Here is a 288358-nt window from a genome sequence, read left to right on the forward strand (position 1 = left end):
GATATTAATAAGGTCTTGAGGATGTCTCTCCAAGAGAGAACCCGCAGTAATGGATTTAAATTAGACAAGTTTAGATTTAGAAAGGACATAGGAAAGTATTGGTTTGGAAATAGGGTAGTTGATGAGTGGAACAGTCTACCTAGTTGGGTTATTGAGGCTGGGACTTTGGGTAGTTTCAAATTTAGGTTGGATAAGTACATGAGTGGGAGGGGTTGGATTTGAGTGGGACTTTCACATCAGAGCTTATTTCTTGGGTGGCATTGAAAATTGGGTTGGGCAAATGTTTTGTTAGTGGGATGAATTGTAAAGGACCTGCCTAGTATGGGCCAGCAGGCCTCCTGCAGTGTTCCTCCTTTCTTATGTTCTTATGTTCTTTTGGACATATGTGGGATCGTTTAGTGGTTGAAGCACCAGGGGATGTTGCCATGGTTAATTGGTGGGAAACGATAGCCAAAAAACGTATTAAGGAATATTATATTAATCGAGGGACGAGATATAATCAGTTACAATACCGTTTTCAAAAATATTTAGAGGGGCAGTTGCACGAATGCTGTGCACAAATTAATGCTAATTATCCTGTTATTGAAATTGAAAGTTTGAAGAAACATATACGAAATTTGCAAAATGAGAGGTTTGATGGGGAAAGGCTTAAGGGCGGGATTGAGGAGGTTTTGTGGGGAGATCGGCCGTCGGAGTGTGTTGCGGAGTCAACACAGACATTGCAAGGCAATGGAGTTAATGGGGTTGAATGTTCAGGTAGGTATGCAAGGGTATAAAGTGGATCAGGTGTTGACGACGACTGAGGGTATGAGTGGGTATATTGATGCTTGGGTTAAGCTGAAAACGCAAAGTGTGGGAATAAGCGAAATAGCATTACAGTCCATTGGAAGGTTTGTGCGGTGTGAGTTGACAGAGCATGATCAATTCGTTTTGGAAGGGCCGATAACGGAGTGCGAGACATGGGAAGCTTTATCCGGGGCGCAATTAGGTAAGGCACCAGGAATTGATGGGTTGCCCAGCGGCTTTTATATTCAAAATTGGAGCGTTTTAAAAGGGTTTTTGGTAAGATTATTCAATATCCTTAAGCGGGATCGGGTCTTAGGGGCACAGCAAAGCATGGCTGTGGTCGTTCTAGTGCCTAAAGGTGAGCAATTAACAGTCAAAGACTATCGAGGTATTTCGTTATTGTGTGGTGATTATAAGATTTTTGCAAGGATTTTAGCTAACAGAATAAAAAAGGTCCTGGGTAAAGTGATTGATAAGGGACAATATGGGGTACCGGGAAGGTCTATGTATGACGGGCATGGTTTGATTAGAAGTTTTATTGAAGAAAGAGTAAAATTGGGAGGGGGGGTGTTGGCTATAGATTGGGAGGTGGCATATGATAGTGTAGAAAGGGAAGCGTTATGGAAGATTATGAGATGGCAGGGGTTTGGAGAGGAAATTATATCATGGGCCAAATTACTGTATCAAGATGCATCCTTGCGGGCGCAGGTAAATGGAAGGTTAGGAGAACAAATTCAGATGAGAAGGGGTCTACGTCAAGGTTGTTCCCTTTCACAAATATTTTTTGTGTGTTTACAGTATCCCTTTTATAGAGGAATTAGGGTCTTATTAGCAGCTAATGGGGTAGGTAACGAAGGGGGTGGGGGGGCTGGCATTGTTGGATATGTTGATGACACAACGATTTTAGTAAGTGGTAACAGGGATTTGCCTCGGGTGGAAAAGTTAGTAAATGTTTTTGAAAAGGCTTCTGGCATGTCAATTAATAAGGAGAAAACGAAGTATATGGATCTTGGGGATAGGTTAAGTGAGGAATGTGAAGTAGTTGAAAGGTGGAAGAAGGTGGACCAATTACTGATATGTGGGATCGTTTATGTAAGTGATATCAAGTTAGCACAACAAATAAATTCAGTGCGTATTGTAGATGGTGTACTGAAGTGCCTCAGTGGTTTACGAGCTGCACACTTAACTTTGCATCAAAGAGTAATTACAACGAATGTCCTATTATATAGTAAACTTTGGCATGCAGCAGTAATATATCTGATACTTCGTAGTGAGATACAAAGGTTACAAAAGCGCGTTTTTAGATTCATTTGGGGGTACTGGAAGCGAATGGTTAGGTAGAGCGGTTGTCACACTCCCGGTTGGCCGAGGAGGGCTGGGTCTTATAGCTGTTGAAAAGAGGATTATGAGTGTGTATTTGAAACGTAGTTATAAGCGGGAGGGGGGGGGGGGGCGAGGGAAGGCGGACTTCATAAGATACGTCAGGATATGCAACGGTGGTGGGTGGGTAGGGAGTTCATAATAGGTGAGGCAATGTTACGGGTCATCATAAACATGAGAGATCCTTCACATATTAAATTGGGAAACCTTGATGGGGTGGAAGGTAAGGCAGTGGTAGCAGTGGTAGAAGGGGTTTATCCGATGTATGATTGGCGTAATATCTGGGGGCGTTTGAACAAATTGCATTTAAAACCTAAACTACGAGAAGTTATGTATAGATTTTTACATGGGATCTTACCGTCTGGAATGGTTTTATTCCATAAGAGAATACGGGAGGATGGGATATGCAAGGCTTGTGGCGGACTGGAGACTGTTTTCCATATGGTGTATTTTTGCGAATGTATTGAACTAATAAGGGTTTGGTTGGGTAAGGTAATAAGGTTAGTGGGAGGGGGGGGGGGTTCCAGGTGTTGAGGGTTTTAAGCTTAGACATAGGTGGGGTGAATCAAATGGTAGAGAATGCGGTAGGGTATATAATTACGGATTATATTTATATGTCTTGGGCTGTGAGAGGAGCGAATGTGTGTGAAAGAATTAATGCATTAATAGCAACTTTTTATAGGACAAAGTTTTTTATTGTCATATATTGTCATCTTTATGTTTTTTCCTTTTGTCTATTGTCTTTTTGCATGGTTTTAAATAAAATAAAAAAAAAAAGTTCTTGGATATCTGCACAAGGGGCGTGACACCAATTTCCACAAAAATGACAATTTATCCATGTGGAAGCCCGTTTGTTTGACTGACCACAGACTACACACAGCTTCATAATGATTTGAATGGTTGATTTACTGTAATTCTACTAGCAACCTCTTGAATACTCTATTAATAACCTCCTTAGAGAGTGAAGGTCTAGCTATTTGTATTTCTATTTCTAACTGTACTTGTATATTAGGACAGCTTACCGGTTTAGGTTCCTGTTTTATATTTATTGTTTGTGTTTGATAAGGGCACCTACAACCCTATCCATTTACAGTCTGCTTTATTGTCCAGCGAATCCGTTTGAAGCCGGTCAAGGGTTCGGACCAGTCAAGGGTTCGGACCAGTCAAGGGTTCGGACCAGTCAAGGGTTCGGACCAGTCAAGGGTTCGGACCAGTCAAGGGTTCGGACCAGTCAAGGGTTCGGACCAGTCAAGGGTTCGGACCAGTCAAGGGTTCGGACCAGTCAAGGGTTCGGACCAGTCAAGGGTTCGGACCAGTCAAGGGTTCGGAACCAGTCTGATCTGATCAGTGGGTCACTTATTTAAAGCATACTGGTCGGTGATTTGGGCTAACACATGAAGGATCTACTGGAAATTATCTACTGAAGTAATATGTGATTTGATTGATACAAAAGTATAACTTGCGTGTTGAAGAACCGGTGATTGCTGGCAGCTCCTACAATGATGAACGGTCGAGCCTCAACCCTTGTTTATCGATCACTGTATCTAGCTTTTCTAGGTTTTTCCGTCTCCACCACAATAAATGCTATATTATCACTATAGTTGACTGGTGGAAATTTTTTGGAGGAAAGACGCTTTTTCTGTAGTAATATTTGCTTCTCGTTGTGTATATTGCGACCGCTGGTAACTACAGGTTATATGAATTTCACTGTATACGTCTGGTATTTCAAGAAAAGAGAAAGAAACTAATGAAAGTCACTCCACTCCACTAAGTACCATTATATTACTGGTTAGTTGTTACTGCAACACTGAATTCTCCTATTCACTGGTATCACTAGATTATATGCGAGGTATACTAGCAGGCCAGGAAGATTATTTAAAACAGCTGACCTGTGTGGTAAGTTTCTGGCGACTTCTGGCGCCTGCCTCATTAAGCTTATCACTTCATTTACAAATTCACCTGGACAATATATATATTCTACCCCACCACCCAAACGAAAAGGGTGTCACCGATAACTGAGGCTTAAGGCCCAATCATGTGAAGAAGCTACAGTGACGACAGCTGAACCGTCCCTTGCTCGTGTGCTCAGCGACGAGTTCAAGGAGGAGAACAGTGTTATGGAGGCGGATGTGGACGTGCAGTGGGATGCATCGACTGAAATGTGTGGTGGAGGACTCGCGCACCCAGAAATGAGCAGCACCAACATCAGATTCAGATGATGCTTTAATACCAGCCCAATGGCCTGGTAAAAAGTAGTTGGCAGAAATGTCCAGTGATTTTGGGGCTGTGAGGAACAAGCAATACAGTGCCGAAGTGCCCACGAAACTAGGGCTTATGATAAATTGTAAAGTTTGTAATAGGAGTATTACTGACAACGCAAAGGACGAATCTGTTAGCGGGGAAAACCAGCTTTTACCAAGGCCTCAGGTTTATGACTATTAATGTTACTCGAGTATGTGTGGCAGCAGAGACATTAGCTTGGGGGTTCATTGGCAGATATAAGGTGGATATAGCTTTTTTGCAAGAGATGTACAGGATAGAGATGTAGAGGTGTATGCGTTGCTTACTGGTCGTTTAAAACTGGATGTGGCCCAGTATTAGAACTCACCGCACAATACAGGATATAAATAACAACTATTTAAACCTAGAAGATGAATGATCACGTCGACCCTGACATAAACCTCCACAATATAACACACAATCAAAACCTACTGGAAAGTAACTGCCTTTATTACACAGCATCACAAGCCAGCACTATCCTAAACAATGCTAAAAGTCTATCAGTACTTAATTACAACATCAAGTCTTTAAGCAAACACTATGATGACCTCCTGGCACTCCTTGAATCACTAAAGACACCCTTCTCCTGCATTATTCTTACTGAGACCTGGCTTAAGCAGGACACAATAGATATCTACCCTCTACCAGGATACACAGCAATTCACAACTGCAGACCAAACCAAGTTGGGGGTGGTATTGCAATCTATTACTCTAACCAATTATCTTGTCTTAGCACCACTTGCTTTAGTGATGAATATGGAGAATACATTTTTGCTAATTTTACTGTAAAAAACCTTAAGACGCCTATAACAATTGGTGCCATTTACCGGATACCTCACACAAACATCCCAAATTTCAGTGAGAAATTAAAGGCACTAATAACAAACAGACAAATGAACAAGCACCACCTTCTCTTAGCTGGAGACTTCAACATCAACCTTGGCTTACTAGATGATCAGCCTGTAACTGATTTCATCAACAATATGAACAACACATTTCTCATACCAACAATAACTAAACCAACCAGGCTCACTGAGACAAGTGCAACCATAATAGACCACATGTGGACCAATATACTAGCCCCCCTTAAATCAGGGATAATCACAGATAGCACTACTGACCACTACCCTACCTTCCTCTTAACAAACATTAGTAAACCACCACTCGAATACAACAAAGTCTCATTTAGACTCCATGACGAGGCCTCAATAAGGAAGTTCACAGCTGACCTAGAGACTGTTGACTGGCCTACAGAATTCTCCAAGGCCAATGGTATTGACGATTGGACAGACATTTTTCTTATCAAATTACTTAGACTATACAACAAACATTGTCCTATAAAAACGAAATAGATCACAAACAAACGGCTTGGTTGCCCATGGCTAGCCAGCACCATTCTGAAATCCATTGATAAGAAACACCAATATGAAAAGCAATGTAGACAGGGCTTAATACACAAAGATATTCTTAAACACTATTCATCAGTTCTCAACAAAGTAATAAAGAAAGCCAAACAACTATGCTACTCCACCAGATTCACTGACACAAGAGGAGATATAAAAAATACCTGGAAAACACTCTCAGATTCTGGGGACCCACAAACTGAAAAAAAAAACAAGAATATTGTCCTAACTAAACCTAATGAAACACCACTACATCCCACTGAAACAGCTAACAAGATAAACGACTTCTCCTCAACCATAGGATCTAATCTTGCCGGGGACTATCTAGATGGATATTTCCCAAATTCCTTCTATCTTGTACCAACTGAGCAAACCGAAGTCACTGAGATTATAAAGTCACTTAAAAATAACTCAGGGAACCAGTCTCATATCCCACCATTACTGGACAAGTGAGCGGCCCATGTCCTTTCGCATGCTATTTCATTACTTTTTAACAAGTCACTTGAAACTAGCACCTTCCCGAAACTACTCAAGACAGCAAGAGTTACACCAATACATAAAGGTGGTGACCCAACAGATGTAAACAACTATAGGCCAATATCAAACTTACCATTGCTATCCAAAATCTTCGAGAAACTCGTGCACAGGAGACTGTATTCATTTATAACGGCTCAAAACATACTCAACCCCTGCCAATTTGGTTTCAGGAAAAATAAAATGACTAATGATGCAATTGTAAAAATGCTAGATCTGCTTTACACAGCATTGGAAAATAAGGAATATCCACTAAGAATTTTTATTGACATAAGAAAAGCTTTTGATACAGTAGACCATGGCATCCTATTCCACAAACTTGACCATTATGGTATAAGAGGCCATGTACTTGCATATTTCAAATCCTACCTTACTGATAGGTATCAGTATGTCACCATTAAAGACACAGCATCATCAACACGGCCACTTGACACTGGAGTTCCACAGGGAAGTGTCCTTGGACCCCTGCTCTTCCTCATTTACATGATCTTCCAAATGTATCTCAACACCTGAAACCCATTCTCTTTGCTGATGACACGACTTATGTCATCTCTCACCCTAATCTTGCCACCCTCAACACCATTGTTAATGAGGAGCTGCTCAAAATATCAACTTGGATGACAGCCAATAAACTTACACTTAACACTGACAAAACCTACTACATTATGTTTGGTAGTAGAGCAGGTACTGCACAACTAAACATTAAGATTGACAGCACTCTAATTGCCAGACATAATGAGGGCAAATTCCTAGGCCTATACCTCGACAACAACCTGAATTTCAGTACCCATATCCAACACATATCAAAAAAAGTATCCAAAACAGTTGGGATCCTCTCCAAGATACGATACTACATGCAGCAAAATGCCCTTCTCACACTATACCACTCACTTATTTATCCATACCTCACCTATGCTATCTGTGCTTGGGGATCAACTGCAGCAATACACCTAAAGCCAATAATAACTCAACAATAAGCCGCAGTAAGAATAATCACTAAATCCCATCCCTGGCAACACCCCCCCCCCCACTCTTCATAGATCTAAACTTGCTCCCTGTTTAGAACATCCACACTTACTACTGTGCAATCTTCATATACAGGACCTAAAATGCTTTCTTGATAGTTGTGACAGGACCCACAAGCATAACACCAGACACAAACATCTCTACGGCATTCCCCGTGTCCAACTAAATCTATACAAAAATTCAGTGTATGTCAAAGCCCCTAAAATCTGGAACACCCTACCCGAAAACTCTAGAACTGCAGACACATTCATCACTTTCAAAACTACCGTTAGAAAACATCTTATCTCCCTAATACACCCCGTCAACTAACTACATAAAAACCACCTGGTGGTTCACACTTACACCCACTCACTCACCCATTTGACTATAAGCACAGAAATACATATCCTAATCTTAAAATAATGATTCCAAACTAGTCACAAGTTTGCCTGTGATATTCCAATATAGAAACTATGTATTGTGCCAAAACAAAAGCATTCACATTGCTAAACTCACAAACTAGTATTTAGTCACTTAGTATTTAGTCAACTTACTCCACAATTTGTAATAATTTAGGGTTAAGAATTAATCTAAGTTTGCCCGAAATGCCTAGCCTTGCTAGGTGTTCTAGTGGCCCCTCTGTAATTAGTATTTTATTACATGTAAACCACACAATAACCAAAATCTGTAAACCCCGCATTGTAATCCTTATAGAGAATAAACTTTGATTTGATTTGATTTGGTAAGGAAGTCATGCCTGCTGGTGTGACATTGTGGTGAAAATGGAGGGGATGGTCGCATTATACATGTACATGGAACTTGGCAGAATTCCTTTCTCTCTCACGTGTGTATATGCACCAGTAAATAAAGATGTGATGGTAAAAAATAATTTTATTGGTGATGATTTAATTTTTTCCTTAGTTCATTTGTAGGGGGGGGGGGTGAAATTGTGTGATTAGAAAAAAGAATGTAACCCCAAGAGGGGCGGGGCATTATTCCCAGGTTTTAATCGAGTTGTTATGCGATGTGGATTTGCGGGATGTGTGTTGTGTGTCATAGGTGGTACCAGCCCACACATGTGAGGAGGGTATATGGGGCAAGACTGGATACAATACATGTTGAATCATCCATTACAGTATGTCTGTTAAGCACCGCGACAGTTGCTTTTCAGATCATCAGTTCTCACGAAGGTGGAGTTGGATACTCTGGCAGTGAGTCACAAGATGTTGAAAGTCTGTATTATTCAGAAGCAGACTGGAAGCAGGGCAGAGTGATTCGGAAGCAGACTGGAAGTGGGGCAGAGTGGTTCGGAAGCAGACTGGAAGTGGGGCAGAGTGATTTGGAAGCAGACTGGAAGTGGGGCAGAGTGATTCAGAAGCAGACTGGAAATGGGGCAGAGTGATTCGGAAGCAGACTGGAAATGGGGCAGAGTCAAATAATGTGTTAACACCAGCACAAATGTTTTAAGGTAAAAAGTCATGGTTAGAGGTGTCCAGTGTTTCCGGGAGTGTGAGGAGTTTACCTGGAGTTTACCTGGAGAGAGTTCCCGGGGTCAACGCTCCCGCGGCCCGGTCTGTGACCAGGCCTCCTGGTGGATCAGCGCCTGATCAACCAGGCTGTTGCTGCTGGCTGCACGCAAACCAACGTACGAGCCACAGCCCGGCTGATCAGGAACTGACTTTAGGTGCTTGTCCAGTGCCAGCTTGAAGACTGCCAGGGGTCTGTTGGTAATCCCCCTTATGTGTGCTGGGAGGCAGTTGAACAGTCTCGGGCCCCTGACACTTATTGTATGGTCTCTTAACGTGCTAGTGACACCCCTGCTTTTCATTGGGGGGATGGTGCATCGTCTGCCAAGTCTTTTGCTTTCGTAGTGAGTGATTTTCGTGTGCAAGTTCGGTACTAGTCCCTCTAGGATTTTCCAGGTGTATATAATCATGTATCTCTCCCTCCTGCATTCCAGGGAATACAGGTTTAGGAACCTCAAGCGCTCCCAGTAATTGAGGTGTTTTATCTCCGTTATGCGCACCGTGAAAGTTCTCTGTACATTTTCTAGGTCGGCAATTTCACCTGCCTTGAAAGGTGCTGTTAGTGTGCAGCAATATTCCAGCCTAGATAGAACAAGTGACCTGAAGAGTGTCATCATGGGCTTGGCCTCCCTAGTTTCGAAGGTTCTCATTAACCATCCTGTCATTTTTCTAGCAGATGCGATTGATACAATGTTATGGTCCTTGAAGGTGAGATCCTCCGACATAATCACTCCCAGGTCTTTGACGTTGGTGTTTCGCTCTATTTTGTGGCCAGAATTTGTTTTGTACTCTGATGAAGATTTAATTTCCTCATGTTTACCATATCTGAGTAATTGAAATTTCTCATCATTGAACTTCATATTGTTTTCTGCAGCCCACTGAAAGATTTGGTTGATGTCCGCCTGGAGCCTTGCAGTGTCTGCAATGGAAGACACTGTCATGCAGATTCGGGTGTCATCTGCAAAGGAAGACACGGTGCTGTGGCTGACATCCTTGTCTATGTCGAATATGAGGATGAGGAACAAGATGGGAGCGAGTACTGTGCCTTGTGGAACAGAGCTTTTCACCGTAGCTGCCTCGGACTTTACTCTGTTGACGACTACTCTCTGTGTTCTGTTAGTGAGGAAATTATAGATCCATCGACCGACTTTTCCTGTTATTCCTTTAGCACGCATTTTGTAATTCGATTTGTGTCAAAGGGCCCATGAAATCGGGGTTTGCGATAAATAATAAAGCAGGTAATATGGGCAATCCGACACTGTAAGGGGCAGAAACTAGTTATCTGAGGGGCAACCCAAGTCAGGTTCATGACTATCAATAAAGAGGTGGCGCATGTGTGGTGGCATAAATACTTTGGTCAGCGGTGTTGATTCCTTGGTTACGAGGTTTGTGTTGCCTTTTATATTTATTTAAGTATCGCTGTATGACTCTTGTGGGTTTAGTGATTAATTATGATTTCAATAATATTGCAAGTTTAAAACGTGGTGTGGCCCTCTTGGTTGGAAAGTCACTCCTGTTTGTGTATCATCGTAGTGAAAATGGTGAGGATGGCTCCATTTTTTTATATTTTATTTAAAATACAATACACAATTAACATAAAACCCCTTAAAGCAGGGGTTGATGTACATGTTAAATATAAATAATTATGAACCTCCATTCCTCATGACGTACAGCAGCCGCATACCACAGCATAATGTTAACAGGTACAACATAGGTTATACAAAGACACAAGAAATTATCACTCATAATCAAAGTGTAACATTATGAGGAAGGGGAGAAAATCAACTCCCATAACACAAAAACACAAAAGGACATTATGTACAAGCTCCTCCGGTAACAGGGTCCATAATACAATTTATAACACATCCAATAAATCCGGAATCCCATCAAGCATACAATGTTTACATATTTCCAAGTCAAAAGATAAGAACATTCTCTATAAACTTAACGACCGTGCACAACCTGCACATTAATCAATGAGAAATAATCTGTATCATAAGCACAACATAAACATAGTACAAACACCTACCCAATTAACCCACCCTTACAGTAAGTTCCCCAACAAGCACACATTCACGCATATTAAACTAAAAACTCTGACATTAAACAGCCATAACATCTTACATGAATAACAATAAGCATAACCATTCAATTGCGATAAGCATATCACACATATGCACACTCAACACAAACACCATTCACACGTAGTGCATAAGAAGTTCATGAGGAGCCATCAAGCCCCACATGCCTATGTTACATGAACACAAGACTGACATGAACTCATAAAACACACCCGGCCAGGCCCAATAGAACCAAAGACCATTCTCACTCTAACTCCAGGCATACCCTCACACATACAACAGAATAAGGAGACCCCCACAAGCTAGGTACCTTCAATGGACTTTAACCCCACACACACAATACACACAGATCTGCCACGGCACACACCTGAGGCACACAATCACCCCCCCTGGGAGACCAGCCTGTCAGTACCCTTGATACACTATAAATTCCAGAAGTCCCACATCGTGAAATCCCTGTAACCCGCCAGAAAATCCCTTTCCCACCTCCACTCATATAGGTCCCTATTATGACACTTTGTCCTTTAAAAGGTCGCAGCTAGGGCCATCTTATGTTCCACCACCCCTTTATCTCTCATTGCCCAAGAGATAAAAACAATATTCATAACTAAGTATGCCACAGCTCTTTGAACTTGCACCCCCACCCAATCTATTTCTAAACTTAGCGTTCTTAGAACTGACAACCCTCCCCCCCCCCACAAACCAGAACACTCGTCCCCACCATTCCCGCACAACCCCTAGACATTCACAAAAGTATATGACATAAAAAGCCGTTTCATCCCCCCCCACACTCTCGGCACAGCCCTCCCTCCCTGATCCATCTATTACATAAAAATCACCCCCAACGGCAAGACCCCATGGAGGAACTGGTACATAATCTCCCTCACACACGGCTGTATGCACAGCCTCTTCAGCTGACCCCAAATGTCTTTCCACGCATACATAGGGTACACCCCATCCACAGCCACTACCTCCCTAGGCCTGTGTGAGGGCTAGGGAGGTAGTGGCTGTAGATGGGGTGTACCCTACCTCCCTAGACCCTGTGTGCCGGATCTCTAGAGAGCATTAAAATGCATAACATGTCCTCACAATCTTGCAAATCCTGACCCCTCCACCACCTCCGGATATCCTCATGCACAATGCCCAACCTCTCCTCCACCCCACACACCTGCAGGAACCCTTGACTCACATAAACACTCTTCAGTCTACACTCCAAAGGTATTAAGAAATATCACCATATCAAAAACAATATACTCAGATCACAACATAATTGAGGTTCAGTCATGTATGCGCGGAGCCCCAGACCGACATAATGAGATTAGTCACGAGGGAGCATTCACCAAATTCAACTTCAATAACAAAAACATAAAGTGGGACCAAGTAAACCAAGTCCTAACCGATATAAGCTGGGAAGATATACTAAGCAACACAGACCCCAACTTATGCCTAGAACAGATTAACTCGGTGGCACTCGATGTATGCACAAGGCTTATTCCTCTAAGAAAAAGGAGGAGTAGATGTAAAACAGAAAGAGACAGGCGCTCCCTTTACAGGCGACGGAAAAGAATAACAGAGCGGCTAAAAGAGGTCAATATATCTGAAATGCGTAGGGAGACACTGGTCAGAGAAATAGCAAGCATCGAACTTAAGCTAAAAGAATCCTTTAGGAGTCAGGAATCGCGGGAAGAACTAAAAGCCATAAATGAAATCGAAAGAAACCCAAAGTATTTCTTCTCCTATGCCAAATCAAAATCGAGAACAACGTCCAGTATTGGGCCCCTACTTAAACAAGATGGGTCCTACACAGATGACAGCAAGGAAATGAGTGAGCTACTCAAGTCCCAATATGACTCAGTTTTTAGCAAGCCGCTAACCAGACTGAGAGTCGAAGATCAAAATGAATTTTTTATGAGAGAGCCACAAAATTCGATTAACACAAGCCTATCCGATGTTATCCTGACGCCAAATGACTTCGAACAGGCGATAAATGACATGCCCATGCACTCTGCCCCAGGGCCAGACTCATGGAACTCTGTGTTCATCAAGAACTGCAAGAAGCCCCTATCACGAGCCTTTTCCATCCTATGGAGAGGGAGCATGGACACGGGGGTCGTCCCAGTTACTAAAAACAACAGACATAGCCCCACTCCACAAAGGGGGCAGTAAAGCAACAGCAAAGAACTACAGACCAATAGCACTAACATCCCATATCATAAAAATCTTTGAAAGGGTCCTAAGAAGCAAGATCACCACCCATCTAGAAACCCATCAGATACACAACCCAGGGCAACATGGGTTTAGAACAGGTCGTTCCTGTCTGTCTCAACTATTGGACCACTACGACAAGGTCCTAAATGCACTAGAAGACAAAAAGAATGCAGATGTAATATATACAGACTTTGCAAAAGCCTTCGACAAGTGTGACCATGGCGTAATAGCGCACAAAATGCGTGCTAAAGGAATAACAGGAAAAGTCGGTCGATGGATCTATAATTTCCTCACTAACAGAACACAGAGAGTAGTCGTCAACAGAGTAAAGTCCGAGGCAGCTACGGTGAAAAGCTCTGTTCCACAAGGCACAGTACTCGCTCCCATCTTGTTCCTCATCCTTATATCCGACATAGACAAGGATGTCAGCCACAGCACCGTGTCTTCCTTTGCAGATGACACCCGAATCTGCATGACAGTGTCTTCCATTGCAGACACTGCAAAGCTCCAGGCAGACATCAACCAAATCTTTCAGTGGGGTGCAGAAAACAATATGAAGTTCAACGATGAGAAATTTCAATTACTCAGATATGGTAAACATGAGGAAATTAAATCTTCATCAGAGTACAAAACAAATTCTGGCCACAAAATAGAGCGAAACACCAACGTCAAAGACCTGGGAGTGATCATGTCGGAGGATCTCACCTTCAAGGACCATAACATTGTATCAATCGCATCTGCTAGAAAAATGACAGGATGGATAATGAGAACCTTCAAAACTAGGGAGGCCAAGCCCATGATGACACTCTTCAGGTCATTTGTTCTATCTAGGCTGGAATATTGCTGCACACTAACAGCACCTTTCAAGGCAGGTGAAATTGCCGACCTAGAAAATGTACAGAGAACTTTCACGGCGCGCATAACGGAGATAAAACACCTCAATTATTGGGAGCGCTTGAGGTTCCTAAACCTGTATTTCCTGGAACGCAGGAGGGAGAGATACATGATTATATACACCTGGAAAATCCTAGAGGGACTAGTACCGAACTTGCACACGAAAATCACTCACTACGAAAGCAAAAGACTTGGCAGACGATGCACCATCCCCCCAATGAAAAGCAGGGGTGTCACTAGCACGTTAAGAGACCATACAATAAGTGTCAGGGGCCCGAGACTGTTCAACTGCCTCCCAGCACACATAAGGGGGATTACCAACAGACCCCTGGCAGTCTTCAAGCTGGCACTGGACAAGCACCTAAAGTCAGTTCTGGATCAGCCGGGCTGTGGCTCGTATGTTGGTTTGCGTGCAGCCAGCAGCAACAGCCTGGTTGATCAGGCTCTGATCCACCAGGAGGCCTGGTCACAGACCGGGCCGCGGGGGCGTTGACCCCCGGAACTCTCTCCAGGTAAACTCCAGGTAATCTCCCTCACACATGGCTGTATGCACAGCCTCTTCAGCCGACCCCAAATGTCTTTCCACGCATACATAGGGTACACCCCATCCACAGCCACTACCTCTCTAGGCCTGTGTGAGGGCTAGGGAGGTAGTGGCTGTAGATGGGGTGTACCCTACCTCCCTAGACCCTGTGTGCCGGATCTCTAGAGAGCATTAAAATGCATAACATGTCCTCACAATCTTGCAAATCCTGACCCCTCCACCACCTCCGGATATCCTCATGCACAATGCCCAACCTCTCCTCCACCCCACACACCTGCAGGAACCCTTGACTCACATAAACACTCTTCAGTCTACACTCCAAAGGTATTAACCCCAGCCTGCCCTGATCTACTGGGAGCGTTATCACCCCCCTTCATAACCAATCACATCCCAAACCCCAAATGAAACAGAAGACCCTACTCAACATTCGCTGAACATCCCCTGGCACCATAGGTACATCGCTGCCACATGCCATATTTTACTATAGAAAAGCACATTGACCACTAAGACCCTTTAGTGCAGCGCAAGATGAGTCAATTGCAAACCATCTAATCTCCCCAGTACTCGATCTACCACACTCCCCGAATTAACCTCCCTCGCTGTCTGTGCATCCCTCATATACACAACCCCACAAATCTTAACCCAATCCACAACACACCACCTCTCACTGGCACCACCACCCACCCTCCCATCCCAGTCCCCTAACCCCATGAACTTCGATTTATCCATGTTTACTGTCATACCTGTTGCTGCCCCAAAGCATCCATGACCCTCCCTATGCCCCTGAATCCCTCCCTCCCCCGCACTAGGACTGTTGTATCATCGATGTAACCAATGATACCAGGTCTCCCACCACACTGATCACCCTCCACCCCCTCCCTCACACACTGTTCCATTGCCCTGTAAAATGGGTCCTGTAAGCACACAAATAACATCTGAGAAAGAGGACAACCCTGTCACAATCCCCTGCCCATCCGAACACGCAACCCCACCCCCAGTGATCTGTACACACATACCCACTCCCTGATACAAAGTACATGCCCAATGCACAATATCCTCCCCAAACCCCTGCCACCTCATAATTCTCTGCAACACTTCCCTTTCGACACTATCATACACTGCCCTCCAATCCAGTGCCAACACCCCTCCCTACCCCTCTCACATACTCTCTATAAACCCCCTAATGACCCCATGCCCCTCATACATTGACCTTACTGGTACCCCATACTGACCCCCAACTATAACCCTATCCAATATTTTTGTGAATAATTTATAATCTGCATGCATGAGCGGTATTATCCGATAATCCCACAATGTCAACTGACGATCCCCCTTTGGGACCAAAACCACAATCGCCATTGCCTGCAACTCCCCCAACACACCCCTCTCCTTCATCACATTAAACAATCTCACTAAAAACCTCTTCAATACACCCCAATGCTGTATGTAGAAATCACTCGGCAGCCCGTCTATCCCCGGCACCTTACCCCTACTCATGCCCATTAAAGATGTCCATACCTCCTCCACGATATTTCCACTTAACTCCTCCCTGTCCCCCCTGTCAAGCACACACTGCACCCAGTCCTCCATCTCCTGCAAAGCCTGCTCCTTCACACCAACACTCCTCATATATGACCCATACCACTCATCCACATACCCACCCATACCCTCCATAGTGAGCAACTCTTGCCCCTCCCTATACCCCTCCATTTCCTCATGAACATGCAACCCCCACCATTTCTGTAGCAAAGCGCCGATGCCTCTGCCCTTGCAGGACTCACACTGATGGCCTGTCACCCCCAAATCACCTCTTCTAACCCTCCCAACACCCATGCCACATCGAACCTTTCATTTTGCAATACCCTCATACTGTCTTTCAACCCCTTTATTTCTGTAACATGGTATCCTGCACCCCCTCCCCCTCTCCCATAATAATCCCTTAATTGCCCCTCAAGATACCTGATAAGCCCATAAGTGAACTGATTCTCACGCCGTCCCTGTCGAACACAGAATTCCCGGATCTTCCTCTTAGCAATCGTATCCCACTAGCTCAGCACATCTCCCTCCACACTCACCCCTGACAATAATTGTTCCCACAATTGTGCAAATAAGACCCTCCCTCCACAACTGGACATTCAGTTTCCAGTAACTCCCATACCTGGTAGGCAGTCCCTCCCACCCCAATTCCACCAAAACCCCCCTATGATCTGAAAAGATCACATCCAACACACTCTCTGAACCTCCTGGAGTTTACCTGGAGTTTACCTGGAGAGAGTTCCAGGGGTCAACGTCCCCACGGCCTGGTCTGTGACCAGGCCTCCTGGTGGATCAGAGCCTGATCAACCAGGCTATTACTGCTGGCTGCATGCAAACCAACGTATGAGCCACAGCCCGGCTGGTCAGGTACCGACTTTAGGTGCTTGTCCAGTGCCAGCTTGAAGACTGCCAGGGGTCTGTTGGTAATCCCCCTTATGTATGCTGGGAGGCAGTTGAACAGTCTTGGGCCCCTGACACTTATTGTATTGTCTCTTAACGTGCTAGTGACACCCCTGCTTTTCATTGGGGGGATGTTGCATCGTCTGCCATGTCTTTTGCTTTCGTAGTGAGTGATTTTCGTGTGCAAGTTCTGTACTAGTCCCTCTAGGATTTTCCAGGTGTATATAATCGTGTATCTCTCCCGCCTGCATTCCAGGGAGTACAGGTTCAGGAACTTCAAGCGCTCCCAGTAATTGAGGTGTTTTATCTCCGTTATGCGCTCCATGAAGGTTCTCTGTACATTTTCTAGGTCAGCAATTTCACCTGCCTTGAAAGGTGCTGTTAGTGTGCAGCAATATTCCGGCCTAGATAGAACAAGTGACCTGATGAGTGTCATCATGGGCTTGGCATCCCTAGTTTTGAAGGTTCTCATTATCCACCGTGTCATTTTTCTAGCACATAAAACCTGCCCAGCCTTGCTGCATACCCCTGCCATACAAAGGTGTGTTCCACCTCCCACACAGCACCCCCACATCTACCAACCCCATCCCTGTCAGCAGATCCCACAAAACAACAAAACAATACCCCTCCCCCTTGGTTCCATATCCCTATGATGTATCACCCAATTCCAATCTCCTCCCACAATTGCAACCACTGGAAGCGACCGCAGGCAGTATACCAAAACATCCCATACAAATTCATTCTTAGCTGTACCGTCCCCTACCACGACGGAGGTGGGGAAGGTCGTGTGCTATGGATAGATGGGTGGTGGAGAGGTAAGAGGATGGCAGTAGTTTGTGTGTATGTGCTGGTTGAGAATGATGTGAGGGTAAAGAATGAATTTGTGCATGATGTATTGGTATATTATTTGCGGTCCTTGCCATCAGTGGCAATAGTTGGTGGCGATTGGAACTGTGTGGTGCATAGGAAGGGTGTGGAACTGAGTGGGGGTGGGGTGTTTTTTGGCAGATTTAGGGGATCTTTTGCGAGGTGTGGGATTGGGGAATATAGTTGGTGGTGGGGATTGTGAGGTTGAGCGCACATTTCACAGAAGGGGTTATGTTGTGAGAGTGATAAGGGTGCAGATGGTAAATGTTGTTTATTTGGATCATAGGGTGGTTTATGTGGATTTGATTTGGGATGGTTTGCCTAAGAGATATTCGGGGTACTGGAAATTGAATGTACGATTTCTTGGGGAGGGGGTGGAGGGAGGGGATTATGAAAGTTTGTGGGAGGACTTATGGGGTGAGGGTAGGGGTGCAGGCGATTTATTGAGGTGGTGGGATGGGGTTGTGAAGAGAAGGATAAGGCAATATTATGTGCAAAGGGGAAAGAACGAGGCTTGGATGACATATGGGCTCCAACAGTATTTAGAGGGGCGATTGCAGGGTTGTTATGAGAGGGGTGCTGTGGTAGGTGTGTATCCCATGGAGGAAATTGAAGCATTAAATGGGCAGATAAGAGACATGCACAATGACAGATTTGATGAGGCGAGGGTGCAGGGTGGGTTGAAGGAGGCAATGTGGGGTGACAGGCCGTCGGCCTGTGTGTTAAGGGTCCAGCGGAGGCGCAGGTTGGCATTGGAGATTAATAAGTTGGTAGTACATGAGAACTTAGGTGGGTACAAGAGGGGTCAGGTGTTGTGAACTACAGAGGGAATGAGTGGTTTTGTGGATAGATGGTTTGGAAGATATTTGCTAAGGGTAGGAGTGAATGGTAAAGATTTAGGGAGATTAGGAGCGAATGTACCTTGTGCACTGAGTGGCAGTGATCAAACGGCATTGGGTGGGGATATTGAAGAGGGGGAGGTATGGAGAGCTTTGGAGGATATAGCAAGAGGTAAAGTGCCAGGTATAGATGGGTTACCCTGTGAATTCTATGTGAGGCATTGGTGTGTTTTGAAGAAGTTTTTAGTGAAACTGATGAATATGATGAAAAGTGAGGGAAGGATGGGTGAGTTGCAGAGTACAGCAGTAGTTGTCTTGATTCCAAAAGGGGAAGGTCCTACTACAGTGTGGAACTACAGGGCGTTGTTGTTGTTATGTGCTGATTATAAGATATTTGCAAAAATCTTGGGGAATAGGCTGAAGTGCATGGTAGACAGAGTGGCTGCAAGAGGTCAGTATGGGGTGCCTGGGAGGACGATGTATGAGAGGCATGGAATAATTAAAGATTTTGTTGAAGGTATGGAGGGGGAGAATAAGGGGAAGAGGTGTCTTAGCATTGGATTGGCAGGCAGCGTATGATTGTGTGGTATTCCTTACGGAGGCAGGGTTTTGGGGAAGAGATGGTGCGTTGGGTTGAGACTTTGTACAATGGGGTGGGTGTATGTGTGCAGGCGAATGGGAAACTGGAGAGTGGGTTTCAATGGGTAGGGGCATAAGGCAGGGTTGCCCCCTGTCTCAACTGTTGTTTGCTTGTATACAGGACCCTTTTTATAGGGTGGTGGGCAGATGTTTTGGGGTGGATCATAGTGTGGAGAATGGGGGAATGGGAATAATAGGACATGTAGATGATACAACGATTCTAGTAAGAAGGGAGGAAAGTTTACATGAGGTGGAGGATGTGACTGGTGGCTTTGAAGGGGTTACAGGTTTAAGAGTGAATGTGGAGAAGTAGAAATTATTGGTCTTAAGGAATTGGGTAGGGAGGGCAAGTTGGGAAAAATCTGTGCATTGGTGTGTGGTGGATAGACTAAAGGTGTGTGGGATAGTTTATGTGGGGAATGTCGGGAGGCACAGATGGTTAATTCTGGGATGGCAGTGGATAGGGTGGTGGGTAGGTAAAATGTTTTGTGACCAATGCATTTGACGATACATCAACGTGTAATAGTGGTGAATGTTTTATTATATAGTATGGTTTGGCATGTGGCAGCTGTTCATCTGTTGGCAGGACCGGACATTACAAGAATGCTAAAGAAGGTTTTTTGTTATATATGGGGTTCCAGGTGTGACTGGTTGGGTAGGAGTGTTGTTATGCTACCGGTCGATAAAGGTGGATTGGCTTTAATAGATATAAGATTAAGGGTTAAGTGTATATATTTGAAGAGGGGGTTTCTCCGAGTGGAAGGTCGTGTGGGGAAGGGTGTGCAAGCATTATATGAAGGTGATGGGTAGGATCAGAGATGAGAGAGTGTGAGGATGTGCTGAGAGCTTTATTGTATGCTAGGGATCTGTCTAGGATATGGGTGGGTGTTCTGGAGTGTGTTGTAGGGGTGAGGGTGATTGCAAAAGCTGGGGGCATATACCCAATGTATGCATGGGGGGACATTTGGGTGAGGTTGCAGTTGGTGCCCATCAGACCACGAGTGAGGGAGGTAATGTTTCGTTTCCTTTATGGCATACTGCCGTCTGGTGTGGTGCTTAGGGAGCTAGGGTTGATGGAGGACGTGTGTTGGGTGTGTGGGAATAGGGAGACAGCTTTTCATATAGTATATTTTTGCAAAAATTTGGAGTGTATAAGGGAGTGGTTGGGTGGGGTTTTGAGGAGGGTGGGGGGAGGGGTCTCGGTATTAAGGAAGTTTAGCTTAGATGTGGGAGGTGTGGAAGAGTCTGTACAGCATGCATTGGTGTACATAATAGTGGATTTTGTTTTTGTATCATGGGCCATGAGGGGTAATGGGGATTGGGTGGTGCGAAAGAAGGTCTTGGTGGCGACAATATACAGAACGCTTAGTCGTAATAAGGGGATATACAGAAGTAGATGAGAAAGGGCTTTTCCTGAAGGGCATCGTAGCATGTCAGAGGTTTGTTGGCGTTGTGAAAAAGGGGGGGAGGGTGCTTTGGAATTCAGGGGTTGCAACGGGCTCGTCTCAGAAATTGGGAACATACGAGGTGTTCTTTGATGTTGTTGGAATGTGCAGTATAGTTGTGGTGGGTGTGTTTAAGTAAGTTTGTGGTGGTTTGTATGGAAAAAAGTTGTTCCTATTTTGAATGGTCATGGTACTGAGATTTAATTTTTTTTTTATTTTTATTTAGAAACACAGTATACATTATACATGTTGTGATACATAATGACCTAACAAGAAAAAGTAAGCAACAATATAAGAAAACCTAGAACTAAACAGAGGACAACCTACACCTGAACATTCCTCAACCAAAAAATAGCTACAACACAAAACTGGTTCTCTTATTCATATCTTGTATAAAAACTTTATATACTAAACATTAATTATACACTAATGCCTTTTACTCACAATTGTGTTGTATAGCAACATTTTATGTATATAGACATTCGAAAACTAAAATTCCCAATACAATATTTTCGAGGAAACGAATAGCACCCCCACACCCAATATACCCTAACAAACACATCTTATGCAACATTGCATGCACTAGAATAAATGATAAGTTACAAGAAATTTTTTTTTTATGATATATGCCTCCTCTCACCACACACAACATACACAGTATGAACAGTTTGAAAAATATCCCCTTAATCCATATGTGTATATATATTCCTGCCTCATTAACCTCCAATCAGAGATGAGCACTTAATAGGGCAACGTTCAATGCCATCTACTATAACAGAACATTCTAACACTGGCAAGGTTGACAAACAGTAAGTACATGATCTTGGTGCACGCAGGCACCTCGCCCTTACTACAGTAGTAAAGTAGACTAAGAATCGTACATTAGTCTCTGGGGGAAATAAACAAAAAACCCCGCTTCTTTCAAAACAAAAAAAATTCTGTGCACATTATTACCAAAGTATCTTCCATTTGGTCCCTCTGCTAAAAGTATCGAAGAGAACACCTTGGCAGAACCTGCAGAATCGAGTAAAACATACTAATGAAACCTCCACCTCGCTCCCAGAAGCCCCATTTCAATAGCCGGACACACCACACACACAGACCTATGCACACAACACACTCATGCACACACACACACACATGCACACACACACACACATGTACACACACACACACATGTACACACACACACACATGTACACACACACACAGACCTATGCACACAACACACTCATGCACACACACACACTCATGCACACACACACACACATGCACACACACACACACATGTACACACACACACACATGTACACACATGCACACACACGCACACACATGCACACACACATGCACACACACACACACACACACACACACACACACACACACACACACGCACACACGCACACACACACACACACACAAAAGCTCCCATAAAGACAGAGTCTTACATCATGTTAAAACATGGATCGGTGAATGAGAATCGATTGACCACTGCCAAAACCCAAAACCATTCACTCAGGAAAGACTCTGTCGATCGACAGAAGCTATACCTTGGATTCCTGTGCCATGCAACATCTATAATATCTTATCATACTGAAACCCCCTGTGAACTATGAAGGAATACAAACTTCTAGTCTCAAGGACATCTGGCTTCATCCTCATCTTAGGAACATAATGCAAATGTTGTCTCACATACACCACTGTAGCAGCCACCATCACCGCACTTCCTTACTACATTCATCCCCAATTACTCATTACTCACCTCCGGAAGCCAACCCCTTGCCGTCCTTCCCCGGCACCAACCATAGCAGTCATGCGACCGTCAATCCCCGATAACTCTCCGGAAAAAGAGTAACCCACTGGCCCCCATATAAGCTCCTATTCCTACCCACTGACCTGTAAAAACTGCCTGCTAAAGCCTTGATTCTGACATTACCCCCCACCTCCCTCATTCCCCAAGAAGCATACAAAAAATCAACCATTATATACCTTAATGCCCTCGCTTCCTCATGAGACACTCCTCTCACGTCTAAAAGTAAAGCCCTGAGGACCCCTCTCCCCCAAGTAACCCAAAAACACCCCTTAACCACACCCATACTTTTTCCAAAAAAGGACAAAAATACACCATATGGAAGGCATTTTCCACATCACCACATTGCATACATGACGCCTCACTCACGTATTCCATCTGCCTCAACACCTCTTTTGACGCCAATGTACCCATTAGGAATCTGTACACCACTTCTCGCATCCTTGCAGGAATTCTTAGCTTTCGAAATTCCTCCCATATTATCTCCCATTCATATGTGGGAAGATAGCCACCCCTTGCAGCGTCTCCTGATGATACTCAACTCCCACCGGCCTCCCTATGCGCAATTGCTGCACATCTCGAACCCTTAACATATACTGCAACATATCCTCACACACTTCCAGGCCCCTCCCACTCCACCAACAATGAATATCCCTCTTCACCTCCCCCACATGCTGCCCCTTGACCCCCCTCTGAGGTATCACATCTTGACATATATTGCCCTCAGCCCCAATGTCAGCAAACCCAATCCCCCCTGATGCACCCCAGTCATTACTACGTCACGTCCCAACCACGACCTCCCATAACCCCATATGTACCTTAACACCCTCCTTTGGATGTCTATTACATCACAATCCCTCAAGGGATATACTGCCACCACCCCCAAACCTTACTGTATACCAACAAATTCACGACCACTGCCCTTTGATGCAACGTAACATCTCTGGCCCGAAGGCGACACAGTCTACCTTAATGCCCTGTCCCTAACTGCCTATGAATTAACCCTTCTACTGTCCTGCCTATCCTCTGTGTACCAAATCCCACAAATCTTGATCCATTCCACGACATTCCATCCAAACCCCTGACCCAATCTCCCGCCTACCAAAGTGCCCACCTCTAACAACATCGACTTGCTTTTGTTCACCTTCATTCCCGTTACAGCCCCAAAATCTCCGTGACTCTACCCACCCTTGAAAAATCCTCCTTTCCACTAAGTAAGATCGTCGTATCATCGACATAACCCACAACACCCCCTTCATTCCCCTCAGCACCCACCCCACACAACTCTCGGTCTACAAGCTCATAAAATGGATTCTGTACACAAGCAAATAACAGCTGTGAAAGTGGGCAACCCACTCCTCTCCATATGACTCTCACAACCTAACCGACCGTTCACCTGCACCCACATCCTCGCCCCCACATACAATGCATTCATCCACCCGACCACCTTGGCTCCAAAACCCAAACCACTCAAGCACTCACGCAAAAACATCCTGTCCACACAATCGTATGCATTCTCCCAATCCACACCTAGAACCCCCCCTCCACAGCCCTCTAAGAAATCCCTTATGTGCCTGTGTCCTTCCCGCATACTCCTCCCTGGAATTCCAAACTGACCACAATGTATGAGCGATCCCAGAACCACCTTCATTCTATTCCCCAAAATCTTTGCGAACACCTTATAGTCCACACACATTAAGGAAATCACCCGGAAAGCACTCAGCACCTGTGTCCCTTCCTTCTTCCGTACTAATACTACTATGCCCGTACATTGTGATTCACCCATTCTCTGCCCATCTAGAATATTGTTCAAAACCCCAACAAAACAATGCCTAATGCACCCCCAATGAGCCCTATAAAAATCGATAGGCAAACAGTCAATCCCTGGCGCCTTACCCGTGCTCATGCTGAAGACAGCATCCGCCACCTCAGCCTCACTAATATCAGCCTCCAACCCCCCCCCCTATCTTTTTCTCCTATAGCATTATGAACCCCCCCACTACTGAAAGACTCCTGTCAGGTGCCTCGCCTCCCACACTTTCTCCATTTTCCCCTGAACCATTCATCGGCATAAATGCTCATACAAGGACTGCACCTTCGGGGTAATTCTCCACCCCCACACTAGTCACTAACTGCAATAACGTGGTCACTCTCCTACATTCCCTAAACTTACACAAAACATACCCAGTCGGTTTATCTCCCCACAACACGTCGTCCAACCCTGAATGAAAACATACCACATCAAAAAGTTCGTTATGAATCTCCTCAATCCTACCTCGAAGTAATGCGATCTCTTCCCCCCCTCCAACCCTCCCATAACATGCCTGCAACTGTCCCTCCAAATAATTCTGCAATCCATATCTCCATCTTGCTTCCTCACGTCTCTTGACCCTATAAAAATCTGCAATCCCAGGTTTTGCCTGCAACTCCCACCAGTCTATAAGCTCCATAGCCCAATCCCTAGCACCCCAAAATCCATTCCACCACTCCTCAAAACCCCTTCCCCCACCCTCCCCCCTGAGCAGCCGCACATTCAACTTCCAATAGCCGGGGTAAATATGCACAGCACCCTCCCACGACAGATCTACTATCACAGCCCTATGATCTGAGAAACCCACGTCAAATGTCTGCACCCTCCCTATCTCCAATCCCTGCATGACACAAATTCTGTCTAGTCTTGCAGCGTACCCCCTACATACGAATGTGTGCTCCACCATATAACCTCTCCCCCCCTGCAACATCTACGACACCCACGTCCCTCAACACATCCCTCAGAACACTTAAAACACAATCCACCCCCTCAGTTCAACATCTCGGCTTCGAATAACACAATTCCATTCCCCACCAATGATCGTGATGGCAGGCAATCCTCGCAGATAATACAATAAGTCTTCCATCACAAAATCTGCCTTTACCCATGTATTGCTCGATGCCGGCACATACACTCCAATGAAACATGCCCTTCTATCACCCCATATGCCATCTACCCACACAACCCTCCCCCCTGCCTCCTCCCAACCCGTGACATGCAAGGGGCTGGTCTCCTTTATCACTATCGCCACCCCCCTTTAAACAGCTGAGCACAACTAACGTACAGCTTATACCCATTCAACACCAACTCACTTCCAATCTTATGACTGTGTTCCTGCAAGAAACACACATCCACCTGAAATCTATGTAAAAACCATACCAACCACACAGTTTTGATCTCAGCCTTGAGACCCTTCACATTTAGGGTGACACACGTGAAGGTTACAAGAAGGGTGGCTTCCCTCGATGCCGCTGTGGCTTTCCTACCACACCTTTACCAGTGCATCAACCCCAAGCCTCACCAGACTTTCCCAGGACTCCCTCCCCACCCTTTACCCTTTTGCTGTGTAACTCATTCTCCACTGGATCCTTTCGGTCCAACAACTCCTCCTTCGGTGCCCAAGCTTTTTTGCCCGGCCTCTGCCCTGGCGTGAGTACCTCCTCAACCTCTGCCATACCAGCCAGCCTTTTCCTAGAGCCACCACTCACACACATGTCCTCATCTGACAAATTCTCCTGATGGACCTCCACCTCCACCACTTGCTCCAAGCAAGGTCCACACAATGTTTTTACTACAGACTGCTGTTCCTCCCTCACATCGGCCTCGGCAACACTTGAGGCACAGGTCTCCGACCCGTCCAAAAAACCTCTCAACACTTCCTCCAGTAAGTTGTCCTGAGGCACGTTGTTCCTTCTCGGTGGAGCCCCCGACGGTCTCGTTGGCTCCCCCCGAGTCTACCGGGAGTGTGACGCATGTACCAGCTGTCCTTTCTTCTCGTTCAACCTCATCACTCCAACTACCAATCGTCCTTGCTTCCTCCTCTCCCAACTCTGGCCTCAACTCACAAGGGTGCTGCTCCACAGCCGACATGCCAGGTGCCCTGGTAGGCTGTCTCCTTGGACACTGTGCTGCCATATGATCATAGGAGCTACATAAATGACAGGTCCTTCTCTGTCCGGCATAGTGCACGTAGACCTGCGTCCTGTAAACCACTAGCGTGACAGGATGGTATAGGCCTAGCCAAAGTCATTTTGAGGGTATAAGAACCCTTCGGTAGTCCCTCGTATGGCCCATCTTCCCATACTCCCATAGTAGCTGAATGGACTTTACTATAACTGGTGAAAGCTTCTTGTATACCATACGCAGTCGCCTCGAAAGGGACGTTTCTCACCTTCACCCATGTGTAGTACTTAGATACGTCGTGCAAGATGACGTCCCCCGTCGAGTTCACAGTCATCGTCCTCTCCTTGTACTCGTCAACGATTCTGTCGTAGAAGCCGGCACGATTCATTTTCACGAATACCCTAGACATCCTGTTTAAAGCTACACCATATACTTCATCGTTGGGGACACCATAGACCATGTACCAGCTGAATACAGTGTTGATCCTCTGATCCACTCGAACTGCCATCTAGTTTTCCAGTTGCAAAAGGTCACCACCAGAGGGCAGGTGTAGCTACTAGGCATGCGTCCTCTCTACCCGGAGGTCGAGAGATGAATGGCTGAGATTTAATTGCATGCATGTGTTAGGGTGTGAGTTGGACGGTTTGGTTGGGTGTGGAAGGATGGCATTTTGAGCAAGAAGTTTGTTAGAAGCAAAGGTATACGGTCCTACACAGGCAGTAGTGTGAACTGGTTTACTGTTGTTTGTAATGAATATGTTGAATTATGGGATATGTCTAATGTATTATTAGGCCTGGTGGCTGTTTCACTACAAAGGACATGCAGGCGTGATAAGTACGTCATGTACAAAATGTACGTATTATAATGTGCTATGTAACGTGAGTGTGTGATTTTTACCATACATAAAGTGTATCTACCAGTAGGTAAGAAAGAGTTTTCGTCGTGTACCAAGAATGGGTTGTATTATTGGCAATTCAGTGAAGTTTTTTTTTTTATATATTTTTATTAAAAACCTTACAAAAATACAAAGGATACATAATAGTAGTACAGGAATACAAAAACAGTCTTTTGCGCTACTAGTGCCAGATTATTCCTGGAGGTAACAAGTATTATAACAACATCCTGTTAGGTAAGACACATATGTAACAGTTAGACAACTTTATTCCGAAACGTTTCGCCTACACAGTAGGCTTCTTCAGTCGAATACAGAAAGTAGGCAGGAACAGTAGAGATGTGAAGACGATGTAATCAGTCCATCACCCTTAAAGTCGTAGAATTTGAGGTTGTCAGTCCCTCGGCCTGGAGAAGTTCAGTTCCATAGTCAGGAACTGTTCCTGCCTACTTTCTGTATTCGACTGAAGAAGCCTACTGTGTAGGCGAAACGTTTCGGAATAAAGTTGTCTAACTGTTACATATGTGTCTTACCTAACAACCTGTCGGTATTGTATACCATTTTGATGTTCATAACAACATCCTGTTACAGCAATACACGCTAAAACAAACCTCACTAAAGTATAACAGTCATTAATAGTTGCCGCCAAGCCATTGTAACCAAAGAAAACACACCAAAATGAAGCTTTACATAGTTTAACAATATAAAATGAATACCTGACATGTCCTATTACAACAAAAACATCATACAAATGTACAACATCACAAGATTACTAAAGTTGAAATTATCACACATGACTAAAATCATAACCACCTTTAACACACAATATATGTACTACACATATTATGTCAGTAAAGTAAAAAAAACCCTAACCAAAGCTACCATAACAACTATAAAACGAGACAAAACCCGAACATATATGCCCTCTATGACAGGGTACAGAGTTTTGGCTAAGTTATGTTACATTATATCCTAACCAATAGGAATTCGGAAGGAACGTATGATTCCTTATGCACAATAACCATAGAGAAACAGTATTTTAATATTATTAATATGTTAAACCCTCAAGTACGATAATTCTGGTACAGAAAACATACATGTAATATACAATAATAAAATAACCCAAAACAAGGTTTTATAACAAAAACCTCGGCACATCAAAAGGGTTTAAAACCAAACCCTACATATAAATTAAACCTTCCACTTATGTATGTAAACCGAAAATCTTGCCCACAAGACTTTTTTGGTATAACCCCGTAATAAACATGGTATAGACCCAAGACCTATACATACACTTAAAATTACCACATAGAACCTCCAGCAGACAATAGAATTTAAACATAATACAAGACAAGTAGTAAGTATAAGGGCCGCTGTATTTTACTGGTCCCAGAGAACAGACATGTACCTCAGAAAATTTTTTCTTGAAACCAACTTGCCAATCTGATTACCTAAAAAGGAGATCCTAAGGGCTCGGTATCCTGGCTATCAAGGAAATTTTTTAACACAGTGGACATAACCATCAGGTTTAAAAATTTAACCTTGTAAGCTACACTTATATCTCACTATGACAAACATTCTCGTGAAACACAGCGTATCATCCATACCAAACTGTTACTACCTTCCTCTTACACACCACAAACTCCAGAGGAAAACAAAAAGCCCCCACTCCCCCTATACATCCCCCCATAAGGAGCCCACCCCTTTGTCCTTCTTCAGGGACCCCGACAATGGGAACCCACAGTGAGGTTCCTATAACCTTCCTGGAAACTTTTTTCCCAGGACGCCCCATAAACCAGCATATTCCTACACTTCGTCCTATAGAATCTAGCTGCCAACGCTTTTATCCTCGTTTCACCCCTTAACCCCTCATTTCCCATGAGATATCCAGATAATCTACTATGATATACATTATAGCCCTTCCCACATCCCTAGGCACTCCCTTTACATCTAGTAGTAAAGCCCTTAAAAGCGGAAATCGACCCCCCCCCAACAGTTTGATAACCCCACCCATCCACGATCTCACCCCCTCCAAGGAGGTACAAAAGAAGACCACATGAAACGCCGTTCCAACATCACCACAAAACTGACAAAAAGCCTCTTCCACAAACCCCATACAACGTAACACCTCCTTGGAGGCCAGAATCCCCATGATGAAACGGTATACTAATTCTCTTACTCTAGCCGGTATCCTAAGCTTACTAAAATCTTTCCAAATAATCCCCCAATCATACGTTAGATATACGGCTACCCCTTGCATAATTCACTGACCTCTCACTACCCTCACCAACCTTTACACTTTGATATTATCCACCTGTTGCACTGTCAATAAAAATCTCAACATATCTTCACAAAACCTCAATTCCTTCCCACTCCACCATTTACGTGCCTCCTCCATAACTCTTCCTACTTTAGCTCCCCTCACACCCCCTTCCCTAATATACCTCCACTTGATATATATAGCCATTACTCTCAGTCCTAAAGGCAACAAACCTAAACCCCCTCTCCGAACATTAGTCATAACTACCTCCTTATTTAACCATGCCCTCACAAATCCCCACACAAACTTTAGCACCCTCCTCTGCATTTCCACAATGTCCTGTACCTCTAAGGGAAAAACCTCTGCCACCCCCATACCTTGCTATAGACAAGTGAATTTACCACCACTACTCTCTGATGTAAAGCTAGGTCCCCCGCACTTAAACCTCCTAGTCTACCTGAAACCTTACCCATGACAGATTCCAAATTTACCCTTCTGTATGCCTGCACCTCCGCCATATACCATATCCCACATACCTTGATTCTGTCAACCACTGTCCATCCTAACCCCATCCCCAAGCCCCCCCTATCCAATTACCCACCTCTAGTAACCTTGATTTCACTGTATTAACCCGCATCCCCGTATTCATACCAAACATCTGAATCACTCTACCCACCCTCCTTAACTCTTCCTTACCCCATAGCAAAACAGTAGTATCATCCACATACCCAACGATGCCCCCTTTGCACCCCCTCTCCATCTCCTGTTTGTTCGTCACCCACTCAACAGACTCATAAAAAGGATTCTGCACACACGCAAAGAGCAGCTACGACAGCGGGCAGCCCTGCCTTAAACCTCTCTCCATCGGTACACTTTCACCCAACCTCCCATTGACCTGTACCCTCACCTCCGCCTCAGCATACAGGGTGTGCACCCACCTCACTACCCCCTCCCGAAACCCCAAAATCTCTCTAAGCAAACTGCTAAGAAATCTCTGTCCACATAATCATATGCGTTCTCCCAATCTAAACCTAGTATTCCCCCTCCCATACAACTCTCTAGAAAATCCCTAATAAAACCATGTCCATCCCTCATCCTTCTCCCCGGAATTCCCAACTGCCCCCTGTGTAACACTAAACCCAACACTTTCCTCATTCTGTTGCCCAAAATCTTAGCAAAAATCTTGTAATCCGAGCACATTAACGCAATCGCACGGTAATCATTCAAAACTCGGCATTCCTTCTTTTTGGGCACTAAAACCGTGACACCCGTTCTTTGCAATTTTTCCCATCCTCCCACTACTTAACATGCAATTCAAAACCCCCACCAGACAATGCCGTGCACTCCCTCAATGACACCTATAAAAATCATTTGGTATGCCGTCTATGCCTGGGGTTTTACCCTGGCACAGCCCAAAAACTGCCTCCTCCACCTCCGCTACATTAATACTACTCTCGAGTCTGTCACTGTCTTGCTCACTTAATACCCTATTAAACCCTTCATCCCCAAAACGTCCCCCACCCACTCCCCCGCCAACCCTCCCCTATTTCTCCCTAAACCAAAAATCTGCATACAAACTAATATTTTCCGTGGTGGATAGGCCTTGACCCTCCTCAAAACCACCCCCTCCTGTGCCTGCCTCAATATACGCCAAGGTGGTTTTCACCTGCTGTTCCTTAAACCTCCTTAGTACAAAACCCGATGGCCTATCCCCCCTTAAAACATCCTCCAACCCCGCCCTAACTCTAATTGCCTCAAACTTTTCATTGTGAATTTCCGCCAACCTATTTCGCAAACGTTCCGTGTCCTCACTCCGCCCGACCCATTCCTCTGCATAACAGTCATTTAACTGACCTTCAAGATAATTTTGTAGACCATAGCTCCACCTCGCCATCTCCTTACCCCATACTTTAAAAAAATCCGCGATTCCAACTTTAGCCCTCATTTCCCACCAATCCAGCAGATCCATCTCAATATTCCTAGTCTCCCAAAAGGATTTCCACCAATCTTCAAATCCTGTAGCGTCACCCTCGTCCCTAAGTAGCCTTACATTCAATTTCCAGTATCCCACATAAACTCTCACTATACCATCTACCCTCAAATCTGCTATAACAGCATGATGATCAGAAAAACCCACATCTATAGTCCTCACCCTCTCCACACCTAATCCCCGCCTAACATAAATCCTGGTTTAGAAAGACATGTAAGCAAACACTATGACATATTTATTAGAAAACGTTTCGGTCCTGAGACCTTGATCACTTAGAAGTGATCAAGGTCCCAGGACTGAAACGTTTTCTAATAAATATGTCATAGTGTTTGCTTACGTGTCTTTCTAAACCAACTTGTCGGTATTTATTACCAAGGTTTATACCAACATAAATCCTATCTAACCGTGCCTCATATCCCTTACGAATAAAAGTGTGCTCCACGCCATGTCCCCTACTCCCCACCACATCTACCACTCCTACATCTCGCAAAACATCTCTCAGAACCCCCAAAACACAACCCGCCCCCCTCGGAACCACATCACCGTTCCTAATTATGCAATTCTAATCCCCACCAATCACCATAATAGCAGGTAAACCTCTCAAACATTGCGTACAAAATCCACTTTCACTCTAGCGTTAGTTGCTGGCATGTACACACCAACAAAACAAGCCCTCCTGGCCCCCCAAAACCCATCCACCCTGACAACCCTCCCACCCCACCTCCTCCCAACCCAGGATACGCAAAGGACTGGTCTCCTTTACCGCCACAGCCACACCTCCTTTCACCCTCAAAGCATCACTTGTAAACAACCTATAACCTTTCAACAACTCACATCCTAACCTATGGTTATGTTCCTGCAAAAAACAGACATCAATACTAAATCTCCTTAAAACCCACTCTAACCATACCCTCTTGACCTCGGTTTTAAGACCGTTTACATTGAAAGTTACTCACCTGAATTTTACTAGAAAGGCGGCTTACCCCTGTGCCACTGAGGCTTACTTGGTCCTCCTTTCATAGGTCTCGGTCCATCTCTATTATTCCCTCGTTCCTGCCCTTCAACCCCTCCCTGTCCCTTCCCGCCGATCTTCCCATTGCCCCCCTCCTCCCGGTCTCGCTATTTCCACCACAGTTGCCCAAATCTTCTTCCCAGGCCTCTGCGCTGGTGTGAGGACCTCGTCCATGTCTGATGCCCCTGCTGATCTCTTACGGGAGCTACCCTTTACACACGTCTTTTTCAACCACATCTTCTTGATGGACCTCCACCACCACATTGCTCTCCATTGGAACCTCACTCAAGTCTTCCTTACCCCGTTTCTGTTCGTCCATCACCTTGACATCACCTAGCCTCACATCACCTTCCACACCAAGATCCGACTCTTACAAAAAATCCTTCAGCACAGCCTCTAGCATCCCTTCTTGAGCTGAATCTGTAGTACCTAACGGTCTGTCTGACAGCGATATTCCCTCCCCCCCCCGTTTCCACTGGTAGTGTAACACATGTCTCCAAACCAGCCTCTGCTCTTTCGACCTCCTCACTCCATAGGCCCTTACCCCGGCTTTCCACTCCACCGATCACAACACCCAAGGCTTCTAACTGCATGTCTTCAGAAGCTTTCTCTTGACCCATAGGGCCCTGTCTCCTGGGGCATTGTGCCGCCATGTGCTCATAAGTCACATAAATGGCACGTCTTCCTCTGCCCCGCATAGTGTACAAAAACCTGAGTTCTATGGGTATGCAATGTGACATATGATGGTATCGGCCTCCTCAGGGTCAATTTCAGTGTGAAGGATCCTTCCGGCAGCCCCTCGTAGGGGCCGTCCCTCCACATTCCCATGCTCGCCGAGTGTACAGTCCCATAACCACTGAACACATCTTGTAGGCTGTATGCTGTTGCTTTAAAAGGTACATTCCGTACCTTCACCCAAGTAAAATACTTAGACACATCATGCATGCATACTTCCACTGCTGAATTGATACTCATCCTCCTTTCTTGAAATTCGTCGACTATGGTAGAGTAGAAGTCAGCCCTCATGAACTTCACGGAGAACCTTGACATACCATTCAGTGCCACCTCATACAACTCTTCATTGGGGATTCCATAACCGTCCCTGATAACGCTTGGCAAGAGAACGTTCATCCCAGCGCTGCTTAAAGATCCTCTAACCAGTTCAATGCAGACAGTATTTATGCGCCGGTTCACTCGGTCCGCCATCTTGGTGCTAATGCTATGTTTTCCTCACCAGGTGGCGTGCAAGAGAAACTGTAGAAGCGTCCTCTCTCCCCGCAGGTCGAGAGACGAATGCAATTCCGTGAAGTACAATGTATATTATTGAGTGAGATAGGCATATAAGGGATATGTGTTAATGTATATTGTGTTAGGTAGGGTTAGGGTGGGTGATGCAAGAAATGCTGCCGTCTGTAGCATGAGAGTTTAGCAAATTGTTTTCGTTATATTGTTTCATAGTAATGACTATTTATAGTTTTATCTTTACGGTATGAGGAGTTTGTTACTTAAAAATAGAAATTATATTTGAAGACAATACTAAATATAAGTGCTTGTGTATGTTTGCTTATGGGATGTAGTGTATGGGAGTGAGGTGGGATGTAGTGTATGGGAGTGAGGTGGGATGTAGTGCATGGGAGTGAGGTGGGATGTAGTGCATGGGAGTGAGGTGGGATGTAGTGCATGGGAGTGAGGTGGGATGATGTAGTGTATGGGAGTGAGGTGGAATGTAGTGTATGGGAGTGATGTGGGATGATGTAGTGTATGAGAGTGATGTGGGATGATGTAGTGTATGGGAGTGAGGTGGGATGATGTACTGTATGGGAGTGAGGTGGGATGATGTAGTGTATGGGAGTGAGGTGGGATGATGTAGTGTATGGGAGTGAGGTGGGATGATGTAGTGTATGGGAGTGAGGTGGGATGATGTAGTGTATGGGAGTGAGGTGGGATGATCTAGTGTATGGGAGTGAGGTGGGATGTAGTGTATGGGAGTGAGGTGGGATGTAGTGTATGGGAGTGAGGTGGGATGATGTAGTGTATGGGAGTGAGGTGGGATGATGTAGTGTATGGGAGTGATGTGGGATGATGTAGTGTATGGGAGTGAGGTGGGATGGTGTAGTGTATGGGAGTGATGTGGGATGATGTAGTGTATGGGAGTGAGGTGGGATGGTGTAGTGTATGGGAGTGAGGTGGGATGATGTAGTGTATGGGAGTGAGGTGGGATGATGTAGTGTATGGGAGTGAGGTGGGATGATGTAGTGTATGGGAGTGAGGTGGGATGATGTAGTGTATGGGAGTGAGGTGGGATGATGTAGTGTATGGGAGTGAGGTGGGATGATGTAGTGTATGGGAGTGAGGTGGGATGATGTAGTGTATGGGAGTGAGGTGGGATGAAGTGTATGGGAGTGAGGTGCGATGTAGAGTATGGGAGTGAGGTGCGATGTAGTGTATGGGAGTGAGGTGGGATGATGTAGTGTATGGGAGTGATGTGGGATGTAGTGTATGGGAGTGAGGTGGGATGATGTAGTGTATGGGAGTGAGGTGGGATGTAGTGTATGGGAGTGAGGTGGGATGTAGTGTATGGGAGTGAGGTGGGATGATGTAGTGTATGGGAGTGAGGTGGGATGTAGTGTATGGGAGTGAGGTGGGATGTAGTGTATGGGAGTGAGGTGGGATGAAGTGTATGGGAGTGAGGTGGGATGATGTAGTGTATGGGAGTGAGGTGGGATGTAGTGTATGGGAGTGAGGTGCGAGGTAGTGTATGGGAGTGAGGTGGGATGATGTAGTGTATGGGAGTGATGTGGGATGTAGTGTATGGGAGTGAGGTGGGATGATGTAGTGTATGGGAGTGAGGTGGGATGTAGTGTATGGGAGTGAGGTGGGATGTAGTGTATGGGAGTGAGGTGGGATGTAGTGTATGGGAGTGAGGTGGGATGATGTAGTGTATGGGAGTGAGGTGGGATGTAGTGTATGGGAGTGAGGTGGGATGTAGTGTATGGGAGTGAGGTGCGATGTAGTGTATGGGAGTGATGTGGGATGATGTAGTGTATGGGAGTGAGGTGGGATGTAGTGTATGGGAGTGAGGTGGGATGATGTAGTGTATGGGAGTGAGGTGGGATGATGTAGTGTATGGGAGTGAGGTGGGATGATGTAGTGTATGGGAGTGAGGTGGGATGATGTAGTGTATGGGAGTGAGGTGGGATGATGTAGTGTATGGGAGTGAGGTGGGATGATGTAGTGTACGGGAGTGAGGTGGGATGATGTAGTGTATGGGAGTGAGGTGGGATGATGTAGTGTATGGAAGTGAGGTGGGATGTAGTGTATGGGAGTGAGGTGCGATGTAGTGTATGGGAGTGAGGTGGGATGATGTAGTGTATGGGAGTGATGTGGGATGTAGTGTATGGGAGTGAGGTGGGATGATGTAGTGTATGGGAGTGAGGTGAGATGTAGTGTATGGGAGTGAGGTGGGATGTAGTGTATGGGAGTGAGGTGGGATGATGTAGTGTATGGGAGTGAGGTGGGATGTAGTGTATGGGAGTGAGGTGGGATGTAGTGTATGGGAGTGAGGTGGGATGTAGTGTATGGGAGTGAGGTGGGATGATGTAGTGTATGGGAGTGAGGTGGGATGTAGTGTATGGGAGTGAGGTGCGAGGTAGTGTATGGGAGTGAGGTGGGATGATGTAGTGTATGGGAGTGATGTGGGATGTAGTGTATGGGAGTGAGGTGGCATGATGTAGTGTATGGGAGTGAGGTGGGATGTAGTGTATGGGAGTGAGGTGGGATGTAGTGTATGGGAGTGAGGTGGGATGTAGTGTATGGGAGTGAGGTGGGATGATGTAGTGTATGGGAGTGAGGTGGGATGTAGTGTATGGGAGTGAGGTGGGATGATGTAGTGTATGGGAGTGAGGTGGGATGATGTAGTGTATGGGAGTGAGGTGCGATGTAGTGTATGGGAGTGAGGTGGGATGATGTAGTGTATGGGAGTGATGTGGGATGTAGTGTATGGGAGTGAGGTGGGATGATGTAGTGTATGGGAGTGAGGTGGGATGTAGTGTATGGGAGTGAGGTGGGATGATGTAGTGTATGGGAGTGAGGTGGGATGTAGTGTATGGGAGTGAGGTGCGATGTAGTGTATGGGAGTGAGGTGGGATGATGTAGTGTATGGGAGTGATGTGGGATGTAGTGTATGGGAGTGAGGTGGGATGATGTAGTGTATGGGAGTGAGGTGGGATGTAGTGTATGGGAGTGAGGTGGGATGTAGTGTATGGGAGTGAGGTGGGATGTAGTGTATGGGAGTGAGGTGGGATGATGTAGTGTATGGGAGTGAGGTGGGATGTAGTGTATGGGAGTGAGGTGGGATGATGTAGTGTATGGGAGTGAGGTGGGATGATGTAGTGTATGGGAGTGAGGTGGGATGTAGTGTATGGGAGTGAGGTGGGATGTAGTGTATGGGAGTGAGGTGGGATGTAGTGTATGGGAGTGATGTGGGATGATGTAGTGTATGGGAGTGAGGTGGGATGTAGTGTATGGGAGTGAGGTGGGATGTAGTGTATGGGAGTGAGGTGGGATGTAGTGTATGGGAGTGATGTGAGATGATGTAGTGTATGGGAGTGAGGTGGGATGATGTAGTGTATGGGAGTGAGGTGGGATGTAGTGTATGGGAGTGATGTGAGATGATGTAGTTTATGGGAGTGAGGTGGGATGATGTAGTGTATGGGAGTGAGGTGGGATGATGTAGTGTATGGGAGTGAGGTGGGATGATGTAGTGTATGGGAGTGAGGTGGGATGATGTAGTGTATGGAAGTGAGGTGGGATGTAGTGTATGGGAGTGAGGAGGGATGTAGTGTATGGGAGTGATGTGGGATGATGTAGTGTATGGGAGTGAGGTGGGATGATGTAGTGTATGGATACTCTCTAACTCTAAGTCCTCCAGCTCAGCAAATCTGGAGAGAGTTCCGGGGGTCAACGCCCCCGCGGCCCGGTCTGTGACCAGGCCTCCTGGTGGATCAGCGCCTGATCAACCAGGCTGTTGCTGCTGGCTGCACGCAAACCAACGTACGAGCCACAGCCCGGCTGATCAGGAACTGACTTTAGGTGCTTGTCCAGTGCCAGCTTGAAGACTGCCAGGGGTCTGTTGGTAATCCCCCTTATGTATGCTGGGAGGCAGTTGAACAGTCTCGGGCCCCTGACACTTATTGTATGGTCTCTTAACGTGCTAGTGACACCCCTGCTTTTCATTGGGGGGATGGTGCATCGTCTGCCAAGTCTTGCTTTCGTAGTGAGTGATTTTCGTGTGCAAGTTCGGTACTAGTCCCTCTAGGATTTTCCAGGTGTATATAATCATGTATCTCTCCCGCCTGTGTTCCAGGGAATACAGGTTTAGGAACCTCAAGCGCTCCCAGTAATTGAGGTGTTTTATCTCCGTTATGCGCGCTGTGAAGGTTCTCTGTACATTTTCTAGGTCGGCAATTTCACCTGCCTTGAAAGGTGCTGTTAGTGTGCAGCAATATTCCAGCCTAGATAGAACAAGTGACCTGAAGAGTGTCATCATGGGCTTGGCCTCCCTAGTTTTGAAGGTTCTCATTATCCATCCTGTCATTTTTCTAGCAGATGCGATTGATACAATGTTATGGTCCTTGAAGGTGAGATCCTCCGACATAATCACTCCCAGGTCTTTGACGTTGGTGTTTCGCTCTATTTTGTGGCCAGAATTTGTTTTGTACTCTGATGAAGATTTAATTTCCTCATGTTTACCATATCTGAGTAATTGAAATTTCTCATCGTTGAACTTCATATTGTTTTCTGCAGCCCACTGAAAGATTTGGTTGATGTCCGCCTGGAGCCTTGCAGTGTCTGCAATGGAAGACACTGTCATGCAGATTCGGGTGTCATCTGCAAAGGAAGACACGGTGCTGTGGCTGACATCCTTGTCTATGTCGAATATGAGGATGAGGAACAAGATGGGAGCGAGTACTGTGCCTTGTGGAACAGAGCTTTTCACCGTAGCTGCCTCGGACTTTACTCTGTTGACGACTACTCTCTGTGTTCTGTTAGTGAGGAAATTATAGATCCATCGACCGACTTTTCCTGTTATTCCTTTAGCACGCATTTTGTGCGCTATTACGCCATGGTCACACTTGTCGAAGGCTTTTGCAAAGTCTGTATATATTACATCTGCATTCTTTTTGTCTTCTAGTGCATTTAGGACCTTGTCGTAGTGATCCATTACTTGAGACAGACAGGAGCGACCTGTTCTAAACCCATGTTGCCCTGGGTTGTGTAACTGATGGGTTTCTAGATGGGTGGTGATCTTGCTTCTTAGGACCCTTTCAAAGATTTTTATGATATGGGATGTTAGTGCTATTGGTCTGTAGTTTTTTGCTGTTGCTTTACTGCCCCCTTTGTGGAGTGGGGCTATGTCTGTTGTTTTTAGTAACTGTGGGACGACCCCCGTGACCATGCTCCCTCTCCATAGGATGGAAAAGGCTCGTGATAGGGGCTTCTTGCAGTTCTTGATGAACACAGAGTTCCATGAGTCTGGCCCTGGGGCAGAGTGCATGGGCATGTCATTTATCGCCTGTTCGAAGTCATTTGGCGTCAGGATAACATCGGATAGGCTTGTGTTAATCAAATTTTGTGGCTCTCACATAAAAAATTCATTTTGATCTTCGACTCTCAGTCTGGTTAGCGGCTTGCTAAAAACTGAGTCAGGTTGGGACTTGAGTAGCTCACTCATTTCCTTGCTGTCATCTGTGTAGGACCCATCTTGTTTAAGTAGGGGCCCAATACTGGACGTTGTTCTCGATTTTGATTTGACATAGGAGAAGAAATACTTTGGGTTTCTTTCGATTTCATTTATGGCTTTTAGTTCTTCCCGCGATTCCTGACTCCTAAAGGATTCTTTTAGCTTAAGTTCGATGCATGCTATTTCTCTGACCAGTGTCTCCCTACGCATTTCAGATATATTGACCTCTTTTAGCCGCTCTGTTATTCTTTTCCGTCGCCTGTAAAGGGAGCGCCTGTCTCTTTCTGTTTTACATCTACTCCTCCTTTTTCTTAGAGGAATAAGCCTTGTGCATACATCGAGTGCCACCGAGTTAATCTGTTCTAGGCATAAGTTGGGGTCTGTGTTGCTTAGTATATCTTCCCAGCTTATATCGGTTAGGACTTGGTTTACTTGGTCCCACTTTATGTTTTTGTTATTGAAGTTGAATTTGGTGAATGCTCCCTCGTGACTAGTCTCATTTTGTCGGTCTGGGGCTCCACGCATACATGTCTGAACCTCAATTATGTTGTGATCTGAGTATATTGTTTTTGATATGGTGACATTTCTTATCGATGTAGTGTATGGGAGTGAGGTGGGATGATGTATGGGATTGTATGGGAGTGAGGTAGGATGATGTAGTGTATGGGAGTGAGGTGGGATGATGTAGTGTATGGGAGTGAGGTGGGATGGTGTAGTGTATGGGAGTGAGGTGGGATGATGTAGTGTATGGGAGGGAGGTGTGGGATGATGTAGTGTATGGGAGTGAGGTGGGATGTAGTGTATGGGAGTGAGGTGGGATGATGTAGTGTATGGGAGTGAGGTGGGATGATGTAGTGTATGGAAGTGAGGTGGGATGATGTAGTGTATGGGAGTGAGGTGGGATGATGTAGTGTATGGGAGTGAGGTGGGATGATGTAGTGTATGGGAGTGAGGTGGGATGATGTAGTGTATGGGAGTGAGGTGGGATGATGTAGTGTATGGAAGTGAGGTGGGATGATGTAGTGTATGGGAGTGAGGTGGGATGATGTAGTGTATGGGAGTGAGGTGGGATGATGTAGTGTATGGGAGTGAGGTGGGATGATGTAGTGTATGGGAGTGAGGTGGGATGATGTAGTGTATGGGAGTGAGGTGGGATGATGTAGTGTATGGGAGTGAGGTGGGATGATGTAGTGTATGGGAGTGAGGTGGGATGATGTAGTGTATGGGAGTGAGGTGGGATGTAGTGTATGGGAGTGAGGTGGGATGATGTAGTGTATGGGAGTGAGGTGGGATGATGTAGTGTATGGGAGTGAGGTGGGATGATGTAGTGTATGGAAGTGAGGTGGGATGATGTAGTGTATGGAAGTGAGGTGGGATGATGTAGTGTATGGGAGTGAGGTGGGATGATGTAGTGTATGGGAGTGAGGTGGGATGATGTAGTGTATGGGAGTGAGGTGGGATGATGTAGTGTATGGGAGTGAGGTGGGATGATGTAGTGTATGGGAGTGAGGTGGGATGATGTAGTGTATGGGAGTGAGGTGGGATGATGTAGTGTATGGGAGTGAGGTGGGATGATGTAGTGTATGGGAGTGAGGTGGGATGATGTAGTGTATGGGAGTGAGGTGGGATGATGTAGTGTATGGGAGTGAGGTGGGATGATGTAGTGTATGGGAGTGAGGTGGGATGATGTAGTGTATGGGAGTGATGTGGGATGATGTAGTGTATGGGAGTGAGGTGGGATGATGTAGTGTATGGGAGTGAGGTGGGATGATGTAGTGTATGGGAGTGAGGTGGGATGATGTAGTGTATGGGAGTGAGGTGGGATGATGTAGTGTATGGGAGTGAGGTGGGATGATGTAGTGTATGGGAGTGAGGTGGGATGATGTAGTGTATGGGAGTGAGGTGGGATGATGTAGTGTATGGGAGTGAGGTGGGATGATGTAGTGTATGGGGGTGAGGTGGGATGATGTAGTGTATGGGAGTGAGGTGGGATGATGTAGTGTATGGGAGTGAGGTGGGATGATGTAGTGTATGGGAGTGAGGTGGGATGATGTAGTGTATGGGAGTGAGGTGGGATGATGTAGTGTATGGGAGTGAGGTGGGATGATGTAGTGTATGGGAGTGAGGTGGGATGATGTAGTGTATGGGAGTGAGGTGGGATGATGTAGTGTATGGGAGTGAGGTGGGATGATGTAGTGTATGGGAGTGAGGTGGGATGATGTAGTGTATGGGAGTGAGGTGGGATGATGTAGTGTATGGGAGTGAGGTGGGATGATGTAGTGTATGGGAGTGAGGTGGGATGATGTAGTGTATGGGAGTGAGGTGGGATGATGTAGTGTATGGGAGTGAGGTGGGATGATGTAGTGTATGGGAGTGAGGTGGGATGATGTAGTGTATGGGAGTGAGGTGGGATGATGTAGTGTATGGGAGTGAGGTGGGATGATGTAGTGTATGGGAGTGAGGTGGGATGATGTAGTGTATGGGAGTGAGGTGGGATGATGTAGTGTATGGGAGTGAGGTGGGATGATGTAGTGTATGGGAGTGAGGTGGGATGATGTAGTGTATGGGAGTGAGGTGGGATGATGTAGTGTATGGGAGTGAGGTGGGATGATGTAGTGTATGGGAGTGAGGTGGGATGATGTAGTGTATGGGAGTGAGGTGGGATGATGTAGTGTATGGGAGTGAGGTGGGATGATGTAGTGTATGGGAGTGAGGTGGGATGATGTAGTGTATGGGAGTGAGGTGGGATGATGTAGTGTATGGGAGTGAGGTGGGATGATGTAGTGTATGGGAGTGAGGTGGGATGATGTAGTGTATGGGAGTGAGGTGGGATGATGTAGTGTATGGGAGTGAGGTGGGATGATGTAGTGTATGGGAGTGAGGTGGGATGATGTAGTGTATGGGAGTGAGGTGGGATGATGTAGTGTATGGGAGTGAGGTGGGATGATGTAGTGTATGGGAGTGAGGTGGGATGATGTAGTGTATGGGAGTGAGGTGGGATGATGTAGTGTATGGGAGTGAGGTGGGATGATGTAGTGTATGGGAGTGAGGTGGGATGATGTAGTGTATGGGAGTGAGGTGGGATGATGTAGTGTATGGGAGTGAGGTGGAATGATGTAGTGTATGGGAGTGAGGTGGGATGATGTAGTGTATGGGAGTGAGGTGGGATGATGTAGTGTATGGGAGTGAGGTGGGATGATGTAGTGTATGGGAGTGAGGTGGGATGATGTAGTGTATGGGAGTGAGGTGGGATGATGTAGTGTATGGGAGTGAGGTGGGATGATGTAGTGTATGGGAGTGAGGTGGGATGATGTAGTGTATGGGAGTGAGGTGGGATGATGTAGTGTATGGGAGTGAGGTGGGATGATGTAGTGTATGGGAGTGAGGTGGGATGATGTAGTGTATGGGAGTGAGGTGGGATGATGTAGTGTATGGGAGTGAGGTGGGATGATGTAGTGTATGGGAGTGAGGTGGGATGATGTAGTGTATGGGAGTGAGGTGGGATGATGTAGTGTATGGGAGTGAGGTGGGATGATGTAGTGTATGGGAGTGAGGTGGGATGATGTAGTGTATGGGAGTGAGGTGGGATGATGTAGTGTATGGGAGTGAGGTGGGATGATGTAGTGTATGGGAGTGAGGTGGGATGATGTAGTGTATGGGAGTGAGGTGGGATGATGTAGTGTATGGGAGTGAGGTGGGATGATGTAGTGTATGGGAGTGAGGTGGGATGATGTAGTGTATGGGAGTGAGGTGGGATGATGTAGTGTATGGGAGTGAGGTGGGATGATGTAGTGTATGGGAGTGAGGTGGGATGATGTAGTGTATGGGAGTGAGGTGGGATGATGTAGTGTATGGGAGTGAGGTGGGATGATGTAGTGTATGGGAGTGAGGTGGGATGATGTAGTGTATGGGAGTGAGGTGGGATGATGTAGTGTATGGGAGTGAGGTGGGATGATGTAGTGTATGGGAGTGAGGTGGGATGATGTAGTGTATGGGAGTGAGGTGGGATGATGTAGTGTATGGGAGTGAGGTGGGATGATGTAGTGTATGGGAGTGAGGTGGGATGATGTAGTGTATGGGAGTGAGGTGGGATGATGTAGTGTATGGGAGTGAGGTGGGATGATGTAGTGTATGGGAGTGAGGTGGGATGATGTAGTGTATGGGAGTGAGGTGGGATGATGTAGTGTATGGGAGTGAGGTGGGATGATGTAGTGTATGGGAGTGAGGTGGGATGATGTAGTGTATGGGAGTGAGGTGGGATGATGTAGTGTATGGGAGTGAGGTGGGATGATGTAGTGTATGGGAGTGAGGTGGGATGATGTAGTGTATGGGAGTGAGGTGGGATGATGTAGTGTATGGGAGTGAGGTGGGATGATGTAGTGTATGGGAGTGAGGTGGGATGATGTAGTGTATGGGAGTGAGGTGGGATGATGTAGTGTATGGGAGTGAGGTGGGATGATGTAGTGTATGGGAGTGAGGTGGGATGATGTAGTGTATGGGAGTGAGGTGGGATGATGTAGTGTATGGGAGTGAGGTGGGATGATGTAGTGTATGGGAGTGAGGTGGGATGATGTAGTGTATGGGAGTGAGGTGGGATGATGTAGTGTATGGGAGTGAGGTGGGATGATGTAGTGTATGGGAGTGAGGTGGGATGATGTAGTGTATGGGAGTGAGGTGGGATGATGTAGTGTATGGGAGTGAGGTGGGATGATGTAGTGTATGGGAGTGAGGTGGGATGATGTAGTGTATGGGAGTGAGGTGGGATGATGTAGTGTATGGGAGTGAGGTGGGATGATGTAGTGTATGGGAGTGAGGTGGGATGATGTAGTGTATGGGAGTGAGGTGGGATGATGTAGTGTATGGGAGTGAGGTGGGATGATGTAGTGTATGGGAGTGAGGTGGGATGATGTAGTGTATGGGAGTGAGGTGGGATGATGTAGTGTATGGGAGTGAGGTGGGATGATGTAGTGTATGGGAGTGAGGTGGGATGATGTAGTGTATGGGAGTGAGGTGGGATGATGTAGTGTATGGGAGTGAGGTGGGATGATGTAGTGTATGGGAGTGAGGTGGGATGATGTAGTGTATGGGAGTGAGGTGGGATGATGTAGTGTATGGGAGTGAGGTGGGATGATGTAGTGTATGGGAGTGAGGTGGGATGATGTAGTGTATGGGAGTGAGGTGGGATGATGTAGTGTATGGGAGTGAGGTGGGATGATGTAGTGTATGGGAGTGAGGTGGGATGATGTAGTGTATGGGAGTGAGGTGGGATGATGTAGTGTATGGGAGTGAGGTGGGATGATGTAGTGTATGGGAGTGAGGTGGGATGATGTAGTGTATGGGAGTGAGGTGGGATGATGTAGTGTATGGGAGTGAGGTGGGATGATGTAGTGTATGGGAGTGAGGTGGGATGATGTAGTGTATGGGAGTGAGGTGGGATGATGTAGTGTATGGGAATGAGGTGGGATGATGTAGTGTATGGGAGTGAGGTGGGATGATGTAGTGTATGGGAGTGAGGTGGGATGATGTAGTGTATGGGAGTGAGGTGGGATGATGTAGTGTATGGGAGTGAGGTGGGATGATGTAGTGTATGGGAGTGAGGTGGGATGGTGTAGTGTATGGGAGTGAGGTGGGATGATGTAGTGTATGGGAGTGAGGTGGGATGATGTAGTGTATGGGAGTGAGGTGGGATGATGTAGTGTATGGGAGTGAGGTGGGATGATGTAGTGTATGGGAGTGAGGTGGGATGATGTAGTGTATGGGAGTGAGGTGGGATGATGTAGTGTATGGGAGTGAGGTGGGATGATGTAGTGTATGGGAGTGAGGTGGGATGATGTAGTGTATGGGAGTGAGGTGGGATGATGTAGTGTATGGGAGTGAGGTGGGATGATGTAGTATATGGGAGTGAGGTGGGATGATGTAGTGTATGGGAGTGAGGTGGGATGATGTAGTGTATGGGAGTGAGGTGGGATGATGTAGTGTATGGTAGTGAGGTGGGATGATGTAGTGTATGGGAGTGAGGTGGGATGATGTAGTGTATGGGAGTGAGGTGGGATGATGTAGTGTATGGGAGTGAGGTGGGATGATGTAGTGTATGGGAGTGAGGTGGGATGATGTAGTGTATGGGAGTGAGGTGGGATGATGTAGTGTATGGGAGTGAGGTGGGATGATGTAGTGTATGGGAGTGAGGTGGGATGATGTAGTGTATGGGAGTGAGGTGGGATGATGTAGTGTATGGGAGTGAGGTGGGATGATGTAGTGTATGGGAGTGAGGTGGGATGATGTAGTGTATGGGAGTGAGGTGGGATGATGTAGTGTATGGGAGTGAGGTGGGATGATGTAGTGTATGGGAGTGAGGTGGGATGATGTAGTGTATGGGAGTGAGGTGGGATGATGTAGTGTATGGGAGTGAGGTGGGATGATGTAGTGTATGGGAGTGAGGTGGGATGATGTAGTGTATGGGAGTGAGGTGGGATGATGTAGTGTATGGGAGTGAGGTGGGATGATGTAGTGTATGGGAGTGAGGTGGGATGATGTAGTGTATGGGAGTGAGGTGGGATGATGTAGTGTATGGGAGTGAGGTGGGATGATGTAGTGTATGGGAGTGAGGTGGGATGATGTAGTGTATGGGAGTGAGGTGGGATGATGTAGTGTATGGGAGTGAGGTGGGATGATGTAGTGTATGGGAGTGAGGTGGGATGATGTAGTGTATGGGAGTGAGGTGGGATGATGTAGTGTATGGGAGTGAGGTGGGATGATGTAGTGTATGGGAGTGAGGTGGGATGATGTAGTGTATGGGAGTGAGGTGGGATGATGTAGTGTATGGGAGTGAGGTGGGATGATGTAGTGTATGGGAGTGAGGTGGGATGATGTAGTGTATGGGAGTGAGGTGGGATGATGTAGTGTATGGGAGTGAGGTGGGATGATGTAGTGTATGGGAGTGAGGTGGGATGATGTAGTGTATGGGAGTGAGGTGGGATGATGTAGTGTATGGGAGTGAGGTGGGATGATGTAGTGTATGGGAGTGAGGTGGGATGATGTAGTGTATGGGAGTGAGGTGGGATGATGTAGTGTATGGGAGTGAGGTGGGATGATGTAGTGTATGGGAGTGAGGTGGGATGATGTAGTGTATGGGAGTGAGGTGGGATGATGTAGTGTATGGGAGTGAGGTGGGATGATGTAGTGTATGGGAGTGAGGTGGGATGATGTAGTGTATGGGAGTGAGGTGGGATGATGTAGTGTATGGGAGTGAGGTGGGATGATGTAGTGTATGGGAGTGAGGTGGGATGATGTAGTGTATGGGAGTGAGGTGGGATGATGTAGTGTATGGGAGTGAGGTGGGATGATGTAGTGTATGGGAGTGAGGTGGGATGATGTAGTGTATGGGAGTGAGGTGGGATGATGTAGTGTATGGGAGTGAGGTGGGATGATGTAGTGTATGGGAGTGAGGTGGGATGATGTAGTGTATGGGAGTGAGGTGGGATGATGTAGTGTATGGGAGTGAGGTGGGATGATGTAGTGTATGGGAGTGAGGTGGGATGATGTAGTGTATGGGAGTGAGGTGGGATGATGTAGTGTATGGGAGTGAGGTGGGATGATGTAGTGTATGGGAGTGAGGTGGGATGATGTAGTGTATGGGAGTGAGGTGGGATGATGTAGTGTATGGGAGTGAGGTGGGATGATGTAGTGTATGGGAGTGAGGTGGGATGATGTAGTGTATGGGAGTGAGGTGGGATGATGTAGTGTATGGGAGTGAGGTGGGATGATGTAGTGTATGGGAGTGAGGTGGGATGATGTAGTGTATGGGAGTGAGGTGGGATGATGTAGTGTATGGGAGTGAGGTGGGATGATGTAGTGTATGGGAGTGAGGTGGGATGATGTAGTGTATGGGAGTGAGGTGGGATGATGTAGTGTATGGGAGTGAGGTGGGATGATGTAGTGTATGGGAGTGAGGTGGGATGATGTAGTGTATGGGAGTGAGGTGGGATGATGTAGTGTATGGGAGTGAGGTGGGATGATGTAGTGTATGGGAGTGAGGTGGGATGATGTAGTGTATGGGAGTGAGGTGGGATGATGTAGTGTATGGGAGTGAGGTGGGATGATGTAGTGTATGGGAGTGAGGTGGGATGATGTAGTGTATGGGAGTGAGGTGGGATGATGTAGTGTATGGGAGTGAGGTGGGATGATGTAGTGTATGGGAGTGAGGTGGGATGATGTAGTGTATGGGAGTGAGGTGGGATGATGTAGTGTATGGGAGTGAGGTGGGATGATGTAGTGTATGGGAGTGAGGTGGGATGATGTAGTGTATGGGAGTGAGGTGGGATGATCCTCTGTTATTTTGTATATGTTAGGCTTCTCTGTGGTGAGGTGTGGAGATTGTTATTTTGTCACCATAATTATATTGTATTTTTTGAGGTGTTCAGTATTATTTCTTTGTATATAAAGTTTAATATACAATGTAAATAAGTGTGACATTCTTTGGATTATATTGCCTTTTGTGTTATAAGATACTGGCTGTAGTTTATGGATATAATAAACCCAGCAGTATGTTCAGGTGTGGGTTGTCCTTAGTTTAGTTACATGTATGTTCGGCATTTTTTTGGGGGGGTATCAAACATTTACAGTTGAACGTGTGTTTCTTATGTATAAGTTTAGTGCTGGGATAGGGAACGTGGAGTTGTTTGTTTTTATTATTTAATGGTTCACATGTCTTTGTTTATGTGACGTATGTATAGCATACATGTATAATGTGTATTGTGTTTTTTAAATAAATAAAAAAAACTACCATCACCGGGGTGGCCCGGTGGCCCGGTGGCCTGGTGGCTAAAGCTCCCGCTTCACACACGGAGGGCCCGGGTTCGATTCCCGGCGGGTGGAAACATTTCGACACGTTTCCTTACACCTGTTGTCCTGTTCACCTAGCAGCAAATAGGTACCTGGGTGTTAGTCGGCTGGTGTGGGTCGCATCCTAGGGGACAAGATTAAGGACCACAATGGAAATAAGTTAGACAGTCCTCGATGATGCACTGACTTTCTTGGGTTATCCTGGGTGGCTAACCCTACGGGGTTAGAAATCCTATCTTATCTTACTTTACCCGCAGTTCCACGACACAAAGTATCCACCCACATCGAAATTTCCTCACTAAACCCCTGTTTAAGTAGGATACTACGTAAAGTGTCCCTCTCCACGGAAATTATATACACACTTCCCTTCCTCCTGCATTACACTCAAAATCATCAGTAATGGAATATCCTGCTAACACGGATATTCCTGGAATACCGTACTGGCACGGTGTTTACCTTGACACTGACACACTTTAGACGATTTCCCAACATCTTAGCAAAGATTTTATAATTAGCATACAAGAACGAAATTGAACGATAATCACATATTCCTACCCGCTTACCCTTCGGAACTAGCACAACGACTGTCCCTGAACAAGGCCTATCCTACCCCCTCCCCACTTCATCCTATTCATGAGATTTACCCCAGACTCCCTCAATAATTCTTAATGCTTAACATAAAATTTCACTGGCATTCCATCAAGCCCCAGAGATTTACCCTTAGCCATTTCCCTACAAATTTCCTCTTAATTAACTCGACCTAACGCTGTCAGTTCTCTGTCTTAAAGACAAATGCGGGACACAGCCCTCCCCTCAGCTACTCTTTTTCCACTACTTCCTACATCACCTGTCCACAAAAAAATCTCATCAGTGGTTTGCAGGAATTGCCTTTCCCTGAAAGCTTTCACATCACACTGCACCTCTAGACATGAAATATTAATCACCTGCCATCGCTGCTGCTGTGTTCGTAACTTACACAGTAAGTTTATTCAGGTATACACAAATACAGTTACATAGATTATCATACATAACAGTATATGTGTAGAGAACCTGGGATAACACAACAAAGTCAGGGTGACTTATTTCCATTGGTTTGTGTCCCCTCAACCTCCGCCGCCGTCACCGCCGCCGCCACCGCCGCCGCCGCCACCGCCGCCGCCGCCTGTACCCGCACTGCATCATATATTCCTCGTCCTGTAATCCCCTCATTAAAATAAACCATACGACGGGTGGGGCTTGAACCCGCGGTCAGGGAGTCTCAAAACTCCAGACTGTCGCGTTAGCCATGTTGAGTCATGTTGACGGCTTTGAGGGGACTTGAGCTAGAGTTCGTCATGGCCACGCTAGCGGGAGATTCGTCTGTAAAAACTTGCATTTGTGGTCACAGTGGTGGCCTATGCTAACCTTCCTATGGTGTAGAAATATACCTAGTTGGATGAATCTTATTGTGGCTAGCTGGTCCAGTGGCTAACGCGACGGTCTGGAGTTTTGAGACTTTCTGACCGCGGGTTCAAACCCCACCCGTAGTATGGTTTGTTTGCAATCGTGCCATTACGATTTCGTGAATCACCCTCATTAAAACCTCATTAAAAGTACCGTTTTGTTAAACCGACCTATGTATGTCTTACGTTGAGAAAGTTGTAGAAATATTTAAAACCGTGTGTATATTATGGTATGACGTATCTTGTGTCGTATGTATGGCTTCTTACGACTGCATTTAGTGCTATCTTCATATTTGTTTCAGTTTACTGTTGTAATGCTAAAGGATGAATACTTATCCATAAACTGTGACATCGCAAACGAATGAATATACGTTAATCTTAACAATTAAATGAAGTCTAGTATATAGACTCCTGGTTGTCTTCAAGCTGGCACTGGACAGCCACCTGAAGTCAGTACCTGACCAGCCGGGCTGTGGTTCATACGTTGGACTGTGTGCAGCTAGGAGTAACACAGTGAGGCCTGGTCACAGACCGGGCCGCGGGGGCGTTGACCCCTGGAACTGTCTCCAGGTATAGTTAAGTCAGTTGCAGGTGCATAAAGTAATTTTTGAGGGGGTTGAGGTGTATTTATATTGTTTATCAATAATATTTTCTATTTTAGGCTTATCTCAGCTATGTATTATGTATATAAAGTTTTAAATTACACGTTTTTGTATTTAAAAAGAACACATGTATGCAATGTTTATCAAAAAAAAAATTATATATATATATATATATATATATATATATATATATATATATATATATATATATAACTGGAGTTTACCTGGAGAGAGTTCCGGGGGTCAACGCCCCCGCGGCCCGGTCTGTGACCAGGCCTCCTGGTGGATCAGAGCCTGATCAACCAGGCTGTTACTGCTGGCTGCACGCAAACCAACGTACGAGCCACAGCCCGGCTGGTCAGGAACCGACTTTAGGTGCTTGTCCAGTGCCAGCTTGAAGACTGCCAGGGGTCTGTTGGTAATCCCCCTTATGTATGCTGGGAGGCAGTTGAACAGTCTTGGGCCCCTGACACTTTATATATATATATATATATATATATATATATATATATATATATATATATATATATATATATATATATATATATATATATATATATATATATATATATATATATAAGTCACGTAGTGTGTCAGTTTCAAACCTATTAACTATATTCGGGTCATTAAGGAAGAATTTCTCAAGTACACAACGTAATTACTACAATACCTCAGAGTCTATATACAGAGATGCACACCCCTTGGTATATATACACGAAGATGTATATATTTGTGTGTAAATACCACTGAGGCACGTGTAGTCTTTATGGTTTTGGTTCAACTATCTGATGGTTCCAAATCACTGACCAATTTCGTTATATGGTTCGTAGGTTCAGGTGTTTAGTGTGACAGGTGAGTCGCCAGGTGAGTCGCCAGGTCAGTCAACAGGTCAGTCAACAGGTCAGTCAACACTGGTGTGGCATCACACTCTGGTATATTAATTCTGTCTCTGATTTTTGAGTTTCCTATGGGAAAAATCTTGGAACACAGACATTATGCCTTTCAGGACCCAACAAGGTAATGTTAATGTTTGTATTAGATGTGTTGCGTTAATTTTAAGAGACATATTTTGTCTTTCTAAAAATAGTTTCATTATTTATATTGTCCTCCGTCACCCCGCCATCATAGTATTTCCAAAACATTTTTTGAAAATTTTTGACTTTCCTAAAAAAAAAAAAAAAAATAGCCGATATTCCCTATTTTAAGTTTTGTGAACCATTTACGTTAATATCTCAGTACAAGTCCAGTCAGTATATACAAGTATATTAAAATGTATCTTGTGAAATTCCTTAAGACCTCTAGACTTATTATTAAATATTAGCCGGTATTCTCCCGGCCCGGGCCTTTTCCATGTGGTGGCCCGGCCTTGGCTCCCTCTTTAGGGAGTGTCTGAGACCTAAGTCTCCCATGGGAGGAGGCACAAGTACCTCCTCATCTTTGGGACTAACTGTCCCCAGGCCTAGCCACAAGCTAGGCCTCTCTGGTCTGCCATCCCCGTCCCAAGCGGGCAAATGGGAATGACAGTCTTATGAGCTAAAGGCTCGGGCTTAGGCACCTACCCTACCCTAGAAGGGTTAGGCATGGTGTCGATCCACCTCTAGACTTGTTCACAATTAAGTTACGTTGACAACGATAATCTGAAGTGATATTTCATATATTTTTATGTTACATTTATAAATGAATGTTTGCCACTAACAATAAATACATTGGATAGTACCATTGGATAGTATATACATTGGATAGTACCATTGGATAGTATATACATTGGATAGTACCATTGGATAGTATATACATTGGATAGTACCATTGGATAGTATATACATTGGATAGTACCATTGGATAATATATACATTGGATAGTACCATTGGATAGTATATACATTGGATAGTACCATTGGATAGTACCATTAGATAGTATATACATTGGATAGTACCATTGGATAGTATGTACATTGGATAGTACCATTAGATAGTATATACATTGGATAGTACCATTGGATAGTATATACATTGGATAGTATATACATTGGATAGTACCATTGGATAGTATATACATTGGATAGTACCATTGGATAGTATATACATTGGATAGTACCATTGGATAGTATATACATTGGATAGTACCATTGGATAGTATATACATTGGATAGTACCATTGGATAGTATATACATTGGATAGTACCATTGGATAGTATATACATTGGATAGTACCATTGGATAGTATATACATTGGATAGTACCATTGGATAGTATATACATTGGATAGTACCATTGGATAGTATATACATTGGATAGTACCATTGGATAGTATATACATTGGATAGTACCATTGAATAGTATATACATTGGATAGTACCATTGGATAGTATATACATTGGATAGTATATACATTGGATAGTACCATTGGATAGTATATACATTGGATAGTATATATTGGATAGTATATACATTGGATAGTACCATTGGATAGTACCATTAAGGCTCTAGCAAGTTTAGTTATCATTGAATCTACTTCCACACCTTCCTAATTTATGCCTTTGACGTGTGTGTGTGTGTGTGTGTGTGTGTGTGTGTGTGTGTGTGTGTGTGTATTTATTTTTATTTATTTATTTATTATAATGGTACGTTTTAAACCAATAAGTCATTCCACATGCTTGTTCTGTTGCTATACTGATATTTTCTCTATCATTTAATATTTTTACTTGCGTTACCTTAGTTTCACTGTTCGTTAAATGATCATTGAACAATATAATTCACATAACGCTTGTGAATTAAGACCAGGTGACTTTAAATTATTTTCTCTGTAACAAAATAATTCTTAATTATGCTGTTAACACTCTTGTTACATTAAGATTTAGGGAATGTTTGGTCAAAGTTAGTTTAATATGTTTATTATGCACCCCATACCCATCCTGTGGGCGGTAGTCAAAAGATTACAGAGGTACATAATTGGTCCAGGGACTGGACTCCAAAGTTTTGATAGCTGAGCAAGTTACAGAGGTAATGAACTCACAATTTACAAAGGTAATGAACTCACAATTTACAAAGGTAATGAACTCACAATTTACAAAGGTAATGAACTCCAGGTAAGTCTGGTCACAATCATGACAAGTTACAAAGGTATTTACAGATTACAGAGGTACGTAATGGGTCCAGGGACTGGGCCCCCAAAGTTTTGATAGCTGAACTAGGTACAAAGGTAATGAGCTCACAAGTTACAAAGGTAATGAATTCTGTAGAATGGTTACTTACGTTTATACTTTGGCTACAATCATGAACAAATTAGAGTAATGAGCAATTCACACTTCCACACCCGGTCACAACTGTAACGAGTTATTGGTGCAAATATTGATTGTTGAGTCACACACACCACACACACACACACACACACACACACACACACACACACACACACACACACACACACACACACACACACACACACACACACACACACACACACACACTTTAGTTTAATATCTTTATGCACCCCATACCCATCCTGTGGGCGGTAGTCAAAAGATTACAAAGGTACATAATGGGTCCAGTGACTGGACCCCAAAGTTATGATAGCTGAACTAGTTACAAAGGTAATGAACTCCAGGTAGATCTGGTCACTAATCATGGCAAGTTAGAGGTAATGAATCAGCTTCACTCCTATACATGGTTACAGTCATGAACAAATTACAAAGTGATCGTGATCTTTGTTTCCATTTTACTTAAATCATCAGCTACACTTGTGCCATTTCCTGGAAACTCGATTCTATATCAACTGTGGCATCAACAACCTCACTCTCCACTGGTCCCGTTAAGACGAATATCGTAATCTAACAGCCATTTCCATATCTTTCCCGTTGACTTTAGATCTTAACTTTAATACCTCCAAATAATCGTACAAAGGGAACAGCTTTTCTAAAAATCATGGCCTCTTGAGTAACTTAAATTAGGGAATAGAGACTTTTCAGTTTTCGCATCATGGTCAACATTTACTGGCACTTTTATCATGTACCGCTTGACACCTTAATATTACCCTCGTCTGTTATCAATCCTTCGAACAAAAGTGTTTTAATTCCCTCTATTCATAGACAAATTTACCCTTATCTACATTTATTTCTAAAATATGTACGACCACACGATGATTATATCTGAGCCACATAGTGAGTGCTGCTCTTACGTCAATGTCAATTCAAATTCAAACAGAAATATTAATCTCAATCTTAAAATAATGAATCCTGTGATACTCCAATGCTGAAACTATGTACTGTGCCAAAACAAAAGCATTCACATTGCTAAACTCACAAACTAGTATTTAGTCACTTAGCCATAATACCAACTTACCTCATAATTTGTAATATTTTACAATTAAGAATAAAACTAAGTCTGCCCGAAATGCCTAGCCATGCTAAGCGTTCTAGTGGTACACTCCGTAATGCCTAGCCATGCTAAGCGTTCTAGTGGTACACTCTGTAATGCCTAACCATGCTAAGCGTTCTAGTGGTACACTCCGTAATGCCTAGCCATGCTAGGTGTTCTAGTGGTACACTCTGTAATGCCTAGCCATGCTAAGCGTTCTAGTGGTACACTCTGTAATGCCTAGCCATGCTAAGCATTCTAGTGGTACACTCTGTAATGCCTAACCATGCTAAGCGTTCTAGTGGTACACTCTGTAATGCCTAGCCATGCTAAGCGTTCTAGTGGTACACTCTGTAATGCCTAGCCATGCTAAGCGTTCTAGTGGTACACTCTGTAATGCCTAGCCATGCTAAGCGTTCTAGTGGTACACTCTGTAATGCCTAGCCATGCTAAGCGTTCTAGTGGTACACTCTGTAATGCCTAGCCATGCTAAGCGTTCTAGTGGTACACTCTGTAATGCCTAGCCATGCTAAGCGTTCTAGTGGTACACTCTGTAATGCCTAGCCATGCTAAGCGTTCTAGTGGTACACTCTGTAATGCCTAGCCATGCTAAGCGTTCTAGTGGTACACTCTGTAATGCCTAGCCATGCTAAGCGTTCTAGTGGTACACTCTGTAATGCCTAGCCATGCTAAGCGTTCTAGTGGTACACTCTGTAATGCCTAGCCATGCTAAGCGTTCTAGTGGTACTCTGTAATGCCTAGCCATGCTAAGCGTTCTAGTGGTACACTCTGTAATCACAATTTTACTACATGTAAACCAAACAATAACCGAATTTCTGTAAACTCAGCATTGTAATCCTTCTAGAGAATAAACTTTGAATTTGAATGTTGACCAATGTTGCCCTATGTAGCTTCAGTGCTTTGTTCAAGCCTTTGTGTTGTGAACAACCTTCCTAATCATTCTCATAACGTATGTCCCCTCTAGGGAGGTTCCTTGATGCTGGTGAGAGGCTCTTGATCTAGGGAATTGGATCTGTGCTCCAATTCCCCGAATTAAGCCTGAATTCCTTCCACACACCCCTCTCCACAGGCGCTGTATAATCCTACAGGTTTAGCGCTTCCCTCTTGATTATAATACTCATAACTTATGTCGATGCTTCCTCTGCCTTCCATTTGTTTTTAATTCTGGGTTACCTTTAATCCTACAACCTAGTTTTCTTCCTAATAATTCATATTTTCTTAAATTTTGCAACACCCTGAAGAGTTTTTCACTATTTTTTTCTTGACCATTCTGTAGAAGGGATAATTTACACATTAAAACTCTCTCATCTCGACCTCATACCCATTGTCCTTTCCTTTATTCCCGTGATACTTTATTTGCTCGCTTTGGCATAACCTGTCCTAATGTTATGCAAAAGCGTACGACACAACATGGAGGTCTGGCATTCTGTAGTCTCCAGACTTTGGGGACCTTAGTGTCCAGCAGATCGTTGAAGGTTAGGGTTGAGATTGTGCTCCTCGTGAGTTAAACCTAAAAGGGTGTTGAGTAGGGGAACCCACAGGGTAGTATTTGGAGAATCACCTGTTTTATTAAAGCAATGGATGATGTGGTAAATGTTAACCATGATGGTATAAAGGCCTCCATATGTTAGATTTTGCAGTGTACTGTATGGAGTCGACTGGCATGGCCTGTCACAGATGTAACCTGACAATTGGTATTAGAGCTGGCTGTTTCTAATGGCTACAGGCCTCCTTGAGACAGTTTTTAACCTTGTCCCAGGCTTGACAATCTGCTTTCCATTTGCTACTCCATACGGGTGGTCCTTCCTTACGAACAGCAAGGATACTTCACTTTTGCTTGCCTTGAGCCTCTCATAAAGCTGTGTGAATGTTCTGCAGTTGCTTCCTCACGGAACCTCGGTAGTTCAGTGGACAATGTTCGGCTTACATGTAGCTGTACCATGCCTGCTAGATCTACTCTGCCAGATCTCTTCAGTTTCATTTACTGAACTGTTAGGGGAAACAAGTCTTTGCCTAGGTGGATTTTGTACTTTTTCTCTATTAAGAGCATTAATTAGGTTTTCCCTCCCTGGATCTCTGCCATGAAGAGCTTGAACAAATAATGCACAACAGTGCCCGGTGGCCTGGTGGCTAAAGCTCCCGCTTCACACACGGAGAGCCCGGGTTCGATTCCCGGCGGGTGGAAACATTCGACACGTTTCCTTACACCTGTTGTCCTGTTCACCTAGCAGCAAATAGGTACCTGGGTGTTAGTCGACTGGTGTGGGTCGCATCCTGGGGGACAAGATTAAGGACCCCAATGGAAATAAGTTAGTCCTCGATGACGCACTGACTTTCTTGGGTTATCCTGGGTGGCTAACCCTCCAGGGTTAAAAATCCGAACGAAATCTTATCTTACACAAATAACCCGCACATAGGGGAGAAGCTTATGACGTTTCGGTCCGACTTGTTCCATTTAAGTCACACTAACACATGAAGGTGAAGGAACCAGTAAATATAAGAGGGGGACAGGGACGGGATACATCTTTCCTAATAACAATCTTAGTCCTGGCTTTCTCTGTAGATGCCTTCCTATCTCATTATCAGGTGTTCCAAACTAAAGAAAACTCGTGACTTGACCTGATCTTTTCTTCTCTACCTATTTTTCCTTTCTTCTGCCTAGGTGTCTTCTGTGCTTCAGTAGTCCCCCTCCTCAGTGTTTTATTTTGGTTGAACCCTTGTGGGTATTTGGCTCTCCTGCAGTGCTGGTTTTTCTTGTCCTTGGACTTACTCCACTTATACTTTCCTTGCTTCATTCCTCTCTTGTGCCACTATTACTACTACTGCCTCCCAGCATACATAAGGGGAATTACCAACAGACCCCTGGTTGTCTTCAAAAGGCACTGGACAGGCACCTAAAGTCTGTACCTGACCAGCCGGGCTGTGGTTTGTACGTCAGTTTGCGTGCAGCCAGCAGTAACAGCCTCGTTGATCAGACCCTGATCCACCACAAGGCCTGGTCTCCGACAGAGCCGTGGGGGCGTTGACCCCCAAAACCCTCTCCAGGTATACTACCACCACCAGCATTACCTCTACCACTACATCTCTTCCTGTGTCCCGTCCCTGTCCCACTCTCTATATACTGGCCCCCTCACCTTCGTGCGTTAGTGTGATTTGTAAATGGTAGAATTCGGACCAAAATGTCGTCATACACTAATTTAGTTTGGCGTACTGACAACTCAAAACCTGTAGTCTTTGAAAGGATGGAAGGTGGGGGGGGAGGGGGAGGGGAGGAGAAGTTTAGTATGTTTAATATGCACCCCATTGACCCATCCAGTGGGCGGTAGTCGTCGCCCCATGCCCATCCAGTGGGCGGTAGTCGTCGCCCCATGCCCATCCAGTGGGCGGTAGTCGTCGCCCCATGCCCATCCAGTGGGCGGTAGTCGTTGCCCCATGCCCATCCAGTGGGCGGTAGTCGTCGCCCCATGCCCATCCAGTGGGCGGTAGTCGTCGCCCCATGCCCATCCAGTGGGCGGTAGTCGTCGCCCCATGCCCATCCAGTGGGCGGTAGTCGTCGCCCCATGCCCATCCAGTGGGCGGTAGTCGTCGCCCCATGCCCATCCAGTGGGCGGTAGTCGTCGCCCCATGCCCATCCAGTGGGCGGTAGTCGTCGCCCCATGCCCATCCAGTGGGCGGTAGTCGTCGCCCCATGCCCATCCAGTGGGCGGTAGTCGTCGCCCCATGCCCATCCAGTGGGCGGTAGTCGTCGCCCCATGCCCATCCAGTGGGCGGTAGTCGTCGCCCCATGCCCATCCAGTGGGCGGTAGTCGCCGCCCCATGCCCATCCAGTGGGCGGTAGTCGCCGCCCCATGCCCATCCAGTGGGCGGTAGTCGCCGCCCCATGCCCATCCAGTGGGCGGTAGTCGCCGCCCCATGCCCATCCAGTGGGCGGTAGTCGTCGCCCCATGCCCATCCAGTGGGCGGTAGTCGTCGCCCCATGCCCATCCAGTGGGCGGTAGTCGTAAGATTACAGAGGTACATAATGGGTCCAGGGACTGGTCCCCAAAGTTATAACTGAACTAGTTACAAAGGTAATGAACTCCAGGTAGATCTGGTCACAATCATGACAAGTTACAAAGGTAATGAATCATCTACACTCCTATACATGGTTACAGTCATGAACAAATTACAAAGTAATGAGCCACTGACACGTCCACACCTGGTCACAATTGTAAAGTCATAAATACAAATACTAAATGGGTCATACACCCACACGAGCGTACACACACACACACACACACACACACACACACACACACGCACACGATCATGTGGTTCTGAGTTTTGACTATATAGTAGAGTTACAAGTGGAGAAGGTAACAGGAACTGAAGGGGACAGGCCAAACTATAAAAGGGGGGACTACACAGGTATGAGAAACTTCCTGCAGGAGGTTCAGTGGGACAGAGAAATGGTAGGAAAATCAGTAAACGAGATGATGGAATATGTGGCAACAAAGTGCAAGGAGGCAGAGGAAAGTTTTGTTCCCAAGGGAAACAGAAATAATAGGAAGACCAAAACGAGTCCTTGGTTTACGCGAAGGTGTAGGGAGGCAAAAACTAAGTGCAACAGAGAATGGAAAAGGTACAGGAGGCATAGGACCCAGGAAAACAAGGAGATTAGTAGAAGAGCCAGAAACGAGTATGCGCAGATAAGGAGGGAGGCCCAGCGACAGTATGAAAACGACATAGCATCGAAAGTCAAATCTGACCCGAAACTGCTGTATAGCCACATTAGGAGGAAGACAACAGTCAAGGACCAGGTGATAAGGCTGAGGAAAGAAGGTGGAGAACTCACAAGAAACGATCAAGAGGTATGTGAGGAGCTCAACACGAGATTTAAGGAAGTATTTACAGTAGAGACAGGAAGGACTCTGGGGGGACAGACCAGATGGGGACACCAACAAGGAATACACCAACAAGTGTTGGACGACATACATACAGATGAGGAGGAGGTGAAGAAACTGCTAAGGGACATCGATACCTCAAAGGCAATGGGACCGGACAACATCTCTCCATGGGTCCTTAGAGAGGGAGCAGATATGTTGTGCATACCACTTACCACAATCTTCAACACATCCCTGGAAACTGGGCAACTACCTGAGGTATGGAAGACGGCAAATGTAGTTCCCATTTTCAAAAAAGGAGACAGAAAAGAGGCACTAAACTATAGACCTGTGTCATTGACGTGTATAGTATGCAAAATTATGGAGAAGATTATCAGGAGGAGAGTGGTGGAGCACCTGGAACGGAACAGGAGTATAAATGCCAACCAGCACGGATTCACGGAAGGCAAATCCTGTGTCACAAACCTTCTGGAGTTTTATGATAAAATAACAGAAGTAAGACAAGAGAGAGAGGGGTGGGTTGATTGCATCTTCTTGGACTGCAAGAAGGCCTTTGACACAGTTCCTCACAAGAGATTAGTGCAGAAGCTAGAGCATCAGGCGCATATAACAGGAAGAGCACTGCAATGGATCAGAGAATACCTGACAGGGAGGCAACAACGAGTCATGGTACGTAATGATGTATCACAGTGGGCACCTGTGACGAGCGGGGTCCCACAGGGGTCGGTCCTAGGACCAGTGCTATTTTTGGTATATGTGAATGACATGACGGAAGGGTTAGACTCAGAAGTGTCCCTGTTTGCAGATGATGTGAAGTTAATGAGGAGAATTAAATCTGATGAGGACCAGGCAGGACTTCAAAGAGACCTGGACAGACTGGACACCTGGTCCAGCAAATGGCTTCTCGAATTTAATCCTGCCAAATGCAAAGTCATGAAGATAGGGGAAGGGCACAGAAGACCACAGACAGAGTATAGGCTAGGTGGCCAAAGACTGCAAACCTCACTCAAGGAGAAAGATCTTGGGGTGAGTATAACACCGAGCATGTCTCCGGAAGCACACATCAATCAGATAACTGCTGCAGCATATGGGCGCCTGGCAAACCTGAGAACAGCATTCCGACACCTTAGTAAGGAATCATTCAAGACACTGTACACCGTGTATGTCAGGCCCATACTGGAGTATGCAGCACCTGTTTGGAACCCGCACTTGATAAAGCACGTCAAGAAACTAGAGAAAGTACAAAGGTTTGCAACAAGGTTAGTTCCAGAGCTAAGGGGAATGTCCTATGAAGAAAGATTAAGGGAAATCGGCCTGATGACACTGGAGGACAGGAGGGTCAGGGGAGACATGATAACGACATATAAAATACTGCGTGGAATAGACAAGGTGGACAAAGACAGGATGTTCCAGGGAGGGGACACAGAAACAAGAGGCCACAATTGGAAGTTGAAGACACAAATGAGTCAGAGAGATAGTAGGAAGTATTTCTTCAGTCATAGAGTTGTAAGGCAGTGGAATAGCCTAGAAAATGACGTAGTGGAGGCAGGAACCATACACAGTTTTAAGACGAGGTTTGATAAAGCTCATGGAGCGAGGAGAGAGAGGGTCTAGTAGCAACCGGTGAAGAGGCGGGGCCAGGAGCTAGGACTCGACCCCTGCAACCACAAATAGGCGAGTACAAATAGGTGAGTACACACACACACACACACACACACACACACACACACACACACGTGATAATGCTTTATTTACAGGTAGCAAAGTCAGGTTATTTCTCCAGAATGGTCTGTAATATACCACTGGATAAAATACTTTGCCATTTCTTGAACATTTCTAAGGGAAGAGCTTTTATCATGTTAGACATATTTGCTCCATGTTCGGATGTGAATTGTGGCTACAGTGTGCGAGGTCAGAAGTCTGCGTCTGACTTCCTTGAATGATACCAGAACGATACCTTAATGATCTCCGCAGAATTTTAAACAATCCTTTCTATTCTTCCTAGCGTGCGTAGTTGGTTCTCAGGATCATCACTGTACTCAGGTTCGCAACGTGTTCTGCCCTGGCCCAATATGCCTCTGTCCATCCTGTGTTCCAAAAATATCCAAGAGTGGTTGCAACATTTCCACACACAACACAAGAATGTGTTGGAAAAACTAGCCAATGCCTAGACAGTGGCTACTACAGTGAGCCCCCTCCCTAGTTTTTGTTCTTTGACTTCCTGGGTCATATCTACAAATGTTAGTGGAATGTTGGGCACAGTGAGCCCCGCAGTCTAGGATAAACTTGTATAGGCTTTGACAGGATGTTTTTGTTTGGCCCTCCTTCAGCAGGGATAATCACTCTGACCTGACTAAGAATGAGACACAAGTCTCTTATATCAAGCTGTTACAGGCATGTTTCCTCTCCCATCTTGACCTTGCTGCTTGTAACACTATTAGTGTGCCAACGATTTAGGTCTTTCTGCCTTGGTCATGTTTTTTGTTACAAAGTGCTTGTAGAAACCTTTTGAAAGTTTAGGCTATTTTTTGCTTAGGAAAAACTCTAGTATCAGTTATAAAGAACTTGTGGAAAATAATTTCCCAATATTATGCTGTGTAAATAAACCTGATTAAAAGTGTATTTTTAAAAGAAGAGAATGGAGCCGACAGGGAGACTCTGAGCCTGCGCAGACGAGACTCGCCATTGTGTTTTGAATGAGCCAAGAAAACGTTAGTGAATAATCGGAAGAATTTCGTCGCTCTAGAGGTTAAATTGGGCTGACACCTCTCAAATAGGAGCCGAAATTGTTGGATGTGCATTCCTGCATAAATTGAAATATCAGACGACTGGACAAGACAGCTCCAGGAACCTCAGATAAGCTATCTAGATTTGTTATAATTCTGGTCAGTATTTTCATAAATTTAGTTAGTGAGGTTTTTTGAGTATATACACATTAATCTCCAGTCAAATTGGTGAGTGATATTAAGATATATTCTCCTTCTGTTATATAAATTGTGGGTAAATATAAATTTTAATATACAGTCCACCAATTTATATATTTACCAGAATTCCTGGTGATATATATTTCATTTGTAATTAATAGGTCTAGAGCAACTTGTGGATATGACAGTTGTACGTATCGAAGGGGGACATTTTTGCGACCTAGGTGTCCCAAATTCCTACTAGTTTATGTAACTTTGATAAATAATAATTACCTTTGTTATTTACTGATATGTATATTATGAGTTACATCCAGATAAATGCAATTTTCCACAGAACTTTTATAACTAATATTTTAACTGTTATAGTATTAGTCCTCGTTCATTGTTTTTAATTTTATCTGTTTTTGTGCGTGATTGAGTGCTTCTTGGCTTATTTTTTAATTTTATGAGCGTTGACATATACAGTCAGTGCTTTGTCAATATCGATGGAATACCCAGATTAATATAAGTTGTCTCTGCTTTTCCACTTCCATCCCTACTCTTCACATTACATAACATCACCTATGGTTTGTTAAATTTCATGAAATCGTATGTGGCTTTCCTGACTTATAGTGCCTTATTAGGCAAGTGTATTTGCTCGTTCTTGTGTACTTGATAAAACCCAGCCTCGGGCGGAACGTTATATTGATTCTGTTATGCGTCTCCTTTTTGCGATTAGTCTACCTAGAGTTTACACTACCGCTCACTGGCTGGATATTGGATGCATAGTAAACTACCATCTGGATTGTTTTCGTGAGCGGCAATGGCCCCTCAAGCAGTCGGTATCATTGGAGGAATTATAAACGTTTGATTTACTCTAAAGTGCTGAGGTGATAGATTATTATAATCAATAGGAAGCGCTAAGCCTACAAGGGTCATACAGCGCAGGATAGTAGTAGATAATGATCTATTAATCTTTATTGTGTATAATATTTTTTTATTAACACATTGGCTGTTTCCTGCCAAGGTAGGGTGGCCCGAAAAAGAAATCTTTCATCATTCACTCCACTGTCTCGCCAGAGGTGTGCTTACACTACAGTTATAGAACTGCAACATTAACACCCCTCCTTCAGGGTGCAGACACTGTACTTCCCATCTCCAGGACTCGATTCCGCCTGCCGGTTTCCCTAAATCCCTTCATAAATGTTACCTTGCTCACACTCCAACAGCACAGTCCTAAAAACCATTTGTCTCAATTGGCTCCTAACATGCTCACGCATGCTTGCTGGAAGTCAAAGCCCCACACACACCAAACCTTCTTTACCCCCCACCCTTCCTCTTAGGACCTCTACCCTGCCTTTCCAAAACTATAGACTTGGTAAATGATTTAAAACCGATAAGTTGAAGATTGAGACACTAGTGCAGCACTCGAAGTCATTCTATTTCGTTCAATCCTCTGCACATGTCCGAACCACCTCAATAACCCCTCCTCAGCCCTCTTGGTGGTAGTTTTGGTAATCCCACACCCCTTCCTAATTTCAAAACTGCGACTTCTCTGCACTATATTCATACAACACATTGCCCTCAGACAAGACATCTCCGACATCTCCACTGCCTCCAAATTTCTTGATGCAACATTCATCACCCATGCTTCACACTCATATAGGAGTGTTGGTATAACTATACTCTTGTACATTCCCCTCTTTGCTTCCACGGACAAAGTTCTTTGTCTCCACAAACTCCTAAGTTCGCCAATCACCTTTTTAACCTCAATTCTATGATTCGCCTCATCTTTCATAGACTTGTCTGCTGACATGTTCACTCCCAAATATCTGAATACATTCACCTCCTCCATAGGTGGTAGGTGTATATCATTGCTTAGTTAATCTTCAGTTAATTTTAAGCCTGCCCATAATGCTCTGCATACAAGGGGCTTTAGCATGCTGCACTTTAAAAATTGTATTCATTGTACTTCTCTGTATCATGTTCAAATTAAATAAATAAATAAATAAATAAATAAATACTGATTGTACAGCAATGCAAGCAACCATACGACCTGTCTTTGTAATACTCATTTGCGCTTAATTGTTATCTGTTTACAATAATGTTTTACCACTGAATACTTCATTGCTTAGTTAATCTTAAGTTAATTTTAAGCCTGCCCGTAATGCTATGCATTCAAGTGGCTTTGGCATGCTGCATTTAACTGTATTCTTTTGTACTTCACTGTATCATGTTCAAATTAATAAATTAAATAAATAAATGATTGTATTGAAATGATTTTCAGACAATATAAGTGTTTTTGTATTCATGGGACAATTTTTTGGAATATCTCAAATATTTTTGATTTTGTGGGGGGTAAAAGGCAGATATTTTGGTGAATGCCAAAAAGTCTATCGAATGTATTTTTTTTTTACCATGATAATAAGATATATTAGATGAAATGGCAGTGTATAAAAATCGTGTTAGACGTATTCTAACAGTTGGGATTGTCGGAAGTGCCACTCGTAGTGCCAATTTGTCAGAAATGCTGCCATATATCAAAAGTCAGTAAATATTTTTTTTCTGTTTGTTGGCCAATCATACTCACTTTGTCACATTCTTCTACATATGCACCTCTAAAAGTACACCAAAAATAAAAATCAGTTGAAAAATAAAAAAGTTGGCCAAAATTTCAGGGGGCCTTCCCTTAAGAGGGAATTTCTGGAAGGCCACTTGCCCATGTATGTTAGTCTGGCTCCAACCAAGATGTAAGCTGAAGTTTAGAATGGTGCGCACGTACGATGTGGGTTTATTAATTTCCTCTCAAAACTCTAAACTAGAAGGGAGAAATGGGTGGCAGGGAGGAGGGACGGGGGGATCTCTTCCAAAGATAAAGCACCCTCGATCCAAAGACTTCTAAATGCATCCACTTTTGCTTCCCAATACTTTAACTTCTTCCTAAACCTCTTCCCCTCCCCTTTCAAACCTTTATCTCAAGATTGCCTTGGTTGACATGAATGATAAAACTAAACTTACTAGCATATTCATATTTCTTTGCAGTTGTTGCCAGTCGTATGGCAACTGGGTCGGCCCGTGACAGATGGAATCGCAACTCTACTATCTGTAAGTTTTATTTCCCACCTTCAAAAATAAATGTTTTTCCTGCAGGACTAATATTTTTTTTAATTTATTAACACACTGGCCGATTCCCACCAAGGCAGGGTGGCCCGAAAAAGAAACTTTCACCATCTGTACCTAGAAAATGTACAGAGAACTTTCACGGCGCGCATAACGGAGATAAAACACCTCAATTATTGGGAGCGCTTGAGGTTCCTAAACCTGTATTCCCTGGAACGCAGGAGGGAGAGATACATGATTATATACACCTGGAAAATCCTAGAGGGACTAGTACCGAACTTGCACACGAAAATCACCCACTACGAAAGCAAAAGACTTGGCAGACGATGCACCATCCCCCCAATGAAAAGCAGGGGTGTCACTAGCACGTTAAGAGACCATACAATAAGTGTCAGGGGCCCGAGACTGTTCAACTGCCTCCCAGCACACATAAGGGGGATTACCAACAGACCCCTGGCAGTCTTCAAGCTGGCACTGGACAAGCACCTAAAGTCAGTTCCGGATCAGCCGGGCTGTGGCTCGTATGTTGGTTTGCGTGCAGCCAGCAGCAACAGCCTGGTTGATCAGGCTCTGATCCACCAGGAGGCCTGGTCTCAGACCGGGCCGCGGGGGCGTTGACCCCCGGAACTCTCTCCAGGTAAACTCCAGGTAAACTCCATCAGTCTTGCCAGAAGGGTGCTTTACACTACAGTTTTTAAACTGCAACATTAAAACCCCTCCTTCAGAGTGCAGGCACTGTACTTCCCATCTCCAGGACTCGAGTCCGGCCTGCCGGTTTCCCTGAATCCCTTCATAAATGTTACTTTGCTCACACTCCAACAGCACGTCAAGGATTAAAAACCATTCGTCTCCATTCACTCCTATCAAACACGCTCGCGCATGCCCGCTGGAAGTCCAAGCCCTTCGCACACAAAACCTACTTCACCCCCTCCCTCCAACCTTTCCTAGGCCGACCCCTACCCCCCCTTCCTTCCACTACAGACTGATACACTCTTGAAGTCATTCTGTTTTGCTCCATTCTTTCTACATGTCCGAACCACCTCAACAACCCTTCCTCAGCCCTCTGGACAACAGTTTTGGTAATCCCGCACCTCCTCCTAACTTCCAAACTACGAATTCTGTGCATTATATTCACACCACACATTGCCCTCAGACATGACATCTCCATTGCCTCCAGCCTTTTCCTTGCTGCAACATTCATCACCCATGCTTCACACCCATATAAGAGTGCTGGTAAAAACTATACTCTCATACATTCTCCTCTTTGCCTCCAAGGACAAAGTTCTTTGTCTCCACAGACTCCTAAGTGCACCGCTCACCCTTTTCCCCTCATCAATTCTGTGATTCACCTCATCTTTCATAGACCCATCCGCTGACACGTCCACTCTCAAATATCTGAATACATTAATCTCCTCCATACTCTCTCCCTCCAATCTGATATCCAATCTTTCATCACGTAATCTTTTTGTTATCCTCATAACCTTACTCTTTCCTGTATTCACTCTTAATTTTCTTTTGCATACCCTACCAAATTCATCCACCAACCTCTGCAACTTCTCTTCAGAATCTCCCAAGAGCACAGTGTCATCAGCAAAGAGCAACTGTGACAACTCCCACTTTGTGCAATTCTTTATCTTTTAACATACTCTAACTTGAGCCTCACTATCCTCATAAAAACACTTCACTGCTTTCAGTAACCTACCTCGTACACCATACACCAACAACATCTGCCATATTGCCCCCTATCCACCCTGTCATATGCTTTTTCCAAATCCATAAATGCCACAAAATCCTCTTTAGCCTTATCTAAATACTGTTCACTTATGTTTCACTGTAAACACCTGGTCCACACACCCCCTACCTTTCCTAAAGCCTCCTTGTTCATCTGCTATCCTATTCTCCGTCTTACTCTGAATTCTTCCAATAATAACTCTACCATACACTTTACCAGGTATACTCAACACACTTATCCCCCTATAATTTTTGCACTCTTTTGTCCCCTTTGCCTTTATATGAAGGAACTATGCATGCTCTCTGCCAATCCCTAGGTACCTTACCCTCTTCCATACATTTATTAAATAATAGCACCAACCACTCCAAAACTACATCCCCACCTGCTTTTAACATTTCTATCTTTATCCCATCAATCCCAGCTGCCTTACCCCCTTTCATTTTACCTACTGCCTCACGAACTTCCCCCACACTCACAACTGGCTCTTCCTCACTCCTACAAGATATGTTATTCCTCCTTGACCTATCCATGAAATCACAGCTTCCCTATCTTCATCAACATTTAACAATTCCTCAAAATATTCCCTCCATCTTCCCAATACCTCTAACTCTCCATTTAATAACTCTCCTCTCCTATTTTTAACTGACAAATCCATTTGTCCTCTAGGCTTCCTTAACCTGTTAATCTCACTCCAAAACTTTTTCTTATTTTCAACAAAATTTGTTAACATCTCACCCACTCTCTTATTTGCTCTCTTTTTACATTGCTTCACCACTCTCTTAACCTCTCTTTTTCTCCATATACTCTTCCCTCCTTGCATCACTTCTACTTTGTAAAAACCTCACATATGCTAACTTTTTCTCCTTTACTACTCTCTTTACATCATCATTCCACCAATCGCTCCTCTTCCCTCCTGCACCCACTTTCCTGTAACCACAAACTTCTGCTGAACACTCTAACACTACATTTTTGAACCTACCCCATACCTCTTCGACCCCATTGCCTATGCTCTCATTAGCCCATCTATCCTCCAATAGCTGTTTATATCTTACCTTAACTGCCTCCTCTTTTAGTTTATAAACCTTCACCTCTCTCTTCCCTGATGCTTCTATTCTCCTTGTATCCCATCTACCTTTAACTCTCAGTGTAGCTACAACTAAGTGATCTGATATATGTGGCCCCTCTATAAACATGTACATCCTGAAGTCTACTCGACAGTCTTTTATCTACCAATACATAATCCAACAAACTACTGTCATTTCGCCCTACATCATATCTTGTATACTTATTTATCCTCTTTTGCTTAAAATATGTATTACCTATAACTAAACCCCTTTCTATACAAAGTTCAACCGAAGGGCTCCCATTATCATTTACACCTGGTATCCCGAACTTACCTACCACACCCTCTCTAAAAGTTTCTCCTACTTTAGCATTCAGGTCCCCTACCACAATTACTCTCACACTTGGTTCAAAGGTTCCTATACATTCACTTAACATCTCCCAAAATCTCTCTCCTCTACATTGCTCTTCTCCAGGTGCATACACACTTATTATGACCCACTTTTCGCATCTAACCTTTACTTTAATCCACATAATCCTTAAATTTACACATTCATATTCTCTCTCCTCCTTCCATAACTGATCCTTCAACATTACTGCTACCCCTTCTTTAGCTCTCTCTCAGATACTCCAGATTTAATCCCAGATTTCCCCCCAACGAAACTCCCCTACCTCCTTCAGCTTTGTTTTGCTTAGGGCCAGGACATCCAACTTCTTTTCATTCACAACATCAGCAATCGTCTGTTTCTTGTCATCCGCACTACATCAATGCACATTCAAGCATCCCAGTTTTATGAAGTTTTTCTTCTCTTTTTTTAGTAAATGTCTACAGAAGAGGTTACTAGCCCATTGCTCCCGGCAATTTGGTTGCCTCATACGACACGCATGGCTTACGGAGGAAAGATTCTTTTCCACTTCCCCATGGACAATAGAAGAAATAAAGAAAAAGAGTTATTTAGAAAAAGGAGAAAAACCTAGATGTATGTATATATATATATATATATACATATGCATGTGCGTTGCTGTTGGAGTGTGAGCAAAGTAACATTTATGAAGGGATTCAGGGAAACCGGCAGGCCGGACTTGAGTCCTGGAGATGGGAAGTACAGTGCCTGCACTCTGAAGGAGGGGTGTTAATGTTGCAGTTTAAAAACTGTAGTGTAAAGCACCCTTCTGGCAAGACAGTGATGGAGCGAATGATGGTGAAAGTTTTTCTTTTTCGGGCCACCCTGCCTTGGTGGGAATCGGCCAGTGTGATAATAATAAAAAAAAAATGCATGTGCGTGTCTGTGAAGTGTGACCAAGTGTAAGTAGGAGTAGCAAGATATTCCTGTTATCTAGCATGTTTGAGACAGAAAAAGAAACCAGCAATCCTACCATCATGCAAAACAGAGGTTTCTGTTTCACTGTCATCTGGCAGGATGGTAGTACTTCCCTGGGTGGTTGCCGTCTACCAACCTACTACACATAATGGACTGTTAATGTGGAGGATCTGTTACTGGAGAGCAACAAGTTATATAAAGTGTTATTCGCTTAAGTTGTACAGCACTTGAAGGGAAAAAAGCACTTCCCAATACGGGTAACAGAGTTTATACTTCTTGAATACTTTGCCCTCGTTAAACAAACTCCTTACGAAGTGTTTGTAGGCGAAGAGCTGTTTATATACAACTTGTCCCTTCAAACTAAATTTAATTATTTTTCAGACTCTGCCCCCAGCTCTTCACTGGGCTCGTTCCCAGGGTTTTCTTCCCAGGCAGGTGCAGCAGCAGCTGCCCAAGACACACCACCACCACCGGGTATCAGTGTTACCCCAGGTTCCTGCCCCAGCTGCAAGGCAAGTGTAATGACGAAACTCCTGCAACACGTTAATTTCCAGTTTTAATTTAATTTGTTTTAAAAGTATAAATTATTAAAAAAGAGTTTTATCTTCCTCTTAATTGAGAGCTTTTCCATAAAGAAAATTAGAAAGTTTAATGTTTTGATAGGATGTATGAACAATTTTCTGGTTTTAATAATGTTATAAATTACAATTAGTATATATAGATGCATTTGCCGCCTTATATAAAACTTAGAATGAGTCAAATTGTACACTTGTCTCCTAGCAAGTAAGCTCTTTAAGTACAGTATTTTTTTCATTTAAGGGAAATGCCATGATACTGGTGAAGGGAATTAAGGAACTGGGTCTATCCTACATTTAAAACCTCATTACCATAACAATTGGATCCTTGCTGATTCAGTCCTTCCCTTTTAATGTACGACATTTTTAACAGATTGGTGACCTTCACAATGTGTATCCCACCTGTGGTATATGTGCAGCCATCTGTCTCTTTCCCCTGGGACTGGCAATACTTTATATGTTACGTGGGCAACAATGTGACGTCTGTGGCTACGTGGCTGGAAGGTAGAAGAGAAAAGTCACCTAGGAAGACCCTATTTCTAATTAGTTTTTAACAGTTTGAGGTGCTGGAAATAATTTTGAAGATAGTTAAAATTTTAATAAGGCTGTGGACTCTCTGCATGGGTGAAGGTATCTTATTTAATGTTTTAAGTTTGTTTTACTGTGTAAATTGACTTAGTTTTACACTTTAACTTTTTAAAATTAATTTTAATTCCTCCTTATGCATATCGTCTGCCTTTAATGAGACTTGTAAAGGTTATGAGCTACCATTCCTTACCTAGGGTGAATGCTATCTAGGCACGTCAGTGAAATTATTGCATTAGCAAAGAGCTATTTAATCTAGGAACATCACTTGGACTAAATCAAAAGGGGCCATTCTCTCTCTCTTCAATTTTGGCCTCCAAAGTGGGGGAAGTTTCCTCTTCATATACTTCAAGATAAGTTAACTGTGGAAATAAGATATGATAACCTTGACAGAAGTTTACAGAGTAATACTGTAATGACACTTCACACATTACTACAAAAGTGACTAAACTCACTGGCAGTGGTTCCCAAACTGGGGGTAATGGTAGAGTAATGCTCTCTCTAGAGTCTAGAGAGAGCATTACTCTACCATTACCCCCAGTTTGGGAACACTGGACTAAAGGGTAATCTAGATAAACTAATCGTGAAGCTAAGTAAATAAGATTCTACAAAGTGCGACAATAATATTGAAATTCAAAGCAAAAGCGGTATGTTGTTGTCTTTATATTATATGAAATTGCCCTAGTTTATTTTTGTCGTCCAATTCCCATGGAAGATATACCACTGAAGTCCTGAGAATTTGTGCTGCCTAGCAGTACAGTACTAATATACTCAGCCAGACTACCTGGCTAAATGTCTTTTCGGATACAACCTCTAATAAGCTATAGACGACAGTAATAAATCCTTGCAGCTAGCGTTTTAAAGGCGTACAGATGTCCCATAAGCACACTTTTGAGATATCTATCTAATGCTAGTTGACATTTAACCAGGTACAGCTTGGCTAAGTGTATTAATACTGTACTGCTAATCAGCACAAATTCTCATGAACTGAGTGGTAAATCTTCCATGGAACATAATATCTTGATTTACTGCAAGTACATATACAAGGTATACAGACCATAGCTGACATGAGTGACATACTACTATATAGAAAGCCTCTTGTTATGCTGAGCATTTCCCACAAATTAGGTCAGTTTTGTCTCAGGATGTGACCCACACCAGTCCACTAACACCCAGGTACCTATTTTACTGATGGGTGAACATAGACAACCGGTGTAAGGAAACAGGTTCGATGTTTCCACCCCTTCACTGGAAATCGAACCCGGCCCCTCGCAGCTTGAAGAGAGCTTTAGGCACCAGGCCACAGGGCAACGAATTAGATAACTACTTTGGAGCTCACTTTCAGGCAACAGAGGAATAAATTAGGGCAAGTCTTTATACTATAAAGGCAATAAGATACCAGAGTTAATACAATGGATCTCCCCTCTATGGAGGTGCTCCTGATGGCATTAATTAGCTTGTCCTCCCATTGCTTGAATAAGGTTTAATGTTTCCCAGCAGAAAATAGTAATCCCTATCTGTTGTGTAAGTTGGAGTGGTTATGGGAATTTTCCTCTATGAAGGAGAGCCTCTGCTGAAGTTCCTCTAAATTATACCTTCTACTTCTACTCTAGGGTTCCAGTAATGATTATTATAATAAAAAAAAGGGCTAAACCGCAAGGGTTATACAGCACAGCAGGGCAAGGAAGGATGAAGGGGAAATGGGCGGCAAGAGGGAGAGGGATGATTATTAAGGTATGGAGTGTAGCCAGGCAGTGGATAGTGCAGGGGTAGAGGGTAGCTAGAGATTAAGATAGAAAGGATGGAGGAGACTGCTAGAGGCATCATCAGTTTGTGTAGTAAATCAGCTGCTGTCAATGAGTGTCTGGATTAGAGGAGGGTCCATCAGCAAGAAGGAAAGGTTAAGAAAGGGTAGCGGAGTGGAGACGACATTGGAGGTAAATTCTGCATGCTCGTAGATAGTGGACAGTCCAACAGAATGTGGCTAACAGATACTGGAACTTGACAATTCTCAGAGGAACAGGGCACTTCTCCATGAGATACCCGTGTGGCCGATGCGGAGACGGGAGAAAAGATGATGGCCAGAAACCTGTACTCGGTTTAATAGAATGAAGTTTATGGAGCAGATCAGACCAACGTTGTTGCCAACAAGTGCTAAGGTGGGTAGCAATTTCAGCAAAATTATCTATGAATGGAACACCTCTATAGGAAACTGTGAAGTCATGTACTGCTGATTGCATAGCAGTGTCTGCCTGTTCATTGCCCTGTACATCAACATGACCAGGGACCCAACAAAAAAACTATCTGTTTGCTAGAGATATGGCATAACCGAAGTTGGATATGGAAAAACTAGGGGGTGAGGTGTATCAAATTTTTGTATTTATTTTATTTAGAAATTTTAGCATACATACAGAGGTACAAAAAAATACAGGTAAGAACAGCATGCCAAAGCCACTTATATGCATAGCATTACGGGCTGGCTTAAAATTAACTTAAGATTAACTAAGCAATGATGAAATCAGTGATAAGGCATTATTGTAAACAGATAACTATAAAGCACAAATGAGTATTACAAAGACAGGTCATATGGTTGCATGCATTGTTGTACATTCAGTCGTATGGAGTATTCTGTTAGGTAGTGTATTTAAAAAATAAAGTTAGATTGGGTTTTAGGTTTAACATTTATGTGATATAATTGTGAGAAACATTTAAGATATACAATTTATAAGGTTCAGTTATTCAGTATTTATTTGGTTTTGGGTGAGTAAGTGAACTTTGAGAAGAGACTTGAATTTATAAACAGGTAGTGTTTCTTTTATATTTACAGGTAATGAGTTCCAGATTTTAGGGCCTTTTATGTGCATTGAGTTTTTGCATAGTGTGAGATGGACACGAGGAACATCAAAGAGTGATCTGTGCCTTGTTATGGTCATGTGTTCTGTTGAGGTTGGCAAGGAGATGTTTGAGGGGAGGGTTAATATCAGAGTTAAGTGTTCTATGTATGTAATAGGTGCAATAATAAGTATGGATGTTTTGTATGGTGAATAGGTTGAGTGTTTTGAATATTGGTGGAGTGTGCTGCCTGTAGTGAGAATTTATCATTCTAACTGCAGCCTTTTGTTGGGTAATTAGTGGTCTGAGATGGTTAATTGTTGTTGAGCCCCATGCACAAATTCCATAGGTGAGATAGGGGTAAATAAGAGTGATAAAGGGCCAGGAGGGCTGACTGTGGAACATAGTACCGTATCTTCGATAGTATGCCTACAGTCTTGGAAATTTTCTTAGAAATTTGTTTGTGTATGAAATTTGAGTCTATTATCGAGTGGATTCCTAAGAATTTTCCCTCTGTTAGCTTTGTGATAGGTGATCCGTTTATCGTTATGTTAAGAGGTAAATCTGTAGCTCTGTTACCAAACTGAATGAAGTAGGTTTTGTCAATGTTTAGTGCAAGTTTGTTAGTCCTCATCCAGGTAGATATTTTCTGTAATTCCGTGTTTACAGTATTGGCTAGCGTGACTGGGCTCGGGTGAGAGAAGACGTATGTAGTGTCATCTGCAAAAAGTGTGGGTTTGAGTAATTGCATTTGGTAGGTCATTTATGTATAGGAGAAAGAGAAGAGGGCCAAGGACACTTCCCTGTGGGACACCAACTGTAATTGGTTGTGCGGAAGAGCTTGCCCCATTTGCGTACACATATTGGCTTCTGTTGCTGAAGTAAGACTTGAGGTAGTTGAGGGAGTGCCCTCTAATACCATAGTGTGACAATTTTACGTGGAGCAAGTCATGGTCAACTGTATCAAAAGCTTTACGTAAGTCAATGAAGATCCCCAGTGGGACTTCTTTTTTCTCTATTGCAGTGTATATATGTTCTAGCATGTGTATAATAGCATCATTAGTATTTTTATTAGGCCTGAATCCAAATTGGCAGGGGTTGAGAATGTTTTGGGAGATGAGGTAGGAGTAGATTCGTTTATGAATTAATTTTTCGAAGATTTTTGAGAGGGTGTAAATTGGATATTGGCCTATAGTTATTCAACTCTGTTTGGTCTCCTCCTTTATGGATCGGGGTGACCCTTGCTATTTTGAGAACTGTAGGGAAGGTGGAGGATTCAATGGATTTGTTAGTGTTGCAATGATTGGTGATAGTACTTGTGACGCTTTTTTGTATATAAAGGGTGGTAAGGTATTTAAATCTCCTGCCTTGTTTTTCAGTGCGTTGATAATAAGGGAGACTTCGTATGGGTTAGTCGGAGCTAGGAACAGTGTGTTCGGGTAGTTGCCAGTGAGGTAGTCATTTGGTGGGGTATCTGAGCTTGGGATTTTATTGGCAAGGTTTTGACCTATAGTGGAGAAGAAATCATTGAGTCTGTTTGCTGTTTCTGTTGGTGGGAGTTGGGGTTCATCTGATTTTGCTATTTTTATTTCGCTATGTCGTGATATCTTTTTTGTTCCCAGAATTTCTGATAGGGTCTTCCAGGTCTTTTTTATATCACCTCGTAAGTTGGATAATCTGTTCTCATAATACAATTTTTTTGCCCTTCTTATCAGGCTGGTTAGGATTGACGAGTAACGTTTTGTTTGGTCTCTCGTTACGTGACCCATTCCGTACTGTTTTTCATATCGGTGTTTTGTATTTATGGATTTGAGAATGCTGGGTGTTAGCCAGGGACTGTTCAGTCTCTTAGCTGTCATCTGTTTAGTTTTTTTAGGGCAGTGCTTGTTATACAGGTATTGGGTCTTTTTTAGAAAATTATTAAAACATTCGTCAATATCTGTATAGATTTCTAGCTCAGTGTGCCAGTCAATGTTTGTTACTGCTGTTGTGAAGTTATTAATGGCTGCCTCATTGTGAAGTCTGAAGGTGACTTTAGTAGTGTCTTGGGGTATTTTACCAAGAGTTATGAGGAAAGTAGGGTAGTGGTCTGTGGTATTATCTGTAATTATGCCTGATTTTAAAGGGGATATGGTGTTGGTCCAGATGTGGTCAAGTAGGGAAACACTAGTCTCTGTAACTCTTGTAGGTTTTGTTACTGTTGGTAGCAACATGCAGTTACTCATTGTGTTTGTGAATTCAGTAATGTGTGGGTCCTGGTCTTGTAGGAGATTTATATTGAAGTCACCTGAGAGTAGCAAGTGATCTTTGTTCATGCGTGCATCAGTTATCATACTTCCTAGGTTTTGACTAAATTGGCTAATGTTTGATTGTGGAACTCTGTAGATGTTTATCACTGTGAGAGGTTTTTGCAGGTATTTGGATTTGAATTTAGCTATTATATACTCCCCATGTTCATCCCTTGTGCAAGTATTAGTGATACATTCTAGTTGGTCTGAGTAGTATATAGCTGTGCCACCCCCTTGTTGGTCTGGCCTACAGTTGTGTATGACTGTGTAACCAGGAATGGCAGACATCTGTAGTATCAGGCTTTAGCCAGGTTTCAGTTAGTGTAATGATGGACATATTGGCATGTAAGGAATTTAGTAATGCTAGGAGGTCATCATAATGCTTGCTTAAAGATCTGATATTGTAGTTAAAGATAGTTATGTTGTTGTTGGCTCTGAGAAGTGCCTTTGATTGTTCTGCTGTGTAGTAATTACAGTAGCTGTTTGAATCATTTGTCACTAAAGAGGTTGCTATCAGGATCAATGCTTGTAATCATAAGATTTGTAGTGAATCTATAGTTAGACTTAAGTAAAAAATAAAGTAAATATTCTAAAGCTAAAAAAATAGCACCTGAATTATTTAAAAAATGTAAATAATAATGAGCTAAGGTAGTATAGCCTGTATAGCACTAAGGAAGTCTGAAATGACCACAAATGGTCACACTGGCATACGTGATCATACGCGACCACCTACAGGTTAATGTGCCAGTGTCAAATTAAAGAATCACGGTTACTAGGAAACCAAGGGAGAAAGTGTTATTCTCAGATTTCACACAAAAAATGAGTCTCGCAAGAAAACGACAGAACCTCCTGTACAGAGTGAGAAAACTGAAACTTGAGAATAATGATAAAATTCACCAGTGCTTTGTACGTGATGGACAAATTCTAGTAAGAAAAACAAATGTAGGCCGTGTGTACTATATTACAAATGAAAATGAACTAGCGAACTTCCTTCATGACGCAAACATTACAGAGTCTGATTGATATTAGTGACCAAATCATGTACTACGTTAGTATGTTATTATGCCATTATTGAATTAATCCCTGTACTATCACCTCCTGGATAATATTTACTACCTCATTATCCCATGTGTCCCACACAGTTCCTTGTGTGACCCAATTTGTTATCTTCCCAGATTTCCCTTTCACAATTTATTACTTGTTAATAATATCTGTATTACCATTTATTCCTACTTAAGCACTGTTATAATTCTTCTATAATATTACCTAATTTTCCCTTTGCTCCTAAACAACAACAAACTAGTGTATGCTCCTACTACACTACAGTGTAATTCCTTGTACCATCTTTCACTAACTAGTATCAACTACCTCAAATAATATTTCTTTAGTGGTATCAATTGCTCAAACTTTGTTATAAGGCAAATCCTACTCTGATTAATTTCATATCATAGTGTTAATTTAAAGGTTGTTTTTACCACTACTTAATTTAGTCACTTTTTACATTTCTCCTGAAATAATTCTCTATATACCAATACATTGTACTGCCCTTTATTCAGTAATTACTATACTGCTAGTTCTAACAACAATTAAAGGGCTAATTTCAGGAGATTTAATATTTTTTTTCCCACTTGTCCATATAGTCACATTTATTAAAATACTCCAGGTGCTATTGACTGCCTCAGGTGCTATTGACTGCCTCAGGTGCTATTGACTGCCTCAGGTGCTATTGACTGCCTCAGGTGCTACTGATTTTGTTTTAATTCTTGTTTTTAATACATTCTTTCATTATTATATTCACTAGTTCCTTTACTCTAGCTGTAAATATCTACTGTAGTTCATAAACTCACATTTGTTGAAACAATTAAGGTGCTATTAGATGCTTAAGTGTATAACTGAATTATCTGTTCTGTAATAGTCCCTTTTTTCCTTCAAATTTTTACAAGTTTTAAGAATAATTACAAAGTCTTATTCATAAGTCTAGTTGTAGATTCAATATAACTTTTATATTATTTTACTCAGAAAATCTAGTTTGTAAAATTACTCTCATCCTATGATTACAAACATAGATCCTGATGTAAACTTTTTACTAAATGAAATACATGAATCAACCAGTAACTGTAATTACTATACAGCAGACCAAACAAAGACATTACTCAGTGCAAACAATAACATAACCATCTTTAACTACAATGTCAGATCCTTGAGCAAACATTATGATGACCTCACAGCATTACTCAGTTCCCTTCATTCCAATATATCAATCATCACACTCACAGAAACCTGGCTTAAGCCTGATATTACAGATGTCTATACCATTCCTGGCTACATGGCCATACACAACTATAGAACAGACCAGCAAGGGGGAGGAACAGCTATATACTACTCAAATCAACTCGAATGCATTAATAAATCCTGCACAAGGGACGAACATGGAGAATATATCATAGCCAAATTTAAATCAAAAGACCTGCAAAAACCCCTCAGTTATAAACATCTACAGAGTACCACAGTCAAACATTTATCACTTTAGTGAAAAACTAGGAAACATGATTACTGATGCACACATGAATAAAGACCGCCTACTACTAACAGGAGATTTCAACATAAACATACTACACGACCAGGACCCACAAGTAACCGAATTCACAAACACAATGAGTAACTGCCTGTTGCTACCAGCAATATCTAAACCTACAAGAATTGCCGAGACAAGCATCTCCTTGATAGACCACATCTGGACAAACGTATCCCCTTTAAAATCAGGCATAATCACAGACAACACTACAGACCACTACCCAACCTTTCTCGTAACTAATCTGGGCAAACTGCCACAAGACATTACTAAAGTAACCTTCAGACTACATAACGAGACAGCAGTTAACAACTTTATAGCGGCTATGAATAACATAGATTGGCAAAATGAGCTTGAAACATATACAGATATGAATGAATGTATAAATAATTCTCTAAAAAAAAGCCCAATGCCTCTATAACAGACATTGCCCCAGAAAAAGTAAACAGATCACAGCAAAGAGACTGAATAATCCCTGGCTAACACCAAGCATCCTCAAATCCATTAACACAAAGCACATATATGAAAAACAGTATAGAATGGGTAAAGTAACTAGAGAACAGTCTAAACGTTACTCGTCAGCACTTACCAGCCTGATAAGAAAATAGACTACATAACATCAAAGACTAAATAGACTACATAACATCAAAGGTGATATGAAAAAAACTTGGAAAACTCTATCTGAAATTCTTGGAAATAAAAGTTATCCAAAAACAAAACAATCACACTAACAAAACCAGATGACCCCCCCCACTCTCACCTACCGAAACAGCAAATACTCGATGTTTTCTTCTCCACCATAGGTAAAAATCTAGCGAAAAAAATACCAAGCGTAAACACCCGTCCATCAGACTACCTCATAGTTACCTACCCAAATACGCTATTCCTAGCTCCAACCTACCCCATAGACGTTACTCATCATAAACACCCTTAAAAGCAAGGCAGGAGACATAACAGCTTGCCTGCTTTTATGTACAAAAAAGCTTCTCAAGTATTGTCACCAATTATTGCAACACTCTTTAACAAATCCATTGAATCAGCTACCTTCCCAACAATTCTCAAAATAGTGAGGGTCACTCTGATCCACAAAGGAGGTGACCAAGCTCTCTAAAATCTTTGAAAAATTAATGCATAGACGGATCTATTCCTATCTCGTCTCGCACATATTAAACCCTTGTCAGTTTGGATTCAGGAATAATAAAAGCACGAATGATGCTATCATACACATGCTAGAACTAATATATACCGCACTCGAAAAGAAAAAAGTCCCGCTGGGCATTTTCACTGATTTACATAAAGCTTTCAATACAGTTTATCATGAACTGTTGTACTCCAAATTAACGCACTATGGTATCAGAGGCCACTCCCTCAACTACCTAAAATCATACCTTAGTAACAGAACTCAATATGTGTATGCAAATAATGCAAACTCTTCCACCCAACCAATCACAGTAGGAGTCCCACAAGGAAGTGTCCTTGGACCACTCCTCTTTCTCATCTACATCAATGATCTACCGAATGCATCACAGCTACTCAAACCCATATTATTTGCAGATGACACTACGTATGTCTTTTCCCACCCAAACAGTCATACTAGCAAACAGTCAATACCGAATTGCAGAAAATATCTGCCTGGATGATGACTAATAAACTTACCCTGAATACTGATAAAACCTATTTCATTCAGTTTGGAAATAAAGCTGCAAATGCTCCGATTAACATAACGCTAAATGGATCATCAGTCACAAGACTCGCAGAGGGAAAATTCCTAGGTATCCACCTTGACAGTAGCCTTTAGTTCTGGACACACGTACAACAAATCACCAAGAAAATCTCCAAGACTGTAGGCATACTATCAAAGATAAGGTACTACGTTCCACAATCAGCTCTTCTGGCACTGTACCATTCACTCATATACCCCTTTATCTTACATATGGAATTTGTGCATGGGGATCAACAACATCCAATCACCTAAAACCCCTCGTAACCCAGCAAAAGGCAGCAGTAAGAATGATAACGAATTCCCACTCCTGCCAGCATACTCCACCAATTTTCAAAAGTCTGAATCTGCTCGCCATTAAGAACATCCATACTTATTCATGTGCCTACTACATACACAGAACAATACACACAAATATAAACCCTCCACTCAAACTTCTCCTCACCAACTTAAACAGGACACATGACCACAACACAAGACACAGATCTATTTTTGATATACCTCGTGTCCATATCACACTGTGTAAAAACTCTATGCACATAAAGGCCATAAAATATGGAATTCATTACCAGAAGATATTAAAGTAACCCAGTCTGAAAACCAGTTAAAGACTCTTCTCAAAAGCCACTTAATCACCCTAGACTAAATGCTAAATACTCAGTACACACACTTGCCTATGTACTCCCACATCATAACTTCAACAATCACTTTGAACCTTTTATCCATTGTTGACAGGGATATAATTGAACCATTGTTTTCCACAAAAAGCAATTTAGACTATAAGAATACATGTATATCCTTTTTCTTGTACAAATTTAATTCACTTATAATTAATAATCTACTGTTCAGCTAGGAAATAATTACTGTCCTACTGTACAACTATGATAAAATCCTTAGTGTTAAGTAGACTGTAAGCCAATAATGTTAAGTTGGCCCATAATGCCTAGGCATAATAGAGGCTCTCTGCATTGCAACCCACTATTGTAAATATAAACTCTCAATGTACTGTTTGCAAAGACATAAAATAAATAAATAAATGCTATACGGATAAGTGCTACAAGAATGGTATACAATTCAGCCGTAAAAATGCTAACCAAGGGTAACAAATGTCCTCGCACGATACTGCTGTGAATCCGACGCCGTCAGAAGACTTAGAACCATCGGTGTACACTGCTATGACATGAGAATGAGAGCAGAAGTGGTCAAGAAAAAAAGAGCGGGAAGCCACCGTAGGTAGTTGGGCTTTCGCGCATGGCAGTAGGAAAGAACGCACGAACAGCTGGAACTTCCCAAGGGGGCAGGGAAAAGTGAGATGCTACATGAATATAGAAAGGTGGTAACTGAAGAGAAGACAAGAGCAAATGGAGGCAGAGAGAAAAGGGGTGGAGTAAGCAGGGGCGATGAACAAATAATGTCGTCTAACATCAGTGACCATCCTATATATGGAAGGATTGTGGAGGTCATGAGATTGAACATAACAGCAAAGGCAATGGGCATCACGGCGATCGGACAAGGATGGAATATTCGCTTCTGCATAGACTCTCGACAGGGTATGAACGAAAGGCACCAAGGCACAGACGGAGACCTTGGTGATGACTGGGATCTAGCTTAGACAGAGTTGTGGGAGAGGCCGCAGAATAGATTTGGTCACCATAATCCAGTTTGGACAAGACTAGGGTGGAATGCAAATGGAGGAGTGCAACGATCTGCTTCCCATGAACGATGCGCAAGAACTTTAAGAAAATTTAGCCGACCATGGCAAGTTGTCTTTTAAGAAATGTGTGGTCTCCATGTGATCTGGCGATCAAAGAGCAGGCCCAGAAACCTGACCATATCACATGCCGAAATACGTGAACCATGTAAGTGCAACTGAATATCCGGAATAAAAGGACTTCTAGTGAAGGTAATGAACCGGGTTTTCGTACTAGAAAATTTAAAGCCGTGAGAAGTGGTCCAATGGGAGACTCGATCTCTCTCAACCTGAAGGGAGGCTGCTATTAGTCGACAGTCGGCACCTGAGTAAGCTATAGTGAAGTCATCAACATAGTGATGACCCAATATGTGGAAGAACAGAAGGTAGGTCATTTATAGCTAAGAGAAAGTAGTGCTGAGGACACAACTTTGTAGAACTCCCTCGGCTTGTACGAAGTCCGAGGAAAGCGAGACACCAATACGGGCCCGAAAATGGTTATCGGACAAGAAAGCAGCAATGAAGTTTGGTAGATTACTGCAGAGGCCTAAAGAGTGGGCTTGGGCTAGGATGTTATACCTCCAAGTGGTGTCATATGTCATATGCCTTCTCTAGATAAAAAAAAAAAAAAAAAAAAGACAGCTAGGACAGAGTGGTTGTTAGCAAAGGCATTTCGAATATACGTATCTTAGTGGAGCAAGGGGTCTACAGTAGAGCGGCCTTTGCGAAAGCCATATTGGTGAGGGGAAAGGCTATTGTGCCTCTAAGAATCACATCAGACGTCTATTCGCAAACTGTTCCATCACCTTGCAGACCACACTGGTCAGGGCAATGGGATGATAGTGAGAGCTGTCAAGTCCCGAGGCTTCCAATTTGCAAAACGGTAGTACAATAGCCGATTTCCAGTGTCAAGGGAGAACCCCTTGCTTCCAAATTAGACTGAAAAGATGTAAAGGAATGGGAAGGCCATAGAATGGATATGTTGAAGCATACTGATGTGGATATCATCAGGTCCCAGTGCCAACGGCCAGCAAATGGAAAGTGTGGACTTAAGTTCTAGAAGAGTAAAAGGTACGGTATATGGCTCCAACCCATCGGAACTCTAAGGGCAATTGCTCTTTGGTAGGTTTAGACACAAGAAATGAGGGACAGAGGTGAAGCCCTTGGGAGATATGGACAAGATAGTGCACGATTGCTGTGGCAACTTCTAAAGGCTCTGCGACAACTCCAGCAACCCGCAGAATTAAAAAATGAAATTAAAAACGTAATATCAGAGATACAGAATGCACTGGAGGGAGAAAAATAGAGCAAACTGAAAACCATCAGTGTAAATAAATACGAGCTGCAGTATAATGTAGTGGGGAACAAACAAAGACTTGTTGATACGGTATATCAATGTGTACAAAAACCACGATTTCATTAAATGATTTGTCAGGCAAAGGATCAGAAGAATGTAACAGCAAGTCTCCCAAAATGGGGTAAATGACAGCAGAATGAATTTTGGGCTCTTGCAACCCAACACGTATTGGGGACAACTGGGGGAACAATTGGAATTCTCCTCAATTGCCCCTAAGGCTACGAACATTCCATTGTATAAAAGACATTATGTACAGAAAACAAAAATGACAACAATAAGAAACTATAAAACCTATGAGCTGTTAGGATCAGTAAAGTTAACGTGTGGGGGCAATGGTAAGTGTGTAAGAAAGAATTAGAATATTGCAGAGGAATAGATGGGTCTTGAAATAGAAGGGGTAGAAGGTGCATTGGTGTCCATCGGGGGTGTAGTCTCCGCTATAAAGCTGGATATTGCATCTAACGTTTCAGTCAGTGAGGAAGCCGACGATGCCATGATGCTAGAGACAGGATAGGTATTGCAAGTAAAGATCAGAGTAACTATGGAGGCCGCCAAAGAGGTCTGAGGGATGGGGTGGGGTAGTATGAGCCTGGAGAGATGCATTGGCTGGGGAAGAAGAGTCCTGCAGTGTAACAGGAGAGGAAGGAGGTTGGAGGGTAACTATGGAAGAAGACAGGGGGGTAACAGGGAAAGAGGGAACTACACTAGGGGGTGTGAACCTCCACCTTTGCATGAGAGCTGGAAAGGGAGTGAGAACTAGTCTCTGAGGTAGAAGATAGATTCTGTATAGGTGATGGACGCAAAGCAAATGTAGGTCTGTGAGGTCTAGTAGACTGAGAAGCGAGCGAGATGAAGTAGAAAGTGGTGGAGGTAGGAGTGTCAGAGGATAAAACTGCAAAAGCATTAGAAACTGGGGTGACCCCAGAAGACACAGATGCAGAGGGATTGGGGGGCAGGAGGACTGTCAATGTTGGAGGTCTGTGGGGTACTCGAGCATATGGGACACAAGGAAGTTTTCCTAGAAGGCGGAGCTGAGAGACTGCCAGTGTAAGTAAAGCCCTCGCACTCTTTAAGGTAACGGATCTCTCATTCATTACGATAGACCTGGCAACGGTGGGAAAAGGAAGGATGAGGTTCCTTGCAATTGAATCAAGAGGGGGGAAGACTACAAGACATATTGGAATGATCTGCTGCACCACAGATTGGGCATTTCACCATAGATTTGCAGTGTTTAGTGGGGTGCCCAAAATGCCAGCAATTAAGACACTGTTGGGGAGTGGGAACTACTTGACAGACCTCTGAATGATTGCCCGCAATATAGACAGAGGACGGAAGTTCATGGCAGTCGAAGGTTAAATAAGTGACGTTACTAGAAAAGCACCTTCGCCCATGAGTGTGCAGCATGTATGTATCTACCTTAAGAATGGGGAGTTTTTGAAGGACTAGTTGTTCTAAAATACCATCGCTGCAAGACAAAAAAAATCACTGTACAATGGTACGCAGTAAGACCACAGTACCACTGCAAGAATCAAGAGTAGTGTGCTTATGAACGGTGACTGGTATGTTATCAATGAAAGTGATGCAGGAGAGAGCATGAGCTTACTCTGAATTCTGTACTGTTATGACACGCGCACTACTTTGAAGAGCGTGGAAAGATGTATTTTGGCCAATGTGCCTTAAAAGTGTTTTACCAATTCCATGATCAGACAGATAATCCATTTGAGACATAGTTCGTAAAGAAAAGAATTCTGTCCATTGCACACTCGTTAGCCCGGTACACAAAGGTAGTGAGAGTCATGTAGGTTGTTTTTGAGTGATCAACAAACGGTCACCAGTAGGTTGACGTGGATGTTTAGGAGTAGTACCGTGGGCGATCTGACTCGAGGGAGGTGAGCGATCCAAAAACCATCGCACAGTATTCGGGAAAGCTGGACGCAACATGAAAGGCGTGCTAGAAGTAGCAGCATGGACAGATATGGGTGACACTGCAGCACTTGAAGCAGGTGACAGTGTCACCAGCAGAAGGTACAGGGGTATGAGAAAAGTAGAGAATGGACTGATAACAAAGCCGGGTCAGAACAAGGTGGGAGGAGGAAGGGTTTCATTAGGTGAAGACTCCATAATAAAGGTGGTTCTTCCGTTATTTTAGAAAAGAGTGACAGTGGAGGGACAGTCACTAAGAGGCACAGAAGGGCCGGAAGTTCACCCCCTCATCCGAGAGGGCCTTGAGCCCATGGGCAGTGAAGATGTGGCATGGAACCCGTGCCATACCCTACCCTTCATGCCAGTAAACTAGCGCTCCAGGATAGCAGCCTCACATCTACCGAGCCACCTCGGCAGACAAAAAGGGCAGTCGGAAACCCGCCACAAAGTGCACCTCCTTTAGCTGCCACCTCCCAGAACCAACAGGCAGCTTCTAGAGATACACCCATTATCTGAAGGGCACCCCATTCACTTCTCGCAAATCTGGGAAGGGAGCAGGGCACTTTCAGACAATTCAGATTCCATGGCAAACCACACCACCCCCGAGGGACCCCTCGGATTGGGATGAACCCAGGCACACTAGAAACCCTAATGCCCGAGGGGAGGACCCTAAAGACTACAAATGGGATGGGAAACAAGGGGAGGGTGGGGAGAGGGGAGGAAAGGGGGAGGAAAAAAGGGGGGGTCATGGGGAGGGTGGGGTAGGGAAGGGAGGATTGGGGTGTAATTAGGTTGGGTCTGAGGAAGGAGACCAAAAGGTCTAATTCCTCAGACCAAGAGCCTCTTCACCACACCAAGGAGCCCCCCCTTGAAGAGGTACCAGTAATGAGTACTGTAGCTAAACCTACAATTGTCTCATCCAGTCCATGTAAGCTCTTTGAATGTTTGTGTTCATTTTACCTTAAATGGGCAAGACGGCTACAGTGTAGTTCCTCGACTTGTAGTGCCACTTTGTCTGCACTTTCAACAATAATTATAATTTTTGTTCCTTGATCCTTTTTTTTTTTCCCTGTTAGCAGAGAGGGAGAGTGGCTCTGACCATCCTTCATTGCCTCCTTTGTAATTGCAAGAGTAGAGATAAAATATTGTGAAACTGCCGTTAACTTAGTATGATGTACTTAAGCGGTTTGGTGCAGGAAGGTGTATTTCTGAAGCCTTGTGGAAACTCACTTTAGCCCAACAGTATCTGGATACAATCCTCTTCAAAAGGGGTGTTCCTTGATGTAAAGATCTGTACATGAGAAATTTGACATTTTTCTTTTTTGTCTTCCTCGGACCAAACCTAATTACCCTCACTCCTTCCTCTCCCTCCACATAACCTCTCCCCATCCCTCTTATTTTCCCTTGTACTTCAGTTGGCCTGTAGAGATTTCCCATTTGGAATTATAGATTCCAGGTTGAGAAAATTTATCTTCCTTATTCTTTTGAGGTTCTCGGTGGTGTTTGCCTTATCTGAATCTAGGGATGATGTTTGCCTTCTGGAAGGTGGCTTGGGTGTACTCAAGGTTGCAGGTGTATCTTTGGAAGCTACCTGTCAGTTTTGTGAGGTGGTAGCCAGAGGGATTATGCCTACTGGCAGATTTTGGACCCCATTCTTTGTCTTCTGGGGTGTCTTGGTGGATATGAGGTTGCTATCCTGGTTTGTCGGTTTACTGACACGAAGTGTAGTGTTACTGATAATTAACCTCTCCTCAGTCATGCTCGCCTATTACTTCAGCCATTGCGGATCTAGATACTGCAAGCTTACCCCTTCGGCACTGACCTCATAGACTGCAATGAGTATGTAGAGGTGCAGGATGTCATTCTGCAGCTGCCATATGGCCCACTCACTGTCTACAACATCTACAGAAGTTCAGCTTGTCCTCGATACTTTGGAGGTGGCAGCCCTTGCCCCTGCTGAGGTTCTTGTAGTAGCAGGAGACTTCAGTGCCCACCACCCTATCCTTAACTCCATTTCTAACACCAACTAAGCTGGGAGACACCTAGTGGCAGTACTTGGGAAGATGCTCTAGGTCACATAGCACGACCTGCATAATTACCACACTTGTAGTCCTCAATTAAGATAGACAAAAACTATGAAGTTGACTTCCCTACTATACTTGATGGCTTCTCACTGCCAGTGATCTTCCCATGATCAACTTTCCCCAAGGCTTCTCTCTTCCACCCAATTATAATACTATCACTCCAACCACTCCACCTTCCCTCATTCAGCCTTCTGCTTCCTCAGCCACATCTGCCCACACTGAACCTCTTGCAACCTCTTTGTCCACTCAGCCAACACTGAATCACTGACCACTTCCTGTTCCACTTTTGCTCTACTTTCTGCTCATAACTTCACCATGGGATAATAATGTTAATCCTCAGCTCCTACCACTCTTTCCTCTTTCTTACACTAGGTGCAAACAAAATAGCCCCCGAAAAAACTTGTACTGATTCAAAACACGAGTGAAAGCATATTGAGAAGCACCTATGGAATTTTAGGCTAAAATGCCATAAACCCTCTTGTTCCTCTTCATCTGACACTCACAATCAGGTTCAAGCACAGGTAGGTTTGCTAGGATGGGTCCTGGCTTGGGAGTCTTCTCCATGCGTCGACTTGGCAGTGGCTTCCCATAGGGGGGAGGGTCGTCACGTTCTAATTGAGGCTGTGGGTGGCAGGCAATAATTGGTAGCAATGTCCTCTGGTTCTTGACTGCAAGATACAAAAGATGTGCTACCCTGTTCTCCCAGGGTTGCCCAACAATGTTGTGGGAGGAGGTGGTCGAGTAGGAGCGTTGTGACAGGACAAGTAGGTAGTGTACGAGTGGGAGGTCAACTATGTGCTCAGTGGGGGCACCACTCCCTTCGCTGCTCAACAATATGCGCTTAAGTCGTGAACCTGAATCGTAGTTGATTAACTGGTGCATGTTGCTTGCTAGTATGTGTATACATGGGGGTAGGGGAGGGTTCCTGGCATGTTGCCAAATCATACAGTTGGAGAGACCTTGAACCAAACAGGACCAGCCTTGAATGCAGGGATGCCCTGGCTGCTAGGTGCCATATTTGTTAAGACTGATGTGTACAGTGGTACGCAGTTGCATATCATAAGTGGTTCTTAGTAGCATCTGCTGCGTCACTGCGTGGAATGCAGACGTGGCTCGGGATCCAGTTGAAAATGGCGTGCCATCCTTGCTCGTCATGTGTCTGAAGAGTCAGGAGTATGTTGTCTCTTGGCTCGTTATGCTGGAGGACTTATATTGCTGACTGGAATCAACGTGAATGAGTAGGGGATGCTGGTGTTCTGGATTGCATGCTGCAATGTCTGCTGGATGACTCGGAGCTCTGCCTGCTACCCGGAGGCCTGCCCTTTGTGGAACGTCCCAGCTGCCATGTGGTCAGCCTGTGGGTCACTGCAGTCATCAGTGCAGTAGACTGCACACCCTGGACTCTTGATGATGCTGGCAATGGTATGTCATTCAAGGGCAGAATGCCTTGCTGACTGGGAGGTCAGGTATATGCACCACCACGAGGCCCGATGCAGCTTTCTGCAGGCCAGTAGCATCCTTCTTCCTTGAGAAGCACCAAGGAAAGACCTCTAGTTTTTGTCCTTTGTTTTAGAAACGCAATCGTTGTCCCCCACCCGGTTGAGGAATCTTGACAACAATTTTGGCGGCAATGAAACCTATCCTGTCCTTCAGAGAGTTCAGCTAGGCATCCTGGTTGACGGTGACTACGTTGGTCAGTCTGGGCGCTCCCAACATAGGTCAAGATGTGGTGATCTACACAACTTCTAGATGCAGAATGCTGGAGGCACCTGGCGTATACCAGGGAGAGTGTTTCCAAGTCTACAAGAGAGCACGTAATGTATATAGAACATTTTCAGGACTTCTTGGCTGGCTCCAGCCCTAGGACCAGACATTGCAGACAGTACTGACTTTGGAGGGCGTGCTTCCTGATGTACTGTGTGCTTCAGAAGTTAAGAAGTTGGTCTATATAGACGCCCAAGTACTGGTAGCTATTTTATACTGCTGATATCAGCAAGTGGGTGCCACCAAATCTCTCTGGGCCTTCAACAGTAGTTTTTTTTTTTTTTTCCCTGGTACCACCAGCACGAGGTCTTCAGTGAAGCTGAGCAGTAAAGTGCCACTATGGAAGGGAAGCTCCACAAACTCTGTGCCCAAGAGGGGGATATATGATCACTTTCATTCCTCCTAGAAGCTACCCCTCCACGTACCCACCTCCTTTTTTTTCTTTCTTTAAAAAGTAAAAAAAAAAAAACATACATGGAGTCTAATATCCATGAAATTCCTATCCCCCGGATACCTTTCTCCTGCGGTACCCTTCCACCTCCTGCTTCCAGTATGCCATTAGCTCTCCTCTAGCAGGTAAGGAGCAGTTAAATTTCTGTTTACTGTACAGTATTTCAGTTAAATTTTCATGTATTCATTTTTACAGCTTCCCTTTGCTATATAATTTTATATACTGTTTAATGTAGTACATTATTAATATATTATCATTTGGAGTCAGGAACAGATTAATTCTATTTACATTATACTTTATGGGAAAAACTGCTTTGGTCATCGTTGATTCTGGTTGTCGAATAGACGGCCGGAACAAATTAGATTAAGAAACCGAGGTTCCACTGTACCAATTTATTGGTAAGTATACCACACTATTTTTTTTAATTTCTATATTTCATGATTGTGGTTTGAGCTGGGGGCTGGCATGTGGATGGAAGCGGTTCTTATGGCACCGAAGTACAGTGGACTCCCGCTTTACGATCAGCTCCCAATGCGACCAATTATGTAAGTGTATTTATGTAAGTGCGTTTGTACATGTATGTTTGGGGGTCTGAAATGGACTAATCTAATTCACAATATTCCTTATGGGAACAAATTCGTTCAGTAATGGCACCTGAACATACTAATGGAATGAAATATCGTAAGCCGGGGGTCCACTGTATACAGTTTTCAGGTCAGCATTTTTATGAAGGAAGATATTAAAGGCAGCAATGTAATAATCCTAAACTCCTTTCTTCATCTTGTTTTTATTATAGAACAAACAGGATCTATAAAATAAATAAGGATATCTTCCCAACCATAAAAAAAATAAAATTGAATGAATGTTGACAAGAATGCAATATGAATGCTATAATAAATAGTAGGGCAAAACGAAGAAAATGGTGATGTATTGCACATAACACAAATAATTCATCAAAGAGTTTGTCAACAAGAGAAATTTGACGAAGATATCAACTTATTTAAAGGACTTTTCCAGAGCCCTTTCTTTTACTTTTAAGGTTTGGATCAGAAAGCAAAGCAGTTCGTCGTAACACATAAATTACAGCGGAAAGTCCTCCAATATTGATTGTCCTTGATGTACCACTTTTCCAGAGGGTATGAACTTTCTTCATATTCTGAAAGACACAAATTCCTTATTTAAAAAATGTTTCTAGCTGCATAAGTACTGTGTTCCAAAATTGGTTATTCATACTTGTCAGTTTGTAACCCATTAATCACAGAACAGGTGGGACTTTAATCCTTAGCAAACAAGTCTTAAAACACCAGGCTTGTGTGTTGCCTACTAAACCATGCAACCACCTTCACAACTGTTGGCAACAATGTTGGTTTGAATAGAGTCAAATTACATTCTATCGAGCCACGTGATGTTGGTGAGGGGCTCTTGATTTAGGGAATTGGATCTGTGCTCCAGTTCCCCGAATTAAGCCTGAATGCCTTCCACATCCCCCCCCCAGGCGCTGTATAATCCTCCGGGTTTAGCGATTCCCCCTTGATTATAATAATAATATCGAGCCACGTTTAGGATCGTTATCATTGTCATCACTGGGAGACTACACTTTCCCATCTTCACACAGGGTACACACGTCTCACTCATGGGTATCTCATGGAGAGGTGAGAATTGACAAATTCCAATTTCAGTTTGCCAGCAAGCACAAACAATTTACCTCTGACACCCTTACTTTATCTTCCCTCCTTTGACACAGACTCCCTGTTTAACTCTTGTCAGAAACATTTATTACACAAACTTTGATTATAATTCATTTAGTACTCCTCACCGCCCCTACAAACTCTATCTCCATTATACTCTTCACCCTCGCTGGTCTCTGATCAAACATATTACACTTTTAGTATACCCTACCCTGCTATGCCCCTCAGGGAAGGTTCCTTGATGTTGGTGAGGGGCTCTTGATTTAGGCAATTGGATCTGTACTCTTAGTTCCCCGAATTAAGCCTGAATGCCTTCCACATCCCTCCCCCCAGGTGCTGTATAATCCTACGGGTTTAGCGCTTCCCCTTGATTATAATAATAATACCCTGCTATGCTGTATGACCCTTATGGGTTTAGTGCTCAGTTATGATTATAATAATACTGTACCATGCCAGCCTAACAAGATTTATCCAATTAGGTATATTTCTATGCACCACATAGAGGTTAACATGAGTTGGCAGTTTTAAGGGGACTTGAGCTAGAGCATGCCACAGTCATGCTGGTGTGAGATTAGTCTAAAAAAAAATCTGTATTTGTGGTCAGTGGGGCCTATGCTAACCTCCCTATAGTGTACAAAAATATAACTACCAGTACAGTGGACCCCCGCATAACGATTACCTCCGAATGCGACCAATTATGTAAGTGTATTTATGTAAGTGCATTTGTACGTGTATGTTTGGGGGTTTGAAATGGACTAATCTACTTCACAATATTCCTTATGGGAATAAATTCGGTCAGTACTGGCACCTGAACATACTTATGGAGTGAAAAAATATCGTTAACCGGGGGTCCACTGTACTTGGATGAATCTTAAGCCAGCATGGTCCAGTAGACAATGCACCAGCCTGGTGGTGTTAAGACTAGCTTGCTCAGGGTTCAAGCTCCACGTACTCTGTGATTTGTCTGCAATTATCTTACAACCACTCTTAACCCGTAAACTCTGTATAGCCCTTGTGGCTTAGCGCTTCTTTTTGATTATAATAATAATTAACCCGTAAACGGTCCAAGCAGATCTCCGTTCACGTGTAGTGCTACAAAAGTAGATCTACGTTTTTTTTTTACATTTTCAAATGTAAAAAAAAACAAAGATCTACTTTTTTTACATACATTCAAATGTTGAAAAAACGTATATATACGTTTGGACCATTTATGGGTTAAATATATTAATCATGTAATATCTACATTTTAAATGAAAAACATTTTTACTTGCATTACAGTTAACTACATTATATAAAGCAGATTTAAATCAAAACAAATGAATAATTCAGAGGATATTAAGACAACTAAAGTAGTAACAAAACTATTACTAGATGTTAGGAGCAAAAAAAAAAAAAGAAAAAAACCTGATGAAATAGCACCATGGCTTTTTCTAGCCAAAAAAAAAAAAAAAAAAAATCCCACATATTACGATACTTGTGATTAAAAGCATTAAAGTGACAAAACTATTACTAGATGTTAGGGGCAAAAAAAAAAAAAAAAAACCTTATGAAATACCACCATGGCTTTTTCTAGCCCAAAAAAAAAAAAAAAAAAAAATCCCACATATTACGATACTTGTGATTAAAAGCATTGAAGTGACAAAACTATTACTAGATGTTAGGGGCAAAAAAAAAAAAAAAAACCTGATGAAATAGCACCATGGCTTTTTCTAGCCAAAAAAAAAAAAAAAAAAAAAAAATCCCACATATTACGATACTTGTGATTAAAAGCATTAAAGTTACAAATATACAGTTTACTAAACTTTCTAATGTGAAATTGTGCACATTTAAAGGAATGGAACATGGCAGACATTATTCCAACATTCAAGGGTCGAGAGGCCCTCTCTTAAACTTGTTCTTAGGGTCGAAAATTTTTTGGAAAAAAAATTATTTTTTCTTATGAAATGACTGAAAATCCTTTCCTGATCATAATGACGCCAAAAGTATGAAATTTGATGAAAAGCTTACGGAATTATGCTCTCGCGAAGTTAGAGATCTCGCCAATGTTTAAGCATCGGCGATTTCGCCCTATTTTTGGCCAATTCCTGTGTACTAGTCGACAAAAATCATATTTCACTAGAATTCCTTTTTTCTATCGAATGAGTACAAGAAACCACCCATTTACCAATTTCAACTATCCAATAAAGTGGTTAGAAATTGGCAATTTTGCCAATTTCACACAAATTTCAGAAGATGCCAATTTTCAAATGGGGTCCAGAATAATCAAGAAAGACATTCCTGGAACTAAAATAAGTTCTCTGTTCGTTAGTCACGTCCCCAGGCCCCACTTATATTTCTTTGACTTTCTACTTTGAATTTTTATTCTTACAAAAAATAGAAGATTTACTGCTATGCAGACTACTGCATTAGTGTAGAAATGGTATAAATAATATCAGCGCACTTGTGAAAGAATATTAGACTCGCCAGTTGACGTGTATTGGACGCTTGGCATGATTTTGTTTACTTTTGAACTTTGGTAAAAATCGAACATTTTTGCTACTTTGAGCTCAATTTCAAGGTACTTTTCATTGTGAAACCAGTCAAAATCATCTCAATTTATGTAATATGTCTTCCATTCTATAAAATGAGACTAGGAAAACTAAAATACAACCATAAATACTGCAGGATTTTTTTTTTCTACTGCACACACTGACCACATAGACCCATTCTCTCATATGTAGGCCTACCACCTTTCTCTCGCTAGATTTGAAGGTGCTAGAATTTAAGTGTACTAGTACGTCGATAGCCCTGGTGCATAAGCCGTACTGGTACGTCGAAAACCCTGAGAGGGTTAAACTATAGAGCAGTTTCATTGACAAGTGTAAAAATATTAAAGGATAATATACTTGGAGGAGAATAACTTACTGATGAACAAAAAACTCGGCTTCAGTTTTAGAATTGCATACTGTATATCAAATCGACTATTATGACAGCCCAGAATTTGTTCAGGGCCAAAATGGATGGCCAAATTATATTTATCACTATTTTAACTGCATGACCCTTGTTGGTTTAGCACTTTGGTTATAATAATAATCACTATTTTTAGAAAGCATTCGAGAGATTAATATGGAAACTTCGAAACTTCAGTGGATGAAAGAAATATAAAACAGTTAAGATAAATATTTTTAAATTTAAATACATGATTTATCAAAAGAGATAAAAACCTATACCTGCCTAAGCTCTTGGGAGTTAGCGTGGGCTGTTACCAAGCACCATGGCTTGTTGTAGTGCTTTACAATCTCAGGTTCAAGTGTTGGAGGAGATTCTACTTCTTCAGGAGGAAAATAGGAGGCTGAAGCTTCGCATAGATGAGTTTGGGAGCGAGTGTGAGAAGGATTTAGCTGGCGAGGAGGAAATGGTCACCAGCAGTGATAGTGGCAGCCGCTTTAAGTGGCAAGTGGTTCACAGTTCAGGAAGAAGGAAGATGTGAAGATAGGAAATCGATTCTCTGTTCTCCAAGACTAGTGTACTTCAGTGGTTAGTGAGGTTGAAAGTACCACTAATTCCCCTGCTAATCAAGGTAAGAATATTTTAATAGGCGATTCTTAGGTAAGATATATGGACCGTGCATTCTGTAACAGACAGAAAGGTCAGACAGTGTGTGTCTTCCTGGAGCTGCTGTTGGTGACAGATAGCAGGTTCGATAATATTATGGCAGGTAATGGGAACGAGCCCATTATCTGTCTTAGTGCTGGGGGTAATGACATTGGGAAGGGCAGGAGAGAGGAGCTGCTGGATAAGTATAGGTCAGCCATAGAAGTAGTTAGGTCTAATGGAGGGATCCCAGTCATATGTAGCATCTTGCCTAGAAAGGGAGTGGGCAATGAATGGATGTCTAGAGCAATTGGAATAAATTGCTGGCTAGACAGATACTGCAAGGAACTTGCAATCCCATTCATTGATAAATGGGACCTATTCTTTGGCAATCGTGATATGTATGCAAGGGATGGGGTTCATCTCTCTGGGGATGGAGTGGTTGCATTAGCCAATTCAACTGAGAAGGTAACTGATGACTTGTCTAGGAATTTAAACTGATAGATTATAGAGGTATGGGTGTTTGTGGGAAATAATCAGGCTGCAGCATTAGGGTTAAAAACAGCAGTTATTACTGGGATACCTCAGGGATATGTTTAAAAGACAATATTCAAAATAAAGTTGCTAGTAATGGCAAATCAATTGATCAACAAACAGAGATAGTAGAGGGCAACAAGTGACTAGCTCCCTTAAGGTTTACTATACAAATAGTAGGAGTCTAAGAAATAAGATAGATGAGCTACGATTACTTGCAAGTGTAGGTAATATAGAAATTATTGGTATAACAGAGACCTGGTTCAACCTGAAAGATAGAGAAATGCCTTCTGAATGCAACATACAGGGTTATAAACTATTCCACACTGATAGGGTCAACAGGAAGGGTGGTGGTGTGGCGATGTATGTCAGAGAAAATTTAAATTGTCTTAGACATGATATAAGATTAGAAACATCGAACACAGAATCTGTTTGGCTACAGTTTCTCGAGGGACGTGACAAATTAATTTTGGGTGTGATTTATAGGCTCCAAACCTTGATAGGGAGGGTAGTAAGCTGTTATGGGATGAAATTCATAAGGCATCTAGATATGAAAATGTTGTGATAATGGGAGATTTTAACTTTAGACAAATTTATTGGAACAATATGACAGGAAATCTTGAGTCTAATGACATTCTTGATACGGTTCAGGATTGCTTTTTAGAACAGGTTGTGACAGAACCAACTAGAGGAAACAATCTGCTTCACTTGGTTCTTGCTAACAAAGATTCACCAATTAATAATCTTGAGGTAAGTGATGACAAATCACTTAGTTTCAATATATCATGGAATTACCCAGATAACTGCAATAAAATCTCTGTCCCAGATTTTCGCTTGGCCGACTTCATGGGACTGAAAAATTACCTGGGTGGGCTAAATTGGGATGTCCTGACTATGGGTCAGGTAGGTGATCTTGGTTGCCAATATGACGTTTTTCAGAACATAGTTCTAGCTGCCCAGACAACTTTTGTTCCGAGTAGGGAAATTAGATCTAACAAAAATGATCCCAAATGGATGAACAAAAGATTAAAACATCTCATTGGTCAAAAGAGAGGCATATAAAGGTGTATCAAAAGAGGGGATGGGCAGTTAAGAAATCAATATATTCAATTCCTCTTCAAGGGGGGCTCCTTGGCGTGGTGAAGAGGCTCTTGGTCTGAGGAATTAGCCCTGTCGGTCTTCTTCCTCAGACCGAACCTAATTACCCCCCATTCTCCCCTCCCCTATCCCATCCTCCCCATCCTCCCCTTTTTCCATTCCTCCTCCTCCTCCTCACCCCTCCCTTTTGCCCTTCCTCTTTTTAGCCTTCGTGATTTCTCCCACAGGCGCGCTAGTTCCTAGGTAGGGGAAAGGACACCGGGGTCCATCCCATTCCGTTGAGGTTTCTTGGCGGTGGCGTAGTTTGCCGTGGAATCTGGATTGCCTAGGGATGTCCCGATCCCTCTCCGGTATCCCGGAGTAGCTTTGGGTGTCTTTTGGGCGACGGGTGTATCTCTGGAAGCCACCTTTCGGATTCCGGGGGTGGTGGCTGAAGGAGGTATGCTTTGTGGCGGATATCCGGCCGCCCTCTCTTTTGTCCACCGAGGTAGCTCGGCAGATGTGAGGTTGCTATCCCAGATTGCTGGTTTACTGGCATGAAGGGTAGGGTATGGCACGGGTTCCATGCTGCATCTGTGCTACTAGCGGTGTCGAGTCCTCTTGGGCGCGGAGGGAGATTTCTGGCCCTTTCATTCCTCCTAGGAACTATCCCTCCCCGGTCCCCCCTTTTTTTTTTCTTTTTTTTATTTTTATTTTCTTTTCTTCTTTCTTTTTTTTTCTTAAAAACAAAAAGAAAGAAGTAACCTAACCATGGCAGCCCTAGTCCATGAACCTGGTACCCCCGGGCCCCTTCTTGATACCGCACCCCGTTCTGACCCCGCCTCGTCTTTGGACCACTCTTCAGACATTCCTCATGCCTCTGTACCTATTGCCGGTGCTGTTTCCTCACCCGCTTCAGGTACTGAGGCCTCGACTGACTCCTTCGATTTATCAGACCTTCACTCTCCTCTGACTATGCTTCCGGCCTCTCCCTCTACGGTGCGGCAATTTTCAAATCGCCGACCCGTTCCACGTCGGACCAACTCTGGTCCCACGCCTAAACGTCAACGACAATTACCTGCTGATGATACTTCTCCACCTTCACCTTCTCGTTCTTCTCAGAAACGATCGACACGTCCTTCACTACCTTTCCACGCTCAGTTTCAGACTGAACAGTGGACTAAATTCTTCACTTTACGACCAACTTCCTCTACTGCCTATCTTTCTGACCATAGTATTGGCAAGGCACTCCTACGCCATGTTGGTAAAGATATTTCTTTTCATGCTCTTAAGAGCGGTACGCGCATCATTACCGTACAGAATGCTACCCAGGCTCGTGAGCTCTCTCGTCTTTCCCATATAGATACTGTTCCTGTCACCCTTGAAAAACATCATTCCCTCAATTCTTGTAGTGGTACCGTTATTCTGCCCCATACCATAGTTCAACAAAATTTCCAGACATGTGGCACCGACATTCTAGAACAGCTGGAACTCCAAGATCTCCCAATCCTCAAGGTAGACACTTACGTTCTTCCTGCCCGTGGGCGGAGACGATACCCGAGCAATGTGGCTCGTTTAACTTTTGACAGCCGAGAACTCCCATCCTCCGTTTATATAGCAGGACATCGGTTACAAGTTCGAAAGGTGATCCCTACACCACAACAGTGTAGAAATTGCTGGCGATTTGGCCATCCAGCGAAATACTGCAGATCTATCGCCGAATGCCCAGTCTGTGGTGCCGATGACCATTCTAATACGTCTTGCAATCGATCTCCCTCTTGCCTTAACTGTCATGAGGCTCACCCTTCGTACTCTCGCCGTTGTCAGGTCTATTTAAACGAGCGGGAAATCCGTTACCTCAAAGAGACAGAAGGTCTCCCTTATGCCATGGCAGTTTCTCATCTCCGCCTCCAAGGGAGACTCCCACGTGTTTCTTATTCCCGTGTTTCAAAACGTCCCCCCACTTCCGGTATCCCATCTTCTACACCCACCTCTGTGGTTACCTCTCCCATAATCACTCCTGTATCTAATCCTTTTGCTGTCCTCGGCTCAGACGTCCCTACTTCAACGCCTCAGTCTAATCTCGCTTCTTCGAGTTCTCTCTTACAAGCCTCAGTATCGACGAGACCTCGTACGACACCTCTTCCCAATCGTCCCTCTACTTCTCAAAAGTCAAAAAAAGGTCCGGTAACACCTCCTACCCATCTTCCACCTCCTCATTTTACCCTCCCTGTCTCTGTCCCTAGTTCTTCCCCTCTCACTGGCTCAGTTACAAGTGCAGAGGTTCACCCTCCTCCTCGTAATGTACCTTCCTCCCCTGTTCCCTCCCAAGTTTCTTCCTCTTCTGCCACCTCCCAGGTTCCTGTCTCTTCTGTCCCCTGCCACGCTTCTCCAGTTCCCTCCACCCTTTCGCTCCCCCCTACCTTGGTACAGTCCAATACAGTTCCAATCTTTACTCATCCTCCCCCTACCATTCCCAATATTGTCTCCCATACGACATCTCTGAATTCCGAAACACTTGAAGCAATCTCTGAATATATTGCAGAGACCAAACCATCAATGGACACTGATCCACCTTCCGCTCTTTCTCTCTCCTCTGCTCCATCTGCGCAACTCCTTTCTTCACAGCGCACCGTTCCTTCGCTGCTTGAACATTTTCTACTGCCTCCGCATGTGGACTTTTCTAACCCTTCTAGTCCGTAAGAACCCTTACCTGCGGATTTCAAGTATCTTTATCATTGCCAATCATGGCCTTTTTACAGTGGAATATACGCGGCCTCAGGGGTAATCGGGGTGAGCTTCAGATGTTACTCTCCCAGTTTGCCCCTGTTGGTGTTTGCTTACAGGAACCAAAATTACACTCTGCTGTTATTTCTCACATCTCAGGCTATAATTTATTGTATTCTTCAGATCCTTTTCCTGATGGGACCTTTAATGAAAGTGCCCTTCTTCTCCGCACTGATATTCCGTACCATCAGCTATTTATTCATACTTCGCTGCATTACACAGCAGCCCGTATCCACTTACATAGGTGGTATACGCTCTGTTCTTTATATCTCTCTCCTTCTCGGGCATTATCTATTCCGGATTTTGCCTTCCTTGTTTCGTCATTACCGCCACCGATTCTGTTACTTGGTGATTTTAATGCCCACCATTTCCTCTGGGGAGGGTCTCACTGTGATTCCCGTGGAATTCAGTTAGAGGCTTTTCTTGCCACCCACCCCCTCCATGTTTTAAATACAGGTACTTACACCCATTTTGATCCTCGGACTCATACTCTCTCTTGCATCGATCTCTCAGTTTGCTCTTCCTCCGCCGCATTAGACTTTACTTGGTCTGTTCTCCCGGACTTACATGACAGTGATCATTTCCCAATCATTCTTACTTCCCCTTCATATTCGCCACCTCTTCGCACCCCACGCTGGCAATTTAATCGGGCAAATTGGAACCTGTACTCACACCTGACTGTTTTTAAAGAGGTTCCTTCTTCGTCCTCCATCGATGAGCTTTTACACCTCTTCTCGTCCTCCGTTTTCACCGCAGCTTCTCATTCTATACCCCAAACTTCGGGCAGGCATTCTCAGAAATGCGTGCCTTGGTGGTCTCCTGCTTGTGCTCGTGCAGTACGTTTGAAACGCGCTGCATGGGGCAGGTACCGGTACAATAGAACCACAGAGCGACTCCTTGATTTTAAACAGAAGCGTGCGATCGCTCGCCGTGTCATCCGTGACGCTAAACGCACTTGCTGGCGAGATTATGTCTCCACCATCACCTCTGCTTCCTCTATGAGTGCAGTCTGGAAAAAAGTACGAAAACTGAGTGGTAAATATTCTCCTGACCCGGCTCCTGTTCTGCGGGTTGCCGGTGTTGATATAGCAAACCCACTAGATGTTGCCAATGAAATTGGCAATCATCTGGTCCGTATTTCTCAGGGACTCCATCTATGCCCCTCATTTCTTTCCTCAAAGTCTGCCAGAGAGTTAGCACCCTTGGACTTTTCTTCTCTCAGAGAAGAACAGTATAATGTGCCTTTTACACTTCAAGAACTGGAGGCAACACTCTCAGCTTGTCGATCATCGGCAGCTGGGCCCGACGACATTCATATTCGTATGCTACAACATTTACATCAGTCAGCCCTTGCAGTCCTATTACGCCTTTACAATCTTATTTGGTCACAAGGAGTTCTTCCACAGCTGTGGAAATCCGCCATTGTTCTCCCTTTCCGCAAACCAGGCACTACGGGACATGAAACCTCCCACTATCGTCCCATTGCTCTTACCAGTGCAGTTTGCAAAGTAATGGAACGTCTAGTAAATAGACGTTTAGTGTGGTATTTAGAGACACACAACAGTCTCTCCACTCGTCAATATGGCTTTCGTAAGGGACGTTCTACCATAGACCCCTTACTGCGCTTGGATACGTATGTTCGTAATGCCTTTGCGAATAACCACTCGGTTATTGCCATATTTTTTGACCTTGAGAAGGCATATGACACAACTTGGAGGTATAATATTTTAGCCCAAGCCCACTCCTTAGGCCTTCGAGGCAATCTACCATCCTTCCTTAAGAACTTTTTAACTGACAGGCATTTCCGTGTTCGGGTTAATAATGTGCTCTCCCCGGACTTTGTCCAAGCTGAAGGTGTCCCCCAGGGATGTGTTCTGAGCACAACACTTTTTCTCCTTGCTATTAATGATTTGGCCTCTAGTCTTCCATCAAATATTTGGTCATCACTCTATGTTGATGACTTCGCTATTGCCTGTGCAGGCGCTGACTGTCACCTCCTTACAGTTTCTCTCCAGCATGCAGTCGACCGTGTTTCCAATTGGGCCACCAGACATGGGTTTAAATTTTCCAGCACTATAACCCACCAAATCACTTTCACTAGACGCTCTGTCATCTCTGATCATCCTTTGTACCTCTATGGCTCACGTATCCCTGAACGTGATACAGTCAAGTTTCTGGGCCTCCTCTTTGATCGTAGGTTATCCTGGAAACCTCACATTACCTCTCTGAAGGCAACTTGTCACAGCCGGCTGAACCTTCTTAAAACCCTTGCTCATCTTTCGTGGGGAGCTGATCGTCGAACCCTCCTTCACCTACATTCCACCCTTATTTTATCGAAACTTGATTATGGTGACCAGATCTATTCAGCGGCATCTCCTGCTACTCTCTCTAGCCTTAACCCCATTCATCACCAAGGATTACGTTTATGCCTTGGTGCTTTTCGCTCTTCCCCTGTCGAAAGCCTCTATGCAGAAGCGAACATTCCATCCTTATCCGATCGCCGTGATGCCCATTGCCTGCGCTACTATGTACGCTCTCATGATCTCCGCAATCCTTCCATTTATAGAATGGTCACTGATATTAGTAGACATTCTTTATTTGTTCGCCGCCCCTGCTTACTCCGTCCCTTCTCTCTTCGCCTTCATTCGCTCTTGTCTTCTCTTCAACTACCACCTTTCTATGTACATGTAGCATCTCACTTTTCCCTACCCCCCTGGGAAGTTCCAGCTGTTCGAGTCTGTTCTTTCTCCCTCCCTTGCTCGAAAGCCCAACTGTCTACGGTCGCTTCCCGCTCTCTTTTTCTTGACCACTTTCACTCTCATTCTCATGCCATTGCTGTGTACACAGATGGCTCTAAGTCTTCTGACGGCGTAGGATTCGCAGCAGTGTTTCCGGACAGCGTCGTACAAGGGCATTTACTATCTTCAGCTAGTATTTTTACTGCTGAATTATATGCCATCCTTACAGCACTTATCCGTATTGCATCTATGCCTGTGTCATCATTTGTGGTTGTCTCAGACTCCCTTAGTGCTTTACAGGCTATACAAAAATTTGATACACCTCACCCCTTAGTCCTCCGTATCCAACTTTGGCTACGCCGCATCTTTACTAAGCATAAAGATATTGTTTTTTGTTGGGTCCCTGGTCATGTTGACGTACAGGGCAATGAACAGGCAGACACTGCTGCGCGGTCAGCAGTACATGACCTACCAGTTTCTTATAGAGGTATTCCATGTACGGACTATTTTGCTGTAATATCTTCCCACCTTCACACCCGTTGGCAACAACGTTGGTCTACTATGCTCGGCAACAAACTTCAGTCTATTAAACCGAGTATAGGTTACTGGCCGTCTTCTTATCACCAGTGTCGAGGTTGGGAGACTACTCTCTCCCGTCTTCGCATTGGCCATACTCGTCTTACTCATGGATATCTCATGGAGAGGCGTCTTGCTCCTCTCTGTGAGAATTGCCAAGCTCCATTATCAGTCAGCCACATTCTGTTGGACTGCCCACTTTATCAACGAGCACGCAGAATTTACCTCTGTCGTCGTCTTCGCCCCGCTGCTCTCTCTTTACCTTCCCTTCTCGCTGATGGACCCACCTTTCATCCGGACTCTCTCATTGACTTTTTGACAACGACTGACTGACTTCACAAATTCTGATACTTTCAGCCCTTTCTACTTGTATCTCTTGCTACCCTCTACCCCCGTACTATCCCCTGCCCCGCTGTTTTCTGTAACCTGCTGATCATCCCCCCTCCCTTCTGCTATCCAATTCCCTTGCTTCCTTCCCTACCCTGCAGCGCTGTATAGCCCTTGTGGCTTAGCGCTTCTTTTTGATTATAATAATAATAATAATATATTCAATTAAAGAGAGAAATAAAGAAAGGAATAAGAAAAGCAAAAAGGGATTATGAAGCTAAGGTTACAAGGGATTCAAAGACTAACCCAAAAGGGTTCTTTCAGGTATACAGAAGTAAGATTAGGGACAAGATTGGCCCACTTAAGAGTAACTCTGGTCAGATCACTGACAGTGATAAGGATGTGTGTGAAATTCTCAACACCTACTTCCTCTCAGTTTTCACCCAGGAAAATACTAGCGATATTCCTGAAATAATAGATTATGTAGAACAGGATGATAAACTATGTATGATTGCGGTAACTAGTGACATGGTCCTCAGACAAATAGAGAAACTAAAACCTAACAAATCCTCAGGCCCTGATGAACTGTTTGCAAGGGTGTTAAAGGAATGTAAAGAGGAACTTAGCATACCTTTGGCTAATCTTTTTAACATATCACTACAAACTGGCATAGTGCCTGATAAGTGGAAAATGGCAAATGTAATGCCTATTTACAAGGCAGGTGACAGGTCCTTGGCCTCGAACTATAGACCAATAAGCCTTACCTCCATAGTGGGAAAATTTATGGAATCAATAATGCCAAAGCAATTCGTAGCCATCTTGACAGGCACAGATTGATTAATGAATCTCAACACGGTTTTACAAAGGGGCATTCCTGTCTTACGAATTTACTAACTGTTTTCACTAAGGTGTTTGAGGAGGTAGATCATGGTAATGAATATGATAGTGTGTATATGGAGTTCAGTAAGCCTTTCGACAGAGTTCCACACCAGAGGCTTTTGAGGAAACTTAAGGCACACGGAATAGGAGAAATTTTTTCCTGGGTAGAGGCATGGCTGACAAGTAGACAGCCGAGAGTTTGCATAAATGGGGAGAAATCAAAATGGGGGCACGTCACAAGCAGTGTTCCTCAGGGGTCAGTGTTGGGCCTGTTGTTGTTCACAATTTACATAAACGACATAGATGAGGGAATAAATAGCGACATAAGGAAATTTGCTGATGACACCAAAATGGGCAGTCCAATTCATTCTAATGAGGACACTAGAGCACTCCAGGAGGATTTGAATAGACTGATGCAATGGTCGGAGAAGTGGCAGATGCAGTTTAATATTGACAAACGCAAAGTTCTAAATGTTGGACAGGTAAATAACCATGCCACATATAAACTAAATAATGTAGATCTTAATACTACTGATTGCGACAAGGATTTAGGAGTTCTGGCTAGCAGTAATCTAAAGCCAAGAAAACAGTGCATTAGTGTTCGCAATAAAGCTAAAAGAATTCTTGGCTTCATATCTAGAAGTATAAATAATAATGTCCTCAGGTTGTTCTTCAACTTTATATATCCTTGGTTAGGCCTCATTTAGACTATGCTGCTCAGTTCTGGTCACCGTATTACAGAATGGATATAAATGCTCTGGAAAACGTACAGAGGAGGATGACAAAGATGATCCCATGTATCAGAAGTCTTCCCTATGAGGATAGACTGAGGCCCTAAATCTGCACACTCTCAAAAGGCATAGAATTAGGGGGGATATGATCGAGGAGTATAAATGGGAAACAGGAATAAATAAAGGGGATGTAAATAGCGTGCTGAAAATTTCCAGCCAAGGCAGGACTCGCAGCAATGGTTTCAAGTTGGAAAAATTCAGATTCAGGAAAGCACTGGTTTGGTAAAAGAGTTGTGGATGAGTGGAACAAACTCCTGAGTACAGTTATTGAGGCTAAAACGTTGTATAGTTTTAAAAATAGGTTAGATAAATACATGAGTGGGTGTGAGTTGGACCTGACTAGCTTGTGCTGCTGGGTCTGGTGCAGTGCTCCATCCTTGAGTGGAGATGACCAGGGGGGAGGGGTTCATTGGTCTAATCTGGGGGGTCACATGGACCTGCTCCGCATGGGTCAGTAGGCCTGTTGCAGTGTTCCTTCTTTATTATGTTCTATATGAACATATTTGCAAATGATGCAAAAATAGTAAGTAAATAAATAATAATGACAATCTCTTTGGGGATAACTTGGATAAACTGAATGATAGAGGGATGATGAAATTTAATAAAGATAAATGAATTTATTATTTTATTATCACACTGGCCGATTCCCACCAAGGCAAGGTGGCCCGAAAAAGAAAAACTTTCACCATCATTCACTCCATCACTGTCTTGCCAGAAGAGTGCTTTACACTACAGTTTTTAAACTGCAACATTAACACTCCTCCTTCAGAGTGCAGGCACTGTACTTCCCATCTCCAGGACTCAAGTCCGGCCTGCTGGTTTCCCTGAACCCCTTCATAAATGTTACTTTGCTCACACTCCAACAGCACGTCAAGTATTAAAAACCATTTGTCTCCATTCACTCCTATCAAACACGCTCACGCATGCCTGCTGGAAGTCCAAGCCTCTCGCACACAAAACCTCCTTTACCCCCTCCCTCCAACCTTTTCTAGGCCAACCCCTACCCTGCCTTCCTTCCACTACAGATTGATACACTCTTGAAGTCATTCTGTTTCGCTCCATTCTCTCTACATGTCCGAACCACCTCAACAACCCTTCCTCAGCCCTCTGGACAACAGTTTTGGTAATCCCGCACCTCCTCCTAACTTCCAAACTACGAATTCTCTGCATTATATTCACACCACACATTGCCCTCAGACATGACATCTCCACTGCCTCCAGCCTTCTCCTCGCTGCAACATTCATCACCCATGCTTCACACCCATATAAGAGCGTTGGTAAAACTATACTCTCATACATTCCCCTCCAAGGACAAAGTTCTTTGTCTCCACAGACTCCTAAGTGCACCACTCACGCTTTTCCCCTCATCAATTCTATGATTCACCTCATCTTTCATAGACCCATCCGCTGACACGTCCACTCCCAAATATCTGAATACATTCACCTCTGCCATACCCTCTCCCTCCAATCTGATATCCAATCTTTCATCACCTAATCTTTTTGTTATCCTCATAACCTTACTCTTTCCTGTATTCACTTCTAATTTTCTTCTTTTGCATACCCTACCAAATTCATCCACCAATCTCTGCAACTTCTCTTCAGAATCTCCTAGAGCACAGTGTCATCAGCAAAGAGCAACTGTGACAACTCCCACTTTGTGTGATTCTTTATCTTTTAGCTCCACGCCTCTTGCCAAGACCCTCGCATTTACTTCTCTTACAACCCCATCTATAAATATATTAAATAACCACTGTGACATCACACATCCTTGTCTAAAGACTACTTTTACTGGGAAATAATTTCCCTCTTTCCTACATACTCTAACTTGAGCCTCACTATCCTCATAAAAACTCTTCACTGCTTTCAGTAACCCACCTCCTACACCATACACCTGCAACATCTGCCACATTGCCCCCCTATCCACCCTGTCATACGCCTTTTCCAAATCCATAAATGCCACAAAGACCTCTTTAGCCTTATCTAAATACTGTTCACTTATGTGTTTCACTGTAAACACCTGGTCCCCACACCCCCTACTTTTCCTAAAGCCTCCTTGTTCATCTGCTATCCTATTCTCCATCTTATTCTTAATTCTTTCAATAATAACTCTACCATACACTTTACCAGGTACACTCAACAAACTTATCCCCCTATAATTTTTGCACTCTCTTTTGTCCCCTTTGCCTTTATACAAAGGAACTATGCATGCTCTTTGCCAATCCCTAGGTACCTTACCCCCTTCCATACATTTATTAAATAATTGCACCAACCACTCCAAAACTATATCCCCACCGCCCCTCATGGAAGGTTCCTTGATGTTGGTGAGGGGCTCTTGATTTAGGGAATTGGATCTGTGCTCCAGTTCCCCGAATTAAGCCTGAATGCCTTCCAAATCCCCCCCCCCCGGGCGCTGTATAATCCTATGGGTTTAGCGCTTCCCCCTTGATTATAATAATAATATATCCCCACCTGCTTTTAACATTTCTATCTTTATCCCATCAATCCCGGCTGCCTTACCCCCTTTCATTTTACCTACTGCCTCACGAACTTCCCCACACTCACAACTGGCTCTTCCTCACTCCTACAAGATGTTATTCCTCCTTGCTCTATACACGAAATCACAGCTTCCCTATCTTCATCAACATTTAATAATTCCTCGAAATATTCCCTCCATCTTCCCAATACCTCTCACTCTCCATTTAATAACTCTCCTCTACAACGATTTCTTGAGTCATGTTAACTCTCCTCTCCTATTTTTAACTAACAAATCCATTTCTCTAGGCTTCCTTAACTTGTTAATCTCACTCCAAAACTTTTTCTTATTTTCAACAAAATTTGTTGATAACAACTCACCCACTCTCTCATTTGCTCTCTTTTTACATTGCTTCACCACTCTCTTAACCTCTCTTTTTCTCCATATACTCTACCCTCCTTGCATCACTTCTACTTCGTAAAAACTTCTCATATGCTAACTTTTTCTCCCTTACTACTCTCTTTACATCATCATTCCACCAATCGCTCCTCTTCCCTCCCGCACCCACTTTCCTGTAACCACAAACTTCTGCTGAACACTCTAACACTACATTTTTAAACCTACCCCATACCTCTTCGACCCCATTGCCTATGCTCTCATTAGCCGTCTATCCTCCAATAGCTGTTTATATCTTACCCTAACTGCCTCCTCTTTTAGTTTATAAACCTTCACCTCTCTCTTCCCTGATGCTTCTATTCTCCTTGTATCCCATCTACCTTTTACTCTCAGTGTAGCTACAACTAAAAAGTGATCTGATATATCTGTGGCCCCTCTATAAACATGTACATCCTGAAGTCTACTCAACAGTCTTTTATCTACCACTGTTGAGTAGACTTCATGATAAATGAAATGTATGTGATATCAAGGCACATGAATATAGGCTGTGCGGAAAACACTGAAAGTGCCAGAGATGAGACCTAGGAGGTATTATTAAAAAAAAATGTCACTGGAAGATTATATAAGCAAAATTGTCAGTAACTTCTATACTGTTCTAGAAAATTATGAAATAGCTATTAAATAAATGGATGGAGAAATACTGTTCACAAAATGCACTAGACCAAAACTGAAATATACAGCGGTGGTGCGATGCCCATATCTGAAAAATATGTGGATATGTTAGCATAATGTGGATATGTTAGTTATGATAAAAGGCTGCAAGCTCTAAATATGTCCACATTGACCTAGAGGACGACGAGAAGGCACATGATAGCATATAAGATCAGGAGATATTAAAAAACTTTTTTTTTTTTTTTTTTGCATAAGCAACAGGAATAACAAGAGGCAATACAGTGGAACCCTTTCAGGGTTTTGGCCGTACTAGTACGGCTTACGCCCCAGGGTTTTTGACGTTCTAGTATGCCTAAATTCTAGCGCCCTCAAATTTAGTGAAAGTTGGTACGCCTACATATGAAAGAATGGGTCTATATGGTCAGTGTGCGCAGTATAAAAAAAATCCTGCAGCACACAGTGCATAATGAGAAAAAAAAACTTTGACCGTGTTTTTGGATTAAAACAGCGACTTTGCACTGTATTTTCGTATGGTATTTATTATATTTTAGTTTTCCTGGTCTCATTTTATAGAATGGAAGACATATTACAGAAATTGAGATGATTTGGACTGGTTTTACAATGAAAACTACAGTGGACCCCCGCATACCGTTGGCCTTACATAACGTTAAATCCGCATACCGCTACATTTTATCGCTAAGATTTTGCCTCGCATACCGCTAAAAAACCCGCTCAATGCTGTTCGTCCGAGACGCGTCTAATGTGCGCCCTTAGCCAGCCTCACATGTTCCGCCAGTGGCATTGTTTACCAGCCAGCCTCCGCGGTAACATCCAAGCATACAATTGGAACATTTCATATTATTACAGTGTTTCTGGTGATTTTATCTGCAAAGTAAGTGACCATGGGCCCCAAGAAAGCTTCTAGTGCCAACCCTACAGGAATAAGGGTGAGAATTACTATAGAGATGAAGAAAGAGATCATTGATAAGTATGAAAGTGGAGTGCGTGTCTCCGAGCTGGCCAGGTTGTATAGTAAACCCCAATCAACTATCGCTACTATTGTGGGCAACAAAAAGGCAATCAAGGAAGCTGTTCTTGCCAAAGGTTTAACTGTGTTTTCAAAACAGATATCGCAAGTGATGGAAGATGTTGAGAGACTCTTATTGGTGTGGATAAATGAAAAACAGATAGCAGGAGATAGCATCTCTCAAGTGATCATAAGTGAAAAGGCTAGGAAGTTGCATGACGATTTAATTAGAAAAATGCCTGCAACTAGTGATGATGTGAGTGAATTTAAGGCCAGCAAAGGTTGGTTTGAGAGATTTAAGAGGCATAGTGGCATACATAGTGTGATAAGGCATGGTGAGGCTGCCAGTTCGGACCACAAAGCAGCTGAAAAATATGTGCAGGAATTCAAGGAGTACATAGACAGTGAAGGACTGAAACCTGAACAAGTGTTTAATTGTGATGAAACAGGCCTGTTTTGGAAGAAAATGCCAAGCAGGACGTACATTACTCAGGAGGAAAAGGCACTCCCAGGACATAAGCCTATGAAAGACAGGCTTACTCTGTTGATGTGTTCCAATGCTACTGGTGATTGCAAAGTGAAGCCTTTATTAGTGAATCACTCTGAAACTCCCAGACCGTTCAGGCAAAAGAATGTCCTCAAGGCTAATTTGTGTGTACTGTGGAGGGCAAACAGTAAGGCATGGGTCACTAGGGACTTTTTCTATGACTGGTTACACCATGCATTTGCCCCCAATGTGAAAGATTACCTAACTGAAAAGAAATTAGAACTTAAGTGCCTCCTGGTGTTAGACAATGCCCCTGGTCATCCTACAGACGTGGCAGAGCGACTTTAAGGGGACATGAAATTCATTAAGGTGAAGTTTTTGCCTCCTAATACCACTCCTCTCCTGCAGCCCATGGACCAGCAGGTTATTGCAAACTTCAAAAAACTGTACACAAAAGCTCTGTTTGAAAGGTGCTTTGTAGTGACCTCAGAAACTCAACTGACTCTAAGAGACTTTTGGAGAGATCACTTTAATATCCTCAATTGTGTAAACCTTATAGGTAAGGCTTGGGAGGGAGTGACTAAGAGGACCTTGAACTCTGCTTGGAAGAAACTGTGGCCAGAATGTGTAGACAAAAGGGATTTTGAAGGATTTGAGGCTAACCCTGAGAATCCTATGCCAGTTGAGGAATCCATTATGGCATTGGGAAAGTCCTTGGGGTTGGAGGTTAGTGGGGATGATGTGTAAGAGTTGGTGGAGGAGGACAATGAAGAACTAATCACTGATGAGCTGATAGATCAACTTCAACAGCAAGAGGCCAGACCTGAGGAAACTGGTTCGAAGGAGGGGAGAGAGAAATTGAGGAAATTGCCTACTACAAAGATTAAGGAAATCTGTGCAATGTGGCTAAAAGTGCAAACCTTTATGGATGAAAATCACCCTCACACAGCTATTGCAAGCCGTGCTGGTGACTATTACACTGACAATGTTGTGAAACACTTTAGGGAAGTCATAAAGGAACGAGAGGTACAGGCCACTATGGACAGATATGTTGTGCGAAAGAAGTCCAGTGACTCTGAAGCTGGTCCTAGTGGCATTAAAAGAAGAAGGGAAGTAACCCCAGAAAAGGACTCGACACCTCAAGTCTTAATGGAAGGGGATTCCCCTTCTAAACACTAACACTCTCTCTCCCCTCCTCCCATCCCATCAATCATCACCAGATCTTCAATAAAAGTAAGTGTCATGTAACTGTGCATGCCTTTTTCAGTTTGTGTGTATTAAAATTAATATTTCATGTGGTAAAAATGTTTTTTTTTCATACTTTGGGGTGTTTTGCACGGATTAATTTGATTTCCATTATTTCTTATGGGGAAAATTCATTCGCATAACGATAATTTTGCATAACAATGAGCTCTCTTGCACGGATTAATATCGCTATGCGGGGGTCCACTGTACCTTGAAATTGAGCTCAAAGTAGCAGAAATGTTCGATTTTTACCAAAGTTCAAAAGTAAACAAATCATGTCAAGCGTCCAATACACGTCAACTGGCGAGTCTAATATTCTTTCTCAAGTGCGCTGATATTATTTATACCATTTCTACACTAATGCAGTAGTCTGCATAACAGTAAATCTTCTATTTTTTGTAAGAATAAAAATTCAAAGTGGAAAGCCAAAGAAATATAAGAGGGGCCTGGGGATGTGACTAACCAACAGAGAACATGTTATTTTAGTTCCAGGAATGTCTTTCTTGTTTATTCTGGACCCTATTCAGAAATTGGCATTTTTTGAAATTTGTGTGAAATTGGCAAATTGCTAAATTCTGACCACTTTACTGGATAGTTGAAATCGGTAAATGTGTGGTTTCTTGTACTCATTCGATAGAAAAAAATGGAGTTCTAGTGAAATAGTTATGATTTTTGTTGACTAGTACACTGGAATTGGCCGAAAATAGAGCTCAAAGTGGGCAAAATCGCTGATGCGTAAACATCATTGAGACCACCAACTTCGCGAGAGCATAATTCCATAAGTTTTCCATCAAATTTCATACTTTTGGTGTCATTATGATCGGGAAAAGATTCTCTATGTTTTCATAAGAAAAAATAATTTTTTTTTTTGAAATTTGGGCGACCCTGAGAACAAGTCTCGGAGAGGGCCTGGCGACCCTGAAAGGGTTAATCCGTTCCAGAGAGTCAGACAAAAACTGAATTCGACGAAAACTGAATCAATATTTCTCATAAGAAATAATGTAAATCCAATTACAGGTCCTCCATCACAAATCCGGCATCATTGGGACCTGTAGTGTGCCGGATTACTGAGTTTGCCGGATTAGAGAGTGGTTAGGTCAGAATACACTTAATAAAATTAGCCAACTTGACTTACACAAAGTTCATTAAAAATAGGCAAAAATCGAACATTTCCGCTACTTTGAGCTCAATTTCAAGGTACTTTTCATCATGAAAGAAATCAAAATCATGTCTATTTCTGTAATATATCTTCCATTCTATCAAAAGAGTCCACAAAAATGAGAATACAACCATAAAAACCATACAAAAATATACTGCAAAGAGGCGGCTAATGGCTGAGAAGTAAACTCCCTTATTTATCGTCCATCTTTTTTATTTTTGTTGTATGTTAAGAAGCATCTTTCCATCATACATTGCCCAAGTTTCAATGAGATAGCCCAACAAACAACCGAGAAAAAAAATATTTACCAAAAATCATATAGGGCAAGCCCAAGCCAGGTACTGGAAATAAGTCACTTTGTCTGACTTTTCTGGGTTATCCTAAGTTCTCTATACATACACTGCTATGTATGATAATCTATGTAACTGTGTTTGTGTATACCTGAATAAACTTATTTACTTCTCGTCTGCCAACTGAGTACAAGAAACCGCCCATTCACTTATTTCAACTACCCAGTAAAGTGGTCAGAAATTGGCAATTTCGCTGTTTTCACACAAATTTCAACAGATGCCAATTTCAAAATAGGGTCCAGAATAAACAATGCAGACATTCCTGGCACTAAAATAACATTTTCTCTGTTCATTAGTCACGGCTACAGGCTCCTCTTATATTACTCTTGCTTACCATTTGGAATTTTTATTCGCAAAAAAATAGAAGATTTACTGTTATGCAGACTGCTGCATTTTTGCAATAATTGTATAAATAATGTCAACCCATTCTTGACTCCATATTGGAGTTTGGACTGGCAGGCGGACAGGTATTGTTTACTCTTGAGCTTCGCTAAAGAAAAGAACAGTTTCACTACTGTGAGCGCAATTTCAAGGTACTTTTCATCATGAAAGCAATCAAAATCATATCTGTTTCTGTAATATATCTTTCATTCTATCAAATGAGACCGAAAAAATGAGAATATAACCATAAAAACCATACAAAAATATACCGCTAAGCGGCCGCTAATGGCTGAGAAGTGAACTCCGCTATTTATGGTCTGATTTCTTTCATTTTTGGTGTACGTTAAGAAGTATCTTTCCATCATACATTGCCCAAGTTTGAATAAGATAACCCAACAAACAACTGAGAAAATAATAATAATATTATATAAATAATAATAATAATATCTTTATTTGCTACACGTACATGTACAAGGCATACAGGCCTAGATGACATTAGTGACATACTACTAATTAATTACAGAGGGGGCCACTTGTTATGCAGAGTATTTCAAGAAAATTAGGTCAGTGTCCCAGGATAATACCCACACTAGTCGGCTAACACCCAGGTACCCATTTACTGATGAGTAAACATAAACAACAGGTGTAAAGAAACACGCCTAATGTTTCTACCCTGGCTGGGTATCGAATATTTACCAAAAATCACATATGGCTAACCCAAGCCAGGTACTAGAAATAAGCCATGTTGACTTTTTTGGGTTATCCTAGGTTCTCTACACATATGCTGCTGTGTGTGATAATCTATATAGAGAAAATAACTTTTTTGTTTCAGGTTTATAGTGCAGTACGAGTGTATATCACAGTTAGCCCTGTGCTACACTCCGTTTTCTCTAATATATGCCCCCAAGACAGGGATAGGAGAATGGTATTTGTATACCATATCCTCTTCATACCTCCGTCGAACTGCTCGGTGTTATGCCAAATATTATTTATTCTGGAGTATTTAACATGTTTTATATTATTTATATTGTTTATTATGTCATATTAGATCAATTGTGATAGGCAAATAAGCTGTAGTGTTGATATTAGTGTAATAATAAGGCATATTCTCCTGCTTCATGAGACTGAGCTCATGGCAACCAACAGTGGCTTCAAAGCCACATTATCTTTAATGGATAATGTACTGTGTAGGTGCTTTACATAATGAGAAGCATTTCTTTTATTCATTGGAACCATGGCTAGGGCTAAAAGTAAGCAGGTTAAAACAATAAATAGAGAAAAAGAAATTGGAATGACTTAAGCAAGCAAGTAGCACCACCAAACAGTACCAGCAGGTTGGTGTGGCAGCCCTGGAAATTTGAAATTATGATAGCCAAAATTAGTGCCGAATAACTGAAGGAACCGAATAACTGATTGCCGGATTTGTGATGGCGGACCTGTAATCCGTTCCAAACACCCAAAAATATAAACAAACAATACATTTTAGAGAGAATAACTATAGTTTTACATACAGAAAACAATGAGAAATAAAAAGCACTAATGAAATGGATAAATGAGCATTTAAATCACTCTTACCTTTATTGAAGACTTGTTGGTGTATAGAAGACAGTGAGGAGGGGAGAGGGAGGAGAGGTTATCTCTACCACTATCACTACCACCCTCTATCATCATCACTACCACCCTCTATCATCATCACTACCACCCTCTACCACCATCACAACCACTTCCACCCTCTACCACCATCACTACCAGAAACTACGAGAAACTGGCATTACGGTTTCTAGGTAGGGGGGAAGTGTGCTGGGGTTCATACCACTCTGTGGGGTCCCTTGGGAGTAGTGTAGTTTACCATGGAATCTGGATCACCTGGAGGTGCCCTGCTTCCTTCCTGGATTTCCAGGAGGTAGGGCAGGGCGTCCTGCAGGTGACAGATGCACCTCTGGAGGCTGCCTGTCAGTTCTGGGAGGTGGCAGCTGAAAGAAGTATGCTTTGTGGCGGGTGTCTGATCGCCTTCTCTTTTTGTCTGCTGAGGTGGCTCAGTGGATGTGAGGGTGCCATCCCGGAGTGCTGGTTTACTGGTGTGAAGGGTAAAGTATGGCATGGGTCCCATGCTGCATCTACGCTGCTGGCAGTTTCAAGGTCCTCTTGGATGAAGGGAGGAACTTCCATCCCTTCCATGCCTTCTAGTAGCTGTAGTTGTCCCTTCCTTTTTGTTTTCTTTCCTTCTTTCTTTTTTTTCTTGAAATAATAAGAAAGAAGTGCCACCATCATGGAGTCTTCATTCTATGATCCCCCTCCTCCTCCCAGCCCCCTTTTTGTTACCGCAGCCTTTTCTGACCCGGCTTCATTATTGGACCGTTCTCCAGATTTTTCTCATACCCTTGTACCTTCTGCTGGTGACCCTTCATCACCTGCTCCAGGTGCTGAGGCTCTGCCTGTTTCTTCTAGTGCCTCTGCCCCTTGCATATCTTTAACCCTTTCAGGGTTTTGGCTGTACTAGTACAACTTACACCCCAGGGTTTTTGACCTACTAGTACGCCTAAATTCTAGTGCCCTCAAATCTAGTGAGAGAAAGCTGGTAGGCCTACATATGAAAGAATGGGTCTATGTGGTCAGTGTGCATTATAAAAAAAAATCCTGCAGCACACAGTGCATAATGAGAAAAAAAAACTTTGACCATGTTTTTGGATTAAAACAGCGACTTTGCACTGTATTTTCGTATGGTATTTATTATTGTATTCTAGTTTTCCTGGTCTCATTCTATAGAATGGAAGATATATTACAGAAATTGAGATGATTTTGACTGATTTTACAAAGAAAAGTACCTTGAAATTGAGCTCAAAGTAGCAGAAATGTTTGATTTTTACCAAAGTTCGAAAGTAAACAAATCATGCTAAGCATCCAATACATGTCAACTGGTGAGTCTAATATTCTTTCACAAGTGTGCCGATATTATTTATACCATTTTTTACACTAATGCAGTAGTCTGCATAACAGTAAATCTTCTATTTTTTGTGAGAATAAAAATTCAAAGTGGAAAGCAAAAGAATGTAAGAGGGGCGTTGGGATGTGACTAATGAACAGAGGAAATGTCATTTTAGTGCCAGGAATGTCTTTCTTATTTATTCTGGACCCTATTTGGAAATTGGCATGTTTTGAAATTTGTGTGAAATTGGCAAAATTGCTAAATTCTGACCACCTTATTGGATAGTTGAAATCTGTCAATGGGTGGTTTCTTGTACTCATTCGATAGAAAAAATGAAGTTCTAGCGAAATAGTTATGATTTTTGTCGACTAGTACAGTGGAATTGGCCAAAAATAGGGCAAAATCGCCGATGTGTAAACATTGTCGAGACCGCTAACTTAGCGAGAACATAATTCCGTAAGTTTTCCATCAAATTTCATACTTTTAGTGCCATTATGATTGGGAAAAGATTCTCTATCATTTCATAAGAAAAAATATTTTTTTTTTTTTTTTTTTAAATTTGGGCAATCCTGAGAACAAGTCTCTGGATCACCAACCTGCCTCAGGTCAGGCTGCCTGCGGTCCTATGCCTAAATGTTCCAGACCCTTTGCTGATGATAGTCCTTCGATTTCTGCTCATTCCACCCAGAAACAACCTACACGGCACCCACTTTCTTCACACACCATGTTTGAGTACGCAGTGGACCAAATTCTTTTCCCTACAACCGACATCTCTAACTGATTATCTTTTAGACCACAGTACAGTGGACCCCCGGTTTGTGATGGCATCGGTATCTGATAAAACCGGTATTCGATACATTTTAACGCAAAAATTTTGCCTCAGCTCTCGTTAAAAAATCCGCCACACGCGATTCATCCGAGACGTGTCCACGTGTGGCCCAGTGTTTACAAGCCAGCCAGTGTGCTCGCATCTAAGGATACATTCAGTACATTCCATATTATCACAGTGTTTTGGTGCTTGTTTCTGCAAAATAAGTCACCATGGGCCCCAAGAAAGCTTCTAGTGCCAACCCTGTGGTAAAAAGGGTGAGAATTAGTATGGAAATTAAGAAAGATTTTGAAGGGTTTGGGGCTAACCCTGAGAAGCCTATGCCAGTTATGGAATCCATTGTGCCTACTTCAAAAATTAAGGAAATGTGTGCAAAGTGGGTTGAACTGCAAACCTTTATGGATGAAAATCACCCTAACACAGCTATTGCAAGCCATGCTGGTGACTATTACAATGACAATGTTGTGGCCCATTTTAGACAAATCGTAAAGGAATGGGAGGTACAGAGCTCTATGAACAGATATGTTGTGCGACAGAGGTCCAGTGACTCTCAAGCTGGTCCTAGTGGCATTGAAAAAAGAAGGGAAGTAATCCCGGAAAAGGACTTGCTACCTCAAGTCCTAATGGAAGGAGATTCCCATTCTAAACAATAAGTTCGACACTCTCCCCTCATCCCATCCCATCAATCATCACCAGATCTTCATTAACCCTTTCAGGGTTTCGGCCGTACTAGTACGGCTTACGCACTGGGTTTTTGATGTACTAGTACGCCTAAATTCTAGCACCCTCAAATCTAGTGAGAGAAAGCTGGTAGGCCTACATATGAAAGAATGGGTCTATGTGGTCAGTGAGTGTGGTATAAAAAAATCCTGCAGCACACAGTGCGTAATGAGAAAAAAAAAACTTTGACCGTGTTTTTGTATTAAACCAGCGACTTTGCACTGTATTTTCGTATGGTATTTATTGTTGTATTCTAGTTTTCCTGGTCTCATTTTATAGAATGGAAGACATATTACAGAAATTGAGATGATTTTGACTGATTTTACAAAGAAAAGTACCTTGAAATTGAGCTCAAAGCAGCAGAAATGTTCGATTTTTACCAAAGTTCAAAAGTAAACAAATCATGTTATGCGTCCAATACACGTCAACTGGTGAGTCTAATATTCTTTCACAAGTGAGCTGATATTATTTATACCATTTCTACACTAATGCAGTAGTCTGCATAACAGTAAATCTTCTATTTTTTTGTGAGAATAAAAATTCAAAGTGGAAAGCAAAAGAATGTAAGAGGGGCGTGAGGACATGACTAATGAACAGAGGAAATGTTATTTTAGTTCCAGGAATGTCTTTCTTGTTTATTCTGGACCCTATTTGGAAATTGGCATGTTTTGAAATTTGTGTGAAATTGGCAAAATTGCTAAATTCTGACCACTGTATTGGATAGTTGAAATCAGTAAATGGGTGGTTTCTTGTACTCATTCGATAGAAAAAATGGAGTTCTAGCGAAATAGTTATGATTTTTGTCGACAAGTACACTGGAATTGGCGGAAAATAGGGTTCAAATTGAGCAAAATCACCGATGCGCAAACATCGTCGAGACTGCTAACTTCACAAGAGCATAATTCCATAAGTTTTCTATCAAATTTCATACTTTTGGTGTCATTATGACCGGGAAAAGATTCTCTGTTTTCATAAGAAAAAATTTTTTTTTTTTTTTTTGAAATTTGGCCAACCCTGAGAACAAGTCTCTGAGAGGGCCTGTCGACCCTGAAAGGGTTAAAGGTAAGTGTCATGTATTCTATTGTTAGTAGAGTACTACAAACTGTGCATGTCTTCTTCAGTTTGTGTGCATTAAACTTAATATTTCACGTGGTAAAAATTTTTTTTTTCATACTTTTGGGTGTCTTGCATGGATTAATTTGATTTCCATTATTTCTTATGAGGAAAATTGATTCGCTTTTCGATAATTTTGGTTTACGATGAGCTCTCAGGAACGGATTAATATCGCAAACCTGGGGTCCACTGTATTCGTAAATTGGTAAAGCTCTTTTATGATATGTTGGCCAAAATATATCCTTTCATGCTCTTCAGAGCAGTGCGCACATTGATACATTTAGAATGCAGATCAAGTTCATGATCTTTCCCACCTTACTTCTATCGATAACATTCCTATCACAGTTCACAAGCATGCTACTCTCGATTCTTGCAGTGATACGGTGGTTTTACCGCGTACCATTGTACAGTGTGATCTATCCTGCGGTGATGATATTTTAGAATAATTAGCCCTCCAGGAGCTTCTGATTCTCAAAGTGGATACATATGTCCTGCCTTTCCCAGTAACATCGCCCGCTTAACCTTCAACTGCCATGAACTCCCATCCTCCGTTTATATCGTGGGACATCGCCTAGGGGTCCGTAAAGTGGTCCCTACACCCCAACAGTGTTAAAATTGTTGGTGCTTCGGACATCCCACTAAATACTGCAGGTTTGTGGCGGGGTGCCCGGTCTGTGGAGCAATAGATCATGCCGATACATCTTGCAGTCTTTCTCCCACTTGTCTTAATTACAGTGAAACTCATCCTTCTTTTTCCCGCCGATGTCATCTATCTTAATGAACGTGAAATCCGTTGTCTTAAGGAGAGTGAAGGCCTTCCATATGCTATGGCTGTCTCTCGGCTCCGCCATCATGGGAATCTTCGTCGTGTTTCTTATTCTAAAGTAGCTAGGAGACCTCCAACCTTGACAGTCCCCCCGATTACCAGCTTCTCTGGTGCAATGTCTTTCAGGGTCATCCCCCATCTCTAATTCTTTTGCAGTTTTACCCTCTGAAACCCCCACCTCCGTACCTCTTCCTACTTCTACTTCTTCTTCATCTCACCTGCTAGTTTCTCAGTCTGTGAGGCTTTGCACACCTTCACCTTCTTTGCCGCTATCAACTGCAAAGTTGAACCTGTCTCCTAAGCCCAAGTCTCTTCACATTCCTCCGGTGCTTACAATTCCCCAGCAGTTCTCCTTTTCAGCCTCAGTACCTAGTTCTCACCCCATTTCTAACTCTCACACGAAGATGGAGGTTCACCCCCCTCGTTTGGTCCCCTCTTCTCCTGTGCCCCCCAGACTTCTCCCCCAGTTCCCTTTCAGCCTCCTTCCTCTCCTGTTCCACCGCAGGACTCTTTTATCCCCACCGGCACATCTCTTCAGGTTCATACTCCCCTCCCCTCTCAGACCTCTTTGGTTCCCTCCATAGTCTCCCCGATCTCTACTTGCTCTACCTCGCCTGTCTCTGAAGTCATGGTATCGGCATCTTCCTTGTTCACTGAAACCACTTGATGCTATCTCTGACTATACTGCAGAGACGAAACCTTATTTTTCACAGCCCTGGCAGCAATCTTTTCCTTCACAGCATTCTGATTCCTCCTTGCTGAAATGCTTCCCATTGCCTCCACACTTTGACTTCACTGACGTTACTAGCCTGTAGATTTTATCGTTTCTCATTGTTGGCATACCTATCTTCGTGAACAATGACTTTTTTACAATGGAATATTCGTGGCGTCAGGGGCAATCAGGGAGAGCTCCAGGTGTTGCTCTCCCAGTTTTCCCCAGTATGTGTCGGGTTACAAGGGCCTAAAGTTCGTTCAGCAGTTATCCGTCCCACTGCTGCCCTACCGCTCTTACCTTATCTTCCCTTCTTGCAAATGGCCCTGCCTTTGACTTACAATCACTTTTTTACTTTTGTCAGCAACTGCTTTACTATATATACGTACTTTGACACATACCCCCTAGTGCCCCTTACAGCCCTTTCCTCCCCTCATCTCTGATTCCCTCTACACCTAGCTGTTTATAGCCCCGGCATTATTTTTTGCCCTGCAGCACTGCATAACCCTCGTCGGTTTAGAGCTTTATTTAATTATAATAATAATACAACAAAAAAGGAGGCAATAACCATTTGATAGTGTTTATCTGAAGAAGAAAGTCACTTACCATGATCATACTATTACGGTCGTGTGTCAGCAATACTGCACGGCCAGTATCTGTTTTGGTTATCCTTGCCATTTCCAGAAGTGAAAGATAATACAGGACACGATTATCCCCTTTGCTGCCAATACGTTTCCCAAACGGCAAGTCAGATATTATTACATCAGCGCACTGGCTTCTCAGAGGAAGTCTAGTGGAATCCCACTGGGCCACATCCACTGGCATGGAATTTTTCTTTTTCAGTAGGAAGTCTATATTATCTCTACTACGTTTAACAGCCTGTCCATAGTTGTCTCCTCCAATGTGAAATGCTTTCGGGTATGTGAGGGAACCCTGTCAAGAAAAAGAAACTAAACTTTAAAAAATATACTTTTCTCATTAAAACACTACTGTATTATCATTAAGACTTAATACCACTTATAATTATATAAAATACTGTATTTTAATGCCTGCAAGTGACCAATAAAATTGCAATAAATATTAAGAGTTGTTGAATACAAAAGCAAATACAGCCTCTCCTCACTTAGTGATGTACTCATTTACTGACGACTCAGACTTACGACTGGCTCTCTGACCAGTATGCATACCTAAACAATGTATATTAGAGATGATTTCCTCTATTCTGTTTATTACAATATTCAGTAGACTACTGTATAAACATTTAAAAATATACCAGAAATGTTATAAATGGTGCAAAGGTGACATTAAAACAATATCAAAGATGGTTGACACAAACCCTTATAGTATGGTCCTCACTTGGTGAAGAATTCGTTTACTGACGTGGTCTTAGGAATGGGATTCTGTCATTAAGCAAATAGAAGCTGTACTAGTCTGCAGGACTATTATGAGAAAGGAGAGAATACATAAACTGGTGAATTCTTATGAAATAAAAACATGCTCAAGACAATAAAGATGAGGTAATCAGTCACACAGCCTTTATAAAACTGGTTCAATCCCTAAGATTAATCAAGGCTAAGAGACTGAATGCCCATTATTGCTGAGAGGCTGCTTACCTTATTTTCCAGTGACTCCAGTACATAACTGCTATACTGAACTAAGAGTCACTGATTGTCAAGATGTCTTCCTAATAGAGATATCTAAGTGCTGCATCATGGACTACCAACTAAAATACATTATTGAAAAATGTAAGGAAATTTATAAGGCTACAATTATTATTATTACTATAATGAGGAAGATATGAGGCTACAAGAAGTTTAAAACATCAGTATAGAAGTAAAAACCTTTCCTAATTCTTTTTATAGTAACACTACTAATGATTAGTGATATTATAGGAGTCGGGTATATTTTTGAGGGGAGGGGGGTTCCACCCCCTTGATATATCGTGTTATTTCCACTCGGGCAAGCAGGTGGGTGGATAGGCGGAGTGGGTAGACATTTTTATGACAGGGTGGATAGGGGGGCAATGTGGCAGATGTTGCAGGTGTATGGTGTAAGAGGTAGGTTACTGAAAGCAGTAAAGAGTTTTTAAGAGGATAGTGAGGCTCAAGTTAGAGTATGTAGGAAAGAGGGAGATTATTTCCCAGTAACAGTAGGCCTTAGACAAGGATGTGTGATGTCACCATGGTTGTTTAATATATTTATAGATGGAGTTGTGAGAGAAGTTAATGCTCGGGTGTTGGCAAGAGGTCTGGAGTTAAAAGATAAAGAATCAAACACAAAGTGGGAGTTGTCACAGTTGCTCTTTGCTGATGACACGATGCTTTTGGGAGATTCTGAAGAGAAGTTGCAGAGGTTGGTGGATGAATTTGGTAGGGTATGTAAAAGAAGAAAATTAAAAGTGAATATAAAAAAGAGTAAGGTTATGAGGATAACAAAAAGATTAGGCGATGAAAGACTTGATATCAGATTGGAGGGAGAGAGTATGGAGGAGGTGAATGTATTCAGATATTTAGGAGTGGACGTGTCAGTGGATGGGTCTATGAAGGATGAGGTGAATCACAGAATTGATGAGGGGAAAAGCGTGAGCGGTGCACTTAGGAGTCTGTGGAGACAAAGAACTTTGTCAGTGGAAGCAAAAAGGGGAATGTATGAGAGTATAGTTGTACCAACACTCTTGTATGGGTGTGAAGCACAGGTGATGAATGTTGCAACGAGGAGAAGGCTGGAGGCAGTGGAGATGTCATGTCTGAGGACAATGTGTGGTGTGAATATAATGCAGAGAATTCGTAGTTTGGAAATTAGGAGGTGTGGGATTACCAAAACTATTATCCAGAGGGCTGAGGAGGGGTTGGTGAGGTGGTTCGGATATGTAGAGAGAATGGAACAAAACAGAATGGCTTCGAGAGTGTATAAATGTGTAGTGGAGGGAAGGCGGGGTAGGGGTCGGCCTAGGAAGGGTTGGAGGGAGAGGGTAAAGGAGGTTTTGTGTGCGAGAGGCTTGGACTTCCAGCAAGCGTGCATGAGCATATTTGATAGGAGTGAATGGAGACAAATGGTTTTTAATACTTGACGTGCTGTTGGAGTGTGAGCAAAGCAACATTTATGAAGGGATTCAGGGAAACCGGCAGGCCAGACTTGAGTCCTGGAGATGGGAAGTACAGTGCCTGCACTCTGAAGGAGGGGTGTTAATTTTGCAGTTTTATAACTGTAGTGTAAAGCACCCCTCTGGCATGACAGTGATGGAGTGAATGATGATGAAAGTTTTTCTTTTTCAGGCCACCCTGCCTTGGTGGGAATCGGTCAATGTGTTAAAAAAAAATGATAGTGGTCCCTCGTTTATCGTCGTAAATCCGTTCCTGGAAGTGGGACTATTATTGAAATAGACGATTTTCGAATCAATTTTCCCCATAAGAAATAATGTAAATACAATTAAACCGTTTCTGACACCCAGAAGTATTAAAACAAAAAAATTTTTTACATGAAATATGGATGTAGTACATAAACAATGCAATGGCACATGATGAATGAAACATTAACAGCATAACACTTACCTTTATTGGTGATTCTTCTTAGTGTATGGGAGACTGGAGGAGGAGAGAGATTGAATTACTGTTTGGAAGGGGAATCCCCTTCCATCAACACCTCAGGTACCAATTGCTTTTCTGGGGTTACTTCTCTTCTCTGTTTCTTAATGCCACTAGGACCAGCTTGAGAGTCACTGGAGTCCTGCCTCACAAAAAAACTGTCCAGAGAGCTCTGTTTCTGGCGTCTCTTTAAAACTTCCGTAAAATGGGCCAAGACTGTCACTGTACAAGTTGCCAATATGGCTTGCAACATCCTTCTCAGAGTGATGTTTCTCCATAAATCTTTCCATCCTACCCCACATTTCAAAAATCTCCTTAATTTCTGAAGAAGGCACCTTCTTCCATCTCTCTTCCTCCTCCTCTGCAGCAAGATTCTGAGCTGCGATCTGTTGCTCTTCCTGCTGGAGCTCTTGCAGCTCCTCAGTGGTTAGCTCTTCGTTGTGGTCCTCCACCAACTCTTCCACATCATCCAAACTCGCATCCAACCCCATGGAACTCCCCAATGCCACAACAGAGTTCACAAGTGACATAGGCTCATCAGGGGCCACCTCAAACCCTTCAAAATCCCTCTTGTGGACACAATCTGGCCACAAGTTTCTCCAAGCAGAGTTCAAAGTCCTGGTAGTCACTCCCTCCCAAGCCTTATACAATGGAGAATACTGAAGTGTTCTTTCCAAAAATCTCTTAGGGTCAAGTGAGTGTCTGAGGTCACATTAAAGCACCTTTCAAACTGCTTTGGTGTAGAGTTTTTAAAGTTTGAAATGACCTGCTGGTCCATGGGCTGGAGGAGAGGAGTGGTATTTGGGGGCAAGAACTTTACTGTGATGAACCCAAACTCCTGCAGAATTAGGTCATCCAAGTTTGGAGGATGAGCAGGTGCAATGTCCATTACTAGGAGGCACTTGAGATCCAATTTCTTTTCCAAAAGGTAATTCTTCACATTAGGGCCAAACACTTCATTGAACCACTCGACGAAAATGTCCCTCGTGACCCATGCCTTACTATTAGATCTCTAAAACACACACAATTTACTCTTCATAACATTGTTTTTCTTGAACACTCTGGGATTTTCAGAATGGTACACTAATAACGGCTTCACTTTGAAATCCCCACTAGCATTAGCACAGAACATGAGCATCAGCCTGTCTTTCATAGGCTTGTGTCCTGGCAATGCCTTTTCTTCCTGAGTAATGTAGGTCCTCTTTGGCATTTTCTTCCAAAAGAGGCCTGTTTCATCACAATTGAACACTTGTTCAGGTTTCAGTCCTTCAGCCTCTTATGTACTCCTTGAATTCCTGCTCATATTTTTCAGCAGCTTTGTCAGAACTGGCAGCCTCACCATGCCTTACCACACTGTGTATGCCAGTACGCTTCTTAAAATCTCTCAAACCAGCTATTGCTGGCCTTAAATTCACTCACATCACCACTAGTTGCATGCAATTTCTTTACCAAATCGTCATGCAACTGCCTAGCCTTTTCACAAATAAGCGACGTCATAAGACTATCTCCTGCTAATTGTTTCTCGTTTATCCACACCAATAATAACTTCTCAACATCTTCGAGTACTGGTGATCTCATTTTTGTCAGCATATTTACCCCCTTTGCAACAACAGCGTCCTTGATTTCTTTTTTCTTGGCCACAATGGAAGATATGGTTGTACGGGATTTGTTATACATCCCGGCCAGTTCGCCCACACGTACACCACTTTCATATTGTTTAATGATGTTTTTCTTAAATTCAGGCCCAGACAGCTCAGAGCGTGAGTACACGCCCCGGACGAAGGACAATTAGCGAGTTAACGGACCATTTGCGAGCCATTGTTTAGACGAAATAATGGGACTATTTCCGAAATGGACAACTTTCAGGCTGGATGATTATTGAGGGACTACTGTATTATGAAATATTTCGTAGGAGCAAGTGAAGGGACCGTTGCTCACTGGTAAACAATGGCACACTAGCTGGGAAGGCAGGCCCAGGAGGCTCAGAGCGTGAGTACGTGTCCTGGACAAAGGACAATTAGCAAGTTAATGGACCATTTACGAGCCAATGTTTAGACGAAATAACGGGACTATTTCCGAGATGGACAACTTTCAGGCCGGACAATCGTCTGGCTCGATAGTCGTCCTTTTCGGAAATCGTTGCATTATTTCGCCTGGTCACAGACCAGGCCGCGGGGGCGTTGACCCCCGGAACTCTCTCCAGGTAAACGTTGGCTCGCAAATGGTCCATTGACTCGCTAATCATCTTTCGTCCTGGACGCGTACTCACGCTCTGAGCTGCCTCGGCCTCCCTTCCCAGCCAGTGTGCCATTGTTTACCAGTGAGCGATGGTTCCCTCACTTGTTCATACGAAATATTTCACAATATTCCATTCATTTTAGTGCTTGAAAGTGCTAAATAAGCTACCATGGCTCCAAAGAAAGCTCCTAGTGCCAAGCCTTTGGTAAAGAAGGTGAGAAATATGATTGAATTTAAGAAAATAAACTGGTGAATTCTTATGATCTAAAACATGCTCAAGACAATAAAGATGAGGTAATCAGTCCCTCAACCTAGCAGTAGGTGCGAAGAGCACCATAGTCGTGGAGATTCTGAAGCAGAAGCAAGGCGCCTGACGCTTATATAGTAACGTCAGGTGGAAATGAGACGGGTAGCAGACGAGGGCATAGTCACTGGTAGGTGGGATTCCCCAGTGGAAGTAGGTCCTACCCAAAGAGATGGGTTAATTGTAGTATTTCCACTGGGGAATCCCGCCTACCAGTGATTATGCCCTCGTCTGCTACCCATCCCATTTCCACCTGACGTTACTATATAAGCGTCAGGCGCCTTGCTTCTGCTTCAGAATCTCCACGACTATGGTGCTCTTCGCACCTACTGCTAGGTTGAGGGACTGATTACCTCATCTTCTGTACATAGTTCTCCTGTCTTCAAGTTATGTCCTGGAATTTGTATTGAAAAAGCCACTGGATGGTGAAACATCTACAATAAAGATACCCAGATGTTGCACATGTGTCTCAATTTCATCTTATAGGTAAGGCTTGGGAGGGAGTGACTACCAGGACTTTGAACTCTGCTTGGAGAAAATTGTGGCCAGATTGTGTCCACAAGAGGGATTTTGAAGGGTTTGAGGCTGACCCTGATGAGCCTATGTCAGTTGAGAACTCTATTGAGGCACTGGGGAGTTCCATGGGGTTGGATGTGAGTTTGGAAGATGTGGAAGAGTTGGTGGAGGACCACAACGAAGAGCTCACCACTGAGGAGCTGCAAGAGCTTCAGCAGGAACAGGAACAGAACGCAGCTCAGAATCTTGCTGCAGAGGAGGAGGAAGAGAGATGGAAGAAGGTGCCTTCTTCAGAAATTAAGGAGATTTTTGAAATGTGGGGTAGGATGGAAAGATTTATGGAGAAACATCACCCTGAGAAGGATGTTGCAAGCCATATTGGCAACTTGTACAATGACAGAGTCTTGGCCCATTTTAGGGAAGTTTTAAAGCTACGCCAGAAACAGAGGTCTCTGGACAGTTTTTTTGCGAGACAGGGCTCCAGCGACTCTCAAGCTGGCCCTAGTGGCATTAAAAAACAGAGAAGAGAAGTAACCCCAGAAAAGCAATTGGTACCTGAGGTGTTGATGGAAGGGGATTCCCCTTCCAAACAGTAATTCAATCTCTCTCCTCCTCCAGTCTCCCATACACTAAGAAGAATCACCAATAAAGGTAAGTGTTATGCTGTTAATGTTTCATTCATCATTTCCCATTGTATTGTTTATGTACTACATCTATGTTTCATTTAAAAAAAATTTTTGTTTTAATACTTCTGGGTGTCAGGAACGGATTAATTGTATTTACATTATTTCTTATGGGGAAAATTGATTCGAAAATCGTCTATTTCGATAATAGTCCCACTTCCATAAACGGATTATGGATGATTATTGAGGGACCACTGTATATATATTTTTATTGGCTATGTTTTTAACATTTATAGGTAGTAGGTTGGTAGACAGCAACCATCCAGGGAGGTACTACCGTCCTGCCAAGTGAGTGCAAAATGAAAGCCTGTACAGTGGTCCCTCGTTTTTCGTAATTAATCTGTTCCTGGAGGAGCTACTGTAAACGAAATTTACGATTTGCGAATCAATTTTCCCCAGAAGAAATAATGTAAATACAATTAATCCGTTCCTGACACCCAGAAGTATTAAAACAAAAAAAATTTTTACATGAAATATAGATGTAGTACATAAACAATACAATGGGAAATAATGAATGAAATATTAACAGCATAACACTTACCTTTATTGGAGATTCTTCTTAGTGTATGGGAGACTGGAGGAGGAGAGAGATTGGATTGTTTACAGTTTGGAAGGGGAATCCCCTTCCAGCAACACCTCAGGTACCAATTGCTTCTCTGGGGTTGCTTCTCTTCTCTGTTTCTTAATGCCACTAGGACCACCTTGAGAGTCACTCTAGTCCTGTCTCGCAAAGTAACTGTGGAGAGAGCTCTGTTTCTGGCGTCTCTTTAACACTTCCCTAAAATGGCCCAAGACTTTGTCACTGTACATATTTCTCACCTTCTTTACCACAGGCTTGGCACTAGGAGTTTTCTTTGGAGCCATGGTAGCTTATTTAGTACTTGCAAGCACTAAAATGAGTGGAATATTATGAAATATTTCGTAGGAGCACTTGAGGGGACCTTCACTCACTGCTAAACAATGCCAGACTGGCTGGGTAGGGAGGCCTCCCCGGCTCACACCGTGCGTACGCGTCCCGGACGAACTACTATTTGCGAGTCAACCTATGAAAAGCGAGTCCATGTTTATACGAAAATACCCCAATGAATGGCGAAATTTACGATTGCCGAGAACTACGAAAAGCGAGGGACCACTGTAATTGTTTTACATGATGGTAGGATTGCTGGTGTCTTTTGTCTGTCTCATAAATATGCAAGATTACAGGTACGTCTTGCTACTTCTGCTTACACTTAGGTCACTACACATACATGTATAAGCATATATATACACACCCCTCTGGGTTTTCTGCTATTTTCTTTCTAATTCTTGTTCTTGTTTATTTACTCTTATCTCCACGGGGAAGTGGAACAGAATTCTTCCTCCGTAAGCCATGCGTCTTGTAAGAGGCGACTAAAATGCCGGGAGCAAGGGGCTAGTAACCCCTTCTCTTGTATAAATTACTAAATTTAAAAAGAGAAACTTTCGTTTTTCTTTTTGGGCCACCCCGCCTTGGTGGGATACTGCCGGTTTGTTGAAAGAAGAAGAAGTTTTTAACATTCAGTCAGTGTGTTTAACCCGTAAATGGTCCAAACGTATATATACGTTTTTTCAACATTTGAAAGTATTTTTACATATTTTCAAATATAACAAACAAAAAAGTTACATCAAAGTTTTTTTACACATTTTCAAATGTAAAAAAACAAAAGGAAGATCTACTTTTTTTACAAAGTAGATCTTCCTTTTGTTTTTTTACATTTGAAAATGTGTAAAAAAACTTTGATGTAACTTTTTTGTTTGTTATATTTGAAAATATGTAAAAAAACCTAGATCTACTTTTGTAGCAATACACATGTGAACGTAGATCTGCTTGGACCGTTTACGGGTTAATTAATGAAGATGGTAAAAAATTGGCTAATTTAGTCAGAGAAAGTCCTGTTAAATTTTTCTCACCATTTTATTTAATACAAAAATACTATCTCATTCATTCTTATTTTCAAAAGGGGTAGTTCTTATTTGTCAAAGTGACGTATGCATGGTAAAGAAAGGTCAATAAAACAAATAAGGTCATCTTATCTGTCACAGTAAGAAAAAGTGGTAATATTTTCATCAGTGGTAAAAAAAAATACATAGAGATCTGAATATTAACCTCGAATAGGATAAAATCATACAGAGTAAAACATGCGCAATGGTAAATAATCAGTAATCCAAACATTTACAAAAACATTTATTCAAGGTAAAAGACTTCTGTTAGTCCAGGATAAGAAAAAATGGGTAGTAAAATACTGCATTATGTTAGTAAACACTGGTAAAAAAAAGGGTAGTAAAATACTGCATTTAGTAAACACTGGTAAAAAAAAATGGGTAGTAAAATACTGCATTATGTTAGTAAACACTGGTAAAAAAAAAATGGGTAGTAAAATACTGCATTATGTTAGTAAACACTGGTAAAAAAAATGGGTAGTAAAATACTGCATTATGTTAGTAAACACTGGTAAAAAAAATGGGTAGTAAAATACTGCATTATGTTAGTAAACACTGGTAAAAAAAATAGGTAGTAAAATACTGCATTATATTAGTAAACACTGGTAAAAAAAATGGGTAGTAAAATACTGCATTATGTTAGTAAACACTGGTAAAAAAATGGGTAGTAAAATACTGCATTATGTTAGTAAACACTGGTAAAAAAATGGGTAGTAAAATACTGCATTATGTTAGTAAACACTGGTAAAAAAATGGGTAGTAAAATACTGCATTATGTTAGTAAACACTGGTAAAAAAAAGGTAAACAACATTACTTATTCTTTCCTTCAAAAGTAGTCATATAAAAGGCAAATGCTTAATCATTCAAAGGTAATGTATTACATAAAGTAATGTATTACATAAAGTAATGTATTACATAAAGTAATGTACAGTGGACCCCCGCATACCACTGGCATCACATAACGATTAATCCGCATACCGCTTGCTTTAATCGCAAAAATTTTGCCTCGCATACCGCTTAAAAACCCGCTCACCGATGTTCGACCGAGATGCGTCCAATGTGCGCCCTCAGCCAGCCTCACATGTGCCGCCCGTGCCATTGTTTACCAGCCAGCCTCCGCGGTAACATCCAAGCATACAATCGGAATATTTCGTATTATTACAGTGTTTTCGGTGCTTTTTCTGGAAAATAAGTGACCATGGGCCCCAAGAAAGCTTCTAGTGCCAACCCTACAGCAATAAGGGTGAGAATTCCAATAGAGATGAAGAAAGAGATCATTGATAAGTATGAAAGTGGAGTGCGTATCGCCGACCTGGCCAAGTTGTACAAGAAACCCCAATCAACCATCGCTACTATTGTGGGCACCAGAAAGGCAATCAAGGAAGCTGTTCTTGCCAAAGGTTTAACTGTGTTTTCGAAACAAAGATTGCAAGTGATGGAAGATGTTGAGAGACTCTTATTGGTGTGGATAAATGAAAAACAGATAGCAGGAGATAGCGTCTCTCAAGCGATCATAAGCGAAAAGGCTAGGAAGTTGCATGAGGATTTAATTAAAAAAATGCCAGCAACTAGTGATGATGTGAGTGAATTTAAGGCCAGCAAAGGTTGGTTTGAGAGATTTAAGAAGTGTAGTGGCATACATAGTGTGATAAGGCATGGTGAGGCTGCCAGTTCGGACCACAAAGCGGCTGAAAAATATGTGCATGAATTCAAGGAGTACATAGAGGCTGAAGGACTGAAACCTGAACAAGTGTTTAATTGTGATGAAACAGGCCTGTTTTGGAAGAAAATGCCAAGCAGGACGTACATTACTCAGGAGGAAAAGGCACTCCCAGGACATAAGCCTATGAAAGACAGGCTTACTTTGTTGATGTGTTCCAATGCTACTGGTGATTGCAAAGTTAAGCCTTTATTAGTGTATCACTCTGAAACTCCCAGAGCGTTCAGGCAAAAGAATGTCCTCAAGGAGAATTTGTGTGTGCTGTGGAGGGCAAACAGTAAGGCATGGGTCACTAGGGACTTTTTCTATGACTGGTTACACCATGCATTTGCCCCCAATGTGAAAGATTACCTAACTGAAAAGAAATTAGAACTTAAGTGCCTCCTGGTGTTAGACAATGCCCCTGGTCATCCTACAGACGTGGCAGAGCGACTTTATGGGGACATGAAATTCATTAACATCAAGTTTTTGCCTCCTAATACCACTCCTCTCCTGCAGCCCATGGACCAGCAGGTTATTGCAAACTTCAAAAAACTGTACACAAAAGCTCTGTTTGAAAGGTGCTTTGTAGTGACCTCAGAAACTCAACTGACTCTAAGAGAGTTTTGGAGAGAGCACTTTAATATCCTCAATTGTGTAAACCTTATAGGTAAGGCTTGGGAGGGAGTGACTAAGAAGACCTTGAACTCTGCTTGGAAGAAACTGTGGCCAGAATTTGTAGACAAAAGGGATTTTGAAGGGTTTGAGGCTAACTCTGAGAGGATTATGCCAGTTGAGGAATCCATTGTGGCATTGGGAAAGTCCTTGGGGTTGGAGGTTAGTGGGGAGGATGTGGAAGAGTTGGTGGAGGAGGACAATGAAGAACTAACCACTGATGAGCTGATAGATCAACTTCAACAGCAAGAGGCCAGACCTGAGGAAACTGGTTCAGAGGATGGGAGAGAGAAATTGAAGAAGTTGCCTACTACAAAGATTAAGGAAATCTGTGCAAAGTGGCTTGAAGTGCAAACCTTCATGGATGAAAATCACCCTCACACAGCTATTGCAAGCCGTGTTGGCAACCTGTACACTGACAATGTTGTGAAACACTTTAGGGAAGTCATAAAGGAACGAGAGGTACAGGCCACTATGGACAGATATGTTGTGCGAAAGAAGTCCAGTGACTCTGAAGCTGGTCCTAGTGGCATTAAAAGAAGAAGGGAAGTAACCCCAGAAAAGGACTCGACACCTCAAGTCTTAATGGAAGGGGATTCCCCTTCTAAACACTAACACTTTCTCTCTCCTCCTCCCATCCCATCAATCATCACCAGATCTTCAATAAAAGTAAGTGTCATGTAAGTGTGCATGCCTTTTTCAGTTTGTGTGTATTAAAATTAACATTTCATGTGGTAAAAATTTTTTTTTTTCATACTTTTGGGTGTCTTGCACGGATTAATTTGATTTCCATTATTTCTTATGGGGAAAATTCATTCGCATACCGATTATTTCGCATACCAATGACCCCTCTTGCACGGATTAAAATCGGTATGCTGGGGTCCACTGTATTACATAATGTGCAAATAGCAAAATACATATTAGATATATATATAGTAATGTACTATTTACTACATCATTAAAATAAATAAAATATACTGGGTTATACTGGGTTATTAACCTTCTTAATAAAAACATATTACATATTTTTTCACTCTAGTCTTTGTCTTTTTGTACTTTTGACCCTTTAAGTGTCAAACATAGATCTATGCTCATAACAAGCTGGTAAAATCATCTCATATTTAAGTCAATTTGTTTTACTGTGGGTGTATGTATGAGTACCATAGGACTTACGACCGAACTTGGTTCCGACCAACTGGTCGTAAGTCACAATGGACATAAGTCGAACTACTGAATATCAACAGCACATTTTTGTAATGATTTTATTTTGTTTTATTTTGGTATTTCATTTTTTACTTTACTTTTCATGCTGTTTGTACTGTATTTTATACTTCAAAGTTTAGGATAAACACTGTGTACAAAACAAACAGTTTATTTTCCAGAAATTTGGCATACAAAACATGGTCGTAAGTTGAGTGGTCATATGGCAATTGGATGGTAGGTGTATTATGTTTATATGTTATGTAATTATAGGTAGTAGGTTGGTAGACAACAACCGCCCAGGGAGGTACTACCGTCCTGCCAAGTGAGTGTAAAACGGAAGCCTGTGATTGTTTTACATGATGGTAGGATTGCTGGTGTCTTTTGTCTGTCTCATAAATATGCAAGATTACAGGTACGTCTTGCTACTTCTACTTACACTTAAGTCACACTGCACAAACGTGTACAAGCATATATATACACACCCCTCTGGGTTTTCTGCTATTTTCTTTCTAATTCTTGTTCTTGTTTATTTCCTCTTATCTCCATGGGGAAGTGGAACAGAATTCTTCCTCCATAAGCCATGCGTCTTGTAAGTGACGACTAAAATGCCGGGAGCAAGGGGCTAGTAACCCCTTCTCTTGTATAAATTACTAAATTTAAAAAGAGAAACTTTCGTTTTTCTTTTAGGGCCACCCTGCCTTGGTGGGATACTGCCGGTTTGTTGAAAGAAGATGTTATGTAATGTGTTTCTTATACAATTTTGAAAAAAATATCAGATAAATAAAAATGTCTATATCAGTGTAATGTACAGCGGAACCTCTACTTACCAGTGTCCCAACATGCAAGTTTTCAAGATACAAGCAGTTGCTTGGTCGATTTTTTGCTTCCAGATGCAAGTGAAATTTCATTTGCGAGCGGGCCTCAAGGGAAGTTCTTTGACGCTGGTGAGGGGTTCTATTTCTTGATCTAGGGAACTGGATCTCAGTTGTATTGGACTATCTTATTGAAACTTGGGCAATGTATGATGGAAAGATGCTTCTTAACGTACACCAAAATGGAAAGAAATTGGACGATAAACAACAGAGTTCACTTCTCAGCCATTAGCCACCCCTTAGCAGCATACAGTGGACCTTTGAATTTCATGATTAACCCTTTGACTGTTTTGGTAGTATATATACGTCTTACGCGCCACTGTTTCAGATGTATTTATACATGTAAATTCTAGCGGCTTCAAATCAAGCAGGAGAAAGTTGGTTGGCCCACATGTGAGAGAATGGGTTTGTGTGGTCAGTGTGCACCACATAAAAAAAATCTTGCAGCACGCAGTGCATAATGTGGGAAAAAAAAAGTGACCCTTTTTTTTATTAAAATGCCAACTTTCAGATGTATTTTCATATAGTATTTATAGTTGTATTCTCGTTTTTATGGTCTCACATGATAAAATGCAAAACATATTACAGAAATAGAGATGATTTTGATTAGTTTCACGATGAAAATGACCTTGAAATTGAGCTCAAAGTAGCGGAAATGTTCGATTTTTACCAATGTTCAGGAGTAAGCAAATCACACCACAAGTCCAATACACATCAACTGGGGCATCTAATACGTATTCTTTTACTAGTGCACTGACATTATTTATACCATTTTTACAATAATGCAGTAGACTGCATAACAGTAAATTTTGTATTTTTTGTGTGAATAAAAAATCAAAATAGAAAGCAATAGTAGTATAAGAGGGGCTTAGAGACGTGACTAATGAACAGAGGATATGTTATTTTAGTACCAAGAATGTCTACATTGTTTATTCTGGACCCTATTTTGAAATTGGCATCTTTTTTAATTTGTGTGAAATCGGCCAAATTGCCAATTTCTGACCACTTTATTGGGTAGTTCAAATCAGTAAATGGGCAGTTTCTTGTACTCAACTGATAGAAAAAAATGGAATTCTAAAGAAACAGCTATGAGTTTGGTCAACTGGAACAACGGAATTGGCCAAAAACAGGGCTCAAAGCTGGCGAAATCGCTGATGAGTATATGTCGCCGAGCGCTAACTTTGCGGGAGTGTAATTCCATGAGTTTTCGACCAAATTTCGCACTTTTGGTGTCATTACCATCGGGAAAAGATTCTCTATCATTTCATAAGAAAAATTAATTTTTTTTTTCCAAAAATTTTGCGACACAGAATGACAGTTTCAGAAAGGGGCTTGCGACAGTCAAAGGGTTAATCCGTTCTAGAGAGTCTGATGAAAGTCGAGATTCACGACTGGCGAATCCATTTTCCCCATCAGAAATAATGGAAATCCAATTAATCCGTTTCAGACGCTCAAAAGTACAGTGGACCCCCGCTTAACGATCACCTCCAAATGCGACCAATTATGTAAGTGTATTTATGTAAGTGCTTTTGTACGTGTATGTTTGGGGGTCTGAAATGAACTAATCTACTTCACAATATTCCTTATGGGAAAAAATTCGGTCAGTACTGGCACCTGAACATACTACTGGAATGAAAAAAGTTCGTTAACCGGGGGTCCAATGTATTAACAAAAAACAATTTTTTTAAAGACTGAAAACAGAAAACAATGACAAATAAATATAAAGCACTAATAAAATGGATAAATGAACATTTAACATCACACTTAACCTTTATTGAAGACTGTTGTTGGTGTATGGCAGACAGGTAGGAGGGGAGAGGGAGGCGAGTTATTATGGTTCAACATGATGCCAATATCATCTCTACGGCTTATTTATCTATCACAATTCATCTAATATGACATAATAAACAATATTCATAACATAGAAACATGATATATACTCTAGAATTATTGTGCCCATGAACGAGTGGTACTGATCAATAACAACACTTGAGACTAGCCAAGGACTCGAACTTATGCTGCTTTGGCCTGCCTCATGGTGGGCGAAAACTCATGACACCTTAATAAACTGGACCATACAATCCTTAAGAGTAGTGCATCCAGCAGAACTGGATGTTGTACTCGCTACCCAAGGACATACGATGGTGTGGATGACTCTAGGCTAATTTCATTCTAGTCATTGTTTGGTGTGCTAGCACAATGAGCAGTATTTCATATTATTATGCCCACGAACGAGTGGTATTGATCAATAACAACACTGCGACTAGCCAAGGACTCAAACCCATGCTGCATTGGCCTGCCTCATGGTGGGTGAAAACTCATGATGCCTTTATCCACTGGACCATACAGTCCTTAACCCTTTGACTGTCACAAGCCCCTTTCTGAAACTGTCATTCTATATCAAAAAACAAAAAAAAAAAAAAAAAAAAAAAAAAAAAAAAATGATTTCTTCTGATGAAATGATAATCTTTTCCCGATGGTAATGACACCAAAAGTATGAAATTTGATTGAAAACTTACGGAATTACGCTCCTGCGAAGTTAGCGATCTCGGCGACATATATGCATCGGCGATTTCGCTGACTTTGAGCCCAATTTTCAGCCAATTCCATTGTTCCAGTGGACCAAATTCATAGCTATTTCTTTAGGACTCCAGTTTTTCTATCAACTGAGTGCAAGAAACTGCCCATTCACCGATCTCAACTACCCAATAAAGTGGTCAGAAATTGGCAATTTGGCCAATTTCATGCAAATTAAAAAAGATGCCAATTTCAAAATAGGGTCCAGAATAAACAATGCAGACATTCTAGGCACTAAAATAACATATCCTCTGTTCATTAGTTACGTCTCTATGCCCCTCTTATATTATCCTTGCTTTCTATTTTGCTTTTTTATTCACACACAAAAAAATAGAAGATTTACTGTTATGCAGTCTACTGCATAATTGTAAAAATGGTATAAATAATATCCGTGCACTACTGAAAGAATATTAGATGCCCCAGTTGATGTGTATTGGACTTGTGGTGTGATTTGCTTACTCTTGAACATTTGTAAAAATCGAATATTTCCACTAATTTGAGCTCAACTTCAAGGTCATTTTCATCGTGAAACTAATCAAAATCATCTCTATTTCTGTAATATGTTTTCCATTCTATCAAATGAGATCAAGAAAACGAGAATACAACCATAAATACTATACGAAAATACACCTTAAAGTCGGCGTTTTAATCCAAAAACAGTCGGAGTTTTTTTTTTTTCCTCATTATGCACTACATGCTGTAGGATATTTTTTATACTGCAAACACTGACCACACAGACCCATTCTCTTACATGTGGGCCTACCAGCTTTCTCCCACTTGATTTGAAGCCGCTAGAGTTTTGGCGTATTAAAACATCAAAAACAATGGCTCGTAAGACATATATATACGACCAAAACAGTCAAAGGGTTAAGAGTAGTGTATCTAGCGGAACTGGATGTTGTACTCGCTACCCAAGGACATTCAATGGTGTGGATGACTCTAGGCTAATATCATTCTAGTCCCCATTTGGTGTACTAGTACAACGAGCAGTATTTTATATTGTGCCCACGAATGAGTGGTATTGATCAATAACAACACTGCAACTAGCCAAGGACTCGAACCCGTGCTGCTTTGGCCTGCCTCATGGTGGGCGAAAACTCATGATGCCTTAATCCACTGGACCATACAATCCTTGAGAGTAAATATTCTTAGTACTCCATCAATAAGTAGTCGAGTGCCTCTGGCAAGGACTAAGACACATGAAAGACATGAAGATAAGCATAAAGACAACAAAAACAAACTGTTAGAAGACAATGATAAAGAAAATATACAGAAGAAATACTGGGGACCTCAAAGAGTTAACCCGTCAGGAGTTACATGAGACAATCTATTGTACCTGCTAACTTTTCCTTTGATATTGATATACTAGAATCATTGCTGTGAAGTAGTCTGGAGCAGTGATGATGCTTCACTGTGACCTGTATAAAGTACTGTACCTCAGGGGGGAAAAAGTAGATGTGCATTAAGGCATTCCTGACTCCACCTTAATCACCTGCTACCATCAACACAACAACTACAGCCATCACCATCAACACAAGAACCATAGTCATCACCATCAACACAAGAACCATAGCATCGCCATCAACACAAGAACCATAGTCATCACCACCAACACAAGAACCATAGCATCACCATCAACACAAGAACCATAGCATCACCATCAACACAAGAACCATAGCATCTCCATCAACACAAGAACCACAGTCATCTCCATCAACACAAGAACCAGTCGTCTCCATCAACACAAGAACCACAGTCATCACCACTGTTGTACCTTGGAGATAGGTCATTCTGTAATATTTAACTCTTGTGTGAGAATGTGATTATCACTTTATATTATAGCGCGAAAGTCTCCGTTTATAGCTAAAATAGAGATTTTCAGCGTTACATTATTATCTGTCAGTATATAAAATATACCATGGTATTATCATTATTATTATTATTATTATTATCATCATCAATATCAATGATTTTTAGTTATTATTATTGTTAGGTAGGATTTCTTATATGCGTGTACAACATACGAAGTCAGGAAACCATCAGGTAAATTTTCACTTGTTTAAGTCCAGCTTACTGACGTTTGGGTCACGTGATCCAACCTGATGATGGGTCAACAGACTGGCAGAGAGTCAGTCCGCTCCCTGATCTAGCCCTGACTACTGATCATATACAGTGGACCCCCGGTTTATGATCAGCTCCCAATGCGACCAATTATGTAAGTGTATTTATGTAAGTGCGTTTGTAAGTGTGTGTTTGGGGGTCTGAAATGGGCTAATCTAAGTCACAATATTCCTTATGGGAACAAATTCGGTCAGTACTGGCACCTGAACATACTTCTGGAATGAAATAATATTGTAAACCGGGGGCCCACTGTATTGGTTCTCTCTCAGATTCACTCAGGTTGAATTTTCTTGAGAATTAGACTTAAGAGCTGGCTCATAGTTCATTCAGTATTGTTCTGAAGATTGATTTGTATACATTCTTGGGCATTCCAGTAATCTTTAGAGATACAGTACGTGTTTTCAGACAAATTCTTGTCTGTCTTCTTTATGACAGAATTCAGAGGTCTTGTTAAATTTTGTACATTTATGCAGTTGGGTTTAACAGTCTTGTTGAGGCAAAGACTTAGATGTTTGTTAAGACTTAAATTTTAAAGAGTTAAAGTGTAGAGGTTAGTGAATCTGCAATAAGTTGTTATGAAGGTCATTTTGTAAGCAGACACTTTAGACAAGTGTGTGCATTTGATAATCCTTATATGCTGAGAATTAACTATCTTGAGTGTTACGAAAGCAAAGCTAACTACTGTGCACATTTTGATTATTTGTTTTTTTTTGTGGAAATTATGTATTTGCAATACTTATACAGCCTCACTGGGCCTTTTTTTATATCTCAAGTAATTAGTGATTGTTCTGATAAGTGTTAATTAAGAAAAATTTGCAAAGTAGTTAGAGAAAAATATACCAAGCAACACCTTCAAAACCATTAGCAGCACCTTCTCCTGGTCCAACAAGTGGCAAGTAATATATCAATTAACCCTTTCAGTGTCAGTACCATAGTACTAAGGCTACGAAGCCAGGGCTGGTCCCATAGTTCTTTGCCATGAGCTCGGATCACTCAGATAAGCTGTGAATGGTAAATTTGGGCCCAGACATGATGGAATGGGTCTATGGTGTAAGTGTGCACCATGTAAAAAAAAGTTCTGCAGCAAGCACTGCATAATAAAGGAAAAAACTGACTGTTTTTGAGTGACTTTGCAGCGTATTTTCGTATGGTTTTTATAGTTGTATTCTCAGTTTATTGGTCTCATTTGATAGAATGAAAGATATATTACAGGAATATAAATGATTTTGATTAGTTTTAGGACTGAAAGTAGCTTGAAATTAAGCTCAAATTAGCAGAAATATTTGATTTTTGCCAGTGTTCCAAAATACACAAATGATGTCACTCATCCAATATGTTGATAAATTAGACACATGTGCACATGTGTCTAATTTATCAACATGTCGGTTCTCTGAACCATTCATCTACAAACCTGTCAGACACTGCAACTTCTTGGGATCTTAATACTTGGGAATTCTTCGCTTGCCTAATTCTTGGGCACGACCTACTTCCACATTGAACAAATGTGACACCACCTATGACTGCTGCACCTCTCCTACCAACGGTTTATAAGCTCCTTCTCCGCACGTATGCCGTATTCTATTCAAGATTGATGGACTGACCACATCGACTCAAGGTTGAGGGACTGATTACCTCATTCTCCTCCTGTTCTTCAAGATTCTCCTTTGTATGGACTGATGAAGCCACTGTGTGGTGAAACGTTTCCTCAATAAAGATACCCAAGAGTTGCACATGTGTCTAATTTATCAACATGTCGGTTCTCTGAACCATTCATCTACATCCAATATGTGTTGAACCCTTTGACTGTCAAGACCCCAAATCTTGAAGTGTCTCTCTGTGTCGCAAAATATTCCCCAAAAAAAATAAAAATTATTTTTTCTTTTGAAATGATAGAGAATGTTTTCCCAATGGTAATAACACCAAAAGTACAAAATTTAATGGAAAACTTATGGAATTACACTCTCGCGAAGTTAGCGATCTCGGCAATATAAACGCATCGGCGATTTTGCCCACTTTGAGCCCTATTTTCGGCCAATTCCATTGTTCCGTCTGTTCTATCGACTGAGTACAAGAAACCGCCCATTTACTGATTTCAACTACCCAATAAAGTGGTCAGCAATTGGCAATTTGGACAATTTCATGCAAATTAAAAAAAGATGCCAGTTTCAAAATAAGGTCCAGAATAAACAATGCAGACATTCCTGGCACTAAAATAATATTTTTTCTGTTCTTTAGTCACGTCTCCAGGCTCCTCTGATATTACTCTTGCTTTCTATTTCAAATTTTTATTCACACAAAAAATAGAAGATTTACTGTTATGCAGACTACTGTATTATGGAAATAATTGTATAAATGTCAACCCATTTGTGACTGTGTATTAGAATGGCTAGTTAGACACGTATCAGACAGTGATATCATTTGTTTACTCTTGAACATTGGCAAAAATCGAACATTTCCGCTATTTTTATTTATTTATTTATTAATTTGAACATGATACAGTGAAGTACAAAGGAATACAGGTATTACAGTGCAACATGCCAAAGCCCCTTGTATGCAGAGCATTACGGGCAGGCTTAAAATTAACTTAAGATTAACTAAGTAATGATATATTCAGTGGTAAAAACATTATTGTAAACAGATAACAATTTAGCACAAATGAGTATTACAAAGACTGGTCATATGGTCATTTACTGTGTTGCTGAGTATTCAGTAGAATGCAGTACAGTGGACCCCCGCATAACGATATTATTTCAATCCAGAAGTCTGTTTGGGTGCCGTTATAGACCGAATTTGTTCCCATAAGAGATATTGTGAAGTAGATTAGTCCGTTTCAGACCCCCAAAAATACACCTACAAAAGCACTTACAAAAATACACTTACATAATTGGTCGCGTTGGGAGCTGATCGTTATGTGGGGGTCCACTGTATTCTGTTAGGTAATGTAATTAAAAAATAAAGTTTGATTGGGTCACAGGTTAGACATTTATGAGATACAATAATGAGAAACATTTATGAGATACAATTTATAAGATACAATTACACGTATTCAGTATTTATTTAGTTGTGGGTGAGTAAGTGACTTTTGAGAAGAGACTTGAATTTATAAACAGTGTTTCTTTTATATTCACAGGTAATGAATTCCAGATTTTAGGGCCTTTTATGTGCATTGAGTTTTTGCATAGCGTGAGGTGGACACGAGGAACATCAAAGCGTGATCTGTGCCTTGTGTTATGGTCATGTGTTCTGTTGAGGTTGGTAAGGAGTTGTTTGAGGGGAGGGTTAATATCAGAGTTAAGTGTTCTATGTATGTAATAGGTGCAGTAATAAGTATGGATGTTTTGTATGGTGAGTAGGTTTAGAGTTTTGAATATTGGTGGAGTGTGCTGCCTGTAGTGGGAATTTGTTATCATTCTGACTGCAGCCTTTTGTTGGGTAATTAATGGTCTGAGATGGTTTATTGTTGTTGAGCCCCATGCACAAATTCCATAGGTGAGATAGGGGTAAATAAGTGAGTGATATAGGGCCAGGAGGACTGACTGTGGAACATAGTACCGTACCTTCGACAGTATGCCTAGTCTTGGAATTTTTTTTGGAAATTTGTTGTATATGTGTTTGAAATTTGAGTCTATTATCAAGGTGGATTCCTAAAAATTTTCCCTCTGTGAATTTTGTGATAGGTGATCCGTTTATCATTATGTTAAGAGGGACATCTGTAGCTCTGTTACCAAACTGAATGAAGTAGGTTTTGTCAATGTTTAGAGTAAGTTTGTTAGTACTCATCCAGGTAGATAGTTTCTGTAATTCGGTATTTACAGTACGTATTGGCTAGTGTGACTGGGCTCGGGTGAGAGAAGACGTATGTAGTGTCATCTGTAAAGTTCAAGGCCCAAAACTATCTTTTACTGCTACTACCAGCTACTTCATATTAGTTTTTGCTTTTTATAGTACAATAAATTGCTCAACTTATTATATATAACAAATCAGATCTTACTCCCAAATCAATATCGTATCTTAGTTATTATCTGCCAATTTAACTTTGTTTACCATTATTTAATTTAGTCCCTATATATTTTCTCCTTATTTTAGCTTTAACCCTTTCAGGGTCCGTCCTGTAGATCTACGGCTTTACGTTCAGGGTCCAAACCGTAGATCTACGTCATGAGCTCAGCTCACTCTGATAAACTGTGAGTGGTACATTTGGGCCTAGATATGAGAGAATACATCTATGTGGTATGTGTGCACCACATAAAACAGATCCTGCAGCACACTGTGTATAATGAGAGAAAAAACTGAAAACAGCGACTTTGCAGTTTTTTTTCGTATGTTTTTTATAGTTGTATTTGAGATTTCTTGGTCTCATTTGATAGAATGGAAGACATATTACAGAAACAGAGATGATTTTGATTGGTTTTAGCACTGGAAATGGCTTGAAACTGAGCTCAAAGTAGCAGAAATGTTAAATTTTTGCCGATATTCAAGAGTAAACAAACGACCTCACACATCTAATACACATCAGCTGGTGGGTCTAATATACATTCACAAATATGGTGATGATATTTATACAATTATTATAGTATTGCATAACAGTAAATCTTCTATTTTTTGGTGTGAATAAAAATTCATTGTGAATAAAAAATCAAAATGGAATTTATTTGTAAAGCCTCAAAATGTAACTAATGAACAGAGGAAATGTTAGTTTAGTTCCAGGAATACCTACATTGCTTATTCTGGACCCTATTTTGAAATTGGAATATTTTGAACTTTGTGTTAAATTGGCCAAATTAACAATTTCTTATCACTTTATTTTGTAGTTGAAACAGTTGACTTGGCGATTTCTTGTGCTCAGTCGATAGAATAGAAGTACAGTGGACCCCCGGTTAACGATATTTTTTCACTCCAGAAGTATGTTCAGGTGCCAGTACTGACCGAATTTGTTCCCATAAGAAATATTGTGAAGTAGATTAGTCCATTTCAGACCCCCAAACATACACGTACAAACGCACTTACATAAATACACTTACATAATTGGTCGCATTCGGAGGTAATCGTTATGCGGGGGTCCACTGTAATACTAGTGAAATAGCTAAGAATTTGGTTGACTAGAATAATGTAATTGGCCTAAAATGGGAGTCAAAGTCGGCAAAATCGCCGATTCGTAAATATAGCTGACACATCAAAATTCGCGAGAGCATAATTTCGTCAATTTTCCATCAAATTTCGTACTTTGTTTTATTACCTTCACAAAAAGATTCTCTACCATTTCATAAGAAAAAATAAATTTTTTTTTCTTTTTAAATTCTTGGACACTGGGGCGTGCCACTTCAGATTTGGGCCTTGGACCCTGAAGGGGTTAATATAGCTTTACATAACAACCTTAGTTCATATATTCACAATTGTTAAAATAATCAAGGTGCTATTCTCAGGTGCTAAAGTGTAATAAGTTCATTATTTTGCCATTGTATTCCCTAACTCATTTATTTGATTACCACTTTATTTGTTCACCACAAATTTTTTTTTAGTCCCTTTTATATTGTCTCCTTTATTTTAGCTTTAAAGAACTACCTTAGCTCAAATTTTTACATTTGTTAAAATAACTCAGGTGCTATTTTATAGCTTTAGAATATTTACTTTGTCTTATACTTAATTCTAACTATAGATTCACTATAAATCTTATGATAACAAGCATTGATCCTGATACCAACCTCTTATTGAACGACTTAAATGAATCAGAGTAACTGTAATTACTACACAGCAGAACAATCAAAGGCACTTCTCAGAGCCAACAACAACATAACTGTCTTTAACTACAATATCAGATCTTTAAGTAAACATTACAATGACCTCATAGCATTACTAAATTCCTTGCATGCCAATATGTCCATCATTACACTAACTGAAACCTGGCTAAAGCCTGATAGTACAGATGTCTATGCCATTCCTGGTTACACAGCCATACACAACTGTAGGCCAGACCAACAAGGGGGTGGCACAGCTATATACTACTCAGACCAACTAGAATGTATCACTAATACTTGCACAAGGGATGAACATGGGGAATATATAATAGCCAAATTCAAATCCAAATACCTACAAAAACCTCTCACATTGATAAACATCTACAGAGTACCACAGTCAAACATTAGCCGTTTTAGTGACAACCTAGGAAGTATGATAACTGATGCATGAACAAAGATCACTTACTACTCTCAGGTGACTTCAATATAAATCTCCTACAAGACCAAGACCCACATGTTACTGAATTCACAAACACAATGAGTAACTGCATGTTGCTACCAACAGTAACAAAACCTACAAGAGTTACAGAGACTAGTGTTTCCCTACTTGACCACATCTGGACCAACACCATTTTTTTTTTTTTTTTATTATCACACCGGCCGATTCCCACCAAGGCAGGGTGGCCCGAAAAAGAAAAACTTTCACCATCATTCACTCCATCACTGTCTTGCCAGAAGGGTGCTTTACACTACAGTTTTTAAACTGCAACATTAACACCCCTCCTTCAGAGTGCAGGCACTGTACTTCCCATCTCCAGGACTCAAGTCCGGCCTGCCGGTTTCCCTGAATCCCTTCATAAATGTTACTTTGCTCACACTCCAACAGCACGTCAAGTATTAAAAACCATTTGTCTCCATTCACTCCTATCAAACACGCTCACGCATGCCTGCTGGAAGTCCAAGCCCCTCGCACACAAAACCTCCTTTACCCCCTCCCTCCAACCCTTCCTAGGCCGACCCCTACCCCGCCTTCCTTCCACTACAGACTGATACACTCTTGAAGTCATTCTGTTTCGCTCCATTCTCTCTACATGTCCGAACCACCTCAACAACCCTTCCTCAGCCCTCTGGACAACAGTTTTGGTAATCCCGCACCTCCTCCTAACTTCCAAACTACGAATTCTCTGCATTATATTCACACCACACATTGCCCTCAGACATGACATCTCCACTGCCTCCAGCCTTCTCCTCGCTGCAACATTCATCACCCACGCTTCACACCCATATAAGAGCGTTGGTAAAACTATACTCTCATACATTCCCCTCTTTGCCTCCAAGGACAAAGTTCTTTGTCTCCACAGACTCCTAAGTGCACCACTCACTCTTTTTCCCTCATCAATTCTATGATTCACCTCATCTTTCATAGACCCATCCGCTGACACGTCCACTCCCAAATATCTGAATACGTTCACCTCCTCCATACTCTCTCCCTCCAATCTGATATTCAATCTTTCATCACCTAATCTTTTTGTTATCCTCATAACCTTACTCTTTCCTGTATTCACCTTTAATTTTCTTCTTTTGCACACCCTACCAAATTCATCCACCAATCTCTGCAACTTCTCTTCAGAATCTCCCAAGAGCACAGTGTCATCAGGCATAATTACAGATAATACCACAGACCACTACCCTACTTTCCTCATAACAACTCTTGGTAAAATACCCCAAGACACTACTAAAGTCACTTTCAGACTTCACAATGAGGCAGCCATTTATAACTTCACAGCAGCAGTGACAAACATTGACTGGCACACTGAGCTAGAAATCTATACAGATATTGACGAATGTATTAATACTTTTCTAAAAAAAGGCCCAATACCTCTACAACAAGCACTGCCCCCAAAAAACTAAACAGATGACAGCTAAGAGACTGAACAGTCCCTGGCTAACACCCAGTATCCTCAAATCCATAAATACAAAACACCTATATGAAAAACAGTACAGAATGGGTCACATAACCAGAGACCAAACAAAACGTTACTCGTCAATCCTAACCAGCCTGATAAGAAGGGCTAAAAAACTGTATTATGAGAACAGATTATCCAACTTATGAGGTGATATAAAAAAGACCTGGAAAACCCTATCAGAAATTCTAGGAACAAAAAAGATATCACGAAATAGCAAAATTGAATTAACAAAACCAGATGAACCCAAACTCCCACCAACTGAAACAGCACTATAGGAAAAAACCTTGCCAATAAAATCCCAAGCTCAGATACCCCACCCAATGACTACCTCATTGGCAACTACCCGAACACACTGTTCCTAGCTCCGACTAACCCTACTGAAGTCTCCCTTATTATCAACACACTAAAAAACAAGGCAGGAGATTTAAATACCTTACCACCCTTTATATACAAAAAAGCATCACAAGTACTATCACCAATCATTGCAACACTCTTTAACAAATCCATAGAATCCTCTACCTTCCCTACAGTTCTCAAAATAGCAAGGGTCACCCCGATCCATAAAGGAGGAGACCAAACAGAGTTGAATAACTATAGGCCAATATCCAACTTACACCCTCTCTCTAAAATCTTTGAAAAATAATTCATAAGCGAATCTATTCCTACCTCATCTCCCACAACATACTCAACCCCTGTCAATTTGGGTTCAGGCCTAATAAAAATACTAATGATGCTATTATACACATGCTAAAACACATATACACTGCAATAGAGAAAAAAGAAGTCCCACTGGGGATCTTCATTGACTTACGTAAAGCTTTTGATACAGTTGACCATGACTTCCTCCACATAAAATTGTCGCACTATGGTATAAGAGGGCACTCCCTCAACTACCTAAAGTCTTACCTCAGCAACAGAAGCCAATATGTGTACACAAACAGGGCAAACTCTTCCGCACAGCCAATTACAGTTGGTGTCCCACAGGGAAGTGTCCTAGGCCCTCTTCTCTTTCTCATATACATAAATGACCTACCAAAAGCATAGCAACTACTCAAACCCACACTATTTGCAGATGACACTACAATTTTTCAAGGTCCTTTCCATCCTGAAACCAAACAAAATCATCTCTATTTCTGTAATATGTCTTTCATTCTATCAAATGAAACCAAGAAAGCAAGAATACAACTATAAACATTATACGAAAATACACCTCAAAGTTGCCGTTTTAATCCAAAATCATAGACGGAGTTTTTTTTCTCATTATGCACTGCGTGCTGCAGGATTTTTTTTATACTATGCACACTGACCACACAGACCAGTCTAATATGCATTTAGGAATGCACTGACATTACTTATACAATTATTACAATAATGCAGTAAATCGTCTAATTTTTGTGAATAAAAATTCAAAATGGAAAGCAAGAGATGCCTGGGGACCTAACTAATGAACAGAGAAAATGTGGTTTTTAGTGAGAAATAGCAAATATCTAACTTAAGGTTAAAGAAGCACACAGGAGACAAGAAACTCAGGATGAACCGATAACCATAAATGAAACTGAAAGAAACCCAAAACATTTCTTATGTCAAATCTAAAGCAAAAACAACATCCAGTATTGGATCCCTGCTTAGACTAGATGGGATACAGATGACAGCAAAGAAATGAGTGAGATACTAAAGTTCCAATATGACATGGTGTTTGGTGAGCCTTTAACCTGACTAAAAGTCGGCAGCCTAAATGAATTTTATATGGCCGAGACTCAAAAAGTGGTCAATTTAAAAATCTCTGATATTATCATAACACCACATGAATTTGAAAAGGCAATAAATTTGAGAACAGGGGTCTTGACTCTAAAAGGTTTAGTGCAATATATCATATCATATATACCTTACTACATGAACTAGACAAAACTTAAAGGTGGAGGCCTGGTCACAGACCGGGCCGCGGGGGCGTTGACCCCCGGAACTCTCTCCAGGTAAACTCCAGGTAAACTCCAGGAAATAAATGGTATAAAATACCGACACAGTGGAAATATAAACACACAAGCAGTTTAATGTGATCCTTTATTGACAACGTTTTGCCCACACATTGGGCTTTTTCAAGTCACAAACAAATCTGTTTGTAACTTGAAAAAGCCCACTGTGTGGGCGAAACGTTGTCAATAAAGAATCACATTAAACTGCATATGTGTTTATATTTCCAAAACTTAATGGTACAGAAAGCAAATACATTAGACCCCCAGTTTTCATAAATACATAATCCATTCCAGAAGGTTGGCTGAAATCTGAAATGGCCAAAAACCAAAGTAACATTTCCCATAAGAAATAATGTGAATCCAATTAATCTGTTTCAGACACCCACAAATATTAACAAAAAATAAATTTTATAGAGAATAACTATAGTTTTACATACATAAAACAATGAGAAACAAATATAAATGACTAATTTTAATGAGAAATGAACATTACATACCTTTATAGAAGACTCTTGTTGGTGTGTAGTATTTATTTGTAGTCCAAGAGGGACTACATCCCAGGCGTATACCTACTGGCTACATACACTGCGACCTACAGCCATATTATTACCATTGATATACCATGTTCACTGAGTTTAATCATTTCTAACAACTACCTTTGGATGCCATCATAAACAAAGGGAGAAGTAATAAATAATGCATGTCGAGAATTGTAAACAAAATCCTTATGTACTATTAAGGGCGGTTACTGGGCCAACGCAGATTCACACACGTTTTCTCTGATGCTGGCTCAGAGAAAACGTAATGTTTACCCTCCACCCGACCCCACCCCTCGATAGCATATAAACATTGCATGTTTATATGCTATGTAACATGTTCCTTATAGAATATAATTTTGAAGAAAATATCATAGACGGATTAATGAAAATGTCTATATTAACGTAAAATACGACATTTAACATGCCCAAGAGTGATTATTACATAATACTAGTATTACTATGGTGTAAAGACTAGAGGGACACTCTTAGTGAACAAAGTGATCAAAGGCAAGTTTATATGCTATGTAACATGTTTCTTACATAATTTTGAAGAAAATATAGATAAATTAATGAAAATGTCTATATTAATGTAAAATAAAACATTTAATGGGTCCAAGAGCGAGTCACAAACGTATGAGCGACCCAGGTGGACGCGTCTGGTACTGCTGATTTCCGAGTTGATGCACGAAACCCGGGGCTAAATTTTGCCGAAAAAAGTGCTCAAAATCTGAATTGTATGATTTCTGCACCAGCTGAAAACCAAGGATCCACTGTATAAGAATAATGTGCATACTCTAATACAAAAGTCTACATGGGTGTTAATTGACAGTAGAGAAAAATGCTGAAATATCAATATCATATCAATATCAGTTCCCATATGACAATATGACAAATGTTTTCCTTTCCTTTTTTTTTTTATAAACTAGGCAGAATTGAGTTCTAGAGGTAAGAACCACAATACTGTACCTGTGCTCTGTAGGACGGGTGGGGATATGATTCAATGGGTCAGTGTAACTGTGAAATTCATGTACTTATGGAAGACAGCTAGGGAATAAATAATGGAATATACGTTTCATTCTGTCTAGCTGTCTTAGTGGGACCAGTAGGTTACAGTGAACAAAATATTGTTTAAAAAATTTGAAAATGTGTCCTTAGCAATTATATAAACTTCAATAAGCTTTAATGAAAGAAGAAGACATTCCATAGCTGAGTCCCTTACTTCCATGGGTATAGTTGCTCCTCCACACATTGGGTCTATTACAACTTCCCCAGGCTGTGGTGCTGCTAGTCGAATCATATTGTAGCAGATTGTTGAGCGCAAATTGGTTCTGCCAAAGCTTGTGAGGTTACGTTTAAACATAGGTTCCCTGGTCAGGCAAACTGCTGCATATACAAACTCTGAAAAAATAGCATAATATAAACTAATTTAGGAGAATGTAGTGTTAGTGTGCACCAGAGGTTTATGGATATAGGAAGGTGGGTGCAGGAGGGAAGAGGAATGATTGGTAGAATGATGAGGTAAAGAGAATGGTAAGAGGTTAACTTATGAGAGGCTTTCACAAAAAGACATGATATAAATTAAGTAGGTTATATGAAGAGTAAAAGAGAGATGAAAAAAAGTTTTGGAGTGAGATTAATTGGTTGGAAAAGTCTAGGAAACAAATGGATTTAACAGTTAAAAACAGAAGGGAGTTATTAGATGGGGAGTTGGAGGTATTGGGAGGTATTGGAGGTATTGGAGCTGTTAAATGTTGATAAAGAGAGGGAGGCAGTGATTTCATGCATTGGCCAGGGAGCCATAACATCTTCTAGGAGTGAGGAAGAACCAGATGTGAATGTGGGGGAGGTGCATGAGGCTGTGGGGTCAAAATAGAAATGTTAAAAGCAGGTTGAGAGATAGTTTTGGAGTGGTTGGTACATGCTAGTACATTGGACACGCAGACAGCACTTGTGTACTAGTCTGTCAGACACAGTTTAAGGGCTAAAGAGGATCACCAGTGACATGGCATCCCTTATTTTGAATGCTTTCATTATCCATCCACCCATCCTATCATTTCCTTGAAGATGTGACTGACATTTTTGTCATCCTTGAAGGTGAGATCCTCTAACATTAACACTCCCAAGTACTACACATTAGCTTTTCGCTCTATTGTGTGGTTCGAGTTTGCAGTGTACTCTGTTCAAGTTATTATTTCTTAGCTTTCCATAATGGAGTAACTGAAATTTTTTATTTACTGATCATCATATTGTTTTCCATAATCCACTAGAAAATTTGGTTTATATCCGCTTGAAGATTTAGTGTGTTTTCAATGGATAACATTCATGCAGATTCTAGTATCTGAAAAATTTTTATTATTATTATCATGGGGGGAGTGCTAAACCTGTAGGGATTATACAGAGCCTGTAGGGAAGGGATGGAAGGTATTCAGGCTCAGTTCATGGAACTGAAGCACAGATCCAATTCCCTCGATCAAGAGCCCCTCACCAGCATCAAGGAACCTCACGAGAGGATTATCTGCAAAAGATGACATGGTGGTATGGTTTACATCTGTGTCTATGTCTGATATAGAAGCAAGTATTGTACCTTGTGAAACAGAGCTTTCCATTGTTGCCACCTCTGACTCAACTCTGTTTACCATTACTCTATGTTCTATTGGTTGGAAAGCTGAAGATCCATCTGCCTATTTTTCCATTTTGTGCACTATTACATCATAATTGCACTTGTCAAAGGCCATAGCAGTCTTTGTTTACTACATCTGCATTCTGTTTGTCTTCCAGTGCATTCAAGACCATGTCGTAGTGGTCTAGTAGTTGCAAGAGACAGGAGCAACCTGCTCTAAGCCCAAGTTGCCCTGGGTTGTGCAGCTGTTGGGAATCCAAGTGGTTGGTGATCATGCTTTTCAGAAACATGAAAAAGAGGAGTGATTGGTGGAATAATGAGATAGACAGTGGTAAGAGAGACAAAGTTAGAATATGAGACATTTTAACAAAGCAGAAGTGATACAAGGAGGATGGAATATATGGAGAGCAAAACAGAGGATAACAGAGTGGTGAGGGAGTGTAAAAGGAGATTATATAAAAAAGCGGATGCATAATTCCTTTGTATAGAGGAAAGGGGAACAAAAGAGTGTAAAAATTATAGGGAAATAAGCCTTCTGCATATACCAGGTAAAGCGTATGGTAGCTATCACTGAAAGACGGAGAATAGGATTGCAGGGTTTCAGAAAGGGTAGGGGATATGTATATCAGGATATCAGGTGCTTATGTTGAACCATATAACTGAACAATATTTAGTAGGCTGTAAGAGAGCAACCACCTATTGAGGTACTACCATCATGTAGTAGGTTTGTAGATATTAACCACCTAGGGAGGTACTACCATCATGTAGTAGGCAGGTAGACAGCAACCACCGAAGGAGGTACTACCATCACGTAGTAGGTTTGTAGACAGTAACCACCTAGGGAGGTGCTACCATCATGTAGTAAGCTGGTAGACAGCAACCACCTAGAAAGGTACTACCATCATGTAGTAGGCTGGTAGATAGCAACCACCTAGGGAGGTACTACCATCATGTAGTAGGTTTGTAGACAGCAACCACCTAGGGAGGTACTACCGTCCTGCCAAATGCATGTGAAATGGAAACCTGTAATTATTTTACACAATGGTAAGATTGTTGGTGTCTTTTTCTTTCTGTCTCAAACACACAAGAATACAGGTACACCTTGCTACTTCTACTTACACTAAGGTCACACTACATATATACATACATGTATATGCACCCATCTGAATTTTCATCTACACTGGTCCCTCGTTTCTCGTAATTAATCCGTTCCTGGAGGAGCTACTATATATGAAATTTACGATTTGTGAATCAATTTTCCCCATAAGAAATAATGTAAATACAATTAATCCGTTCCTGACACCCAGAAGTATTAAAACAAAAAATTTTTTTACATGAAATATACATGTAGTACATAAACAATACAATGGGAAATAATGAATGAAACATTAACAGCATAACACTTACCTTTATTGGAGATTCTTCTTAGTGTATGGGAGACTGGAGGAGAGAGATTGGATTGTTTACAGTTTGGAAGGGGAATCCCCTTCCATCAACACCTCAGGTACCAATTGCTTTTCTGGGGTTGCTTCTCTTCTCTGTTTCTTAATGCCACTAGGAACACCTTGAGAGTCACTCTAGTCCTGTCTCGCAAAGTAACTGTGGAGAGAGCTCTGTTTCTGGCGTCTCTTTGACACTTCTCTAAAATGGCCCAAGTCTTTGTCACTGTACATACTTCTCACCTTCTTTACCACAGGCTTGGCACTAGGAGCTTTCTTTGGAGCCATGGTAGCTTATTTAGTACTTGCAAGCACTAAAATGAGTGGAATATTATGAAATATTTTGTAGGAGCACGTGAGGGGACCTTCGCTCACTGCTAAACAATGCCAGACTGGCTGGGTAGGGAGGCTGCCCCGGCTCACACCGTGCGTACTCGTCCCGGACGAACTACTATTCGTGAGTCAACCTATGAAAAGCGAGTCCATGTTTATATGAAAATACCCCTATGATTGGCGAAATTTACGATTGCCGAGAACTACGAAAAGCGAGGGACCACTGTATTTTCTTAATTGTTCTTCTTATTTATTTCCTTTCATCTCTATGGGGAAGTGAAGAAGAATCCTTCTACCGTTAACCATGCATGTCATAAAAGGTGACTAAACTGCCAGGAACAAAGGATTAGTAACCTCTTTTTCTGAATTAATTACTAAATTTAAAAAGAACTTTATAAAGTTGGGATGTCTGAATGTGTGTAGATGTAGTACAGATAAGAAAAAGATGACTGTGAATGTTATGAATCAAAAGAAACTGGATGTCATAACTCTAAACAAAAGAAAGCTAAACGGGGGTTAAGAGATTCTCAGTGGTGAGAAATAAATGGGATTAACCCTTTGACTGTCGCGGCCATATATATACGTCTTACGAGGTACCGTGTTTGACGTATATATACTCATAAATTCTAGCGGCTTCAAATCAAGCAGGAAAAAGCTGGTAGGCCCACATGTGAGAGAATGGGTCTGTGTGGTCAGTGTGCACCATATAAAAAAAATCCTGGAGCACGCAGTGCATAATGAGAAAAAAAACTCCGACCGATTTTTTTAATTAAAATGCCGACTTTGTGGTCTATTTTCGTATAGTATTTATGGTTGTGTTCTCGTTTTCTTGGTCTCATTTGTTAGAATGGGAAACATATTATAGAAATAGAGGTGATTTTGATTGATTTTACTATAAAAAGAACCTAGAAATGGAGCTCAAATTAGGGGAAATGTTTGATTTTTGCCAATGTTCAAAAGTAAACAAATGATGCCATTGTCCATTAAATGTCCAACTAGCCATTCTAATATGCAGTCATGAATGGGTTGATGTTATTTATATAATTATTACAGTATTGCACTAGTCTGCATAATAGTAAGTCTTCTATTTTTTGTTTGAATAAAAATTCAAAATAGAAAGCAAGAGTAATATCAGAGGGGCCTGGAGACATGACTGATGAGCAAAGAAAATGTTATTTTAGAGCCAGGAATGTCTGCATTGTTCATTCTGGACCTTATTTTGAAATTGTCATATTTTTTTTATTTTTCGTGAAATTGGCCAAATTGCAAATTTCTGACCACATTATTAGGTAGTTGCAATCGGTAAATGGGCAGCTTCTTGTACTCAATCGATAGAAAAAATGGAGTTCTAAAGAAATAGCTATGAGTTTGGGCGACTGGAACAATGGAATTAGCCGAAAATAGGGCTCAAAGTGGGCGAAATCGCCGATTTGTAAACAGCGCCGAGGTCGCTAACTTCGCGAGAGCATAATTCCGTCAGTTTTCCATCAAATTTCGTTTTTTTGGTGTCATTACAATCGGGAAAAGATTCTCTATCATTTCATAAGAAAAAATAATTTTTTTTTTTAAATTTTGTGACACCAGGAGACACCTCAGGATTGGGGGTTGCGACAGTCAAAGGGTTAAGACAGGTGAGTCTGAGAGTGTTTGAGCTAAGAAAGGAGGAGCAGTAAAGTTGAATGGTCAGTAATGTTGAATGATTAGTTATGGCCCTGTAAAGCAGGAGGCCCTGCTTTGTGGGGCTTTACACCAATTCACTAATACAGTAGGGCCCCACTTATTCGGCAGGTTAGGTTCCAGGCTACTGCTGGAAAGCAGAACTCCATTTTTTCCCATTTATAAATCATATAAATGCCAGATAACAAGTTTACACTAGCATATATTAAGTTAGCAACAGAACTAAGCATTAAAAAGTAAAACACACACACAGTACACTCATTATTTAATTCAAAATATTTGTAGTCTTAATGTAGGGCAAAAGGTGAGTAGTATTTACTCTAAGAAGTCAGGTGTGGTAGCCCTTCTGGTCACCCCACCCACACATACTATACTACGATGCTTAAAGCTCCCTAGAGCAATAAAATGCACATACAGTACATGCATTACTTACCTTAAAATATTTGTAGTCTTAATGGTCTTAACGTAGGGTGAGAGGTGAAAAGTATTTGTAGAAAGTCATGTGGGAGGTATGGCATCCTGCCTAGCCACTTATACCTACTATGACATTAAGCTCCCTAGAGCGATAAAATGCATATATAGTACACTCATTACCTTAGTACTTAATTACCTTAAAATTTTTGTAGTATTAATGTAGGGTGAGAGTTGAGTTTTATTTGTATGAAGTAAAGTTGGGAAGTATGGGTAGCCAGGAAGGGCAGCCCTCCCCACCCCACCCACACATAATGTAAACAAACCAGATGAACGTGTCTGGTTTTCGTCACAAGTTCTACAAGTTGCCTGGCTACCACAAGTTCTACAAGTTGCCTGGCTACCACAAGTTCTACAAGTTGCCTGGCTACCACAAGTTCTACAAGTTGCCTGGCTACCACAAGTTCTACAAGTTGCCTGGATACCACAAGTTCTACAAGTTGCCTGGCTACCACAAGTTCTACAAGTTGCCTGGCTACCACAAGTTCTACAAGTTGCCTGGCTACCACAAGTTCTACAAGTTGCCTGGCTACCACAAGTTCTACAAGTTGCCTGGATACCACAAGTTCTACAAGTTGCCTGGCTACCACAAGTTCTACAAGTTGCCTGGCTACCACAAGTTCTACAAGTTGCCTGGCTACCACAAGTTCTACAAGTTACCTGGCTACCACAAGTTCTACAAGTTGCCTGGCTACCACAAGTTCTACAAGTTGCCTGGCTACCACAAGTTCTACAAGTTGCCTGGCTACCACAAGTCCTACAAGTTGCCTGGCTACCACAAGTTCTACAAGTTGCCTGGCTACCACAAGTCCTACAAGTTGCCTGGCTACCACAAGTTCTACAAGTTGCCTGGCTACCACAAGTTCTACAAGTTGCCTGGCTACCACAAGTTCTACAAGTTGCCTGGCTACCACAAGTTCTACAAGTTGCCTGGCTACCACAAGTTCTACAAGTTGCCTGGCTACCACAAGTTCTACAAGTTGCCTGGCTACCACAAGTTCTACAAGTTGCCTGGATACCACAAGTTCTACAAGTTGCCTGGCTACCACAAGTCCTACAAGTTGCCTGGCTACCACAAGTTCTACAAGTTGCCTGGATACCACAAGTTCTACAAGTTGCCTGGCTACCACAAGTTCTACAAGTTGCCTGGATACCACAAGTTCTACAAGTTGCCTGGCTACCACAAGTTCTACAAGTTGCCTGGCTACCACAAGTTCTACAAGTTGCCTGGATACCACAAGTTCTACAAGTTGCCTGGCTACCACAAGTCCTACAAGTTGCCTGGCTACCACAAGTCCTACAAGTTGCCTGGATACCACAAGTTCTACAAGTTGCCTGGCTACCACAAGTTCTACAAGTTGCCTGGATACCACAAGTTCTACAAGTTGCCTGGCTACCACAAGTTCTACAAGTTGCCTGGCTACCACAAGTCCTACAAGTTGCCTGGATACCACAAGTTCTACAAGTTGCCTGGCTACCACAAGTTCTACAAGTTGCCTGGCTACCACAAGTTCTACAAGTTGCCTGGATACCACAAGTTCTACAAGTTGCCTGGATACCACAAGTTCTACAAGTTGCCTGGCTACCACAAGTTCTACAAGTTGCCTGGCTACCACAAGTTCTACAAGTTGCCTGGATACCACAAGTTCTACAAGTTGCCTGGCTACCACAAGTTCTACAAGTTGCCTGGCTACCACAAGTTCTACAAGTTGCCTGGATACCACAAGTTCTACAAGTTGCCTGGCTACCACAAGTTCTACAAGTTGCCTGGCTACCACAAGTTCTACAAGTTGCCTGGCTACCACAAGTCCTACAAGTTGCCTGGCTACCACAAGTTCTACAAGTTGCCTGGATACCACAAGTTCTACAAGTTGCCTGGCTACCACAAGTTCTACAAGTTGCCTGGCTACCACAAGTTCTACAAGTTGCCTGGATACCACAAGTTCTACAAGTTGCCTGGCTACCACAAGTTCTACAAGTTGCCTGGCTACCACAAGTTCTACAAGTTGCCTGGCTACCACAAGTTCTACAAGTTGCCTGGCTACCACAAGTTCTACAAGTTGCCTGGCTACCACAAGTTCTACAAGTTGCCTGGCTACCACAAGTTCTACAAGTTGCCTGGCTACCACAAGTTCTACAAGTTGCCTGGCTACCACAAGTTCTACAAGTTGCCTGGCTACCACAAGTTCTACAAGTTGCCTGGCTACCACAAGTTCTACAAGTTGCCTGGCTACCACAAGTTCTACAAGTTGCCTGGCTACCACAAGTTCTACAAGTTACCTGGCTACCACAAGTCCTACAAGTTGCCTGGCTACCACAAGTTCTACAAGTTGCCTGGATACCACAAGTTCTACAAGTTGCCTGGTTACCACAAGTCCTACAAGTTGCCTGGCTACCACAAGTTCTACAAGTTGCCTGGATACCACAAGTTCTACAAGTTGCCTGGTTACCACAAGTCCTACAAGTTGCCTGGCTACCACAAGTTCTACAAGTTGCCTGGATACCACAAGTTCTACAAGTTGCCTGGTTACCACAAGTCCTACAAGTTGCCTGGCTACCACAAGTTCTACAAGTTGCCTGGATACCACAAGTTCTACAAGTTGCCTGGTTACCACAAGTCCTACAAGTTGCCTGGCTACCACAAGTTCTACAAGTTGCCTGGATACCACAAGTTCTACAAGTTGCCTGGTTACCACAAGTCCTACAAGTTGCCTGGCTACCACAAGTCCTACTAGTTGCCTGGTTACCACAAGTCCTACAAGTTGCCTGGCTACCACAAGTTGCCTGGCTACCACAAGTCCTACTAGTTGCCTGGTTACCACAAGTCCTACAAGTTGCCTGGCTACCACAAGTTGCCTGGCTACCACAAGTCCTACTAGTTGCCTGGCTACCACAAGTTGCCTGGCTACCACAAGTCCTACTAGTTGCCTGGTTACCACAAGTCCTACAAGTTGCCTGGCTACCACAAGTCCTACAAGTTGCCTGGCAACTTGTAGGACTTGTGTGTAAGTTTACTTAGGTACAGGTACACATACGTATCAGTTATAATAATAATGTAGGTATGTAGTCCACCTGGGCTACATGCCTACACCTACCTACATAGCTACACGATATTTAATGTGGCCCAGAGCCATATTATTACCATCGACATACCATGTTCACTGAGTTTAATCGTTTATAACAACTACCTTTAGATGCCATCACAAACAAAGGGAGAAGTAATGAATAATTCAAGCCGAGAATTGTAAACAAAAGCGTTATGTATTAAGGGGAGTGACAATGTTTTCCCTCAGCCTGGCTACCACACCTCCACAGTACATAAACAAAATGTTTATATACTATGTAACATGTTTCTTATATAATTTTGAAGAAAATATGAATGGATTAGACATTAAATGTCTAATTTTACATCTACATTGGCGTAAAATTAGACACTTAATGTGCCCAAGAGTGATTATTATTATATAACAGAGAGATGTGCTCATGGAGAATGTAAACAAACCGGGTGGCCTGCGCCTTATTTGAAAGACCACTTGCCGTACAGAAAGTTTTGGTCATAATTTGAGATCGCCATATTAGTGGAACGCCAAAAAGCGGGGCCCTACTGTATGGACATTTCAAATTGTGACCAAAAATTCATTTACATGGCTCCCTGATTCACAATTACAGTGCCTGCACACCACTCTGTTTATGTCTGGAAACTTTCCAAAATTTTGATCGTTTCAAGGTTACTGCATATTTCATATATATATACTCTGATAATTATACTTATGTTCTAGGTAGTAGGTTGGTAGACAGCAACCGCCCAGGGAGGTACTACCGTCCTGCCAAGTGAGTGTAAAACGAAAGCCTGTAATTGTTTTACATGATGGTAGGAATGCTGGTGTCCATTTTTCTGTCTCATAAACATGCAAGATTTCAGGTACGTCTTGCTACTTCTACTTACACTTAGGTCACACTACACATACATGTACAAGCATATATATACACACCTCTCTGGGTTTTCTTCTATTTTCTTACTAGTCCTTGTTCTTGTTTATTTCCTCTTACCTCCATGGGGAAGTGGAACAGAATTCTTCCTCCGTAAGCCATGAGTGTTGTAAGAGGCGACTAAAATGCCGGGAGCAAGGGGCTAGTAACCCCTTCTCCTGTATATATTACTAAATGTAAAAGAAGAAACTTTCGTTTTTCCTTTTGGGCCGCCCCGCCTCGGTGGGATACTGCCGGTGTGTTGAAAGAAAGAAGTAAACAAACATAATTGTGAGGTGTGGTAGCCGGGGAAGCTACCACACCTAACTTCCTACAATAACTACTACTCACCTCTCACCCTGGAGTTTACCTGGAGAGAGTTCCGGGGGTCAACGCCCCCGTGGCCCGGTCTGTGACCAGGCCTCCTGGTGGATCAGAGCCTGATCAACCAGGCTGTTACTGCTGGCTGCACACAAACCAACGTACGAGCCACAGCCCGGCAGGTCATGAACCGACATTAAGACTAAAATTATTTTAGGGTACTGTATGTGCATTTTACTTTTTTATTGTTTTTTAGTGCCTAGTTCTATTGATACCTTAATATTTGATAGTTTAAACATATTATGAAGCATTTATATGCATTTCAAAGTAAATAAAATGTTGATTCGCTCTATGGCAATTTCTGCTTTACGGCAGTAGCCTGGAACCTAACCTACCATGTAAGTGGTGTCCTCTTGTATATAAATTCAAGGATTATGTGGATTAAAATAAGGGATGCAAAAATAACATTATACTAAGCAAATAAATAACAAAAAAAGGCACAATACCGTGACTGGAATGATACACAAATAACCCGCACATAGAAGAGAGAAGCTTACGACGACGTTTCGGTCCGATTCGGACCATTTACAAAGTCACACTAACCAGAAGTGGAGCAGGACGGCTATATATAGCCGTCCTGCTCCACTTCTGGTTAGTGTGACTTTGAAAATGGTCCGAGTCGGACCGAAACGTCGTCGTAAGCTTCTCTCTTCTACGTGCGGGTTATTTGTGTATTATACTAAGCATTTATGAATCTGGAGAAAAGAGATTCTTGGAGATGCTAAGCTTTTAACTGTCAAACTGTTGATATACACTTTACTGCTAGAGCTCCAGATGTTGATCAATGCATTATTTTTTCTGCATTCAAATTTGGCACCAGAGGCCTGATAGGCCTAGACAGTACAGAATGGGTCTACACAAACTGTACCTCGGGCAGGGAAAGAACCCGTGATCAGAGAGTCTCAAAACTCCAGACCGTCGCGTTAGCCATTGGACCAGCTAGCCACAATAAGATTTGTGTCATTACGATTTCCTGAGTCATGTTAACGATTTTAAGGAGACTTGAGCTAGAGTTTGTCATGGCCACGCTAGCTGGAGATTCGTCTGTAAAAACTTGCATTTGTGGTCACAGTGGTGCCTATGCTAACCTTCCTATGGTGTAGAAATATACCTAGTTGGACAAATCTTTGTGGCTAGCTGGTCCAGTGACTAACGCGACGGTCTGGAGTTTTGAGACTCTCTGATCGCGGGTTCTATCCCCGCCTGAGGTATGGCTTGTTTGCAATCATGTCATTATGATTTCGTGAGTCATGGGTCTACACAAACTGTGTGTCATATTAAAAAATCTGGGACCACATAGTACCTCGTTTGAGCACCAGTTTAATTGAACGCTAGCTATAGCAAACAGCATGGCAAACCCCAGGGATTTACTAATGCCATGTCACATTAACACTGACTTTTTTGAGGAAAATGATGTTGACACAGAGTTTAGTGGCCACGTGTGGTCGAGGAAATGTAAAAACCTGGATAATAACCCATAAAGCAACATTTGTGCCACATCCTTTCAATTTTGAAGCAACTGATAGTATCATACTGCCAGAATGTCCTATAACTTATGAGTCCCAAGTTAGTAAACAGAGACTACTCTGCAACATGTGTATATGTGTTCTGCTGAGTGGTTGGCTGGCTCTATGTATCTTTCTCTCTCTCCCTCTCCCTCTCTCTCTCTCTCTCTCTCTCTCTCTCTCTCTCTCTCTCTCTCTCAGAGAAAGCCACCTGTGAACCTAATCATCATGGCTGCACAGATGGAAAGATACAACAGTGACTGAAACATGTATATTCCTTGCCACAATCATGCTTGTCTCATTTCTACAAGGAAAGCACAGCACAGACTACTATGTCCTTACACAAACAACCTGCACATAGAAGAGAGGAGCTTACAATTATGTTTCAGTCCGACTTGGACCAAAGTCGGACCGAAACGTCGTCATAAGCTCCCCTCTTCTATGTGCAGGTTATTTGTGTATCGTTCCAGTGACGGTATTGTGCCTTTTTTGTTATTTATTGTTACTATGTCCTTGATTCTGTTCAAGGGACATCCGTCATTCAAGCAATACACCTACCATCCGACTTACGACCGAGTTTGGTTCTGAGAAACCGGTTGTAAGTCGAAATGGTCGTAAGTCGAACTTTACTACTGAATATCAACATCACATTTTTGTAATGACTTTATTTTATTGTTTTATTTTGGCATTTCATGTTTTACTTTACTTTTTATGCTGTTAGTACTGTATTTTATACTGTAAGGTTTAGGATAAACACTATGTACAACACAAATAGTTGTTTATTTCCCAGAAATTTGGCAAAAAAACACGGTCGTAAGTCGAGCAGGTCGTAAGTCGAGCAGGTCATAAGTCGGATGGTAGGTGTATAAACTAAGCAAACATAATTCCCTTGGCATAAACTGTATGTGGCCAAAATGTATCAGTTTCTTGCCATGGTCATGCTTCTGTGCGTGGAACAGTGAGAACAAATAGAAAACATATTCCAAGGTTCACTGGAGGCAAAACTGATGGTACAGTGCACTATCAGCAATGTGGGGTGACTGTACCATAAGCAGTGTGGGGTGACTGTAACATCAACAGTGCAGGGTGACTGTACCAACAGCAGCAAGGGGTGACTGTACCATCAGAAGTGTGGAGTGACTGTACCATCAGCAGTGTGGGGTGACTGAAAAATCAGCAGCATGGGGTGACTGTACCATCAGCAGTGTGGGGTGACTGTACCATCAGCAGTGTGGGGGACTGTACCATCAGCAGTATGGGGTGACTGTACCATCAGGAGTGTGGGGTGACTGTACCATCAGGAGTGTGGGGTGACTGTACCATAAGCAGTGTGGGGTGACTGTACCATCAGCAGTGTGGGGTGACTGTACCATAAGCAGCGTGGGTGACTATGCCATGAACAGTGTGGGGTGACTATACCATCAGCAGCGTGGGGTGACTGTACCATCAGCAGTGTGGGGTGACTGTACCATCAGCAGTATGGGGTAACTGTATCATCAGGAGTGTGGGGTGACTGTACCATCAGCACTGTGGGGTGACTGTACCATCAGCAGTGTGGGGTGACTGTACCGTAAGCAGTGTGGGATGACTGTTCCCTCAGCAGTGTGGGGTGACTGTACCATCAGCAGCATGGGGTGACTGTACCATCAGCAGCGTGGGGTGACTGTACCATCAGGAGAGTGAGGTGGCTGTACCATCAGCAGTGTGGGGTGACTGTACCATCAGCAGTGTGGGGTGACTGTACCATCAGCAGTATGGGGTGACTGTACCATAAGCAGTGTGGGGTGACTGTACCGTGAACAGTGTGGGGTGACTGTACCATCAGCAGCATGGGGTGACTGTACCATCAGCAGCGTGGGGTGACTGTACCACCAGCAGTATGGGGTAACTGTACCATCAGGAGTGTGGGGTGGCTGTACCATCAGCAGTGTGGGGTGACTGTACCATCAGCAGTGTGGGATGACTGTTCCATCAGCAGTGTGGGGTGACTGTACCGTCAGCAGCGTGGGGTGATGATGCCATCAACAGTGTGGGGTGACTGTACCATCAGCAGCGTGGGGTGACTGTACCATCAGCAGTATGGGGTGACTGTACCATCAGGAGTGTGGAGTGACTGTAACATCAGCAGTGTGGGGTGACTGTACCATCAGCACTGTGGGGTGACTGTACCATCAGCAGTGTGGGGTGACTGTACCATAAGCAGTGTGGGGTGACTGCACCATAAGCAGTGTGGGGTGACTATGCCATGAACAGTGTGGGGTGACTGTACCATCAGCAGCATGGGGTGACTGTACCATCAGCAGCGTGGGGTGACTGTACCATCAGCAGTATGGGGTGACTACCATCAGGAGTGTGGGGTGACTGTACCATCAGGAGTGTGGGGTGACTGTACCATCAGCAGTATGGGGTAACTGTATCATCAGGAGTGTGGGGTGACTGTACCATCAGCACTGTGGGGTGACTGTACCATCAGCAGTGTGGGGTGACTGTACCATAAGCAGTGTGGGATGACTGTTCCATCAGCAGTGTGGGGTGACTGTACCATCAACAGTGTGGGGTGACTGTACCATCAGCAGCATGGGGTGACTGTACCATCAGCAGCGTGGGGTGACTGTACCATCAGGAGTGTGAGGTGGATGTACAATCAGCAGTGTGGGGTGACTGTACCATCAGCAGTGTGGGGTGACTGTACCATCAGCAGTGTGGGGTGACTGTACCATCAGCAGTGTGGGGTGACTGTACCGTGAACAGTGTGGGGTGACTGTACCATCAGCAGCGTGGGGTGACTGTACCATCAGCAGCGTGGGGTGACTGTACCATCAGCAGTATGGGGTAACTGTACCATAAGGAGTGTGGGGTGGCTGTACCATCAGCAGTGTGGGGTGACTGTACCATCAGCAGTGTGGGATGACTGTTCCATCAGCAGTGTGGGGTGACTGTACCGTCAGCAGCGTGGGGTGATGATGCCATCAACAGTGTGGGGTGACTGTACCATCAGCAGCGTGGGGTGACTGTGCCATCAGCAGCGTGGGGTGACTGTACCATCAGCAGTATGGGGTGACTGTACCATCAGGAGTGTGGGGTGACTGTAACATCAGCAGTGTGGGGTGACTGTACCATCAGCAGTGTGGGGTGACTGTACCATCAACAGTGTGGGGTGACTGTACCATAAGCAGTGTGGGGTGACTGTACCATAAGCAGTGTGGGGTGACTATGCCATGAACAGTGTGGGTGACTGTACCATCAGCAGCATGGGGTGACTGTACCATCAGCAGCGTGGGGTGACTGTACCATCAGCAGTATGGGGTGACTGTGCCATCAGGAGTGTGGGGTGAATGTACCATCAGGAGTGTGGGGTGACTGTACCATAAGCAGTGTGGGGTGACTGTACCATCAGCAGTATGGGGTGACTGTACCATAAGCAGTGTGGGATGACTGTTCCATCAGCAGTGTGGGGTGACTGTACCATCAACAGTGTGGGGTGACTGTACCATCAGCAGCATGGGGTGACTGTACCATCAGCAGCGTGGGGTGACTGTACCATCAGGAGTGTGAGGTGGATGTACAATCAGCAGTGTGGGGTGACTGTACCATCAGCAGTGTGGGGTGACTGTACCATCAGCAGTGTGGGGTGACTGTACCATCAGCAGTGTGGGGTGACTGTACCATAAGCAGTGTGGGGTGACTGTACCGTGAACAGTGTGGGGTGACTGTACCATCAGCAGCGTGGGGTGACTGTACCATCAGCAGCGTGGGGTGACTGTACCATCAGGAGTGTGAGGTGGATGTACAATCAGCAGTGTGGGGTGACTGTACCATCAGGAGTGTGGGGTGACTGTACCATCAGCAGTATGGGGTAACTGTATCATCAGGAGTGTGGGGTGACTGTACCATCAGCACTGTGGGGTGACTGTACCATCAGCAGTGTGGGGTGACTGTACCATAAGCAGTGTGGGATGACTGTTCCATCAGCAGTGTGGGGTGACTGTACCATCAACAGTGTGGGGTGACTGTACCATCAGCAGCATGGGGTGACTGTACCATCAGCAGCGTGGGGTGACTGTACCATCAGGAGTGTGAGGTGGATGTACAATCAGCAGTGTGGGGTGACTGTACCATCAGCAGTGTGGGGTGACTGTACCATCAGCAGTGTGGGGTGACTGTACCATCAGCAGTGTGGGGTGACTGTACCGTGAACAGTGTGGGGTGACTGTACCATCAGCAGCGTGGGGTGACTGTACCATCAGCAGCGTGGGGTGACTGTACCATCAGCAGTATGGGGTAACTGTACCATAAGGAGTGTGGGGTGGCTGTACCATCAGCAGTGTGGGGTGACTGTACCATCAGCAGTGTGGGATGACTGTTCCATCAGCAGTGTGGGGTGACTGTACCGTCAGCAGCGTGGGGTGATGATGCCATCAACAGTGTGGGGTGACTGTACCATCAGCAGCGTGGGGTGACTGTGCCATCAGCAGCGTGGGGTGACTGTACCATCAGCAGTATGGGGTGACTGTACCATCAGGAGTGTGGGGTGACTGTAACATCAGCAGTGTGGGGTGACTGTACCATCAGCAGTGTGGGGTGACTGTACCATCAACAGTGTGGGGTGACTGTACCATAAGCAGTGTGGGGTGACTGTACCATAAGCAGTGTGGGGTGACTATGCCATGAACAGTGTGGGTGACTGTACCATCAGCAGCATGGGGTGACTGTACCATCAGCAGCGTGGGGTGACTGTACCATCAGCAGTATGGGGTGACTGTGCCATCAGGAGTGTGGGGTGACTGTACCATCAGGAGTGTGGGGTGACTGTACCATAAGCAGTGTGGGGTGACTGTACCATCAGCAGTATGGGGTGACTGTACCATAAGCAGTGTGGGATGACTGTTCCATCAGCAGTGTGGGGTGACTGTACCATCAACAGTGTGGGGTGACTGTACCATCAGCAGCATGGGGTGACTGTACCATCAGCAGCATGGGGTGACTGTACCATCAGCAGCGTGGGGTGACTGTACCATCAGGAGTGTGAGGTGGCTGTACCATCAGCAGTGTGGGGTGACTGTACCATCAGCAGTGTGGGGTGACTGTACCATCAGCAGTGTGGGGTGACTGTACCATAAGCAGTGTGGGGTGACTGTACCGTGAACAGTGTGGGGTGACTGTACCATCAGCAGCGTGGGGTGACTGTACCATCAGCAGCGTGGGGTGACTGTACCATCAGCAGTATGGGGTAACTGTACCATCAGGAGTGTGGGGTGGCTGTACCATCAGCAGTGTGGGGTGACTGTACCATCAGCAGTGTGGGATGACTGTTCCATCAGCAGTGTGGGGTGACTGTACCGTCAGCAGCGTGGGGTGATGATGCCATCAACAGTGTGGGGTGACTGTACCATCAGCAGCGTGGGGTGACTGTGCCATCAGCAGCGTGGGGTGACTGTACCATCAGCAGTATGGGGTGACTGTACCATCAGGAGTGTGGGGTGACTGTAACATCAGCAGTGTGGGGTGACTGTACCATCAGCAGTGTGGGGTGACTGTACCATCAGCAGTGTGGGGTGACTGTACCATAAGCACTGTGGGGTGACTGTACCATAAGCAGTGTGGGGTGACTATGCCGTGAACAGTGTGGGGAGACTGAACCATCAGCAGCATGGGGTGACTGTACCATCAGCAGCGTGGGGTGACTGTACCATCAGCAGTATGGGGTAACTGTATCATCAGGAGTGTGGGGTGACTGTACCATCAGCACTGTGGGGTGACTGTACCATCAGCAGTGTGGGGTGACTGTACCATAAGCAGCATGGGGTGACTGTACCATCAGCAACATGGAGTGACTGTACCATCAGCAGTATGGGGTGACTGTACCATCAGGAGTGTGGGGTGACTGTAACATCAGCAGTGTGGGGTGACTGTACCATCAGCAGTGTGGGGTGACTGTACCATCAGCAGTGTGGGGTGACTGTACCATAAGCAGTGTGGGGTGACTATGCCATGAACAGTGTGGGGTGACTGTACCATCAGCAGCATGGGGTGACTGTACCATCAGCAGCATGGGGTGACTGAACCATCAGCAACATGGAGTGACTGTACCATCAGCAGTATGGGGTGACTGTACCATCAGGAGTGTAGGGTGACTGTACCATCAGCAGCATGGGGTGACTGTACCATCAGCAGTGTGGGGTGACTGTACCATCATCAGTGTGGGGTGACTGTACCATCAGCAGTGTGTGGTGACTGTACCATCAGCAGTGTGGTGTGACTGTACGATCAGCAGTGTGGGATGACTGTTCCATCAGCAGCGTGGGGTGACTGTACCATCAGCAGCGTGGGGTGACTGTACCATCAGCAGTATGGGGTGACTGTACCATCAGGAGTGTGGGGTGACTGTACCATCAGCAGTGTGGGGTGACTGTACCATCAGCAGTGTGGGGTGACTGTACCATCAGCAGTGTGGGGTGACTGTACCACAAGCAGTGTGGGGTGACTGTACCATCAGCAGTGTGGGGTGACTGTACCATCAACAGTGTGGGGTGACTGTACCATCAGCAGTGTGGGGTGACTGTACCATCAACAGTGTGGGGTGACTGTACCATCAGCAGTGTGGGGTGACTGTACCATCAACAGTGTGGGGTGACTGTACCATCAGCAGTGTGGGGTGACTGTACCATCAACAGTGTGGGGTGACTGTACCATCAGCAGTGTGGGGTGACTGTACCATCAGCAGTGTGGGGTGACTGTACCATCAACAGTGTGGGGTGACTGTACCATCAGCAGTGTGGGGTGACTGTACCATCAACAGTGTGGGGTGACTGTACCATCAGCAGTGTGGGGTGACTGTACCATCAACAGTGTGGGGTGACTGTACCATCAGCAATGTGGGGTGACTGTACCATCAGCAGTGTGGGGTGACTGTACCATCAACAGTGTGGGGTGACTGTACCATCAGCAGTGTGGGGTGACTGTACCATCAACAGTGTGGGGTGACTGTACCATCAGCAGTGTGGGGTGACTGTACCATCAACAGTGTGGGGTGACTGTACCATCAGCAGTGTGGGGTGACTGTACCATCAGCAGTGTGGGGTGACTGTACCATCAACAGTGTGGGGTGACTGTACCATCAGCAGTGTGGGGTGACTGTACCATCAACAGTGTGGGGTGACTGTACCATCAGCAGTGTAGGGTGGCACTCTGTCTGACACCGTGATTCAAGGAGTTTCATGTACTCTTGCTGCGACCTATAAATAATTTGAATATATTTCGAGAATAGTAAGTGACTGAGAAAGGTTGACATGTTCACCTTCCAGTGTGTAAAAGTGTTTGCTGCTGCTTGACTGCTATTTCTGCACCTAATATTTGTGTCAGAATAACAACAGAATATGAAGTCATAAGACCTACTATAAATTGTAATTATCAGAGCATAAAAACTACATATCGGTGGGATATACAAGTACCATCTGACTTACGACCGAGCTTGGTTCCGACCAACTGGTCGTAAGTCAAAATGGACACAAGTCAAACCTTATGCTTTTAGTACTGTATTTTATACTGTAAGGCTTAGGAGAAAAACTGTTTACAGTGGAACCTCAAAAATTGAATGTATCACATATCGAACCTTTCGAAAATAGGACCATTTTTTCGGACAAACTGTGTCCCTATTATCGAATGCGCCCCTATTTTCAGACCGCCGGGTACGGGACCTGTCTGCCGCCCGCTCTGTCCGCATCCCCGCACAGGCGCCGTGACCAGTCTAGCTTTGTTTATGCTTGAGTGAACACTAACCTGCACTCTCATTCACACATTTTACGATTATTTCTTTGTGTTTAGTGCTTGTGGGACTGTGAAATAAGCTGCCATGGGCCCAAAGAAACTTGCTAGTGGTACCCCTGTGGTAAAGAAAGTGAGAAACACCATAGATGTGAAGAAGGAAATAATACAGAAGTATGAGAGTGGTGTGAGACTTGTTGAGCTTGCTAGGATGTATGGGAAAAACAAGTCAACCATCGGTTCTATCCTGTCAAAGAAAGAACAAATCAAGGAAGCTGATGTTGTGAAAGGTGTTAATATGCTAACCAAAAAAAGACCACAAATAGTTGAAGAGGTTGAGAAGTTGTTGCTGGTGTGGATCAATTCCACAGCTGAAGAACTTGCTTCAGAGGAGGAGGAAGAGGAATGGATGAGGTGCCTTCTTCAAAGATTATGGAGATTTGTGCCAAGTGCAATGATGTCCAAATGTTTGTGCAGAAGTACCACCCTGAGCAAGCTGAAACAAGCCATCTTTGCAACAAGTTCAGTGACAGAACCATGTCCCATTTTAGGGAAATGTTAGAGAGGCGCCAGAAACAGAGGACTGTGGACAGTTATTTTGTGAGACAGGGGTCCAGTGACTCTCAAGCTGGTCCTAGTGGCATTAAAAGACAGAGAAGGGAGGTAACCCCAGAGAGGACTTTACCTGAAGTCCTCATGGAGGGGGATTCTCCTTCCAAACACTAACCCCAACTCCCTCTCTCCTCCTCCCTGTCTTCCAGATGCCATCACCAATCTTCAATAAAGGTAAGTAAAAATGTTATTTTATATGTATTACTATACATAATTAAAAACTATAGTATTTGTTGTATGTAAAACTGTAATTAATCTCTATAAAATGTATTTTTTGTGTGAGTATTTTTGGGTTTCTGGAACGGATTAATTGTATTTCCATTATTTCTTATGGGAAATATTGCTCCGAATTTCAGACTTTTTGAATTTAGAACTAGCTCCTGGAACGGATTAAGTTCGATTTTTGAGGTTCCATTGTACAACACAAACAGTTGTTTATTTGCATACAAAACATTCGTATGCATGAAAACATACAAAAACATTTGTATGCATGAAAACATACAAAAACATTCACATGCATGAACAGAAAAGTACAAAATAGCTTAAGCTAAGCTGTAAACAGTACGGTCGTAAGTACAAGTGGTCGTATATCGAGCAGGTCGCAACTCGGATGGTACTTGTATCTGTAACATTTCTGTTGCCATCATGTGAGTAACCAGTACCACCTTCGCAACCTTATATATGGGTAAGTACTGACCCGAAAAATATTTGAGGGGGTATTATTACACACAGAAAGTTAATCTCTTGTTTTCAAAATATTTGGAGTGCTAGAGGAGATGCGTTGATCAATGCTGTGATGGTTAAAGGTCAAGTGAATGCTGAGGGAGTTGTAAACCAAGTGATATTGTGGTGGGGGACATGAATACCAAAGCAGGAAAAAATGTTATAGAGGGCATAGTAGGTAAGTCTGGGGTGTTGGGGGGTAAATGATAATGGGGGACCTTTAATTGAACATTGTGTAGAAAGAGGTTTAGTAATAGGTAATTTGACAGTGCTCTATGTCTCTTGTAGGTTTAGTGCATGGTTCTGGTTATAATAATAAATGATAATTTGAAGTACAGCCTTTCCTCAATTAACGACGGAGTTCCGTTCCTAAGACCACATCATTAAACGAAGTCGTCACTGAGTGAGAAGCATACTATAATGGTACTGGGTTTGTGTCAACCATCTTTGATATTGTTTTAATATCACCTTTGCAACATTTATAAGATTTCTGGTATATTTTTAAATGTTTATACAGCAGTGTACAGTAAATTGTAATCAAAAGAATAGAGGAAATCAGCTCTAATATACATTATAAGTCCAAGTCATCGATAAATGAGTACGTCACTAAGTGAGAAGAGGCTGTATAACCCTTTCAGTGGCTGTCACATAAAACTACATCCTTGAGGTCAGGGTCCCTTGCATAGCTCTAGTAGGAGAGAGGGAGATCATTTTCCAGTAAAAGAAGGCCATAGACAGGGAAACGTGATGTCACCATAGCTGTTTAAGACATTTATAGATGAGCCATTAAAGAAGTAAATGCCAGGATGTTGGGAAGGGGTGTGGGATTAACCCTTTGACCGTTTTTATCGTATATGTATGTCTTACAAGCCATTGTTTCTGATGTTTTAATATGCCAAAACTCAAGCAACTTCAAATCAAGCGGGAGAAAGCTGGTAGGCCCACATGTGAGAGAATGGGTTTGTGTGGTCAGTGTGTGCAGTATAAAAAAAATCCTGCAGCAAGCAGTGCATAAGGAGGAAAAAAAAACTCCAACTGTGTTTTTGGATTAAAACGCCAACTTTGATGTGTATTTTCATATAGTATTTATGGTTGTATTCTCGTTTTCTTGGTGGAATGGAAGGTATATTACAGAAATAGAGATTATTTTGGTTGGTTTCATGATGAAAAGGACCTTGAAACTGAGCGCAAAGTAGCGGAAATGTTCGATGTTTGCCGATGTTCAAGAGTAAACAGATGACATCACTGTCCAATACATGTCCAACTAGCCATTCAAATATGCAGTCATGAATGGGTAGTATTACAATAATACAGTAGTCTGCATAACAGTAAATCTTCTATTTTTTGTGTGAATAAAAATTCAAACTAGAAAGCAAGAATAATATAAGAGAAGCTTGGAGACGTGACTAAAGAACATAAAAAATATTATTTTAGTGCCAGGAATGTCTGCATTGTTTATTCTGGACCTTATTTTGAAATTGGCATCTTTTTTAATTTGCGTGAAGTTGGCCAAATTGCCAATTTCTGATCACTTTATTGAGTAGTTGGCAAATGGGCGGTTTCTTGTACTCAATCGATAGGACAAATGGAGTTCAAAAGAAATAGCTATGAGTTTGGTTGACTGGAACAATGGAATTGGCCAAAAATAGGGCTCAAAGTGGGCGAAATCGTTGATGCGTATACATCGCAGAGAACGCTAACTTTGCGAGAGTGTAATTCCTTAAGGTTTCCATCAAATTTTGTGCTTTTGGTGTCATTACTATCAGGAAAAGATTATCATTTCACAAGAATTTTTTTTTTTTTTTTAATATTTTGTGACACAGAGAGGCATTTCAGGATTTGGGGTCTCGACAGTCAAAGGGTTAAAAGATAAAGAATCTAAAACAAATTGGCAGTTGTCATAGTTGCTTTATGCCAATGACATGGAACTTCTGGGAGAACATGAAGAGAAATTACTAAGGAGGCCTGGTCTCAGACCAGGTCACGAAGGCATTGACCAGGTATACTCCAGGTAAACATTGGTGGATGAATATGAAAGAGTATGAAAGAGAATGAAATTGACAGTGAATATAGGAAAGAGAAAGGTAATGAGGGTAATAAAAAATTTAGGTAATAAAAGATTGGAAATCAGACTGAAAGGAAGGAGTGTAGAGGAAATGAATGTTTTCAGATATTTGGGAGTGGATTTGTCGGCAAACATGTCCATGAAAGGCGAGGTCTACTACAGAACTGATGAGGGGAAAAAGGTGGTAAAAAGGGAAATGTATCAGAGTATAGTGGTACCAACACACTTATATGGGTGTGGAGCATGGGGTGGTGAATGTTGCAGTGGTGATATTATGCAGAGAAGTTGTAGTTTGGAGATTAAAAGGTGTGGGGTTACTAAAAGTATTAACTAGAGGGCTGAGGAGAGAGTGTTGAAGTGGTTTAGGCATTTAGAGAGGATGGAGCAAAATAAGATGACTTGGAGGATGTATAAAGCTGTAGTGGAGAGAAGGCAGAGTAGGGGTCATCCTAGGAATGATTGGCTGGAGGGGGTAAAGGAGGTTTTGTATGTGAGGGGCTTGAACATCAATAGGTATGTGTCAGCATGTTAGATAGGAGTATAAGCAAGTGGTTTCCATGACTTGATATGCTGTTGGAGTGTGAGCAAGGTAACATTTATGAAGGGATTCAGGGAAACCAGTTAGCTGGGCTAAAGTCCTGGAGGTGAGAGGTACAGTGGACCCTCGGGTAACGGAATTAATCCATTCCAGAGAGCTTGCCTTTAACCGATTTTGCCGTTAGCCGAATTAATTTTTCCCATAAGAAATACAGTGGACCCCCGCCGTTCGGCGGCTGCAACTTTCGTGAAATCCAACTTTCGGCAAGTTTTTTCACCAAAATTTATCTTCGTGGTTCGTGATTGGACACGTGATTCGGCAACCTTCTGGTACGTGTCTGCCCGTCAGCGCGCACACAAAGCCAGTCTCCTGCACTATTCACACTCAGTGTGCCATTGTTTACCAGCATGTGACCATCACCCCACGGGTTCATACAACACATTTCATAATAATTCATTATTTTTTGTGCTTGCAACTGCCAAATAAGCCACCATGGGCCTAAAGAAAGCTCCTAGTGCCACCCCTTTGGTAAAGAAGGTGAGAAACACGATAGAATTCAAGAAAAAACTCATGGCAAAGTACTAAAGTAGAGGAAGAGAGAAGGAAGAATGTGCCTTCTGCAGTGATTCAGTGATTCTACAATATGTATGATACTAAAGCAGCAGGTATCGATAAAGGCTATAGTGCCAGCCAGCGATAAAGTGTAGAATTAACAGTGTAGCAAGTAAGTTAAGCGAGTAAGCGATAGAAAAACAACATGAGAGTAACTCTCCAATGTTGTTGGATGTGTATAGGACCGCTGAACGTACACCGCCCTGCTATCTACCACCACCCTAAACCTTTGCCAACGTTTCCTTCATCAAACTAACTAACTGAACTAACATCTCCTCCAAGGTAAGTGTAAATATAAAAGTGTAAGTATAAAAGTAAATATAAGTGTAAATATAAAAGGACACCAATGGAAATATGTCACTCTTGAATTTTTTGGGTTATCCTGGGTACTTTACACATACGCTGCTATGTATGATAATCTACGTATGCAACTGTATTTGTGTATACCTGAATAAACTTACTTATTTATAAATTAAAATGTAAATATTTCTTATTTATAAATTAAAATGTAAATATTTTTTATTTACAAATTACAGTGGACCCCTGACTTATGATATTAATTCATTCCAGAAGTCTGTTCGGGCGCCGTTACCGAACGAATTTGTTCCCATAAGGAATATTGTAAATTAGATTAGTCCGTTTCAGACCCCCAAAAATACACGTACAAAAGCACTTACAAAAATACACTTACATAATTGCTCAAGTTGGGAGCTGATTGTAAGGCGGAGGTCCACTGTACATACATTGTTTAAGTGTGATGGTGGTGGTGGCCAAAGCCTCCACCGCCACCAATACGGCTACTCTCGGTGGCGGCCCTTAAACCCAACAACAATACTTACACCATTTACTCCTTTCATACATGATGACATATTTTATTCATTCTAGAGTATATATCAAGTTTCTATGTATTAATATTGTTTATAATGTCATATTAGATGAATTGTGATAGATAAGTAAGCCGTAGAGATGATAGTAGCATCATATTGAAGCAAAATAAACTCGCCTTCCTCTTGCCTCCTACACCAACAAGAATCAGTAAAGGTTAAGTGTGATGTTAAATGTTCATTTATCCATTTTATTAGTATTTTATATTTATTTGTCATTGTTTTCTGTATGTAAATCTATATTTAATCTTTAAAAAATTATTTTTGTTAATTAGTACTTTTGGCTGTCTGAAACGGATTAACTGGGTTTCCATTATTTCTTATGGGGAAAATAGATTCGCCAATCGTGAATTTCGCCAGTTGGCAGACTCTCTGGAACGGATTAATCATGAAACTCGGGGGTCCACTGCAATGGAAATCCAATTAATCCGTTTCAGACAGCCAAAAGTATTAACAAAAAATATTTTTTTAAATATTAAATATAGATATACATAGAGAAAACAATGACAAATAAATATAAAGCACTAATAAAATGGATAAATGAACATTTAACATCACACTTACATTTACTGAAGACTTGGTGTATGGCAGACAGGTAGGAGGGGAGAGGGAGGCGAGTTTATTATGCTTCAATATGACGCTAATATCATCTCTACGGCTTATTTATCTATCACAATTCATCTAATATGACATAATAAACAATATTAACCTTTTTTGGGGTTTCCGACGTACTAGTATGTCCTACACACCAGGGTTGTTGACATACTAGTACGCGTAAACTCTAGCGCCTTCAAATCTAGCGAGAGAAAGCTGGTAGGCCTACATATGAAAGAATGGGTCTATGTGATCAGTGTGTGCAGTATAAAAAAAAAATCATGCAGCGCACAGTGCGTAATGAGAAAAACAAAAACTTTAACCGTGTTCATGGTTGAAAACGGCGACTTTGCACTGCATTTGTATATGGTATTTATGGTTGTATTCTAGTTTTCCTGGTCTCATTTTATAGAATGGAAGACATATTACAGAAATTGAGATGATTTTGATTGGTTTCACAATGAAAAGTACCTTGAAATTGAGCTCAAAGTAGCAAAAATGTTCGATTGTTGCCGAAGTTCAAAGGTAAACAAATCATGCCAAGCGTCCAATACACGTCAACTGGAGAGTCTAATATTCTTTCACAAGTGCACTGATATAATTTATACCATTTCTACATTAACCCTTTTAGGGTCCAAAGGTCAAATTTCAAAGTGTGCACCAGGGTCCAAGAATTTTCAAAAAAAAATTTTGTTATTTTTTCTTATGAAATAGTAGAGAATCTTTTTCTGAAGGTAATAAAACAAAAAGTACAAAATTTGATGGAAAACTGACGAAATTATGCTCTCGCAAATTTTGATGTGTCAGCGATATTTACGAATCGGTGATTTTGCCGACTTTGACTCCCATTTTAGGCCAATTACATTATGTCAGTCAACCAAATTCTTAGCTATTTCACTAGTATTACTTCTATTCTATCGATTGAGCACAAGTAATTGCCCAGTCAACTGTTTCAACTACAAAATAAAGTGATCGGAAATTGGTAATTTGGCCATTTTAACACAAAGTTCAAAATATTCCACTTTCAAAATAGGGTCCAGAATAAACAGCGCAGACATTCCTGGCACTAAACTAACATTTCCCCTGTTCATTAGTTATGTTTTCAGGCTTTACAAATGAATTCCATTTTGATTTTTTATTCACATAATGAATTTTTATTCAAACCAAAAAATAGAAGATTTACTGTTATGCAATATTGTAATAATTGTATAAATATCATCACCGCATTTGTGAATGTATATTAGACCCACCAGCTGGCGTGTATTAGACGTGTGAGGTTGTTTGTTTACTCTTGAACATCGGCAAAAATTTAACATTTCCGCTACTTTGAGTTCAGTTTCAAGTCATTTCCAGTGCTAAAACCACTCAAAATCATCTCTATTTCTGTAATATGTCTTCCATTCTATCAAATGAGACCAAGAAATTGCAAATACAACTATAAAAAACATACAAAAAAACACTGCAATCCGCTGTTTTAATCGAAAATCATGGTCTCAGTTTTTTTTTTCATATTGTCGGTATTTTATACCTTTCTTGCACATTTTGATATTCCTGTGTGCTGCAGGATTTGTTTTATGTGGTGCACACATACCACATAGATGTATTCTCTCATATCTAGGCCCAAATTTATCACTCACAGCTTATCAGAGTGAGCTGAGCTCATGGCATAGATTTACGGTTTGGATCCTCAACGTAAAGCCGTAGATCTACGGCATGGACCCTGAAAGGGTTAATGCAGTAGTCTGCATGACAGTATAAAAATAAAAAGTGGAAAGCAAAGAATGTAAGAAGGGTTTGGGGACGTGACTAAAGAACAGAGGAAATATTATTTTAGCACCAGAATGGCTGTCTTGTTTATTCTGGACCCTATTTGGAAGTTGGCATCTTTTGAAATTTGTGTGAAATTGGCAAAATTGCCAATTTCTGACCACTTTATTGGATAGTTGAAATCGGTAAATGGGTGGTTTCTTGTACTCATTCGATAGAAAAAATGGAGTTCTAGCTAAATAGTTATGATTTTTGTTGACTAGTACACTGGAATTGGCCAAAAATAGGGCTCAAAGTGGGCAAAATCGCCGATGCGTAAACATCGTTGAGACCACTAACTTCACGAGAGCACAGTTCTGTAAGTATTCCATCAAATTTCATACTTTTGGTGTCATTATGATCGGGAAAAGATTCTCTGTCATTTCATAAGAAATTTTTTTTTTTTAACCGAAAAATTTTCGACTCTGAGAGCAAGTTTAGGAAAGGGCCTCTCGGCCCTGAAATGGTTAATAACATAGAAACATAATATATATTCTAGACTGAATAAAATATGTCACCATGTATGAGAGCAGTAAGTGGTGGATGAGTTGTTGTTGGGTTTATAGGGGCCACTGAGAGAAGCTATACATAGTGGTGGAGGAGGCACCAGCAGAACTCACTAACACTATCACACTTAAACAATGTATGCAATTTATAAATAAGAAATATTTACATTTTAATTTATGAATAAGTAAGTTTATTCAGACATACACAAATACAGTTACATACACAGATTATCATACATAACACCATATGTGTAAAGTACCTAGGATAACCCATAAAAGTCAGTGACTTATTTCCATGGGGTCCTTTTATATTTACACTTATATTTACTTTCATACTTACACTTTTATATTTACATTTACCTTGGAGATGTTAGTTTAATTAATTAGTTTGATGGAGGAGATGCTGGCAGAGGTTTAGGGTGGTGGACGATAGCAGGGCGACAATATCTTCATTGGCCCAATACACATCCAACAACATTGGAGAGTTACTTTCGTGTCGTTTTTCTATCGCTTACTCGCTTAACTTACTTGCTACACTGTTAATTCTACACCTTATCACTGTCTGGCACTATAGCCTTTATTGATACCTGCTGCTTTAGTAACATACATATCGCAGAATCACTGAATCACTGCAGAAGGCACTTTCTCCCCTCTCTCTTCCTCCTCCACTTTGGTACTTTGCTATAAGTTTTTTCTTGAATTCTTTTGTGTTTCTTTCCTTCTTTACCACAGGGCTGGAACTAGAAGCTTTCTTTGGACCCATGGTGGCTTATTTAGTAGTTCAAGCACTAAAAACAATGGAATAATACAAAATGTATTGCATGTACACATGGAATCATCCTCACTGGCTGTACATGGGCTCAGGCTGCGCACACACGTTTGGGACGAATGTCCTTAATCAAGTTTTTGGGCATTAGCTGAGCCAACATTTTGATGCAAAAACATGCCGCTATCCAATTTTGGCGTTAGCCAATGCTGCCGTTACCTGAGGGTCCACTGTACAGTGCGTGCACACTGAAAGAGGGGTGGATATTGCAGTTTGGAGAGGCAAATGAACTGTAGTATTGGAGTGCCTCTGGCAAGACAAAACAGTGATGGAGTGAGTGATGGTGAAAATGTTTTTTTAGTTTTTTAGATCCCCCTGCCTCAGTAAGAGTTCACCATGTGTTAAAAAAAATTAACACATGAATGATTAATACAGAAACACTGATTTTTCTAGTCTGAGTTTGTGACAAATTTGTTCTGTATGTACAGTGGTACCTTGACTTACGAGTGCCCCAATTTATGAGTTTTCTGAGTTACGAGCCGTCGCTTGGTCGATTTTTTGCTTTGAGTTGCAAGCCAAAATCCAAGTTACAAGTGAAAAAAAAAATATTTATTGAAAATGACATTTGGCAGGAACCCCGGCCAAAATGACACAACAAAAGGTGGTTTTGGGACTTTGTACTTATAAAACAATGCTAGTGCAATGTTCTCACTGGAGGTAATCATGTAATTATCTTTAGTTATTCTACAAAAAAATAAAATTGCTAAGTTTTAGACATTTGCAAAATATCTTGCCCTTTACTCCCGTACAAATTCCAAAATATCTAGAATATTTCCAATATTCCACAAGCCATTTATAGAACAGTCATTTTTTTATGATTTGTCAGTATTAAAGCATTTACTTCAATAATAAATGGTTGGCTACATGAAATAAATCAATAACTTACTTCCGAGATATTCATATATCACTGTACTAGTGATCTAGTGCGGTTAGCCTTTCAAAAACTCTGTTTTCTCTTACCCAGGACCAAAGAACACGTTATAGGAAGGAGCACTAATAATTTTATATGCTCGGACTGCTCCTGGACACTCTGAATATTATGGCCTATTTTATTCATTCTAGGTCATATTATATCAATTCTGATGGATAAGTAAGCTGTAGAGTTGATATTAGCATCATACTGAAGTATATTCTCCTGCCCCTGGGATAGTTTTTTTTGGGCTGGAATGGATTAATGGCATTTCAATTATTTCAGTGAGAAAATTGATTTGATATACAGTGGACCCTCGTTTTTTGTAATTAATCCGTTCCAGAGAGTGTGACTAATGATGAAATTGATGATTTGCGAAACCATTTTCCCCATAAGAAATATTGTGAACCCAATTAATCTGTTTCAGACATCCAAAAGTGTTAACAAAATATACATTTTATAGAGAATAACTATAGTTTTATAGGTAGCAGATTGGTAGACAGCAACCACCCAGGGAGGTACTTCTGTCCTGCCAAGTGAATGTAAAATGAAAGTCTGTAATTTTTTTACATGATGATAGGATTGCTGGTGTCCTTTTTTCTGTATCATGAACATGCAAGATTTCAGGTACATCTTGCTACTTCTACTTACACTTAGGTCACACTACACACACATGTACAAGCATATATATACACACCCCTCTGGGTTTTCTATTTTCTTTCTAGTTCTTGTTCTTGTTTATTTCCTCTTATCTCCATGGGGAAGTGGAACAGAATTCTTCCTCCGTAAGCCATGCGTGTTGTAAGAGGCGACTAAAATGCCGGGAGCAAGGGGCTAGTAACTCCTTCTCCTGTATATATTACTAAATGTAAAAGGAGAAACTTTCATTTTTCCTTTTGGGCCACCCCGCCTCGGTGGGATACGGCCGGTGTGTTGAAAGAAAGAAAGAAAATACGAAATATTTACACTTACCTTGGAGGAGCTGGCAGAGAGTGGCTTATGTTGTCAGCGCCCTACATACCTCAAACAACAATGGAAGAGTTAAGTTTTGTGTCATCATTTTTCTATCGCTTAATCGTTTAACTTACTTGCTACACCGTTAATGCTACACTTTATTGCTGGCTGGCACTATAGCCTTTATTGACTCGTGCTGCTTTAGGATCGTACATATCATAGAATCACTGAATCACTGAAAAAGGCATATTCTCCTGTTCGGATGACTGACGATTGGTGAGTCAATATTTTGATGAAAAAAAGTTACGATTTGTGAAAATTATGAATTCTGATGCTTATGAAAAATGAGGGTCCACTGTATGAGCAAACCGAGTTATGAGCTCAGTCACAGAACGAATTAAACTCGAAAGTCAAGGTACCACTGTATACGATAGAGGCAATGAGTTTCATTAGGCATTTCTTTTTGGTACCAGCTAGTTAACAATACACCTGTGACACCCCTGGCCAGTTTAATTTGCTATTCTACCTCTGTAACCAAGCCTGAGATCAGACATCTCCTATGACTGGTTAATCAATATAAAATTGAATTGCTAATGTTAATTCTAATCTGGTTCATCTACCTATTCTGATGTAAATCTTTATCTCTATAAAATATAAGAGTTGTCATCTTACCTGTGTCAATGTAAAGAAGAATCTCCAGCTCAAAGTTGGAGAGGTCTACTGGCCAACCAAAAATCTCGTTTACAGCACCACCAAACTGTCGAGCAGCCTCGGAGCTCCCAAAGATGTGTTTGGAACCAGTTCTGGCAAGAATTTCACATTTTTTAAGAAAGTACAAAAGGAATATATAAAGAAAATAAGCTGAAAATAACTTTCCTCAATGCAAAAAAAAAAAAAAAATTCAAAGTAACATTCATAGGTGAAGTACAAGTGAACACAAAGTGTAGATGACCATTGTTTTCTGAGAAAGTTTGAAAGAAGAGTCATCATCACAGCAACACTGACAGGAAAGATGTGTTAGAGAGGTGATGCAATCACAAGAAGAATTGTGAAAGGAAGCAGTATTACTGAATACTGTACAAGGAAATGATACAAATGAGAATCTTTAGAAGAGGATCATTTTCTAAAGGTAATGACATCATAAATATGAAATATGATGGAAAACGTACGGAATTACACAGGCACAAAGTTAGCAGGCTTGGCACAATTGATGAAGTGGCAATTTTACTGACTTTGCCTATTTTATAATAATAATAATAATAATAATAAGGGGTTAGTAACCCCTTCTCCTGTATAAATTACTAAATGTAAAAGGAGAAACTTTCGTTTTTCCTTTTGGGTCACCCCGCCTCGGTGGGATATGGCCAGTGTGTTGAAAGAATAATAATAATAATAATAATAATAATAATAATAATAATAATAATAATAATAATAATAATCCTAGGTAGTAAGTTGGTAGACAGCAACTGCCCAGGGAGGTACTACCGTCCTGCCAAGTGAGTGTAAAACAAAAACCTGTAATTGTTTTACATGATGATAGGATTGCTGGTGTCCTTTTTTCTGTCTCATAAACATGCAAGATTTCAGGTACGTCTTGCTACTTCTACTTGCACTTAGTTCACACTACACATACATGTACAAGCATATATATACACACCCCTCTGTGTTTTCTTCTATTTTCTTTCTAGTTCTTATTCTTGTTTATTTCCTCTTATCTCCATGGGGAAGTGGAACAGAATTCTTCCTCCGTAAGCCATGCGTGTTGTAAGAGGCGACTAAAATGCCAGGAGCAAGGGGCTAGTAACCTCTTCTCTTGTATATATTACTAAATGCAAAAGGAGAAACTTTCGTTTTTCCTTTTGGGTCACCCCGCCTCGGTGGGATACGGCCAGTGTGTTGAAAGAAAGAATAATAATAATGATAATAATAATATCTTTATTTACTACAAGTACATGTACATGGTATACAGACCATAGCTGACATCAGTGACATACGTACTACTATATAGAAAGCCCCTTGTTATGCTCATCATTTCGAGCAAATTAGGTCAGTGTCCCAGAATGTGACCCACACCAGTCGACTAACACCCAGGTACCCATTTTACTGATGGGGAACATAAACAACAGGTGTAAAGAAACACGCCCAATGTTTCTACTCTGGCTGGGAATCGAGCTCAGGCCCTTGCTGTGTGAAAAGAGAGCATTAGCCACCAGAGCCAATTCCATTACTCAATTTGACCAAATTCTTAGCATGTCTTCCATTCTATGAATTCAACACATGAAATTGCCCATTCAACTATAAAACTACCCAATAGAGAGCACAGTAATTGGTAATTTGGCAATTTTCTGAAAAATTAAAAAAATTCAAATTGAAAAACAGAGTCTTAAATATACATTACAGTGGTACCTTGACTTACGAATTGAATTCATTCTGTGGCCGAGCTTGTAACTCAATTTGCTCATACATTGTATATCAAGTCAATTTTCCTCACCGAAATTTACTGAAATGCCATTAATCTGTTCCAGCCCCCCAAAAAACCACCTCAGGGTATATTTTGTATCTATGCATCTATATATTGTATCCTTATGTAGCACAGATTTCAGGAACATAACCCACATGAATTATGAATGTCTACTGTATGTTAGCTGTGTTACTAGCTGTATTCTTAAATGATTTTATTATTCTACTAATTTCTGAGGAGTAGATAAGAGCTAAATGCAGAAGGAGGAGTAAGAATAATTGCTACTGTGTTGGTAAAAGCCCTTGGAATAGTGCTCCCACCATTGTTTCATACAACAGAGAAAAATAATAATAATAATAATAATAATAATAATAATAATAATAATAATAATAATAATAATAATAATACAATATAATAATACAATATAATAATAATACAGTGGACCCCCGGTTTACGATCAGCTCCCAATGCGACCAATTATGTAAGTGTATTTATGTAAGTGCGTTTGTATGTGTATGTTTGGGGATCTGAAATGGACAAATCTAATTCACAAATTCCTTATGGGAACAAATTCGGTCAGTATTGGCACCTGAACATACTTCTGGAATGAAATAATATCGTAAACCGGGGTCCACTGTAATAATAATAATAATAATAATAATAATATGTTGTCATTTTTAGACATTTTTCATAATTTTTTTTTTTTCATATTTTTGTTCTAAATGCTTCAAAATACAAATTGGTAACCCTATGGGTGGGTGTATGTACAGCTGCTGGACCACAGCTATCTCAGTGCCGACCAAGGGTCAAAAGGAAGGGGAGGTGAGCCGCTCTGAGTGGCCACAGCAGACCCTTGGGATGCGTAATTTTGTCTTATATTGTACAAATTTCTTACACAATGCCTCACCTAAAGAGACAGTATTCACGTATAATCAGCAAGAAGCTCAGAAAGCGATTAGAAACTATGAAAAAAGCTAGAGAAATGAAGAAGGCAGCAGCAGAGAGTGAGGCAGCTGGCCACCACAACCACTGTGGCCGCCGCCGCCACTACCACCACCTCTGTGGCCGCCGCTGCCACTACCACCACCACTGTTGCTGCCGCCGCTACTGCCACCACTGTAGCCACAGTGATCACGTCTTCACCTATACATCTGTCTTGACCACACCTGTGGTAACGTATGTGACAACCTCACCACTAATCATAGATAAACACAAGCTAGGTGTGGGGTTATGGACTGGGAAGATACTAGAGTAAATGGCGGCAGGATTCTGCCGCCAGTGTTGCCATCACTCGCCATATTATGGCCTAATTTATTCATTCTAGAGTATATATCATGTTTCCATATTATTAATAATGTTTATTATGTCATATTAGATGAATTGTGAATGATAACTAAGCTGTAGAGTTGATATTAGCATTATTTTGTCATGTCTCCTGAGAGGCTGGAACAGATTAATTGCATTTCAATTAATTTAAATGAGGAAAATTGACTCAGCATATGAACAAATCAGGATACGAACAAGGTCACGGAACGGATTAAGTTCGTAAGCCGAGGTTCCACTGTATTTATAGGTCCCAGCAATATTTTGGATATGCGGGAGTATATAATAATAATAATTTCCCTTGAAGCATGATGTAAGACAAGTAAGTGTCAGTCCACTGCTGACAGTGTAGTGGTGACATCTGATGAGTGTCCATGGCCCTGGCTTTATTTGTTTTCACTGTTACACACAAACATGTCTGTCTGTCTGCTTGTTTGTCTGTGTCTGTCTAGCTCTCTATCTGTTTGTCTAGCTCTCTATCTGTCTGTCTAGCCCTCCGTCTATCTGTCTGTCTAGCTCTCTGTTTATCTTTGTCTCTGCTTATCTGTTTGTCTGCTTGTCTCTCTTTCTATCTCTCTGCTGGTCTCTCTCTCAGTCTCAGAGAGAGCCACTCGTGAACCAACAGGTATTACACGTGACTGCATCGTCACGTCTGGCTCCTGAGCAAGTGTAAATACATATTACAGGTGTCCCTCAACATTCGCGAGGGTTAGGGGATCAAGAGCCTCGCGAATGTTGAAAAACCGTGAATGTTTGGTGCCCCAATATATTGTAGGGAAATATAATACAATACTGCTAAACTTGTTGAACCATGAACAATCATAAAATACATGAAAATGTCGTAAGTTGTGCTAAATATATACATGTTATGCTTTAATAACGTATGTTATTTAATAACATGTATGTTAATAACATGTTTGTTATTAAATACCACAGACTCCACCACTGCCTCCACCACTGCGAGTCCCTACTACTCTCCCTCCGACCCCCACAACTGGCAGCCAGCCCTCCCACCACTCAGTGTGGTGAGTGTTTTGTTTGTTCATTATTTGCTATTAAACTACAGTATAAATAATGTAAACACATTCATGACTGCATATTGGAATGGCTATTTGAACAGGTATTGGACGGTGACATCATGTGTTTACTCTTGAACACAGCAAAGAATTGAACATTTCTGCTACTGCTAATAATAATAACAATAATAATAATAATAATAATAATAATAATAATAATACGATATAATTGAAGAAGGAAAATGTACAAAAATACGAGGGAGTGGTTGACACATCGTCAGTGTGACTTTGTTTATGCTGGAGTGAGTATTAGTCTCTGTGCTCTTCCAAACATTTCACAATAATTCAGCGGTTGAGGCAGTGGTAGAGGCAGTGATAGAGGCAGTGATAGAGGCAGTGGTAGAGGCAGTGATAGAGGCAGTGATAGAGGCAGTGATAGAGGCAGTGGTAGAGGCAGTGATAGAGGCAGTGGTAGAGGCAGTGATAGAGGCAGTGGTAGAGGCAGTGGTAGAGGCAGTGATAGAGGCAGTGGTAGAGGCAGTGGTAGAGGCAGTGATAGAGGCAGTGGTAGAGGCAGTGATAGAGGCAGTGGTAGAGGCAGTGATAGAGGCAGTGGTAGAGGCAGTGGTAGAGGCAGTGGTAGAGGCAGTGGGTGAGGCAGTGATAGAGGCAGTGGGAGAGGCAGTGATAGAGGCAGTGGTAGAGGCAGTGGTAGAGGCAGTGGTAGAGGCAGTGGTAGAGGCAGTGGTAGAGGCAGTGATAGAGGCAGTGATAGAGGCACTGATAGAGGCAGTGGGAGAGGCAGTGATAGAGGCAGTGATAGAGGCAGTGATAGAGGCAGTGATAGAGGCAGTGGTAGAGGCAGTGGTAGAGGCAGTGATAGAGGCAGTGGTAGAGGCAGTGATAGAGGCAGTGGTAGAGGCAGTGATAGAGGCAGTGGTAGAGGCAGTGGTAGAGGCAGTGGTAGAGGCAGTGGTAGAGGCAGTGGGTGAGGCAGTGATAGAGGCAGTGGGAGAGGCAGTGATAGAGGCAGTGGTAGAGGCAGTGGTAGAGGCAGTGATAGAGGCAGTGATAGAGGCAGTGATAGAGGCAGTGGGCGAGGCAGTGGGTGAGGCAGTGGTAGAGGCAGTGGTAGAGACAGTGGTAGAGGCAGTGGTAGAGGCAGTGATAGAGACAGTGGTAGAGGCAGTGGTAGAGGCAGTGGTAGAGGCAGTGATAGAGGCAGTGGTAGAGACAGTGGTAGAGGCAGTGATAGAGGCAGTGGTAGAGGCAGTGATAGAGGCAGTGGTAGAGGCAGTGGTAGAGACAGTGGTAGAGGCAGTGATAGAGGCAGTGATAGAGGCAGTGGTAGAGGCAGTGGTAGAGGCAGTGATAGAGGCAGTGATAGAGGCAGTGATAGAGGCAGTGGTAGAGACAGTGATAGAGGCAGTGATAGAGGCAGTGGTAGAGACAGTGATAGAGGCAGTGATAGAGGCAGTGGTAGAGGCAGTGGTAGAGGCAGTGGTAGAGGCAGTGGTAGAGGCAGTGGTAGAGGCAGTGGTAGAGGCAGTGGTAGAGGCAGTGATAGAGACAGTGGTAGAGGCAGTGGTAGAGGCAGTGGTAGAGGCAGTGGTAGAGGCAGTGGTAGAGGCAGTGGTAGAGGCAGTGATAGAGACAGTGGTAGAGGCAGTGGTAGAGGCAGTGATAGAGGCAGTGGTAGAGGCAGTGGTAGAGGCAGTGGTAGAGGCAGTGATAGAGGCAGTGCTAGAGACAGTGGTATTTACTAACATATATGTATGTTATAAATAATAATAGTACATGTTAATATTAATAACATTTATAATCTCTACCACTGTCTCTACCACTATCTCTACCACTGCCTCTACCACTGCCTCTACCACTGCCTCTATCACTGTCTCTACCACTGTCTCTATCACTGCCTCTATCACTGCCTCTACCACTGCCTCTACCACTGCCTCTACCACTGCCTCTACCACTGCCTCTATCACTGCCTCTACCACTGTCTCTACCACTATCTCTACCACTGCCTCTACCACTGCCTCTACCACTGCCTCTATCACTGTCTCTACCACTGTCTCTATCACTGCCTCTATCACTGCCTCTACCACTGCCTCTACCACTGCCTCTACCACTGCCTCTACCACTGCCTCTACCACTGCCTCTATCACTGCCTCTATCACTGTCTCTACCACTGTCTCTAATGTACTATTATTATTTATAACATATATGTTAGTAAATATCACTGCCTCTACCACTGCCTCTATCACTGCCTCTACCACTGTCTCTACCACTGTCTCTACCACTGTCTCTACCACTGCCTCTACCACTGCCTCTACCACTGTCTCTACCACTGCCTCTATCACTGCCTCTACCACTGTCTCTACCACTGTCTCTACCACTATCTCTACCACTGCCTCTACCACTGCCTCTACCACTGCCTCTATCACTGTCTCTACCACTGTCTCTATCACTGCCTCTACCACTGCCTCTACCACTGCCTCTACCACTGCCTCTACCACTGCCTCTATCACTGCCTCTACCACTGTCTCTACCACTGTCTCTACCACTGTCTCTACCACTGCCTCTACCACTGCCTCTACCACTGCCTCTATCACTGTCTCTACCACTGTCTCTATCACTGCCTCTATCACTGTCTCTTCCACTGTCTCTATCACTGCCTCTATCACTGTCTCTACCACTGTCTCTATCACTGTCTCTACCACTGCCTCTACCACTGCCTCTATCACTGTCTCTACCACTGTCTCTATCACTGCCTCTATCACTGTCTCTACCACTGCCTCTATCACTGTCTCTACCACTGTCTCTATCACTGTCTCTACCACTGCCTCTACCACTGCCTCTATCACTGCCTCTATCGCTGCCTCTACCACTGCCTCTACCACTGCCTCTACCACTGCCTCTACCACTGCCTCTATCACTGTCTCTACCACTGTCTCTATCACTGCCTCTATCACTGTCTCTACCACTGCCTCTATCGCTGCCTCTACCACTGCCTCTACCACTGCCTCTACCACTGCCTCTACCACTGCCTCTACCACTGTCTCTATCACTGCCTCTATCACTGTCTCTACCACTGCCTCTATCACTGCCTCTATCACTGCCTCTACCACTGCCTCTATCACTGCCTCTACCACTGCCTCTACCACTGCCTCTACCACTGCCTCTATCACTGCCTCTAGCACTGCCTCTACCACTGCCTCTACCGCTGCCTCTATCGCTGCCTCTACCACTGCCTCTACCACTGCCTCTACCACTGCCTCTACCACTGCCTCTACCACTGCATCTACCACTGCCTCTATCACTGCCTCTATCACTGTCTCTACCACTGCCTCTACCACTGCCTCTATCACTGCCTCTACCGCTGCCTCTACCGCTGCCTCTATCGCTGCCTCTACCACTGCCTCTACCACTGCCTCTACCACTGCCTCTACCACTGCATCTACCACTGCCTCTATCACTGCCTCTATCACTGTCTCTACCACTGCCTCTACCACTGCCTCTATCACTGCCTCTATCACTGCCTCTATCACTGTCTCTACCACTGTCTCTATCACTGCCTCTACCACTGCCTCTACCACTGCCTCTATCGCTGCCTCTACCACTGCCTCTACCACTGCCTCTACCACTGCCTCTACCACTGCGTCTACCACTGCCTCTACCACTGCCTCTATCACTGCCTCTATCACTGCCTCTATCACTGCCTCTATCACTGTCTCTACCACTGTCTCTACCACTGCCTCTACCACTGCCTCTATCACTGCCTCTATCACTGCCTCTATCACTGCCTCTATCACTGCCTCTATCACTGCCTCTACCACTGTCTCTATCACTGCCTCTATCACTGTCTCTATCACTGCCTCTAACACTGCCTCTATCACTGCCTCTATCACTGCCTCTATCACTGCCTCTACCACTGTCTCTATCACTGCCTCTATCACTGCCTCTATCACTGCCTCTATCACTGCCTCTATCACTGCCTCTACCACTGCCTCTACCACTGCCTCTACCACTGCCTCTACCACTGTCTGTACCACTGCCTCTACCACTGTCTCTACCACTGTCTCTACCACTGCCTCTACCACTGTCTCTACCACTGCCTCTACCACTGTCTCTACCACTGCCTCTACCACTGTCTCTACCACTGCCTCTACCACTGTCTCTACCACTGCCTCTACCACTGTCTCTACCACTGCCTCTACCACTGCCTCTACCACTGCCTCTACCACTGTCTCTACCAATGCCTCTACCACTGCCTCTACCACTGTCTCTACCACTGCCTCTACCACTGTCTCTACCACTGCCTCTACCACTGCCTCTACCACTGTCTCTACCACTGCCTCTACCACTGTCTCTACCACTGTCTCTACCACTGTCTCTACCACTGCCTCTACCACTGTCTCTACCACTGCCTCTACCACTGCCTCTACCACTGCCTCTACCACTGCCTCTACCACTGTCTCTACCACTGCCTCTACCACTGTCTCTACCACTGCCTCTACCACTGCCTCTACCACTGTCTCTACCACTGCCTCTACCACTGCCTCTACCACTGCCTCTACCACTGCCTCTACCACTGTCTCTACCACTGCCTCTACCACTGTCTCTACCACTGCCTCTACCACTGCCTCTACCACTGCCTCTACCACTGCCTCTACCACTGTCTCTACCACTGCCTCTATCACTGCCTCTACCACTGTCTGTACCACTGCCTCTACCACTGTCTCTACCACTGCCTCTACCACTGCCTCTACCACTGCCTCTATCACTGCCTCTACCACTGCCTCTACCACTGCCTCTACCACTGCCTCTATCACTGCCTATACCACTGTCTCTACCACTGCCTCTATCACTGCCTCTACCACTGTCTCTACCACTGCCTCTATCACTGCCTCTACCACTGCCTCTATCACTGCCTCTACCACTGTCTCTACCACTGCCTCTACCACTGTCTCTACCACTGCCTCTATCACTGCCTCTACCACTGTCTCTACCACTGCCTCTACCACTGCCTCTACCACTGCCTCTATCACTGTCTCTACCACTGCCTCTATCACTGCCTCTACCACTGCCTCTATCACTGCCTCTACCACTGCCTCTATCACTGCCTCTACCACTGCCTCTACCACTGTCTCTACCACTGTCTCTACCACTGTCTCCACCACTGCCTCTATCACACTGTCTCTACCACTGTCTCTAATGTACTATTATTATTTATAACATATATGTTAGTAAATATCACTGCCTCTACCACTGCCTCTACCACTGCCTCTATCACTGCCTCTACCACTGTCTCTACCACTGTCTCTACCACTGTCTCTACCACTGCCTCTACCACTGCCTCTACCACTGTCTCTACCACTGCCTCTATCACTGTCTCTAATGTACTGTCTCTATAACTGTCTCTATCACTATCTCTACCACTGCCTCTACCCCTGTCTCTACCACTGCCTCTATCACTGTCTCTACCACTGTCTCTATCACTGCCTCTACCACTGCCTCTACCACTGCCTCTACCACTGTCTCTACCACTGCCTCTATCACTGCCTCTACCACTGTCTCTACCACTGTCTCTACCACTGTCTCTACCACTGCCTCTACCACTGCCTCTACCACTGCCTCTATCACTGTCTCTACCACTGTCTCTATCACTGCCTCTACCACTGCCTCTACCACTCCTCTACTGCCTCTATCACTGCCTCTATCACTGCCTCTACCACTGTCTACCACTGTCTCTATCACTGTCTCTACCACTGCCTCTACCACTGCCTCTATCACTGTCTCTACCACTGTCTCTATCACTGCCTCTATCACTGTCTCTACTGTCATCACTGCCTCTATCACTGTCTCTACCACTGTCTCTATCACTGTCTCTACCACTGCCTCTACCACTGCCTCTATCACTGTCCTCTATCGCTGCCTCTACCACTGCCTCTACCACTGCCTCTACCACTGCCTCTACCATCTGCCTCTATCACTGTCTCTACCACTGTCTCTATCACTGTCCTCTATCACTGTCTCTATCACTGTCCTCTATCGCTGCCTCTACCACTGCCTCTACCACTGCCTCTACCACTGCCTCTACCACTGCCTCTACCACTGTCTCTATCACTGCCTCTATCACTGTCTCTACCACTGCCTCTATCACTGCCTCTATCACTGCCTCTACCACTGCCTCTATCACTGCCTCTACCACTGCCTCTACCACTGCCTCTACCACTGCCTCTATCACTGCCTCTACCACTGCCTCTACCACTGCCTCTACCGCTGCCTCTATCGCTGCCTCTACCACTGCCTCTACCACTGCCTCTACCACTGCCTCTACCACTGCCTCTACCACTGCATCTACCACTGCCTCTATCACTGCCTCTATCACTGTCTCTACCACTGCCTCTACCACTGCCTCTATCACTGCCTCTACCGCTGCCTCTATCGCTGCCTCTACCACTGCCTCTACCACTGCCTCTACCACTGCCTCTACCACTGCATCTACCACTGCCTCTATCACTGCCTCTATCACTGTCTCTACCACTGCCTCTACCACTGCCTCTATCACTGCCTCTATCACTGCCTCTATCACTGTCTCTACCACTGTCTCTATCACTGCCTCTACCACTGCCTCTACCACTGCCTCTATCGCTGCCTCTACCACTGCCTCTACCACTGCCTCTACCACTGCCTCTACCACTGCGTCTACCACTGCCTCTACCACTGCCTCTATCACTGCCTCTATCACTGCCTCTATCACTGCCTCTATCACTGTCTCTACCACTGTCTCTACCACTGCCTCTACCACTGCCTCTATCACTGCCTCTATCACTGCCTCTATCACTGCCTCTATCACTGCCTCTATCACTGCCTCTATCACTGCCTCTACCACTGTCTCTATCACTGCCTCTATCACTGTCTCTATCACTGCCTCTAACACTGCCTCTATCACTGCCTCTATCACTGCCTCTATCACTGCCTCTACCACTGTCTCTATCACTGCCTCTATCACTGCCTCTATCACTGCCTCTATCACTGCCTCTATCACTGCCTCTACCACTGCCTCTACCACTGCCTCTACCACTGCCTCTACCACTGTCTGTACCACTGCCTCTACCACTGTCTCTACCACTGTCTCTACCACTGCCTCTACCACTGTCTCTACCACTGCCTCTACCACTGTCTCTACCACTGCCTCTACCACTGTCTCTACCACTGCCTCTACCACTGTCTCTACCACTGCCTCTACCACTGTCTCTACCACTGCCTCTACCACTGCCTCTACCACTGCCTCTACCACTGTCTCTACCAATGCCTCTACCACTGCCTCTACCACTGTCTCTACCACTGCCTCTACCACTGTCTCTACCACTGCCTCTACCACTGCCTCTACCACTGTCTCTACCACTGCCTCTACCACTGTCTCTACCACTGTCTCTACCACTGTCTCTACCACTGCCTCTACCACTGTCTCTACCACTGCCTCTACCACTGCCTCTACCACTGCCTCTACCACTGCCTCTACCACTGTCTCTACCACTGCCTCTACCACTGTCTCTACCACTGCCTCTACCACTGCCTCTACCACTGTCTCTACCACTGCCTCTACCACTGCCTCTACCACTGCCTCTACCACTGCCTCTACCACTGTCTCTACCACTGCCTCTACCACTGTCTCTACCACTGCCTCTACCACTGCCTCTACCACTGCCTCTACCACTGCCTCTACCACTGCCTCTACCACTGTCTCTACCACTGCCTCTATCACTGCCTCTACCACTGTCTGTACCACTGCCTCTACCACTGTCTCTACCACTGCCTCTACCACTGCCTCTACCACTGCCTCTATCACTGCCTCTACCACTGCCTCTACCACTGCCTCTACCACTGCCTCTATCACTGCCTATACCACTGTCTCTACCACTGCCTCTATCACTGCCTCTACCACTGTCTCTACCACTGCCTCTATCACTGCCTCTACCACTGCCTCTATCACTGCCTCTACCACTGTCTCTACCACTGCCTCTACCACTGTCTCTACCACTGCCTCTATCACTGCCTCTACCACTGTCTCTACCACTGCCTCTACCACTGTCTCTACCACTGCCTCTACCACTGTCTCTACCACTGCCTCTATCACTGTCTCTACCACTGCCTCTATCACTGCCTCTACCACTGCCTCTATCACTGCCTCTACCACTGTCTCTACCACTGCCTCTATCACTGCCTCTACCACTGTCTCTACCACTGCCTCTACCACTGTCTCTACCACTGCCTCTATCACTGCCTCTGTCACTGCCTCTGTCACTGCCTCTACCACTGCCTCTACCACTGCCTCTATCACTGCCTCTGTCACTGCCTCTGTCACTGCCTCTACCACTGCCTCTACCACTGCCTCTGTCACTGCCTCTGTCACTGCCTCTACCACTGCCTCTACCACTGCCTCTGTCACTGCCTCTACCACTGCCTCTACCACTGCCTCTATCACTGCCTCTGTCACTGCCTCTACCACTGCCTCTACCACTGCCTCTATCACTGCCTCTGTCACTGCCTCTGTCACTGCCTCTACCACTGCCTCTACCACTGCCTCTACCACTGCCTCTGTCACTGCCTCTGTCACTGCCTCTGTCACTGCCTCTACCACTGCCTCTACCACTGCCTCTACCACTGCCTCTGTCACTGCCTCTGTCACTGCCTCTGTTACTGCCTCTACCACTGCCTCTACCACTGCCTCTACCACTGCCTCTACCACTGCCTCTGTCACTGCCTCTGTCACTTCCTCTACCACTGCCTCTACCACTGCCTCTACCACTGCCTCTATCACTGCCTCTGTCACTGCCTCTGTCACTGCCTCTACCACTGCCTCTACCACTGCCTCTACCACTGCCTCTACCACTGCCTCTATCACTGCCTCTGTCACTGCCTCTGTCACTGCCTCTACCACTGCCTCTACCACTGCCTCTACCACTGCCTCTACCACTGCCTCAACCGCTGAATTATTGTGAAATGTTTGGAAGAGCACAGAGACTAATACTCACTCCAGCATAAACAAAGTCACACTGACGATGTGTCAACCACTCCCTCGTATTTTTGTACATTTTCCTTCTTCAATTATATAGTATTATTATTATTATTATTATTATTATTATTATTGTTGTTGTTATTATTATTAGCAGTAGCAGAAATGTTCAATTCTTTGCTGTGTTCAAGAGTAAACACATGATGTCACCGTCCAATACCTGTTCAAATAGCCATTCCAATATGCAGTCATGAATGTGTTTACATTATTTATACTGTAGTTTAATAGCAAATAATGAACAAACAAAACACTCACCACACTGAGTGGTGGGAGGGCTGGCTGCCAGTTGTGGGGGTCGGAGGGAGGGTAGTAGGGACTCGCAGGTGGCTGGAAACTTGAATATGATTTGGCGGCTGGGAATTTGATGTCTGGGAATTTGGCAGTTGGGAATTCGCGAATGTGTGAAGCCCGCGAAAGCTGAAAACGTGAATGTTGAGGGAGACCTGTATTTGCCAGTCAAGTTTACTATGCATTATATGTACAAGCACAGTATAGCACTTTGTCTGAATTTTTTGGGTTATCCTAGGTATAACTGTATTTGTGTACCTGTGAGACAGAGACAGATAGACAGACAGAGATAGATAAAGACAGATAGACAGAGACAGATATAGATACAGACAGATGGAGATAGAGACAGCCAAAGTCAATCAGTCAGCCAGGCAGCCACCTGCCAGCCAGTTGGCCACCCAGCCAGCCAGGCAGGGAGCCAGCCTGGGAGTGTTAATACTACATGACATCAGTGAGTCCCAGGTGTTTGCTGTGCTATTACTCTAGCTGGCACTCAATTGAACTGGTGCTCCCACAAGGTACAAAGTGGTCCCAGATTTTTTTTTAATACTGCACATGCCGAGTGTTTAGACCCATTCTATGCTGACCAGTTATCTCAGGCCAGTCATGCCAAATTTGGAGGCAGGAAAAATAAAACATTTGGACAGTTAACAGGTTAAAATTCAGGGTAGATGAAATGTGAAATGACTTGGATGAGATAATGATGGAGGCCAACTCAACACACAGTTTCAAGAGCAGATATGATAAGGTCAAAGAGGCCAGAAATCAGTACTGTAATGCTAATCAAGTACTAAAGAAGACAGGGCCAGGAACTGAGTCTTGACCACCACAAAAACAAATCAGTGAAAAATAAATAAGTGAATACTTCTTCCCACAATCCAGCTAGGTGGGCAATACAGTCTTCTCCAGGTAGAGTATCTCAGTCCTTGCACAGCCTCACATATACACTTGCCATCCCTGCCATTCCTCTTGCAACATGACCTCTTGCAACATGACCTCTTCCTCCCAGCCTACAACAATTTTCTCTTAAAACATATGAAAAAAAACAAGAGTTACCTGCTGCATGATATTCTAAACTTTGGTCCTGATGCGTGGATTTGTTGTCTGTCAGAGTCGTTGCTCTCTGTGACCATCTCTGTAGAGTCAAGAAGAATATGAACTTAGAGCACAGAATTATGAAATTATGATGCTTTTTAATTCCTACAATCATTTTAGCAAAACCTGGTGTAAATTCATCAGGATACAATCCAAGTATACAGTGGAACCTCCACTAATGAGTTTAATTCATTCTGTGACCTTGCTCACTTCTGGAATTGCTCGTTTGCAGAATCAATTTTCCTCATTTAAATTAATTGAAATGGAATTAATTCATTCCAGTGGAATTTCAGGCACCATAAAATACTTCAATAATTTCCCTAATATCAAATCTACGGCTTATTTATCTATCACAATTCATCTAATATGACATAATAAACAATATTAATAACATAGAACCTGATATACACTCTAGAATGAATAAAATATGACATGTGTGTGGCGGCGTCGGCAGCCGACGAGAGTTTGTCTGGAGACAGGACAAAATACTCCTTGAATATTTTGCTATCATCAACTCTATGGCTTACTTATCTATCACAATTCATCTAACATGACATAATAAACAATATAAATAACACAGAAACCTGATATATACTCTAGAATGAATAAAATATGTCATTATGTGACAAGTGAAGGCGGCCATAACCACTCCAGCAATGTTGTGGTAAACACTGCCATCTAGTGACAGCCTTTTGAAGCCGTCTATTATTATAATTATTATTATAGTATATTATTATTACACATGTATTATTACTATATGTATTATATTATTATTATTATTATTATTATTATTATTATTATTATACTATTATTATTATACATATTATTATTATTATATAAATACAGTGGACCCTTGACCAACGGCATTAATCTGTTCCAGAGAGCTAGCCGTTAGTCGAATTTGCCGTTGGTCGAATTAATTTTCCCCAAAAGAAATAATGGAAATCCAATTAATCTGTTCCAGACAGCCAGAGTATTAAAAAAATATTTTTTTTCTACATAAAATATACATTTCCCTACACAGAAAACAATTAGACATGCACAATACATACATAAATAAATACTCAAATGACATTTACCTTTATTGAAGAGTATTGTTGAGTAATGAGACACTGTTTTTCTTGAACACTCTGGGATTTTCAGAGTGATACATGAGTAAAGGCTTCACTTTGCAATCCCCACTAGCATTACAGCAAAACAAGAAAGTTAGCCTGTCTTTCATAGGCTTGTGTCCTGGGAGTGCCTTTTCCTCCTGAGTAATGTAGGTCTTGTTTGGCATTGTCTTCCAGAACAGACCTGTTTTGTCACAACTGAACACTTGTTGGGGTTGGAATTTTTCAGCTTCACCATGCCTTATCACACTGTGTATGCCACTACAATTCTTAAATCTTTCAAACCAACCTTTACTGGCCTTAAATTCACCAATATGAGCACTAGTTCCAGGCATTTTTTCCTATTCACCTGGGGGTTAGTTGACCGGTGTGGGTCGCATCCTGGGGGACAAGATTAAGGACCACAAAGGAAATAAGTTAGACAGTCCTCGATGACACACTGACTTTCTTGGGTTATCCTGGGTGGCTAACCCTCTGGGGTTAATTGTTTCTCAGTATTCTCGATAAGCCACACCAACAATAGTCTCTCCACATCTTTGAGTAGTACAGCTGACCGTGGCACAGCAGCAGCTGATGGTGGTGCAGCAACAGCTTGTGGTAGTACAGCAGCAGCAGCAGCAGCAGCTGATGGTGTTGCAGCAACAGCTGACAGTAGTGCAGCAGCAGCTGATGGTGTTGCAGCAGCAGCTGATGGTGGTGCAGCAACAGCTTACAGTAGTACAGCAGCAGCAGCAGCAGCAGCAGCAGCTGATGGTGTTGCAGCAACAGCTGACGGTAGTGCAGCAGCAGCAGCTGACGGTGTTGCAACAGCAGCTGACGGTGTTGCAGCAGCAGCTGACTATGATACGATAGTATTTCTCACCCTTTTTAGCACTAGAAGCTTTCTTGGGGCCCATGGTGGCTTATTTAGCAGTTACAAGCACTACAAACATTGGAATAATACAAAATATATCGCAGGTACACTTGGAATCGACCGCAACGGCTTGTAAACATTGGCACACTGGCTATACACGGAGTCTTGGAGTGGCTGATCCCGCTCAGGTCGAATGCCATTAGATGAGTTTTTCATCGTTGGTAGAGCCAATTTTTTGACGCCAAAGAACGCCCTTAGACGAATTTGCAGTTACTTGATGCCGCCGTTGGGTGGGGGTCCACTGTAATTTGGAATTTTTATTCACACAAAAAATAGATTTACTATTATGCAGACTACTGCATTATTGTAATAATTGTATAAATAATGTCAATCCATTCATGACTGCATATTGGAATGAAGGTGACGTCATATGTTTACTCTTGAACATCAGCAAAAGTAGAACATTTCTGCTACTTTGAGCTAATTTTCAAGGTACTTCTTGTCATAAAACTATTCAAAATCATATTTTTTTCTGTAATATATCTTCCATTCTATCAAATGAGACCATAAAAACGAGAATACAACCATAAAAACCACATGGAAATACCGCTAAGGGGAGGCTAATTGCTGAGAAGTAAACTCCATTATTTATGGTCCACTTTCTTTCATTTTTGGTGTATGTTAAGAAGCATCTTTCCATCATATATTGCCCAAGTTTCAATAAGATAGTCCAACAAACAAATGAGATTAAATTCCCTAGTTCAAGAGCAAGAGCCTCTCACCAGCATCTAGGAACCTCCAATGAGGCCCGCTCGCTTATGGAAATTTCGGTTGTGATTATCAAACTTGTCGAGTTTCAACCGCTTTTTTTGAACCAATTTTGTTCCGAGTATTGAACTCTACCCGTCTTTCGAACCGCCGGGTACTGGACCTGTCCGCCAGCCCGCTCTATCCATGTCCCTGTGCGGGCGTCATGAGCAGTCTGGCTTTGTTGATGTTGGAGCGAGCACAAACTTGCGCGCTCATTCAAACATTTCACTATTAATTATTTGTGTTTAGTGCTTGTGCAACTGTGAAATAAGCTACAATGGGCCCAAAGAAATTTGCTAGTGGTACCTTTGTGGTAAAGAAAGTGAGAAACACCATAGACTTGAAGAAGAAAATAATACAAAAATATGAGAGTGGTGCGAGTCTTGTTGAGCTTGCCAGGATGTACAGCAAAAACAAGTCAATCATCGCTTCTATCCTGGCAAAGAAAGAACAAATCAAGGAAGCTGATGTTGTGAAAGGTGCTGATATGCTAACCAAAAATAGACCACAGACAGTCAATCAGGTTGAGAAGTTGTTGCTGGTGTGGATCAAGGATAAAGAGATGGCAGGTGATAGTCTTTCAGAGATGATTATTTGTGAAAAGGCAAGGAAGCTGCATGCCAACCTGGCAAAGAAAACTCCTGGAACCAGTGAATTTAAGGCCAGCAAAGGCTGATTTGAAAGATTTAAGAAACGTAGTGGCATACACAATGCTGTAAGGCATGGTGAGGCAGCCAGTTCAGACAAATGGGCTGCTGAGAAGTTTGTACAGGAGTTTAACCCTTTCAGGGTTTCCGACGTACTAGTACGGCTTATGCGGCAGGGTTATTGACGTACTAGTATGCATAAATTCTAGCGCTTTCAAATCAAATGGGAAAAGGCTGGTAGGCCTAGATGTGAGAGAATGGGTGTACATGGTCAGTGTGCATGGTAGGAAAAAATTTGGGGACCCAGTGGTGCATTGTGGGAATGCCATTTTAGTACACCTTGTTCACCATGCCTCGCGGTAAGAAACTCCTCACTCCTCGGCGAATTGGGACACTTTTGTTCCCCAGTGACAGTTCTAATACAGATGGAAGTGTCAGTGAAGATGAGTTTCAAGGTTCTGAAACTCATCTGAAACTAATGACCATAATACCGGTAATAGTGAGGAAAATCCAGGTGACCCTCAACCTCTGGTGCTGGGCCGTCTTGTTCACGTTCAATTGTACCAGAACGAAAGAGGAAACTCGTATTTTCCCATATCCAGGACTCAGATCTGAGCAATGGTGATGATAGTGATAGTGAATATGAACTACAAGCTCTTGAAAACAGTTCCAGTAGCAAGAGTGAAGTAGAATATTCTCCAGTGAAGCGTCAGTATATACGACGGTATATGCGCTCTGGTAGCATGCCATGCGGTATTCGAAGGGGAAGGAGTACATCTCCGAGTACATCCTGTAGCTGTACAACAGGAACAGATAGTGAAAATGAAGATGATAGTGTTGCATTTGGGATGGAAAATGTGCATGCATCTGGTGGTGGTAGTGGTGGTGCCAGCTGTGAGGCACCAGCAGTGGGCCATGTTGCCACCCACGCTGCTGACTCACCTGAACTACAACAAAGGCCACTATCCCCCACCCACCCACCACACCAGCCTTGTAAAGTAAAAGGACACAAGTGCAACTAATGTGACATTTTATTGTGGCAACGTTTCACTCTCCAGGAGCTTTGTCAAGCCGTTACGGTAACGGCTTGACAAAGCTCCTGGAGAGCAAAACGTTGCCACAATAAAATGTCACATTAGTTGCACATGTGTCCTTTTACTTTACATATTGTCAGTAATTCTACCAACTTTATTACACACCAGCCTTCACAACCACAACCTCCACAGCCACCTATCAATATCCAGTACCCACCAGCAGACCGCACCTGGGATTGGCAGGAAGCTGACAATTTTGTTCCCAATCCCCATCACTTTGATGAAAGTCAAAGTGGAATACAGCCATCTGGTACGCTGATGAAAATTATTGTCAGGGAAAGCAACAGATACTTCGATTACACCATGGCAAACACAATACTTTCACCAAAATCACGCCTACACCAGTGGAAGGAGACAACTGTGGCTGAGATGTATCTTTTTTTTGCCACAATAATGCTTATGCCACATGTGTATAAGCACTGTCAAATCATACTGGTCAACAGACCACCTGATTGCAACCCCATGTTTCAGTGATATAATACGAGTGAGTCAATTTGTGCTACTACTATTATGTATGCTTCACTGTCAGCATAGTTGCTGATCCCCTTATATGTGTTGTATAGCATATCATAGTACCATCCTTGTGCTTTATACAGAAGATCCCTTTTAGGCCGAGTGACTGTTTGTGTGACGTCACGGGATGCGCATGTGTACGTTCGTACCTCTGCCTCCCTCTCAGTCGGCGTATAGACATCCAGCTAGACAGTGACACGGCAGGCTGGGCTCCATCTCCCATTACCACAGTCTGACAATATATCGTTACCATCCAACAAGTGTGTCTACCTTCAACCCTCGTTATCTCCTTTAAGAACCCCTACGACATCACTTCTCAGACAAAATCAGGCCTGACAGAAACGACAGGTTATAAAAGATTAGGAATGTGTTTGTGTATCTGAAACAGAAATTCAGTATGTATTTTTATCTCTTCAGGAAGCTTGTTATTGATGAGTCTTTGATTCTGTTCAAAGGAAGACTGTCATTCAAGCAGTATATACCAAGCAAGAGGAAATGCTTTGGTATAAAGTTGTTTGTGCTTTGTGATTGTTACAGTGGTCTTGTATTGGATATTATTGTGTACACTGGAAGTAATACACTGCAAAATACAGTAGGGCCCCACTTTACGGCATTTTGCTTTAAGGTGTTCTGCTAATACAGTCATTTCAAATTATCAATCAATCAATCAATCTATCAAGTTTATTCTCTATAAGGATTACAATGCAGGGTTTACAGATTTTGGATATTGTGTGGTTTACATGTTTTAAAATACTAATTATAGAGGGGGCCACTAGAACACCTAGCATGGCTAGGCATTTCGGGCAGACTTAGATTAATTATAAACTTTAAATTATTACAGACTATGGTATTAAGGCTAAGTGACTACATTATAGTTTATAAGTTTAGCAATGTGAATGCTTTTGTTTTGGCACAATACATAGTGTCTATATTGGAGTATCATAGACAAGCTTAAACTAGTTAGGGTTCATTATTTTAAGATTAAGATTCGCATTCCTGTGTTTATAGTCGATGGGTGAGTGAGTGTAAGTGTGAACCACCAGGTGGTTTCCATTTAGTTAATTGACGGGGTTTACATGTAGTTACATGGGTTACGTGTAGTTAGTTGACAGCTCTCCCCACCTGACTTTCTAATACGGTCACCGCGCCCCACCTGGTTTGTTTACATTCTGTGTGAGATCTGTAAGCACTAAGTCTCTCCATTATGTCTGGAAACTCCAAAAATTAAAGTGTTTTTAAAAGTTATTTCATATTTTATATATACTCTGATAATTATACTTATGTATGCCTGTACCTAAATAAACTTACATACTGTGCTGGCGTACTGGTATACATTAAAATCAGTAAGAGTGTCTTCTGTCGCCAGACATCATATTATTAATGATAATAATCACCGAGTCTCATTAAATGTCTTATACAGTGGACCCTCGAGTTTTGGCAGCACTGACTTTCGTGAAATTCAACCTTCGGCAAGTTTTTTTTGGCAAAATTTGGCCTCGAGTTTCGTGATTAGACTCGTGATTCAGCAACCGTCCAGTACCCGTCTGCCTGTCACCGTGCACACAAAGCCAGTCTCCCACACCGTTCACGCTCAGTGCGCCATTGTTTACAAACACGTGACCATCACCCCGCGGGTTCATACAATACATATCATAATAATCCATTGTTTTTTGTGCTTGCAACTGCTAAATAAGTCATCAAGGACCCAAGGAAAGCTAGTGCAAGCCCTTTGGTAAATAAAGTGAGGAACACGATCCAGAGGGATTTTGAAGGGTTTGAGGCAGACCCTGTCCCTGCCGACCCTCTGCCTGTTGTGGAAGGTGTTGTGGCATTGGGCAAGTCCATGGGGTTGGAGGTGAGTGACAGGGATGTGGGAGAGTTGGTGGAGGACCACAGGGAAGAGCTAACCACTGACAAACTGCAAGAGCTTCAACTGGAACAGCATCAGACCACAGCCGAGGAACTTGCTTCAGAGGAGGAGGAAAAGAGAGTGAAGGAGGTTCCTTCTTCAGTGATTAAGGACATGTGTGGAATGTGGAATGAGTTGCAAAGTTTTGTTGAAAAGTGTCACCCTGACCAATCTGAAACAAGCCATATCTGCAACATGTACAATGAGTGTTGTGTCCCACTTCAGGGAAATCTTAAAGAAACGCTAGAAAAAGACCTCTCTGGACAGATATTTTGTGCGACAGGGGTCCAGTGACTCTCAAGTTGTTCCCAGTGGCATTAAAAGAAGAAGGGAAGTAATCCCAGATAAGGACTTGCTACCTAAAGTCCTAATGGAAGGAGATTCTCCTTCCAAACAATAGTGTACACCTTCCTCCTATCCCCTCCTCCTGTCTTCCATCCACGCAGAAGTCTTCACTAAAGGTAAGTGTAATGTTATTATTATTATTTTTTATATGTATGTACTTGATTTCTGATTGTTTTCATTATGTAAATCTTTATTTAATTTGAAAAAAATATTTTAATATTTTTGGGTGTCTGGAACGGATTAATTTTATTTCCATTATTTCTTATGGAGAAAATGGTTTCGAGTTTCGTGAATTTCGACCTTCGGCAGGCTCTCTGGAACGGATTAAACACGAAACTCGGGGGTCCACTGTATTACATTAATATACATATTTTCATTAATCCATCTATGATATTTTTCTCAGAATTATATAATAAACACAATGCATAACACATAAAGATAATAAACACACCCCACAGTAGAATAAATAAACATAAATATGAGATGTGGTAGCAGACGACTTGCACAAGTGACGCCATATTAGAAATGATGATAATAAGTGGAATAGAATTCTTCCTCCGTAAGCCATGCGTGTTGTAAGAGGCAGCTAAAATGCCGGAAGCAAGGGGCTAGTAACCCCTTCTCCTGTATATACAGTGGACCCTCAACCAGCGATGGCATCGATTAACGATAAATCTGACTAGCGATACATTTTAACTCAAAAATTTTGCCTTGACAAGCGCTTAAAAACCCGACCAGCGCTATTCATTCCGTACGAGACGCGTCCACTTTGGCTGGCCTGAGCGCGCCTCACTTGTCCCATGGGTGCCAGTATTTACAAGCCAGCCAGCCACCGTGGTTGCTTCCAAACATACAATTGGAACATTTCATATTATCACAGCCTTTGTAGTGATTGCGCCTGCAAAATAAGTCATCATGGGCCCCAAGAAAGCTTCTAGTGCCAACCCTACAGCAAAAAGGGTGAGAATTACTATGGAGATGAAGAAAGAGATCATTGCTAAGTATGAAAGTGGAGTGCATGTCTCTGAGCTGGTCAGGTTGTATAATAAACCCCAATCAACCATCGCTACTATTGTGGGCAAGAAAACGGCAGTCAAGGAAGCTGTTCTTGCCAAAGGTGCAACTATGTTTTTGAAACTGAGATCGCAAGCGGTAGAAGATGTTGAGAGACTGTTATTGGTGTGGATAAATGAGAAACAGATAGCAGGAGATAGCATCTCTCAAGCGATCATATGTGAAAAGGCTAGGAAGTTGCATGACGATTTAATTAAAAAAATGCCAGCAACTAGTGATGTGAGTGAATTTAAGGCCAGCAAAGGTTGGTTTGAGAGATTTAAGAGGCGTAATGGCATACATAGTGTGATAAGGCATGGTGAGGCTGCCAGTTCGGACTACAAAGCAGCTGAAAAAATATGTGCAGGAATTCAAGGAGTACATAGACAGTGAAGGACTGAAACCTGAACAAGTGTTTAATTGTGATGAAACAGGCCTGTTTTGGAAGAAAATGCCAAGCAAGACGTACATTACTCAGGAGGAAAAGGCACTCCCAGGACATAAGCCCCTTGTGCAGATATCCAAGAACTAGCTACAAGCAGTATTAAAACAGGGAAGTGTTTTTGGGTATGCCCAAATGAGATAAATCTGTGGACTAAAATCACAAGGGTATTAAAAGAGGTCAACATCAAAGCTGCTTTCATAGAAAACCTGGAAGCTTTCTACAACAGATGGGAACATAAAAAGTCCGGGCTGAATGGTACTGCCCATGATACTGGCCATGTAGTCAGAAACTGTAAGGCTGGAGATGATGTCCTGGTAGTCAGTAAATGGGGGGCTGATAGTGCTGTCCTGGGAGACAGTAATGGGGAAGCTGGAGGTGCTGTCCTGGGAGACAGTAATGGTGAAGCTGGAGGTGCTGTCCTGGGAGACAGTAATGGTGAAGCTGGAGATGCTGTCCTGGGAGACAGTAATGGGGAAGCTGGAGATGCTGTCCTGGGAGACAGTAATGGTGAAGCTGGAGATTTTGTCCAGGTAGTCGGGAATTATACGCAGGAAGGAATACATATGAATGACCTCATAGGGGACAGGAGCCATAGTAGGGAAACAAGTGTAGTCAAAGATAAGATAAAACCAATATTGCAAACTAGAAACACCGCAGGAAATAGCAAACAAGAGGACTCCACTAGCAATAGTGAGGATATATTACCAAAAACAAATGGTGGGAGCTCCATTGTTGGTGCTAGGGAGGATAGAAGTAAGACAGGGAAACATGCACCAACAGGGAATACAGTCACAGAAACCCAAGGCAAACGGAAACCAAGCCTGTGCACATACTATGCACTCGGTATCTGCTGGCATGGGAAATCTGGAAAAACAGATGGGACGTGCAACTATGACCACCCTAGGAAATGCCATGCCCATATGACAACAGGAAAATGCAAACTCCCTTCCTGTAAGCTTTTTCACCCTGAACTGTGTACCTCTTCAGTACAGGAAAGACTGTGCTATAACTTAAATTGCCAGGCATACCATCTAAAGGGGACAAAAAGATACAAAAAAATCCAGGCCATGGGAAAACCTGGGTAGCCACAGCCACTCAAGAGGGAGAGGTTTTTTAGTGCCAGGAAGGAAAAAAAACTGGCAGGAAATGGCAGAAATCGTACACCAAATCCAGTCATTCCTGGAGTGGAACCACAGTCGATGGCCTCCCCTCCAAACCAACAGATACAGATACTAATGCCGGAAAAAACATCCCCCCCCAGTACCAACAATACCACCAGTCCGATAACATTCTTCTTTGCAAATATACAGGGTCTAAAGCCAGCAACAAACAACAAAATACCTTTCATCCGTGGACTGCTTGCAGAGGCAAAGGCAATGTTCGCGGCTTTCACTGAGACCCACATAAAGGATCACTTGGACAACGAAATATGGATCCCAGGTTACAACCTATACAGATGTGACAGAGTGAACAGGCAAAAGGGGGGGGTTGGCCTGTACATTGCAGAGTCACTTGTTTGCACAGAACTGCTAAATGCCTCAAATGATGTAGTGGAAGTTTTAGCAGTAAAGGTCGAGAACCAAAACCTAGTCATTGTGATAGTCTACAAGCCTCCGGATGCAACATCCCAGCAATTCCAGGAACAGCTGTTAAAAATTGACCACTGTCTGGAAAACCTTCCAGCTCCTGCACCCAACATCTTGCTCCTGGGGGATTTCAACTTAAGGCACCTAAAATGGAGGAATATAGCAAATAATATTGTTGCAGTAATAACACCAGGAGGCAGCTCTGATGAAAACTCACACTCACGCGAGCTTTTAAATCTCTGCACAAAATTCAATTTAAACCAGCAAATAATAGAGCCTACTAGACTGGAGAATACACTAGACCTCATCTTCACTAACAATGATGATCTGATAAGAAATATCACCATATCAAAAACAATATACTCAGATCACAACATAATTGAGGTTCAGTCATGTATGCGCGGAGCCCCAGACCGACATAATGAGATTAGTCACGAGGGAGCATTCACCAAATTCAACTTCAATAACAAAAACATAAAGTGGGACCAAGTAAACCAAGTCCTAACCGATATAAGCTGGGAAGATATACTAAGCAACACAGACCCCAACTTATGCCTAGAACAGATTAACTCGGTAGCACTCGATGTATGCACAAGGCTTATTCCTCTAAGAAAAAGGAGGAGTAGATGTAAAACAGAAAGAGACAGGCGCTCCCTTTACAGGCGACGGAAAAGAATAACAGAGCGGCTAAAAGAGGTCAATATATCTGAAATGCGTAGGGAGACACTGGTCAGAGAAATAGCAAGCATCGAACTTAAGCTAAAAGAATCCTTTAGGAGTCAGGAATCGCGGGAAGAACTAAAAGCCATAAATGAAATCGAAAGAAACCCAAAGTATTTCTTCTCCTATGCCAAATCAAAATCGAGAACAACGTCAAGTATTGGGCCCCTACTTAAACAAGATGGGTCCTACACAGATGACAACAAGGAAATGAGTGAGCTACTCAAGTCCCAATATGACTCAGTTTTTAGCAAGCCGCTAACCAGACTGAGAGTCGAAGATCAAAATGAATTTTTTATGAGAGAGCCACAAAATTTGATTAACACAAGCCTATCCGATGTTATCCTGACGCCAAATGACTTCGAACAGGCGATAAATGACATGCCCATGCACTCTGCCCCAGGGCCAGACTCATGGAACTCTGTGTTCATCAAGAACTGCAAGAAGCCCCTATCACGAGCTTTTACCATCCTATGGAGAGGGAGCATGGACATGGGGGTCGTCCCACAGTTACTAAAAACAACAGACATAGCCCCACTCCACAAAGGGGGCAGTAAAGCAACAGCAAAGAACTACAGACCAATAGCACTAACATCCCATATCATAAAAATCTTTGAAAGGGTCCTAAGAAGCAAGATCACCACGCATCTAGAAACCCATCAGTTACACAACCCAGGGCAACATGGGTTTAGAACAGGTCGCTCCTGTCTGTCTCAACTATTGGACCACTACGACAAGGTCCTAAATGCACTAGAAGACAAAAAGAATGCAGATGTAATATATACAGACTTTGCAAAAGCCTTCGACAAGTGTGACCATGGCGTAATAGCGCACAAAATGCGTGCTAAAGGAATAACAGGAAAAGTCGGTCGATGGATCTATAATTTCCTCACTAACAGAACACAGAGAGTAGTCGTCAACAGAGTAAAGTCCGAGGCAGCTACGGTGAAAAGCTCTGTTCCACAAGGCACAGTACTCGCTCCCATCTTGTTCCTCATCCTTATATCCGACATAGACAAGGATGTCAGCCACAGCACCGTGTCTTCCTTTGCAGATGACACCCGAATCTGCATGACAGTGTCTTCCATTGCAGACACTGCAAAGCTCCAGGCAGACATCAACCAAATCTTTCAGTGGGCTGCAGAAAACAATATGAAGTTCAACGATGAGAAATTTCAATTACTCAGATATGGTAAACATGAGGAAATTAAATCTTCATCAGAGTACAAAACAAATTCTGGCCACAAAATAGAGCGAAACACCAACGTCAAAGACCTGGGAGTGATCATGTCGGAGGATCTCACCTTCAAGGACCATAACATTGTATCAATCGCATCTGCTAGAAAAATGACAGGATGGATAATGAGAACCTTCAAAACTAGGGAGGCCAAGCCCATGATGACACTCTTCAGGTCACTTGTTCTATCTAGGCTGGAATATTGCTGCACACTAACAGCACCTTTCAAGGCAGGTGAAATTGCCGACCTAGAAAATGTACAGAGAACTTTCACGACGCGCATAACGGAGATAAAACACCTCAATTATTGGGAGCGCTTGAGGTTCCTAAACCTGTATTCCCTGGAACGCAGGAGGGAGAGATACATGATTATATACACCTGGAAAATCCTAGAGGGACTAGTACCGAACTTGCACACGAAAATCACCCACTACGAAAGCAAAAGACTTGGCAGACGATGCACCATCCCCCCAATGAAAAGCAGGGGTGTCACTAGCACGTTAAGAGACCATACAATAAGTGTCAGGGGCCCGAGACTGTTCAACTGCCTCCCAGCACACATAAGGGGGATTACCAACAGACCCCTGGCAGTCTTCAAGCTGGCACTGGACAAGCACCCAAAGTCAGTTCCGGATCAGCCGGGCTGTGGCTCGTATGTTGGTTTGCGTGCAGCCAGCAGCAACAGCCTGGTTGATCAGGCTCTGATCCACCAGGAGGCCTGGTCTCAGACCGGGCCGCGGGGGCGTTGACCCCCGGAACTCTCTCCAGGTAAACTCCAGGTATGAAAGACAGGCTTACTCTGTTGATGTGTGCCAATGCTAGTGGTGATTGCAAAGTGAAGCCTTTATTGGTGTATCACTCTGAAACTCCCAGAGTGTTCAGGAAAAACAATGTCCTCAAGGCTAATTTGTGTGTGCTGTGGAGGGCAAACAGCAAGGCATGGGTCACTAGGGACTTTTTCTATGACTGGTTACCCCATGCATTTGCCCCCAATGTGAAAAATTACCTAATTGAAAAGAAATTAGACCTTAAGTGCCTCCTGGTATTAGACAATGCTCCTGGTCATCCTTCAGACTTGGCAGAGCAACTTTCTAGGGACATGAGCTTCATTAAGATGAAGTTTTTGCCTCCTAATACTACTCCTCTCCTGCAGCCCATGGACCAGCAGGTTATTTCCAACTTCAAGAAACTGTACACAAAAGCTATGTTTGAAAGGTGCTTTGTAGTGACCTCAGACACTCAACTGACTCTAAGAGAGTTTTGGAAAGATCATTTTACCATCCTCAATTGTGTAAACATTATAGGTAAGGCTTGGGAGGAAGTGACTAAGAGGACCTTGAACTCTGCTTGGAAAAACTGTGGCCAGAATGTGTAGACAAAAGGGATTTTGAAGGGTTTGAGGCTATACCTGAGAATCCTATGCCAGTTGAGGAATCCATTGTGGCATTGGGGAAGTCCTTGGGCTTGGAGGTTAGTGGGGAGGATGTGGAAGAGCTGGTGGAGGAGGACAATGAAGAACTAACCACTGATGAGCTGCTAGATCATCTTGAACAGCAAGAGGGCAGACCTGAGGAAACTGCTTCGGAGGAGGGGAGAGAGAAATTGAAGAAGTTGCCTACTTCTAAGATTAAGGAAATGTGTGCAAAGTGGCTTGAAGTGCAAACCTTTTTTGATGAAAATCACCCTGACACAGCTACTGCAAGCCATGTTGGCAACCTGTACACTGACAATGTTGTGAACCACTTTAGGAAAGTCATAAAGGAACGAGAGGTACAGGTATCTATGGACAGATATGTTGTGCGACAGAAGTCCAGTGACTCTGAAGCTGGTCCTAGTGGCATTAAAAGAACAAGGGAAGTAACCCCAGAAAAAGACTTGCTACCTCAAGTGCTAATGGAAGGGGATTCCCCTTCTAAACACTAAGAAGATCAACGGTCTCCCCTCCTCCCATCCCATCAATCATCACCAGATCTTCAATAAGGGTAAGTGTCATGTAACTGTGCATGTCTTCTTCAGTTTGTGTGTATTAAAATTAATATTTCATGTGGTAAAAATTTTTTTTTCAATACTTTGGGGTGTCTTGCACGGATTAATTTGATTTCCATTATTTCTTATGGGGAAAATTAACTTGACTAACGATTATTTTGAATAACGATGAGCTCTCAGGATCGGATTAATATCGCTGGCTGAGGGTCCACTGTATTACTAAATGTAAAAGGAGAAACTTTCATTTTTCCTTTTGGGCCACCCCGCCTCGGTGAGATACGGCCGGTGTGTTGAAAGAAAGAAAAAATAATAATAATAATAATAATAATAATAATCGAGTCTCATTAAATGTCATATATTACGTTAATATACACATTTTCATTAATCCATCCATGATATTTTTTTCAAAATTATATAATAAACACGATACATAACATATAAAGATGATAAATACACCCCACAATAGAATAAACACAAATATGAAATATCGTAGCCAGATAACTTGTGCAAGTGAAGGCAAGAATAACATTTTCTCTAGTCTAACATAAGAGAAAATGTGTTACTGGGGGTAACTGTAGAAAATTATTCCTTTCGTACGCATGTAAGTAAGTTTATTCAGGTATACACAAAAACGGTTACATAGATTATCATACATAACAGCCTATGTGTAGAGAACCTAGGATAACCCAAAAAAGGTCAGACAGAGTGACTTATTTCCATTGCCTTCACTCAGAGCATCATTTCTTCTAAAAATGGTACTCCATGAGAATGGGAGTGTTCTTTATTTATTCTACCGTATCAATGTAGAGACAATTTGTACACAATGTAACTTGTACACAAACCAGACGTGTACACTTTGTTTGTTTACATAACTTATGTTCGCCTGGTTTGTTTACATAACTCTGCACCTGTCCTCCGTCATGTACTCATTATCTCTGTCTCTCTCATTTATTCGTTTTATCTCGTTTACTCACCCCTGACCCTACACTAAGACTACAAATATTTTAAGGTAAGTAATGAGTGAACTGTATATGCATTTTATCACTCTGGGATGCTTAAATATCATAGAATAGTATGTGTGGGTGGGGTGGCCCGGCTGACTACCATACATACCACACTTGATTTCTTACAATAAATACTACTCATCTCACCCTAGGTTAAGACTACAAATATTTTAAGGTAAGTAATGAGTGCACTATATGTGTATTTTACTTTTTTTTATTGTTTTTTATGCCTAGTTCTATTGCTAACTTAATATATGTTAGTGTAAACTTGCTATCTAGATTTTTGTATGCATTTATAAGGGGAAAAAAAAAGGGTGTTCTACTTTACGGCGGTAGCCTGGAACCTAACCTGCCGTATAAGTGGGGCCCTACTGTACCAGGAAGTTATTGGGCATCTCTGGTGACGTGGTTAGAACAATGATGGAACCATATCTTGGTAATGGGCATATATTATATACTGATAACTGGTACACAAGCCCCTCACTCAGTGATTTTTTGCGATTGAACATGACAGATGTGTGTGACACAGTGCGTGGAAATTGTAAGCATATGCCCAGATTTGACGATGGCACTCGTAGAGGTGAGGTGCAGGTGTTTGCTGCCTATGACATCATGGCATTTCAGTGGTATGACAAATGAGATGTCACACTGTTGTCATGGGTTCACCCTAACGAAATGACAAACACTGGCAGGTAGAAGAGAGAGGCCAATGAACCCATTATGAAACCTGCAGCTGTGATGGACTACACCCTCAATATGAATTCAGTGGACAAATGTGACATGCAGATTGGGTTTGCTGATTGTGTTCACAAGAGTTATAAGTGGTACATAAAACTCTTTTTCCATATTCTGGACATTTCCATGCTCAATGCTTATAACATGTATAAGATGAGGACCAGAAACAAACCACCATATGGTAAATTTTGTTCATCTGTCATCAGACAAATTATATTCAAGTACGAAGGAACACCTGCATTAGAAAACCACCCACTAAATTATTAACTACCACCTTCTCATCTGAGGGCTGGTGATCACTTCCTAATGACACTTCCTGCTACTGCTTTCAAGAAAAAGAGGTGCTACATCTGTGCACATATAACAAAACGCCCACAACAACGCAGAGACAATCATTTTGTGTGTGAGGAGTGTAAAACACCACTATGCATGACACCATGTTTCAAAGACTTCCACAGGCTGCAGAACTTCTAGAAGCATATTCTGTGACTGTATATGTGTATATAAAATATAGAAACATAGTGATGAACAACATTTTATGTTGTTCATTTGTGTAAACAAGTTTTGTAAACAATATAATGACAACAGTGTTTGTGCAGTTATATATAGTATAGAAAGAATAAATATTTACAAAATAGTGCTCATATTGGTCTCACAGGCCATAAAAGTTACTTGAAAAGAAAAAATATTAAAAAATAATAGAAAAAAGTAGAGAAAAACAAAATAAATGATTACTGGGTGACTGGCAGTCGGCAATGTTTCCGTATGCGGTTCAATTTCTGTCAACTTTATGCCTCCATATCTCTGTAAATCTTCTTTCTTTCTTCTTTCAACACACTGGCCGTATCCCACCGAGGCGGGGTGGCCCAAAAGGAAAAACGAAAGTTTCTCCTTTTACATTTAGTAATATATACAGGAGAAGGGGTTACTAGCCCCTTGCTCTCGGCATTTTAGTAGCCTCTTACAACACGCATGGCTTACGGAGGAAGAATTCTGTTCCACTTCCCCATGGAGCTAAGAGGAAATAAACAAGAACAAGAACTAGAAAGAAAATAGAAGAAAACCCAAAGGGGTGTGTATATATATATGCTTGTACATGTATGTGTAGTGTGACCTAAGTGTAAGTAGAAGTAGCAAGACGTACCTGAAATTCCTGGGCGGTTGCTGTCTACCAACCTACTACCTAGATCTCGGTAAATACTGATGGCAAAAAATTTTTTTTATAGCCTATAGAGTTTAGAAAAAAACTATCTTTTCATAAGAAAAAAATTTTTTTTTGAATATTTTTCGACCCTGAGAACAAGTCTGGGAGAGGGCCTGTCGACCCTGAAAGGGTTAAGGGGTATGTAGACACTGAAAAATTAAAACCCCAAGAAGTGTTCATTTGTGATGAAATAGGTCTGTTTTGGAAGAAAATACCAAAGAAGACCTATATTACTCAGGAGGAAAAGACACTCCCAGGACACAAGCCTATGAAAGACAGGCTAACTCTTTTGTTCTGTGCTAATGCTAGTGGTGATTTTGAAGTGAAACCTTTACTTGTGTATCATTCAGAAAATCCCAGTGTGTTTAAGAAAAACAATGTCATAAAGAACAAGTTATATGTCTTGTGGAAAGCAAATAATAAGGCATGGGTCACAAGGCAAATTTTCAAAGAGTGGGTCCATGAAGTGTTTGGCCCCAGTGTGAGAAAATACCTCCTAGACAATAATTTGCCACTCAAGTGCCTCCTGTTAATGGACAATGCTCCTGCTCATCCTTCAAACTTGGTAGACCTACTGTATAGGGACTAGTTTCATCATAGCAAAGTTCTTGCCTCCTAACACCACTCCTCTCCTCCAGCCCATGGACCAGCAGGTCATTTCTAACTTCAAAAAATTCTACACAAAAGCAGTGTTTGAAAAGTGCTTTGAAGTGACCACAGACACAAAGTTGACCCTAAGAGAGTTTTGGAGGAATCACTTCAATATCTACAACTCCATAAGCCTTATAGGTGAGGCTTGGGAGGGAGTGACTTCCAGGACTTTGAACTCTGCTTGGAGACAATTGTGGCCAGATTGTGTCCAAAAGAGGGATTTTGAAGGGTTTGAGGGTGACCCTGACCCTGACCCTGACCCTGCTGACCCCTCTGCCTGTTTTGGACTCTATTGTGGCACTGGGGAACACCCTGGAGCTGGAGGTGAGTGGCAAGGATGTGGAAGAGTTGGTGGAGGACCACAGGGAAGAGCTAACCACTAAAGAGCTGGAAGAGCTTCATTTGGAACAGTATCAGACCACAGCTCAGGAACTTGCTTCAGAGGAGGAGGAAGAGGGAGTGGATGAGGTGCCTTCTTCAAAGATTACGGAGATTTGTGCCAAGTGCAATGATGTCCAAATGTTTGTGGAGAAGTATCACCCTAAGCAAGCTGAAACAAGCCATCTTTGCAACAAGTTCAGTGACAGAACCATGTCCCATTTTAGGGAAATCTTAAAGGGGCACCAGAAACAGAGGACTGTGGACAGTTATTTTGTGAGACAGGGGTCCAGTGACTCTCAAGCTGGTCCTAGTGGCATTAAAAGACAGAGAAGGGAAGTAACCCCAGAAAAGGCTTTGATACCTAAAGTCCCTATGGAGGGGGATTCCCCTTCCAAACACTAACCCCAACTCCCTCTCTCCTCCTCCCTATCTTCCAGTTGCCATCACCTATCTTCAATAAAGGTAAGTAAAAATGTTATTTTATATGTTTATTTAAATTTATTACTAATTGTACCATGTACATATATGTATGTACGTTGTGTATATGTAAAACGATAATGTAATCTCTATAAAATGTATTTTTTTGTGAATATTTTTGGGTTTCTGGAACAGATTAACTGTATTTCCATTATTTCTTATGGGAAATATTGGTTCGACTTTCAAACATTTCAACTTCAGAACTAGCTCTTGGAACGGATTAATTTCAAAACTTGAGGGTCCACTGTATTTCAGAGAGAGTTCCTATATCTATTAGCTAATGAAAACTTGTGAACTTCTGGTAAGGCAGCTGCTGTATGATGGTGAATTGTGTTTATTTCTTTTTGTCATCCTACATTAGTGGAAGGTAGCTTATGTAGTAAAATAAAATAAAAAATCTATCAAGACTGTGCTGTAGAATATTGAATAGTCATGGACCATGAATGTTAACTGTTTTCCAAATGTGTTCATGGCACAGAATCTTTTCATTGACTTTATTCTATAATTCCTCCCATGTCTCCCACACTAATAAGTTAGTACAACAGTGTGTAGATTAATAAGTATTTTCCATGTAAAGTATGGTAACTCATGAATTGCAATTACAAGATTTCAAGCATATCATGTATGGAATGGGTGGGATTTAAACCCATGGTAAGTGAATCCTGGCTTGTGAGCTGGGCCTGAATTAGGGAAGGGGCCCTGGGCCCCCACCAGAAGGGGCTCACCTCCAAATGAAAAATATTAAGACACATTAAAAAAAAACGCAAGTACTACTATTCAATTCCCCTCGACTACACGCCTGGCGAAAGCCATGTCAATCAGCTTGCACTTGTATTGCATTACATAAAGAATAATGAGCTTGTTATAATAATAATAATAATATAATATCTTTATTTTGCTACCAGTACATGTACAAGGTATACAGACCATAGCTGACATCAATGACATACTACTATATAGAAAGTCACTTATTATGCTGTGCATTTTGGGCAAATTAGGTCAGTGTCCCAGGATGCGACCCACACCAGTCCACTAACATGCAGGTAACCATTTTACTGATGGGGAACATAGACAACGGGTGGAAGGAAACACGCCCAATGTTTCTACTCTGGCTGGGAATTGAACCCAGACCTTCGCCGTGTGAAGCGAGAGCATTAGCCACCATGCCGAAAAAGGGCCACAAAATGCAGGACATGTTCAATGCCATGCTGCAGTTCTTCAAATTACACAAAATAGACATCAGTAACTGCTGTGGTCAGACCTACAACAATGTCAGTTCAATGAGTGGAATGTACAATGGTCTATGGGCCAAAGTGCTGCAAGAGAACAGGTATGCAGAATGGGTTCCTTGCACAGCTCATTTGCCGAATGTTGTACTGAAGCAATCCATTACTTTGATTTCCTTCAGAAGTTGCACAAGTTTTTTTCGATTTCACCACATTGGCAAAAAATTCTAACAGATGCTCTGGAAAGTTCATATATTTCCTTGACTCAAACGGGTTGCAACAACGCGCTGGTCTTGCCAGGCTGATGCAGTCAAAGCCCTCAGATTTGGTTACAATGAAATCAGTAAGGCACCGGAAAACAACACAAATGACATTGATGAAAGGGCCTATGTATACTGCGAAGCACATGGATTGTCAGCAAAGATCTGTCTTCTTGAAACAGGAATTTATGCTGCTTTCTGGAATGACAGTCTTCAAAGAGTGAATGCAACAAATTGAGGGCTGCAAAGCAAAAAACTAGATCTTAATGTTGCAGTTGCTTCACTTGCTACTCTGAAAGACTTTTTGCTGTCTAAACATGAATGTTTTGACAGTTATGAGAGGCAAGGTCAACAACTGTCAGGTTTTGCAGACTACACTCAATTGCAAAAGCAATCCTGCAACATTGGTTTAAGTCCATTAGACTATGGTCACGCAGAGCAAGCAAGTATAAACCCCTCCGAAAAATTTAGAGTAGAGAATTTCATTCCTGTCATCGATCAGTCGTAGCTTCACTTGATCAATGTTTACATGCATATGAGCTGATGTCAGCTTGGTTCTGCTGCTTTGGGCGATTGAGCTGATATTAGCGAAATATTGAAGCATTTTTTCGTGCCGTCGGAGAGCTGGAATGGATTAATGGTTTTTCAATTAATTTAAATGAGGAAAATTGACTCAACATATGAACAAATCAGGATACAAACAAGGTCACGGAACGGATTAAGCTTGTAAGCCAAGGTTCCACTGTATTTTTAAATTCTTCAACCCTGAGAGCAAGTTGGAGAGCAGGGGTCTTGACACTGAAAGGGTTAAAACAATTAAACTTGATAAAAGTGTTCATTGTAATTCCTAAATTTATTGTTACACCCACTTAGAGACCATATATGGAAGCAGGCAATTAATTACTGCCATATTAGTCTTAAGAAAGGCTTAAATTTGCCCAAAATTCTCGGCATACACCTGCATTTACACCTAAATGTCACCCACCTCTCTTCAAACATTGTATCATGCTGAAATAAAGAATCTTTAACCCTTTGACTGTCGTAAGCCCTTTCTGAAACTCATTCTATGTCAAAAAAATATTTGAAAAAAAAAAATTATTTTTTCTTATGAAATGATAGAGAATCTTTTCCCGATGGTAATGACACCAAAAGTATGAAATTTGATTGAAAACTTGTGGAATTACGCTCCCGAAAAGTTAGCAATCTCGGCGATATAAACGCATCGGCGATTTCTCCGACTTTGAGCGTTATTTTCGGCCAATTCCATTGATTCAGTTGACCTAACTCATAGCAATTTCTTTAGAACTCCATTTTTCTATCAATTGAGTACAAGAAACCGCCCATTTACCAATCTTCACTACCCAATAAAACAGTCAGAAATTGGCAATTTGGCCAATTTTACGCAAATTAAAAAAGATGCCAATTTCAAAATAGGGTCCAGAATAAACAATGCAGACATTCCTGGCACTAAAATAATATTTTCTCTGTTCATTAGTCACGTCTCCAGGCTCCTCTTATATTACTCTTGCTTTCTATTTTGAATTTTTATTCAAACAAAAAATAGAAGATTTACTGTTATGCAGACTACTGCAATATTGTAATTAATTGTATAAATAATGTCAACCCATTGATGACTGCATATTAGAATGACTAGTTAGACACTTACTGGATGGCGACATCATTTGTTTACTCTTGAACATGGGCAAAAATCTAAGAAGTATGATTGCAAATCACTTGGATTCCCAACAATTGCACAATCCAGGGAAGCATGGTTAGGTTAGAGTAAATTGATCCTGCCTCTTCAGCTACTGGACTATTATGATATGGTCTTGGATGCACTGAAAGACGATGCAGTTAAGAATACAGTGGACCCCCGGTTAACGATATTTTTTCATTCCAAAAGTATGTTCAGGTGCCAGTACTGACCGAATTTGTTCCCATAAGGAATATTGTGAAGTAGATTAGTCCATTTCAGACCCCCAAACATACACATACAAACGCACTTACATAAATACACTTACATAATTGGTCGCATTGGGAGGTGATCGTTAAGCGGGGGTCCACTGTACACAGATTTTGCAGAAGTGTGATCATGGTGTAATAGCACACAATATGTACACTCAAGGGATTACTGGCAAAGTGGGCAGATGGTTCTACAACTTTCTAATCGACTGAATACCAAGGTTGCGAAGTTGGAGTCAGAGTTGGAAGCAATTCTTGGGTTACTGGAGTCGGAGTCAGTAAAAATGTGCCAACTCCGACTCCTAATAAATTTAAAATGTACAGAATATAAATCAAGTTGTTTTAGGTGTTCAACTGCTTTTAACTCTTTTGTAGTTTTAACTTTTAATTCTTTTTGGTAATATCAAAGTATTACTTCAGATTTTTTAATTAGTAGTGAAAGATATTTCTGACTCAGATTTTCTTTTATAGTTTCTTTCTTTTACATCCTATTACCCTATATTTGATAGTCTTTTTATAAAAATATAACTTCACTGTTTCCATTTTTCAAGTTTTGTTTAACCCGTAAACGGTCCAAACGTATATATACGTTTTTTCAACATTTGAAAGCATGTAAAAAAAGTGGATCTTTTTGTTTTTCTACATTTGAAAATGTGTAAAAAAAATCATTGATCTACTTTTTTTTTTGTTATATTTGAAAATATGTAAAAAAAATTAAATCTATTTTTGTAGCACTACACACGTGAACATAGATCTGCTTGGACCGTTTACGGGTTAACTAAAAGGTTACTGAATGTTTCTAATTTCTTTAATAAATAAAATAAAAAAACCAAACTGGCATAGCTATAGCATTTAGAGCCAAGCTTGAACAGGTTACTGAGCTTGTATGTTTCATGCTTGCAACCCATATAGCAAATATATATAATTAGTAAATTTATAATATATTCACTATATCGATATATAATTAAAGGAGTCAAGAGTTGGAGGTGCCATAAATAAAGGAGTCAGAGTCAATGGTTTTATGTGCTGACTCCACAGCCCTGTTGAACACAAAAAGTAGTGGTAAACAGAGTCAAGTTGGAGGTTGCCACATTGAAAAGCTCTATTCCACAAGGCACATTACTTTCCCCCATCCTGTTCCTCGTCCTCATATCAGACGAATGATACTAGAATCTGCATAAGACTCATCCATTGAGGACACAGTAAATCTCCAAGCAGATATAAATAAAGTTTTCTAATGGGCAACAGACAACAATATGATGCTCAACTACTCCATTACGGAAAATTGGAAGAAATAACAGCTAGAGCCGAGTATACTACAAACTAATCACACAATATAGCAGAAAAGCAGTGTGAAGGATTTTGGAGTGTTAATGTTGGATGATCTTACCTTCAAGGATCACAGCAGTGTCATTATCACATCTGCGAGGAAAATGATAGGATGGCTAATGAAAACCTTCAAAACAAGGGATGCCGAGCCCATGATGATCCTTTTTAAATCACTTGTTCTCTCTAGGCTGGAATACTGCTGTACACTAACAGCTCCATTAAAGGCAGGTGAAATCGCAGATCTAGAGAATGTACAGAAAATCTTTACTGTACATAAAAGTTCTGCCAAACACACTTTAATTACTGGGAACACTTGCAGTCACTTGATCTGTACTCACTGGAGTGCAGGCAAGAAAGATACATCATAATCTACACTTGGAAAATCCTAGAGGGACTGGTCCGAAATCTGCACACAGAAACCACTCCCTATGAAAGCAAATGACTGGTGGACTGATGGTGCAATGTACCACCAATGGTGCCCTGCCACTGGTACACTAAGTGTCCAGGGCCCAAGACTGTTCAACAGCCTCCTACCAGGCATAAGGGGAATTACCAACAGGGAGCTATACGGATCCCTACAGTCAGTACCTAGTTGATCAGACCCCAATCAACTGGGAAGCTTGGTCAAGGACTGGGCCACAGGGGCACTGATCCCCAAAACACCCTCCAGGAAAACTCCACACAGACCTATTAAAATCCCATAAAACAGACCAAGGGATATAGGGGGCCCTACCCTTCCTTGTAAAAATCATCAAAAATCAAATATTTCAACTATTTGAGCACTGTTTCAAGCTACTGCCCATCCTGAAACCAACCAAAATCATCTCTATTTCAGTAATATGTCTTCCAATCTATCAAATGATACCAAGAAACAGCTAATGGAACAATGAAAGCATCTTAGAAAACATTTCAAAGTCGTTATTTATCCGTTTTACTCTCGGTCCCATAATATTACGGCTTGCAAGTTAGTGTCTGTCCCGTAATACTACGCCAAAATTCTAGCAGCTTCCAATCTTGCAAGAGAAAGCTGGTAGGCCAACATATGAGAGAATGGGTGTGAGTGGTCACTGTGTGCAGTATAGAGAAAAATCCTGCAGCATGCAGTGCATGAAACAAAAACTCTGACCGTGATTTTGGTTTAAAACAGCGACTTTGCGGTGTATTTTTGTATGGTATTTATGGTTGTATTCTTGTTTTCTTGGTCTCATTTGATAGAATAGAAGATATGTTACAAAAATAGAGATGATTTTGATTGGTTTATGGACTAAAAGTACTTTGAAATTAAGCTCAAAATAGAGGAAATGTTTGATTTTTGCCAATGTTCAAGAGTAAACAAATCAGGTCATGCATCCAATACACATCAAATGGTGGATCTAATATGCTTTCACAGATGCACTGATATTATTTATATCATTTTGACAATAATGCAGTAGTCTGAATAACAGCAAATCTTCTATTTTTGTGTGAATAAAAATTCAAAATGGAAAGTAAGCGTAATGTAAGTGGGGCCTAGGGACATACCTAGTGAACAGAGAAATGTTGTTTTAGTGCCAGGAATGTTTGTATTGTTAATTCTGAACCCTATTTTAAAATTAGCCTTTTTTGAATTGTGTACAAAATTGGCCAAATTATCAATTACTGATCACTACTGGGTAGTTGAAATCAGTTAATGGGCAGTTTCTTGTACTCAATCGATGGAACAAAAGGAGTTCTAGAGAAATAGCTATGAGTTTGGTTGACTGGAACAATGGAATTAGCCGTAAATAGTGCTCAAAGTAGGCAGAATCTCCGATGTGTAAATATCACCGAGATCGCTAACTTTGCAGCGTAATTCCATAAGATTTCCATCAAATTTCATACTTTTGGTTTCATTTCCACTGTTGCAGGGACTGCAACAGTGAAAGGGTTAAACCAAACACAAGATCAAAGGTTTGCTTTTCCCATTAATCACCATGTGGAGCAGGATTTTTTTTTCTCTGTACATTTCCCTGACAGACCCATTCCCTCATGTCTAGGCCAAAATTTACCATTCACAGTATATTTGAAAACTGCTTAAAACATAGATCTGCACAGGTGACACTGGTGTCAAAATTGTAGACCTATGTAAGTGTGTGGGCAAGATTTAATGAAGCCAGACCAAGAAACAGCTGCATTACCAGATCCAAAGACTGCTAAAATTTCCCATGTCCAGAATGAGTCAAGTACAGATGTCTGAGGGCACCAAAATTAATAATCTTCTTCATAAAATGTGGTCAATACTAAGAATGCTCTAATGAAGGTAACCTGTTTTAAAGAATTATGATTTGCCAACCTTATGTCAGTGCTGCTGAAGTCACTTACATGGGATCTGGTAAAATATGGCTAAATTAAGATGAAAAAAAAATGAGTGAACAAATATACCTGCAACTGAGGAATTATCTTCTTCATTTGTATCTTCTGTGGATTCTTGTTTTTTTTTCAAATGTTCTGGTAAAATCCCTTCAGGAAGATTACCAATAATTTCTGAAGTTAATTTCATCCGTTTGAGATCAATATCTGGACGAGGCTTACAATATTCGTCGTTCAGAGCTCTGACCTCTTGAATGGGATCATCGGGGTAATTAAAATTGTTTTTCCACACAAGCATTCCTTTCTTCCAATCAGGTTTCTCAGCAAATTTATAAATCTTGGCAAAGCACTCGTCCTGGAACAAACAGGTAATGCTTTCACTAACAAGAAAAGAGCAAATTCTCTCCAGGACATATTTTAACTCATTAATGTCTTTTGCTTAACAAGTTAATGCGAAGGAGAAGATATAATGAGTCGGTAGACTGCTATGAACTTTCTATTATCATTCATTCAGTGCAAAGTTTTCAGAGGATGTTAGATATTGAACAAGAATGAAAAATGAAGTTTTAGAATGCTGTTCAGAAAAGATGTGTAAAAATCTGAACAAAAAATTTTAACAAAAGAAAAACTGCTTAACCTCTCTCATAGTAAAAATTAAAATAGAATTAACCCTTTCACTTTCAGTCCCTTAATATTATGGCTTGCAAGCCAGTGTCAGTCCCGTAATATTACGTCAAAATTCTAGTGCCTTCAAATCTGGTGGGAGAAAGCTGGTAGGCCTAGAAGTTAGAGAATGGGTCTGTGTGCTCAGTGTGTGTGGTATAAAAGAAATTCTGCAGCACGCAGTGCATGAGAAAAAAAAAAACTCCGACCGTGTTATTGGTTCAAAACACCCACTTTGCGGTGTATTTTCATATGGTAGTTATGGTTGTATTCTCATTTTTTTGGTCTCATTTGATAGAATAGAAAATATATTACAGAAATAGAGATGAACCATACCCCCGGCCGGGATTGAACCCGCGGTCATAGAGTCTCAAAACTCCAGCCCGTCGAGACTCTATGACCGCGGGTTCAATCCCGGCCGGGAGTATGGTTTATTTGCAATCGTGTCATTACGATTTCTTGAGTCAGAAATAGAGATGATTTTGAATGAGTTTGGTTGACTGGAACAATGGAACTGGCTGAAAATAGGGTTCAAATTGGGAAAAATCAGCAATGTGTAAATATCGCCTAAACCGCTAACTTCGCGAGAGCATAATTCCATTAGTTTTCCATCAAATTTCGTACTTTTGGTGTCATTACAACCGGAAAAGATTCTCTATCATTTCATAAGAAAAAATTATTTTTTTTTATTGAAAATTCTTCGACAGTGAGAGCAAGTTTGTGTGCAGGGGTCTCAACAGTGAAAGGGTTAATGACTCATTTTTATATACTCTCTCCATTTTTTCCACAATAAAGGCAGATTTAATTACTGAAATAGCACAATATTAAAATCAGAATTTTCAGATAATCCAGATGTATCAAAAAAGGAGCACATGTTAATTTAATAATTTAATTTCTTTAAACAGGAAAGCAACAGAAAGAACTTCTTTACAAATAGTAAGGACTTTAAGAGAACGCATCACATGTTATAATTACTAGCAATGTTAAAAAATTGCTGAGATATTAATTAAAGAATCAGATCACCAAAAGCATAGGTCTATTCTTGTAACTACACTTGTAACTACACAGATAATGATCACTTACCCTTGTTTCTGGGAAGGAGAAGTTACTGACCATTTGCAGTACAACATTGACATTGTCAATGGATCTCAGCTTAAAAACCTGTGAAAAGAGCACCAATGTGAAGAAAAGTCAATCCTCGGAAGTACCTGATTACTAACTCAGGAACCCGGGAGGGTTGGTAACCCATGACCTTCCATGGGTGAAGAGTGTGTGCACAGGAGGCCTGGTCACAGACCGGGCCGCGGGGGCATTGACCCCCGGAACTCTCTCCAGGTAAACTCCAGGTAAACAGTACAAAAAGAATAAAAAATCTTGTCCCACATAGAGCATGATGGAAAAAACAAACCTAAATTTGTTTGATTTAAAACAGCAAATGAGGTGTTTTCTAGGGTAGTTTTCAAAGTTGTATTGACTGTTTCTTGGTATGAGTTGAAAGAATGGAAGACAAGCTTCTTATTGGAAAATCTTAAATACAGTGGACCCCTGGTTTACGATATTATTTCATTCCAGAAGTATGTTCAGGTGCCATTACTGAACGAATTTGTTCGCATAAAGAATATTGTGAATTAGATTAGTCCATTTCAGACCCCCCAAACATACACGTACAAACGCACTTACATAAATACACTTACATAATTGGTCGCATTGGGAGCTGATCGTAAAGCGGGGATCCACTGTATTAGAAAACCTCAAAAGAAAGTAGTAAAAGAAAAAAAAAATAATACAAAGTGAACTGCAGTCGCTGATGTTGCCAACAGCTGGTCATCGACCATCAACTTCACACCTCTATATATCAGTAAGTACTGATAAGAACATTTTTGTTTTATTACCACAAGAAAAATATACTCTTTTAATCTCTAAGAAAAAATAAAAAAAAATAACTTTGAAAATTTTTTGGATACTTGAGAACAATTTTCAGATCAGGGATCTGGACCATGAAGTGGTTAAGCCAATTCCATTCCTGGATTCAACCAAATTCTTAACTATTTTGCTAGTATGCCTTCTGTTGTATCAATTACCTGGAGTATACCTGGAGAGGGTTTTGGGGGTGAATGCCCCCGTGGCTAGGTCTGTGGCCAGGCCTCATGGTGGATCTCGGCCTGATCAACCAGGCTGTTACTGCTGGCTACATGGAAACTGACATACGAACCACAGCCCCGCTGGTCAGGTACTGATTTTAGGTGCCTGTCCAGCGCCTTCTTGAAGACAGCCAGGGGTCTATTGGTAATCCCCCTTATGTATGCTGGGAGACAGCTGAACAGTCTTGTTCAACTTATAAACAAGAATTACAAGGGCTAGTAATGACTTCTGTTGAATATTTTTTTTTTTTTTTTTTTTTTTTTTTTTTATTATCACACCGGCCGATTCCCACAAAGGCAGGGTGGCCCGAAAAAGAAAAACTTTCACCATCATTCACTCCATCACTGTCTTGCCAGAAGGGTGCTTTACACTATAGTTTTTAAACTGCAACATTAACACCCCTCCTTCAGAGTGTTGAATATATCTACCTTAAAACAATCTCCAGGACTTAAGTCTCAAGGACTCAAGGACTCAAGTACAGTGCCTGCAATCTGAAGGAGGGGTGTTAATGTTGCAGTTTAAACTGTAGTGTAAAGCACCCTTCTGGCAAGACAGTGATGGAGTGAATGATGGTGAAAGTTTTTCTTTTTCGGGCCACCCTGCCTTGGTGGGAATCGGCCAGCGTGATAATAAAAAAAAAATAAAACAATCTACATTTGACAGTTTTTTTAATCAATCTATTATTCCAATTTTGCATTTAATAATTAAATAATTTAGTGTTTTTATTACCTGCACTGTGGTAGCACAACCATTTTTCATGAACACAATAAATGATAAATGGATCATCAGTCACAAGACTTACAGAGGAAAAATTCCTAGATATCCACCTTGACAGTAGCCTTTAGTTCCGGACGCACGTACAACAAATCACCAAGAAAATCTCCAAGACTGTAGGCATAATATCAAAGATAAGGTACTACGCTCCACAATCAGCTCTCCTGACACTGTACCATTCACTCATATACCCCTTTATCTTGCATATGGAATTTGTGCATGGGGATCAACAACATCCAATCACCTAAAACCCCTCATAACCCAGCAAAAGGCAGCAGTAAGAATGATAACAGCATACTCCACCAATTTTCAAAAGTCTGAATCTGCTCACCATTAAGAACATCCATACTTATTCATGTGCCTACTACATACACAGAACAATACACACAAATATAAACCCTCCACTCAAACTTCTCCTCACCAACTTAAACAGGACACATGACGACAACACAAGACACAGATCTATTTTTGATATACAGTGGACCCCCGGTTTACGATATTATTTCATTCCAGAAATATGTTCAGGTGCCATTACTGAACGAATTTGTTCCCATAAGGAATATTGTGAATTAGATTAGTCCATTTCAGACCCCCAAACATACACGTACAAACGCACTTACATAAATACACTTACATAATTGGTCGCATTGGGAGCTGATCGTAAAGTGGGGGTCCACTGTACCTCGTGTCCATATCACACTATGTAAAAACTCTATGCACATAAAGGGCCCTAAAATATGGAATTCATTACCAGTATATATTAAAGTAACCTGGTCTGAAAATCAGTTTAAGACTCTTCTCACAAGCCACTTAATCACCATAGATTAAATGCTAAATACTCAGTACACACATACTCACCTATGTACTCCCACATCATAACTTCAACAATCACTTTGAACCTTTTATCCATTGTTGACAGGAATATAATTGAACCATTGTTTTTCACAATAAGCATTTTAAACTATATGAATATATTCTTTGTCTTATACAAATTTAATTCACTTATAATTAATAACCTACTGTACAACTATGATAAAATCCTTAGTATTAAGTGTGTGTCAGCCAATAATGTTAAGTTGGCCCATAATGATAAGGCATAATAGAGGCTCTCTCTGCAGTGCAACCCACTATTGTATATATAAAATCTCAATGTACTGTTTGCAAAAACATAAATAAACAAATAAAAATAAAAATTAGCCACTATTTAATAATTGCTGGAGCAGCAATGTTTACCTCAGGAACCAGCTTGATGGGTATATCAAAAAAGACTCTGCCTCGTGCAGTGACACAAGTAACTCCCAGTTTCTCCTGGCACTCTTCTGCTGCAACCTAGTGAAATAAAGAAAAATAACTAGATATGCTTCAATCATATTAAAAACCCATAACAAAAAACTTGGGGTATTTTTTTGCAGGCTGGAATGGATTAATAGAATTTCCATTAATTTCAATGAGGAAAATTGATTTGATATACAGTATGAGCAAATTGAGTTACGAGCCTGGTCCCTGAATGAATTAAACTCATACGTCAAGGTACCACTGTACTGAGAGTAAGTTTGTTTGTCATCATCCAAGTGGATATTTTCAGTAGTTCATCGTTTACAGTGGGTTTGGATGAGAGAAGACATATGTAGAGTCATCTGCAAATAAAACAGGTTTAGGAGTTTAGATGCATTTGGGAGGTTATTTATGTAAATGAGAAAGAGAAGTGGGCCAAGGACACTACCCTGTGGGACTCCAAACAAAAACAGGTTGTGTAGTTGAAGTAATGCCATTTGTGTATACAGTGGACCCCCGCATAACGGACGCCTTGCATAACGGACAATCCGCATAGCGGACGCTTTGATCGCTAAAATTTTGCCCCGCATAGCGCCCAAAAACCCGCTCAGCGGCCTTCGTCCGAGACGCGTCCAATGTGCGGCCTGAGCCAGCCTCATATGTTCCGCCGGTGGCATTGTTTACCAGCCAGCCTCCGCGGTAACATTCAAGCATACAATCGGAATATTTCGTATTATTACAGTGTTTTCGGTGCTGTTTCTGGAAAATAAGTGACCATGGGCCCCAAGAAAGCTTCTAGTTCCAACCCTACAGCAATAAGGGTTAGAATTCCTATAGAAATGAAGAAAGAGATCATTGATAAGTATGAAAGTGGAGTGCGTATCACCGACCTGGTCAGGTTGTACAAGAAACCCAAATCAACCATCTCTTCTATTGTGGCCAAGAAAACGGCAATCAAGGAAGCTGTTCTTGCCAAAGGTTTAACTGTGTTTTCGAAACAAAGATCGCAAGTGATGGAAGATGTTGAGAGACTCTTATTGGTGTGGATAAATGAAAAACAGCTAGCAGGAGATAGCGTCTCTCAAGCGATCATATGTGAAAAGGCAAGGAAGTTGCATGAGGATTTAATTAAAAAAATGCCTGCAACTAGTGATGATGTGAGTGAATTTAAGGCCAGCAAAGGTTGGTTTGAGAGATTTAAGAAGCGTAGTGGCATCCATAGTGTGATAAGGCATGGTGAGGCTGCCAGTTCGGACCACAAAGCGGCTGAAAAATATGTGCAGGAATTCAAGGAGTACATAGAAACTGAAGGACTGAAACCTGAACAAGTGTTTAATTGTGATGAAACAGGCCTGTTCTGGAAGAAAATGCCAAGCAGGACCTACATTACTCAGGAGGAAAAGGCACTCCCAGGACATAAGCCTATGAAAGACAGGCTTACTTTGTTGATGTGTGCCAATGCTAGTGGTGATTGCAAAGTTAAGCCTTTATTAGTGTATCACTCTGAAACTCCCAGAGCGTTCAGGCAAAAGAATGTCCTCAAGGATAATTTGTGTGTGCTGTGGAGATCAAACAGTAAGGCATGGGTCACTAGGGACTTTTTCTATAACTGGTTACACCATGCATTTGCCCCCAATGTCAAAGATTACCTAACTGAAAAGAAATTAGAACTTAAGTGCCTCCTGGTGTTAGACAATGCCCCTGGTCATCCTACAGACGTGGCAGAGCGACTTTATGGGGACATGAGCTTCATTAAGGTGAAGTTTTTGCCTCCTAATACCACTCCTCTCCTGCAGCCCATGGACCAGCAGGTCATTTCCAACTTCAAGAAACTGTACACAAAAGCTCTGTTTCAAAAGTGCTTTGAAGTGACCACAGACACTCGATTGACTCTAAAAGAGTTTTGGAAGGATCACTTTAATATCCTCAATTGTGTAAACCTTATAGGTAAGGCTTGGGAGGGAGTGACTAAGAGAACCTTGAACTCTGCTTGGAAGAAACTGTGGCCAGAATGTGTAGACAAAAGGGATTTTGAAGGGTTTGAGGCTAACCCTGAGAGGAGTATACCAGTTGAGGAATCAATTGTGGCATTGGGGAAGTCCTTGGGGTTGGAGGTTAGTGGGGATGATGTGGAAGAGTTGGTGGAGGAGGACAATGAAGAACTAACCACTGATGAGCTGATAGATCAACTTCAAGAGCAAGAGGCCAGACCTGCAGAAACTGGTTCAAAGGAGGGGAGAGAGAAATTGAAGGAATTGCCTACTTCAAAGATTAAGGAAATGTGTGCAAAATGGCTTGAAGTGCAAACCTTTTTTGATGAAAATCACCCTCACACAGCTATTGCAAGCCGTGCTGGTGACTGTTACAATGACAATGTTGTGAACCACTTTAGACAAATCATAAAGGAACGAGAGGTACAGGCCACTATGGACAGATATGTTGTGCGAAAGAAGTCCAGTGACTCTGAAGCTGGTCCTAGTGGCATTAAAAGAAGAAGGGAAGTAACCCCAGAAAAGGACTCGACACCTCAAGTCTTAATGGAAGGGGATTCCCCTTCTAAACACTAACACTCTCTCTCCCCTCCTCCCATCCCATCAATCATCACCAGATCTTCAATAAAAGTAAGTGTCATGTAATTGTGCATGCCTTTTTCAGTTTGTGTGTACTAAAATTAACATTTTTTTGTGGTAAAAAAATTTTTTTTTCATACTTTTGGGTGTCTTGCACGGATTAATTTTATTTCCATTATTTCTTATGGGGAAAATTCATTCACATAGCAAACATTTCGCATAACAGCCAGCCCTCTTGCACGGATTAAGGTCGCTATGCGGGGGTCCACTGTACATACTAGTGTCTATTGGTTAAGAATTGATTTTAAGTAATTGAGAGTGTGTCTGACTCCGTAATGTTCTAGTTTTAGTTGCAATACGTCACGATTAACTATATCAAATGTTTTTTGTAGGTCTATGAAAAGTCCCAGGGTTATTTTTTTTTTTTTTTGAGTGCCATATATAAAAGTGCAAGCAAATGTATAACTGCATCATTAGTACTTTTTTTCGGGCTAAATAAAAAAAAAATCCAAACTGACAGGTGGGGTGGTAAGTGAATGGGTCATTAAGCGAGGAGCATACTGAATTGGGTTTGTGTCAACAGCACCTCTGAAGAGAGGGGATGGAAGGCATTCAGGCTCAGATCAAGAACCTCTCACAAGCGTCAAGGCACCTCCCTGGAGGGGAAGTCCCAACATGAACATGGGGTGCAAAAGTCACAGCATAGAGTAAACAAGTCACAGCATAGGGTGCAAAAGTCACAGCATGCAGTGCACAAGTCACAACATAGGGTGCACAAGTCACAGCATTGAGTGCACAAGTCACAGCATGGGGTGCATAAGTCACAGCATAGGGTGCAAAAGTCATAGCATGCAGTGCACAAGTCACAACATAGGGTGCACAAGTCACAGCATGGGGTAAACAATTCACAGTATGGGGTACACAAGTCACAGCATGCAGTGCACAAGTCACAGCATGGGGTGCACAATTTTTTTTTTATATTATCACACCGGCCGATTCCCACCAAGGCAGGGTGGCCCGAAAAAGAAAAACTTTCACCATCATTCACTCCATCACTGTCTTGCCAGAAGGGTGCTTTACACTACAGTTTTTAAACTGCAACATTAACACCCCTCCTTCAGAGTGCAGGCACTGTACTTCCCATCTCCAGGACTCAAGTCCGGCCTGCCGGTTTCCCTGAATCCCTTCATAAATGTTACTTTGCTCACACTCCAACAGCACGTCAAGTATTAAAAACCATTTGTCTCCATTCACTCCTATCAAACACGCTCACGCATGCCTGCTGGAAGTCCAAGCCCCTCGCACACAAAACCTCCTTTACCCCCTCCCTCCAACCCTTCCTAGGCCGACCCCTACCCCGCCTTCCTTCCACTACAGACTGATACACTCTTGAAGTCATTCTGTTTCGCTCCATTCTCTCTACATGTCCGAACCACCTCAACAACCCTTCCTCAGCCCTCTGGACAACAGTTTTGGTAATCCCGCACCTCCTCCTAACTTCCAAACTACGAATTCTCTGCATTATATTCACACCACACATTGCCCTCAGACATGACATCTCCACTGCCTCCAGCCTTCTCCTCGCTGCAACATTCATCACCCACGCTTCACACCCATATAAGAGCGTTGGTAAAACTATACTCTCATACATTCCCCTCTTTGCCTCCAAGGACAAAGTTCTTTGTTTCCACAGACTCCTAAGTGCACCACTCACTCTTTTTCCCTCATCAATTCTATGATTCACCTCATCTTTCATAGACCCATCCGCTGACACGTCCACTCCCAAATATCTGAATACGTTCACCTCCTCCATACTCTCTCCCTCCAATCTGATATTCAATCTTTCATCACCTAATCTTTTTGTTATCCTCATAACCTTACTCTTTCCTGTATTCACCTTTAATTTTCTTCTTTTGCACACCCTACCAAATTCATCCACCAATCTCTGCAACTTCTCTTCAGAATCTCCCAAGAGCACAGTGTCATCAGCAAAGAGCAGCTGTGACAACTCCCACTTTGTGTGTGATTCTTTATCTTTTAACTCCACGCCTCTTGCCAAAACCCTCGCATTTACTTCTCTTACAACCCCATCTATAAATATATTAAACAACCACGGTGACATCACACATCCTTGTCTAAGGCCTACTTTTACTGGGAAAAAATTTCCCTCTTTCCTACATACTCTAACTTGAGCCTCACTATCCTCGTAAAAACTCTTCACTGCTTTCAGTAACCTACCTCCTACACCATACACTTGCAACATCTGCCACATTGCCCTCCTATCCACCCTGTCATACGCCTTTTCCAAATCCATAAATGCCACAAAGACCTCTTTAGCCTTATCTAAATACTGTTCACTTATATGTTTCACTGTAAACACCTGGTCCACACACCCCCTACCTTTTCTAAAGCCTCCTTGTTCATCTGCTATCCTATTCTCCGTCTTACTCTTAATTCTTTCAATTATAACTCTACCATACACTTTACCAGGTGCACAAGTCAGAGCATAAAGTGCACAAGTCACAGCATGGAGCTCACAAGTCACAGCATGGGGTGCACAAGTCAGAGCATTAAGTGCACAAGTCACAGCATGGAGTGCACAAGACACAGCATAGGGTGCACAAGTCACACCATGGGGTGCACAAGTCACACCATGGGGTGCACATGTCACACCATGGGGTGCACAAGTCACACCATGGGGTGCACAAGTCACACCATGGGGTGCACAAGTCACACCATGGGGTGCACAAGTCACACCATGGGGTGCACAAGTCACACCATGGGGTGCACAAGTCACACCATGGGGTGTACAAGTCACACCATGGGGTGCACAAGTCACACCATGGGGTGCACAAGTCACACCATGGGGTGCACAAGTCACACCATGGGGTGCACAAGTCACAACATGGGGTGCACAAGTCACACCATGGGGTGCACAAGTCACACCATGGGGTGCACAAGTCATAACATGGGGTGCACAAGTCACAACATGGGGTGCACAAGTCACAACATGGGGTGCACAAGTCACACCATGGGGTGCACAAGTCACAACATGGGGTGCACAAGTCACACCATGGGGTGCACAAGTCACACCATGGGGTGCACAAGTCACAACATGGGGTGCACAAGTCACAACATCGGGTGCACAAGTCACACCATGGGGTGCACAAGTCACACCATGGGGTGCACAAGTCACACCATGGGGTGCACAAGTCACACCATGGGGTGCACAAGTCACACCATGGGGTGCACAAGTCACACCATGGAGTGCACAAGTCACAACATGGGGTGCACAAGTCACAACATGGGGTGCACAAGTCACACCATGGAGTGCACAAGTCACACCATGGAGTGCACAAGTCACAACATGGGGTGCACAAGTCACAACATGGGGTGCACAAGTCACACCATGGAGTGCACAAGTCACAACATGGGGTGCACAAGTCACAACATGGGGTGCACAAGTCACACTATGGAGTGCACAAGCCACACCATGGGGTGCACAAGTCACACCATGGGGTGCACAAGTCACAACATGGGGTGCACAAGTCACACCATGGAGTGCACAAGTCACAACATGGGGTGCACAAGTCACACCATGGAGTGCACAAGTCACAACATGGGGTGCACAAGTCACAACATGGGGTGCACAAGTCACACCATGGGGTGCACAAGTCACAACATGGGGTGCACAAGTCACACTATGGAGTGCACAAGCCACACCATGGGGTGCACAAGTCACACCATGGGGTGCACAAGTCACAACATGGGGTGCACAAGTCACACCATGGAGTGCACAAGTCACAACATGGGGTGCACAAGTCACAACATGGGGTGCACAAGTCACACCATGGGGTGCACAAGTCACAACATGGGGTGCACAAGTCACACCATGGGGTGCACAAGCCACACCATGGGGTGCACAAGTCACACCATGGGGTGCACAAGTCACACCATGGGGTGCACAAGTCACAACATGGGGTGCACAAGTCACACCATGGGGTGCACAAGTCACACCATGGGGTGCACAAGTCACACCATGGGGTGCACAAGTCACACCATGGGGTGCACAAGTCACAACATGGGGTGCACAAGTCACACCATGGGGTGCACAAGTCACACCATGGGGTGCACAAGTCACACCATGGGGTGCACTTCACTATAAACAAAACTGATTATATCCACCAAAAAAGTTATGACTGAAATACGTAAATATTAAAATACACTTCACAGTTCCTATATACAAAAAAATTAATGTTAATACTGATCACCTGTTCCAAATTATTTACAAAATATGTTAACAATAAACTCTGGAAATATCACCCTTGGTATTTAAAAATTCTGTATATAATAGACTTCAGTTGTGGATGAAACATAATATACCTCTTCCAGTCCTGTAACAACTGTTAACTCCAGTGTACATATTTCACGATGCTCTGAGAGTAATCCTTTAAAAGCTTCAGTGTTTATTTTGTTTATAGAAGGCGCCATGTTGGTTGCTTGTTGGGGGTCTTGAGGGCCACCAAAACTGATGTTTTGGGGGTCTTGAGGGCCACCATAACTGACGTTTTGTCAGCCCTTCCAAACCTCATGTACCTGGAGTTCGTTACCTTTTTAACTTGTTCATCTATCAAAAATAACAAAAAAAAAAAAGGCACAATACCGTGACTGAAACGATATACAAATAACCCGCACATAGAAGAGAGGAGCTTACGACGACGTTTCGGTCCGACTTGGACCATTTATGTGCGGGTTATTTATGAATCATCTATCAAAACTTTAGGGCCCAGTCCCTGGACCCATTATGTACCTCTGTAATCCTTTTGACTATCGCCCACAGGATGGGTATAGGGTGCATAATAAAGATATTTTCCATCTGTTATACACCATTTCATTTTAAGGGGATTAATTTATTATTTAGTACATAGACTTTCGTGACAGCGACACAACACACGGACGTTCCTAACAACACCTTGTGAGTCTGGGTATAATGTTAACACCTTTCCCAGTGGCCACAATGTTCGATGTTCGGTTCAGAGAAACAAACCGTTCATCTACAATCCTGTTAGACACTGTAACTTCTTGGGATCTTAATACTTGGGAATTCTTCGCTTGCCTAACCCTTGGGCACGACCTACTTCCACATTGGACAAATGTGACACCACCTACGACTGCTGTACCTCTCCTGCCTACGGTTTATAAGCTACTTCTCCGCACATATGCTGTATTCTATTCAAGATTGATGGACTGACCACATCGACTCAAGGTTTAGGGACTGATTACCTCATTCTCATCCTGTTCTTCACGTTTCTCCTTTGTATGGAATGATGAAGCCACTGTGTGGAGAAACGTTTCCTCAATAAAGATACCCAGGAGTTGCATATGTGTCTAATTTATCAGCCTGATCATTATATGATTAGCTTCGCTGATGATAATAATGATTCACATCACTGGATTCTCCAACACCCTAAACATCCTTAACAATGTACTTGCCTCGTGTCAGAACCTGGAGTTGATTATCTCTACTGAGAAAACAAAGATACTTACATTTAGATTTTGCCACTGAAGTGACTAGTTTCTTGTGCACCCCATATCCATCCTGTGGACGGTAGCGCAAGAGCATATGGATACACAAAAGGCCAAGGAACTAGGCCCCAAAAGGGTTAACAGGTGTACATATGGGTTTATATCTACATATCTACAGTTCCCTTATCTGTTACAAGCAAATTTAGGAAATTTAGCAAATTTAGGAAATTTGCTTAGTATATCTGGTATCTTATTTTCATTAATAAGATATCTTGGCATGACACATAGGTTATTACACTGTCTGTCTCTGTATTCCCCAATAATTGGGCAATTAAGCACATAGTGTTCAAGAGTGACCATATGCCTGACCACTTTATTTACATTTAGTTTGATCATCATCTGTGTGTCTCCCAAACTGCCAGAAGTACTTGTAACCAATCCTAAGCCTGGCCACTACAACATCAGTCAGTACTTGTAACCAAGCGTAAGCTTGGCCACTACAACATCAGTCAGTACTTGCAACCAAGCCTAAGCCTGGCCACTACAACATCAGTCAGTACTTGTAACCAAGCCTAAGCCTGGCCACTACAACACCAGTCAGTACTTGTAACCAAGCCTAAGCCTGGCCACTACAACACCAGTCAGTACTTGCAACCAAGCCTAAGCCTGGCCACTACAACATCAGTCAGCACTTGTAACCAAGCCTAAGCCTGGCCACTACAACATCAGACAGTACTTGCAACCAAGCCTAAGCCTGGCCACTACAACATCAGTCAGTCTGTTCACATTGCAAATAGCTCCATAAACATACTTATCTATGTTCATGTTATCATAGTGGGTTATAGATCTACTCAGCCTTCTAACTGCATTCCTATAACATTCATTTTCATTATTTACTTCTCTCCTAATATTATTCCTAATGCTAGACACAGAAAACAGGCGTCCTCCTAGACAGAGAGGCGCAGTTGGCTAGATCTAAGACAAGTGTACACTGGTTGTTACAATAGTCACGTAATCATTCGTCGTTGAGGTTCATTTGGTATAAATCGGCCTCAATCCGTAATTTAGAAATTGTTGACACATTCCTGAAGAATTGGGCTACAATTCGGCTACAAGGACGGAAAAATAGGGGACTCTGATCCTTCCCAATAGCACGATGCTCTTGAGTACGTTGATGATGTCAAAAGTGCAGCAATCTCTGTTCAGTTGCAAGCAGTTTGTAAGAAAGAAGCCCATGACTCTTTGCTTCGAGACTTGCCTTGGAACTGGCTGCCAAGATGCCGAAAAATGCTTAAAGTAAAAGGTTCTGAAAATAAACACGTACAAACTATGCTATTTGCTCTTAAGTGCCTGCACACTATAGCCAAAGCATAATAGTTTTACCATCTTATGAGCAAGAGATTGCATTAACTCACTTCAATGGATACATTACAAATCTTTTCATGGAACATTGCTTCCATCAGGAAGCGGTTGCCTGACTTACATCATATTAGTGCAACCAAGAATATTGATGTCATCTGTTTGCAGGAATGTAGACTGAAAGATGGAGCACCTCTACCAAAGTTGCCTGGATATGCAGCTTATAACTTAAGGTCAACCAACTTTTGTGTGATGTATGTCAGAAAGAACTTGCCACATTCACTCCTTGCCTTGCAGAGTCGAGTAAACATGCAGTATCATGGTGTCAGAGTATATGCAGGCGATTTTTCCATAAACATTCTTAATCTCTATGCCCCAGCGAACCAGCTTCGACCTGATGCTTTACCAGATCGCATCAATACTGAACCTACCCTCATTCTTGAAGACTTTAATGCCAGACATAAGAATACTGGTGGGTCTATAACAAACGCCAATGGAACTAAACTACTGAAATTTCTAAATGAGCATGATAATGTTTGAATTGTGGGCACTACTGAGCCTACTCCACAAACTTGACAATTATGGTATACGAGGCCATGTGCTTGCATATTTCAAATCCTACCTTACTAATAGGTATCAGTATGTCACCATTAAAGACACAGCATCATCAACACGGCCACTTGATACCGGAGTTCCGCAGGGAAGTGTCCTTGGACCCCTGCTCTTCCTCATTTACATCAATGATCTCTCAAACGTATCCCAACACCTGAAATCATTCTCTTTGCTGACGACACGACTTATGTCATCTCACACCCTAATCTTGCCACCCTCAACACCATTGTTAATGAGGAGCTGCTCAAAATATCGACTTGGATGACAGCCAATAAACTTACACTTAACACTGACGAAACCTACTATATGTTTGGTAGCAGAGCAGGTGTTGCGCAACTTAACATTAAGATCGACAACACTCTAATTGCCAGACATAATGAGGGCAAATTCCTAGGCCTATACCTCGACAACGACCTGAATTTCAGCACCCATATCCAACACATAACAAAAAAAGTATCCAAAACAGTTGGGATCCTCTCCAAGATACGATACTACGTGCCGCAAAATGCCCTTCTCACTCTATACTATTCAATCATTTATCCATACCTCACCTATGCTATTCGTGCTTGGGGATCAACTGCAGCAGTAAAGGTCGAGAACCAAATGCTAGTCATTGTGGTAGTCTACAAGCCTCCGGATGCAACATCCCAGAAATTCCAGGAACAGCTGTTAAAAATTGACCACTGTCTGGAAAATCTTCCAGCTCCTGCACCCAACATCTTGCTCCTGGGGGATTTCAACTTAAGGCACCTAAAATGGAGGAATATAGCAAATAATATTGTTGCAGAAATAACACCAGGAGGTAGCTCTGATGAAAACTCACACTCACACGAGCTTTTAAATCTCTGCACAAAATTTAATTTAAACCAGCAAATAATAGAGCCTACTAGACTGGAGAATACACTAGACCTCATCTTCACTAACAATGATGATCTGATAAGAAATGTCACCATGTCAAAAACAATATACTCAGATCACAACATAATTGAGGTTCAGACATGTATGCGTGGAGCCCCAGACCGACATGATGAGACTAGTCACGAAGGAGCATTCACCAAATTCAACTTCAATAACAAAAACATAAAGTGGGACCAAGTAAACCAAGTCCTAACCGATATAAGCTGGGAAGATATACTAAGCAACACAGACCCCAACTTATGCCTAGAACAGATTAACTTGGTGACACTCGATGTATGCACAAGGCTTATTCCTCTAAGAAAAAGGAGGAGTAGATGTAAAATAGAAAGAGACAGGCGCACCCTTTACAGGCGACGGAAAAGAATAACAGAGCGGCTAAAAGAGGTCAATATATCTGAAATGCGTAGGGAGACACTGGTCAGAGAAATAGCAAGCATCGAACTTAAGCTAAAGGAATCTTATAGGAGTCAGGAATCGCGGGAAGAACTAAAAGCTATAAATGAAATCGAAAGAAACCCAAAGTATTTCTTCTCCTATGCCAAATCAAAGTCGAGAACAACGTCCAGTATTGGGCCCCTACTTAAACAAGATGGGTCCTACACAGATGACAGCAAGGAAATGAGTGAGCTACTTAAGTCCCAATATGACTCAGCTTTTAGTAAGCCGCTAACCAGACTGAGAGTCGAAGATCAAAATTAATTTTTCATGAGAGAGCCACAGAATTTGGTAAACACAAGCCTATCCGATGTTATCCTGACACCAAATGACTTCGAACAGGCGATAAATGACATGCCCATGCACTCTGCCCCAGGGCCAGACTCATGGAACTCTGTGTTCATCAAGAACTGCAAGAAGCCCCTATCACGAGCCTTTACCATCCTATGGTAATGCTATGCATAGTATAAGTGGCTTTGGCATGCTGCTCTTATCTGTATTTTTTGTACCTCTGTATGTGTGCTCAAATTTTTAAATAAATAAATAAATAAATGGAGAGAGAGCATGGACACGGGGGTTGTCCCACAGTTACGAAAAACAACAGACATAGCCCCACTCCACAAAGGGGGCAGTAAAGCAACAGCAAAGAACTACAGACCGATAGCACTAACATCCAATATCATAAAAATCTTTGAAAGGGTCCTAAGAAGCAAGATCACCACCCATCTAGAAACCCATCAGTTACACAACCCAGGGCAACATGGGTTTAGAACAGGTTGCTCCTGTCTGTCTCAACTATTGGATCACTACGACAAGGTCCTAAATGCACTAGAAGACAAAAAGAATGCAGATGTAATATATACAGACTTTGCAAAAGCCTTCGACAAGTGTGACCATGGCGTAATAGCGCACAAAATGCGTGCTAAAGGAATAACAGGAAAAGTCGGTCGATGGATCTATAATTTCCTCACTAACAGAACACAGAGAGTAGTCGTCAACAGAGTAAAGTCCGAGGAAGCTACGGTGAGAAGCTCTGTTCCACAAGGCACAGTACTCGCTCCCATCTTGTTCCTCATCCTCACATCCGACATAGACAAGGATGTCAGCCACAGCACCGTGTCTTCCTTTGCAGATGACACCCGAATCTGCATGACAGTGTCTTCCATTGCAGACACTGCAAGGCTTCAGGCGGACATCAACCAAATTTTTCAGTGGGCTGCAGAAAACAATATGAAGTTCAACGATGAGAAATTTCAATTACTCAGATATGGTAAACACGCGGAAATTAAATCTTCATCAGAGTACAAAACAAATTCTGGCCACAAAATAGAGCGAAACACCAACGTCAAAGACCTGGGAGTGATCATGTCGGAGGATCTCACCTTCAAGGACCATAACATTGTATCAATCGCATCTGCTAGAAAAATGACAGGATGGATAATGAGAACCTTCAAAACTAGGGAGGCCAAGCCCATGATGACACTCTTCAGGTCACTTGTTCTATCTAGGCTGGAATATTGCTGCACACTAACAGCACCTTTCAAGGCAGGTGAAATTGCTGACCTAGAAAATGTACAGAGAACATTCACGGCGCGCATAACGGAGATAAAACACCTCAATTACTGGGAGCGCTTGAGGTTCCTAAAACTGTATTCCCTGGAATGCAGGCGGGAGAGATACATGATTATATACACCTGGAAAATCCTAGAGGGACTAGTACCGAACTTGCACACGAAAATCTCTCACTACGAAAGCAAAAGACTTGGCAGACGATGCAACATCCCCCCAATGAAAAGCAGGGGTGTCACTAGCACGTTAAGAGACCATACAATAAGTGTCAGGGGCCCGAGACTATTCAACTGCCTCCCAGCATACATAAGGGGGATTACCAACAGACCCCTGGCAGTCTTCAAGCTGGCACTGGACTAGCACCTAAAGTCGGTTCCTGACCAGCCGGGCTGTGGCTCGTACGTTGGTTTGCGTGCAGCCAGCAGCAACAGCCTGGTTGATCAGGCTCTGATCCACCAGGAGGCCTGGTCACAGACCGGGCCGCGGGGGCGTTGACCCCCGGAACTCTCTCCAGGTAAACTCCAGGCTAAAGCCAATAATAACCAAACAAAAAGCCGCAGTAAGAATAATCACTAAATCCCATCCCTGGCAACACCCCCCCCCCCCTCTTCATAGATCTAAACTTACTCCCTGTTCAGTACATCCACACTTACTACTGTGCAATCTACATATACAGGACCTTAAATTCCAATATTAACCTTGAACTAAAACGCTTTCATGATAGTTGTGACAGGACCCACAGGCATAACACCAGACACAAACATCTCTACGACATTCCCCGTGTCCGACTAAACCTTTACAAAAATTCAATGTATGTCAAAGTCCCTAACATCTGGAATAACCTACCTGAGAACTCTAGAACTGCAGACACATTCATCACCTTCAAAACTACCGTTAGAAAACATATTATCTCCCTGATACACCCCATCAACTAACTACATAAAAACCACCTGGTCGTTCACACTTACACTCACCCATTTGACTATAAGCACAGAAATACGAATCTTAATCTTAAGTCATTCGTGGGTCACTACCCAGGAACACCCGAAGTAGTACTTACCAACCTGTTCCACTGTAGAGTCTCCCCAGGCGGTGACGTCGGTTCAGACCACATCCCCGTCATAATTAAGCTCCAATCCACACCGTTCTGGATACCCACGCACCCCAGACCCAACAGGCCCCTACAGGGCCTACCTAGGAAATGACCAAACTATTTCACTCGAAAACCAACCCTCCACTGCAATAGATGAGGCAATTAACTCCTTCCACGCCAGAATCAATGAGGCCATACAAGCATGCTGTGAAATAACAACTTCCAGGATCTACCAACAGTACAAACCAACCAGGGAAATTAAGGACAGTATGAATAACTTCCAAACTAAGTGTAGTAGGCACTTCCACACAGGGCAGCCCACCCGGGAAGTACTACAAAGAGTGAGGAGAGGTCTCATCCCCCTAATAACCCAACACAAGAGAGATTTATGGAAATATCTGGTGCTCCAGGGAAACCAGTATAAGCGCCACCCAGAACAATTCTGGAGTAAGATCCGTAGACTTCTAGGAGATAAACACACTCCCACACAACACTTTACACACTCCTTCACCGACGAAGACGTCGAGGAAGTGAAAGCCCTGCTCGAGGACTCACAAAACCAAGCAGAATGACAGCAGACAGATTTAACAACGACCACTTCCAGTGGGTCAACCAGTGGCGGGAAGAAAACCTGGAAGACTTCCACCCTATACCATATATTGACACATCTTCTCTCGAAAACGAACACCCTCTAATTAGACCAATTACTCTTAGGGAAGTGTCCCAAGTCATTGGCCGAATGAGAAACACAGCACCTGGCCTATCAGGCATAACAGCAAAACAATTAAAGTGCCTTCCCCGTAACTGCAAGATGTCGCTGATGAATGTCTTCAATGCCATCTTGGCATCAGGACACTTCCCACTGGCATTTAAGATGGCAAAGATGATTTTCATCGCAAAACCCAACAAGGACAACTGAAACCCCGAGAACTACAGGCCCATCTCCTTGCTCGAAGTCACGGGCAAAGTCTTCGAAAAAATAGTCTCAGACTGAACTACTACATTGAATTCAACCACCTATTTTCCGAGAAACAGCTCGGCTTCAGGTCCCACTGCAGCACACAACATGCGATAAACATCATCTTTGATGCCGTGGCCAGCCTGAGGAAGCAAGGGAACCTGGCCCTGATTGCAACTAGGGAAGTACACAAGGCCTTCAACAGCCTGTGGCATGACGGACTCATTTTCAAATTTGCAGACCTCCCAGATCACAACTGGACCTTTCTCAGGCTCATACACAACTTCTTAACAGGTAGAAGTATCATTTCCACCTTCCATGGTACGGCAGCAACACCCTTCAAGCTGACAGTCGGAGTATGTTATGCAAAAATGTGGGATAGCTGAGGGCTTGAGCCTGGTATAAGGGCAAAGGTAAAAGTTACTCACATCTCTAGCCCAAACAGGCCACCTAGGGCTATCCCAGTCAAAACAGAAAGTGCTAAACTGATATGTGTACTTAAAGGGGTTGGGTAACAGAGGGTTATTCAAAAATCCCAATTAGGAAAATATATCTATTTAGTCACCATAACATAACATAACAGAAAAACCTTAATCCTAAACGCCCAAATGAGGGTACACAAACCACAGCTGGCTGGAGGTCCAGCCACCATAACCACTAGGCCTCGTCAGCGTCAGGCCCACTCCACTCCACACCTCATTTCTTATTTCCTCACTCCTCCCACAGCACCCTGACCATGTCAGAGCCTGGGTGAACATACAGGTAAGCCATATGAAAACCTATGGCTTGAGTTGGATAAACAAAAGGAGTGCACAACTACAAACTTATCTTAAATACACAGCATCTCCGACGCCAGCCTCTACACACCATGCTCACGTCACGTGACTCCCCCAAACCACGCTTACTCCGCGTACCCAAACATCCTTGGAAAATAAATCATTAACAGAATTTCTTTATAATTACAGTTAGAGTACTTTACAGTACCCCCAAATGCACATTATCAATTATAAAATTATTCCTTACAACTATAATATTCACATTATTATGGCACACTTCTTCACTATATGTACATTACGATGTCATGCAGATCCCTGCATAACACCCCCACCCCCAGACCATAGGTCTCACTCTGCTAGCGGGGTCCCTACAGACACCGCTAGGCAAAAAGAAAAAAAAAAAAACACATTAAGGTCTGAGGCAACGGACAAAATGATAACTGGGGAATGACCACCATACAATCACGGTCTTTTGGTACTACAAATATGCAATATTAACAAACTGAGGTACTAGATTGCAGACATATGTTGCCATGTAGGTGTGGCATTTTTGGGGATGGTCAAAGGTGCATGTCCCACTTGTTTTACCAGATATACCGTGACTGCAGATACCCAAGGCATAGTATTTGCATAGATTGGACTTCCGTTTGCTAGGATTAACTGTAGCTGCGTTTGCTGCTGGTGCATTTTTTTTCTGTTTCCTCCCTATCTATTACCCTTCTATGGACATCTGTGTTTCTACCAGGTTTTGCTGGTAATGTGTCAACACTGTTCCCTGAGACATCATCCCCTTTTGTTCCATCTCCAGCAGTATCGCTATTTTGTACCTCTGTGAACTGAATAGCGTTGTCTTTACTTGTTTCATCACCAGGGCCAATGTCTCCTTTTGGTTCACTGTCCTCCAGGACAACACTAGCACCCTCAGGAGCACTGTTGTCCAAGACAGCCCCGTCCAAACCATCCATCTTATTTTCCCAGTTGTCATGCCATGCTGATATGTGTAAAGTAAAAGGACACAAATGCAACTAATGTGACTTTTTATTGTGGCAACGTTTCGCTCTCGAGGAGCTTCATCAAGCCATTACCAACTTTATTACAACATGCTGATATGTCTTTCAAGAAGCTAGTTAAGAACAATAATAAATTTGTTGAGTTAGGCATAAGAATTAACAACTGGGCGTCTACACTGCAAACTGAATTGTTTGCAATCCTAATGGCGCTAAAGCTAACCTATGACACTGAGCTTGACTCTATCATCATTACTGATTCTATGTCATCAATGAAGGCTCTTGACTCATATAATGACTCCAACAACATGCTCATTGGGGAAGCCAGGTATAGATACTCAAAAATTAGGGACAAAGGAATTAATGTACAATTGCTATGGATCCCATCACACATTGGATTACTCCTTCATGATAAAGTTGATATGTTAGCCAAGAAGAGTATCGAGAAGGAGAATGTAGAATATAACTTTGGTATAACTGTGTCTAGCATTAGGAATAATATTAGGAGAGAAGTAAATAATGAAAATGATTGTTATAGGAATGCAGTTAGAAGCCTGAGTAGATCTATAACCCACTATGATAACATGAACGTAGATAAGTATGTTTATGGAGCAACTTGCAATGTGAACAGATTGACTGATGTTGTAGTGGCCAGGCTTAGGCTTGGTTACAAGTACTTCTGGCAGTTTGGGAGACACACAGATGATGATCAAACTAAATGTAAATTATGTGATCAGGCATATGGTCACTCTCTTGAACACTATGTGCTTAATTGTCCACTTATTGAGGAATACAGAGACAGACAGTATAATAACCTATGTGACATGTCAAGATATCTTATTAATGAAAATAAGATACCAGATATACTAAGCAAATTTCCTAAATTTGCTTGTAACAGATAAGTGAACTATAGATATGTAGATATAAATCCATATGTATTCCTGTTAACCCTTTGGGGCCTAGTTCCTAGGCCTTTTGTGTATCCATATGCTCTCGCGCTACCGTCCACAGGATGGATATGGGATGCACAATAAACTAGCCACTTCGGTGGCAAAATCTAAAAGAAGGATCTTTTATTAGTGTTCTTGTCTTTTAATATAGATGTAATTTCCTTGAAGACTTTAATGCCAGACATAAGAATACTGGTGGGTCTATAACAAACGCCAGGTAAACTCCAGGTAAACAGGTGTATCTCGTTTGGGCAGACCCAAAAACATCTCTCTGCGTTTATGTCAAGTGTGGTCACTGGTTTAAAATCCCTGCATATACCATGGGACCACTGACCACAGAGATGGCAAACAATCCAGGCCTGTTTTCGTCCCTTACCCTTTCCGCAGACTACACAAATCTTCGTGGTGGTGGTCATCTTACAACATCTGACAACTCTCCTAGCTATCTAGTCTATAATTTCTCTAAGTATTTAGTTGTCTTTAACAGTTCTTCTGATTTGGCTTATTTCCAACGAATCCGTTTGAATCTGGTCCTTAGTTCACTTGTTTCTTGGACAAATCCGAGCGAATCCGGACGAATCCGAGTAGTGGATCACTGTATATTTATTTACTTATAACCACCTTAAAAGTTTATCTATCTATTTGTATTGTATCTATTTGTTGTAGTTAAGTAAGTAAGTAAGTAAGTAAGTAAGTTTATTCAGGTATACACAAATACAGTTACATAGAATTATCATACATAACAGCATATGTGTAGAGAACCTGGGATAACCCAAAAAAGTCAGACAGAGTGACTTATTTCCATTGGGGTCCTTTAGTTACTGTTTGAGTGTTTGATGAGGGCGCATAAAACCCCGTCAGCTTAATCCCGTGTTCAGAATGGCGACAAAGATAACATTCCCAGACATCAAAATTTGAAAATTAAGCAATATCAAGCTCTTAAATATTCTATGAAGAGTGTCACCATAGGCTTGGTATTCAAACCTTGCCTCGACTCTTGAGTCTGAAGAATAGGTAGTTGGAATGATGGTAAAAGTCTTCTTGTATCCTCTGATCCCTGACAGACTGATAAAGTCCTGGTAGCTTTTATAAATCCCTGATAGACTGATCAAGTCCTGGTAGCTTTTATAAATCCCTGATAGACTGATCAAGTCCTGGTAGCTTTTATAAATCCCTGACAGACTGATAAAGTCCTGGTAGCTTTTATAAATCCCTGATAGACTGATCAAGTCCTGGTAGCTTTTATAAATCCCTGATAGACTGATCAAGTCCTGGTAGCTTTTATAAATCCCTGACAGACTGATAAAGTCCTGGTAGCTTTTATAAATCCCTGATAGACTGATCAAGTCCTGGTAGCTTTTATAAATCCCTGATAGACTGATCAAGTCCTGGTAGCTTTTATAAATCCCCGATAGACTGATCAAGTGCTGGTAGCTTTTATAAATCCCTGATAGACTGATCAAGTCCTGGTAGCTTTTATAAATCCCTGATAGACTGATCAAGTCCTGGTAGCTTTTATAAATCCCTGATAGACTGATCAAGTCCTGGTAGCTTTTATAAATCCCTGATAGACTGATAAAGTCCTGGTAGCTTTTATAAATCCCTGACAGACTGATAAAGTTCTGGTAGCTTTTATAAATCCCTGATAGACTGATAAAGTTCTGGTAGCTTTTATAAATCCCTGATAGACTGATAAAGTTCTGGTAGCTTTTGTAAGTCTCTGATAGACTGATAAAGTTCTGGTAGCTTTTATAAATCTCTGATAGACTGATAAAGTTCTGGTAGCTTTTATAAATCCCTGATAGACTGATCAAATCCTGGTAGCTTTTATAAATCCCTGATAGACTGATAAAGTTCTGGTAGCTTTTATAAATCCCTGATAGACTGATCAAGTCCTGGTAGCTTTTATAAGTCCCTGATAGACTGATAAGACTGGTGGACGCAATGATTCTCTAGTAAATACCAGACTTTATTTACCGTCTTATTCACATATATGTTAGTATATTTTACCAGCGATATACATGTATATGCACATATGTGTGGTACATAGAAATGAACGTGTTGGTGTATGTGTAGGCTGTAAATGTGGAGATGCGAAAATGAGGTTAAAAACATGTGGGTGTTTATTCGTGTGGATCGTCGCATGAGATGAAAATACAAACAATTGAACAACGAATCAAAGAGAATTGATTAACACGTAGAGCTGGTTTAATGGAGGCAGACAAATAGAGAAACACACGGACACTCATCTACTTTCATAAAAACATTCACAAATACACTTATTCAACTATAAAATTGAGAATAATGTATTAATTATAGAAACAATGCAACTTAAATAGAAGTCCAAAATTTGTCTTAATTAGCCTCTCCTCGGTGGCCGAGCTGCGTGCGAGCTTCGTTTCGTCCAGCTGACCTACTGTTCCAGGCTGTCTTCATTGGGTGTAATTACTGGAAGCAGTTTTCTGTGTGTCACCTCCAGCAATTCCACCCAACTGGACAGTCTCCACCGTAGACCAGCTAGATAGGACCAAGTTTCCACCCAGCAAGGTCACTGGAGGTAGCAACCGCTGACTCTGGGGAAGTGGGGAAGGGAGTCCACCTGGGGTGACACAAGTGGACTCCTAGACACACTGATCCGGGGAAGGCACCGCTAACTCTGGGAAAGTGGGGAAGGGAGTCCCCTCAGTGACACAAGTGGATTCCAGGGGACACTGATCCGGGAAAGGCACCGCCGACCTTAGGTAAGTGGGGAAGGGGAAACTTCTGGGAGTGAACGGATCGATTCCTAGATACATGAACTTGGGGAAGGTTGTTGTTGAGTCTGACTTTGGGGACGTGGGGAAGGGGAGACATCCGGGAGTGAACGGATGGATTCCTGGATACATGAACCTGAGGAAGGCATGAATACTAGAAGCTGAGGCTGTTCTTGTTTGGAAATTTGTCTGGACTGCCTCCATGTGAGTTGTCTACCCTAGCAAGCTCTGTTGACACCGAGCCGTGAGGCTGGTACCTCAGCCTCACAAGTGGCTTATAGGACAGATTTCCATAAATGACTGATGTTGCAAGAAATCTCGCCTGCATGCACGAATGAAGGACTAAGTTACTTACTGTTGGTCTTCAACCTCCCTAAGCTTTAGCCCCTCTGGACTTTCCCTCAGAACCACATACAACCAGGAGCCTTAATTCCTGCAATATTCAGTCGGTATTAGTGACCTGCCTGCACCTCAGAAATTCCTGTTTCCAAAGGGGTGTGTATCCCCTGCTACAACTATGCAGGAAGTGACACTAGCTTCTGAGCTTCACAACGAGGAGACGCCAGCACGCACCGATCATTGGCCGTCCGACTACACAAAGACCCACAGTTCAACTCACTTGCAAATTCCCCCCAGAAACTGGCCAGAATACTGAGAAAGAAAGGGAGGTCTCATCTTACTGTATGGGCCTGACGGAGGAGGTCATCTACAGTACTTCTAGGTGCCTCCACCAGATTTCCCCAGGGCCTAGCATGTGTAGACACGTGGGGCGCCGCCCTGATGTTACGGAAGTGTGCCTTGTTTGGAGTTTCGAAAAAGAAGAAGGCACTGCAGTCTCAAAACCCCATGCCTCGATGTTCAAACTTGGGCTGCTAGTTCTCCCTAGCTAACATAACCTAGAGTCTGCCTATATTACCGGCCTATTACTACCGATGTTAAGGTCTTAGGTCTACATTATTATTATCTACATTGTCTCAATAGTCCTAATATTAGTTCACTAACAGTATAAACTACCTACCTCTTCCTTGAAGGGTAAATCTATCAATTAAAATGTACCTTCCAACCACCTTCGCCAATCCGGGTGTATGTGTGTATTTTGGGTGGATGTAAGGGCCCCCCAACTCAGCCGTTCCGTCCGTTGCGTGTTGGGATTTTTGTACGACGTATCTGCCCTGGAACCTTTTAGGACCAAATAAGTTTCCACATCTTCCAGCCAGCAAAGGTAGGCGATAAGTCTACATCAAGTTCACCCTCCACAAGCACCCATGGCGGACCCTGGACATGAGTGCCGTCCAGCCACTTTCGTCGAGCAGACTCTGGTCTAAATTCAACCATCCAGTTTTCGCCGTGTGGACCTCTGGGGGTGTAAACTCGTTGGTTCCAGTGGTCTTAGCGCCCTTTCCTTTAACTTTAACATCCTTTGTATGTCTAGCCTTGACTGAGAGGGGTTCCATACTTTCCCACCCAGTGGCCCACATGCCCTGGTAGCCTTTCCTCCCACTGATATGAGGTTCCCTGGATTTAATGGCAATCTATCTCCCTCTTTATGTACCCCATAAAAGTGTTTTCCCAAGGTGGCTGAGTGTTTGTCACTCCCTACCTGGTTCAGCTTACCTGGCAGTTCATCGTGTATACTGATACTCATTATCACTACTCCCCCCAGCTATCATGGGGACACCTTCTTCCCTCTCTGGCGTGGCAAGAAATTCAGGTGGAATCCTGCAGCCTATGATGTATCCTACTGGGGATCTGTATAAACCAATTCTTTCCCTAAACGTCCGTCGTGTAGACAGGAAGTCATCTATCTGGTTGGCTCCCACCAGGGAATTACCACTGACTGTGTCAGTGGTAATTCCCTGGTCTGCCAGCTTTACGCCAAGGTCTTTCAATGGCTTGGCTGCTGCAGCAAAACTTCTCGCTGTAATTGCCGAGGGTAACGTCTCTACCACCAAGGCTGTAATGTCTCTGCGAAGTCCACTTAATTTAGCTGTGACATCCACCATGTCATAAGATTTGGGTGGGACCTGACTTATAGCCCCTCCCAATGTCATACAAACCTTCCTGGCGGTCTTCAATTTTAATTTTGCCACCATCTTCTTTGTTATCAAGGATACTTGTGCTCCAGAGTCAAAGAATAATGGAGTTGTTTCGGACCTGTGCCCATTCAAAACCTTTGCGATGACTGTAGGTAGGGCAGCACCTCTGTAATTCTCACTCGGATTAGAGACTTCACTCCCACTAATCATGTTGGCTACCATTTCAGGCTCGGACTCACTTTCTATCTCTACCTGAGAGATATCCCTACTAGCCTGGGATTCCTTTAAATTATTGGGACATAGTGCAGTATGATGCTTACCTCTGCAACAGCTTCGACACTCACTGAGCTGGGCATCACAGTCTCTGGCAAAGTGTTCCCCACAATATTTGAAGCGGAGTCTCAACTCCTTTAGCCTCCGTTGCCTACTGCTCAGTGTTGTATACTCAGAGTAACTCGTGCTAGTGTGTTCGCCTTCGCATATTCTGGAATGAGTGCCTATGAGGTTCTGCTTAGAGGTTCTTGTCCTAGACACTTTTTTACCATAGTACACTCCAACTTTAGTCATATGAGGTTTAGATTGCTCTCCCGAGATCTCTGAGTAACTATCTGTGTTTTTATGTGGTGATGGTGGTGACTCTTCTCTCACACCTATACTCAAATGAGAAACGAGATCTCCCAACCCCTCAACAATTTGTTGTATCGTGAACCGGTTTGTTCGATATTTCAAATGCAACTAGTGTACTGTAGTGCTAGCCAGTTTCCTCTGAATCACCTGACTAATGATCCATTCTGAATCATCCTCATCATGTAAATCTCTGAAACTATTTGTCAAGCTCATAATTTCAATGCAGAACTTCTCTAGGCTCTGACGGTCATGTCGGCAAGCCTCTAGATCCAACAAACGATAAAGTATAGCCACCTTTATCTCTTCAGTGTTGCCAAACATGTCCTTTAACTGGTCTTTGGCATGTTGGTAATTAGTGTCAGTAATCTGGTAAGGCCGGACCAAGTCTAGGGCTTTACCTTTGAGCTGTGATCGTAAATACTACAATTTGATGGCATCTTACAAATCGTTTCTGTCATTTATCTGGGCTTTAAACTGATCCCAGCAAGCAATGTGCTCTGTTAGTGTCCCGTCAAATGTCGGTAAATTCAACTGGGGCAACCTTGGCAACATATTGACAGGTGTGTGGCTGCTCGTGGTACCTGCGGTGTTCGACACCTCACTTGGCTTACTACTCTTTAATGTGCTTAACTTATCTTTGTACGTATTCATCTCCTGGTGACAATCTACATCATCCTTGGTGAATTCGTCCTGAGCTTGCTGGAGACTGTCCTGGGATTCACTATCCTCAATAGCCTGTAGCTCATATGCTGAGAATGCTCATTCCTAGGCTTCCCATTTTTCCCCCAAAAGGTTCAGGCAGTCTTGCAAATCATCGCAGTCTACTTTACTGAGTTGACTAGTAGCCTTACACCTGTTGCTTGTTCTGTTCAGATGTATGCAGCCACTAATCATTTTAATTTTGCTAACACTGAACCAGACTGAGGTTTAATTAGGAGTGCGACACTAACTGTACTTTACTCAGCCCACCCCACAGCACGACACGGTGTTAGGCAAGAATGAACGAGCCTCAAGGCTCTTCGACAAGCTTAACGATTCCCTTTATTATATTGACTCTACTCTGAATCAAAATGTACACTGTTAGCTCTCAGACCCCAATTGAAGCGTATATCAATGTGAACGCTTAACCTAGCAATTTCCTGTACAACGTCAGCAAATAATTACAGGACTTAACCTAGTCTCTGGTACAAATCACAAATCCCACATTAAAATGAGTCAAAAACAATGAAAATCACACAATAAAAATGCAGTCTTTACAAATTAAAAAAATAATTTGGTTAACACAAATAAATTCAACAATTCAATCTTATGAAACAGTAAATAAAAAAATGTGTAAACAGACTAACTGTGCCCAGATCGACACCATGCCTAACCCTTCTAGGGTAGGGTAGGTGCCTGAGCCCGAGCTTATAGCTCACAAGACTGTCATTCCCATTAGCCCCCTTGTGGCGGGGATGACAGACCAGAGAGGCCTAGCTTGTGTGGCTAGGCCTGGGGACAGTTGGTCCCAAAGATGAGGAGGTAGTTGTGCCTCCTCCCATGGGAGACTTAGGTCTCAGACACTCCCTAAAGAGGGAGCCAAGGCCGGGCCACCACTTGGAAAAGGCCCGGGCCGGGAGAATACCGGCGAATCTTTAATAATAATAAATAACTGTGCCCAACTTACTCCATCTAGCTTGGTTGGGTGGATAAGGTAAATCCTAAAATAACTAGTGTGCTATAGTCTAAACCTGGCTACAGAATTCACTGTAAATAATAACTAGGTTAAATCTGTCCTAGCTACTATAACTGTTGTAAATATTGCACAAGCCTAGCCTAACTGTGGCTACCTTGCAAATCCACTGTAAGTAATTAACACAAGTCTCCTACTTTGGTTTACTTGTAATCACTGTAAATAATTAAATTCACAAGCTTCTCTAGCCTACCTGGCCTGCCTGTAAATTACTGTAAATAATAACTTCTGTGTATAGTCAACTTGGCCTAGCCTCTGTGAAAGTCTCTCTTGGCCTGGTTGTGCTAACTTAACCTAACTTTGTTAATCTCTGGTTCCTAACTGTGGCCTAGCTATGTTAACTTAACCTAGCTATTCCACATCACGGTTAGAAGGACCACTTTGGAAATTTGTCTGGTCTGCATCCATGTGAGTTGTCTACCCTAGCAAACTCTGTTGACACCGAGCTCTGAGGCTGGTACCTCAGCCTCACAAGTGGCTTATAGGACAGATTTCCATAAATGACTGATGTTGCAAATACTCTCGCCTGCATGCACGAATAAAGGACTGACTTATTTGGTGTTGAAGAATATATCCTGGTCATCAACCTCCCTAAGCTTTAGCCCCTTTGGACTTCCCCTCAGAACCACGTGCAACCGGAAGCCCTAATTCCTGCAATATTCAATCGGTATTAGTGACCTGCCTGCACCTCAGAAATTCCTGTTTCCAAAGGGGTGTGTATCATCCCATAGTACAACTATGCAGGAAGTGACACTAGCTTCTGAGCTTCACAACGAGGAGACGCCAGCACGCACCGATCATTGGCCGTCCGACTACACAAAGACCCACAGTTCAACTCACTTGCAAATTCCCCCCAGAAACTGGCCAGAATACTGAGAAAGAAAGGGAGGTCTCATCTTACTGTATGGGCCTGACGGAGGAGGTCATCTACAGTACTTCTAGGTGCCTCCACCAGATTTCCCCAGGGCCTAGCATGTGTAGACACGTGGGGCGCCGCCCTGATGTTACGGAAGTGTGCCTTGTTTGGAGTTTCGAAAAAGAAGAAGGCACTGCAGTCTCAAAACCCCATGCCTCGATGTTCAAACTTGGGCTGCTAGTTCTCCCTAGCTAACATAACCTAGAGTCTGCCTATATTACCGGCCTATTACTACCGATGTTAAGGTCTTAGGTCTACATTATTATTATCTACATTGTCTCAATAGTCCTAATATTAGTTCACTAACAGTATAAACTACCTACCTCTTCCTTGAAGGGTAAATCTATCAATTAAAATGTACCTTCCAACCACCTTCGCCAATCCGGGTGTATGTGTGTATTTTGGGTGGATGTAAGGGCCCCCCAACTCAGCCGTTCCGTCCGTTGCGTGTTGGGATTTTTGTACGACGTATCTGCCCTGGAACCTTTTAGGACCAAATAAGTTTCCACATCTTCCAGCCAGCAAAGGTAGGCGATAAGTCTACATCAAGTTCACCCTCCACAAGCACCCATGGCGGACCCTGGACATGAGTGCCGTCCAGCCACTTTCGTCGAGCAGACTCTGGTCTAAATTCAACCATCCAGTTTTCGCCGTGTGGACCTCTGGGGGTGTAAACTCGTTGGTTCCAGTGGTCTTAGCGCCCTTTCCTTTAACTTTAACATCCTTTGTATGTCTAGCCTTGACTGAGAGGGGTTCCATACTTTCCCACCCAGTGGCCCACATGCCCTGGTAGCCTTTCCTCCCACTGATATGAGGTTCCCTGGATTTAATGGCAATCTATCTCCCTCTTTATGTACCCCATAAAAGTGTTTTCCCAAGGTGGCTGAGTGTTTGTCACTCCCTACCTGGTTCAGCTTACCTGGCAGTTCATCGTGTATACTGATACTCATTATCACTACTCCCCCCAGCTATCATGGGGACACCTTCTTCCCTCTCTGGCGTGGCAAGAAATTCAGGTGGAATCCTGCAGCCTATGATGTATCCTACTGGGGATCTGTATAAACCAATTCTTTCCCTAAACGTCCGTCGTGTAGACAGGAAGTCATCTATCTGGTTGGCTCCCACCAGGGAATTACCACTGACTGTGTCAGTGGTAATTCCCTGGTCTGCCAGCTTTACGCCAAGGTCTTTCAATGGCTTGGCTGCTGCAGCAAAACTTCTCGCTGTAATTGCCGAGGGTAACGTCTCTACCACCAAGGCTGTAATGTCTCTGCGAAGTCCACTTAATTTAGCTGTGACATCCACCATGTCATAAGATTTGGGTGGGACCTGACTTATAGCCCCTCCCAATGTCATACAAACCTTCCTGGCGGTCTTCAATTTTAATTTTGCCACCATCTTCTTTGTTATCAAGGATACTTGTGCTCCAGAGTCAAAGAATAATGGAGTTGTTTCGGACCTGTGCCCATTCAAAACCTTTGCGATGACTGTAGGTAGGGCAGCACCTCTGTAATTCTCACTCGGATTAGAGACTTCACTCCCACTAATCATGTTGGCTACCATTTCAGGCTCGGACTCACTTTCTATCTCTACCTGAGAGATATCCCTACTAGCCTGGGATTCCTTTAAATTATTGGGACATAGTGCAGTATGATGCTTACCTCTGCAACAGCTTCGACACTCACTGAGCTGGGCATCACAGTCTCTGGCAAAGTGTTCCCCACAATATTTGAAGCGGAGTCTCAACTCCTTTAGCCTCCGTTGCCTACTGCTCAGTGTTGTATACTCAGAGTAACTCGTGCTAGTGTGTTCGCCTTCGCATATTCTGGAATGAGTGCCTATGAGGTTCTGCTTAGAGGTTCTTGTCCTAGACACTTTTTTACCATAGTACACTCCAACTTTAGTCATATGAGGTTTAGATTGCTCTCCCGAGATCTCTGAGTAACTATCTGTGTTTTTATGTGGTGATGGTGGTGACTCTTCTCTCACACCTATACTCAAATGAGAAACGAGATCTCCCAACCCCTCAACAATTTGTTGTATCGTGAACCGGTTTGTTCGATATTTCAAATGCAACTAGTGTACTGTAGTGCTAGCCAGTTTCCTCTGAATCACCTGACTAATGATCCATTCTGAATCATCCTCATCATGTAAATCTCTGAAACTATTTGTCAAGCTCATAATTTCAATGCAGAACTTCTCTAGGCTCTGACGGTCATGTCGGCAAGCCTCTAGATCCAACAAACGATAAAGTATAGCCACCTTTATCTCTTCAGTGTTGCCAAACATGTCCTTTAACTGGTCTTTGGCATGTTGGTAATTAGTGTCAGTAATCTGGTAAGGCCGGACCAAGTCTAGGGCTTTACCTTTGAGCTGTGATCGTAAATACTACAATTTGATGGCATCTTACAAATCGTTTCTGTCATTTATCTGGGCTTTAAACTGATCCCAGCAAGCAATGTGCTCTGTTAGTGTCCCGTCAAATGTCGGTAAATTCAACTGGGGCAACCTTGGCAACATATTGACAGGTGTGTGGCTGCTCGTGGTACCTGCGGTGTTCGACACCTCACTTGGCTTACTACTCTTTAATGTGCTTAACTTATCTTTGTACGTATTCATCTCCTGGTGACAATCTACATCATCCTTGGTGAATTCGTCCTGAGCTTGCTGGAGACTGTCCTGGGATTCACTATCCTCAATAGCCTGTAGCTCATATGCTGAGAATGCTCATTCCTAGGCTTCCCATTTTTCCCCCAAAAGGTTCAGGCAGTCTTGCAAATCATCGCAGTCTACTTTACTGAGTTGACTAGTAGCCTTACACCTGTTGCTTGTTCTGTTCAGATGTATGCAGCCACTAATCATTTTAATTTTGCTAACACTGAACCAGACTGAGGTTTAATTAGGAGTGCGACACTAACTGTACTTTACTCAGCCCACCCCACAGCACGACACGGTGTTAGGCAAGAATGAACGAGCCTCAAGGCTCTTCGACAAGCTTAACGATTCCCTTTATTATATTGACTCTACTCTGAATCAAAATGTACACTGTTAGCTCTCAGACCCCAATTGAAGCGTATATCAATGTGAACGCTTAACCTAGCAATTTCCTGTACAACGTCAGCAAATAATTACAGGACTTAACCTAGTCTCTGGTACAAATCACAAATCCCACATTAAAATGAGTCAAAAACAATGAAAATCACACAATAAAAATGCAGTCTTTACAAATTAAAAAAATAATTTGGTTAACACAAATAAATTCAACAATTCAATCTTATGAAACAGTAAATAAAAAAATGTGTAAACAGACTAACTGTGCCCAGATCGACACCATGCCTAACCCTTCTAGGGTAGGGTAGGTGCCTGAGCCCGAGCTTATAGCTCACAAGACTGTCATTCCCATTAGCCCCCTTGTGGCGGGGATGACAGACCAGAGAGGCCTAGCTTGTGTGGCTAGGCCTGGGGACAGTTGGTCCCAAAGATGAGGAGGTAGTTGTGCCTCCTCCCATGGGAGACTTAGGTCTCAGACACTCCCTAAAGAGGGAGCCAAGGCCGGGCCACCACTTGGAAAAGGCCCGGGCCGGGAGAATACCGGCGAATCTTTAATAATAATAAATAACTGTGCCCAACTTACTCCATCTAGCTTGGTTGGGTGGATAAGGTAAATCCTAAAATAACTAGTGTGCTATAGTCTAAACCTGGCTACAGAATTCACTGTAAATAATAACTAGGTTAAATCTGTCCTAGCTACTATAACTGTTGTAAATATTGCACAAGCCTAGCCTAACTGTGGCTACCTTGCAAATCCACTGTAAGTAATTAACACAAGTCTCCTACTTTGGTTTACTTGTAATCACTGTAAATAATTAAATTCACAAGCTTCTCTAGCCTACCTGGCCTGCCTGTAAATTACTGTAAATAATAACTTCTGTGTATAGTCAACTTGGCCTAGCCTCTGTGAAAGTCTCTCTTGGCCTGGTTGTGCTAACTTAACCTAACTTTGTTAATCTCTGGTTCCTAACTGTGGCCTAGCTATGTTAACTTAACCTAGCTATTCCACATCACGGTTAGAAGGACCACTTTGGAAATTTGTCTGGTCTGCATCCATGTGAGTTGTCTACCCTAGCAAACTCTGTTGACACCGAGCTCTGAGGCTGGTACCTCAGCCTCACAAGTGGCTTATAGGACAGATTTCCATAAATGACTGATGTTGCAAATACTCTCGCCTGCATGCACGAATAAAGGACTGACTTATTTGGTGTTGAAGAATATATCCTGGTCATCAACCTCCCTAAGCTTTAGCCCCTTTGGACTTCCCCTCAGAACCACGTGCAACCGGAAGCCCTAATTCCTGCAATATTCAATCGGTATTAGTGACCTGCCTGCACCTCAGAAATTCCTGTTTCCAAAGGGGTGTGTATCATCCCATAGTACAACTATGCAGGAAGTGACACTAGCTTCTGAGCTTCACAACGAGGAGACGCCAGCACGCACCGATCATTGGCCGTCCGACTACACAAAGACCCACAGTTCAACTCACTTGCAAATTCCCCCCAGAAACTGGCCAGAATACTGAGAAAGAAAGGGAGGTCTCATCTTACTGTATGGGCCTGACGGAGGAGGTCATCTACAGTACTTCTAGGTGCCTCCACCAGATTTCCCCAGGGCCTAGCATGTGTAGACACGTGGGGCGCCGCCCTGATGTTACGGAAGTGTGCCTTGTTTGGAGTTTCGAAAAAGAAGAAGGCACTGCAGTCTCAAAACCCCATGCCTCGATGTTCAAACTTGGGCTGCTAGTTCTCCCTAGCTAACATAACCTAGAGTCTGCCTATATTACCGGCCTATTACTACCGATGTTAAGGTCTTAGGTCTACATTATTATTATCTACATTGTCTCAATAGTCCTAATATTAGTTCACTAACAGTATAAACTACCTACCTCTTCCTTGAAGGGTAAATCTATCAATTAAAATGTACCTTCCAACCACCTTCGCCAATCCGGGTGTATGTGTGTATTTTGGGTGGATGTAAGGGCCCCCCAACTCAGCCGTTCCGTCCGTTGCGTGTTGGGATTTTTGTACGACGTATCTGCCCTGGAACCTTTTAGGACCAAATAAGTTTCCACATCTTCCAGCCAGCAAAGGTAGGCGATAAGTCTACATCAAGTTCACCCTCCACAAGCACCCATGGCGGACCCTGGACATGAGTGCCGTCCAGCCACTTTCGTCGAGCAGACTCTGGTCTAAATTCAACCATCCAGTTTTCGCCGTGTGGACCTCTGGGGGTGTAAACTCGTTGGTTCCAGTGGTCTTAGCGCCCTTTCCTTTAACTTTAACATCCTTTGTATGTCTAGCCTTGACTGAGAGGGGTTCCATACTTTCCCACCCAGTGGCCCACATGCCCTGGTAGCCTTTCCTCCCACTGATATGAGGTTCCCTGGATTTAATGGCAATCTATCTCCCTCTTTATGTACCCCATAAAAGTGTTTTCCCAAGGTGGCTGAGTGTTTGTCACTCCCTACCTGGTTCAGCTTACCTGGCAGTTCATCGTGTATACTGATACTCATTATCACTACTCCCCCCAGCTATCATGGGGACACCTTCTTCCCTCTCTGGCGTGGCAAGAAATTCAGGTGGAATCCTGCAGCCTATGATGTATCCTACTGGGGATCTGTATAAACCAATTCTTTCCCTAAACGTCCGTCGTGTAGACAGGAAGTCATCTATCTGGTTGGCTCCCACCAGGGAATTACCACTGACTGTGTCAGTGGTAATTCCCTGGTCTGCCAGCTTTACGCCAAGGTCTTTCAATGGCTTGGCTGCTGCAGCAAAACTTCTCGCTGTAATTGCCGAGGGTAACGTCTCTACCACCAAGGCTGTAATGTCTCTGCGAAGTCCACTTAATTTAGCTGTGACATCCACCATGTCATAAGATTTGGGTGGGACCTGACTTATAGCCCCTCCCAATGTCATACAAACCTTCCTGGCGGTCTTCAATTTTAATTTTGCCACCATCTTCTTTGTTATCAAGGATACTTGTGCTCCAGAGTCAAAGAATAATGGAGTTGTTTCGGACCTGTGCCCATTCAAAACCTTTGCGATGACTGTAGGTAGGGCAGCACCTCTGTAATTCTCACTCGGATTAGAGACTTCACTCCCACTAATCATGTTGGCTACCATTTCAGGCTCGGACTCACTTTCTATCTCTACCTGAGAGATATCCCTACTAGCCTGGGATTCCTTTAAATTATTGGGACATAGTGCAGTATGATGCTTACCTCTGCAACAGCTTCGACACTCACTGAGCTGGGCATCACAGTCTCTGGCAAAGTGTTCCCCACAATATTTGAAGCGGAGTCTCAACTCCTTTAGCCTCCGTTGCCTACTGCTCAGTGTTGTATACTCAGAGTAACTCGTGCTAGTGTGTTCGCCTTCGCATATTCTGGAATGAGTGCCTATGAGGTTCTGCTTAGAGGTTCTTGTCCTAGACACTTTTTTACCATAGTACACTCCAACTTTAGTCATATGAGGTTTAGATTGCTCTCCCGAGATCTCTGAGTAACTATCTGTGTTTTTATGTGGTGATGGTGGTGACTCTTCTCTCACACCTATACTCAAATGAGAAACGAGATCTCCCAACCCCTCAACAATTTGTTGTATCGTGAACCGGTTTGTTCGATATTTCAAATGCAACTAGTGTACTGTAGTGCTAGCCAGTTTCCTCTGAATCACCTGACTAATGATCCATTCTGAATCATCCTCATCATGTAAATCTCTGAAACTATTTGTCAAGCTCATAATTTCAATGCAGAACTTCTCTAGGCTCTGACGGTCATGTCGGCAAGCCTCTAGATCCAACAAACGATAAAGTATAGCCACCTTTATCTCTTCAGTGTTGCCAAACATGTCCTTTAACTGGTCTTTGGCATGTTGGTAATTAGTGTCAGTAATCTGGTAAGGCCGGACCAAGTCTAGGGCTTTACCTTTGAGCTGTGATCGTAAATACTACAATTTGATGGCATCTTACAAATCGTTTCTGTCATTTATCTGGGCTTTAAACTGATCCCAGCAAGCAATGTGCTCTGTTAGTGTCCCGTCAAATGTCGGTAAATTCAACTGGGGCAACCTTGGCAACATATTGACAGGTGTGTGGCTGCTCGTGGTACCTGCGGTGTTCGACACCTCACTTGGCTTACTACTCTTTAATGTGCTTAACTTATCTTTGTACGTATTCATCTCCTGGTGACAATCTACATCATCCTTGGTGAATTCGTCCTGAGCTTGCTGGAGACTGTCCTGGGATTCACTATCCTCAATAGCCTGTAGCTCATATGCTGAGAATGCTCATTCCTAGGCTTCCCATTTTTCCCCCAAAAGGTTCAGGCAGTCTTGCAAATCATCGCAGTCTACTTTACTGAGTTGACTAGTAGCCTTACACCTGTTGCTTGTTCTGTTCAGATGTATGCAGCCACTAATCATTTTAATTTTGCTAACACTGAACCAGACTGAGGTTTAATTAGGAGTGCGACACTAACTGTACTTTACTCAGCCCACCCCACAGCACGACACGGTGTTAGGCAAGAATGAACGAGCCTCAAGGCTCTTCGACAAGCTTAACGATTCCCTTTATTATATTGACTCTACTCTGAATCAAAATGTACACTGTTAGCTCTCAGACCCCAATTGAAGCGTATATCAATGTGAACGCTTAACCTAGCAATTTCCTGTACAACGTCAGCAAATAATTACAGGACTTAACCTAGTCTCTGGTACAAATCACAAATCCCACATTAAAATGAGTCAAAAACAATGAAAATCACACAATAAAAATGCAGTCTTTACAAATTAAAAAAATAATTTGGTTAACACAAATAAATTCAACAATTCAATCTTATGAAACAGTAAATAAAAAAATGTGTAAACAGACTAACTGTGCCCAGATCGACACCATGCCTAACCCTTCTAGGGTAGGGTAGGTGCCTGAGCCCGAGCTTATAGCTCACAAGACTGTCATTCCCATTAGCCCCCTTGTGGCGGGGATGACAGACCAGAGAGGCCTAGCTTGTGTGGCTAGGCCTGGGGACAGTTGGTCCCAAAGATGAGGAGGTAGTTGTGCCTCCTCCCATGGGAGACTTAGGTCTCAGACACTCCCTAAAGAGGGAGCCAAGGCCGGGCCACCACTTGGAAAAGGCCCGGGCCGGGAGAATACCGGCGAATCTTTAATAATAATAAATAACTGTGCCCAACTTACTCCATCTAGCTTGGTTGGGTGGATAAGGTAAATCCTAAAATAACTAGTGTGCTATAGTCTAAACCTGGCTACAGAATTCACTGTAAATAATAACTAGGTTAAATCTGTCCTAGCTACTATAACTGTTGTAAATATTGCACAAGCCTAGCCTAACTGTGGCTACCTTGCAAATCCACTGTAAGTAATTAACACAAGTCTCCTACTTTGGTTTACTTGTAATCACTGTAAATAATTAAATTCACAAGCTTCTCTAGCCTACCTGGCCTGCCTGTAAATTACTGTAAATAATAACTTCTGTGTATAGTCAACTTGGCCTAGCCTCTGTGAAAGTCTCTCTTGGCCTGGTTGTGCTAACTTAACCTAACTTTGTTAATCTCTGGTTCCTAACTGTGGCCTAGCTATGTTAACTTAACCTAGCTATTCCACATCACGGTTAGAAGGACCACTTTGGAAATTTGTCTGGTCTGCATCCATGTGAGTTGTCTACCCTAGCAAACTCTGTTGACACCGAGCTCTGAGGCTGGTACCTCAGCCTCACAAGTGGCTTATAGGACAGATTTCCATAAATGACTGATGTTGCAAATACTCTCGCCTGCATGCACGAATAAAGGACTGACTTATTTGGTGTTGAAGAATATATCCTGGTCTTCAACCTCCCTAAGCTTTAGCCCCTTTGGACTTCCCCTCAGAACCACGTGCAACCGGAAGCCCTAATTCCTGCAATATTCAATCGGTATTAGTGACCTGCCTGCACCTCAGAAATTCCTGTTTCCAAAGGGGTGTGTATCATCCCATAGTACAACTATGCAGGAAGTGACACTAGCTTCTGAGCTTCACAACGAGGAGACGCCAGCATGTACCGATCATTGGCCGTTCGACTACACAAAGACCCACAGTACAACTCACTCGCAAATTCCCCCCAGAAACTGGCCAGAATACTGAGAAAGAAAGGGAAGTCTCATCTTACTGTATGGGCCTGATGGAGGAGGTCATCTACAGTACTTCTAGGTGCCTCCACCAGATTTCCCCAGGGCCTAGTATGTGTAGACACGTGGGGCGCCGCCCTGATGTTACGGCGGTGTGCCTCGTTCCGAGTTTCAAAAAAGAAGAAGGCACTGCAGTCTCAAAACCCCATGCCTCGATGTTCAAACTTGGGCTGCCAGTTCTCCCTAGCTATCATAACCTAGGTTCTGCCTATATTACCGGCCTATTACTATCTACGTTAAGGTCTTAGGTCTACATTATTATTATCTACAGTTGCCTCAATAGTCCTAATATTAGTTCACTAACAGTATAAACTACCTACCTCTTCCTTGAAGGGTAAATCTATCAATTAAAATGTACCTTCCAACCACCTTTGCTGTATATCCCTTGTGGTTTAGCGCTTCTTTTTAATTATAATAATAATCCAACCACCTTTGCCATCCCTGGTGTATGTGTGTGTTTTGGGTGGATGTAAGGGCCCCCCAACTCAGCCGTTCCATCTGAGACATGTTGGGATCTTCGTACGACATATCTGCCCTGTGGAAAGGGAGACATTGGGTGGTGGACGGATGGATTCCTGGGTACATGAACCTGGGGAACTCAAGGATACAGGTTGGTGAGGCTGATCTTGGGGAAGTGAGTAAGGGAAAACATCCGGAGGCGGACAGATGGATTCCTGGATGCATGAACCTGGGGAAGGCTAAGGCTGGAAGGCAGAGGGAGAGATGCGAGGCTGACCGCAGTGAAGTGAGGAAGTGGAGACATCCGGGGGCCCACGGATGGACTCCTGGACACATGAACCTGGGAAAGGCGAAGGAAGGGGAAAGGAGACGAACCACTGGCCTCCACATGGCAAGGTCTGGTAACTCATAGATAACTCTGAGGCTGACAGTGGTCGCAAATATTAATTTTATTATTACTTATTATTATTATTATTATTATTATTATTATTATTATTATTATTATTATTATTATTATTATTATTATTATTATTATTATTATTATTATTATTATCATTATACTAATTATTATTATTATTATTATTATTATTATTATTATTATTATTATTATTATTATTATTATTATTATTATTATTATTATTATTATTATTATTATTATTATAATTATTGAAAGGAGTCAACCAGCTTCCCTGACAGTAGTCAGGGTGGTGTTATTCCCACTCCAGCCTCCCTGACAGTAGTCAGGGTGGTGTTATTCCCACTCCAGCCTCTCTGACAGTAGTCACGGTGGTTTTATTCCCACTCCAGCCTCCCTGACAGTAGTCAGGGTGGTGTTATTCCCACTCCAGCCTCCCTGACAGTAGTCAGGGTGGTGTTATTCCCACTCCAGCCTCTCTGACAGTAGTCAGGGTGGTGTTATTCCCACTCCAGCCTCTCTGACAGTAGTCACGGTGGTATTATTCCCACTCCAGCCTCCCTGACAGTAGTCAGGGTGGTGTTATTCCCACTCCAGCCTCTCTGACAGTAGTCAGGGTGGTGTTATTCCCACTCCAGCCTCTCTGACAGTAGTCACGGTGGTTTTATTCCCACTCCAGCCTCCCTGACAGTAGTCAGGGTGGTGTTATTCCCACTCCAGCCTCCCTGACAGTAGTCAGGGTGGTGTTATTCCCACTCCAGCCTCCCTGACAGTAGTCAGGGTGGTGTTATTCCCACTCCAGCCTCCCTGACAGTAGTCAGGGTGGTGTTATTCCCACTCCAGCCTCCCTGACAGTAGTCAGGGTGGTGTTATTCCCACTCCAGCCTCCCTGACAGTAGTCAGGGTGGTGTTATTCCCACTCCAGCCTCCCTGACAGTAGTCAGGGTGGTGTTATTCCCACTCCAGCCTCTCTGACAGTAGTCACGGTGGTATTATTCCCACTCCAGCCTCCCTGATAGTAGTCACGGTGGTTTTATTCCCACTCCAGCCTCCCTGACAGTAGTCAGGGTGGTGTTATTCCCACTCCAGCCTCCCTGATAGTAGTCACGGTGGTATTATTCCCACTCCAGCCTCCCTGACAGTAGTCAGGGTGGTGTTATTCCCACTCCAGCCTCCCTGACAGTAGTCAGGGTGGTGTTATTCCCACTCCAGCCTCTCTGACAGTAGTCACGGTGGTATTATTCCCACTCCAGCCTCCCTGATAGTAGTCAGGGTGGTGTTATTCCCACTCCAGCCTCCCTGACAGTAGTCAGGGTGGTGTTATTCCCACTCCAGCCTCTCTGACAGTAGTCACGGTGGTATTATTCCCACTCCAGCCTCCCTGACAGTAGTCAGGGTGGTGTTATTCCCACTCCAGCCTCCCTGACAGTAGTCAGGGTGGTGTTATTCCCACTCCAGCCTCCCTGACAGTAGTCAGGGTGGTGTTATTCCCACTCCAGCCTCTCTGACAGTAGTCACGGTGGTATTATTCCCACTCCAGCCTCCCTGACAGTAGTCAGGGTGGTGTTATTCCCACTCCAGCCTCCCTGACAGTAGTCAGGGTGGTGTTATTCCCACTCCAGCCTCCCTGACAGTAGTCCGGGTGGTGTTATTCCCACTCCAGCCTCCCTGACAGTAGTCACGGTGGTATTATTCCCACTCCAGCCTCCCTGACAGTAGTCAGGGTGGTGTTATTCCCACTCCAGCCTCCCTGACAGTAGTCAGGGTGGTGTTATTCCCACTCCAGCCTCCCTGACAGTAGTCAGGGTGGTGTTATTCCCACTCCAGCCTCCCTGACAGTAGTCAGAGTGGTGTTATTCCCACTCCAGCCTCCCTGACAGTAGTCAGGGTGGTGTTATTCCCACTCCAGCCTCTCTGACAGTAGTCACGGTGGTATTATTCCCACTCCAGCCTCCCTGATAGTAGTCACGGTGGTTTTATTCCCACTCCAGCCTCCCTGACAGTAGTCAGGGTGGTGTTATTCCCACTCCAGCCTCCCTGATAGTAGTCACGGTGGTATTATTCCCACTCCAGCCTCCCTGACAGTAGTCACGGTGGTATTATTCCCACTCCAGCCTCCCTGACAGTAGTCACGGTGGTATTATTCCCACTCCAGCCTCCCTGACAGTAGTCACGGTGGTATTATTCCCACTCCAGCCTCCCTGACAGTAGTCACGGTGGTATTATTCCCACTCCAGCCTCCCTGACAGTAGTCAGGGTGGTGTTATTCCCACTCCAGCCTCCCTGACAGTAGTCAGGGTGGTGTTATTCCCACTCCAGCCTCCCTGACAGTAGTCACGGTGGTGTTATTCCCACTCCAGCCTCCCTGACAGTAGTCAGGGTGGTGTTATTCCCACTCCAGCCTCCCTGACAGTAGTCACGGTGGTGTTATTCCCACTCCAGCCTCCCTGACAGTAGTCAGGGTGGTGTTATTCCCACTCCAGCCTCCCTGACAGTAGTCACGGTGGTGTTATTCCCACTCCAGCCTCCCTGACAGTAGTCAGGGTGGTGTTATTCCCACTCCAGCCTCTCTGACAGTAGTCAGGGTGGTGTTATTCCCACTCCAGCCTCCCTGACAGTAGTCAGGGTGGTGTTATTCCCACTCCAGCCTCTCTGACAGTAGTCACGGTGGTGTTATTCCCACTCCAGCCTCCCTGACAGTAGTCAGGGTGGTGTTATTCCCACTCCAGCCTCTCTGACAGTAGTCAGGGTGGTGTTATTCCCACTCCAGCCTCCCTGACAGTAGTCAGGGTGGTGTTATTCCCACTCCAGCCTCCCTGATAGTAGTCAGGGTGGTGTTATTCCCACTCCAGCCTCCCTGACAGTAGTCAGGGTGGTGTTATTCCCACTCCAGCCTCCCTGATAGTAGTCAGGGTGGTGTTATTCCCACTCCAGCCTCCCTGACAGTAGTCACGGTGGTGTTATTCCCACTCCAGCCTCCCTGACAGTAGTCAGGGTGGTGTTATTCCCACTCCAGCCTCCCTGATAGTAGTCAGGGTGGTGTTATTCCCACTCCAGCCTCCCTGACAGTAGTCAGGGTGGTGTTATTCCCACTCCAGCCTCCCTGACAGTAGTCAGGGTGGTGTTATTCCCACTCCAGCCTCCCTGATAGTAGTCAGGGTGGTGTTATTCCCACTCCAGCCTCCCTGATAGTAGTCAGGGTGGTGTTATTCCCACTCCAGCCTCCCTGATAGTAGTCAGGGTGGTGTTATTCCCACTCCAGCCTCCCTGACAGTAGTCAGGGTGGTGTTATTCCCACTCCAGCCTCCCTGATAGTAGTCAGGGTGGTGTTATTCCCACTCCAGCCTTCCTGACAGTAGTCACGGTGGTGTTATTCCCACTCCAGCCTCCCTGATAGTAGTCAGGGTGGTGTTATTCCCACTCCAGCCTCCCTGACAGTAGTCAGGGTGGTGTTATTCCCACTCCAGCCTCCCTGATAGTAGTCAGGGTGGTGTTATTCCCACTCCAGCCTCCCTGACAGTAGTCAGGGTGGTGTTATTCCCACTCCAGCCTCCCTGACAGTAGTCAGGGTGGTGTTATTCCCACTCCAGCCTCCCTGACAGTAGTCACGGTGGTATTATTCCCACTCCAGCCTCCCTGACAGTAGTCAGGGTGGTGTTATTCCCACTCCAGCCTCCCTGACAGTAGTCAGGGTGGTGTTATTCCCACTCCAGCCTCCCTGACAGTAGTCAGGGTGGTGTTATTCCCACTCCAGCCTCCCTGACAGTAGTCAGGGTGGTGTTATTCCCACTCCAGCCTCCCTGACAGTAGTCAGGGTGGTGTTATTCCCACTCCAGCCTCCCTGACAGTAGTCACGGTGGTATTATTCCCACTCCAGCCTCCCTGACAGTTGTCAGGGTGGTGTTATTCCCACTCCAGCCTCCCTGACAGTAGTCAGGGTGGTGTTATTCCCACTCCAGCCTCCCTGACAGTAGTCAGGGTGGTGTTATTCCCACTCCAGCCTCCCTGACAGTAGTCAGGGTGGTGTTATTCCCACTCCAGCCTCCCTGACAGTAGTCAGGGTGGTGTTATTCCCACTCCAGCCTCCCTGACAGTAGTCAGGGTGGTGTTATTCCCACTCCAGCCTCCCTGACAATAGTCAGGGTGGTGTTATTCCCACTCCAGCCTCCCTGACAGTAGTCAGGGTGGTGTTATTCCCACTCCAGCCTCCCTGACAGTAGTCAGGGTGGTGTTATTCCCACTCCAGCCTCCCTGACAGTAGTCACGGTGGTATTATTCCCACTCCAGCCTCCCTGACAGTAGTCAGGGTGGTGTTATTCCCACTCCAGCCTCCCTGACAGTAGTCAGGGTGGTGTTATTCCCACTCCAGCCTCCCTGACAGTAGTCAGGGTGGTGTTATTCCCACTCCAGCCTCCCTGACAGTAGTCAGGGTGGTGTTATTCCCACTCCAGCCTCTCTGACAGTAGTCACGGTGGTATTATTCCCACTCCAGCCTCCCTGACAGTAGTCAGGGTGGTGTTATTCCCACTCCAGCCTCCCTGACAGTAGTCACGGTGGTATTATTCCCACTCCAGCCTCCCTGACAGTAGTCAGGGTGGTGTTATTCCCACTCCAGCCTCCCTGATAGGAGACATGATAGAGTTCTTATTTGTGTTCATTCATCGGAGCTAACAATAATAAAAATAAGAATGGAGAAACGACATTACTGGACTGGCCAGAGTTAACACTGAAACAAGACGGGAACAAACCTTTCCTCTGCCTCCTTGCATTTTGTTGTTACATACTCCATCATTTCATTTACTGTCTTTCCTACCATTTCTCTCTCCCACTGCACCTCCCGCAGAAAGTTCCTCATACCTGTGTAGTCCCCCCTTTTATAGCTTGGCTTTTCCCATTCGACTCCTGTTACCCTCTCCACCCGTAACTCTACTATGTAATCAAAATACAGGACTATGTGGTCACTAGCCCCTAGGGGCCTCTCATATGTGATGTCATCAATGTCTGAGTTACTCAGGGTGAACACAAGGTCCAGTCTTGCTGGTTCATCCTCCCCTCGCTCTCTGGTAGTGTCCCTGATGTGTTGATGCATGAGGTTTTCCAGTATTCCCCATCATCTTGGCTCTCCATGTTTCAGGGCCCCCATGGGGCTCCAGGTTTTCCCAATCGATCTCCCTATGGTTGAAATCACCCATAACCAGTAACTTTACTCTGCACGTTTGAGCTCTTCGTGCCACCTCAGCCAGTGTGTCCACCATCACTCTGTTGTTCTCATCATATTCCTCTCTTGGCCTCCTGCAGTTCTCTGGTGGGTTATACATCACAGCAATGACTACCTTATGTTCCCCAAATTGAATTGTGCCTACTATGTAGTCCAGTGTGTGTGTGTGTGTGTGTGTGTGTGTGTGTGTGTGTGTGTGTGTGTACTCACCTAGTTGTGGTTGCAGGGGTCTAGTCATAGCTCCTGGCCCCCGCCTCTTCACTGGTCGCTTTATCATAACTCTGCTTAAAGCTATGTATGGATCTTGTGTGTGTGTGTGTGTGGGTGTGTGTGTGTGTGTGTGTGTGTGTGTGTGTGTGTGTGTGTGTGTTAGTTACCATTTTGTCCTAGGCACATGTCGATTAGACACTAGGCCTGGTGTGTGTGTGTGTGTGTGTGTGTGTGTGTGTGTGTGTGTGTATGTATGTGTGTGTGTGTGTGTACTCACCTAGTTGAGGTTGCAAGGGTCGAGTCTAAGTTCCTGGCCCCGCCTCTTCACTGGTCGCCACTAGGTCACTCTCCCTGAACCGTGAGCTTTATCATACCTCTGCTTAAAGCTATGTATGGATCCTGTACTCACCTAATTGTACTCACCTAATTGTGGTTGCAGGGGTCGAGACTCAGCTCCTGGCCCCGCCTCTTCACTGACCGCTACTAGGTCCTCTCCCTCTCTGCTTCCTGAGCTTAGTCATACCTCTTCTTAAAACTATGTATGGTTTCTGCCTCCACTACTTCACTTGCTAGGCTATTCCACTTCCTGACGACTCTATGACTGAAGAAATACTTCCTAACGTCCCTGTGACTCGTCTGAGTCTTCAGCTTCCAATTGTGACCCCTTGTTTCTGTGTCCCCTCTCTGGAACATCCTGTCTCTGTCCACCTTGTCTATTCCCCGCAGTATCTTGTATGTCGTTATCATGTCTCCCCTGACCCTTCTGTCCTCCAGTGTCGTCAGTCTGATTTCCCTCAACCTTTCATCGTACAACATTCCCCTGAGCTCTGGAACTAGCCTTGTTGCAAACCTTTGTACTTTCTCTAACTTCTTGACGTGCTTGACCAGGTGTGGGTTTCAGACTGGTGCTGCATACTCCAGTATGGGCCTAACATACACAGTGTACAGTGTCTTGAACGATTCCTTATTAAGGTATCGGAACACTATTCTCAGGTTTGCCAGGCGCACGTATGCTGTAGCAGTTATTTGGTTGATGTGTGCCTCCGGTGATGTGCTTGGTGTTATGGTCACCCCAAGATCTTTCTCCCTGAGTGAGGTCTGTAGTCTTTGTCCACCTAGCCTATACTCTGTCTGTGGTCTTCTTTGCCCCTCCCCAATCTTCATGACTTTGCATTTGGCAGGGTTGAATTCGAGAAGCCAGTTTCTGGACCACATGTCAAGCCTATCCAGGTCTCTTTGCAGTCCTACCTCATCCTCATCCGATTTAATTCTTCTCATCAGCTTCACATCATCTGCGAATAGGGACACTTCAGAGTCTATTCCTTCCATCATGTCGTTTGCATATATCAAAAATAGCACTGGTCCTAGAACTGACCCGTGTGAGACCCCGCTCGTCACAGGCGCCCACTGTAATACCTCTTCACGTACCATGACTCGTTGTTGCCTCCCTGTCAGGTATTCCCTGATCCATTGCAGTGCCCTCCCTTTTATATGCGCCTGATCCTCCAGCTTCTGCACTAATCTCTTGTGAGGAACTGTGTCAAAGGCCTTCCTGCAGTCAAGGAAAATGCAATCAACCCACCCCTCTCTCTCATGTCTTACTTCTGTTACCTTGTCATAAAACTCCAGAAGGTTTGTGACACAGGATTTGCCTTCCATGAACTCATGCTGGTTTTCATTTCTAATCTTGTTCCGTTCCAGGTGTTCCGCCACTTTCCTCCTGATAATCTTCTCCATGACTTTGCATACTATACATGTCAGAGACACAGGTGTGTAGTTTAGTGCCTCGTTTCTGTTTCCTTTCTTAAATATGGGGACTACATTTGCTGTCTTCCATTTCTCAGGTAGTTGCCCAATTTCAAGGGATGTGTTGAAGATTGTGGTTAGTGGCACGCACAGCATCTCTGCTCCTTCTCTAAGGACCCACGGGGAGATGTTGTCCGGTCCCATCGCCTTTGAGGTATCAAGGTCACTTAGCAGCTTCTGCACCTCCTCCTCGGTTGTTCTTATGTCATCCAACACTTGTTGGTATATTCCCTATTGATAAGAACATAAGAAAGAAGGAACACTTCAACAGGCCTACTGACCCAAGCAGAGCAGGTCCATGTTTCCCCCCCGGATTAGACCAATGACCCACCCCCTAGATTATCCCAATGACCCACCCAGCCTGGTCATCTCCACTCAAGGATGGAGCACAGCACCAGACCCAGCAGCACAAGCTAGTCAGGTCAACTCACACCCACCCACACCCGCTCATGTATTTATCTAACCTATTTTTAAAACTACACAACGTTTTAGCCTCAATAACTGTACTCGGGAGTGGCCTGGTGGCTAATGCTCCCGCTTCACACACGGAGGGCCCGGGTTCGATTCCCGGCGGGTGGAAACATTTCGACACGTTTCCTTACACCTGTTGTCCTGTTCACCTAGCAGCAAATAGGTACCTGGGTGTTAGTCGACTGGTGTGGGTCGCATCCTGGGGGACAAGATTAAGGACCCCAATGGAAATAAGTTAGACAGTCCTCGATGACGCACTGACTTTCTTGGGTTATCCTGGGTGGCTAACCCTCCGGGGTTAAAAATCCGAACAAAATCTTATCTTATCTTATCTTATCTTATTACCAAACCAGTGCTTTCCTATATCCTTCCTGAATCTGAATTTTTCCAACTGGAAACCATTGCTGCGAGTCCTGTCATGGCTGGAAATTTTCAGCACGCTATTTACATCCCCTTTATTTATTCCTGTTTTCCATTTATACATCTCGATCATATCCCCCCTAATTCTACGTCTTTCGAGAGAGTGCAGATTCAGGGCCCCCAGTTTATCCTCATAGGGAAGATTTCTGATACATGGGATCATCTTTGTCATCCTCCTTTGTATGTTTTCCAGAGCATTTATATCCATTCTGTAATACGGTGACCAGAACTGAGCAGCATAGTCTAAATAAGGCCTAACCAAGGATATATAGAGTTGAAGAACAATCTGAGGACTTCTATTACTTATACTTCTAGATATGAAGCCAAGAATTCTGTTAGCTTTATTGCGAACACTAATGCATTGTTGTCTTGGTTTTAGGGCACTGCTAACCAGAACTCCTAGATCCTTTTCGCAATCAGTAGTATTAAGATCTACATTATTTAGTTTATATGTGGCATGGTTATTTAACTGTCCAACATTTAGAACTTTCATTTGTCAATATTAAACTGCATCTGCCACTTCTCCGACCATTGCGTCAGTCTATTCAAATCATCCTGGAGTGCTCTAATGTCCTCATTAGAATGAATTAGATGGCCTATTTTGGTGTCATCAGCAAATTTGCTTATATCGCTATTTATTCCCTCATCTATGCCGTTTATGTAAATTGTGAACAACAACGGGCCCAACACTGACCCCTGAGGAACACTGCTTGTGACGTGCCCCCATTCTGATTTCTCCCCATTTATGCAAACTCTCTGCTGTCTATTTGTCAGCCATGCTTCTACCCAGGAAAAAATTTCTCCTCCTATTCCGTGTGCCCTAAGTTTCCTCAATAGCCTTTGATGTGGAACTCCATCGAAAGCCTTACTGAAGTCCATATACACAATATCATATTCATTACCATGATCTACCTCCTCAAACACCTTAGTGAAAAAAGTTAGTAAATTCGTAAGACAGGAACGCCCCTTTGTAAAACAGTGTTGAGATTCATTAATCAATCTGTGCCTGTCAAGATGGCTACGAATTGCTTCTGCAATTATTGATTCCATAAATTTTCCCACTTTGGAGGTAAGGCTTACTGGTCTATAGTTCGAAGCCAAGGACCTGTCACCTGCCTTGTAAATAGGTATTACATTTGCCATTTTCTACTTATCAGGCACTATGCCAGTTTGTAGTGTTATGTTAAAAAGATTAGCCAAAGGTATGCTAAGTTCCTCTTTACATTCCTTTAACACCCTTGCAAACAGTTCATCAGGACCTGGGGATTTGTTTGGTTTTAGTTTCTCTATTTGTCTGAGGACCGTGTCACTAGTTACCGCAATCGTACATAGTTTATTATCATCCTGTTCTACATAATCTATTATTTCAGGAATATCACTAGTACTTTCCTGGGTGAAAACTGAGAGGAAGTAGGTATTTAGAATTTCACACATATTCTTATCACTGTCAGTGATCTGACCAGAGTTACTCTTAAGTGGGCCAATCTTGTCCCTAATCTTACTTCTGTATACCTGAAAGAACCCTTTTGGGTTAGTCTTTGAATCCCTTGCGACCTTAGCTTCATAATCCCTTTTTGCTTTTCTTATTCCTTTTTTTATTTCTCTCTTTAATTGATTATATTGATTTCTTAACTGCCCATCCCCTCTTTTGATATGCCTATATATGCCTCTCTTTTGACCAATGAGATGTTTTAATCTATTGTTCATCCATTTGGGATCATTTTTGTTAGATTTAATTTCCCTACTCGGAACAAAAGTTGTCTGGGCAGCTAGAACTATGCTCTGAAAAACGTCATATTGGCAACCAAGATCACCTACCTGACCCATAGTCAGGACATCCCAATTTAGCCCACCCAAGTAATTTTTCAGTCGCATGAAGTTGGCCAAGCGAAAATCTGGGACAGAGATTTGATTGCAGTTATCTGGGTAATTCCATGATATATTGTAACTAAGTGATTTGTGATCACTTTCTCCAAGCTCATCATTAACCTCAAGATTATTAATTAGTGAATCTTTGTTGGCAAGAACCAAGTCAAGCAGATTGTTTCCTCTATTTGGTTCTGTCACAACCTGTTCTAAAAAGCAATCCTGAACCGTATCAAGAAAGTCACTAGACTCAAGATTTCCTGTCATATTGTTCCAATCAATTTGTCTAAAGTTAAAATCTCCCATTATCACAACATTTTCATATCTAGATGCCCATAACAGCTTACTGCCGTCAACATGACTTAAGAAATCGTAATGACACGATTGCAAATAAACCATACCCCCAGCCGGGATTGAACCCGCGGTCATAGAGTCTCAAAACTCCAGCCCGTCGCGTTAGCCACTAGACCAGCTAGTCTAGTGGCTAACGCGACGGGCTGGAGTTTTGAGACTCTATGACTGCGGGTTCAATCCCGGCCGGGGGTATGGTTTAGCTTACTGCCCTCCCTATCATGGTTTGGGGGCCTATAAATCACACCCACAATTAATCTGTCACATCCCTCGAGAAACTATAGCCAAACAGATTCTGTGTTCGATGTTTCTAATCTTATATCATGTCTAAGACAACAATTTAAATTTTCTCTGACATACATCGCCACACCACCACCCTTCCTGTTGACCCTATCAGTGTGGAATAGTTTATAACCCTGTATGTTGCATTCAGAAGGCATTTCTCTACCTTTCAGGTTGAACCAGGTCTCTGTTATACCAATAATATCTATATTACCTACACTTGCAAGTAATTTTAGCTCATCTATCTTATTTCTTAGACTCCTACTATTTGTATAGTAAACCTTAAGGGAGCTAGTCACTCGTTGCCCTCTACTATCTCTCTTTGTTTGTTGAGCAATTGATTTGCCATTACTAGAAACTTTATTTTGAATATTGTCTTTTAAACATATCCCTAAGGTATCCCGGTAATAACTGCTGTTTTTAACCCCAATGATGCAGCCTGATTGTTTCCCACAAACACTCATACCTCTATAATCTATCAGTTTAAATTCCTAGACAAGTCATCAATTGCCCTCTCAATTGAATTGGCTAATGCAACCACTCCATCCCCAGAGAGATGAACCCCATCCCTTGCATACATATCACGTTTGCCAAAGAATAGGTCCCAATTATCAATGAATGGGATTGCAAGTTCCTTGCAGTACCTGTCTAGCCAGCAATTAATACCAATTGCCCTAGACATCCATTCATTGCCCACTCCCTTTCTAGGAAAGATGCTACATATGACTGGGATCCCTCCCTAGACCTAACTACTTCTATGGCTGACCTGTACTTATCCAGCAGCTCCTCTCTCCTGCCCTTCCCAATGCCATTACCCCCCGCACTAAGACAGATAATGGGCTTGTTCCCATTACTTGCCATATTATTATCCAACCTGCTGACTATGTCACCAACACTAGCTCCAGGAAGACACACTCTCTGTCTGACTTTTCTGTCTCTGTTACAAAATGCACGGTCCATATATCTTACCTGAGAATCGCCTACTATTAAACTATTCTTACCTTGATTAGCAGGGGAATCAGTGGTACATTCAACCTCACTAACCACTGAAGTACACTCGTCTTGGAGAACAGAGAATCGATTTCCTACCTTCACATCTTCTCTATTAACTCTCCTCATCTTCTTTCTTCCTGAACTGTGAACCACTTGCCAATTAAAGCGGCTGCCACTATCACTGCTGGTGGCCATTCCTACCTTATCAGCTAAATCCTTCTCACACTCGCTCCCAAATTCATCTATGCGAAGCTTCAACCTCCTATTTTCCTCCAGAAGAAGTAGAATCTCCTTCTTCAACACATTAACCTGAGATTCAAAAGCACTACAACAAGCCATGGTGCTTGGTAACAGCCCACCCTAACTCTCAAGAGCTTAGGTAGGTATGACCACTGACCTCAGCGTACTTGATGTCCTCCTCTGTGCTGTCTTCCCAGAGCCCTTCCTGTCTCTACTGTAAAAACTTCCTTAAATTTCCTGTTTAACTCCTCACATACCTCCTGATCATTTCTTGTGAGTTCTCCACCTTCTGTACTCAGTCTGATCACCTGGTCTTTGACTGTTGTCTTCCTCCTGATGTGGCTATACAATAGTTTCGGGTCAGTCTTGACTTTCGATGCTATGTTATTTTCAAACTGTCGCTGGGCCTCCCTCCTTACCTGTGCATACTCGTTCCTGGCACTGCGACTAATCTCCCTATTTTCATGTGTTCTCGCCTTCTGTACTTTTTCCATTCTCTATTGCACTTTGTTTTTGCCTCCTTACACCGTCGGGTAAACCAGGGGCTCGTTCTGGTCTTCCCATTGTTTCTGTTGCCCTTGGGAATAAACCTTTCCACTGCCTCCTTGCATCTTGTTGTTACATATTCCATCATTTCATTTACTGGTTTTCCTGCCAGTTCTCTGTCCCACGGAAGCTCCTGCAGGAAGTTCCTCAAACCTATGTAGTCCCCTCTTTTATAGTCTGGCTTTTCCCATTCAACTCCTGTTACTCTCTCCACTTGCAACTCTACTATGTATTCAAAGCACAGAATCACGTGGTCACTAGCTCCCAGGGGAATCTCATATGTGATGTCCTCAATGTCTGAACTGCCCAGGGTGAACACAAGGTCCGATCTTGCTGGTTCATCCTCCCCTCTCACTCTGGTAGTGTCCTAAACATGTTGGTGCATGAGGTTTTCCAGCACCATATCCAACATCTTGGCTTTCCATGCTTTGGGACCCCATGTGGCTCCAGGTTTTCCCAGTCAATCTCCCTGTGGTTGAAATCCCCCATAACCAGCAACTTTGCTCTGCCGGAGTGAGCTCTTCTTGCCACCTCAGCAAGTGTGTCCACCATTGCTCTGTTGCTCTCTTCATATTGCTCTCGTGGCCTCCTGCAGTTCTGTGGTGGATTATACATCACTGCAATGACCACCTTGTGCTCCCCAGACTGACGTGTACCTACTATGTAGTCCCTTTCTCCTGTCTCGTCTATGCCTTCCATTTTCTCGAATTTCCATCAGTTTTTTACGAGCAGAGCAACCCCTCCTTCCCCTCTGCCCCTTCTATCCCTCCTCATGATCTGGTATCCTGGTTGGGAGATTGCATCTGTTATTGTCTCTAGAAAATGTACAGAGAACTTTCACGGCGCGCATAACGGAGATAAAACACCTCAATTACTGGGAGCGCTTGAGGTTCCTAAACCTGTATTCCCTGGAACGCAGGAGGGAGAGATACATGATTATATACACCTGGAAAATCCTAGAGGGACTAGTACCGAACTTGCACACGAAAATCACTCACTACGAAAGCAAAAGACTTGGCAGACGATGCACCATCCCCCCAATGAAAAGCAGGGGTGTCACTAGCACGTTAAGAGACCATACAATAAGTGTCAGGGGCCCGAGACTGTTCAACTGCCTCCCAGCACACATAAGGGGGATTACCAACAGACCCCTGGCAGTCTTCAAGCTGGCACTGGACAAGCACCTAAAGTCAGTTCCTGATCAGCCGGGCTGTGGCTCGTACGTTGGTTTGCGTGCAGCCAGCAGCAACAGCCTGGTTGATCAGGCTCTGATCCACCAGGAGGCCTGGTCACAGACCGGGCCGCGGGGGCGTTGACCCCCGGAACTCTCTCCAGGTAAACTCCAGGTAAACTCCAGGTGAGTTTTGTTTCTGTAACTGCTATGATGTCCGGGGACTTCTAATTGATTATTTCTTGCCACTCCTCATATTTATTTGTTAATCCATCCGCATTTGTGTACCAAACCTTCAACTTCTGGTCTAATACTGTAACTGTGGTCCTGGGGGAATACTGGATTGGGAGAGCAGAAGCCCTGGTGGGGGCCTGTGGGGGGTTGCAGTGTAGGTGGAGGAAGAGCTCCCATAGGGGTTTGCTGTAGGGGTAGGGTTCGTGGTTCGGGGGATGGGAACAGAGGGATCTGTGTGTGATGATTGGTTTAGATTTTTCAGTTGCCTTGGGGGTGTCGTGGTTGGAGTCCTTCTGCAGGTGTTTCTTGGGGGTGTGCTTGCCCTTCCACCTGTGTCTGGGTTATTCTGCTTTTCTTTGTCATTTCCTCTCATTCCCCCTTTCGTTTTTGCACTCTCTCTTTCAGTATCATCCTTTCCTCCTGTGTTCTGTCTCGATCGAGGTACACACTCTTGAACTCCTGTTTGCCTCTCAGCCGTGCTTTCTCCTGCAGGATCACGGTTCAAGTTGATTCTGCCTTGAAAATTACCTTGAGAGGCCGTTTCCTTCTCTTTGTGAACCACCCAATTCTCCGAAAATTTGCCACCTGGGTCATGTCTCCCTCGCCTATCACCTTCATGATACCTTCAAATGCTTTTTTCTCCTCCTGGTTTCTTTCGCCATAAGTTTGCCCTTCAGCTTCGTCTAGCCCATAGACAAAAACTGATCTCCCCCTTTCCACCTCCCACTGTGACTCCCATTGCATCATCTGAGGTGTTTTAATTCCTTCCCATGGAGTGTTCCTTCCTTCAATCCTTTCCCTAGCTGTGGCCCCTATGCTCATTGGTTTGTCCTTCCTGCTCACCTGTTCCTGGCCCCTACAAGTGTCTGGTAAGGTCCCTGCACATGTCCTAGTTCCTTCAATGTCTTCCAACCTCTCATGCTGTCCTAGTGTGCATCCTGTCTTTGTTTTGGCCCCTTGTGGGTTTGACAGGACCTCTGTATACAGTTTAGTTTCCATGCTCCCTTCAGGCCCTTTGTCTGTGTCTGATGTAAACATTGCTGATGCTACTTCTGTATTATCTTTATCTCTAGGCTGTTTCAGATTTCTCAGCTCCTCTTCTAATCTCTGTATCTTGGCTTCTGCTACTGTGGCATGTTGCTCCCACCTTCTGCACTCTGCTGCTAACCTCTCCTCAATCTTCCTTGCAAGCTCATCTAGCCTCCTTCCCCAGTCTTCCTCCCTTTTTGTGAGCTCTGCCTCCCAGTCCTCCCTCCCAGATTCCTGTGTGTGTGTGTGTGTGTGTGTGTGTGTGTGTGTGTGTGTGTGTGTGTGTGTGTGTGTGTGTGTGTGTGTGTGTGTGTGTGTGTGCATATGTGTGTGTGTATGTGTGAGTGTGCACGCACGTGCACACTCCCCTTTCCCTTCTCCAAATGTCTTTCCTTCACTACACAAAGGTGAGTCTCGTCACTCTCAGTATCCTCACCTCCAGCTTCCTACCTCAGTCTCTCCCCATGATCTTGTGTCCAGGAATTCATCCGTCTGTCTACTTGAATTCTTGCCTTCCCCACTTTCCAGAAGTCATGAACGTACACCAAGACAGCCATGAACGTACACAAAGACAGCCATGAACGTACACCAAGACAGCCATGAACGTACACCAAGACAGCCATGAATGTACACCAAGACAGCCATGAACGTACACCAAGACAGCCATGAACGTACACCAAGACAGCCATGAACGTACACCAAGACAGCCATGAATGTACACCAAGACAGCCATGAACGTACACCAAGACAGCCATGAGCGTACAATAAAACAGCCATGAACATACACCAAGACAGCCATGAATGTACACCAAGACAGCCATGAACGTACACCAAGACAGCCATGAACGTACACCAAGACAGCCATGAACGTACACCAAGACACCCAGACGTCGTTAGTCTATGAAAATTTCAGTCCTATTTTAAGTTATGTAATTTAATTATCAACCTCCATGTAAAATGTGATAAATATTACCATTTGTTTCGTTACTCGTCTTTCGTGATTGCAAAACACCCACAGGTTTATAAACGCACTCTCATAAAATAAAACTTTAGGGGGTGAAAACAACAGGTAGCTAATGGAGAGACGCGACCACCTGGTCAAAAAAATTTTGGAGGTCGATGCTACAACCTGGCCAGTACGATGCTATGTTGTGATCAAATTCAAATTCAAATTCAAATTCAAAGTTTATTCTCTATAAGGATTACAATGCTGAGTTTACAGAAATTTGGTTATTGTTTGGTTTACATGTAGTAAAATTGTGATTACAGAGTGTACCACTAGAACACTTAGCATGGCTAGGCATTACAGAGTGTACCACTAGAACACCTAGCATGGCTAGGCATTACAGAGTGTACCACTAGAACACTTAGCATGGCTAGGCATTACAGAGTGTACCACTAGAACGCTTAGCATGGCTAGGCATTACAGAGTGTACCACTAGAACGCTTAGCATGGCTAGGCATTACAGAGTGTACCACTAGAACGCTTAGCATGGCTAGGCATTACAGAGTGTACCACTAGAACACCTAGCATGGCTAGGCATTACAGAGTGTACCACTAGAACGCTTAGCATGGCTAGGCATTACAGAGTGTACCACTAGAACGCTTAGCATGGCTAGGCATTACAGAGTGTACCACTAGAACGCTTAGCATGGCTAGGCATTACAGAGTGTACCACTAGAACGCTTAGCATGGCTAGGTATTACAGAGTGTACCACTAGAACACCTAGCATGGCTAGGTATTACAGAGTGTACCACTAGAACACCTAGCATGGCTAGGCATTTCGGGCATACTTAGTTTTATTCTTAATTGTAAAATATTACAAATTATGAGGTAAGTTGGTATTATGGCTAAGTGACTAAATACTAGTTTGTGAGTTTAGCAATGTGAATGCTTTTGTTTTGGCACAGTATATAGTTTCAGTATTGCAGTATCACAGGATTCATTATTTTAAGATTGAGATTAATATTCTGTTCTGTGATCAACTGATACGTCTGGATATTACCATTTATCGAAATATGATTTATGGGTTAATATATTTCAGTACGTCATGTAACGTGTGGGACAAGAGGTTTAACAGAGACAAAGAGAATATTTCCTGGAAATGTCGAATGAAGATAATGAATTGATGGCAGAATTTCATTCTTGGGAGAAGTAATAAAAAGATTAACGAGGAATGTTGCACTAGAAGATAGCATGAAGGAAAGTATGAAGGAATAGAATGAAAGAGTGGGAGTAATTGCTTATGAAGGAAGTGAGTACGACGGGATTTAGAATGAAGGCAGTGAGTATGAGGAAGGTGAGTAGGAAGGTAAGTAGGAAGGCAATAAGGAAGATGGAAGTGAATTTAATGAATGTGAATATGAAAGGAGCGAGAATAAAGGCGGGGAATATGAAGAATTGAGAGTAAGAAGAATGTAAATTTACAGGAAGCGTTACTGGAGAGTAAAGGATGGGTGTTGGAGAGCTCTGGCAGAGTACAGGATGACTGTTGGAGAAGTCTGGCAGAGTACAGGATGACTGTTGGAGAGCTCTGGCAGAGTACAGGATGACTGTTGGAGAAGTCTGGCAGAGTACAGGATGACTGTTGGAGAGCTCTGGCAGAGTACAGGATGACTGTTGGAGAGCTCTGGGAGAGTACAAAATGGGTGTGGGGGTAGTGTGGGAGAGTACAGGATGGATGTGGGAGTGCTCAGGGACAGTACAGGAATGGTGTGGGAGTCCTCAGGGAGAGTACAAGAAGGGTGTGGGAGTGCTCTGGGAGAGTACAGGATGGTTACGGGAGTGCTCTGGGAGAGTACAGGAAGGGTGTGGGTGTGCTCTAGAAGAGTACAGGAAGGGTGGGGAGTTTTGTGGGAGAGTACAGGATGAGTGTGGGAATGCTCAGGGAGAGTACAGGAAGGGTGTGGGTGTGCTCTAGAAGAGTACAGGAAGGGTGGGGAGTTTTGTGGGAGAGTACAGGATGAGTGTGGGAGTGCTCAGGGAGAGTACAGGAAGGGTGTGGGTGTGCTCTAGAAGAGTACAGGAAGGGTGGGGAGTTTTGTGGGAGAGTACAGGATGAGTGTGGGAGTGCAGAGGGATAGAATAAGAAGGGTGTGGTGCTTTTGGACAGTACAGGAAGGGTGTGGGAGAGCACTGGGAGAGTACAGGAAGGGTGTAGGAGAGCACTGGGAGAGTATAGGATGGTTGTAGGTGACAAGGCGGGCGACACACTGGTACTGTCACTACTGGTGGTAACAAGGCAGGCAACACACTGGTACTGTCACTGCTGGTGGTAACAAGGCAGGCAACACACTGGTAGTGTCACTGCTGGTGGTGACAAGGCAGGCAACACACTAGCACTGTCACTGCTGGTGGTGACAAGGCAGGCAACACACTGGTACTGTCACTGCTGGTGGTAACAAGGCAGGCAACACACTGGCACTGTCACTGCTGGTGGTGACAAGGCAGGTAACACACTGGTAGTGTCACTGCTGGTGGTAACAAGGCAGGCAACACACTGGCACTGTCACTGCTGGTGGTGACAAGGCAGGCAACACACTGGCACTGTCACTGCTGGTGGTAGCAAGGCAGGCAACACACTGGTACTGACACTACTGGTGGTGGTAACAAGGCAGGCAACACACTGGTAGTGTCACTGCTGGTGGTAACAAGGCAGGCAACACACTAGCACTGTCGCTGCTGGTGGTGACAAGGCAGGCAACACACTGGTACTGTCACTGCTGGTGGTAAAAAGGCAGGCAACACACTGGCACTGTCACTGCTGGTGGTGACAAGGCAGGCAACACACTGGTAGTGTCACTGCTGGTGGTAACAGGACAGGCAACACACTGGCACTGCCACTGTTGGTGGTGACAAGGCAGGCAACACACTGGCACTGTCACTGCTGGTGGTAACAAGGCAGGCAACGCACTGGTAGTGTCACTCCTGGTGGCAACAAGGCAGGCAACACACTAGCACTGTCACTGCTGGTGGTGACAAGGCAGGCAACACACTGGTACTGTCACTGCTGGTGGTAACAAGGCAGGCAACACACTGGCACTGTCACTGCTGGTGGTGACAAGGCAGGCAACACACTGGTACTGTCACTGCTGGTGGTAACAAGGCAGGCAACACACTGGTAGTGTCACTGCTGGTGATAACAAGGCAGGCAACACACTAGCACTGTCACTGCTGGTGGTGACAAGGCAGGCAACACACTGGTAGTGTCACTGCTGGTGGTAACAAGGTAGGCAACACACTGGCACTGTCACTGCTCGTGGTGACAAGGCAGGCAACACACTGGCACTGTCACTGCTGGTGGTAACAAGGCAGACAATACACTGGTAGTGTCACTGCTGGTGGTAACAAGGCAGGCAACACACTAGCACTGTCACTGCTGGTGGTGTCAAGGCAGGCAACACACTGGCACTGTCACTGCTGGTGGTAACAAGGCAGGCAACACACTGGCACTGTCACTGCTGGTGGTGACAAGACAGGCAACACACTGGTAGTGTCACTGCTGGTGGTGACAAGGCAGGCAACACACTGGCACTGTCACTCACTGCTGGTGGTGACAAGGCAGGCAACACACTGGTAGTGTCACTGCTGGTTGTAACAAGGCAGGCAATACACTGGTGGTGTCACTGCTGGTGGTAACAATGCAGGCAACACACTAGCACTGTCACTGCTGGTGGTGACAAGGCATGCAACACACTGGTACTGTCACTGCTGGTGGTAACAAGGCAGGCAACACACTGCCACTGTCACTGCTGGTGGTGACAAGGCAGGCAACACACTGGTAGTGTCACTGCTGGTGGTGACAAGGCAGGCAACACACTGGTACTGTCACTGCTTGTGGTAACAAGGCAGGCAACACACTGGTACTGTCATTGCTGGTGATGACAAGGCAGGCAGCACACTGGCACTGTCACTGCTGGTGGTGACAAGGCAGGCAACACACTGGCATTGTCACTGCTCGTGGTAACAAGGCAGGCAACACACTGATATTGTCACTGCTGGTGGTAACAAGGCAAGCAACACACTAGCACTGTCACTGCTGGTGGTGACAAGGCAGGCAACACACTGGTACTGTCACTGCTGGTGGTAAGAAGGCAGGTAACACACTGGCACTGTCACTGCTGGTGGTGACAAGGTAGGTAACACACTGGTAGTGTCACTGCTGGTGGTAACAAGGCAGGTAACACACTGGCACTGTCACTGCTGGTGGTAGCAAGGCAGGCAACACACTGGTACTGACACTACTGGTGGTGGTAACAAGGCAGGCAACACACTGGTAGTGTCACTGCTGGTGGTAACAAGGCAGGCAACACACTAGCACTGTCGCTGCTGGTGGTGATAAGGCAGGCAACACACTGGTACTGTCACTGCTGGTGGTAACAAGGCAGGCAACACACTGGCACTGCCACTGCTGGTGGTGACAAGGCAGGCAACACACTGGAACTGTCACTGCTGGTGGTAACAAGGCAGGCAACACACTAGCACTGTCACTGCTGGTGGTGACAAGGCAGGCAACACACTGGAACTGTCACTGCTGGTGGTAACAAGGCAGGCAACACACTGGCACTGTCATTGCTGGTGGTGACAAGGCAGGAAACACACTGGTAGTGTCACTGCTGGTGGTGGTAACAAGGCAGGCAACACACTGGTAGTGTCACTGCTGGTGGTAACAAGGCAGGCAACACAGTAGCACTGTCACTGCTGGTGGTAACAAGGTAGGCAACACACTGGTAGTGTCACTGCTGGTGGTAACAAGGCAGGCAACGCACTGGCACTGTCACTGCTGGTGGTGACAAGGCAGGCAACACACTGGTAGTGTCACTGCTGGTGGTAACATGGTAGGCAACACACTGGCACTGTTACTGCTGGTGGTGACAAGGCAGGCAACACACTGGCACTGTCATTGCTGGTGGTGACAAGGCATGCAACACACTGGTACTGTCACTGCTGGTGGTAACAAGGCAGGCAACACACTGGCACTGTCACTGCTGGTGGTGACAAGGCAGGCAACACACTGGTAGTGTCACTGCTGGTGGTGACAAGGCAGGCAACTCACTGGTACTGTCACTGCTTGTGGTAACAAGGCAGGCAACACACTGGTACTGTCATTGCTGGTGATGACAAGGCAGGCAGCACACTGGCACTGTCACTGCTGGTGGTGACAAGGCAGGCAACACACTGGTAGTGTCACTGCTGGTGGTAACAAGGCAGGTAACACACTGGCACTGTCATTGCTGGTGGTGACAAGGCAGGCAACACTGGCACTGTCACTGCTCGTGGTAACAAGGCAGGCAACACACTGATAGTGTCACTGCTGGTGGTAACAAGGCAGGCAACACACTAGCACTGTCACTGCTGGTGGTGACAAGGCAGGCAACACACTGGTACTGTCACTGCTGGTGGTAGCAAGGCAGGCAACACACTGGCACTGTCACTGCTGGTGGTGACAAGGCAGGCAACACACTTGCACTGTCACTGCTGGTGGTAGCAAGGCAGGCAACACACTGGTACTGACACTACTGGTGGTGGTATCAAGGCAGGCAACACACTAGCACTGTCGCTGCTGGTGGTGACAAGGCAGGCAACACACTGGTACTGTCACTGCTGGTGGTAACAAGGCAGGCAACACACTGGTCGTGTCACTCATGGTGGTAACAAGGCAGGCAACACACTGGTACTGTCATTGCTGGTGATGACAAGGCAGGCAACACACTGGCACTGTCACTGCTGGTGGTGACAAGGCAGGCAACACACTGGTAGTGTCACTGCTGGTGGTAACAAGGCAGGTAACACACTGGCACTGTCATTGCTGGTGGTGACAAGGCAGGCAACACACTGGTACTGTCACTGCTGGTGGTAAGAAGGCAGGCAACACACTGGCACTGTCACTGCTGGTGGTGACAAGGCAGGTAACACACTGGTAGTGTCACTGCTGGTGGTAACAAGGCAGGTAACACACTGGCACTGTCACTGCTTGTGGTGACAAGGCAGGCAACACACTGGCACTGTCACTGCTGGTGGTAGCAAGGCAGGCAACACACTGGTACTGACACTACTGGTGGTGGTAACAAGGCAGGCAACACACTGGTAGTGTCACTGCTGGTGGTAACAAGGCAGGCAACACACTAGCACTGTCGCTGCTGGTGGTGACAAGGCAGGCAACACACTGGTACTGTCACTGCTGGTGGTAACAAGGCAGGCAACACACTGGCACTGCCACTGCTGGTGGTGACAAGGCAGGCAACACACTGGCACTGTCACTGCTGGTGGTAACAAGGCAGGCAACACACTGGTCGTGTCACTCATGGTGGTAACAAGGCAGGCAACACACTAGCACTGTCACTGCTGGTGGTGACAAGGCAGGCAACACACTGGTACTGTCACTGCTGGTGGTAACAAGGCAGGCAACACACTGGCACTGTCACTGCTGGTGGTGACAAGGCAGGAAACACACTGGTAGTGTCACTGCTGGTGGTGGTAACAAGGCAGGCAACACACTGGTAGTGTCACTGCTGGTGGTAACAAGGCAGGCAACACACTAGCACTGTCACTGCTGCTGGTGACAAGGCAGGCAACACACTGGTACTGTCACTGCTGGTGGTAACAAGGCAGGCAACACACTGGTAGTGTCATTGCTGGTGGTAACAAGGCAGGCAACACACTGGCACTGTCACTGCTGGTGGTGACAAGGCAGGCAACACACTGGTAGTGTCACTGCTGGTGGTAACATGGTAGGCAACACACTGGCACTGTCACTGCTGGTGGTGACAAGGCAGGCAACACACTGGCACTGTCACTGCTGGTGGTAACAAGGCAGGCAATACACTGGTAGTGTCACTGCTGGTGGTAACAAGGCAGGCAACACACTAGCACTGTCATTGCTGGTGGTGACAAGGCATGCAACACACTGGTACTGTCACTGCTGGTGGTAACAAGGCAGGCAACACACTGGCACTGTCACTGCTGGTGGTGACAAGGCAGGCAACACACTGGTAGTGTCACTGCTGGTGGTGACAAGGCAGGCAACACACTGGTACTGTCACTGCTTGTGGTAACAAGGCAGGCAACACACTGGTACTGTCATTGCTGGTGATGACAAGGCAGGCAGCACACTGGCACTGTCACTGCTGGTGGTGACAAGGCAGGCAACACACTGGCACTGTCACTGCTGGTGGTAACAAGGCAGGCAACACACTGGTAGTGTCACTGCTGGTGGTGACAAGGGAGGCAACACACTGGTACTGTCACTGCTGGTGGTGACAAGAGAGGCAACACACTGGCACTGTCACTGCTGGTGGTAACAAGGCAGGCAACACACTGGTACTGTCACTGCTGGTGGTGACAAGGGAGGCAACACACTGGTACTGTCACTGCTGGTGGTGACAAGGCAGGCAACACACTGGTACTGTCACTGCTGGTGGTAACAAGGCAGGCAACACACTGGCACTGTCACTGCTGGTGGTGACAAGGCAGGTAACACACTGGTAGTGTCACTGCTGGTGGTAACAAGGCAGGCAACACACTGGCACTGTCACTGCTGGTGGTGACAAGGCAGGCAACACACTGGCACTGTCACTGCTGGTGGTAGCAAGGCAGGCAACACACTGGTACTGACACTACTGGTGGTGGTAACAAGGCAGGCAACACACTGGTAGTGTCACTGCTGGTGGTAACAAGGCAGGCAACACACTAGCACTGTCGCTGCTGGTGGTGACAAGGCAGGCAACACACTGGTACTGTCACTGCTGGTGGTAAAAAGGCAGGCAACACACTGGCACTGTCACTGCTGGTGGTGACAAGGCAGGCAACACACTGGTAGTGTCACTGCTGGTGGTAACAGGACAGGCAACACACTGGCACTGCCACTGTTGGTGGTGACAAGGCAGGCAACACACTGGCACTGTCACTGCTGGTGGTAACAAGGCAGGCAACGCACTGGTAGTGTCACTCCTGGTGGCAACAAGGCAGGCAACACACTAGCACTGTCACTGCTGGTGGTGACAAGGCAGGCAACACACTGGTACTGTCACTGCTGGTGGTAACAAGGCAGGCAACACACTGGCAATGTCACTGCTGGTGGTGACAAGGCAGGCAACACACTGGTACTGTCACTGCTGGTGGTAACAAGGCAGGCAACACACTGGTAGTGTCACTGCTGGTGATAACAAGGCAGGCAACACACTAGCACTGTCACTGCTGGTGGTGACAAGGCAGGCAACACACTGGTAGTGTCACTGCTGGTGGTAACAAGGTAGGCAACACACTGGCACTGTCACTGCTCGTGGTGACAAGGCAGGCAACACACTGGCACTGTCACTGCTGGTGGTAAAAAGGCAGGCAACACACTGGCACTGTCACTGCTGGTGGTGACAAGGCAGGCAACACACTGGTAGTGTCACTGCTGGTGGTAACAGGACAGGCAACACACTGGCACTGCCACTGTTGGTGGTGACAAGGCAGGCAACACACTGGCACTGTCACTGCTGGTGGTAACAAGGCAGGCAACGCACTGGTAGTGTCACTCCTGGTGGCAACAAGGCAGGCAACACACTAGCACTGTCACTGCTGGTGGTGACAAGGCAGGCAACACACTGGTACTGTCACTGCTGGTGGTAACAAGGCAGGCAACACACTGGCAATGTCACTGCTGGTGGTGACAAGGCAGGCAACACACTGGTACTGTCACTGCTGGTGGTAACAAGGCAGGCAACACACTGGTAGTGTCACTGCTGGTGATAACAAGGCAGGCAACACACTAGCACTGTCACTGCTGGTGGTGACAAGGCAGGCAACACACTGGTAGTGTCACTGCTGGTGGTAACAAGGTAGGCAACACACTGGCACTGTCACTGCTCGTGGTGACAAGGCAGGCAACACACTGGCACTGTCACTGCTGGTGGTAACAAGGCAGACAATACACTGGTAGTGTCACTGCTGGTGGTAACAAGGCAGGCAACACACTAGCACTGTCACTGCTGGTGGTGTCAAGGCAGGCAACACACTGGCACTGTCACTGCTGGTGGTAACAAGGCAGGCAACACACTGGCACTGTCACTGCTGGTGGTGACAAGACAGGCAACACACTGGTAGTGTCACTGCTGGTGGTGACAAGGCAGGCAACACACTGGCACTGTCACTCACTGCTGGTGGTGACAAGGCAGGCAACACACTGGTAGTGTCACTGCTGGTTGTAACAAGGCAGGCAATACACTGGTGGTGTCACTGCTGGTGGTAACAATGCAGGCAACACACTAGCACTGTCACTGCTGGTGGTGACAAGGCATGCAACACACTGGTACTGTCACTGCTGGTGGTAACAAGGCAGGCAACACACTGCCACTGTCACTGCTGGTGGTGACAAGGCAGGCAACACACTGGTAGTGTCACTGCTGGTGGTGACAAGGCAGGCAACACACTGGTACTGTCACTGCTTGTGGTAACAAGGCAGGCAACACACTGGTACTGTCATTGCTGGTGATGACAAGGCAGGCAGCACACTGGCACTGTCACTGCTGGTGGTGACAAGGCAGGCAACACACTGGCATTGTCACTGCTCGTGGTAACAAGGCAGGCAACACACTGATATTGTCACTGCTGGTGGTAACAAGGCAAGCAACACACTAGCACTGTCACTGCTGGTGGTGACAAGGCAGGCAACACACTGGTACTGTCACTGCTGGTGGTAAGAAGGCAGGTAACACACTGGCACTGTCACTGCTGGTGGTGACAAGGTAGGTAACACACTGGTAGTGTCACTGCTGGTGGTAACAAGGCAGGTAACACACTGGCACTGTCACTGCTGGTGGTAGCAAGGCAGGCAACACACTGGTACTGACACTACTGGTGGTGGTAACAAGGCAGGCAACACACTGGTAGTGTCACTGCTGGTGGTAACAAGGCAGGCAACACACTAGCACTGTCGCTGCTGGTGGTGATAAGGCAGGCAACACACTGGTACTGTCACTGCTGGTGGTAACAAGGCAGGCAACACACTGGCACTGCCACTGCTGGTGGTGACAAGGCAGGCAACACACTGGAACTGTCACTGCTGGTGGTAACAAGGCAGGCAACACACTAGCACTGTCACTGCTGGTGGTGACAAGGCAGGCAACACACTGGAACTGTCACTGCTGGTGGTAACAAGGCAGGCAACACACTGGCACTGTCATTGCTGGTGGTGACAAGGCAGGAAACACACTGGTAGTGTCACTGCTGGTGGTGGTAACAAGGCAGGCAACACACTGGTAGTGTCACTGCTGGTGGTAACAAGGCAGGCAACACAGTAGCACTGTCACTGCTGGTGGTAACAAGGTAGGCAACACACTGGTAGTGTCACTGCTGGTGGTAACAAGGCAGGCAACGCACTGGCACTGTCACTGCTGGTGGTGACAAGGCAGGCAACACACTGGTAGTGTCACTGCTGGTGGTAACATGGTAGGCAACACACTGGCACTGTTACTGCTGGTGGTGACAATGCAGGCAACACACTGGCACTGTCATTGCTGGTGGTGACAAGGCATGCAACACACTGGTACTGTCACTGCTGGTGGTAACAAGGCAGGCAACACACTGGCACTGTCACTGCTGGTGGTGACAAGGCAGGCAACACACTGGTAGTGTCACTGCTGGTGGTGACAAGGCAGGCAACTCACTGGTACTGTCACTGCTTGTGGTAACAAGGCAGGCAACACACTGGTACTGTCATTGCTGGTGATGACAAGGCAGGCAGCACACTGGCACTGTCACTGCTGGTGGTGACAAGGCAGGCAACACACTGGTAGTGTCACTGCTGGTGGTAACAAGGCAGGTAACACACTGGCACTGTCATTGCT

The 288358-nt window shown here is 43.3% G+C and overlaps 2 protein-coding genes across 2 annotated transcripts; one reads left to right on the top strand and one right to left on the bottom strand.

The window, feature by feature from the left end:
* The first annotated feature begins 51286 nt into the window (after positions 1-51286).
* Positions 51287-73363, top strand: LOC128700848 (uncharacterized). Its single transcript, XM_053794295.2, has 4 exons — positions 51287-51412; positions 65597-65659; positions 70172-70302; positions 70739-73363. The coding sequence occupies exons 1-4, from the start codon at positions 51391-51393 to the stop codon at positions 70871-70873; spliced, it is 351 nt and encodes a 116-aa protein (XP_053650270.1). The 5' UTR covers positions 51287-51390; the 3' UTR covers positions 70874-73363.
* A 17039-nt stretch (positions 73364-90402) lies between these two features.
* LOC128700847 (tRNA (guanine(6)-N2)-methyltransferase THUMP3) lies at positions 90403-232854 on the bottom strand. The gene is made up of 9 exons (XM_053794294.2): positions 232695-232854; positions 225700-225795; positions 222634-222711; positions 220960-221242; positions 194982-195060; positions 180425-180555; positions 149783-149961; positions 120524-120850; positions 90403-90787 (listed from the first exon to the last, which is right to left on the bottom strand). Exons 1-9 carry the CDS (start codon positions 232800-232802, stop codon positions 90632-90634), a joined length of 1437 nt encoding a protein of 478 aa, XP_053650269.2. The 5' UTR covers positions 232803-232854; the 3' UTR covers positions 90403-90631.
* Positions 232855-288358: the final 55504 nt, after the last annotated feature.

Source organism: Cherax quadricarinatus, chromosome 94 (assembly GCF_038502225.1).
Source record: "Cherax quadricarinatus isolate ZL_2023a chromosome 94, ASM3850222v1, whole genome shotgun sequence".
In the NCBI taxonomy this organism is placed as follows: domain Eukaryota; kingdom Metazoa; phylum Arthropoda; class Malacostraca; order Decapoda; family Parastacidae; genus Cherax; species Cherax quadricarinatus.

What these genes read in the sequence shown, in the direction of transcription:
- LOC128700848 (XM_053794295.2), top strand. Translation starts at nt 51,391, where the DNA reads ATGCCTTTCAGGACCCAACAAG. An exon ending in GCCTTTCAGGACCCAACAAG is followed by an intron (nt 51,413 to 65,596) that starts GTAATGTTAATG and finishes ATTTCTTTGCAG; the next exon opens with TTGTTGCCAGTCGTATGGCA. An exon ending in GAATCGCAACTCTACTATCT is followed by an intron (nt 65,660 to 70,171) that starts GTAAGTTTTATT and finishes ATTATTTTTCAG; the next exon opens with ACTCTGCCCCCAGCTCTTCA.
- LOC128700847 (XM_053794294.2), bottom strand. Translation starts at nt 232,802, where the DNA reads ATGGCGCCTTCTATAAACAAAATAAACACTGAAGCTTTTAAAGGATTA. An exon ending in CCATCAAGCTGGTTCCTGAG is followed by an intron (nt 222,712 to 225,699) that starts GTAAACATTGCT and finishes CTCTTTTCACAG; the next exon opens with GTTTTTAAGCTGAGATCCAT. An exon ending in TCTTCTTTACATTGACACAG is followed by an intron (nt 149,962 to 180,424) that starts GTAAGATGACAA and finishes CTATTTTTTCAG; the next exon opens with AGTTTGTATATGCAGCAGTT.